The 242,745-nt window shown below is 38.9% G+C and overlaps 3 protein-coding genes and 1 long non-coding RNA gene across 9 annotated transcripts; 1 reads left to right on the top strand and 3 right to left on the bottom strand.

Moving 5' to 3' along the window:
* Nucleotides 1–13,848: 13,848 nt before the first annotated feature.
* Nucleotides 13,849–40,909, bottom strand: Tnfrsf11a (TNF receptor superfamily member 11a). Its single transcript, XM_048363354.1, is given in 10 exon segments — nucleotides 13,849–14,074; nucleotides 14,076–14,197; nucleotides 24,857–25,634; nucleotides 27,559–27,611; nucleotides 29,349–29,459; nucleotides 30,474–30,565; nucleotides 32,433–32,526; nucleotides 34,880–35,023; nucleotides 39,265–39,390; nucleotides 40,580–40,909. Coding segments are annotated over 10 exon segments (1,821 nt in total). The 5' UTR covers nucleotides 40,692–40,909; the 3' UTR covers nucleotides 13,849–13,885.
* Nucleotides 40,910–73,356: 32,447 nt separating this feature from the next.
* On the bottom strand, nucleotides 73,357–158,545 carry Relch (RAB11 binding and LisH domain, coiled-coil and HEAT repeat containing). Of its 5 annotated transcripts, none has more exons than XM_048363349.1 (29): nucleotides 157,747–158,540; nucleotides 144,663–144,752; nucleotides 136,113–136,184; nucleotides 135,945–136,000; nucleotides 135,726–135,839; nucleotides 132,152–132,358; nucleotides 131,964–132,055; nucleotides 131,121–131,417; nucleotides 128,834–128,909; nucleotides 125,965–126,060; nucleotides 117,531–117,643; nucleotides 115,178–115,268; nucleotides 112,008–112,079; nucleotides 110,769–110,909; nucleotides 110,464–110,628; nucleotides 108,747–108,894; nucleotides 106,271–106,427; nucleotides 105,575–105,698; nucleotides 102,810–102,858; nucleotides 100,001–100,071; nucleotides 96,378–96,484; nucleotides 95,471–95,570; nucleotides 90,159–90,241; nucleotides 89,306–89,369; nucleotides 87,908–88,046; nucleotides 86,476–86,592; nucleotides 82,535–82,623; nucleotides 80,766–80,836; nucleotides 73,357–75,014 (listed from the first exon to the last, which is right to left on the bottom strand). In XM_048363349.1, the coding sequence occupies exons 1-29, from the start codon at nucleotides 158,264–158,266 to the stop codon at nucleotides 74,894–74,896; spliced, it is 3,642 nt and encodes a 1,213-aa protein (XP_048219306.1). In that variant the 5' UTR covers nucleotides 158,267–158,540; the 3' UTR covers nucleotides 73,357–74,893. The 5 variants fall into 5 exon arrangements, with proteins under 5 accessions (XP_048219306.1, XP_048219305.1, XP_048219304.1 ...); XM_048363348.1 differs by lacking the exon at nucleotides 90,159–90,241 and adding an exon at nucleotides 89,582–89,664 and having other exon boundaries at nucleotides 100,001–100,080; nucleotides 157,747–158,539; XM_048363347.1 differs by having other exon boundaries at nucleotides 100,001–100,080; nucleotides 157,747–158,538.
* Nucleotides 84,446–85,307, bottom strand: LOC125363987. The gene is made up of 2 exons (XR_007213394.1): nucleotides 85,211–85,307; nucleotides 84,446–84,992 (listed from the first exon to the last, which is right to left on the bottom strand). It is a non-coding gene; the product is annotated as an uncharacterized LOC125363987 (long non-coding RNA).
* Nucleotides 158,546–158,714: 169 nt separating the features above from the next.
* Nucleotides 158,715–240,353, top strand: Pign (phosphatidylinositol glycan anchor biosynthesis class N). 2 transcript variants are annotated; one of them, XM_048363352.1, is made up of 31 exons: nucleotides 158,715–158,879; nucleotides 162,546–162,637; nucleotides 166,204–166,339; nucleotides 167,346–167,594; nucleotides 171,808–171,929; nucleotides 173,232–173,330; nucleotides 175,993–176,099; nucleotides 177,595–177,719; nucleotides 179,359–179,489; nucleotides 180,703–180,819; nucleotides 183,794–183,834; nucleotides 184,611–184,670; nucleotides 185,833–185,925; nucleotides 187,423–187,478; nucleotides 200,178–200,256; nucleotides 201,825–202,007; nucleotides 205,062–205,201; nucleotides 208,344–208,443; nucleotides 208,545–208,637; nucleotides 209,575–209,666; nucleotides 212,861–212,969; nucleotides 216,168–216,276; nucleotides 219,929–220,031; nucleotides 224,417–224,519; nucleotides 226,255–226,341; nucleotides 226,607–226,662; nucleotides 227,400–227,475; nucleotides 228,380–228,453; nucleotides 230,485–230,527; nucleotides 232,827–232,879; nucleotides 239,297–240,353. In XM_048363352.1, exons 4-31 carry the CDS (start codon nucleotides 167,374–167,376, stop codon nucleotides 239,418–239,420), a joined length of 2,796 nt encoding a protein of 931 aa, XP_048219309.1. In that variant the 5' UTR covers nucleotides 158,715–158,879; nucleotides 162,546–162,637; nucleotides 166,204–166,339; nucleotides 167,346–167,373; the 3' UTR covers nucleotides 239,421–240,353. The 2 variants fall into 2 exon arrangements, with proteins under 2 accessions (XP_048219309.1, XP_048219310.1); XM_048363353.1 differs by lacking the exons at nucleotides 158,715–158,879; nucleotides 162,546–162,637; nucleotides 166,204–166,339; ... (1 more) ...; nucleotides 171,808–171,929; nucleotides 173,232–173,330 and adding an exon at nucleotides 175,471–175,803 and having other exon boundaries at nucleotides 175,966–176,099.
* Nucleotides 240,354–242,745: the final 2,392 nt, after the last annotated feature.

Genomic DNA, 242,745 nt, shown 5'->3' with positions numbered 1-242,745 from the left:
CAGGGCTTGTTTTCTTAGTTAATTTGTTTATGTTGTGGATTGAACCTGAGACCTCATACTTGCAAGGTAAACCTTGTACCACTTGTGCTATGCCTCTAGTCTTTTTGCTTGGAGTTTGTCTTCAGAGAGCATCTCTCTTGTGTTGACTTTGCCTGGACTGGCCTTGAACCATGATCCTCCTATCTCTCTGTCTTTGAAGTAGCTGGAATTATAGGTGTGTAGCACTTCAATTGGTTTTGAGATGGAGTCTTGCTAAATCTTGCCCAGACTGGACCTGGAACATGATCCCCCTGTTTCCACCTCCCACACATCATATTAAAAACTATATTATCTAGTCCATAAACAATTCAATGGATCTTATTTCACTAATGCACATAACATTTTGATTACTGATGCTTTTTACAATCTGTATCACCTTGTTACTGATAACTCAATATACAATATGTAAGTACTGTCCTTATGAAAATTCCTTACCTCTTATGTAAATAGGCACGGAAAGAATACTTGTTACTTACTGGCTGTTTTGTTTGTTTGTTTGTTTGTTTTTTGGCCAGTCCTGGGCCTTGGACTCCGGGCCTGAGCACTGTCCCTGGCTTCTTCCCGCTCAAGGCTAGCACTCCGCCACTTGAGCCACAGCGCCGCTTCTGGCCGTTTTCTGTATATGTGGTGCTGGAGAATCGAACCTAGGGCCTCGTGTATCCGAGGCAGGCACTCTTGCCACTAGGCTATATCCCCAGCCCCATTACTGGCTGTTTTGTATGTGCCCGTCGCTGTGCTAACTGATTTGATATATTGTTTTTATTTAATACTTTAACCAAATTTCTATATCAGCAGCAGCAACAGCAGCACTATTTGGTGGTACTGAGGTTTGAACTCAGGATCTCATACTTGCTAAGCAGGTGCTTTACCACATTAACCACACCCGTAGCCCAGCATTTGGCTGGGTTTTTCAGAGACAGAAACAAACTTTCCTGCCCAGGATGGCTTCAAATCATAAGCCTCTGGACTTTAGCCTTCTGAGTAGCTAAGATCATAGGTGTGAGCCACTGGCTTTAGGTCATTATTCTTACTTGGCAGAAGAGGAAGCAGAGCCAAGGATCACTAAGCCTCTTGTCCCCAAATCACATAGTTTTCTAATAGTAGAACTATAATTTAAAACTGAGTTTGTGATTGCAAATGCTGGTGACATTTTCTTGACCAATCTAGTCCTTCTCTCCCCCTCACAAAAATTGCAAGAAAGGCAGCTCACACTCACGTACATTGACCAAAACCCAATGGTCCAACCCCACTTCAATGTTTCTACCTTTGACCACTAGGTGGTGACAGGCCTATTTTCTCTCCAAAAGATCTTGGACTTCAAAAAGCGCATTAGTGAACTCGTCTCCCCTTTTTGGGTCTCCTTTTTGGGTCCAAATGGCTATAGGACAGTCACCAGGGTACCAATGAGTCAGAAACCAGGTAAGTGGGCCCGTATTCATCATGGCGGTTCTCTAGGCTTTATTTAAAGTAAAAAAAGAGAAAGAAAGAAAAAAGAAAAGAAAGAAAGAAAACCCACAGAGATTGTAGATACTTGTCAAACCAACAGTCCACTTATATACAATGGATATTATGGCTGGGAACTATATGAATGTTGGTAAATGTTGGTTTAATAATCATCATAATAAAAGTTGTACTTTTACTAAGGTGAAGCTGTGATGAATATCTTTAATACGGCCTTGGTGGTTTTTATAAAGTTATCTAATCTATTAGACGGCATACAAGAAGGGGTGGATGATACATGGTTTATATTCACTTTGTGAGTGCATAATTGACTTCATAATTCATGTTCAATGATTCACTTAATTGTTTAGCAGATATTTATTGAGAGCCTCCACTGGCACACTGTCTGCTAGAGATGCTGTATGCATGACCTGAACTTTAGTAGACAAAATGATAACTGTCCTAGAAGGTGTGTGTGTGTGTGTGTGTGTGTGTAGTCACGACTTTCTGATTCCATATTTACAAATTTTCTTATTTGCAAAAATGCATTTGTATATTTGTTGTTGTTAGCTCCTGTTCGTGGCTTGAACTTGGGGCTTGATCTCAGGGTCTTGAGCCCCTGCTTAGCTTTTTCTATCTTTCTCAAAGCTGGTCCTCTTCCATTTGAGTCACCATTCCACTTTCAACTTTTTGTTGCTTGACTGGGGATAAGAGTCTCACTGTCTTTTCTGTCTGGGCTGGCTCAAAATGTGATCTTCAGATCTCAGTCTCCTGACTAGCTGGGATTACAGGCACGAGTCACTGGCTGTTGGCACAAAAATGCAGTCGTAACTCAACAGTGAGTTCTGTTGTGTCATTTGCAACACATAGAGAGAACAAAAATTTCAATCACCCAATCTGAATGTTCTCACTTAGGTCAAACAAGTGGATGTTCCTCTTTACTTAGTGTCTTTTAGTGTTTATTGCCCCAGTCTATTCAGTGCTACTTTTTTTGTGAGTGATTTTGCCTCCACAAAAGGCCTCCACACAAATTTCTAAAGTTGAGTCTGCGAGTTTTTTTTTTTTTTTTTTTTTGGGCGGCGGGGGTGGGGGGTTGAAGAAAGTATGTGTGCTAGCTAACCTTTATTCAGGAATGAGTTATAGTAGCAACTACACGAGGTCAATGGTAATAAAGATAGCATGACCAAAAGTTCATAGGAACCCTATTCTGTATTTCCCCTGCGAACAAAGGTATAGTATTCACCAATGCAATGTCATGGTGACTTTATAGACCACAATGATGGTGAAAGCAATAATTGATGTGTGTGTGTGTGTGTGTGTGTGTGTGTGTGTGTGTGTGTGTGTGGAGTATGAATAGTGATCAGGTGATCTTGATGAGAGCTGGCCTTGACAGATATCCTGCCACTCTCAAATGAGTGAGGTATGCATAACTGGGAGGAGATACCCACGAGGGAGGCACTTCTCTGGGAAAATAGAAGTTATTGGATTTTTAGTTATTGCTGATTTGTAGTCAAAATGCTCTAATAGTGGCATCTTTTGTACAAGACAGGAAGGCACAGGTAAGAACAAGAAGAGGAGGCAGAAAATCCCTCGGGTGTCCCTACATTACAATTGCACACAGACATAGGAGGTTGGGAGGGCCAACTTCCTGGGTCTGCAGGGTGGATGAGAAAGACCAGATCCATAGTTAATTGTGTCCCAGTTTCAGGGATCACTCTTATGGTCCCTAGTATAAACAATTTTCAAAATCATTTCCTCCATTATTTTAACCCTCTTGTTTGTTTTCCTGCCCTAATCAGGGCTAAAGTGGCTCAAATGGCTTCCAAAGTGTTCCTCATATTATTTAGAGTTGGAGTGGACAGAGAGATGTTTCATGAGCTTCTACCCACAGAGCCTAAGGGAACAAGGGGGACTGGAGAAAAGTAAGGGGTGGCAGCTAAGAAGGACAGCTAGACAGTCTCTAGAACCCCCACAAGAGAAATAAGGAAGAAACCTTCATGGCGCACAGTGATTCCACAATAGTGCCCATGGCTAATGGTTCTACAAGCCAGCCATGCAGATATCCTCAAAAGAGGCAGCTGGGCCTTTAATAGGAAGCTCTTAATACAGCAGGGCTCAGGGCTTGTGAAAGATGAGGGATCCACCCAAGAAGGATTTTATTGACCTGGGAGAGCCAGGGAACAAGGAAGCAGACTCAGGGGCTTGACCAGAGAGTGCACAGTAAACACCTGCCGGAAAGAAAGCATACAGAGCTACTCAGAAATACTCAATAATGCTTTTGTTCTTCACTAGGGAACTGATCTTCCTACTGGGAAGGGCATAACAAAAAGAAGCTTAGAGGGCTGTGAACACAGAAGGAAGGAGCCTGTGGGCTTGAACGTCCTGTTCAATGCCTGAGATAGTGCAGGACAGAGCAGAGCTCAGGTAACGCTCCAGAGCTGGGAGCTATGACTGGAATCGGATTTGAACCTGGGCCAGGAAAGGGGAATGACAAGCTTAAAGAGTCTGATGGAATGCTTTGGGAAAAACAAAGAAAGGTAGAATCTGGAAGGTAGAAACAAGTTAATGTTTATTCCTGGAAAAAGATTTGAATCTGTCTTTAAGCTGTCAATTTTTTTATTCATGCCCTGAGCATGAATATTGAGAACACATGATACCAACCTAACTACTTTTCCCTCTTTATGAGATTACTAGTAGATTAGTAGATAAGGAGTGTTCGTAGTCCCAGCATGTGGATTTGGGCAAAGATTCTCATGTTCTCACATAAGATGGAGAAGTATGAATCGATCATCCAGCTCATCCAGTCGCCTGACTTGTGGCATAGGCCAGCTGACAGCAAGGGCTCTTCCCAGCTCTCTCATGCAGAGACAGGGATAATGATGGCAATGGTGAAGAAGAAGGTGATGGCTTGCTCAATTTCTAGCACTGTTCTTGGTATGGGGAGTGCAGCAATGCATTGTGTTCCTGCAGGAATCCAGGAGAATCAACCCAGCTCTCCCCCTGAGAGCCCACAGGAAACCTTAGACATAAATGGATGAATGAATACTCAGAGCAGTGTTGTTAACAGCCCAAACCAAAACAATGTGGGGAAACAACCCAACATGTTCAGCTGATAAATGGATAACTATAATGGGTAGTCACAATCAGATTTGTGTGTTTCACAGCATTTGAATAGCACCTCATTAACAATAAATATATAGAAAGCATAATCACTCATGGCGCATGCCTGGAATCCCACACTTACGAGGGCTAGACAGTGAGATCATGAATTCAAGACCAGCCTGGGCTAACAAGATCATGTCTCTAAATACATACATACACACACATGCATGCATGAATACATGAAGTATGGCAATACAAATAAATTAAATGTACTACATTCATGACTCTTTTTTGAAAAAAATAGGCTAACTGAAAGAAAACTGCACAAAATCCTATTGTACAGTTTATTTGCTTTCCTTTGCATGAAATTCCTGAACAGGTCCGCAGGCTTAGTGGGTGCCTAAACAGATTGAAGGACAATGTAGAATGGTTGCTAATGGATGCAGGCTTTCTTTTTTCAGTTCGGAAACTGAAGTTGGTGACGGTTGTGTGAATATGCAAAAATAAAATAATAACCTTTAAATAGGTGAGCGTGAAGGCATGTGAATTTTGTCTAAGTAAAATGGTTATTTTTTTTTAAAAAGGAAAACTAAGATGGGCCTGGTGGCTCAAAGCGTATTTGGGAGACAAAATTGGGAGATTGTGGCTCTAGGCCAGACTGAGCATAAAAGTTTTCAAAGACTCCATCTCAGCCAATGGCTGGGTAACCATGGCGCATCCTGTCATCTCAGCAACAAAGGGAAGCACAAAAAGGAAGATCATAGTTGAAGTCCCACAAGGCATAAGAGTGAAATCCTATCTTGAAAGTAACCAACACAGCAAAAAAGGGCTGGTAGAGTGGCTCTCACGACAGAGCATCCGCTTAACAAGCATAAGGACCTGAGTTCAAATTCTAGTTATCCCCCACTGCCTCCAAGAAAAGGTATACTCAGCCAGGCATGCGTGATGGGTTCTTGTCTGTAATGCTACCTGTTCTGGAGACTGAGATAGGGAAGATAGTGGTTCAAGGCCAGTCTAGGCAAAACATTTTTGAGATCTCAACAGAAAAAGCTGGACATGGTAATGCAGGCCTGTCATCCTAGCTTAGACAAGAAGTACACTAAGACATATTAGCTTCTAGAGTTTGGGGGAAAAAATGAGGCATACTTGGGGCATGTGTGTTTGGGGCATGCGCGTTTGGAGTGTGGCCTGGCTCTGGAGTGAGTATTCTGATGTACTCTTTGCCCATCACGTTATGATTGCTCAGGATCCAACTTGGTGGGAAAGTAGTGTTTCTGTCTCCAAAGCACTTTCTTCTGTAGTTTATAGGAGGAACCATGAAGGAACCATGAAGACCAGTCTCTGTCCATGTCAGTGGGCCTCTTAACTGCTCCCTAGATCCTGTCAGAGGGCTTCTCTGTCCTTTCACAGCTCTTATTTCCTTCTCCGGAAGAGGTAAGTACGGACATGCGTGTTGGGGCTGTGAGGACTGAAACCGGGACTTTGTGGCAGGATGGGCGGGGTTGGCCAGCATCCTGGAGGGCCCTTGTACAATGGAGAGGCCACAGAGGCAGATCAACAGGGCACTGGCCAGGCTTGTTTATGCATGAGACAGGACGTTTGTTACTGGGCCTCTCCGTTCGAAAGGTGATAGCATCACTCGTTTCCGTGGGAAATCAACCTCACCCTGCTCAGATTCAACTAGAAATGCAGGGAGAGAGGGAAGTGGAAGCCCCTAAGCTTTGGGGAGCCAGTGGTCTTGTACAGAGACCTGTGGTGGTCTCTCAGCAGGGAGGAGGGCAAGGAGCTCCCCTCTGCCATGGCTCTGAGAAATAACAGAATGGCCGCAGAGCAGAAAAGACTATGGTGGGGAAGGGAGCAAGGGGATCTCCTGTCATCCTATAGGAAGGGGAGTCTACCAGTTGTCTCTAGAGAGATTGCACTATCTGAGCTCCCCAAAGTTGACAGCAGTCTTTTCTACAGTTGGTCTCAGGAACTTTGCTCATTTAGCATTGCCCTAGGACTCTGTAAGGAGATTATGATTTGCAGCAACGCCTAGTGTTATCTGCCCCAAAGATATAGAGTTCATGGACTATGACTTCAGAAAATGCATTTTTGGAAAGTTCCAGACACCTAGGCTGCATGGAAATGTACCTGTCCAACCCAGTGTTTTCCAGTCTCTGAAAGAAGGAAGGGCCCATTATTTTTCCACACATGACTGTGCTGGGACTCCTCCCTTAAAGCCCTCCCTCCCTTCCACCAAGAAAACAGAAGCAGAAGAATCTGTGTGAGTGATCTCATAAGGAAGAACAGATGTCAGAGTACTGGGCATCACCACCATGTGGCCAGAAGCTATCAATGAAGGCAAAGTGGCTCGATCTAGGAAGTGAAAATACAGAATGCTAAGTTAAGCTTGGATCTCAGATAAAAAAAGGATTGTTTTAAATTTATATAAAGGTTTCCTGCAATATTGAATACATAAAAATTGGAGAGAAAGAAGGAAAGAAGAAAGAAAGAAAGAGAGAAAAAAAGAAAGAAAGAAAGAAGAAAAAGAAAGAAGGAAGGAAGGAAGGAAGGAAAGAAAGAAAGAAAGAAAGAAAGAAAGAAAGAAAGAAGAAAGAAAGAAAGAAAGAAAGAAAGAAAGAAAGAAAGAAAGGGAAAGGAAGGAAGGAAGGAAGTTGTATTGCTTATCTGGAAATTTAACTGGGCACCCTGTATTTTCCAGCTACCTGGTGAGAGCTGGCTTTTTGTGGGGTGTTCTCTGTTCTCGGTCATTTGAAGAATCCTGGAGTCAGATAGATGCAGTGAATCTTTGACCAAGAGTTACCTTTGGCTCTCTGCCCCTTGATTTCCCTAGCCTCAAGGAATTGTAGGAGATCATATTTCTTTCCTAAGAGAGTTGATAGGATTACATTGAGACATAAACTGGAGCACATGGATTAACACGAAGTTGTCATTTGGTTACTGTTCGTTCTACCTTGTCCTCATACTGTTCTCTTTTATTTGAGGTCAATGTCTGAGGACACAGTTTTGCTGGAATGTTGGCGGGTGTAGTGAAAAATAGTTCAGACTTCTTATTCAACTGTCTTCTGACTTTCAGCTTTTAGGAGCTTTGGTGGTTCCAGTTGGGTAGTTCAGTGATGGCTTCTCATATCCTGGGAAGCCCCTCCAGTCCTGAAGACCCAAGAGACATATCTAGAAGTCATTCTAGAGATTGTACCCAGTAATTCATATACCCAACAATTGTGATAGGGACAACTAGCTAAACTTTTCATAGAAGTTTCTGTTTCATTTGTAAAGTACTGATTTTACCACCAGTGTTTTGTTCACTTGGCTCACGAATCACTGCTGGATGACAGGCTACGGAGGGCGGGACAGTTCTGCCTGGGAATCTGTCCTCTAAGCCCTTCCTACTCACAGATCGCTAAACACATTTCATGTTATTTTCAATTTCCTCGCTTCAGCTTGGATTCTCCAAAGAGGATGAGCAAGTCAAGCTGTTTTAGTCTTTACACTGATTTCTAGCATTATTTTTTTATTGCCAGCTAATTCTCTAATTTTGTTCCATTTAGACCAATGCTAATTATTTAAAATTAGCTTGTAGCGAGTCTATACTGAGGGAGACACAAAATCAGCGGGTTTGCACGAGAGGAATTGGGGCAACTCATGATGCTGAACTAGCCGTGCATCATTCTAAAGCAGATAACGTATTATAGAGACAGATAACTTGAAACAAAAACAAGCCATTTCTTAGAAGGGGAAAGAGGCTAATCCAAGGTTGCCATTGTTCTAATTATGGCTTTGGTTTTCCCCAGAGCACAGGAATCTTTGCATTCTTTCCAAGTAGCATTAAGGAAGTAGAACACTTCCTGTCAGTGAAACTACAACCTCATTTAAATGTTTAAAAATACCTCTTGATCATAGGGCCCATTACTATTCTACCTACTGATTGGGTAACGGATATTGGTGGTAAACGTTTTAACTGAATAATAAGAGGGGAAAATAAAGACATAATTGAAGAGTGCCATTCTCCAAACTTACACTGAGCCAACAAGAGGTTGGTATGGCGGCTGTGTCCAAAAAGGGACAGCTGTCAGAGACAGAGGGAAAATGATGTGTCTGAGTTAGGTGCCTCCTGCCAGTGTGTTTAGAAAATGCTGGGGTACGGTTGTACCCCCCTCTCCCCAGTGCCCTCCTCACCCAGACCTCTGAAGAGTTACCTCCATTGATGGGAGGAAAATAAAGAAGCCAGGCAGCTGCACACAAGTCCTAAGTGAGAGGGCCGTGCTGTGAATCAGGGCTGATTGAGACTCTTCTACGTCTTCCATCCCTTAGAGGAACAGTGTAACTTCACTGACTCCCATGGCCAGAATCACAAGACCTGTAATTGGTAATTTTTGTATTTCATGCGGTAATCATGTTCTCGAATCATTTCTATATGGCAGTTTTTCTGAAGGAAATGGAGAAAAGGGACAACATCCAGCCATGAATTTCAGCCTTCTTCTGGGGTCAAGGTACTGTGGAGTAGGTAGGGAGGAAGAAGGAGACAATCAGGCTCTCATGGCTACTCACGTGGCTGTAGAGGGTTACAAGGGACAGTCTGAGGCCACGTAGCTATCCTGTCTCCTGGCTCTGACCTTGGGGACATGAGGTTGTTTCTCGAGGAGTGGTAGCTCCTTGGCAGAGCGTCTGGGAGAGCTGTCCAGGGTTTCCCGTACCCTGAACCTCTGCACAATGGATGATGCCATCTGGATGCTGGTTGTACTCACTTCTGCCTGTCTGCCTGACCCACTTTCAGGTTCACCTCTTTCTTGCAATGCTTTAGTCCCTTGGAGGTAGCCTGTTCACCGCCACTACCTTGGGTGCCAGGAATTCCCACAGACAACCCTTCCTGACAGCCATCTCGGTGCCCGGGAATGAGCGCTGTCCTGTCGCTGTCCCCACCTCCTGACTTTCTAGCCCTCTTCATCTCCTCTCTCCGGGTAGTCCAAGGCCCAAATATTAAAAGTCATGTAAATAGAAGTGGGGACTCATCAACAGAAGGTAGGGACCAGAATGTTTCACCGCCTCCCCCCTGATCAGGTGATGCAAATCACAGCAGCACCCCCAGCACCCCAGAGTGGATGCATGAGAGTCTATTGCCACCATTTCACCCCCATAATGGGCTGTTGGCTCCATCTCACCTTTTTGCCCAGGACAGGATCATAAAAAGAGCTTGTTGATTGAAGCAGAGATGTGCTTGTCTGGTGCACGGAGTTCCTTGTTCCTCAGCTGACATGATTTTACAAGAACATGAGTCAGGCTTCAGGTTTTTGTGTGTGCTAACAGAACGTGGAGGCAATACTGTAGGCCCAGTTCCCAAATCATCTCCATTCGCTCTGGATGGGGATTTGGATGCTTAAATATGAATGTGGGAATCTCTCCCATTGGAGATAGGCACAATACTAGACAGCAAAAGAATTGATTTACCAGAGAAGGAAATCCCTGATTATCAGAGGCTAGAAACATACCTGATGTCCCCAGATAACTTTTATGCCAAATGATGCCCCTCTGGTAGAGAGAAGAGGGCTTCCCATTCTTCCCTTCACAAGTGTCGCCCACTCTGCCCATAGGAAGAGATATTTCCTCACCTCTTGAATCTGGGCTGCCTTGCAACTCAATGGAATGTGGTAAGTCAAGTGTATCAGTAAGTCTAGGCCTCAAGAAACCTGGCGTATGTCCACTTGCTCTGGCAAGGCCCTGACACCACATGAGAACTAGCCCCACTCAGTAGCTGGAAGGATCAAGTACCCAAGTAGAAGAGATCAGGCTAGCCCACCCTAACCCTGCCAATTATCCTGCTCATTACAAATTGGGGAGCAAGCCAGGCCCAGCTGGAAAGAGCACAGGAATCCCCAAGTCAATCCACCCATATAACTATGAGCTAAATAAATAGCAGGGGTTTTTTTGTTAAGTCATTTTTTTTTTTTTTGGCCAGTCCTGGGCCTTGGACTCAGGGCCTGAGCACTGTCCCTGGCTTCTTCCTGCTCAAGGCTAGCGCACTCTGCCACTTGAGCCACAGCGCCGCTTCTGGCCGTTTTTTCTGTATATGTGGTGCTGGGGAATTGAACCTAGGGCCTCGTGTATCCGAGGCAGGCACTCTTGCCACTAGGCTATATCCCCAGCCCTTTTTGTTAAGTCTTTATGTTTTGGGGTGGTTTGTCTATACAGCAGGAATCCCCATTTCCCTGATGAAACAGGACAATTCTTCATATCACATTCACACTAGAGAGAAATCCCCACGTAGAGAGAAAGTCATTTTTCCTTCTTCCAGTAGCTGAGTTAAATGTAAGTAGGAAATGTTACACTCCCTCTAACTAGGTAACTGAACTGAATTTTAAACAATTATTTTATGAAATCAACAGCAGACACATCCTCAAAGAAGTTTTAATTCTCAGAATTCTGTTGTAATCAATCAATATGACAATAAAACAAATGTTGGACCCTACAGTATACCATTGTGATTATGAATAAGTCACACCCTCCTTGGATCATGAGCCTTGTTTTAACAAGCTATGAAAAATAATGTTTTATGGTCAAATATAAGTTTAATAATCTCTTCATCATGCCCCCAAACATTTTTTTATTGCTTTCATTCATTCCACTTACATTTGTCACATGTAGCTGTGTAAGACAGAGACACAGACCTAGATTTGCTACTTGTTTCTCATCATTTAATTGACTTTGGATCAAGGCAGAATTTGTAGAGATCAGGGGGGAAACATCATTATCCCTCTGTAAGCAGATTTTTAATGTGTTCATGTAGCACCTTTGATTGAAGTAGCCAAGGTACTTGAACTTTACTGCTGTATCCTTTTACGGTCTCAGGATAGGGAAACTGTGATAAATTATCACTGTTGCCTCTTTATAGAAAGAAAAGTGAAGAGCAAAGTGGTCTCAGTGAGCTGAAGACAATCACAGAAGAAGGTTGCATTATTAGCTTCACATCTGATTTTGTAAACTCTAATTTCATCTGTTTAGGTATTATTCCATACCAAAAGGTAGGATGACTTCTATTTTTGTAACATCTGTCTTTGGATGGATGTTAACTAAAATCATAACAGGTGGCTCTCACCTGTAATCCTAGCTACTCAGGAGGCTGGGATCTGAGGATTGTGGTTCAAAGCCAGACTGGACAGAAGAGTCTGTGAGTCTCTTTAACTCACCAGCAAAGAGCTGAAAGTGGGGGCGTGGCTCAAATAGTAGAGCTCCAGCCTTGAGTGAAAAAATCATGCAAAAATGCAAGGCCCTGAGTTGAAGCCTCAGAGCCAGTATGCGCACGCGCACGCACACACAGAAACACAGGAAAGAGCATAACAAATGGTCATCACAGCATTGCAATCACTTCCTGCTGAATCACGTAATCGACAGAGCTGTCCCCTGTCCTTGCTCTAAAAATCAAAGTCAGCTACTGCCCCCATTTCCAGGAAAAGTACAGCCTGGAAAGAGGAACCAGTGAGGGCTGGCCATTCTCTTCAGCTGGGCATGGATGGCCTCTACAGTCTGCACAATGACCACTTTTAACACTCCCAGAACATGCCAGTTGTACGAAATTATTTTAAATTTGTTTCAAAAAAGTGTTTTGACTTTTCCCCAGTACTTAATGAGAACTAGTGCGCGCTGGACACAGTAGACAGAAAATTCCACCCAGGTGACTTCTTTCAGTCTGAATTATCTGTGTTTCCTGGCAAGATGATCAGGGCCAAAAGAAGAACACCTGTCGGTTGGTAATTTTCTTGTATCTGCAGTATGAGGACTTAATTTGTAATTCAAATGCACTGGAAGATAAGAGGAATGCTTTTCACTTCTATAAGGTTAAATGGCAGAATGCACAATTAATGCTTACGAAGAAGAGAGAGCTTACTGCCTAGTTACATTTATGGCATTCTTATCTAGAAAACTTCATTCATTCTTTTGTCAACTTCCCTGACACCTTCTTTTCGCTTTGCATATAGCCTGGTCCCACATCCTACTCTTTTCCACATCCTTTCCAAAGAAACATCAAGAAGTAAAATGCCCAACTGCAGAAATTTTCATTTTTAGTGGCTTAGGTGCCAAGAACTCCTTGCTGCTGTCAGTGAGGACAAATAAACTAGGCAGGGGAGAAGGACGCACACTGAACTTTGTTATGAAGAATCTATACACGCTTAGCTGGGCGCTGGTGGTTCACCCCTGCAAACCTAGCTGCTCAGGAGGCTGAGATCTGAACACTGGGGTTAAAGGCCAGTCCAGGCAGGAAAGTCTGTGAGACTCCAACTAACCATCCAAAAAGCTGGAAGTGGAGCTGTAGCTCAAGCGGTAGAGCACCAAGCTGGAGCACAAAAGCTTAAGGGACAAGGTGCCGAGTCCAGGCTCGAGTTCTGGCACCCAAACAAACAAAAAATGGCAAAAGGGGGTGGGGGGTGGATCCTCAAGTGGTAGTGCCTGCCTAGCCAGGGCAAGGCCCTGTGTTCAATTCTCATTGCCACCACAAAGAAAAAAAAAATCAAAAGCAGAAATTTCCCCTCTTCTTCCTTTAAAAAAAAAAGTGAGTACACTGGATATCTTTCATAAAATGAAAGTCCCAAGCTAGGTGTGGTGGTGCACACCCGTAATCCCAGCAGCACTAAGGAGGCGGAGGCAGGAGAGTCATGAATTCCAGGCCAGCCTGGGTTCTATGATGAGCCCCTGTTACACACACACACACACACACACACACACACACACACACACACACACACACAGATCAACAAAATAAACACTCAAAGAAAGGAGGAGGAGGAGGAGGAGGAGGAGGAGGAGGGGGAGATGGAGGGAGAGGGAGAGGAGGAGGGGGGAGATGGAGAGGAGGAGGGGGGAGATGGACAGGGAGGAGGAGGAGGAGGAGGAGGAGGAGGTGGAGGAGGAGGAGGAGGAGGGGGGAGATGGAGGGGGTGGTGGAGGAGGAGGAGGAGGAGGAGGAGGTGGAAGAGGTGGAGGAGGAGGAGGGGGGAGATGGAGGGGGAGGGGGAGGAGGAGGACGAGGAGGTATCAAGACAGATGCTACCAAAAAAAAAGGTGAAATATAAATATGGAGGGGATGCAGATCTCCGCAGAACACAAAGGCCACCGAGTCAGCAACAGCACGGGGCGGCGATGGGCAGAGGGGCGGTGAGCGCAGGGGCGGCTCGGTGCGGAGAGGCCCGGGTTCCGCGAGGCGCCAGGTGGGTGGAGAGGGCCCGGGAATCTCGCAGCGCTGTGCGGGTCCTGGCTGCGGGGCGGGAGGAGGGCGCGCGGGGCCCGGGCCGCCCTGGCGAGGGTGGGCGCCTCAGGCCCGGGCTGCGCCCTGCTCCTGCACGGGCCTCGACGCCTTCTCCGCCGCCGGCTCGGGAAGCCCGGGGCTCGAGCAGGTGTCCGGGAAGCGCGGCCCGTTGCCCGCGAAGGAGTCCGGGTGTCCCAGCGTCTCCTCCTGCACCGGGCAGGCCATGGGCTCGGGCTCGGGGCCCCCCGGGCCCCCCCGCCGCCGCCGCCGCGCCCTCCTGCGAGGTCTGGCTCACGTACACCACGATGATGTCGCCTTTGAAGTTCATCACCTGCCCGCTGGAAATGAACGTGGAGTTGCTGTTTCCCGTCACGGTGCCTGTGGGGGGCGGGGAGAGGCCGGAGAGGTCGAGTCAGGGCTGGGTAAGCGCCTGGGCACCTAGAGCGCAGGGCCCCCTGGGCCCCCTGAGGCCGAGGGGGGACCCAGAAGGGAGGAGGGGACCGAGGAAGGAAAGGACCAAGCCTGTGGGCCTCTGTCGTGTGACACGATTTACCCACCACAAGGGATTCTGGGGTGCGTGCGTGTGTGTGTGTGTGTGTGTGTGTGTGTGTGTGTGTGTGTGTTCTGTATACAACACTTACAGCAAATGGTCCAGCCCACCCTCATGGCTGACTTCAGTCTGCCCTCCTGTCTGACTAGACTTGGGCATCCCAGGCCTTGCTGGGAGCCTTCATTTCTCCTTCTGGCCTCCCATGTCTAAGGAGGTTTAGAAAGGCTCAGTTGTGGAAGACGGTCGCCCCCCCCCCCCCACAGGCTTATACATTTTCTTAACATTTATAGTTAAAAACAAAGATTACTCAGGTCAGGCACTAGCAGCTCTTAGCTACTCAGGAACAACCTTAAAAAGTGAGCTGCAAGCATCTCAGTTCAAAGCCAGCCTAGTCAGGAAAGAAAGATCCCTTACCTCCCATTTAACCTGCAAAAAACAACCCAAACAACCCCATAAACAGAGATGTAGCAGAGTGGCAGCCTTGAGCAAAAAGGCTAAACAAGAGTGATCATTTAAAACAAGAGTAAATTGTTTTAAAACAAATTGCTCTTGGGGGGAAAAAAAAAGATGCAGAAAATGAAAAAGAAGAGGATCCGATAAATCACTGTTTCCTTCTAAAGGCTGAAGGGTGTTCTACCCCTTTGGGAATCTGTCCTCATTTCTTTGTGAGCGACTGGAAGTAACAGGTCTTTAATTAATTACCAGACCATTTGGAGAAATAGAAAGTTCAACAAATGTTAGGAAACCTGTCCCTTTGGTTATTCTTCTGTCTTAAAGACCAGTGTTCCAGAAACTTCCTTGGTGAAAATGACTGCTCTATCCCAACAAGCTCTAAATTCCCCCAACACTCACTATCACTGAGTCTGAAGCCTGCCTAGGGGACACGAATATCAGAACGGCTCCTTGATTTTCGGCATCCTTAGCTTTTCTCTATGGTGACCCAGCTTCAATAATATTTTATAGAAATGAAGCTTCTGTCACTCCTCACAGGTCACTCGTCCTGCACGATTCACTACATTTCCCCCCATGTTTTGGGTGGTCTGACTAATAAGCCAAGAGGCATATAGAAAATTCCTTTAGGGAGACTTGGCCGTGACCACGGGTGTCCCCAGGGAGGCCAAGATGGAGGTACAGTGATATGCCAGTGGAAAGTCAAGGATTTTCTAGTCACAGAAGGAGGGCTGTGCCTTCTGGCACCTTCCATAGATCACTAAAGATGAGTGGTTTCAGGGATCTACTTATCTAATAATTCCTCAACCCACATGAAGGGGGGAAAGCTAGTATTTCTATTTTCCAACGAGGCAGCACATTCTCCATTCCCACTAAAATACACTGGCAGGTGCTCATAATCATCCAGAGCACTTTAAACTAGGGATCTACTTTAAAGTATGTCTATGCCTTTCTCCTCTTGCCAAATACCAAGGGTTTTTTGTTTGTTTGTTTTGTTTTTAGAAGAAAAACTCAGTAGAGAAGAGTGAGAAATTAGGGGGAAAATATGTACAGAACCAAGAAGGGCAGTGTACACTTGTAATCCCAGCTGCTTGGATGTAGACAGGAGGATTATGGTTCAAGGCCAGCCAAGGCAAAAGTTAGGGAGACGTTATCTGAAAAACAAGCCAGATGTAGTGGCAACATGCCTGTCATGCCACCTACTTAGAAGGCAAAGAGCTCACGCTAATGCCAGGCAAAGAGGGTGAGACTGTAGCTTTGAGAAATAACCTTAACAAAAGGGTTGGGATTGTGGTTCAAGTGGTGGAGTGGGGGCCTAGTGAGCCAGAAGCCCTGAACTCAAACTCCAGTATCCTCCCCTCCCAGGCAAAGATCACGTGCCTACCATAAACATTACATTCTGATTTAAGCCCGACCACATCTATTTAATCAAATCAGTAATTTTCTAGTGCTCAGAAGTAATTTTCTCGGCATTGCTCCCCTATGGTTTTATTACAACATCATTAACTATTAGTATTGCTATTCTTCAATCTATGAAACACATAGGGCATTGCTAGCCCCTGCAGGATTCGCTACAGTTTTTAATTAAACGCAGCTCTACTCGATCCTCTTCCTACTTAGCTTTACAGGATGTGACATGGTCCATATGATTTAGCCACTATTTAACGTTTTATTTTCCAGTATATCATCACCATGAATTCACTGTCGCTGACTTCTTCCTTATCAGAATCCTCGTGAGGGTTGGAAGCGTGGCTCAAGGGGTAGAGCACCTGCCTGGGAAGCCTGAGGTCAAACACGGTGACAGAAAAAAGAACCTCCACTGCCCCCCCCAATCATTCTGAATCTAAATTTGCTGACTGTATCAGTCATTCCTTTCTTTCAAGTCCAGTGAGAATGCAGTCATTCTTGTAACAGCTCAAGTGCACAATCCTACTAGGGTTTTATTCCCCACATTTTCATAACTGTCTTATCTACCTCAGTTTCAGTGGTAAAAATCGTTTCAGCGACTCATTCTTTGAATCATCCCAAAGCACTTAGTTGTTTCATAGGAACAATCCTCATGTTTATCAAACTTACCATTTTTTGGCCAATGAGTGTAACAGATACAGATTTTTTTCATTTCGATAAATATTATTTGATATGATGGGAGGCACAGGGGTGTTGTGCCTGTGTTCTTCTTTAACTGTGAAAGTTTTAAACGACCCCAAGGTGAGCACTCAACCACACCCCTAGGAACACGCATGGATTCCTGCAAACATGGCATTCAGTGGGTAGGTTCGGGGGCTCTGGGGAGTCTAGGGTAGCCTATAATCAGTCTGCTTCCTTCATGGAGGAAATCAGAGGGTGGGTTAGTCTGCGGGCTCCAAGGGTGAGATCCAGAGAGCATTCATAACAGTCCTAAGGATCATTGAAATGGCAGTCCAAATCTAGAAATTTTCTGAGTGCTGTCACCAGGTCTGGCTGGCTGAATTATAGACACTCGCTTGAAGTTGCTTTCCACGGGAGCATTACAGGTTGTTTATTTCCCCCTCTCTACCAACTGATAGTCTTCTTTTTTCTATACCTCGTCTCAGTCCAGGCTCACGCAGATGTAGTCCAATGACGTTCGAATCATGATGGACGTTTCAGTCTCTGATGAGCAGAGGAAAGGGGTGACTAGAGTGATGGAGGCATTAGGGGCTGCCTACATACAGGAGGGTAAGAAATAAGGATACCTCAGGAAGGAGCAAGGGTCCAAAAGATCTCTGTTCTTATCCTTCTGTGCCCTCAATTGTGGGAAGAATTTGGTACAAACAGCTTGCCACAGCTCTATTTGTCCTTTTATAAAATAGGCATCGATTATCATCAGGTCAGGTTAGCTTGGCACTGTGTAGCCACATAGAGCAGGTGCATCGTACCTATATGTTAAATAAATGAATAAAGGAGGATGTGACTATCCAGCAGAATACCATAAGGGCCAAAGAAGAGGATGGATTTGAAAATGCTTGGGCTATAGTAAAGAATTAATCGCCAGTGCAATGATTACATTGATTCTTACAAAGTAACATTAGTGCCCACAGCACCTCAAGGATATAGAACTGTATGGAGCAGACTGAGGACTACGCTACCTTTCCATCTCGGTCTTGGCAGAGGATCTCAAACACGAAAAGTGTATTTTCTTCTGGAAATCTCACCAACTTCTGAAATCACCCATCATTGTATTGTGATTGCCTCTGGCGAAAACACTCATAGATATCAATCTACATGAAACCCCGCAGTCTCATTGCTTGTCACGATAATCAGTTATGAGTTGAATGTTGTGCTAGATTAGATCAAGGCTCAGAATCAATGGGTAATATTCTTATCTTTTAATATAGCTTAGTCCTGAAACATCCTTGCTGAAAGCAGTAATTCCTTAAAATTTGAGTTCTACATTTTAGAAAAGGATGAGTTCTTGTGGTTCCATAAGCTAATCTGAGAGAGAGCCAAGGTCAGGGATAAAAATATCAGTGGGCTACCACGTTGGTAAGCTGCATAATCAAATGGAGCTTTGGGGTGCTTTTTAAAAGGATTTTTTGAATGGTTACCATGGTCTTGCAGTTGATCTGTGCCCCCAAGAGGACATGAAACCAAAGGATCCCCTCCGATATTGTGGTAGGGTGAACCTCCCCTTGGCTGGTGGTTGGTTAGGATGTATGTAAAGGGAGAAGGGTGCTTGCATGAGGCTTGCCCAAGATGGCCTCAAAAGGCCTAAGGGTTAAGAGAGGGAAAGGACTGGGAGAAAGTGTGGGCAAGTCATATCTAAAGCTTGATGCCCAAGAACTGTGGCTCATGCTTATAATTCTAGCTACTCAAGAAGCTGAGATTTGAAGTTCAAAGCCAGCCTGGGGAAGGAAAGTACATGAGACTCTTATCTCCTATGAAGCACCAGAAAACAGCAAGTAGAGCTGTGGCTCAAAGTGGGACAGTGCTAGACTTGAGCAGAAAAGCTCAGGGACAGCCCCAGCTCCTGAGTTCAAGCCCCATGACTGACCCAAAAAAAATTAAAAAAGAAGAAAATCATATCTGATAAAGACTATTGCTCATATTGTTCAGTGGAGTTTCAAAACTTAATAATAAGAAAATAAACTACCCAATTAAAAATGGGTCAATGACTTAACTAGACCTTAATACCAAAGAGAAGACCTCACTAGAGAAGATACTCAAATTACATTTAGGTATATGAAATGGTTCTTTCCAGGCACCAGTTGCTTAAGCCTGTAACCCTAGCTACTCAGGAGGCTGAGATCTGAGGATCCCAGATTTGAAGCCAACCCTCGCAGGAAGGTCTCCAACTAATCACAGAAAAAACCAGAAGCGGTGCTGTGGCTCAAGTGGTAGAGTACTAGCCTTGAGCACAAGGAGCCCACGGAGAGCACTCAGGCCCAGACTTCAAGGCTCCAGGACAGGAAAAAAAAAATCCCTACACCATATTTCATGAAGGGAGTAAAAAACTGAAACAGGTTGATGCTACTCCACACCTTCCGGACTAGCCCCAATCCAGAGCATGGGCAGTGTCAAGTGTGCTGAGGAGGTAGAGCCCCACAAACCCTCCTCTCATTCATGGCGGTGAGAATGCAGAACCACACAGCTACTTGGGAAGACAGTTTGGCAACCTCTCACAAAATCAAACACGGGATTACCATACAGTGAAGCACTACTACTCTTTGGTATTGACCCAGCTAAAAAAGTTATGTCTACACAAAAAAATCTGCACATGGATGTTTAGGGCAATTTTACTCTTCACTGGCAAAACTCAGAAGCAGCCAAGGGTCCTTTTCAATAGGTGAACAGATAAATTGTGGAACATCGTAACCATGGAACTGCATTTAGAGCTCAGAAGAAATGATCAAGCCATGAAAAGGCACAGGAAGTCCTTAAATCTGTACTACTAAGGAAGAGAAATCAGGGCTGGGAATGTGGTTTAGGGGTAGAGTGCTTGCCTAGTATGCACGAAGCCCTGGGTTCGACTCCTCAGCACCACATACACAGAAAAATCTGGAAGTGGTGCTGTGGCTCAAGTGGTAGAGTGTGAGCCTTGAGCAAGAAAAAGCCAGGGACAGTGCTCAGGCCCTGAGTCCAAGCCCCAGCCCCCCCCCCCCACAAAAAATCAACCTCATAAAAGCTACTTACTACATAAGCCCAGTAATATTTTGGACAAGTAAATTATGAAGATAGTAAAACAATGGATGGTTGGCAGAGGATAGCGGGGAGAGGTTGGGATGAGAAGTCAGAGCACAGATTTCAAGGACAGTGAAAGCACCCCTTATGATCCCACAATGGAGGATGGATATGAATCCTCACACATTTGGCAAAAGCCTCAGACTCCTCAGCACCCAGAGTGGACCTTGATGTAAGCTGTTGTACCGAATGTGCCCACTCTGGCCAGGAATGTTCATAACAGGGGAGGCGTGTCTCAAGGTGGGAAATTGTTATGCGCCACCCCCACCCCACCCATTTTATAAATTGGGAACCTCAAACTTCTCTAAGAACTGAAGTCCTTATTTAAGGAAAGGCATGAGTAGCTTGTGGGTACTATTAGTCCTGGAAGCTTCCAAGAATACATACAAAGCAAGAATCTCTTCCTACTCCTGGCTGCTTTTCACAGGCTGCGATCATGACAGCTTTCGCCTTCCAGTCTGCCCCTTTGCAGCTATTCTAAGTTTAACTCACTTGAGGGAAAAAAAAAGAAACAAAATAAAAGATGAAGTCAGAGGTTTGCGGTAGAAAGGGCTTCTTTTCCATGTTTTTTTTTTTTTTTTACTAAAGAAACTTCCAGAGATGAGAGAGAAAGAGAGGAATCTTATTCTAGGCCATGGAACAACTGTCTGCTGCACACCTGCAGAAATGTTTGGGCCTGGCTGGGCCCAACGCTGCCCCTCACCGAGCCAAAATAGCCCAGTGCCTCAAGCAGCAATTCTCTTTATGCTATAGAGCATCAATGGCTCTCCAAGGCACAGTGATCAAATGAAATCAACACCACTGGTTTGGATTTAAGAGGAGATGGTGTGGTGGTTTAAGGCACATGCTTCACTACCAAATTTGAATCATGGCTTTGTTGTTCCTGAGCTCTGTGAGTTCCTCGTAGAGGGTTTCTGAAAGTAACGAAGGAAATAATACACATTAAGTATTCAGTGCCTGGTAACTAATAGGTACAATCTCCTTGATAAAACTATAATCTGCAGGGTATATGGATAATCTTTCTGTTCTCTGAATGCAGTATAGCTGAGAGAATGTTGCATGAATGCTACCTTTATTAATGTGAAAACCAGGACATGGAGATTTTTATAAAATTAGCAATTTGAATATTTAAAATGGATTAGTTGACTTGCCATTAAAATTTAATGACCGAAGTGGGGGAAAAAATCCGATCACTTGAGGGTGCTTAAAATAGTATCTGAATCAACAGAAACCATGAACAAATGATGTGTCCCAATATAATCAGAAAGATGTTTATACTTTGCTAAATCCTTGCTGTATATAGCAGGCTCCAGGGAATCTGTTTTTCTTAGGCAGAAAGAATGAGCTTAGCTCTAAGAACACAACCCTGACAGAATTTACATTTCTAAGCAAGGTAATGAACACTTTTCTTTCTCACAAAAACATATTATGTTGTTTAAAGTGCATAGCATATAAATATTCAACCACAAGAACTATGCCAGATAATACCACCATATTGTCATGTAGATTTTTCTTCCAGGGAGCAGAACTAAAAATATACACAAATACACTCATCTTGCCCAGGCTTCATGGGGTTCTTTTGGAATTAAAAAAATAAAAAAATCTTATTTTATATTTAACCCATATGCTACCCATGTGACTTTCCTTTTTATGGAAATGTAAGCTCCGTTTCAGGCATTTGGAAGAAATGAGGTATGCGATTATAAGGGAAAGAAGTATTTAATAGTTCCATTCTGAATCATGCTTAAGAATGATCCTTTAGAAAGTCTAATAAGCCACACACCCCCAAAAAGAGCCCCACTGGTTTAGCAAAAAGGCATGTAAGACTAAGTTAAACAAAATAACCGTGAAAACAAATTGCTCACGTATTTTAAAATAATGCATGAGCTTTTAGTGCCAAGGAATATTTGTCATTATTATCAAATAGTGTAGAGTATTACTACCAAAGAGCAAATTATGAATCACCAATTCAATGAGACTAATTAATATCTGCTTTATAATACTCAGCTGAAAGCAAAAACAGAAATTAGTAGATGCCATTCCTTCTAAGATGTTGACGGTGGAAGCAGAAGTCCCCTCTTGCTGTCATTAAAAAAAGACTTGGTTTAGTCAGAAGTTGACACCAACCAAATGATATGTTAAAGATAATAATAATGATGGTGATAATAACAGGCAAAGCTCATCCCCCTCAGATCCTGAGGGCATAGTCCTTTTTCACTTGGGATTAGTCTCCACTCCTGCCTTATACTCCAGTACCATTCTCTTTCATACATTAGAGAATGAGAATGTGTTGCTTTGACCAGAAGCCATCAGGCCTGATCATGAGGAAATCATTGTGGAGAGAGTAGCACAGCATCAAAAATCAATCTGGCTGCTGCTTCTCCTCAAGCAAAAATTAATTTGGCATGCCGGCTGGCACGGAGCACGGGGGCAGACTCTCACAGATATTTTGCCTGGCTAAGCACCAGACAAAGACCAAAAAAAGCAGTGTAAACTTTTTGCAAATTAACACTGCTCAGTTGATGACACACGTTTAATTCTTTTTCTCCGCGCCTCACTGTGCATGCTGGGGAAACAAAAGGAGAATGGAAAACAGACGAGGCTACTTGTTTTAACTCTTTGACAGGAGAGCAACATTTGACTTTTGGTTCTGTCACTATATATTTTTAAATTTGGCCAACCATATTCTTCCAAGAACCACTCAACGTTTTCCACACCATGGCCAATCCCATCTCCCTAGTGTCATCACAAAGACTTGTGTCTGCCACTCGGCCCCTCAGAGCTGCCAGGAGCCAGCTGCTGCTGGAGGCTGAGCTGCAACCTTCTTGTTTGGTCTCCACAACCTGCAGTACCAGCATGCCCGTCTATCTCCAGAACCAAGAGAAGAAACGATGCTGCGAGCAGTGATGTCGACCAATGCAGATGAACATCAGAGCCTGACATTTCAGTCATGGAAATTCCTTAGACTCTTCAAAATAAAATCCACTCTAGTAAGGAAGAAAACCATAGTGGTTCTTCAAAAACTATCACATAGCACCTCATATCCTTTCTGTTTGGCGAGTAACAGATAGGACAAATTTTGGACACCAGTGGACCCGTGGATTTGCATCAGATCTCAGAGTCTGGGAGGAGTTAAGCCCCGTTGTTAGAGCAAATAAGCCAGGAGATCTCATCCCCTTGAGGCCTAACAGCGTCTGTGCTTCAGGAGGGGACCTGTGTGTGCTGATGGCTGCTAGCACCACTTGCTGTACAAATTAAGAGACAGGAAAGAAAAAGGCACTCAGAAGGCTATCCCATGAATGGGGGGGGGGGGGGGCAGAGGGTGCTGGAGTTTGAACTCTGGACTCTGCACTTAAAGGGCAGGCAACTGCCATTTTGGGCCTACCTCCAGATCCAAACTATTGTGTGTGTGTGAGTGTGTGTTTGTGTGTGTGTATAAAGAAGGGAGGAGAAGGGGGAGAGAGAGAGAAAGAAAGAAGGGAAGGAGGGAGGGAGGGAAAGAAAGAGAGAGAGAAAGAAAGATTGATTCTGTGACGCCTCTTAAACAGTATGCATACGCGTATTAATTTTTCTGGAGAGCATGTCTATAGCTTTAAGAAGATTCTCAAGGAGACCTCTGACCCCTGAGAGGGCTAGCATTACTCAGAGCCAGAGGAAGTCTTCCCATCAGTTGTAAAGTCCTTTATAACTACAATAATAGAACAAATGATGTTTTACCCTCAGGAAAAAGAGTCATAACATTATCATTGGTGGGTTATTTGTACTTAAGCAATGTTGTGGTAATATATTCCTATAATAATGCTAAATTGTACGTTATTCTCCTAGTCCTATAAACACATTATGCATAGTAGTTCTAAAAGGGGTTTTGCCTATAAAGCATTAAAAGACTTTATTGCATCATTAATTTTAGTACAGAAGCCAGATGCTATTCAAATATTAATTAAGAATCATCTAAAGCGTATTGTTTGTTTTCTTTAAATTTATAAGGGCTTTTGGGGGGGAGATTTAGGAGGCCTAAGTTTCACTTAAAACAAAATTTCACGATCAGAAGTCTGAGGGAATGCCTCGCTCGAGCCGGTCCTGAGGTCGATGTTGGCTTTCTCTCTTAAGGCCTCATGCTGGATGGAGTTCAAGGTCTCACCTGCCCATGAAAAGCCTGAATGCAAAAGGACGTGACATGCGCATGTGCAGTAATAAGCCCCAGGATAGGAGCTGAGGTCTAGTCTGATGGTTACGGTCTTTTCCCCAAGGAAGGTGCTACCTCCCCCCAAACCTGAAGACATATTCTGTGCAGTGGGACAGATGGCCATACTATAATACTCCTCTTCTTCCCCCCCCCCAAAAAAAACCCTCTGAGAGTAGTCACTGCTAACCATTCTTTCTATCCCCCCCCCCCCACAGCTTCCCCCACCATAAGGGAGCCCCACCAATCCTGGAGTAGAAACAAAAAGCTAAAACACAACAAGAAAGATAGGACCAGCCAACAGCCAAGGCCTGTGGTTTCTGCCCCAAACTGCATACCAAGAACACCCTCACTGTCAGGTGCCAGTGGCTTGTGCCTATAATCTAAGCTATAATCTCAGGAGGCTGAGATCTCAGGATCCCAGTTCAAAACCAGCCTGGGCAGACAAGTCCAAGAGACCCCGATCTCCAGTTAACCAGCAGAAACCTGGCAGAGGAAGCATGGCTCAAAGATAGACCACCCAGGACAGAGTGAAAAAAAAAAGCTAGTGGGGGCACAAGGCACAGAGGTCAAGGCCCAGTACAGGTGTACGTGTGTGTGCGCACACACACACACCCCCTTTTTGCTCAAAAGTGGGAGATAGAAAAGAACTTACCAGATGCAGGAGGATGGTCGCTGGGGCCACCTCCAGCCCCCGCTCCTCCCCTGGCTGTGCTGGTTAGTCCTTCCTCGGCTCCATCCTCAGGCTGGTCGCCCCCTTCTACTCCTTCAGCTACTTCTTCCATAGGAAGCCCCATGCCGTGGGCGCACTGGGGTAAGGGTTCATGTTTTGGGGAGCCCAGGGTGGGCTCAGCGTCCTCTCTGGGCAGGTTCCCGCAGCCCGGGCAGCCCTCTGCTGACTTGGCGCTGTCCCCCCAGGGCAGGCCACTGTTACCCCCGACTTGTTGTCCTAAGTACTTTTCGGGGGACCCGGGAATCCAGTCAGTCCTGCAGGGGGGTTCTGTGAAGACGCAGCTCTCCAAATCCCCCAGGCTCTCCGTCCCCAGGAAGCACTGGCTGAAACGGTCATTCTCCCCGACCTCCAGGGGCTCGGAGAAAGGGGGTGTGGATTTGCTTCCCGGCTGCGTGGGGAGCCGGGAAGAGTCCGGGGTCTGCAGAGGCCGATCCACGTACTCATCTTCCGTGGGGATCTGTCGGAAGGGGTCCCCCTCCGTCTCCTCCTCGCTAACCAAGGAGAACACGCCAGCATCTTCGCCCTGGGCACGGGGTGGGCCTTCTGCACACGCGTGTCCCCAGACACCAGCCCCATCCGGGTAGCACGTGTCTTCGGGAACCGTCTTCTGCTCCAGAGTGAGCAGTAACACGCCTTCGCCCACGTCGCGCGGGCTGGAGGCTCTGGAGCGCCCGCCCAGACAGCTGTCCCCCGAGGCTTCCTGCAGGGACCCACACTTGTTAGACAGAATGCGCTCATCTAACCACTGCAGAACACAGGGCTTACTCTAGCTGATGCCCTCCACTCCAAGTATCTCCGGGGCACCTTACTTGTGATTTACAACTACAGAGTAGCCAGCACGGGTGGCTCACGCCTAGAATCCTAGCTACTCAGGAGCCTGAGATCTGACTCCTAGACTCTAAGACTCTTATCTCCAATTAACCACTCAAAAACCCGGTGGTAACGGCGTGGCTCAAAGTGTTAGAGCGCACTAGCTTTGAGTGTAAGAAGCTCCAAGACAGTTAGGCCCCAAGTTCAAACCTCACAGACAGACAGACAGACAGACAGACGGACAGACAGACAGTACAGGCAGACATAAAATTACAGAGTGAGAAAGAAGAGCCTACAAAGGGATAGAACCAACATCCAATGACTTACTGCATGTCAAAGGAATAGTGTCTCCGCACCTCAGCATGCAAAGACCTAACCCAATAATATCTGAACATGGGATTGCGATGATCGGACTCTCAGTGTAAGTGGATAAAGACAGTAACAACTTAAGAACACCACTGAATTTTGAATCTTCAGTTGGTAGGCGCTCTATTTGGATGGGGTATGATTTGGTCATTCTGAAACTACTTCTGTGTGCTCCGGACTTGAGCACCTGAGTAAAGATAAGAGCAAGAGGCTCTGGTTGTGCTCACGGCCCTAGGGTAAAGGCAGAGCCAAGGCAGGAAGGGAAAGGTGAGAACCAATCCTGCCTTGGGGTGGAACAGAAATTCGAGAAATCCATGTCACGCCGGTATGCTTTTATCCCTGAGGATCAAGAGGACAATATGGAATAACCAATGGAATTTTAGTACTAAATGTAGACTGGAAAAAATAGTATTTCCATGCTTGCTTTTGAGAAATATACTATGATTCTACACGAGAAGGTCTTTATTTTTGAGAAATACCCACGAAGGTAGTTAAGGGTATAGGAATATGCCATGTCCATCCATTCTAAATGGATTCAAGAAAAACTAGTGCTCACATTCCAGGGATGGGCACCCATGAGCCGACATACGTGGCAGGCTCAGATGACTGGGGTTTGGAGTTTGAGGCCAGCCGAGGGAACAACAAAACAAAATTGAGAGGTGTCTTCTGAGTACAGATGTACTTTCTTGTTATCCTAGCTACTGGGAAGTCTAACACAAGTAGATCTGAGCCAGTTACACCCCAGGGAGGAAATCAGACCCAATCTCAAAAGATAACTGGCAAAAACAGGGCTAAGAGGTATGTCTAAGTGGTAAACGATCCCATCTAGCAAACATAGGACCAGAGTTCAAACTCAAATACTGCCAAAAAATGAAAAGGAAAAAAAATGGAATCAGTACATTCTTGTACATACATATAGTTTACAGAAAGCAAAGAATAGAGCAGTATGATAAACCCTAAACACTTTCAGAATCTAGATTTGGGGAATATCAAAGTTTATTGTAATATTTTCACTCTTTATCTACAATTTTGAAGTTCTCTCTAAATAAATGGGATAAAATTAAGTAACTACAGAGTAAAGTTATAGATGAGTCTTGCTAGGACACTATACTAGGCAATCAAAATGATACACACACCAAAATAAACAAAACCCAAATACACAGAGAAGACAGAAATATATGAAAGCTGTGTTGTGGCTTAGTGGTAGAGTCCTTGCCTAGCAGGCTCAAGAACTTGGGTTCAATCCTCAGCACTGAAAAGCTGGGAGTAGGGAGATATGTAACTTACATTTAGGATAAACATTGATGTGGGCCTTGCATTATTTTGTAGAGATCAATCCTGGGGTTTCTGGTTTGACATTGTACACGGAAGTAACTGTTAAGCAATTGGCTCAATTGGCCTGATTGTTGGAAGTACTTAAGGAGGATATTAAAGACTTTTAACTTTACCTTGTTTCCACTTAGGCGGCCGCAAGCATCATTGACCCAGTGCCACAAATTAGCTAGAAAAACAAAGCAAGGAGAAGGGCTATGTTCATAGCATGACTTCCTATTGCTTTTAAAAATAACTCCCAGCTGGAATGTTTAAGTTTATCCTACTGGATAAATATAGGTTAGTAAAATGGTTAGTCCAACAAGTTAATTCATCTATCACGCCATTTAGCAAAAGGAACTAAAATCCACCCATTTAGTGAAAGTCCTCCCTTCAATATAAACACTCCCTACACTTGTTTATTCTACAGGTCTGTACCTTGGTGTCCTTTGTGACCTACTTCTCCTCATTTCCTTCCCTTCTGCTGCTGATAACCACTCTTTTATTCTTTGCCTCAGTGTATGTGCCTTTCACCTCTTTTTTTGATTTCACGCATGAGATCGAGTGATACTTTTTCAGTGCCAGGCCTAGTATTATTTACAACTATGTCAGCTCAATAGGATGCTGCAAGTACCTCAGTGAGCATTCCTGTGAGTAAAAACAGTTCAATAACAACCACCTGGGGCTGAGGTTCTAGCTCAGTGGCAGAGCCCTCAGTGGCTACTCGCCACACCTGAGTTCAATCCTTCCCACAACAAGTAAACAGATAAGTAAATAAATAAAAAGTATTACCAGCAAGCCTAATGAAGGCTTGACTCCTTTCATAAAAATCTACTTGCAGGGTACCAGTGTCTCACTCCTGACATTCTAGCTACTTGGGAAGCTGAGCTCTAAGAATCACAGGTGAAACCCAGACTGGGCAGAAACATCCACAAGACCCTTACCTCCAGTTAAAAACAAAAAGCTGGGTGTGGAGGTGTGGCTCAAGCAGTAGAGTGAAAAACCTGAGCAAGAGCTTGAGGCCCTGGGTTCAAGTCCCAGTACCAGCAACCAAAAAAAAGAAAACAAAGAAAGACAGAAAAATGTACACATCTTTGAATGTTGTAATATGAAAGTTATATATGATGTGATAAAGACATTATCAAATAGTTTTTGTGGAAAACAAAGTAACACTTGATTGTCCACTCTGAGAATGAGTAATTCATTAAATTAAGTTAAATATAAATTGTGCTGAATATAAGATCACTGACTTCATAATTTTAGATTTAAAAATAACATCCCAATCAAAACCTCCTCTAGATCACCCTTTATCTGGACATTTTTGCCTCTGTTTTAATAGGTACATTAAAAAATGGATATGTTCTAGAATAAATACACTCCTCATATAGCTGATGCTACACAACACATACAACTTTAACATGGAATTCATAAGCTATTGGCTTCCCAAATGCTAGAATATTCTCTTATGGGAGCGCTGGTGGCTTTTTGTTGTTGTTGTTGTTCTTGTCCTTGGGTTTGAGTTCAGTTCATGAGTGCTATCCCTTACCTTTCACCCGCAAGGATAGCACTCGACCATGTGAACCACAGCTCCATTCCAGTGATTCGCTGGTTAATTGGAGACTCAAGTCTCCCAGACTTTCCTGCAAACTGACTTGGAAAAATATGCCTCAGATCTCAGCCCTTTGAGTAGCTAGGATTACTGGAGTGAGCCATGGGCACTTGGCTTGGTTTTCATTTTTGTTTATGTATTTATTTTGCTAGAGAACCATCAGACAAACACAAAAGGTATTTTACCTTAAAGTGTGGCCACCTCAAGGCAGGTCCCTTAGGCAGCCAATGCACAATGAACTCATCTTCCAAAATGTTTACCACGAAGCATATCTAAGTCCTTTAAGATCGCGTGTGAAGCACCACTGTGACACAGTACCTGTGAGTGCTTTCCCCTTCTTCCTGTAGTAAACACCGAAGGCGACAGCGGCAAGAACCACCACAGACACGAAGAGGAGCACAACAATCAAACCGGGCAGGTACTGGGGTTCTGTGTGGGAGACAAATGTGAAAAAAGATGGTATCAAAGACTATTTCATTTGACTTAGTTTAAAAATGAAAGAAAAAAACCAACCTGTAAATCCTGTCCCCAATTTAAGAATACATTGTTGTGCCTGGGTAACAAAAGAAGAAGTCCTTTATTTGGACAGTGTGTTTGTCAGCGAGCATGCGCAGTGTACAGTGTGACTGACCTGCACACCCAGCCCAGCCTTGCTGGGTCAGCATCCCTTTACGTGAGGTCAGCCCAGGACCATCTACTTCACAATTTCTATAATCATGTTCCCATGGCCATCCTGCTTTGTCTCTGTTGCTCCCAGAGTCCTCTCATCTCTCCAGGTAGATAGATGCTGCCAGATGCCATAGTCCTGTCTCTGTCCAAAAGCCAATACAGCCCCAGGGTTTTGCTGACCACAAGAACAGAACCACAGCCACACAGAGCTCCAGGGCCCAGCTCTCCAGCGTTCTGCTCCCTCTTTTATTTTCAGATTTTGTTAGTGTGGGACTTGAACTCAGGGTACTGTCGCTACGTTTCTCTGCTCAATGCTAGGGCTCTACCATTTCAAGCCACAGCTCCACTTGTGGTTTTCTGGTGGTTCAGTGGAGAGAAAAGTTTCACAGACTTTCCTCCTGGGCTGGTTTTTGAACCATGATTTCAGATCTCAGCTTCCTGAGTAGCTAGGATTATAGGCATGAGCCACTAGCACCTGGCTCTCTCTCTCTCTCTCTTTTTGTACATGAATACAGTATTCGTTATTTTATTAGTTACTCCCAATCTAGTTTCAAAAATATCGAGTAGTGTAGTATCTGTGAGGTACTGAGTTCAATCCCTAGCACCATATGAAAAAAAACACAAATAGGCAGCATTCTGTAATTAAAATACTAAGGAGGACAGCACTGAGCTGACCACACATGGAGATGCCCAGATGCACAACAGCTGCAGATGCAGCCTGTGATTCTGGAAACAGAAAGCTCAGCACCTGGGACAGGCTCTACTTAGTCATACCCATCCGTGGCGATCCGGGTGGGGGAGAGCTGCAAACCACATCTGATTTCTCTGTCCCACGTCGTGTTTCTGTCTTTCCAAGCACGGTACAGCTGTGGAAAGGAAAGTATGGAAATGCTTAAGTGTTCATTGTTACAGTTAATTCTTCTTGAAAAAAAAAAAAAACCAATGCAAGGCTCTACTAGAGAGTACAGATTCCTGCACGAGGGAATTCGATGTCCATCTTGGACCCTTGGATTTCCAGGTCTGTCTGCAGGGAGGAAGCCAACACAGAAATTCCTAAAGAATATTCTAAGTACCACTAAGAGAATGCTCAGTAAGAGAATGGACTGCAGTAAAGAAGAGTCTACATGCTTTAGTTAGCATGGCTGGGTGATGATGCTCTTTGGGGTAGAAAGAGCTTTCAATATGAAGTTTGAATGAATGAGTCAGGAAATAGCACCTACTAAGAACATACTGGGAACTGGGTACCATACTAGCTACTCAGAAGGCTGAGATCTGAGGATCATGGTTTGAAGCCAGCCCAGGCAGGAAAGTGTGTGAACATCTTATTGCCAGTTAACCGGCAAAAAGTTGAAAGTAGAGATCTGGCTTAAGTGGTAGAATGCTAGCCTTAAACAGAAAAAGTCAGGGAGAGCACAAGAACCTAATAAAGTACCAGCACCAAATAAGCAAACAAACAAAAGAAAAAACACATTGGGAACTAATCCATTACTTTGATCATTAGTATTTAACAATAACTATGCAGTGAAAGGACCCAAGAATTCAATTCTCAGATAAATATGGCATGGTATATAAGTTTTAACATCCCTGACCTGAAAATCTGACATAAAAATACTTCAATATTGAAACTTTTTGAGCACAGACATAGAAAATCCTATACCATGAAACTTGACTTCACTCACAAAAAAGAATCTAAAATATTGTAGTAATTATCTGCAGGTTATGTGTATAGATGAAAGGTAAGTGCATTTTATGGTTACACTTGGATTCTGCCCCAAGGTTTCTCATTGTGTGTATAAAAATATTCCCAAAGTTTGAAATGATCTGAATTCCAAAGCCTTTCTGGTCAACTGCCTATGAAATTATTCATTAAAAATGTATGTATTATTGCAAGAGACTGGGAACAAACTGAATAACCATCCATAAGACTTATTAAATAAATTATACATTTCCACAATAAAATAGTACATGATTGTAGAAAGTTACAAAGATCCAGCTTAAAAAATACATATATATAACATATTCAGTGTGCAAACATTTAGTCAAAAGTCTTCATGTACACACATGTACAACATACACACACACAAACACACTCACACACACTCCAGATGAAAACAAGTCATGTTGGAAAGTTGGGAAGAGGAAGAGTGATAAATGAATAATATGAAATGTCATAAATTAGGTGTGTGTGTGTGTGTGTGTGTGTGTGTGTGTGTACTGGGGCTTCAATTCAAGCTTTTTTTTTTTTTTGCTCAAGGTAAACACTTCCAGAAATGACATAAAGGCTCAGTGGCAGGTGTACTTAGCATACTTGAGGCCCTGGGTTCTGTCTCAAGTGCTATACAAATTTTTAAAAGTCATAAGCAATTTTCAACAAAATAAGGTTAGAAAAGGAAAAATAGAAGCTACGCCTATAAGTCATAGACTACTCAATCCAAGAAGTGACAGAAAGGGGGGGAGGGAGGGGGGTATGAGGGACAAGGTAACAAACAGTACAAGAAATGTATCCAGTGCCTAACGTATGAAACTGTAACCTCTATGTACATCAGTTTTAAAATAAAAACTTAAAAAAAAAAAGAAGTGACAGAAAGCTCCTGTCACACACGCCTGAGTTGACAGACTATTTCCAAGAGGAAGCTACTAGAAAGACTCAGCCTGTTCCCACCCAGACATGAGAGTGGAGGTCTGGTTATTTAAAAGTCAAAGACCGCTTTCGAAGCCTTCACCATGACTTACTTAGTCCAGGGTTTGCATCTGCCCGTGGAAGAAAAGGTATCGGAGAACTGGCCAGGAGGGCAGAGCTCACACACGGTGTCCATGTTCAGCTGCACTGTCCAAACAATTGACAGACACAACGCACAAACAGAAAGCAAACACAACACTTAGAGATCGGCCAGGAAGGGGGTCTACAAGCCATACACAGCTCTGCTTCTTGGTCTCCCCCACATCTGCCCCCACAACCTGGGTCTATGGCTTCAGTCCCCACAGGCTTGAGCCTGGGCAGCAGGTCTAATGCCAGCCGTGAGTTACAGAACTCTGTTCAGAAGTGAACTGGTAGCTCAGCCCTGGTGGCTCAGGTCTATAATCCTTGCTTGTGGTTCAAAGCTAGCCCCAGGCAGAAAAGTCCATGAAAATGTTATCTCCGGCACAAAGCTGGATGTGGAGCTGTGGCTCAAGTGGGAGAGCATTAGCCTTCAGCAGAAAAGCTAAGGGACAGTCTTAAATGCAAGCCCTAGTTCTACAGCAAAAACAAAACAAGCAAGCTGGTTCCATGTGAGACCAGTAATGCCTGTGTCTGATGTCCAGTTGCGGCTGCTCTGCGCTTCAACTCTTGCTGTCTCGTCACTGACTTGGGCATTAACATACTATTTCCTAGTCTGGGGGCCTGTGGTATTAGGTTTTGCTATCTGACCCTTTCCTTTCTGCTGTTACGATTACAAAAGCCTTCATCTTCTGACAATGGCCACTCCATTACTGTTTTTAAGAGAAATTTATTCTCTTCTGGTCAGCTCAGTCTCACCATTCCAAGTATTGGAGTGACAACAATGTTTTCTCAATTAAAAGAACAAAACTTGCTAGGTTTCTTTCTCTCCAATCAAGGGTTACTTTCAACTTTCCTATTAAAAGCCATGCATTAAATAGCTCAGGCAAAACAGCCATAGGCAATATATAAAATAAATAATGTGACCATGTTCCAATAAAACTTTATTTACAAATCCACATAGCGAGATGGACCTTTGTCTTAATCCACAGTGCTCAAATCAGGAGTTGAGTCAGTCCTGTTGGTAAGCTTCACTTCATTCTCAGAAGCTCCATAAAGAAACTAAGAAGCCAGCTGCCATTAGCTCATGCCTGTCATCCTAGCTACTTAGGAGGCTGAGATCTGAGGATCATGGTTCAAAGCCAGCCTGGGCAGAAAAGTCTCTGTGAGCCTTATATCTCATGTTAACCACTCAAAAACTGGAAGTGGCGCTATGGCTCAAAGTGGTAGAGCACTATCCATGCGCAAAAGAGCTCAGGAACAGTGCCCTGCTTCTCAGTCCAAGTCCCATGACCAATAAAAAGAAGAAGATGAAACTATGAGCTGTCTTAGTTCCCTATGTTTGGTACTGTTCCCTACTGAAATTGGCACATAACCTTTCGGTAGGTCCAATAATGAACACTGACTACTATGTGAAATACCATCTGGCAACTGGTCCAGGGCCAAACCACAAACTACTCCTGGAATTAGTAGCACTTCTGTGGTCTATTTTCACGAGTGTAGTCCTACAATGGGAATTAAAGTTTATTTGCCCCAAGTCGGACAGAAAGTACATTCTTAATTTCTTAGACCCACACATAGATACTGCCCTCTATATAAACTGATAGGAATAAAATTAGAATTCTCCCCCATATTTTGGCGTAAAGTGCCTGTAAGTGAAAGGTTAACAAGCATAATAATCATGCGTTGCATCTTGGGAGGGGAAAAAAAAAATCTTCCTAGATGTGGGCAAAGCAAATGACTCTTAAGAAATGCTTGTGGACAGTGCATGAAGACGGAACGAGGAGGCTTGAGGGGACACAGCTCCGCTGGTGGCTTTTCGGTGGCTAAGTGGAGGTAAGAAGCTCAGGGACTTTGCCGCCCCTATCGACTTCAGACCATGGCTCTCAGATCTCTGACTCCCCAGTCACTAAGATGACAGGGGCGAGCCTGTCATCACTGACTCTTTCCAAGTGTCACCTCATTTATAGTTCCCTGGTAGCTAAATTCTAAGCAGCTCTTTCGACTTTTCAACTGAAAATAGTGCCCTGATGTACCTAAGTTCCTATTTTCTTTTAAAGAGGATGCGCAATTTTTTTTTTTAAAGCAAAGTAGGAGGCACCCTGCACAATTCTTTGTTCCCAAGCGGGATCCTCAGGTTTCAAAGGCCACGAGGGCGCGGGAGGCCCGTCCCACGCCGATGCCCGGGGCTGGCCCTCAGGGCTGGGGTTCATTCCCAGGGCCCGCCTGAGCCTGTGTCTCTTGGGAAACCCAGGGGTCCCCCCTCCCCCACGGCTCCCAGGTGTCCCCAGAGCATCAGTGACACCACGGTTATGACAACGGCCTGGAAGCTCGCTGTGCGTGGGGGCTGACGGCGGGGCCCAGCAGGGTGGACGGACGGACGGATGGCCGTGCCCACGGGCAACCGTGCAAGCGTGCGTACAGGGGTGGCGGGCGCCGGAGCCCGGCGCGCACTCGCGGTTCCGCCGGCAGCACTGGCAGTCCTGGCTCCAGTGGTAACCAGCCTTGCAGACGCAGCGCCGGGGCGCCGTGCGGTTGCCGGGGTCCAGGGCCACCAGGCCCTTGCCTGTGGGAGACAAGAGGAGACAAGAACACATGAGCAGGGGCTGGGAAGGTGGCCTAGCGGTAGAGTGCTCGTCTCATATACATGAAGCCCTGGGTTCGATTCCTCATCACCACATAAATAGAAAAAGCCAGAAGTGGCACTGTGGCTCAAGTGGCAGAGTGCTAGCCTTGAGCACAAAGAAGCCAGGGACAGTGCTCAGACCCTGAGTTCAAGCCCCAGGACTGGCAAAAAATAAAAACCAAAGAAAACACACCAGCAGCCAGCAATGCAGAGGGCAGAGCCACCCACGCGGGCCAGCCCCGACCTTGCTGGATGATTCAATCTGTCAGGACCCCGAGACGTCAGAGACCCCTGGTTCCTCCTTGCGAGGGTCCACTCACTCCTCCTCCCTGCCCCTCTCTAGCTTTGTGGGCTTTCTAAAAATTAAAAAAAAAAAAAGTCCGTTTTGATGTTGGGAATAGGGATCGGGGCCTGGGTAATGACGAGTGATCACTGAGTATTTCAGCAAATGCTAAACAGGGCAGGGCTTCTTGATTTTGAGTAAAGTCAAATGTGGAGCTCCCGGTGCCTGGAGCGCTTCTGCGTGGTCAGGGAAGCGGAGAAAGTCCAGCAGCAGCAGCAGCAGCAGCAGCGAGGCGGCTTGGGAAGCAGGCCCTCGTTCTCCAAACACTTTTCCCTTTTCAAAACATGGCCTTGGGGCTGGGGATGTGGCCTAGTGGCAAGAGTGCTTGCCTCGTATACATGAGGCCCTGGGTTCAATTCCCCAGCACCACATATACAGAAAATGGCCAGAAGTGGCGCTGTGGCTCAAGTGGCAGAGTGCTAGCCTTGAGCAAAAAGAAGCCAGGGACAGTGCTCAGGCCCTGAGTCCAAGCCCCAGGACTGGCAAACACACACACACACACACACACACACACACACACAAAACATGGCCTTGTTTTCTCCCTCCAACCTCCTGGCTTCTGCCAGTGTTTCTAAAATCAATTCTGAACTGTGTGTGCACACACAGTCAACTCTATTCACAGATTCATTTACAGTTAGGAAATTGTGCGTTTGCTCAAACTTCTTCATCACCCTAATGTCAATACCCTTGGTGTGTTTCCCCATTCCCTGGGGGCACGGGAGAGCTGTGTGGTGTGTCTCACTGAGCCACTCCACATCGATTTTCGGGGCCCAGGTAGAACCCTGCCCGCTTGGTCCAGCCCTCACAACCAAGTTACTGTTTCCTCACTTGGGGCTTTTTGTTGGTGATGATCCCCGAGGTGAAGGTAGAAGGTGCTGGGTAGTGTTCCTACGTGCAAGAAGGGAGGCCTTACAGAGAGAAAACACGTGTGTGAGAATAACTTTGAATGTGCTGTGTTCCCCGAGCCAAGAGCTCAGTGTCAGTGAGTCAACCATACATGAAGAGTAACACACATGCTACAAGGGAATGTGTGGATGGATGGTGAAGATGTTGTGTCCCGGGCCTTGCAGGAAGCTCATCCTGTATTTCTCTTAGGATCCGTGGTTTTGAATTTGCGGATTCATCGAGGTCATTCTATAGACCATAGCTTCTATGACCTGTATGTGCGCACACATCGAAAGAGACCCTAACCTTATTTAACACTGACCTGGAAGCCCTGTAGGATCCCATCTCATCTGCATTGTCCAAGTAGCCTTCTACCATTAAACTTGTCTCTTGAAAGAGACAAATTAGCCAGAAACCTGCTTCATTATTTTCTCAAGTTTTAGCCAAGCCGGCCGGGAGGCACCATTTCCTATTCTTTTCAGGGTCAAAGGTGGTTAAATTCTATCACCCTCCTGTGCCCATTCTCCAAGCCCAGGTCAGCTCAACAGGACTAAGGCATAGACATACAAGGACAAATGCCACTTTTCTGGAATATTCTAAATGCTTTCTGCATGCCACTCAAATGTAAGTGAACGTAAGATGGTAAATAATTTTGCCATTTAAAAAATAGTTTAGTGTACTTAATTTTAGTTTTGGAGTGGACAAAATGAATCTTTATTTCCAAGAGACAGGAATTAGTCAAGGTCATTACTAAGCAATGGGAAATAAAGACTTGATCAGATACTTCTGCTCAGTGGAGTTTCCATGCTTCCTTCTGCCAGCTGCCTCTAATACATTAGAAACAATTATAATGTTAAAAAATTACAGTGTTAAAAAATCATTTAGTTCTTAGTTCTGCCTAATGGGGGAAGCAAAGCCTTCAAAGAAAGATCAAAGTCCAGTAGCAATGAGTCTCCCTGCTACCTCAGCTGAAATCACTAAATAACATGATCTGCTAAAAGCAGATTCCTTAAGGGATCCTTAAGGAAGGGGGGAAAATGGTCTGGGAAAATCTGGAAGCCTGAGTCCTCTGAGCAGCCCGGGGTTAAATCAGAAGACTGAGGCCAGCTTGAAGAAGTAGCCACCATAACTGGTACTCAAATTATAACTAACTTCACCAGGATGAAACGCCGCAGACACATGTAAACTTATGAGTGCATGATATTAAGAACAACCCTTGGGTGGCCAAGTTATTTCGGAGTCACAGGTGAAATTACGCACATCTTTCCTAAAGTTACGCACATCTTCCACGCATGTGAGGAAAACAAATCATGGACGAGGGATGTCTGTCTTTATGAGGCATCCCAGCAAATACGTGAGGAGAGAATGGGGGGATAAGGGTCTCACACCCTACATCTTCTAAGGAAAACAGAATAAGCCAGTTTCGGCTGCAGCCCCCAACCACGTAAAAAAGGAACTACACAGCCATTACGCAAGTCCCACATTGCATTAAACAGAGAAACAATACAATGCATGAGGGTCGTTTTGTTGTTGTTGTTTTTAACTGAAACCAAATCAGGCCAGAATTGGATCAGCTTTCTACTTACAGGAAGCAAACAGGGGCAGAAGAATGTGTTAAAGAGTTAGCTGGTTTCATCCACCACGAGGATGTGACCAGCCAAACCCACACTGCAAGTCAAGTTCCACAAGACCAATAGTATGGGTTCTTCAACATGTAGAAAGAGTAGAAAGAAAAAAAAAAAGAAAGGAACTTCTGGTAGAAGAAACTATAATAGCTTTTTGTTTTTAATCTTTTTGAGATCGTCTTGTCTGTAGACCAGGCTGGCCTTAAATTCTATCCTCCTGCCCTACTCCCCTGAAGGCTGGGATTACAAGAATGTACCACTGTATCAGACCCAACAAACTATAATTTAAAAACATTTGAAACAACAAAAAATGTTACGGCAATCTGGTAACAAGATCAAACTGTAAAGCTAATCAAACATGTATCGTTTAGGAAAAAGCTTTACAAATCGGAAGAGCAGCTCTAAGTTTTGTTTCTCCTCTGTCAACCTTGGAGAAGTCATTCAACCCAAGTCTAACTCTCCATCTTTTTTTTTTTTTTTTGCCAGTCCTGGGGCTTGGACTCAAGGCCTGAGCACTGTGCCTGGCTTCTTTCTTTTTTTTTGCTCAAGGCTAGCACTCTGTCACTTGAGCCACAGTGCCTCTTCTGGCTATTTTTTGTATATGTGGTGCTGGAGAATTGAACTCAGGGCCTCGTGTATACGAGACAAGCATTCTTTGCCACTAGGCCATATCCCCAGCCCCTAACTCTCCATCTTGAAAATAGGAAAAGTCCAGCTATCTTAAGCGGTCTGTGATGAGCAACGGATACAAACACTGTAAGAATACTTGTCAACTGTAAGATGTGTTCATGATTAAACTGCAGCTTACGCATATTCTAGAAGCAAATGTTCTACTTGAGGAATTTTTAGGGCTGGGTCCAATGGCACATACCTATAATCCTAGCTGCTCAGGAGGCAGAGATCAGAAATGCCAAGATTAGAGGTCATTCAGGGCAAAAAGTTAATAAGATTTCATCTCTACAAATAAAGTAGGCATTTTGGTGCCTGTAATCCCAGCTAGTCAGGAGGCATAGTTAAGAGGATCACAGCCTCAGCCTTCGACTCTTTCTGAAAAATAGCTCCATATCTGGGAGTATGGCTCAATAGATAGAGCATCATCTGCCTAGAAACAAACAAAAAAACCATATCACAACACTCCCCCCCCCCCCAAAAAAAAAAGAGCATTTTAACCAAGGGCTTCAGAGATCTACAACTAGGGTCACATTCCCTTATATTCTCGTCAAAGGAAATAGCATTTGTATCTGAAAACATTTACAGAATGGGAGCTTTTCACGACAAAAGATGATTTCTGGTTGCCATCCCTGCCCACGCTGACAGGACTCACTCACCTGTGTCACAAACCTTATGCAGCAAGCATGTATCTTCTTCATTCCAGGTCTCCAAGTACTCCTCCGGGCCACAGGGCAGACACACACTGTCAGAGGTAGTAGTGCATTTAGAAGACATGTACTTGCCTTAAATTGGAAGGGGGGGAAAACGCACCAATCAAAACCAACACGGCAACACAATGACAAAAACGTATCGGTGAAAAGCCAAACAGCTGTAAAATGCACTGCTTGTGGGTATGGAGCAAGGGAAGAACATACTTCGCTGCCCCTGCGCTCAGGCTGGTAGATAGTGTGACTGAGAGTCACGTGCATGAAGGTGTGCACACACACACACGAACATCACTGGAGCTTGGGCCTGCACCCCCAAGAAACACTTGCAACTGGAGCACCCAAAGGGGTTGGGAGGTGGCAGGGTGGTACTGGGGCACTGGGGCACATTGCCACTTGAGCCACCCTTCTGGCTTTTTGGTGGCTAATTCGTGATGAGACTGTCACAGACTTTCCTACCTGCGCTGGCTTCCAACTACCATCCCCAGATCTCTAACTCCTGAGGAGGTAGGTAGATTAAAGGTATGAGCCGCCAGTTCCCGGCTCCCAAAGGATCTTGTTGTAAGGTATCCTACCTTAGAACAAAGAGAGCAGGGCCCCTGTGGGCTGGGGACCTGTCAGTGGCTTTAGAAAGACTTGGCCATGCTGCAACAGAATGGCCTTGGGAAAGCGGCAGCCGAGGGGCTGCCCGCCCCCCCCACCCCCCCCCCCCGCCCCCGCCACCGACCAGCAGGAGGGGAGAGAAGGTCTAGCAAATTCAGATGATTCCAGTGCAGCTATTCCCACACAATTTCTGGGACAGCAATTTTTAACAGGAGCTGCATTCCACATTTTCCCAGAGTTAGAATCATAAAGGGGCTAAAATACGGTTTTGAAAACCTTCCCTTCATAGGTAGTATTATGGGAAATGATGTTTCAGTGTCAAATGAAAACCCAGCCTTTGAAATTGCCTTTGATTTTTCAGGTGATTTTTATTTATTGAGGGGATGATTTCTGTCCTCTGAGTGACCGTCATTATTACTTGTCTCTACTATGAAAGGTCTAACCAAGTTTTTCCTTACCTACCTTCCTTCCTTCCTTCCTTCCTTCCTTCCTTCCTTCCTTCCTTCCTCCCTCCCTTCCTCCCTCCCTCCCTCCTTCCCTCCTTTCTTTCCTTCCTTCCTTTCCTTTTCTTTTTTCTTGACCTATAGGACCAGAACTAAAAAAATGAAGCCAAAGGAAGCCCCCTGCCTTGGCAGGTGCTGGAATGTTCTGCGGATGGACATACCTGGTTCACACCTGCTACAACACCTCCCATGCAGTTCATACTGCCTGTCCCTGGTGCACGGAGGAGCCACCTGCAAAGCCACCTGGGAAGAAAAGTGACACCAGGTAGACATTATGCACAAGTTATTTACGTTGAGTGACGAGCCGCCAAGTCACACCACCAATAAGCCTAAGAAAATACTATTCGTTGTTCACACTATCGTTTTTAAAATGTCACTTCCCTCTTCTAGATCATTTGCCCCATGAACACCTAACCCCAATCTTTTATTTTATCCCAGGGCTTGACATTTGTTTACACACTTAAAAATATATATTTTATATTGAAATAAACTCCAGGAAATGGAAACAAGAGGTTTGTTTTTTTTCCTTTGTTGTTGTTTGTGCTTTCTTTTCATCTTGTTTGTTTATCAGTCTTTGGGAGGGCAAGGGGGAGCACAGAAATGGAGGGACAAAGCGTGAACAAGTGCAGCACTGGCACTCGCGAGATGCTATGTTGAAAATGAACTATTCAACTTGGGGGAGGGGATGGGAGGGAAGAACTGGGAGAGAGACGGGGAGAGCATGGCATCATCTGACGTATGAACTGTAACCCCTCTGTACATCACCTTTATAATCACAAGAAAATAATTTTAAAAAAACATTTTAAAAAATGTTCATAGTGATAGGGCAGATGAATGGAAATTGGCAAACTGTCCCTAGAAAGTTGAGAACTGGTTTATCCGAGGCCCACGCCAAATGAGCTCCCTTCTCTGGAGTAAAATGGCGGCCAATATGGTGGACTCCCTGTGGTCACCAAAGTGCAGGGAGTTTGTGAAGCCCCTTCCTGTCATCTCGCCAGGGGATGTCAAATTCGGTCTTTCAAAATTACCTTTGCACTTTAAAAGGTGTTTAACACTGCTTACTTTCTGAGATGTTAGGCTTGCAGAGAATTTTTGTTAAAGGAATCTAGATATGTTGCTTAAGAATCATGGGGTTCTGTTTCCTTTCTGGCCCAACAGTCTGATTTGAACATAAACAGTAATCTCTGCACCTTCCCATCTAGGGCCAAACCAAACAAAAGGCCCAAATCCCCTATAATGACAGGAGAGGCTTACAGACAGTGACAAGAGCGCAACAAAAAACACCAGTGCAACAAAAAACACCATCAAAGTAAACGGCAAGAATAAACACAGCCACGGACACATGCTCATGGTAGAAATGGGGCAGGGCAGCGGAAGATGCTAGGAGCTGGATCGATGTGACATCCCTGTACACATACCCCGTGTCAAGCTTGCTGCCAGGTCCTCACACCAAGTTACTGACTATGTGGTGTCACACACACTTGGCCAGGCGTTACCATGGAGGCAGACAGCCTGGCCCTCCGCAGAAGGCCCGGGACAGTCCCCTAAGGGGGCTGGTGACTGACACAAACTGCACAGAAGTCTGCCACAGGAGGAAATGACAAGGCCAGAGAATCCAGAGAACACAGATGACCCAGCGAGGTCTCAATAGGCCTTTGGGATGGGGGTGGAGGGGCAGCAGAGAAAGGACAAAACCAGGCAGCACTAGGTCAAACTGGAGGAGGGCTTCATCTGCCTATTAGCCAGCTTGGAGGGAAGATGTAGAAACAGTACAAAGAATCCATATATTGTCAACGTACCACAGTTATGGAAGGGAGCTATAGAGGGAAAGCATTCATTCAAGATACCCAGGCGAGCTGAGTCGGGGGATGGGGTTTGGTCTCCTGGGCCTCCTCCTGGCCAGGTAGGTGGGGTCAGGAACTCAGTGACTTGGAGGTCCATGAGACTGGAACTGCATGGGTCAGGGCTGTATGTGGGAGTCTTGGGCTGGGTGACCTCTCTAGACACCTGACAACATGCGTTGGGTGCTCCAATGCACTAAGCGGGTGACAAGGACAACAGAGGGACGAGTCCAGTAGAAATGAGGAAGAATGACTTAGAAGAGAGCGCCAGGCTTCTCCCCGATGTCCTATCGGTCCCTTGCTCTAAGCGGCCTTGGTTTGGGGGGGAGGGAGAGGAGGCCCTTCTCTGGGTCAGGCCGTATAGTAAGACGCTCTCACAGAGGAAGACTGAGCAGAAGACAAAGGTTATCGATTGCTCTGACGCATTAAGAAAGCTTGTCATGTAAGTGCATGCTTGGCCTGTGTGACACACACAGAAAGGTACTTTTTAGGGGAAACTTCATAGAAGGTGTGAAACAGTCACTTAGGGACAGCCACCGGCTGGGTCTTGGGCTCCAAGCATCATCTGACTGACCACGAGGACAGTTGATTCCATGTCCAGGACATGGCTGTGACTCACTTAATCCACTCAGTATATTACCCAAACGAGGCTCCACTGCTCTCCACACAAGCCTCGTGTTCCAAATCTTCGTTTTTCCCTCCACAATTTTCCCTAAAAATCTTTACCTTGCGGGGCGCCGGAGGCTCACACCTATAATCCTAGCTACTCGGGAGGCTGAGATCTGACGATCCAAGGTTTGAAGCCAGCCCACGCGGGAAAGTCTGTGAGACTCTTATCTGTAACTAGCCAGCAAAAAGCTGAAAGTGAAAGTGTGGCTCAAGTGACAGAGCACCTGCCTTGAGCGAAAAAGATAAAGGACAGTACCCAGGCCCTCAGGCCAAGCCCAAGGACTGGCACACAAAACTACAACAAAATCCTTCTCTCTCCTCAGCCTCTACTTTATTATAACTTACACCCAGACACATTTTTCTTTCACTCCACCAAGATAAAGTTAAGATGTTGTTTATATACCATGTATATAACCTTTTAAACTATAATAACCAGTAGTGTTAGCATATTCCTACACTGGTATCTAACTCCAGAACATTCTAAAACTGACCATGTGCACTTGACAGAGCTATAAGACTACAGATATTTTAGAGACCGGAAATTTTGCTGTTGGGGATATTCACTAGGATAAGGCCCGGTGAAGTGTTACTTTCAGTTAAAGAGCTGTAGGTACAAACCACTGTGTTATCTCAGTCCAATTACACCCTGAGTAAGCCTCAAGACACACAGGACTTAAAAGACAACACACATCCCCATCTGTGTCGAAGAGACATGCGTTGTGAGTGAGGTTTTTAAAATCTGCCTTTCTCGCTGGGTGCTAATGGTTCGCGCCTATAAACACAGCTACATAAACATAGCTACAGATCGGAGGATTCTGGGTAAAGCCAGGCCAAGCAGAAAAGAGGTGAGCTGTGGCTCAAGTGGTAGAGCATTCGCCTTGAGCAGAAAAATCCACGCATGAGTGAGAGGTCCTGACTGAGTTCAAACCTCAGTACAAGAAAAGAAGGGAGGGAGGGAGGGAGGGAGGGAGGGAGGGAGGGAGGGAGGGAGGAAGGAAGGAAGGAAGGAAGGAAGGAAGGAAGGAAGGAAGGAAGGAAGGAAGGAAGGAAATGGCCAATGTCCTTTATACATACAAATTCCTAAGCAAGTCTAATAAAGAAGTTGATGGCAAGATGCACTGAGTTTGCCTCCTTCGCCTTCCTTGTGTTGTCATTTTGTGTCTTGTGTGCATTTGTTTCTGGATACCCAGGATAATGCTGCTTTTTATAGATGACAGAATCTACTAGAATAAGCGTGTCTACAGTCAGTGTAAAGGAAGGGGGAGACGAGAACTTGGAAAGAAAATGGTGTGTGTGTGTGTGTGTGTGTGTGTGTGTGTGTGTGTGTGTGTGTGTATTGAAGGAACATCTGTGGATTTAAATCCCTTTGCAAGACCATATTGGGTCTTAGTCTGAAAACCATAAACCGGAGAAACATATATTTCTGCCAGAGAGATTAGTGGATCTGTATATAGAATCCTGTGGGGAAGGTTGACTTAAATATCTATTTTTCATGCTACTAAATCAGCCCAGCTGTAAGGAAAGTCATTATGGTTACTATAATTACTTTTTCGCTCCAGTGAAAATTCACACTGACATAGAACAAAGCAGAGGCCTAGACCCCTTTGTCAAATTAAGAGGGAAAGACCTGGAAGTTCCATGAGGGATTTTCCCATAGATTTCTTTTATAAAATGTTCCCCATGCATCCATTTACGAATTGGCTGCAATTTCAGAGACGATAGCATCAAATTTCTGAACCTTACAGAACTGAATAAAGTGCTTTTTGTGAAGAAAGGAGGTATCAAATGTGAAAATGACACTTTGTGTAATAGTCCTAATTTTTTTTAAATGCATCCTTACAGAAAGTCCCTGTGGGGACTGTTCCTTCCCACAAAGCAAGACAAAGAAATGACAAGAGACCAACGTCCCCAGAACGCCATGACTGACACCAGCCCTTTCTATGCTGGCTTCACACTAAGAAATCATTTCTCTCTGAAGTACTTTGTCATTTACAAGTAGATAAACAACAAATAAATGAAAGGCAGCCCCAATAATCAGAGTTGCCTGAAAATAAACACGCTTGCTTCTTTCAATGTCTATTTTCTCAATCCGTTGAGAGCACATGCCAGAAAGCAGACCTAAGTCTCCCTCAAACACACTTTTCAGTCAGTGTGTCAAAACACACATCCTATGCTGGGGACATGACTCCAGTGTGGAGCACCTGCCCAACAAGCAAAGGCCTTGAATTCAAACCCAGTAGCACCAAAAACAACAAGCAAACAAACAGAAGCCAATAACAGCAACAATGAACCAAACAGATTCCTCCAATTGTGATGCTCAGGGAGACCTTTGCAGATTTCTTCCTTTGTAGCTGGTTTTCTCCAAAAAGAAAGCAGATGTTCTTTTCTATTTTATGTGGCTCCCTAGATCTTTCCTTTCCTTCTTTCCCCTTCCTTTTCTCTTTCATCTTCCCCTTCCTTCTTCCCTCTGTTCCTTTCTTCCTTCCTTCCTTGCTTCCTCCCCTCCCTCCCTGCCTCCTCCCCTTCCTTCCTTCCTTCATCCCCTCCCCCCGCCTCCTCCCCTTCCTTCCTTCCTTCCTGCTTCCCTCCCTCCCTCCTTTTTTCCTTTCTTCCTAATTTGCACTAGGAATGCTGGGAAATACAGCAGGTAAGGGCTTTGCCCCAAACTACACCCAGCCCCAGTGTTCTGCTCCTGACTGGCCACAGTCATATGTCTGTAGATAGCAGGGCACACAGCCATACATCCTGCCCACCTCCCTTAAATGCTTCCTGTCTGGTAATTGTGTTCATCCCACTACGTTGCGTATCAGATGTGAGAATCCACGGGAATCACACAGCATCGGCGGGTGGAGATTCCCCATAAACACTAACATTAGGACTCCTCACTTGGAAGCTAAGGACCTTTCTAGTAGGTTGTGGGAGATGTCAGTAATCTGCTACATCCCCCACCCAATCACCTGCACTCCACAGAGAGGGGTATTCATGTATACATTGAGTAGACTTCGTAAGAATAAATTACTAAGTCCGATCGTTCTCTAAGGGGACAAAGGGAAAACAGAGTCACCAGAAATGGGCAAGAGAAGCCCTTGAAGGTCTGATGGTTCTCCTGACTATACCACCTTTCATATCATCATCATCATCATCATCATCATCATCATCATCAACAACAACAACAACAACATTACTCAGCTTTGAACTCTGGGCCGTGTGCTTGCCACGCATATATTCTACCACTGGAACCATGGCTGTAGCCCCTTTTGCATTCGATACTTTTGGATAAGGTCTCATGATTTTGCCTATGCTGGTCTCTGACTGTGATCCTCCTATTTCTGCCTCCCATGTAGCTGAGATTACAGATATGAGCCACTGCACCAGTCTTCCCCCCCCCCCTTTTTTTTTTTTTGCCAGTCCTGGGCCTTGGACTCAGGGCCTGAGCACTGTCCCTGGCTTCTTCCCGCTCAAGGCTAGCACTCTGCCACTTGAGCCACAGCGCCACTTCTGGCCGTTTTCTGTATATGTGGTGCTGGGGAATTGAACCCAGGGCCTCATGTATACGAGGCAAGCACTCTTGCCACTAGGCCATATTCCCAGCCCTTTTTTCCCCCCTTTTAACCTAGCTCTGGCAAACAAGAGCCGCAGGGTAGGGTGTTAGAGCAGCACACAAGTCCAGTTTCAAATCAAGAGGTGGTTTCTCGTGGAAAATGGGAAGGTAAAGCATGGCTCTGCAGTCCTTTCTTCCTTAGTGGCCCGAGTCATTCTGTGGTTTTCCATCTGGGCTTCAGCTAGTTGGATGAGCCATGCCTGGTATGGCTAGACAGTTTACTCACAATGTCTGCTGATGAAGCTGCTGCTAGATTGTATCTGTCAGTGACTTCTGCTAACTGGGCCACATGCCCATCTAGACATTCTCATTTAAGCACACCTATAGACAGAATGGCAATTTTCTTAAATTTAGAGAAAACACATTTTTGGTACAAATCCAAACTGCACTTTATGCTTCAGAACAACATTGCATAGACACCTAAGGAAATGTGTGTTATAAATTAAAAATACAACCAAACACACCTGTAATCCTAGCTACTAGGAAGCAGAGGTGAGGAGAATGACAGTTCCAGGCCAGCCTCAGCCAAAAGCTCATGAGATGCCACCCCAGTGGAAGAGCTGGGCACAGTGGTGTGTGTCGCTCATCCTAGCTATAAAGAGAAGTAGAAGGGCGTGGTCTAGGCTGACCTGGAACAGAAAGCGAGACTCTATCTCAAAAACCACCGGAGCAGGGGCTGGGGATATAGCCTAGTGGCAAGAGTGCCTGCCTTGGATACATGAGGCCCTAGGTTCGATTCCCCAGCACCACATATACAGAAAACGGCCAGAAGCGGCACTGTGGCTCAAGTGGCAGAGTGCTAGCCTTGAGCGGGAAGAAGCCAGGGACAGTGCTCAGGCCCTGAGTCCAAGGCCCAGGACTGGCCAAAAAAAAAAACAAAAAAAACCACCGGAGCAAAAAGGGCTGTATGGCCAGGTGGTTGTGGCTCACACCTGTAATTCTAGCTACTCAGGAAGCTGAGATCTGAGGATCATGGTTCAAAGCCAGCCTTGGCAGAAAAGTTTGTGAGACTCTTACTTCCAAAACTTACCTTATCTGTGGAACTGTGACTCATAGTGGTAGAGCACCAGCCTCAAGCAAAAGAGCTCAGGGACAGTGCTCAGGCCCTGAGTTCAAGCCCTATAGCCAACCAAAAAAAAAAAAAAAAAAGCTGTGCTCAAGTACAAGGTCCTAAGTTTGAAGCACTGGGGGATGGGGGGCATCTTAAAGCTAGAGATAGAATAAGGGAGAAAATCTGAGGTTCACCTCTGCTCCCCAGTGTAACACTGGGCACAGCTCCTGGGGTGAGTTTATCCCACCTGGGAGACAGTGAACTACAGAATTTGTGGGAAACCCCAGGAGCCCACTCAGGCACAGGGAATGAGCCACAGTCCAGAATTTCCCTGACAAAAGTGAGGTTCAAACAACTGCCCAGCAAGTGGGAGGACTGGAGTTCAAGTCCCGACTAGAGTCAGAGGTGATGCTCCAGAATCTGTGGTTAATGCAACGTGAAAAAGAGATCTTTTGCTTGCTGGAAGAGATCAGGAGATCACAAATTTCTGTCCATTGACAGATTATGCAAACCTTCAACTTGAAGGCATTCATTCCACAAAGTCAGCTCCTACTGGGGACATTGAAAATGACAACTATGAAGTAACTGCTCCATATATATATATATATATATGTATACACATAATACAAAACACATATATACATAATACAAAACACACATATATGTATACACATATGTATGTGTATGTATATATACATATATGCACGTATATATGTGTGTCTGTATATATGTATGTATACACACACACACACACACACACACACACACACACACACACACCCTCTCCCAAAAGAGGATGGGGAGTCAGTTGACTTGACTGTAAATTATAAAGAAAGACCAGTCTTTTCTTTGCGGGTATCAGTCACCCTTACCTCACAGAACAATTTTCCTCCTAAGAGAAGGTTCGAAGATACAGTTTGATCCGGTCTGAAGTTTAACACCTAAGATCACCCATCTCTTTCAACAGCTCTGAGGTCATCAGAGCACCCGAGACATTTTCCCCAAGATAACCTTTCACAATCCCTATGGTAGGTTTGGCCAGGAGCAAGACTAAAGGACAGACCTGTCCTTGTCATCTCTGAGCTTTGACTAGCAAGGAGACACAGCCATTGAACTGAAGAGGAAAGGAAGGGAGTAGCTAGAGCTGCGCATAACAGACCCAGCACCAGAAAAACCCAGGTTTCAGCCAGGGACAGCCCTGCATGCCTGTAATCCCAGTGCTTGGGAGGCTGAGGCAGGAAGGTCATGAGTTTGAGGCCAGCCTGGACTATACAACGAGACCCTGTCTCCAAAAGATGAGGGGGTCGGGGTGGTCTGAGGCATAGCTCAAGTTATGGAGTGACTATCTGAGTGAGTATCTGGTTAGCACGAGGCCTGGGTTTGCTCTCCAGTTCTCGCCGATGACGGACAGGACAGGGAGCTTAGCCCAGGCCTGAGCCCAGTGTCCCAATCTCTCTCAGCTCAGATGCGCTGGGTGCGGGGGAAGGAATGGCAGGCTGATGGGGCATCACAGGGAGAAGTTGGAGGAAGAGCAGGGCACTTGGGCAGGTGGAGGAGAGAAAGCAATGCCACAGGAAGGGGCAGGGCCCGGGGCCTGGCCTGGGACCAGGTGTGTGCTGACTGAGAGGCAGAATGTTCCTGACCCTCCAGGAAGGGCAGCCAGGTGGCTGTGGGCTAAAGGCAGAGTCCTTTCCTTTTAGCAGCCCACAGTCTCCATGGTAAAGATGGGCGGACTAGCGCGGCCTCGTGGGAGGAATGGAGAGCAAAGATGCTGGCGGAAACGCTGGTGGCAAAGTGACACCGACAGGGGTGACATCTGCATTCCTCGTTCACGCGGAGTCACACAGCATGGTCCATTGGTGTCTGGCTCATTTCACTTAGCGTCACATCTTCAAGGTTCCTACATGTTATAGCATGGACCAGAATCTCATTCAGCTTTATGACTGAACAGTGTTCCACCCGGTCTGCCATCTTCTGGCAGACACTCGGCTGGCTTCCCTGTTTTGGTTATAAACCATGATGGTTTGGTTCATGCTCGTATGCATACTGGCATAGGCATAGTTCAGTTTCCACATCGCTTCCTACGGAGGCGGCAGTATTTTACCTGCAGTGCAGAAAGGCGGCAATTTCTTGGCTTCCTCCATGACACGGGCTGGGTTCCGCCATGGTTGTTTTTCTAATGGTCACGACGGGTCTGAAGCCTAAGTCCCCGATGGTTCTGACACATGTGTTTCTGTCATGACCCATTGGTCAGGTGTTCATGGACGTATTGCCCTTTGCGTGCTTTCTTTGCAGGAATATCTGTTGAAGTCTTTACTTATTTTGTTTGGGAAAATTTATTTTTGCCTGGACCTGCTCACAGGATGTAATTTAGACACTGACAGTGCGGACTCAAGATATAGAGCTCCCTTTCATTGTGTCCAAGGGTCCCCGGCATGGGGGGAGGGGGGGAGGAAGCCAGATCTGACAGGAGTGGACTCCCTCTCATGGCAGTAAGTTCTAGAAGAGAGTGGTCCCTGCTCCTTCCTGGGTCTCTTGCTTCGTCCCCAGCTTTGGGCCCTCCCTAAAACTTACTGGCTGCTTGCTTCTCTTGGGCACACTCTGGCTATGCGATACTATTGGTCATGTTGTGATGCTAGCAACAGGCTGTTTTCTGTAAAAGGAAACCTTTGTTCTTTATAAAGCAACCAGCCTTTTTTATTTTGTTGTCACAATACAAAATGGACTAAGGCAATATTCCATTATATATAACTATATCTATGTATCAAATACACATAATATAAAATTTATCACCTCAATGATTTTGCAAAATATTTTTGGAATAGACATACTTTAAATAAAACCAATTTAGGGCAAGTTTGATTCAAGGAAAACAAACTCCTAAACATTGAGTTAACAAGGTCCTATTTGAAGTTGTACCATCTTCACTGTGTTTGTTGAACAAACATTAAACAACTGACTTTTGCTATGGCCTCAAAAGTTGCTTTTTATTGAGCCCATCACCATTTCCCCCCCCCCCCCGACTAGCCCAATTCCAGAGATGTTCCTTAAAGAAAGATTGTGAAGCCCTCAGACAGGAGCCGTACCAAAGGCCTCTTTGAATTTTGCCCAGTTTTGCAGCTTTCCTTTGTCTCAGAACACACGTATTATCTCTGCCCTTTGAAAAGAACATACAACAGCCCAGAGAAGAAGAGATGACTTTGTTTCAAAACTCTGTTTCATTGTCTCCGAGAGATAAAGGGTGGCAAACATTTGCAACCCTGAGCTACTTGAAAGGCAGGTGCCTGGGCGTTTTGTTTGCTAAGCCCAGTGATTAGGAAGGCCGGGGCTCTCCGCACTGCCAGCGTACCCTCATTTTCCCAGTGCCAGAGTCCGTCTTATTTCTTTGCCATTCTTGGATTTCTTTTCTTTAATTGTTCATTCATTTGACATGAGAATTGCTTTCACTTCTGTGGTATAAATCAGTATCTTCCATGCTTGGCCTCCAAAGCTTCTTGGTTTCCTGGAGGGCAGACTTTTCTTCCACTCGGGGGGGGGGGGGCACCAAGTTGCTATGGTCATAAAGAGAACCCCAAAAAGTGGCCAAAGAAGGAACTGTTCCCCCTCCTCCACCTCTCTTGTGGAGCTTTGCTAACATGAAGATCTAAGAATATATTAAAAGAATATTTTGTGTGTGTGTGTGCTGGTACTGGGGCTTGAACTCAAAGCCTGGGTGCTGTCCCTTAGCTTTTTCACTCAAGACTGACATTCTACCACTCGAGTCAACCTCCGCCAGGCCTGCATTTCCTCCAGCAACTGTGTTGTCCTCCTCAACCTTCCGGGCTCAGATCAGCTACTAAAGTAAGTGTGCAACTGCTGAGTTCTAGCCCTAGGACCACACACACACACACACACACACACACACACACACACACACACACTTTTTCCCCTTACTAGACCCACACAGCGTTTACATTCAGGTCGGAGGAAGCAAGCTGCTCACAAGTTAGGGAGCTGAGCACTGGAACTGGGCTGGGCTGGTCCTAAGTTCATGGTAAGTTCTCTGTTTTTCCAAAGACCCATTGTGATTTTATCACTTCCCTTTATAGAAGACGACGAGAGTTTCCTCCTTGTTCTCAATCAATGCACACTCCCAAGCACAAAGCCGGAAAGACTCTCCCAATCTATGGCAAAATCAGAGACAGCCTGGGAATAGGGAACTGCAAAATCAAGACCAGAAGTTTCCTCGCAGGCTTGGAGGCTTTTCTAGCAGGGACAACAGAAGGAGGCCACCTAACCAACACATGGAACAGTGGCTCGGGGCTCCATGCCTACCACAGAGGCCGGGCTGTGGGACCCCATTCAGGTGAACTCTCTCCAGGCAGAGTTGCTGGGTTCTCACCTCCGCATTGCTACAGTCAGCTAGCTGCATGGTCAGGCTGGCTGGTTATGCCTCTCTGGTACTTTGGCCATTTAGAGTTGGTTTTGGTGGTACTGCACTCGAACTCAGGGCATTGCACCTGCCGGGCAGGCCCTCTACCACTTGAGACACGCACACTCTTGCAGCCCTTTTATTGCTTTAGTCATTTTAAAAACAGAGTTCCATCTTTTTGTTCAGGCCGGCCTTGAACCTGTGTTCCTCCCATCTCTACCTGGCCACTCACAGCTTTTCCACATCAGTTGGACCCCAAGGACCTGGTCACAGTGTCTTCCACGAGGCCTGGAAAACTTGGAGCCCTGTGGGGGCGGGGGGGCGACAATGTCTTACGGTCCCGCGTTTTCACCTTTAAACCTTTTGAACATTAGAAACCAACGGGATTGGCATTCACATCCACACGTGTCCACGCTGGATGTAATTGTCCTTATCCACCAACCTCAACTGCCCTAGGGTTCGGGGTCTGTGTTTAGCTTTGGGCCACTGTTCCTTAGTGCAACTGCATTGTCATCGTCACCCGGCTCACTGCAAGCCAAGCCACAGGACTGATGTGACCAGAAGGCTCTCTGCGCTCGGACTCCCTCCCTCACCTGACTTCCTCCCCAGCTGCTCAGGGGTGTCTCTCGAGGAATTGAAACCACGGTCAGTAATGGAAAGTGATTGCCCTATGTAGCGCAGCGATGACCTCAAGGAGGTGTCCCCAAAGTCACAAAAACTGGATGAAAAGCAAGACCTCCGGACACTTGAACAATGTCCTTCACTCCACAAGCTCGTGAGGCTCTGAAGGCCAGGGCACCCACGCCCGGCCCAGGCCACTCTCTGGGGGCAGCAGGGTGCGCTTCCGGTGGGGGCGGGCAGGGAGGAGTCAGGTGCCACCGCCTGGGGAAGTGCGGCTGAGTCAGGAAGTCACATTTCTTCTCCTCCTGAGTCAGGGATGGATGGCCTGCAGACCTGCTTCTGAAGGTGCTCCACGTGCCTGCCTTCGATCGCTAGAGGTCTGTACATTTCTGCTAAACAACACTTCTAGAAAGTTCTCAGTGAACAAAAGAGGACATACCTCACAGACCCCCCAAATACAGACCTAAAACACCGGACAGCTTCTTTCCTTCCCAGCATTCTCCCAGCATTCCCTGGCCCATCGTGGAGCAGCCGGACAACAGCTCAAGGTTGGAACTGAAGCCCCTAACACAGACGCCTGGGAGGCGCTGATCCGCCGCTTCCTCTTGTGGGCTAGGAAGACTTAGGTGACCGACTCAGCCTCTCCATGCCTCCGTTTCCTCAACTTCCTAGCAAGGTAGAAGAAGTACCCAGCACTCGCTGAGCACACAGGAAAGAGTAAGTGGTAGAGCCACGAGCCTTGAGTGGAGAAAGCCAAGAGCACAAGGTGCTGAGTTCAAGCCCCGGTACTGGCACACGCACTAAGCCATTGAAAGTTTAACGATGGTATGAACGACCAGGGAAAGTAATAGGTTGGCAATCTTCAATACGAGAAAGATCCGAATTAAAGACATTTACTGACCTGTCTTTACTCCTACTAAAGAACAAATTTGAGGAAATAGGAGCAAATTGAAGTGTTACATTTAGGTCTGCTTGTGTGCATGTATGTGTGCCTCTGTGTGTGTGTGTGTGTGAGTGTGTATATGTGCGTGTGCACCAGTGCTGGAACTTGATCTTGAGGCCTGAGTGTTGTCCCTGAACTTCTTTGCTCAAGGCTAGTGTTCTACTAAATGAGCCACAGTTCCACTTCCAGGTTTTTGGTTGTTAATCAGAGACGAGAGTTTCACAGACTTTCCTGCCTGGGTTGGCTTCGAACCACAACCCTTAGATCTGAGCCTCCTGAGTAGCTTGGGAAATGGCAGGATTACAGGCACCAGCATCCAGCTCCATTCTTTTCTTTTTGTAGTCTTATGAAAATGCCTCTTCTTTTATGCACTGCTATGTTAAAATTCTAGTAGTGGGCGGAAGTGGCTCTTGCATTCTCAACACTGAACAGGAAATGTAATCAGCTCTTATTACCCTGGTGAACTGAAGGGGTATTTGGGGGAGTTGCTTTGAGACCTGGTAGCTAGACTTTGGGCCAGACAGAGCTCCATCTCACCTGCTGGTTTAGGATCTGCGGTGGGGGTGGAGGGAGTAAGGGGGGAGGGGCAGGACTAAGAAAAGGGAAATGTTCCTATTAGGCAATAATACCTGCCAGGAAAACATATCACACAAGTGAGTTTTGCCAGGATATGTGTCCAATATAAACACTGCTTCTTTGGGGTCAGGTGACCTATCTGAGGTCAGTGTGGAGAGACCAGGGGTCGGGTCACACCTGCTATGACACTGGGCCCCTTGGGAATCCCTCGCTGTTTATCTCTTCAGTGAGTGTCAGAGCTCTGCTTCCATACCAAGTTCCAAGACAGATCTAGCAAGGAAATGGCTCGCAAACATTCCAGAGCACACAAATATCCTGCCTGGGCGGAGGTTTGGGGCTTTAGCTTGTTTACCTCTAAAGAGCCACATCTTTACCTCCAAGAGATTGGGGTTCAATGGTGTGATATTCCCCTCCCTCTCTGTTTGTTTTTGGAGAAGATGCCATTCTTTATTTGAACAAGACCAGTTTGGGCAAAAGATAGTAGTTCCCTTAGTGTGCTGTGGGAAGTAGAATCCTGACGATGAGGTAATGGACCGGCACCATAAGAAAAATCAACACGGTGAACTGAAACTCCTTCTTCATACAACGACTTAAAGATAATCTTCAAAAATTAAAAGATAAAAATAACGGTATGAAGTTGTATTCCTAACAGCAGTGTGTTTTCCACCTGTCCATTGGCTTACCTGCAGGCTTCTGTAACCGCCTGATGTAAGCGTCTCTTCTTCCTATTGCCCTGACCTGATTTTCGCCTTTTCTCGCTCTTTCCTGCCCCAGGCCGTGGCCTCCCACAATCCAGCTCCACCCTGGCCATGCCTCCTTTCACAGAGAAATTTGATGAGGTCCCTCAGTTGTCACCCAGCCCTGAGATGATATATGAACTGGAAGCCTCCAGTGCTGGCTTCAGCCTTGACTCCTCCATATTGGAGGCCAAGAAAGCTGAACTTTCTGTAGTTCTGTAAGGAAGGGAACCTCATGGAGGCCCTCCCCAGAGGCCTCCTCACACCACACACACACACACACACACACACACACACACACACACACACACACCCCTCTTGACTCTCAGTAGTACTTGTGACACCCATAAGGAAAGGCGGGCCAGAAGTCTATCCCAGGAGCTGTCTGTCTCTCGAGTATTCTTCCTGATCGCACACACAGGCCTGCACTTCCGGTCTCCTGAGGGCAGGGGCTGCGGCCCTGACTCTCTGTCTCCTGCCTATCCCAGTGCTGTGCAGTGTTGAGCTTGCTGCAATAAAGAATGCTTGTAACATGGATTCTGGTTTACTGCTCCATGTTGAGTATCCTGTCCTGCATGATCAAACTGAAGGTTTGTAAGGGGCACCTTAAAAGATGTTCTTGGTGGGGCCTGTAAACCAAGCTTAACAGTCTGCAGCTTGGTACCTGTGCCCTACAATCTGTGCTATTCTCTGTGCCATTGCTTCGTCATCACTCGATGTGCAGGAGGTTCAAATAGGCATCTTGGGTGGCAGGCAAACTGCCCCTCAAAAAGGCATTGACTTCTTATTGTTAAAAATTTCAAAAGACCATTGTGTGCCTATCTTGTTCCAGTAATAGAATGGCAACTTCTCCACAATTCTTCCCAGGAAATATTGAGCTAACGGTCAACCGGGTACCCTACCTGCAACTTGGGGCGGGTTTATCTCTGTATACCTTTCTCATCCCCTGCCCCCAGTCCACCCTGTTTAACCTGAAGCCAATGTCTGTACCCATGAAGACGGCTGGGGAATTCCTGAAGTGTTTTCTTCCCACGGCTGCCATGGCAGAATTCTCCTTTCTCTGCCCTTCACTGTGTCTCTGTTAGCATAGAGAGCAAGGGGCGGGGCCTCACATGGCACTCCAAGACTTTGGGCCTGGGGTCGAAAAGCCTGCTTTAGGTCTACAGCAGCTAGAAAAACAAATGCAGATAGTTGTCAACACGTCCAGTAAGGACGAGTTTCCGCCTGCTGACGGCCACTCAGTGGGGTGTCTGGTGACTGTGCACCACTGGAACTCCGTGTCATGGGAACAGCAATGGGGGGCGGGGAGCACTGGCAGAAATGGACATCAGGCATCTTTCAGATTCAGGACAGAAGACACTAGCAGTATGTAACCTCCTTCAATGCCCACAGGGCTCCCAGCCTCAAAAGCTCAAAGCCCACTGGAAACTTCAGGGCGACCCAGGCTGTTCGTGGAAGAACACAGCCACTTCGTGGTTGGGGGTCAGTATTTGGAGCCAGGGAAGATGAGCTGAACTTAAACTGCCTTTCTTGGACTGGAGCCTAGAGAGAAAGCGAACATCTTGAACATGAGGAAAACACACAGAAATGTTGCAAAGGTGCTTGGATGAAAAATCACTAGCCAAGCCTGATTGGTGGTTTATGCCTGTCATCATTTGTTATTGTGTATATATATATATATATATACATATATATATATACACACACATATACACACACATACACACATACATATATATGTGTATGTGCTGGTACTGGGGCTTGAACTCAAGGCCTTGTTCTCTCACTTGGCTGTTCGGCTTAAGGATGGTGCTCTACCACTTGAACCACATCTCTGCTTCCAGCTTTATGCTGGTTAATTGGAGGGAAGAATCTCAGCTTCGTTTGCCCAGCATGAACTTTGTTCAAACACTCCTCCATATCAAAAGAGAAAATGGTTTCTTCCATTTTGCAATGTCTCTCTCTGGATGGCTGCTCCATAAAAGAGCATAACAGGCCAAGTGTTGGTGGTTCGTGCTGGCACTCCTAGCTAATCAGGAGGCTGAGATCTGAGGATCTCGATTCAAAGCTGGCCCAGTCAGAAAAGTTGGTGAGACTCTTATCTCCAATTAACCACCAAAAAGCCAGAAGTGGAGCTGTGGCTCAGATGGTTGAGCCTCAGCCAAAGAAGACGGTGAAGCCTTGAATTGAAGGCCTAGTACCAGCACGCGCGCACGTGCACACACACACACACACACACACACACACACACACACACACACACAGAATCACCTGCCAGGCACAAGCCTGCCCCTTCTTATACTGAGAGAATGAGATGGTGGAGACAGCAGCCCGCTCAGAAGCAGGTGTGCGGCAGACCGGCCGGCCGCCTGGACAGCCAGGAGATGCCCTAAACAAGAGCATAAGCCACTGGGACTGTTGAGGACCATTAGGTACAGAGCACAGCTTTTTATCAGCCCCAAACGACAACAACGAAAGTCCAGACATTTCTAGAATCTACTGTATATCAGATGGGAAAAACATGTATTCCCCCCCCCCCATGAATTCCCAAAATAGGAAAATACAATGAGGGAAATTTCAAAATCCTGCCATGGCAGATAAAGTTCACACTACACCTTCTTAAAACAACACTCCGTCCAAAGGAGCGCAGGTCTATCTGGAACTCCCCTTTCCGTGCCCTCATAAAATACTGATTTATTGACCTTCAGACACACATCTTTATTGTTCCAGCTTTCCCAGTGTAAGAACCACTGGTAGATAACTACAAAAGCAAGCTCTTATCCACATGGAGGATGTGTTCCATGTACAGATTTGCCACGGGAGGGAAACGAGAAGAGAGGCATCTGAAATGCTTATCAACACTCTGGATGGAAAGGCCACCAGTCTGTCTCTGGAATTCATCTAGAGCCAAGCTCCCCCTGGAGAATGGGGTGCTGTGGCAAGAAGAAAGATGGCGGCAGGCATCCACCTACCCACAAGCGTGAGCCCCACCCTGGGGATTTCCTCTGAGGGGGTCTCCCCCACAGGCCTTTCCAGGGTCCTGACACCTACCTGTTTCTTACTAGTGTGCCTGGTAAGAAGCCATCTCTGCCTAAGGGGCCGTACAAGCATTATCTCAAAACTATAAAAGTTTACTGCCCCATCTGTGTGATGGGGTTTCCTGCATTAAGAACTTTACGCTCTGTGTAAGGTCATAAACTTATGTGGTTTCTTTCTGGCAAGATTCCTTTATGTCTAAGCCACTCACACCATTCTCTTGACCTAGAAAGCTTTCTTCTTCCTCCACCTCTTGGAATGATTTCTTCTCTGCCCCTTGATTTCTTGCCCATCTTTCAAAGACCTCTCAAGACACCTCCTCCTCCAAAGAAGACTTTACTTGCTCTCTCCTTCCGCTGCTGTTCCTGTACTTTGCTTTCCCTTGCTTCTTTATTACTGTTACAATTTCATCCTCTCCAATAGCTGGTGGCTTATGAAGACACAACTGGTACATGATTTATGTACCGTAAATATTCTTTGTCCTGGGTAGGAAGGCATCTGCCCTTGGGTTATAGGGTATGTCAGTTACCCCGGTGAAGAGTGTTTGTCTATATAGTTCTTACTTTTAATAACAATATCCACATAAAAACATGAGACTTGGGCTGGGAACGTGGCTTAGCAGTAGAGTGCTTGCCTAGCATGCATGAAGCCCTGGGTTTGATTCCTTAATACCACATAAACGGAAAAAGCTGGACATGGTGCTGTGGCTCAAGTGGCAGAGTGCTAGCCTTGAGCAAAAAAAAAAGCTCAGGGACAGTTTCCCAGGCCCTGAGTTCAAGCCCCAGGACTGGCAAAAACAAAACAAAAACAAAAACACAACACTTTGCTGAGTGCCGGTGGCTCATACCTGGAGTCATAGCTACTTAGAAGAGAGAGATGTGAAGATTCCAATTTGAAGAGCCCAGGAAGGAAGGAAAGTCTGTGAAGTCTTATCTTCAACTAACCACCAAAGAGACTGAAATAGAGCTGTGACTCAAATAATAAAACACTACTAGCCTTGAGCAAAAACAACTAAGGGACTGAAGATGCAGGCTCTGAGTTCAAGCCCTAGTACCAAGATGCATACACAAACACAGACACACACTCGCACACACATATACCCACGACTTTCTTTTGAAGACAAATACTGTTATATCTGAAAACAAATTTAGTCATATTTAGAAGTAGATCTAATCACAGCAGTGTTTGAAAAGATAACACACCATCTCCCAGGCAAGTTGAATCTATCTCATGCAATGTAGATAACAGTTTGCACAGAAAGTACTTCCAGGAAGCCACTTTCGCCAGCCACTTCGTACAACGAACTCTCAGCTAAGCAGAACCCCAAGCTTTCCTGGGGGTGGGTCCCTAGCCATATGCATGGATCCCTGAATTTTTTTAGGTGATCAAATGAATTGGCCAAAATAAGCAGGGACTGAACACAGGGGATGTTTGTAACACTGTATAGCAGTGAATAATTCCATTGAAACATAGTAGCCAAGCGAGCCATTCAGAGAATATGCATTGGGTAGACTGGGTACCAACTGAAATAAGCAGAAGGCCACCAGGATCATTTGGTGAAATGACCAATAGAGACGTACAGTTGGATGAAACATGCTTGTGCCGAATTCTCAATGCGGAATCATCGCTCGCCGTATCAATTTGAACAGCAATTTTCCTTTAGCAGCCTGTGTTCCGAGGGCAACATTTGCTCTAATAAACCAGATTGACAGCATTTGCCATTAGTATTAGATCTGGATGTATCTCCTGCACGTATTTGTGTATGCAATTTTTGAACAATCAGTGGGAAGCACTTTTCTAGGTACATCGTCAGACAGGTTTTTGCGTAGTGGCTAGCACATCACTGGATCCTTAATCCTTTCATTCAAACAGGGTGGCATCCTGTGTGACCCGTTGAACACTTGATTAAGCAACACCTAATTCCATTAGGCTTTTCCGCCTTCTTTTCCCTCAACCATTCTAAGGGACCCCATATAACCCGGAATGACTTAAGAATGAACCTAGAATGTTCTCTTTCAGTCTTCAGCACATTTATATACTCTCTCTCTCTCTCATCTTTTTATTTTGGTCAAGTCCCTCCCTCCTGTTACCCCAAGCACAGGTTTCTGCCCCCTCCCACCCCAGATCCCCACAGAGCTCAGTGCCCTATGCTGATGGCAGAAGCCTAAGTTCGTTTTAACAGAGAAAGAAAATCTGGAACAGCTGCAACCTAGAAAACCACGAGCCCTCCTCCTCGCCCTCCCCCCTCCCTCCCCACCCCGGAGGAATTTTCAAGCCTAAATGATGTTTTGGTGCCCTGGGGCCTCCTGGGCTCTGTATAGCTCTCTCTTGGGACAGAAAACCAGTGCTTGGCGTCATGTACTGGATCACCCGAACCAAAAAATCTCTTCTAGCTGAGCCGGTGGCTCACGCCTGCAATCCCAGTTATTCAAGAGGCTGAGAAGGGAGGATCACAGTCCAAAGCCAGCCAGGGACTGGCCGTCCATGAGATTCTAATCTCCAATGAAACAGAAAAAAAAAAAGCCCGAAGTGGAGCTGTGGCTCAAGTGGTAGAGGACCAGACTTGAGGAACAGAGCTCAGGAACAGTGAGTGCCTAGGCTCTGAGTCAAGCCCAGGACCCGCACAGTAGAAAATAGAGAAATCGTTTCTTAGAGCTCTGGTATAGCAGCTGGGGTGGGAGAAACCGCTCGATTGCCAGCAACCCGGTTCATCCTGTCACAGGGCGCCTAAGCACGGGGTGGGGGGCGGTTCAGGGCCCCGCTGGGGTTCAGGGGCCAAGGGAAAGGGACGTTTTCATGCGTGCAAAGTTGGCCACCTGGCAGAGCTGGTAGACTCTTCCCACCGACCTACCTCCTCCGCGGACGCGCAGGTCACCTGGGGAGGGGGTCGGAGCCCCCCAGGCCTGGGCCTTCGTGAGAGGAGACCCTGCGGTGCCCGGAGCCCCCGCACCACCCAGACCCCAGTTCCAGCCCAGGACACCCAGCGTCGGGCTCTGTTCCTGGCACCAACACTGGCTCCAAGTACCTGGCACGCCTGCTTTCAGAACCGATTTCTGGGAGCAAGTGATTCTTTCCTGGGTTTTCAGGGAGAAGAACCGCGAGGAAAGGAAGCGAGCCGCCTCCAGCTCGGCTCCCCGAAGCCCCGGGACCCCCGCTGTTCTGTCTTCAACAGAGAGGAAGCCGAGGCGGGGAAGGGCGCCAAGGCCAAACTGGAGACCCCGTGCTCGGGCGGGCCTCGGGAGGACGGGGCGGGCCAGGCGGCCACGAGAAGCAGGCGCTAGACCGGGTTCCCCTCCCGGGGCCTCCGCGCCCCTGGATCTTCCCGATCTTCCCGATCCGCCGTGGAGCTCAGCGGCGTGCGCCAAGCCCCCCCACCCGAGCGCCCAGTGGGCACGCAGGGCGCAGGGGGGTGGTGAACGCGTAGTGGGCACGCGTGGGGGTGGGCGCGCGGTGGGCACGCGGGAGGGGTGGGCGCGCGGTGGGCACGCGGGGGGGTGGGCGCGCGGTGGGCACGCGGGGGGATGGGCGCGCGGTGGGCACGCGGGAGGGGTGGGCGTGTAGTGGGCACGCGGGGGGGTGGGCGCGCGGTGGGCACGCGGGAGGGGTGGGCGTGTAGTGGGCACACGGGGGGGTGGGCGTGTGGTGGGCACGCGGGAGTGGTGGGCACGCGGGCGTGGTGGGCACGCGGGAGGGGTGGGCGCGCAGTGGGCACGCGTGGGGGTGAGCGTGTGGTGGGCACGCGGGAGGGGTGGGCGTGTAGTGGGCACACGGGGGGGGTGGGCGCGTGGTGGGCGCGCGGGGAGTGTTTGGGGGCATAAACGGTGCCATCAAAGAGGGAGAGAAGAACTCCTGTGGCGCCCACAGATCCCTCCGTACCCCAACTTTTCCTCTAGCCTTGCCCTCCTCCTCTGCCCCAATGCGGCTCCAGCAGCCGCCGGGGAACCGAGGTGTCGCCTCGGAAGGCGGAGGGGCCGGGCCGCCGCGGGTCCCGGGTTCGGGGCCGGGCGCCCGCGCCTGTCTTCCCGGGTGTGGGCTCGGGCGCGGGCGCCGCTCCTTACCTGCAGCCGGGCGAGCAGCGCGCCGAGCGCCAGCAGCGCGGGCAGCGGGGGGCGCCGCCGGGCGCGCGGGGCCATGGCGCGGTGCGGGCGGGCGGGCGGGCGGGCAGGACGCCGCCGCCTCTGCGGCCACGGGGGCCCGGCGGGAGCCGCCGCCCTGCGCCGCCCACCCGGCCCCGCCCCGTCCCGCCGGCCCGGCTCCGCCCCGCGCCTGACCCCCGCGCCGCCCGCCCTGCGCCCCCCTGCGGCCGCGCCCGCCAGGTGGTGCCCGGCTGGGGGGGGGGGGTGGAACGCGCCGGGGAGCGCTGGCCGCCCGTGACCCCACGGATCCCCGCCCACACCCCGACGCCAGGCTCGAGCTGGATGCGGTGGGCGCGCCCGCAGCTCTCCAGGCGGCCAGGCACCCCCCCACACACCCACCGCCCCCGGGTCCCCGCCTTTCTGCGCCCCAGGTCGACGGGCTGATTCCCGCCCCGTGCGCTCAGCCCGGCCCGGAAAGTGGAGCCGCGGTAGCGACGGCAGCCACGCACCGGTCCCCGGGGCCGCCGGGCTTCCCAGGCGGGCGGCTGGGGGGGGGGGGTGGAGGGGCGGGGGGGGGTCTGGAGGCCCGTTCCCCCTCCCTCCCGCCGGGCACCTAACCATGGCTTTGGTGGCTTCGCTCTGGGTGCGCGCGGGCACGCGTCCCCCCCCCCCCCGGCAGGTGTTCCCCCCCCCCGGCAGGTGTTCCCCCCCCCCGGCAGGTGTCCCCCCCGTAGGAAGGCCAACACCACTCTTTGGGTCTGAGTGTCTTTGCAAAGCCTTATGTCTGTTGCACTGCGAACAGAGTCTGGCTAGGCAGTGTCCCCCCCTCCCCAACCCCCCTCCTAGAGGGGGAGCCTCTCCCCTTCACCGTGGCCTGGAGCAGAGGCCGGGCCAACACTCCCGGGAAGACAGGCGCGTGGACGTGGACCACCTGCTCATTCATCCACAGCTCCGGGCTGAAGAGTCTGAGTGGATTTGAGACTCAGTGGCCCCAGGCCGCCCCATGATCTCCAGAGGCAAGTAGCTGTAGACAGTCACCGAGTGGAGCCCCGCCGCACCTGCCCAGCCCCAGCCCCAGCCCCAGCCAGCCACCCTCCCAGAGGACGAAGCACCTGTGCGGTGTGTCACCCCTGCACACGGGCTCGCTGCCTAACTGGTCGCTTGCTGTGGACATTTCTGACCATGGCTACACTGTCTACTTTGCCTTTTTCTATCAGGTTCCCCCTGCCCCATGCTTTTGAAACGGATTAAAGTGCACAGTTGTGTCTTGATGAATTGACCCTATTGTATCAGCACCATTGAGCTGTAGAATTGCGGATTCTGAAATCCGCAATCTACTTGGTGGTTCACCGTGGTTTTATTCCGGCGGTCCTGGGAATAAAATAGCACTTAGGTGATCTAATTGTGCCTCCGGTTTATGCCTGTTGTAAAGTGACAGCGTGGCATTGTGTCTTTCATCGTACCCAGTTTTGTAGACCACTCACATTTAATAGGATATATGGTGAACGTGAAAAAAAAATCATGTTGCTATTTTTTATTAGTTTTTTCTCATCCCTGCCTCTTGTTTATTTTTGGATTTGTTTTAGGATTCTATTCATTTTTCTCTCCACTATGAGCTTTCTTTATACACATCTTGGTTGTATGCATTAAACTCCCCATCTTCCTGCCCAGCCTCCCTAATGCCGAGAGGACAGGTTTGAGCCACCATGCCCACTTGCCTACAGGCCTTTCAACTCCCTATTGTGCAGCCTGATGGATGATGCATTTCTCGGTTGCTTTTGGGAAAGTAACTTGAGAGCACTGGCATAGAAAGTTAAAAATGCAAATAGGCTTTGAGGAAGTAATTCCATGTCTTGCATTTATAACATATTAATATGTAAAGAAAGGCATGTTTATGGTAGCACTTTTATTTTTTATTTTTTAGAATACAAAACAGGCAAAAGGATAACTTTATTCAGATTTTAGCTGTATACATCCTGTGACTCAGCAATTATACTTCATCCTATAAAGATATTTTAACAAGTACATATTATACTATAATTTATAAGGTTGTTTGTTGCAGGGCTCTTTTTAATAGTTTTTAAACTGGAAACTACCTGAAAGACCATCAGTAGAAAATGGTTCAACATAGTAATTGGATGCGGCTGGATATCATACTGTTATTAAAAATAATCAGATCTGTCTATTTACCTTGACATGGAACCGTGACTATGCTGTATTTTTACTTAAAAGATAAGGTCATAGAATATATTTTATTTCTCTAAATAATTTACCTATGTATATTTTAAGTATACATACTATACACACACATACATATACACGTAGGTTGATACAGTTGGATAGGTGTTTATATATAGAAGAGCCTAAGTTGTTAAAGTATTTGCCTTCAAAGAGTATAATAGGGTAAAGAAGCCAGACTTCCATTTTTGTGTCTGTAGTGTTTGAAAGATTTGTAAGAAGTAAACCCAAGTTTTACCTCAAAAATTCTTCAGGCAGAAACACAAAGACATATGAAAGGTATAAAAAGGAGCTTGTCTCCAGGCGAGTGGCCCATTTCTGTGATTCTAGCTACTTGAGAGGCAGAGATCAGAAGGATCATGATTTTAGACCAGATCAGGCAAAAAATTCTTGAAACCCCATGTTAGCAAGAGCTGGATGTGGTTTGTGTTTCTCATCCCAGACAAATGAAAATGTAAATAGATAGTGAGGCGTGCCTATTGGAAAACCAGGGTCCAAACTGCTCCAGTGAAAAGCAATACCCTGTCACAAAACCAACCAAAGAAGAAAGTGCTGCAGGCATGGCTCAAGTAGTAAAGCATGGTAGCACTTTTATAAACCTAGAAAAAGAAGAGAGAGTGAATGATCATTTAAAAGAGAAAACAGGACACAGGGCAACTGCTTAAGAAAATTAGGAAGTTTTGGAACGATGTCCATATATTAAGAGAAGTTCCAGCACAATGTTTCCCATTCCATGTTAGTGAATAACCATAAACGTGCTTTTATCTATATAAAAATATTCTGGAAATGTAAATACAAAACAATTCTGGAAAGAATAATAGCATGCTTCACTTAAGAGTCACATTTAATCATCACAGGAGACTTGTGATAGTAATTCCATTATTACTCTTACTTTACAGCTACAGAAGACAGAGACACAGAGGTGAAGAATTTATCTGGAGTCACTTGCCAATAAATGGCAGAGCTGGCACTCAAATCCTGCTGCCTGATCTTGGAATTCTAGTCGGGCTTTACTAAGCATTAAAATTTTTAGTATCAGACGACTTGCAGAAGAGAAATGATTAATTTTATTATTTGTTTCTAAATTGCAAGTATTTCCTGATTTACAATGTGATTACATTAAGATCACCCAATGGGTGTAAGTCAGATTGGTGTTTAATACACCTAGCTTACTTAATGGCATCACCGAGCAACACAGTGTACTGTATGTAGAGTGCTCCTTGTCTCCCCTTTTGGCTCCTGGCTGAATGGCCCTGTGCAGCATTGAGAAGACAGGGCCATGTATTTCTAGCTGGGAAAAGATCAAATTTTAAGCATGGCTTCCACGGAGCCCTATTGATCACATTTGCACTACGGTAAAGTTGAAATGCTGTAAGTCAGTTGGGTGCTGGGGGCTTCACAGCTATAACCCTAGCTACTTGAGAAGCTGAGAGGAGGGGCTTGAGGTTCCTGGCCAGCCTAGATTTCCGCCCCCCTCGCACCCCTCGCACGCACCTCCCCCAAAAGTTCAAGAGCCTCCATCTTTTTATTGTTTCAATTTTGACTGGCAACATTCAATTAAAGCATTCATCACTTTGATCCTTCACGCCTTTCTTTTAGAATCCATCTTAATGGAAGAAACTGGGCATAGGGGCTCTCCTGACTACCCAGCTATAATGGGAGTAATAGGCAGGTCGTGGTCTAACCATACCACTGGCAAAAGCAAGACCCTATCAAATTCAGGGGCACAGGAAGAGAAAGCAATAGGGGTTATTCTAGACAAAGCGTAACATAGATCATCTGAAAAAACTATTGTTAACCCGCTTGGTGCAATTCATACACGCAATAAAAAAATTGAAATAAAGGACAGGAAAGTAAAATAAGCCTGGGTGGGTGGGTGTGCTAGCTGGAGCAGGGAGGGCTAACAAAGGATGAGGAGGACCATGGTCAGTGTAGCTTATTTGCATGTATAAAAACAGAACAATGAACTTGTTTTAAGAAGTCGGGGGGGGGGGGAGGATGGCAGAGTATAGGAGAGAGTTTGTTGACTGGGATGCATACTATTCATGTCTGGAAATGTCGTAAGGAAATCCCCAGAGAACAACTAATGTATGCTAATAAAAACATAACCAGTGCAAAAAAAGCATTGGAGGCATGGATTAGCAGTAGAACACCTGCCTAACTAGCAGGAAGCTCTGAATTCAAACTCCAGCAAAAAAAAAAAAAAAAAGTTAGTCTAACCACTGTGAGGGATCATTGTATTTACACTGAGTAAAAGTATTTTTGCATTTCTAGCTGACAGTACTGTCAACTTGGTGAGTAGAGGTTAAAAATTCCAAGTGAAGAAAGCCTGGCCGGATGGTCACAAGTATGGGCGAGGCAAAATTGAGTTATTTGGCTTATGTTATCTTGAATGTGGAGACAGGCATTCTGGGAAGAGGAAAGCTGGATGAGATTGATTTGGTAAAAGGAACTGGCTTGTGGGAGAAGGTACTTTCATTGTGGCACTTCGTGAGAAACAGCAAGTTACTCCTGGCACATTTCCAACCTTACCCTCTTCTATTTTCAAAGAAGATTAGGGGGATTTAAAACTTCTGCTTGGAAAGCCCCCGAGGTGAGTGTATCAGTTTGGAAGCACTCTTGAACAGAAGACCCACGTTAACACTTTAAACCCAACAAACACTAAAAAAAACAACAAACCCACAAAACCCTTAAATATTAATTTCAAAGGTTGTATGTCAATCTTTATGGAACTACTACTGAACTCAGCTATTGTACAGACATGAACTTAGATGACTGTTTTTGATGCTACAGGAATCGGAATTGCCTCCGAAAGCAGGTAACTCTACCATTTGAGCTACGGCCCCAGGCCTGTTTTGCTTTTTTCAGATAAGGCCTCATGCTTTCGCCCAGGCTAGCTTCCGACTGCCATCCTACCAATGTGATCCTGGGTAGCTGGGATTATGCCACTGCACCCAACCCACATTTGTTAATAAAGTCTATTAAAATAGGCCAAGGATGTTGTTTTCCTGTTTATCACAGCTCAGAAAAACCAATAGTGTCTAATATTTTTCTATATTAACTGAAGATGGCATACAATAGCTAAAGTAGTTACTCATTGTTTACAGAAACTACTTTTGAGGGTATGTGTGATTTAAGAGATACTGAACAGGGTGCTGGGGGCTCATGCCTATAATCCTTGCTATTCAGGAGGCTGCAATCTGAGGATTGAGGTTCGAAGCCAGTCCAGTCAGAGCATACAATTAACCAACGAGAGAGAGAGAGAGAGAGAGAGAGAGAGAGAGAAACCAATAAGGAAAGAAAGAAAATTAAATAAGTAAATAATAAAGCTGAATGTGGAGCCGTGGCTTAAGTGAGAGAGTGCCAGCGTTGAGTGACAAAGCTAAGCGACAGCGCCTAGGGCCTACATTCAAGACCTAGTATTGGCAGCACAGGTGTGTACACACACCCTTTCACCCACACAAGTACGCAAACATTTAAAAGTGGGTACACAAAATTTGGTTATATATAATAAGTATACAAATGCATTTTAAATACTCAATGCTTAATATTTAATTGAAGTTAATTGTTTTAAGAATAATGAGCTGCCAATGAATTTCCTTTCTGTGCTGGGTTGACATACAGCCCAGTATGCACATACAGGAATCACAGGTTTATACTGAAAAGGATTTAGGGACAGTTCACCACACCCTGGAAATCCCCACTTCTGCATACACTCTAGCTTTCTGAAAAAGGTAAAATAAGAATGTGGTTATCATTTTTGTTCCTGGTGGATGGCTTGCAAGTAATATATTACATTTTAACTGGTCTTCATTTAAGCATCAAAATACAGGTACAATCTTGTAAATGAAACGGTTATGAAAGTCTCAAGAAGAATAAGAAGTGATCCGTTGATGAGTGATTTTCATGTGGTGCTATTAAAATAGTTGCTATAGGTAAAGAACTGAGAGAACCCATAAAAGACAAAGTTATTAAGTAAATGTAAGGCTTCACAAATTAAATTGTTAATAGTGAAGTGTTTGTAATTATTAGCTCTGTAACATTGATGTTCCTCTTGTATAAGTCATTAAGACAGAAGTGAGCCATCAGGAAACCAGTATAACACAGAGTAAATAAAATGCATTATTATCTCATACTAAGACCCAAACATAATAGGAAAACATTTTGTTTCTATCTTTTGCTTTAGAGACAACGTTTCTTCTTGGTTGCACAGATTATAAAATAAATGGGTTCATAAACTATGAGGGAAAGTTTGTGTATGATCATTCCAGTATCTGACTTCTGTTGCCTTTTTCTTCCCTAGTAGTATATAGTTAATTGGGCTTGTCTCCAAAAGTGGCGATTCTTCAACGGAAGATATTCAGACAAAATCTGTTTCTTACAGGCAGCTGGATGGAGAACAGAACACACGAACACACTCAGGGACTGAAGTAGATCGCGATAACTTAAAGGTTACGACTCTATTTTGAGGGGATTCATGGGAGAAATTTCTCATTGGCTTCAGTATCAGCAGAGCTTGCAGGTAAGTGCTACCCCACCATGAAGAAATACAAAAGATAGGGGGTTTATCCTGCTTGCTTGCTAACAAGTTGTCCATGGTCAGTATCACAACGTACACGCCTCTGAGAGAGAGAAAAAAGGAGCTGGTTACTCAAGAAAATAGTGGCAACCAGCTTATTACATTTTCTTCAGTCTCCTCAATTCCATTTTCCATGACGTGATGCAGACAGGGACACACGCCACCTCAACATGCCCTCCCTATAAAGGAACCCAACCTTAGGGAAGCCTCACACTTTGGCTTGGCCTATTTGCTCAAGGGTGGCACTCTACCACTTGCGCCACACCTCCACTTCTGGCCTTTTGCTGGTTAGTTGAAGATAAAGAGACCCATGAACTTTTCTGCCCCTGTTGGCTTTGAACTGTGATCTTCAGATTTCAGTCTCCCAAGTATCTGGGATTACAGGTGTGAGCCATTGGCACTTAGCTTGCCCTTTTATTAAACTGGGGTATAATTAGGGGTATTATGAGCAACAATCAAATATTTTGTTGAGGTCAAGATGCAAAAAAAATTTATATCATTCTCCTATCAACATAAAATGGCATGATCAAGTCATTAGGTTTGACATGTAGTCTTAGCACACACTTCTGTGAGGGGCCTTAATTTTGCTTGTAAGCCATCCCCTTTTAATTGACACTCTTGCAGAGGACTGGTATAAAGCTCAGCAGTTCAAGGAACATTTCTTCAAGGAACATTTATCAAGAACCTATCAGTGGGGAAGAGGGAGGCAAGACAGGAAACTGAAGGACAGGTGTCTCATGCCTGTTGTCTGAGCTATGAAGGGAGGGAGAGGTAGGATTGTGGTTTGTAGCTAACTCAGGCAAACAGTTAATGAGACCATCCTGAAGAATAAGCCAAGCATGAAGGGGCATACCTGTAATTCCAGCTACTTGGGAGGTGTAGTCTGAAGAGGTATGCAATCCAAAATCAGTCCAGAGAAAAATTCAGACCTTATTTGAAAAAAAAAATTAGTATAGCAAAAAGAACTAGAGTCGTGAGAACTCAGTGGGAGAATATTTGCCTAGCAAGCACAAGGTTCTGAGTTCAAACCTAGTACCACCAAAAAACAAAACAAAACAAAACAAACCAGCACTGATAAAGATACTCATGAGAAGGCAGGTGGTATGGAATAGTTATAGGAGGTTACTTTAGTTTGGTTAAAAAAAAAAGAGGCTAGCCTAGTGAGAGGTATTGTTTAGACTGAAAATAAACCTGCATTCTGTAAACTCAACCGAGTTCTCACTTGAAAATCATGACATCTGCCATTTCAAGTCTGTTGTCATTTCCCCATCATTTCTTGACAATGATACAAGACTATTGCCTGGGTTTTAGTAGTATGGCAAACAAAACAGTCTCCATATTTGGTATGTAGCATTTACTTTTTAAGCTATGGAGACATTACAGCTTCAGCAAGAAACTTTAATTATGAATTCTAATTTTTCCAAGCTGATTACTGTGCTTACTTCAAGTTTTGTTGTTTTGTTGTGTGTGTGTGTGTTGGTTCTGGGGCTTGAACAAGGGCCCTAGCTAGGAGCTATCCCTTAGCTTTATTGCACAAGGATAGCACTCTACCACTTGAACCACACCACCACTTCTGGTGTTTATGGTGGCTAATTGGAGATAGGAGTTTCGAGGGCTTTGCTTCCTGGGTTGGCTTCATTCCAACTAGGATCCTCAGATTTCAGCCTGCTGAGCAGTTAGTATTACAGCTACTGTCCAGCTTTAGTTAGAAGTTTTGATGAATAAAAAGTAAAAAAAAAACTACCTGGTTGGTTTTTAGTAGGTTTGAACCTCTGGGAGATGATAAAGGAAAAATCAAAAGTAGTAAATCATGCTTGCCATAACAACCTAGTCACTTACAGAAAAGTAGACTCGACTCCTCTACTCAAAAACCATACAAAACAACATGGAGGAAAGAGGCCATCCATGATTTAGCTACTTAAGGATTTAAAATTGTTAATTCGACTTTGAATTTAATGATACTTTATAAGGAGAAAACACTTTCAACTTTACTATGATGTCATTCTCAAAAGTCTTGTGAGAAACAGAGACTATAATTCTCATTCTCTTTGGAGTTAAGAAAGGAATTTGTTAGAACGGTGACTGTATTTATAAATCCATGCATCGGTTAAAGTAGAAGATGCTTTACATTAAAGTTTCACTATAAGGCTCATAAGTTAATATGTGACAGGTAAGCTTTTAGTAGAAAAACTGATAGTATGAAGCCCTATCAAATAATTATCAGAAATAAACTATGATGCCGGATGCCAGTGGCTCACACTTGTAATCCTAACTATTCAGGAGGCTGAGATCTGAGGATGGAGGTTCAAAGCTAGCCCAGGCAGGAAGTCCATGAGACTCTTATACACTACTTGACTCCACCACACTACTTGAAAAAGCCAGGAGTGGTGATGTGGTTCAAGTGGTAGAGCACTAGCCCTGAGCACAAAGATGCTCATGGATAGCACTTCAGGCCCAGAGTTCAAGCCTTAGGACCAGCAAAAACCAAACCAAACCAAAACAAAGTCAATAAAAGAAAAAACCAAACCCAAAACGATAAAGTTGTAAAATCAATCAAATACTGCATTACTTAGCAATGTATGTTTTATATAAAGACACTGGTAACATTGTTAGCTTCAAAATGTCTAAGACTGAAAATGCCAATAGTTCGAGAATGGGTTACATTCTCAGTTAAAATTATAGAAAGAACATGACATGTTAAAACTATCATTGAGAGTTTAATACTCATTATCAGACAGTATCAAATACCAACTTATAGACAACATAAATTTAACTCCATGAAAGTCTGGATGCGTTCAATGATCTACTTAGTAGGGCAGGGGCATAGAGTACCTATCTGGCAAGCTTGAGGGTCTGAGTTCAAACCTCAGTACCAGACACAGACTGTCAGACACAAACACGCAAAAAAGTGAATAAAATGCATTAGTTTTTAGTGAAATACGAAGAATTAGGTTAACAGTCCTTGGTGAAGATCTATTTTGGACACAGTTCTTCAGATTTCTTCTTCTGTGCAGAAAGGCCAATCATTTACATTCTTCACAATCCAAAATGGAAATAGCTATATATTCTAAAAACTTAATTGTGTTTTTTGTGTTAAGTTCACATTCCCTTTGATGTATATTATGAGTAGTGTGGTCTTATAGGAATTTTTATTTTAAGACTTTGTTCCTAAACATGCAAATAAAGTAAGCCAGGAACCAAGAATCCAAACTGTTTCCTGGCTGGAGGTAGTAGCATGTGTTCATAATCACAGCTCTTGGAAGGCAAAGGCAGGAGAATGACAAATCCAAGGCCAGCTCAGGCTATACAACAACCAACCAACTTCCTGTAGCTGGTCCAGAACAGGAAATATGAATGACGAAATATGCCACTCTACAATATAATCCGAGTGCCGATTCAGCAGACAAAATGCACAGAGAACATCCGTATGTGGTATAAAAATGGACTAGAATGATTACTTTGCTAATATGCAGATACTTTCCAGATTCACCAATTATAGATATATTTCTCAGTAGTAAAATATTTTCTAGTCAATTACTTTTCAATATACTTAAATAACATTGTAACAGAATAAGTCTTCTGTAAAGTTATACTGGAACTTTCAAAAAGTCTATTCAGATCAAAGGCTAAATTAACTGCATATTATGTGTGTAAGACTAAATATCCAACATAGAGTTTTGTTACTTGGTCAATTTGGAGAATCAAATACTAGAATTTCCACTTACAAAACTCTTCAAGTATATGTTCTCTATATAAACAACAGTAAGGTGGTAATCAACACCACGTTAGCTGTAGTTAGCTACTCCAGTTTAATAAAAAGGTGGTATCTAGTTATGTTCTTAAAGATCAAATAATAGTACAAATACATTGTCTGGAAAAATGGAGTCATAGAAAAGACCATATGAATGGCTGCACTTCCTCAAACTTTATCAGAGACTAATTTAAACCTTCATTTTCTTTTGTAAGAAAAAAAACCAAACTATAAACTTGTGACCTCCACTAAAATCATAGTATAGTTGAGATACTCTAGTGGAAATGTAGAACAAGACCATGGCTTGGCTTACATGACTTGCAATTTCATTCAGGCTTAAGGCTAATTTACTACTTATCTTTGAAAAGGGGTAAAGGATAAAGATCAGAAATCTATGTATAGAGAGGTAGGGTTGCTTGCACTCAAGCATTAAATTTGAGAGAATGCAGCTAAAGCACCTCTGAAATTCAGAAAAAAAAACTAAGTGTTTTAGAAATGCAGGCATAATTTCAAATTAGCTTTTCATTAGGTTAAAAACGTATGCTGTAAATTTCATGTTTGAAAGGAATGGCCATGGGAATTTTATGCTGTGCTTCGGAAGAATGCAGTCGGAAAAAATGATTTGTTGTCTGTTTTTCTGGAAAGAGTTCACATTTTACTAAAAAATTATGTTAAATCTTAATGACTATGTCAAAGTTAGCTATTTATTTGGATTATATTTCTAAAATATTAGTATACTTTCATGAATATATGCTTTGTTACTTTTGTGTTTCAAAATGAAAACAAAACACATGACTCAAAACAAAAACAAGTATGCAAAAACATTTTATTTATAATAGATCAACATTTTTGACATGAAAGGTAGCCACTTTCTACTTCTCAGGAATGCCTAGAATCCCAACAGTTTTCAGAAAGACTAGTTAGTCAACAATCATTTCACGGTAGGTAAAAGAAAGAAGTTTCAGAATAAGCTTTTAAAATGGCTTTGCCTATGGCAAATCATTTTCTAAGCTCGAATGTATGGTAAGCTAGCTCTCCCAGGAAGTGAATGTAATCCAACTCTACTCCAAATGTACTAAACCAGTTTATACAACAAATAGGAGAATCACCTGTATGTATCATCTGTGCTCAAATGAGAATTCTCTTTATCAAAATATTCATTTTTCAAAAAGGCCTCACATGAATCCCTCAAACGAAGCACCCCTATTTCCAGCACTCCTTTCTACTTTAAGTTGCATTACTGTACAGAAAGCTGTCAAATCCCACGGGAACTGTCCATTAACTTTTGGCTACAGAAATATACCAAACACAAGAATAGTCACTGACTTTAAGGGATAAGGTGGCAACTAACCAATAATAATTTAGTTAATGTCACTTTCAGTTCAGAGGGCAAAAATCAGTCCCCTGAAGTCCTTGACTTCTCAGTACTTCTCTAACACATAGGATGAAAAAGTAACCTATAAAATTAAAATCACCAGAAAACATCTTAAGGAAAATGTTTTGCATAAGTGTTAAATTTTAGAGTTAAACCACATTGTCTTCTGCATTTCAATTTGGGGAAAAACACACATTTATTTCTGAGCAATCGAATCTACTAGAATTCGCTTAACTGCTGTCTTTCTTCAGCTAAGTCCATCATGTGCATATAAGTGTTAGGGAGGTTTAAATAGCACTTAAAGAATATTCATGAGAGCCCGGAAATGTTGGACGGTTCATTATCTAATTACTGTAGGAGTTGTAATTCAAGTTCATCACAGCAGCCTATGGAAATACTGTGTGAATGGAATGCACGGAATCCCTACAGAACTCACAAACTCAAGTCCAAAAGGCACAGAGTAATGCTGGTGGCTCTTTCTAGTCAGTTAAGAAACAATAAAAAGTCGACATTATTCTTCCATAATTTAAATACTTAAGTAATCTCCACTTTTATTACTTTAAATTTACATTATTTTAAGTACCATTGTAACAGCTTAGAGTATAATAGATATTTGCTAATATCCCACCCAAAAATAAAAGACAAAAAGACTCCAAAACCCTTCTATATATATGCGCATATATATGTACATACACATATATATACATAAAACAATTTTCAAATATAAGAACATAGAAGAGGGACTTGGTACAGACCACCAAATCTATCTTCTATTACCACAGTTGTAATCCCCAAATCAACAGATAATACAGCAATAATCAAAAGCAGTGCAAATATCTTTGGAGGTTAGGATAAAAATTATAATGCAAGAACATAAAACTGAGAAATAAAAAAGGCAAGTACTTCAAGTACAAGGAACTGGTCTGCTTGAGGTCCATCTTAGTGCTCATCGGGGGCTTCTTTTCTGCTTCTACTTCTTTCTCTGAAACACGTTGGCCAGCATGGCACCTGATGTTGTCAACTGGCCCATTTTGTTCAAAAACTTGGTCTTGGTGTCTTCACTTACTAAGCTGGCAGCAATCGACATTGAGCTAGGAAAGAAATGTAAGAAGTCATGTAAAGCAACTAAAAACCAAAACCATTTTCTTTCACTTCTCTAGCAATACATCATTAATACATTCTAAAAGCATCACAAAAGGGAAACTAGTATTTACCAGGGGAGTTCTCACAGACCCTATGAGGTCACATGCTTTCACAGTCACTGTATTAATCTGAAAGACACAGGAGTGGTGAAGACCTAGTTTGTGATAGGACAGGATCTTGGCTTTGTTTACTAGTTGTGCAGCCTGGAGCCCTTCCTAACAGGGCTGGCAGGACTACTCTAATGGAAAGTGCTTAGCACAGTGCTAGGCACAGTAGAGCAGTCTGCTAGTGTTAGCGGATGTTCTTTTAAAAGTAGCACTTCACTTGGCTCCCATAGTCAATCTGTTTCTATATTATGAGCACATTAAATTACACAAGTTTGGACAGTGCCGACAAGAATCTCGTCCTTTTGTGAAGTAAACATGTTCTCAATGACTAGTTCCATTCATTTTAATCAATAGTTTTCAAATGTCCTTCACTTTCACCAACCTGGCTTATAGAGAGTAAACAGATCTGAAAGACTACTAATGCTCACTTAACACACTACTGAACAGAAAAGAGAATACTGATCAAGCACAATTTCTCACTGGTCTCACAACTGTCCCACAATAGACTCAGGAAACCCAGTTTACTGCCTTTGTGGTTTTGGTCAAGATGCTTCTGATCTCACTGATTCAGTTTGCTAATCTGTGAGGAAAGCTTGCAATTTCCACTGCAAAATAGCCTGAGGATTAATTAGATGGGTCTGAACCGCACAGAGGCAATGTAAGGCAAGCTGCTGGTGCATACTGGGCACAAGATGGAAGCACAGCTTGCAGTGGCCAAGGGAATCTAGGAGGGTATCTTCCAAGGTGAGCACCACGGAATCAACACTCCTACCATGCAAATGTCTTCTAGTCATTGCTCTACTGTCTTGGATGTCTCCGGTACTACAAAATAGGAGATTTCTCCTTACCCATGAAGTAATCCTTCATAATGCATGGCTTTTGAATCTCCAATTATAAAACTAGTTCTCGAACTTTAAAATTCTGATGACTTCAAAATATTTATTGAATATTCACTGCCCCCTTTTTCTGGGGGGGGGGGGAGGACAGGCCCCACATAAAAAGCTCAAGCTTTTTTTTTGTTTTAAACATTCAACTTTACAAATGTCATTTTTGTCATTTCCTCTCTTCCAAACAGTAATAGTTCCTCATCTACTTCAAACCAGTCACCAAGTTCTGTAACCTTATTCTACAAAAACATCCCTTCTGCTTTTCTGTTTCTATCATGGATACTTTATAATGAGTTCCTCCACTAGTTTTGTCTATGGCCTCCTTGCATTATCAGATTAAAGTCTGAAATGGTCATTGTGTGTGTGTGTGTGTGTAAACTGGGGGTTGAACTCAGAACCTTGCACTTGCTTAGGCACATATTCTACCACGTAAACTATACCTCCAATTATTTGTCAGTCAGTTTTGCCTTTTGCTGGGGCTGTCATCCTCCTATCTATGTCTACCATGTAAACTGGGGTTACAGGTGTGCAATACCATATCCTGACTCTTTGTGGAAATGGGTCTGGCTAACTTTTTGTCTGGGCTGGCACTACTGGAAGCCTGATCTCTGCTTCCTGAATAGACTTGAGCCATTGTGCCCAGCCAACCAGTCACTTCTTTGTATCTCACTCCAGCTAAAAATACTAACGTTCACTTACTACCTATAAGGTAACATAAAGTGCTTCTTTTTTCAGTGCGGTACCACTACCTCCTTTTTGGTCAGGTTTGCCTAGTTTAGTGTTCAATCATTTGTGACTTAATTCTCTTTCTCTCCGCACTGCCTACCCACTGTTAAACTTCCATTTAAGTCTAAGTATCTTTCCTTGATACCTGAGTTTTCTAGTGCAATTCTTCTTCTGTACAAAACTCAGTGAAAAGATATAATAAATGACATTCATTTATATGTAGGAAAAGAGGATGTACAGGTCAGACTACATCTGAGATGTACAATCAAACTTTAATAATATTCTGGGAGGGCGGTGACAATGAAGGAAACATCTGGAAGTATGAGTGGTAAAACTGAAGTGAGAATGGCTTGGTGAAGAGATTTACGTGATGCAACACGATGCCTTTCTATGAGAATCCCTTTTCCAAGTGATATCTACCACTTCCCTCATGCTCAACATTCTCATTACGAATCACATCCTAATGTCTTTAAGTCTAACTCATATTTTAAAGGCTCCTTTTCATAACAGTTCTTCTGACAGTTCTGTTTTGTTGTATTGAGTCACCATCCACTTACATTTCCAAAGCAGAGATCTAGGATCCTAAGATTCTATTGTCCTTTCCTCTTAACCTGTTGCCAAGCTGAGGTTCTATCTGAAATATTTCAAATCCATTGTCTTCTCATAGTCACTGCTATTTATAGGCATTGTGATATGGTTAAGATCTCAGTCTCAAAACCACAGTGCCTGGGTTTGAAGTGTGGCTCCTCCTTTGTAGCCTTGTGATCTCTGAGAAAGTTACCTACCTCTCTGTCAGCTGTAAAATAAAGCAGGAATAGCTAATATAGTTACAGTGTATGGCTATTAGGCCACTTAGAAACAAGACCTAAAAAAAGGCTTAAATGGTATTTATCTCTTAGATATTACCTGCTTGCCCATGATTCATCATGCACTTCAAATAATTTTTCAACATGCTCCACCTGCTTATAAAAAGCAGTGCTTCTCAACGAACGAGTGCTTCCTGTACCCGAAACACCAGGTTCCTTGGGAACTTCTCAGTGCAACTGCTTAGACCCCTGCCCACATCTTGTAAGCTGCAATCTCAGTCACTGAGACCCAGAAATTTCCAGATGAGTCTGACAGACTCTCAAACTTAAGAACCCAAGATTCTAAGGGCTGGGAAACTCCAGGGGATAGGCCAAGTCCAGCCTGCTGTTGTGTCTGGAACACAGCCACATGGATTCACTGTCAATGTGCTTTCTTATCACAATACCAAAGTTCAGTTGAGTATTTAGGGCAGACACTGTAAGGGTCCAGAAAGTTTAAGATAGTATTTGACGTCCACAGATGTCTGGCAACTCCCCCATCAGTTGGGAGGATGAACCAGTGTGGCGTACAAAGTTCTGTGCCTACTGATCTTCATACCCCTATCGCTGTCATTCTCCCTCATGCTGTTCTAGCTGTACTTACAGATCCAAACGCTCCTCTGCACATGTTTCATTGTGCACAATGGTGAGTTTTCTGCATGTCTTCTTTGTCTCTAGCTAACTGCTCACACTTGAACATTTCTTCCTTGGATGTTAACAAGTCTTGTTTTAAAGTTTCCTTTCTTTGGGGGGGGGGGCTTTGGTTATTTATTTTTGTATAATTATACTTTTAAACACCTCCCTTTCCCCTTTCAGCTGTGAAGATCTTTAGGAAAGGGTCTATTCCAGGCTCAAGCTCATCTAGGAATAGATAGCCCATGGTAATTGCTCAGGGAATTTTATGCTAAATAGTCTTAACAAAACACTTAAGCACGTATTTTCTGCCTGCAGATCAATACTTTCATAACTTCTCAGACAAATATCCCCACTAAGAAATGTGTGGGTTTTTTTTTTTTTTTGCATTTGTATTAGTATTTGTTTATGTGGCACCAAGGACTCAAACCCAGGGCCTCGTGCATGTTAGGCAAGCATTCTACCACTAAGCCACATTCCCAGCCCCACTAAGAAACATTTAACATCAATACAAAAAGCTGGTATTAGGGAGTTATTTATGTTTTCAAAAATAACTGGGGCTGGGAATATGGCCTAGTGGCAAGAGTGCTTGCCTCCTACACATGAAGCTCTCGGTTCGATTCCCCAGCACCACATATATGGAAAACGGCCAGAAGGGGCGCTGTGGCTCAGGTGGCAGAGTGCTAGCCTTGAGCGGGAAGAAGCCAGGGAAGGTGCTCAGGCCCTGAGTCCAAGGCCCAGGACTGGCCAAAAAAAAAAAAAAGTTACCTTTTAGAAATAACTATGTATAGCATATAGGAGGGGGGTAGATACAATTTAAAGTGGAATAAAATTGAGTAAGTTGATAAAAGTTCATGCTGGGTGATAAACAAGGGAGTTCATTTGAATTGAGATGATAACATCAGTAATAAAACAGAAAATATGGTAACATGGATAAGCATGATTATACATATAAAGTGATTTTCTTTTGTATTTTAAGCAATCTTAGAAAGTTGCAAACTCAGCAAACACTGCTTGAAAAGGCGAGATGAGATATAGGAGATTAAGGGAACAGGAAATAGCAGGATTATGAAATAATTACAATGGAACTTCTTATACTATTAGCATATCATGACAAAAAGATCTTATTTTAAATTCCTATGTGTAAATTCACAAAAATTCATGTAATAGTACTTACCTATAGAAACTGTCTCTATTTTTCTCTAAAAATTTACGCGTTTTCAAATAACATTCTGAGGGCTAGAAGCATGGCTCAATGGGAGAGTGCTTGTCTAGCAAGCGCAAGGCCCCAAGTTCAAGCTACAGTATAACCAATTATCTGAAAGCAACAGTTAAATCTTCAAATTTAATATGAGAAATGAATAGACTATGTGGCTTGGTGTTGTTTTTAGGGATTTTTTTTGTGTTTAGGTAGGAAGCCTTTTATTCCTTACCTATGTTTCTATTGTATTAACCAACCATGGCTAAAATGATTGGTATATATGGAGTTCTCATCAGAGATGCTTAAAGCAAGGGTTCTCGTGTGTGTGTGTGTGTGTGTGTGTGTGTGTGTGTGTGTGTGTGTGTGTACGTTAATGGATAGACTGAAAGTTTATTCTTGGTAATCAGCAGTCAAGAAAATACTTCTGAGTTTCTATTATCTGAGCCAATTTACAATTAATTGCTCTAGGTTAAGCAATTAAGAATTAGGGCACACAGTTCATTCATAAATTATTCTCTTCTAAAATGCCTAACATCACCTAAAAAAACATCTAACATTACTCTTTTACATCTGCATTCACATTTTAATTTGAACTAAGTTCACAATTCATTGACTGAATTCTAATTGGTTTGGTTAAAATACACCTAAATTTACAATCCTTTATAGAATAAACCTTTATATTTAAAATGTTATAAATTTCTAGATACTGTTTTGAGCAGCGAGTCTCTAGTCCAAGTTTGTGTCAGAATCTTTTAGAGGTTTTTCATTTTCTTTAATGGGCATATATCAAACTTTTATTAACACAGAACTTGAAAACAATCTATTAGAATCTTTTTTTTTTTTTTTCCCCTTCTAGTCCTGGGCACTGTCCCTGAGCCTCTTTGTACTCAAGGTTAGCATTCTACCACTTGAGCCACAATGCCACATCCAGCTTTTTTGAGTAGTTTATTGGAGATAAGAGTGTCATGGGGACTTTTCTGCTCGGGCTGGCTTTGAATCGTGATCTACAGATCACGATTCAGCCCTCTGAATAGTTAGGATTACAGGTGTGAACCACCAGTGCCTGGCTTCAGAATCTATTCGGAAGATTTTTTCTTTTCCTTTTTTTTTTTTTTTAAACCATAATCATCCTTAGGCTGAAGCAGAATGTTGAGAAGGAGGGTAAGCATGAGGTAAAGATCTGGGGCAGTTTAAATCGATGCAAAGGCACACAAAATGAAACACTATACCCATGGACACCAAATTCAGACAAAGAAATTCAAGTTAATAAGAAGCCTTAAAGAAGAATAAAATGTCTTACCCTTGAGGCTCTTGGACAGTCTTGTTTTCTACTTTTTGTTCACATTCTTTTATCATGGAACTTAAAATAACCTGATTGGAAAAATGATACAGTGAAATCATTGGGTTCTTTTTTTACATTCTGAATTAATTTTTTCTATTTCCCCAAACCAATTTTTCCATCGTGAATTCAATGTTCTGCTGGTTACTTTGTGGAAAGAGTCCTACTAGATTGCTAAAGCAGGTGCACAAATACCTTCCACATCTCTCAATCCAGGGGCTGCAGGTGTAGCTGAGCGGTACAGTGTGTGCTCAGAATGCCGGAGGCACTGGGTTTCATCTCTAGTACTTCCTTCCCTGCCATATTTACTTTGATCTTTTACTAACCTTTTTTTTCTTTCTTTCTTCTTCTTCTTCTTCTTCTTTTTTTTTTTTGCCAGTCCTGGTGGCTTGAATGCAGGCTTGAGCACTTTCCCTGGCTTCCTTTTGCTCAAGGCTTACACTCTACCACTTTAACCACAGCGCCTCTTCTGGCTTTTTCTGTATATGTGGTGCTGAGGAATTGAACTCAGGGCTTCATGTGTACAAGACAAGCACTGTACCACTAGGCCCTATCCCCAGTCCCTCACTAATCTTTTTTTTCTAAACTCAATTCCCATTCTCCCTTAGTTCCCTCTAGCATCTAATGTTAAATCGAAGACTGTTCTTAATTGGTACATTAAAACAAGACAGACACACACTCTCTTTCTCAGTCAGGGTCTGGTTCATGTTCCTTTGACTTGCAAAAAGCAAGTTACTCTATTTTAATGCTCTGAGACTAAGTTCGGCTTTGTGCCTACTGAAATATAACCAGGGATAGGATAGATGTCTAAAACACACTTGGAGTGAGACTGAGGGAGTACTCTTATTGCTAGCAGCCACATCCAAATTGAATGGCCTTCTTGAGTATCCTGTGCTCATACTTTGCGCATAGAAGTTACTGAAGAAATATTTATTGTCTACCTAGACACTGAGGATAAAGAAAATAACACAAACAACATTCCTTCTTTGTGGAACTTTTTTTAATAATGAAAGTATACAATAAACACATGAAATAGGTAACATATACTAAAAGGGGATAAGGACTTGGAAAGAAACAGTAAACGGGTCTAGAAGGCTATGGTGGAGATGTAATTTACATGAAGCTGGTTGTTAGCAGGCAAAACCTGGAAGGGGATGGAGTGCTTTGGACATAGCAGCAAGCCGTGGTGCTGGGAGAGGGGTGTGGTGTGTGTTGGGATGAAGTTTGTTTTATTTAAGAGAGAAGTCAAACGCCATAACAGAAAAGCTGGTAGCAAAAATAGCTTAAAGATATAGAACAAGAAAGAAAGAGAGTCGGGAGGGGAGGAATGGGATCTTATATTAGTAAATATACTAATTAAACATAAGAATAGGAGGTAAACCAGTGAAATGAGTTAATTGCAAGGAAAGATGAAAAATAGAAACTAAATCTATAGAAGTTGTCAGGATACTTATCTTACTGTTATGATTATATAAAGTGAAGAAATGTGCTATCTCTAGAGAATTAAACTGATTCAAAGATGTCAGAGAAGTTGCTCAGGATAGTACTACTAGTAAACACCTCGACAAAAGAAATGGAGCTTGATCGTTATAAACATTAAGTTTCGTGCATCATATACAGGAAGAAGAGAGAGTGTATGGGACACACACACGCACACACACACACACACACACACACACACACACACACACATACACACACACACAGTGCTGATAATCCCAGTAACTCACCTCATGCTCTGGAGAGAGCTGTTCCATGTCAGTCCGTAAACACCTGAGGCCAGGTAAAAAGTGATTTACCATTAAATCTTCTGAAATGACTTCAGGCAGATTGTTAAGGAAATTAAAAAAAACAACAACACAACTCAAACCAGAGTGCACTGGAAAGGGAATAACAAGTAAGGCAGAGTCCTCTTAGGCATGCTTATTACTCAGAGTAAAAGTTGCCTTTATGTAGGCCTTCTCGAGGGGAAACTGTGTACTTTCTCACAAATCTATTTGTGTTGTGGATAACATTTCATAATTATATACAATATAAATGTGTATGAATGAGTGTGGGGGGCCTGAATCCAGGGTCTTGTAGACTAACCATTTGAGTCACATTTTCAATTTGCTGTGCTTTATTTTCAGATGGGTTCTTGTGCTTTATACCTGGGCATAAAGGTAAAAGGACTGTGATCTTTTAACCTCTGGCTTTCTACATAGTTGGGATTATAGATAGGAATGACCATGCTCAGCTTAGATGATGAGGTAGGGTCTTTGCTTAGGCTAACCTTAAACTGTGATCCTCTCCTACTTCATATTTGGGGTTAAATGAATGAGTCATAACTAGGCTGTAAACAAGAAAATCAAACCATGTTATCACATATTTACTATAGGTATGAAAGATAAGAAAATGTTTCCATGACCTTTAAGTTATGAAAAAAATTGATAAAGGAAAATTGCTTAAGACACTGCTATTTAGTTAATACATATGTACAAGAGTGGGAAAATATAAAAAGGTAGAGATATTATATACTCTGCATCAGAAATGTGTCTGAAGCCTCTTCTGTGATAGTCAACTTTCACTATGGTTTATTTTAAAAAGCTCTTTTAACTAGAACCTGCTGATTCAGAGAGAAGATGCTCTATAGCTGAACATGATTATGAAACACAGTTAATAAGGAAAAACAAGTTATCTAAGATATACACCATTTTCCAGGTTTCTTGTTTTAGCTATCATTAAGTTGCTATTGGTCCTTGACTCAATTAGGTAGCCAGGCTTCTGCTATATAAGTTTACTATTATTTATAGTTCTGGGTCATCTTTGGGCTTTAGTTGATTATGCAGTCAGGAAAACACACATTTTTCTTTTTTTTTTTTTTGTCATTGGCCTCCAACTCAGGAGCTAGGCAAATGCCTCTGTTGCTCTACTACTCTGAGTCATAGCACCACTTGTTTTTTCTGATGGTTAATTGGAAATTAGAGTCTCACAGACTTTCCCACCCTGACTGGCATTGAACTGTGATCCTCAGATCTCAGCCTCCTGAGTTGTTAGGATCATGTGTGAGCCACTAGTGCCTGGCTAAACATACCTATTTCTCAAGAAAATAATTCCCTCAGTCACATCCATTCTACACATTCCTCTTGTTCCAGTTGTTACTCATTTAAATATATACTCATTTATTTAATAGCATACCATATTAAAGTGAAAAATGCCACTGAATGAGTTTCCTCATAAAACTGGTTTAGTCAGCCTTTAAAGAATCTCATCAGGAATTTCATTAAGAAAAAAAAGCTGTGCTATACATAACAACTGCCTAGAATATACAGATATAAAAATTGCTCACAAATCTCCTATAATGAGTAACTTATAAATTCACTTTATACATACAATATAGAGGGCTACTATCTATGATAATGTAGTTTGTTTTCTAGATATGGGGAAAGTACCACCAGCATTTAACTGTGAGTGACCTTTGGATCAGCAAAGAGCGAATGAAACATGGCCATCTGCAGGAGAGGAAAGTTACTCTTTTTCTACTCACAGCTGGGGTCTGTCTTTGTCCCATGAAATCATTTAGTCCTACCTGGTATTGGAAAATGTTTCCATCTCACCAGTGAAGGATAGTCAGAAGACTGACTGCTAATAATGATGAGAGGTTTTTGTAAATAGCTCCATTTACAAAAAAGCCAAGTCATTCTGTAAGCTCTGCTTGTGTTTGCTCTATACCATAGCCAGCATGTAACCTTATTTCTAAATAACTGCCCTTTCAGTTACTTGTCAAACTTCTCCAGACGAAACATCTCTAAGTTCCTTTAAATTTGTTTTCAACATGACTTCTTGAATTACTATAATGTCAAATGTTACACATTTTAACTTCTTTGCCACTATTAAAATATGCCAGTGTTGAAGGCAGCTCATGTTCTGATCTCCTCAGAATGCAACGGGACATAGCAACAGACGTAGGCAATGACATTTTATGAATGACCATGCCACTCTTGACTCAAGTGCAAGGTCTGCCTCATGTGGAACTAAGAGATTTGGTGTTTGAATAAGGACTACAGTTAATACAGCCTTCCCTTTTGTCCTACTGATGACTTTTTATTATATTAATTTCAGTAAGAGCCTGTGCATATCAAAATCTGATTTTATTTTTTGTATAGACTTCTATGTTCTTCAGAAACCACTGTCATTCTCATTAGAAAACTTAGTTTTGGGCCGGGGATATGGCCTAGTGGCGAGAGAGCTTGCCTCATATACATGAGGCCCTGGGTTTGATTCCCCAGCACCACATATACAGAAAACGGCCAGAAGTGGCGCTGTGGCTCAAGTGGCAGAGTGCTAGCCTTGAGCAAAAAGGAAGCCAGGAAGCTCAGGCCCTGAGTCCAAGGCCCAAGACTGGCCAAAAAAAGAAAAAAGAAAACTTAGTTTTACAGATTTTTTGACTTTCGTATTTTTCCTTGAGGTATAATCCTTTAGAAACTTTCTATTACATAAAATAGGTTATGTGTGAGGTCTTGCTTAAGTCTTAAGCACAAAAGTTCGCAGGATCTAATAAAAATACTTGTAGTTTGTTTGAATAAAACCTGACATGACAATACTAGTTTTTTGCAAAGGCCATGTCACTTCTCCATTGAAGAATTCTTCCTTGCTAATTCAGAATATCAGTTCCTTTTTCTGCTTCCTCTAATTTTTCTGAGTTGAAAATGCCAACAAGATAAATCAGGAATGATAGTAACTTCTGCTTTTAGTGGAATTAAACTTATACAGGACATGGAGAGTGGAGTTATAAAATCATTAGAATATAGTATCTGCCCACTTTATAATGTGCACTATAAAAACATGCCTTCTATCATCAATATGAATAGATCACTTGTACTAGAGTCCAAAGATAAAATGCATTCAATAATGCATCCTATTGACCTTCTAACAATTCCAAAAGGACAAACACCTCCCCAACAGACCAACCTTTTATTTAATTTTTCCTGAACAAAATAATCTTTCCATTGGTATATGCCATAGGAAAAAAAATCAGTGCCAATGAATGCCAGTGGTATTTTACAATTTACTTATTTAAAATTATTTGTTCATCTTGCTTAGGAGTGTAAGCTGGTAACAATCCTAAATATTAATTGTGAAACACTGCCTTTGTTCTCTGCTTTTTTACTGAGAACCTCTATTATCTTTTCTGCCCTATCATAATTCTCCCATGATGTTGTCCGGCATGGACTTTAGTAGTTCTATTTGACTATCTGGCCCTCCATTCTTTTTACAATCTCTTATTTCCTTTTTCTTGAACTCTTTTGCTTTTTAATAAGAGCCACAAGTTGGAGTTTCACTTTGTCCATTTTCCTTCCTTCTTCTTCTTCTTCTTTTTTACTACACATAAGATAACTAAGTTTCTTTGCTCCAGTCAGTCTTTAACTTTATAGTTAAAACAGAAATCATCACCAATACCTTCAAGACTCAGGTTAATCATTTACAATACAGAGGCAGATATGAGCCTAGGTGATCTTTAAGTTTTTTGACTGTACAATAATCACTGTAGATGATTAGCTACATTGGCTCTGCACTTTTCTATTGAGCTGTAGTTCTCTTTTTTACAATATTATGTAAGTTCTACTTCTCAAACTTTCACAAGTATAAGTTCATTATAAAGGAAGATATACACTTTAACAAAACAGGATACAACAACAGGAAAGTGCACTGTAGGCTTCAAACAGATGGGTAGCAATATCCAGTCTTTTAGAATCCACAATTTGTAAGTTGTTCACTAAGGCTAACTTATGCAAATGTGGTATAACAACTGAAAATAGAAAAAAGAAATTGTTACATTTTATCTCAAACTTGCATACAAAATCTATTTATTTTTACCAAAAACAACATTATATTAATTTGTAAAAATTCCTTTTGAGCCTGGAAGCTTTCAAGAGATCATTCTCATTCTAGGCTTGCATCTTCTCATTAGGAAAGGAAGTATAACAAAATAAGAAGTGATTTGGGATTTAGGAAAAACAATTACATAGCACTATATAATAAAACTACATCAAGTTTGGAAAATGCACATCTGATGTCACTTTATATAATCCAATTCCTCAATTTTAAAAGTGAAAACCAAATGAACACATATAAACAATCTGTACCTTGTGTTATAATTCTTACAAAATTTCTTTACAAAAATATAATCATCTCCAAAAGCTGCAATAATTGGGACTACTGGAGAATGCATTTTTTTTAATACTAGAAACCAAACCGGGATCACAGGTTGAACCTACAGACTTCTCTATAGCATGTGAAATTGCAAACCGCGAAAGTGTTGCAGTACAACGGTGCCAATAAATATGCTTTCTTTGTGTCGGCCGTGAGGCTTGAACTCAAGGCCTAGGTGCTGTTTCTTAGCTTTCTCACTAAGTCACAGCACCAGCTGTGGTTTTCTGGTGAACTGGAGACAGAGTCTCACAGCACTTTGCTGCGCAGGCTGGTTTTGAACAACGACTGTCAGATCAAAGCCTCCTGAGTAGCTAGCTAGGATTACAGGCCCGAGCAATCAGCACTTCCTAGCTTACAGATATGCTTTGGAAGTAAATTCTGTATATTTTGACAATACCCAAGGAAACAGTTGTCATGAGGTTGAGGCGTATGTAAAAGCAATGCTTTTGCAGATAATCATCCTTTTGCAGATAATCATCCATTTGCTTGACAAGCTGACAATGACAACAAAGTGGTACGTGCATGAGACAAATGACATGCTCAGGGGAAGAAATGAGTATTTCCCATAAGAGTGTCTAGAAACATACAGGAATTTCCGGAAATAAACTCTAAACATAAAGATGTAGGACATTTTGAAATGAATAGTTAATAAAGAAATGTTTCTAAAATAATTTTAAGTTTACATTTACTTTTGATATGTTTTACAGCAAGTGGTAGGTAGTATAAGAAACAATTAGCGCAATACCCATCACCTCACAGTCACTAACTTGTTTGAACTGAGGTTGGTTTTTTGTTTTTTTTTTTAAACACAAAAGATAAAAGTACAGAAAGGCTTAACACCTGACAAATCTTGAGATGCTTCTGGCTTTGAAATTACAATTTAGGACAAAAGGTAGAAACCTGGAACTTACACTCATCTCGGAACCGGGGTTCTGCGTTAGGTCCAACTCTACCAAATGTTTTTATGATCTCTGTGTGCAGAGAGTGCTGGTCTTGATACTGAGGATCTTCCAAGAAAGAAGCCAGCTGCATCTTCACTCTTTCTAGCAACTAAAAATTGGATAGTGAACTGTCATTTTGTGGAATATTGAAATAGAGTCAAACAAATTAAAATCTCATGATAGAAATTTGGGGATAATCAAGTACTGATATAGCCTTTTAACTCAGAAAAGATTTCACATTTTTGCTTATGCATGTTAAATTTTCATTTATTTTTCACAAATGTAAATATTCCCTGACAAATTATCCCCTCCTCAATATTTAAGTTGGCAAGCTTCTGATGATTTTGCATCTAAGTTATAATTCTTAAAACAAATCACAGCATAAGTTACTCAATTATTCACCTTCTGAAAGCAATGAGTCACTAATGACTTATAGCTTACTCACATTTCCTTAACAGACATTTTTATTTTAGGATTTAAGAACATGTTGAAATTCTGTGAAGACTGCAAGAACTGCAACATAGTATATTGTCCCCCCCTTTTCGGGGGGTTGCTTCACTAGTGAAATATATAAGAAAAAGTATTACTATAAGTAACAAAAATTATTTTATTATGAAATTGTTATGGCAAATGAATTTTATAGAAATTATTCTTTTTCTAATCTGCATGGATTTTTGTAAAGACATGGTTAACATGTTTAAAAAAGAGTAAGATTCTAATTATTTTGAGAAATTATAGTTAATGTGGTAGATTGAAATAGGACCTAAAAAACTGGAAATAAAACCAGTTTCAAAGTACACCTTTAGGGAGGAAACACTTGGTAACTGTCTGAAGTAGACAAGATGAGGTTTTGCTTAATGATATATGCTGTAATAAAGAGAGCTATGTAACTAAATTAATCTAATTGGTGCTACAGTTTAGCACCAATGATGTAATTATTAGAATACAAATACTCTCTCAATTTGAGAAATTTGAGAATTTGTGTTCCTAATATTATCTGGTGAAGTCTTTAAGTCTATGGAAACTGGCAATCAAAAATTTATGTGGAATGCCTAAAGTCTATTTTATCATAGAAGGCTTTGAAACAAGACTTCATATTGAAAACTGTAATATTCAGCTAGGCTTAAAATACAACATTTATGTAGACTTACATTTTTCACTTGAGAATAGTAAGCATATGGTATATGGAACAGTGAATTAGGATAAGGAAACATCTATAGTAGGGTAGGTAATCTTGCTTTATAATGCCAAATACCTTCCTCTAGTTGATATGAAATAACAAAAAGGTTATAACACCTTGTTTCTAACAGTAGATACGTGTAGAATAACGCGATACAAAGAGATAAATAAACTTCAATTATTTCTTACCTCTCTTTGGATTACTGTTTCCATAATAGTGCCAAAGGCAGGAATTGTTGCAATCCTGACAGAGCTGTTAGAAATGTAAAAAAAAGAAACAAACTGAAACTTTCTTTGCCATTATTAGAAAGGGAGTATTATTAAACTATGTATGAAAGTAAGTATAAGATAAAAATACTGTATTAGTCTCTAGCAATGACAAATTAAAAATTTTAAACAGCAGACCAACAAGAATGCTCAAAAAGACAGGCAGGATAACTTAAGGTCGCAGTCTGTGACACTCACAATTCAGGATCACTGGACAAGGTAACAAGGGCCGGAGCAACCCGCTTGTCAACTAATGCTTCCCTCATGCCTCGAAGAGTCAGCTGTAAACCAGTCAACATGCAATAAAAAATGGTTTGGTAAACTGGAATGAGAACTGGGTTAGCTGTGACTGAGGATGGGCAGGCAGACTCACTGGCCTTTCTTGCTTTAGTCACCCACACGAGACATTAAAAATGTTAAGCCTTTGGTTCATGCCACTACACTTACTGATAACAACTGTTAGTGAGATTAGCAGAGCGCCCTTTCTTGGCTTGGAAGAAATAGTCCATCAGCACTGAGTAGAGTTTGAAAACGTTTAGTGATTATGAAGTTCTAACATATATTGCTTTTATCATATGGCCTCTAAATTAGGCTCATTTTGAAATGTGACTTGAAAAGAATGCAATCCTATACGTGAATAGTAAAATACCAAGTATACTCAATCTAGGATTATTATTTTAAAGAAATTCTTAGTGAATTGAAGAGCTGATGGTTATTTCCTGGCAGGCACATTTTGAAAGGGCTGCTGAATGTACAAGGCAGTGAGAACACTTACATTTCAGGGTCACTGGAGAGAGTAATGAGAGCAGGAACAACCCTCTGAGCTACCAGAGTTTCATTCACCCCCTTCACCAACAGCTGATTGGTCAGCACAGGGGGTATTCACAGGTGATGCATGGAAAGAGCAAACACAGTGTGCCATGGGAAGAAGAAAGAAACAACCAAGAGAAAGAGAGAAAACACAAAAGCAAAACCAAAATTAGAAGCTAAGCAAATATTGCTACTAGAGTGTTTTACAGAGGCAGAGAATGCTTCAGGAGGAAAATAAAAGCTCCAAATAGCCTAGCAGTCCATGAAAAAAAGATTTTCTCAACAATTTGATGGCAGTTTGTCCTTTGTGGTCAAAAGTCTATGCCTTTCCCATGTTGAATCAAAATGAAATGTAAGAAAAATTTCAGTTTTTGAAAAGAAGCTAAAGGGTTGGGGGCATGGCTCAGTTGGTAGAGCTTTGGCCAGCGAGTAAGGTATCGCGTACCCAGTTTGAGTCCCAGACTTGCAACAACAAAATGAAGCTAAAACAAGGACGCATACTGGGTGCTATGATTGAAATTCTCACAGAATGGGATTTTACTATGACCAAAAGGTACAAACTGGATTGTTTTAAAACCAAACTTAAATGGCGAGTAGCTACCATTATGCTATTCAAGATTATTCTATATAAGTAAATGTAAAAACCATAAGGAAAATTCCAAATCTTTAAGTCACCTAGCTTTCTCTTTGAGGTACAAAGGCCTAACACAATGCAATACTCCTGGAGTATTACACATAGGAATCAGCTCTGGGTTCAGGTTCCAGTTCTTCACTTACTAAGGGTATAGTCTTAATTGGTTATATCATAAAATCTCTTGAAACTCAGTTTACCACTCTGAAGATGGGGATACTATCATTTAACTCAAAGGACTCTTGTGTTATTAATTTGTACAGGAAAATGCTATGCAAAATAAAAAGTATATATTTAAGAAACGAGCTTAATTATGATTACAATATATAATTTGTGATAGTTGTCAATAGAAACTCATTAAGATTTTGGTAATTCACCTGTGTTGTTTTTTCTCTAGAAGCTTAATTAAAGTTTAAAATAAATATGAACAGAATTAATCTGTCTCAATCATAAAACAATTCACTAACCAATTATAATTTACAAAATAAAGAAGTAAGCATTTTATTTTTATGAATCTTAGCAAATTCTGAGTGAACATATATGGGTAACCCACTTTTCTACTTCACAATTAATTTTAAATCTTTATCTGTTCACCTATTACTGGAACTTTCATCTTCCCAGAAGATGAAAGATTATGGAATTTTTAGTAATAAAAATCTGTCCTCATGTGCATATGCTGATAATACTCATATAACAGAGATAAAATAACTTACTTTATAAGTGAAGATACTAATTTTTGCAATTCTAAACTGACTTAGTTTCACATTTGTTTAGTATTCTGAAATAACTTTTATAAAACCATAGATATTTAGGCTAGAATCAAATGAAAACAGAGCTTTTGTCATTACCTTAAATGTTAACAGATGTCAGGTAGACAGAAACAAGACAACGAAGCTCAAATATGTGAAACTCTCTTCTCTGTATTGCCTTATCTATTGCCTAGCTTATATTTGACTCTCATGCTCACAAAAAGCATTGAAAAGAAGGCAATATAGGTACAAGTTAACTTTCTTTTTCTGCCAGTCCTGGGGCTTGAACTCAGGGCCTAGGTTCTGTTCTTGAGTTTCTTTCTCTGTGCTCAAGGCTAACGCTCTACCACTTGAGCCACAGTATCACTTCCAGCTTTTTCTTAGTAGTTTATTAGTGATAAGTCTTGTGAACTTTCCTGCCTGGGCTGGCTTGGAACTGTGATCCTCAGCACTTAGCCTCCTGAGTAGCTAGGATTGCAGGCACAAAGTTAACTTTATTGCTCTTGGATATATGTACATATGTACATATATATACATATATATTTATTTATTTTTGTCGTTCATAGGGCTTAAACTCAGGGCCTGGGCCCTGTCCCTGAGCATTTTCACAAGGCTAGTGTTCTACCACTTTGAGCCACAGCACCACTTCCTTGCTCTTGGATTTTTAAGTTCAATATCTTTAATTAGCCTACAAACTCAGAAAGTAAATTTAAGAACCATTAATTATTATGTACTTTCTATTCATCATTTGATCTTTATACCTGACAAGGTATACCAATACAAGTCAAGGTATACCAATACAAGTATCTTAGCAGATGAAGAAACGGAGGATTGAAGAAGTAATTTGTCCAGAGTTTAGAGCCAATAAGTAGAACAACTAGGAAATGGACTCAGTGTTGTCAGGCTTCCTGCCCATGGCATTCTCTGAGTTGTAGTCTAATGTTACAGGCTCAATTTCCTCATGACTGATACAAGAAAATGACATGAAATACTTTCCTATATCTCTTTGGAAATCTATAATGTCCTACCTTATTTTGCTACTGCAAAAGACAAGATATAGACCCTTGTTCATTTCTTTTCTTTTTTAGGTCTGAAACTGGGACTTGAATTTGCTATCTGAGTCTTTAGCTCACTGGCTAGAGCTCTACTGACTGAGCCATGCCTCTAACCCCACAGCCTCCTGTTTAATGATGTAAACAATATAACCAACTGCATTTCTTTTTGTCCACCAACTAAAAGCTAAATTAAGCCTGTTCAATTTAAGTGGTTCATATTAGGTTACTAGTATACCTATTTCTTACTTCTCAATAACATTTGGCCTCATATTTTAAAAATAAGGTTTTTTTTTTTTTTTTTGGCCAGTCCTGGGCCTTGGACTCAGGGCCTGAGCACTGTCCCTGGCTTCTTCCCGCTCAAGGCTAGCACTCTGCCACCTGAGCCACAGCGCCACTTCTGGCCGTTTTCTGTATATGTGGTGCTGGGGAATCGAACCTAGGGCCTCGTGTATCCGAGGCAGGCACTCTTGCCGCTAGGCTATATCCCCAGCCCAAAATAAGGTTATTTTAAGCACCCTAATTTTTGTTTTTATTTTAGAGTCACTCATCTTAAGGGAAAGAAGGAATAATTCTGAATTATAAACCATAATGTAAAAAGAAATCTATGAACTATATTTACTTTTTATTATAATTTTGTTAAAAATAGGGCTAATGAAAAGATAGAAACTTTTAATTTTTTCCTACAGATAAAATAACCTGGGGCTTGGAATGTGGCTTAGTGGTACAGTGTTTGCCTAGCATGCATGAAGCCCTGGGTTCCATTCCTCAGTATTACATAAACAGAAAAAGCTGAAGTGGAATTATGCTTCAGGCAGTTAGAGCACTAGCCTTGAGCAGAGAAAGGTGTAGGGACAGAGCCCAGGCCCTAAGTTCAAGCCCTAGGACTGGCAAAAGGGAAAACAAAATCATGAGTTTGTCAAAAAAGTTACAAATAAAATAGAAAAAAATAATGAAATAGTCTCAAATCAGACTCAAACTTCATAATCACCATGACAGGACACGGGTATAGTTAGTTTGCAAACCAGCACTGACAGCAAACAGGAAACTCAAACCAGACAAAGTTATGTAAAGGAAACAAGACAGAAAAACAAAAACAAATAAGAAAAGGGGCATCTGTCATTAAATTTATGTAAACTGCTGGGCCCCAGTGGCTCACGCCTGTAATCCTAGCTACTAAGGAGGCTGAGATCTGAGGATCAAGGTTCAAAGCCAGCCGGGGCAGGAAAGTCTATGAGACTCTTGTCTCCAATTAACCACCAGAAAACTCCAAGTGGTGTTGTGACTCAAAGTAGTAGAGCACTAGCTTTGAGCTGAAGAGCTCAGGGACAGTGACAACTCCCAGAGTTCAAGCCTTATGACTGACAAAAAAAAATTACGTAAATTATTTTTACTATATGGTGTGACCGTCCAGTACATACAACTCAGGGTTTAAGACAAATTGATTGTATGGTCTTAGAGTAAAATCCCACCAAAAGAATGTATTTAAAAAACGGTTCCTTACTTAAAAAGATTAATTTTTCCTTTGAAGAGGATAATGAAAAAAGACATCATTCATGGTAATGTCTTCTTTTCAGCACAATGAATATCCAAAATTATTTATGCAAAGGAGGAACTTGTAGTAGATTAAAAAACAAAACACCAACTTATTTTGGCATTCACCTTAACACAGAGTCCTATTTATATTTATAATATTTGAGGGAGTAGTGTGGAAAGAGGATTTTTAGCTTTCTGGTAACAATGGAATTTTCTTTAGATTCAATGAGCCAAATTTATACATTAAAAATCTTTAAAAGGCAAATATTTTTATATAACTCTCCTATTTTTCCAATTGCAATGTAACATATTGTGGAGAAATTCTGGAATTTACAAAGTTTGAATTCAATCTTATGGGAATAAAGCACGTTAAGATGTTTTAATATCACTTGCCTATCAGGGACAATTTTAGGTAAGTATATATTCTCTATTATTTTGTGAACAAATAGTTAGGATTAAAAACGATAATGTTGACATTTGTTAAAAGCTCTGCACTTTTTAAAGAGATTTGCAAGGGATGATTCATTTAGTGTTAACAAAAAAGAGATGGATACTTTTTGCAATTTGTAGATGAGAAAACTAAGGTATGAAATGTCTCTAGGTGGCAGAGATGGAAACTGAACCCAGGCATTGTGACTGTATGGTAAAACTCCATCAACAAACACTAAACTGAATGCTCCAATTAAAGTTTTTAAAACCTGTGCATTTGAAACTATACAAAGCTATGACATAATTTGCTGATGAGTACAAATGATACATACTTCAATTTTTATAGTTAACCTGGGTAGATAACAGTTTAAGAAAAACTAGATGAATTGTACGAACACTCTCCTTGCTCTTAGAAGTCCATGGCAGTTAATACAAAGAGGTGTTATTCCAGATATCTGGAGATACAGTGAGGGAGGATAGGTATCTGGAATTGCATATAATTAACCTTTAACATTATTAATGTGTCAAGAAACTTGAATAATATTCTGCTATTTTAGCTTAAGTAGTCACTCATCTCAGTAAGTAGAAAAGCATTATCAGACATATTCATATGACATAAAATTAAAGTAAGATTTAAAAGAAAATCTGAGAGACAGACTGAGAAAAATACTGAAGAAACCAACCAGGCTAGTAAACATTCTCAAATATATCAAAACTAAAGTTCTGCCCCATCACACAGTACACAACTAGATAGTGTTCAAGCCAAAAGATATCAACATAATGTGGTATTGTAAAGCCTTATAGAGGCTCCCTGCCTCCCTGCCCCCTCTTTCCAGAAAAGTCACTAGAATCAAACCAACAGAAGCACATGTTGACATACCTCAAACATTCTAGCAGCAGTGCATCTCACAAGTGCTGAAGTATGGACAACACCATACCACAGAACAGTTAGCAGTAACTCATGGTAGGCCGGATTTGCACTAGAAGAAATACCAATGTTGAAACTGAGAGCCACAGTGCCTTAGTGGCGAACTGAAAAACACTAGATATGGGAAATCATGGTAGAACATATGGAACTATACTTCATGGTTCCCCATGTCACACCTAGGATTCTTTTTAAAAAAAAGTAAGCTATTTTATAAAACTATAAACTATATCCAGAAATGATTTTTAACTTCTCTAAACAACTGCAATTAGAACAGAAATTTAACTCTTTATAATGAAAACTAGAATAATAAATAAGTCCTCTGTAGGACTTAGCTTTTGCATCTTAAGGTGGGGAAGCAATACATGTCTTGTTTTTGTCACAAAGTTGTTGGATCAAGTTAGATCAGTTCATTGATGTTTATATGATATCTATGTTGGCTATGAAGCCTATTCAAATGGAAGATAGTATTATTAATAAATACATGTTTGTTTTTGGTAAAGCCAAAGATAAACTACATTAGCAGCCACATAATGTGATTCTGAACAGGACTACATAAATCAAACACAACTCAAGGAGTCTATGGAACAGGTTTTCAGTTACAGCTTCTTTATCACCTCTAGGAAACCTAATACTTGTATCTCATTTCATTAAAAAAAAACAAAACATCAGCTTTAAGGAAAATATGCCCGTACTCTATCCCACTTAGAAATTACAATATATTGATTAAAAGTTATCAAGAATATTATGATTTGGAGCCCAAATAATAAGCAAAACCAAGAAACAGAAAAAACCCAAAACAACCCCCACCCCAAACCCTCATGTGTGAAAAATATAATTGTGTGTAATTAGTCTTTTTTACCCCAGTTCCACAAAAGAAGCTTTCAGGCTATCAAGAGGAGCGTGAGATAATGAGAGTAGTGTCATTACATCTTCTAAGAATCCAACTAGCAGTTTTCGGTCTTCTTCCTACAGAGTAAAAATAATTATAATGAATTTCCAAGTAATCAAGTAGAACTCAGTACCATAATTACCTATCTATAATTAGAAAATGATATCAAGGAAAGAAAAATACCCTAGTTAGAAAACTAATTTAATTGAAGATATTTATTAAGCATATCAATGATCACAATGGTATGAGGAAAGATTTCCCATCTTTTACTTAGATCTATTCTGTCCAATATGATGGGCATTAGCTACATGTGATTGTTTAAATTAAATAAAAAGTGAAGCAAAGTAAGAGTTCTCTAGTCAATAGCTATAATACTTTGTTAAAATTCCCATAAATTTTGGTTCTACACAGTTAAATACAAACAAGTAAACATTATCTTCCTAATTCCCAAGAAATTATCTTTACAACATCCTAGTGGTAAAAAAAAACATATACTTGCTAAACAGACTATTGATATTTCTTGATTAAAAATAACCCTGCATTTTCCAAACCTTCTTTCATGAGCCATTATTACCTTTAAAATTAGAATTAAGTATTTTTATTATGAAAAAAGAAAAATGATTTTATTTTAATTAATTAATTAATTGTTCTAGTCTTGGGGTTTGAACTCAAGTGTTGTCCCTGAATTTTTTTTTGCTCAAAGCGAGCACTCCATACCACTTAAGCCATAGCACCACTTCCGGCTTTTTGGTAGTTAATTGGAGATAGGAGTCCCATGGATTTTTCTGCTTGGGCTCAGATCTCAGGTTCCTGAGTAACTAAGACTAAAAGTGTAAGCCACTGGCGCCAAACTAGGATTTTTTTTTTTTAAAATCATGCTTAGTTATCTTGAATGCATATGGAAAGGAAACTGGACGTTATTGTTATTATTATTATTTTTGCCAGTCCTGAGGCTCGAACTCAGGGCCTGAACACTATCTGTGGCTTCTTTTTGCTCAAGGCTAGCACTCTACCACTTCTGTTTATGTGGTGCTGAGGAATCGAACCCAGGGCTTCATGCATGCTAGGCAAGCACTCTACCACTAAGCCACACTCCCAGCTCCGGAAACGGTACGTTATATCAGGAAAATAATACTATGTTACAATCAAGTCAAAAGTATAAATATTAACAATTAATTACTACTGACTATACCAAGACATCCCTGAAGACAATCATATTACTGCCCAGTATTTTTCTGCCTTGGTCATTTATGAATGAGGTTGAGATAAAGGACTGACAAAATAGTGAAATAAGTTGAAAAGAGGAAGGATGCAGCAGATTTACAACATGGCGGTCAACACAGTAAAAAGACATTGGCAGTGACCACGAAGCATCAAGGCCAGGTTGGACACAAATGTCATCCTTTGTTAGTGCCCTGTAAGCCTGATGGAATACACATGTTTGGAAGACAAAATATGAGGCCGAAAAAAGCTATAAGATAGATTTCTCGATGAGTATGGATTCTTGGGTTTTGAACACTTACAATAATCTTACTTCCCATTTTTTAAAACTTCAAAACTAGTGCTTATAAGATTTGAGCATTGAATTCAGAGTCTTGTAAATTACTATAGGAAAGTGCTCTACCATTGAGTTACATCCACAGACATAAAGATAGTTTTTGTTACAAATAGTGCTAAGATTTATCCTAACAAAAAATGGTGTTTAGCAAGAAAAACTGAAACTGTTTTGTGCTCTCTTAAATAAGTAACAGTGATAGTCTATAATACTACCTGAGTTTACCAAGTATTTTGTAATATGCTATAAAATTCTTATCTTTAAAAAATACAAATATGGGGGCTGGGAATATGGCCTAGTGGTAGAGTACTTGCCTCATATACATGAAGCCCTGGGTTCAATTCCTCAGCACTAGAAGTAGCACCATGGCTCAAATGGTAGAGTGCTAGCCTTGCGCAAAGAGAAGCCAGGGAGAGTGCTCAGCGCCCCCGCCCCCCGCCCCCCAATACAAGTATGCTGAGATAAGATACAAGTTCTTATCTCTTTAAAAACACATCCAGTATTCATAGGACTTAAAAGACATGTCCTTACTTATTTATTCTGCAAATCTATCCTAAGAATTGACTATAAGTCTTATACCTGTACTTTCCCCTGCTTTAAAATAGTATTTACGTCAGACTTAGCTGGAACTGCTTCCATAAAATTAAAGATAAGAGAATGGTATAAATGCTCATATGTGCCTGCTCCTATAGTAGGACTTTATATTATTGATCTCCATAGCTCTAAGAATACCAGAGACAATATACAACTCTATATGCAGTTTGTGTGCATTGTATTATGAGGTAGACTTTGAAATGCATGTAGATAAGTTTAATACTGTGTGACTTTAATAATGATAAAAATTTCCACTTGTTAATATGATGCTACAGAATTGTATTTAAATACTGTAAGATTACTTTTTTTTTAAAATAGATTTTTTTTTTTCCCAGAGCTGAGGACCGAACTCAGGGCCTTGCGCTCGCCAGGCAGGTGCTCTCCTGTTGAGCTAAATCCCCAGCCCCTACTCTTTTTTTAAAGGAGGATATAGTAAATATGAATTGATGCATTTTGAACCCAAAGGATAAAAGAAGTTAGACAAAAAGAAGTGAGTAAAACTTCAAGAAATCACTAGAAAAAGAGTTCCTTCTTCATTTAAATTTTAAAAATGTTTTAGTAAGAGTCTATTATGTTCAAATTACTGTAGGGAATGCCTCACACTCAAAACTGACTAATACACCTTGTTATTTACTTAAAATGAAGTAGAATTAAGTAGAATAATGGTGCACTACACTGGTGGCAACCAAAAATGAACCTCACTTCCGGGTACACATATGACTTATCTAATACACTATTGAAGTGACGGTTAATTCCAGGCCTACCCCTCAAGTCTAGTATTTTGGGAATCACAAGTCACCAGGTATCAAGTCTGGTTTTGGTGATGCATAGGTCATTGAGAGAGGGAAGCCTGGTGATTACATGGACTTAGAGCTCAGCCACGTGAAGCTGAAGCCTCATCTTCTGAGCAGATTAATGAAGCAGCACGACTGATCGCCAGCTAGACTATCAGAAGAGAAGTCAGGTAAGCAAACCCCCAATGCAGAACCATGAGCAAATACAATGTTTGTTATAGTTCATTACAAAGTAAGGTTTCGTAGTTTGCATCACCTAATGTGTACTGTCATTTATTCTGAATATTTTTTTTAATCATAAAACACAAAGAAACTGCTAAGGGTAACCTCAATTAACAACACATCTAAATTTACTTATTCTGATATTTCACTCAGAACCTTACTGTTCAAATATTCTCCATTATACATAAGTTAGAGAAGAATTACCATATCAATTTTGTTTTTTCTTTTATGCAACAACATCTTCATTTATGTCCTCAAGACCCGGCTCTACAGTGCTCACCTAAGTGGCAGAGCATTTACCTAAGCATGACAGAGGCCATGGATCTGATCCTTAATATTAAAGGAAAAAAGAAAGAAAGAATACACAGTACCAGGTACTTTTGTAAATAGAAGGTGCTTTTATTGGAGAAAAAGAAAACTTCCCTTACCTGAATATAACACGTGAGGACTCCTGTTGCGTAAATGGGGACTGTAGATTTAGTGAGGACCCCATTTCCTGCTGAGGAATCTAAAATTATTAAAATACTTTTAAAAGTCCAAGTATGTTTTAAGTGTAAGAAGAGTAATATGCAATTAAAATGATAAATATTCACATTATTTTGGAAAACCTTGTGATCAAACACATTTTCTGTATTTGCTTTGGTTTTATTTTTGTTGGTTGTAGGGCTTGAACTCTGGCCCTGGGTGCTGTCCCTGAGCTTTCCAGCTCAAGGCTTGCACTCTACCACTTGGGCCACAGTGCCACTTTTGCTTTTCTGGTGGATAATTGGAGATAAGAGTCTCATGAACTGCCCTGCCCTGGCTGGCTTTGAACCTCAATCCTCAGATCTCAGCCTCCTGAGTAGCTAGGATTACAGGCGTGAGCCACCGGTGTTCAGCTTGTATTTGATTTTTTGTTAGAATAAATTTCATTGATTCCTAAAGATCATTAGCAGACACATTAGAGAGATGAGAAAGAAATTTAATAGCTAAATAGATATCAAATTCATATTTCTAAAACCAAACATTTGAGCTTTCTTTGAGCCTCCTAAGTGATTACATAGATATGTCTTCGTAAACTTTTATGCTTACAATTTGTACTGTTTTGGGTCTGGGGATATGGCCTAGTGGCAAGAGCGCTTGACTCGTATACATGAAGCCCACGATTCCCCAGTACCACATATACAGAAAATGGCCAGAAGTGGCGCTGTGGCTCAAGTGGCAGAGTGCTAGCCTTGAGCAAAAAAAAAAAAAAAGAAGCCAGGGACAGTGCTCCGGCCCTGAGTCCAAGGCCCAGGACTGGCAAAAACAAAACAACAACAACAATTTGTACTGTTTTGTTAAAAGTAAAGGAGCTGGATAGAAAGCAGGCTCATAGCTATTTTTATTTAATCTGCTTTCATATATGAGGTTCTCCTTAGTTTTCAGCAGCTGCCCAAATACAGTCATTACTACAGCTGCAGTAATTTCAGCAAGAGAGCACTGATTGTTTTTATGGAGAAAGGAATACTTTGGCTAAACAAAATGGGTCTGGGGAAAAGCCTTAACTCCCAGTGATAGGCTTGCTTCTATAGCATCATAGTTCCAAAACTGATAATGAGGTGACATTAATGGTGTACCAACAATTCTTATTTCCTGATCATTAGGCACTACTTTGAGTGCCTTAGGTTTGCTTCTACATTCATTTTTTTTGTTCTCTATTTCTGTATAGTTTTAAATTATAAAGAAATTAAGTTGAAAAGATTTATTTAACTGCCCCAAAGGAATTTTAGCAAAAAAAGTTTTTATACCTTAATTAGTATTTAAGGTTTATTTTTTTGGTTTAAAAAAAAACAAAACAGATTTTTCTTGGGAGAACTACTGATGTTATGTGAGTATGACGACAACAGACAGGTAAGCTTGATGTGAGGTAAACTCTATGCACAGATATGGATTGTACACAAGAGGATTATCAATCAATTTCCCATCTAAACATGTAAGCATTCACAGCTCACTAATAAATAACAAAGTTATCTAAACATTAACTCAGAACTAATTTGCACTTACAATACCAACAATTCGGCATCCCAAATACCAACCCTTTAAAAAGTTACTAAGATCAACCTTTGGGGAAACATTTATCTAAAAAACAAAACAAAATAAAACACCCTCATCCATGTTTTCAAACTTAAAATAATTTATTTTTTAATTTCCAATTACTGTTGTGGACAGGCAAAAATGTTTTCTAGACCACAAGAGTCAAAATTATTAAGATAGATAAAAAGGTTATCTGACAGGTGCTGGTGGTTCACATGTGTAATCCTAGCTACTCAAGAGGATGAGATCTGAGGATCACAGTTCCAGGCTAGTTTGGGCAGAAAAGGCTATGAGACTCTTATATCCAACTGAGCACTAAAAAAACCAGAAGTGAAGTTGAGGCTCAAAGTAGAAGAGGAGTAACCTTGAGCAAAAAAACCTCAGGGACAGTGCTCAGTCCCTCAGTTCAAGCCCCACAACCAGAAAAACAAGAAAACCTCAACCAATGTTAAGAAGGATGGGAAATAGGGCCCATTACTCTTAACAGTTTATGTAATTTGTTCATAGAAATTAGGAAAACACATAGGGACACAAGATCTACGCACCAACAATATCAGGCCAATGGGGCTGTAACTATTAATACTTTCCACAGTCGAGATGAAAGTATTAATAGAGGGGAGAGCTACTTGTAGTTTCTTTACATCTCATTATTCATTATTGTTCTTAGATGTCATTCTTTCCCTTATATTCCCATGTTTCATTATTTTCCTAAGTTTAAGTTTTTGAAGTTTTATATGGGGAGTTATTATTAATTTGATGATGTTTTACATAATCAATTTTAAGTATCTTGAATATATCACTTCAGAACTCCAAGGATCTAAGTACCTAGTTTAAAAAGCTCAATCTTGGATCAAATTGGTTACAACAAAGGATGATATTTATAATTAAATTGATAGTGATACATATCACTCCTACTACAAGTGAAAAATGCTCGATGTAAACCTAATTTGTAAAACTAGTAACAAAATTCAAGAGCCAAAAGTAAATACAAAAATTAAAAAACCAAAAAAATTCCCAGACTGTAAAAACTATGTTTTACTGTGGTAAAACTAGGAACACCATAATAAAATTTTTGTTTTCAATTTTACTTGCTAGTCTATGTAACTTACATATATTGAATACATTATTTTCTCTGGATAAAGAGATAAAATTGTTTTTCAAAATAGTAATGAGCAAACTTACCTATGTTTTCTTCAGACAGTCTTAAAATCTCCTGGAACTGAGGTTTTACCTAAACAACCCAAAAAGAAAAATTCAAAAGTCTCAAGTCTAATGAATTAATCCAATCAATGATTAAATAAAATAGTTCCTACTACTAGTACTATTTATTACTTGTTTTGCTTTATAGGCTACTGTAATTCTTACGACTATTAGAATAACAGAAGATTTAGGCTATTGAAAACAACACCTTTAAGGATAAAAATAAAATCAGGTCAACAAGTATTTTCTGATTGCCCTTTGATCTTTCCTAAAATAAAATTTCCAAGAGGATTTAAAATGCTTAAAATTACTGTTTCCTAAAACTCAACTTGTTGATAAAAAGGTTAGTTACTCCATATTTATATGTTTTTACATATATATTACTTATATATACTACATATTATAATGTATAACATATACATAGAAGGGTATATGTGCATGTATATAATTATATGCTATAGCAGGATACATATGTACATATTAATTATATAATATACTATATTATTTATTACACTCATCATAGTCTATATAATATATAGATGTGTCTATAATATACTATATTATTTATTACACTCATAGTCTATATAATATATAGATGTGTCTAATTATATACTTATGTATATATTTGTATAATTTACATATATACTTAAGTAGTTAATATATTTAACACTTGCTATATATACTTAAAAGGAAAAGGAGGGTCTGGGAATATGGCCTAGTGGCAAGAGCGCTTGCCTCGTATACCTGAGGCCCTGGGTTCAATTCCCCAGCACCACATATACAGAAAACGGCAGAAGTGGCGTTGTGGCTCAAGTGGCAGAGTGCTAGCCTTGAGCAAAAAGAAGCCAGGGACAGTGCTCAGGCCCTGAGTCCAAGCACCAGCACTGGCAAAAAAAGGAAAAGGAAATTCTATTAGCAGGGTCTTTACAGCTAACATTCACCATGTGATATTCACCTTAATCCTTTACTGTAACTTTTAAGAATTTAAGTAACAAATATAATGTTAGTATTTTAAACTAATGATCAATTTTTTTTTTTTTTGGCCAGTCCTGAGGCTTGGATTCAGGGCCTGAGCACTGTTCCTGGCTTCTTTTTGCTCAAGGCTAGCACTCTAGCTCTTAAGCCACAGTGCCACGTCTGGCTTTTTCTATATATGTGGGGAATCGATCCCAGGGCTTCATTTATACGAGGCAAGCACTTTACCACTAGGCCATATTCCCAGCCCTCAATTTTTTATCTTTAGTGCTAACTACAGATTTCAGACCACTAAAGAAAAACAGTGGGAAGTGTTCAAGTGACTCTCCCACTCCAACTTGCTTTTGTAAAAACCAAACCAAACTAAAACCTAGGTTGTTTAGGACATGTTGAAATTTTTTGCCAATATTTGATAGCAGCAAAATCAAAGTATTTAAGTTAGATGCCAATGAAAAGTATACATTGGTCTTACATTTCCTACAATAATACAAAGATCTAGCTTTTGCTTTCTTCTATAGTCAGGTATATTACTTTACATGTTCAACTTAAACTGAGAGGAAGCCCATTGTTAAAATCTTAAATCAACTAAATTATAGAATCAAACACTGTGAAACAACTGCTCTGTTTCCCTCTTAATCTTTTTTTTTTTTTAAACTGTCCTCATACTGGGTTTCCTCCTGTTCTAGCTCCCTACAAGTGCTGGGATTGCTGATATATGCCATGATGCTGGCCAGCTCACTCAGGTTACGTAAGATGTTTAAAATCTTACTTATTTAGATCACAAATGTTAGCACTTAATAGGGCCGTGAGTCCTCTGAATTTTTCAGGTTCATTTATTTTTTTCTGGTCTTTAAATATGTCAATAACTACAAATTTAATGGTAAAGAAGAGGCACTAAAATTTTTTAGTGAGTACTAGGCTTTAATTCAGGGCTTTATACTCTCAGCTTTCTCTGCTCAAGGCTGGTGCTTGATCACTTGATTCACACCTCCACTTCCCACTTTTTTTTTTTCACGGTTAGTTGGAGATAAAAGTCTCTCAAGATTTGTCTGCCCTGCCTAGCTATGATTACAGGCATGAGCCACAGGCACCACTCTTTAATGTTTCTATTAAATCTAAAGAACAGTATGCTAGTGGTTAGAATTAAGAAATTTGAATTAAAGGACATTCCAATTTTAATACCTAAAACTACTACATAACTTATGTAGGCCAACATAAAATTACATTTTTATATTTTCCTGGTACTGCGGCTTGAAGTCAGTGCCTTTCCTTTTCATTCAACTTTGCTTACCACTGGTATTCTACAACGTGAGCCACACTGAGGTCTGGCTCAAATTATACTTTCGGTAGTAACTGAAATATAAATTCATCTGTGTACATGCTATTCCTAAATTGGTTCCCTTGCAGCAATCTTTGTAAAGTTGCTTTGGTTCCAAAATCACCTCAAGTTTCCACCAAACTCTGTCAAGCAAACAGCTCCATGTAGAACCTGTTGTAGGTGAGGAAATACTGTTCCCCAGCTGATACTTCCTATGGTGAAACCTTGGATATATCTGCAGCAAATAAATCTTTTATTGAATGCTAGGTACATATTACACTCAAAGTGAAATCATCTGAAAAAATAAAGCGGAGTACAGTAACAACTAGAATTTTCTTTAACTATGACAACATTCTATTAAGAATAGAGAGGGTTCAGGCTTATTTTGTCACAGCATTAACATTATTGCATCTCTGTCTCTTGCATATAAGAAATGTGGAATACAAGTTGTTACCTTAGTGTTTGTAAAAATTTTGCCAAAGGTCCGGCAAAGGCGCCAGAAAAATCTGGAAAATTCATGGACACAGGCAGTTGAAGTAACATTAATTTTGCCAACTATTTCTATAAGTTGTGGCAACCTGAAAAGAACGAACAGGCAGGGGGTATACATAAATTACTATTTCCTTGCCAATTTCTGGAACAATGCAATCCAACAAGTTTTACTACTTCATTCTTTGAAAGAAATTGAAATGCTTTGAAAAGATCTTAAGATTACATTCTACTGTATAAATTTAAGATACATTTTAACTGTCAAAAAAATAAACTATTGATAGAACTGAGTAGGGAATTAATGACATTCAAATTCACAGATTCTATATTCACACAATAGCTTGGCTACATGGCATCTATTTAGCCTCTAAAATGAGAAAACTGGATGTAGTTTTAGAACCCGTCACCACTCTGGACAAACAAGGCAGCAGATTGGTCCTTTTGACAAATGAAGAGGCAGCTTTTTCCCAGATCAGTAATTACATGTTCACTGGTAGAAATCTCATCTCCTAGTAAAGTTTACCAGTGATGATGATGATAACTTGTACCTAATAATTGTTTAAAACAATTATTTTAACAAATAGCTATGCCCTCAGTTCCAAGGCTAATTAAGAATCATTTTAACTTAGGTACATCAAATGAACATGGAGTGGAAACTTACAATTGATTGACAACCCAGAGTAAACTCTCCCAGCCTGTTGTACCCTCATGTTCTAGCTGGTAATCATAAAGTTGCAGTAGCACCGCCAACTGCTCACGGCTTCCAATAATTGTAGACACATCTTGAAGAGGTGACATAGGCCGAGGGAATCTAGTCACTATAAATAACAGAAGCAAAAGAAATCATATGGAAAACAGCACTTTGGAAATTTAGGTAGTCTCACCAAAGGAATGTTCAGATATTGAACTGGCATATCATAAATTCTATATACAAACATAAAACATTTGTGAAGCCAAGCAAGTCTCAGTATTATCACACACGCACAAAAATAAATAGAATAAAAATCAAACAGTACATGACATAAATATGTTACTAATAAAATCATTTGTGTGGGTCACCATCATTTATGAAAACACAAATCTTCATTCATAATAAACAATATTCCACTACATATATATGTATATAATGTATATAAACTACATTTATATACATTCATATTCCAAATACAAAAACATAGATCCACGGATTTCCCTTAAGTGAGGTTATAATAAATCAGTTAAAAGTCAAGGAGCTAAACTCTGAAAACAAAACATTATTTTTGTTATAATGAGACAATCACAAGAAGAGGTTGTTTAGAAAGGTAAAGGAGTTCTTTTGAAACTGTTATCTGATCTGTAGTAGGTGCATGGCAACAATAGACATTCAATGATTATTTGTTAAATAAAGAAATGATAACAAGTATAAGGAGAACTGAGTTTTCGTTATCCTTCCAAAGTCTTAGGTTTGGAAATAAGATTTTTGTTACAGGTCAGTTTAGACAAATTGAGGCCATACTCGATTGAGTAGGGTAGAGTCCTCATCTAATATGACACAGGACACAGAAATAGGTGCACAGATGTCATCTTAAGATAAAGACAGAGACGATGTGTTTGCAAGTCAAGGAATGTCACAGACTATCACAGACTACCAGCAAACTGTCGGAAGCTCAGGGAGAGGCCCGGACATGCAACAGCTTTTCCCTCATCTCACACCTCTAGCTTCCAAAGCTGGGAGCTAATTCATTTCTGTTGTTAAACTACTTAATTGGTAAGCCCTGAGACAAGTATAACAAACTAATATAGCCAAACTTACAGAGAAAGAGGGAGAGAAAATCAGAAAGACAGGAAGAGCTTTATGAATAAAGTGGCCGAGTCAGACATGGACAGCTGTGCATGCTTTATGAAGTATTACTTTCAAATAATATATATGTTAAGAAGTCTGAATTTTTATTATACTCAATAACACTGTGTGTGCGTGCATGCAGGCTCATGGGCATGGGTGTAAGCAGTTCTGTGGCTTGAGCATTGTCCCTGAGGCCTGGGCATTGTCCATTAGCTTTTTCATTCAAGGCTGGCACTTTACCACTTAACCCATAGCTCTACTTTTGGCTTTTTGCTGGTTAATTGGAGATATGACTCTGTCTTTCCTACTTGGGCTAGCTTGTAAACACAATCCTTAAATCTTAGTCTCCTGAATAGCTAGGATCACAAGTATGAGACATCAGCATCAGCCAACAATATTTTAAAGCATTAAGCTAACTCCATTTCATTCATTGTTTATTTTCCACGTAAGTGTGACATTAAATAGTGCATAATAGTTTATCCTGTGGCTTCATGTCTCTTTGAACACTATTTCATAGCCTCAAGATTATATTAAGACCAGTTTACTTGATATGAAAATTAAAACTTCTAAAAACATTGACTATTAGTATCCTCAATGTCGTAATTCTTTATCAGTAGACAGTAAAGACAGGTGATTTCAAAAATCTGAAAAAATCTAGAAAGGTATTTCATACATAGCCAGAAGCTTATCTATAGCCCTTTATCTGGTGGTCCAGAGACAGTGGGGGGGGTCAAACACGTGCCACATATCAAAGGTCACTTACTGGCTACCTGGAGAGATAAGAAAGTACCTGCCTCTGTTAATAATTTCATGTGTTGTAACATCTTTCTATGGAAAAAGAGAAAATTCGACTACATATACTTGTACTCGTTCTGTCTTCCAGGGAAGAAAAAAATGTAAAGAAAGTGAAAATGATAAACTTCATATACTATTGAGTGAATCTTTTTATTGGTTGAGATCTGAACTCAGTGCTAGCCTTGAGCAAAAAGAAGCCAGGGACAGTGCTCAGGCCCTGAGTTCAAGCCCCTGGACTGGCCAAAAAAAAAAAAAAAAAGAATGGAAAGTATAGATATTATAATACTATGAGGCTTGTCCATAAAGATTAAGATACATATAGATATAGATATTGGTAGATATCTATAGATATCTTTCTCTCTCTATATATATACACATATAGTATACCTTAGCTATTCCAGACATAAAATACATTCTATTAATTGCATTGGAAGTTTTAGAATTCTTGTCAAAAAATTTACTGGGAAGGTAAGGTGCTAATAATATTTTACATCTTCCTTCTGGAATCTAAGTTCAGTACCTTCTATCTGTGGCACTTCACCATGAAGCTTGGCTTTGCTTGAAAAAGGTGCATTCTGTAGCACTAATGCAAAGAGAGATGGGATCAAGGACTGCAAGGCAGAAAGATACATGTGGAGCTTATGTTCATCCAGCCCGTGTTCTCCTTCCTGAAACATAAGGAGGTGGAAGCTAATTTTAGTCTTTTGAAATTACATTGCTAATTGGCTAATTGGATTTGTGATGTTTTCGATTTCTATGGCAAATGAAACATTTAAGGAGTCGGATTCAAACACGGACGCTTAGTTGGATTCAAAACACGACACTTAATGGAGACGGTCTATTCAAAATGAGAATCAGCAATAAGGCACTGCAGATGTAACAGATTCTTTTATATGGAAAAGTTTAGGGCGGAGTTCCAGTGTTAACTATTTTTTACAGGTTCTCTTTTTCTTGGAAACTGTCGCATATTTTGTAATTTTATAAGTCCAGGTAAAGAAATTGATGAACCACAGGAAACATATTAAATGCTCAACTGCTAATTCAGCAGAAGTATTTGCTATTTCCCCTCTCCTGCTTCCTATTGCCTTTATAGCTTTGGTGGCAGCTATATCTGCAAGCGCTGAAAGCACTTTAAATTACTTCCACACATAGATAAGATGTAGGAGAAGAAATTGCAGAAGGAAGCAAAGAAAGAATGACACAAAATAAAGGATAAAAGGATTGGTATATAGAGACCAAAGTATTTATTGCAGTTCAAATCTATGGGAGATAGCATTATTATATTCCAAATAACTTAAAAATAACAGATATGAACTATTTACATAGTTTTAATTTCTCCACAAGACATTTGTTATATGCTGAATATTGCAGAAAATTTTAGTAGCCCTGTGCAATTAGTAAGGTTAATACCTGGTACCAAAATGAAACAAAACAAGCAATAAAACAAACATGAGTAATTCTAAAAAAGAATACAAACACTTGAGGGAGGAGGTAACAAACAAGAAATGTATCCAATGCCTAACGTATGAAACTGTAACCTCTCTGTACATCACTTTGACAAGAAAAAAAAATGAAATATACATAATGAAAAAAAATTCCCTAGGTTTCTTAGAACAGAGTACTTCATGGAATACTGTCTATGTTTTATTTGACATTTATAGAGTAAATCAATATATGTGACACAAGAATTCTGAAAATGGAATAGATTCTTTATATCCAAAGTATTTACTCTCAAGAGCACAATATGTATTTAAGAAATGTTAATATTCTATCCTCTAAAAAAAAATAAAACTTAGGTCAGGAAGTTTCTATTATTTCCTTAACTTTTCTGCAAATCTTTTGCTTGAATAGAATGGAAAGTTGGTTCTTTTTTAAAAGTGTGCAGTATAAGAAGCAGTTACAATATTTCTGACATCATAGAAAAAAAAGCTATAGAGATTCTGGGTTTTAATTACTTTGGCATTATGCAATTAGTTCTGGTCAATTACATAAACTTAAGTCTTCGGAGAATCAAGGAAGAGCTAGCTTTCTGAATAATGTTTCAGTTATTTCCAAAGGCAGATCATGCTATTTCTCCCCTACAGTTATTAAAGCAAAATTTCCTTATTTCTCTTGGCCCCAGTACAACAAAATTGTTAACTAGGAATATGATATTCAGCTAAGTGGCACTTTCTGCCCCTCACTAAGAGTTTAAGATAGCTTAAGAATAGCTTATTGGCAATAAACTAAAAACTTACCCTGAGCAGCTTTTCAATCTTGTTCAGTAGTGTAGGTATGAGATGAGACTGTAAATTCCCAAGTTCTGTAGTCCAGGCAGCATAAGCAGGCAAAAATACTTGATGTGTTGCACTAACTACTCTTTCTGAGGGATCACCCAAAGCTGACAGCAATAATTCAAAACCCTGCAAAAAAGAAAAGAGAATAAACTTAAGAAGCCATTTCAAGAAATTTACACAATGAGGAAGCTGAATCAGAGATGTGGAATTCTGTATTACTTGGAATTCTGTCAAGGGGATAAAGAGGCTCATTTTGCAAAACATACCTGTTGATATTTGTCAGGATCATCAATGTATCCCATAATGATACCAAGGCTTTTGATCACAGCTTCTCTTACCAAATCAGCCTTATCTTCCATTAACATCTGTTGCAACATTGAAAGAACCAAGGAGCTACGGATTTCTTTCTGAAAATAAGAGACATGGTTTTACCACTTAGGGTGAAGCACAAAGGAAGAGAGAGAAAATATCACAAACTTCTATATTTTTCAAAACTCAAATTAAACAAAATATTTTGTTGTATTTGATACCAATCTTTGTTTTCCCCAAGTCCCTACTCTTACCTTTCCTCTCTTAGTGGTAATAAGATCTACCTTGAATTCGATATTAATCATCTTTCAGCATGCTTTTACATTTTTGCTAAAAATGTAAAAATCCCCACACTCAAGCACATTTAGTTACTCAATAAAATCAACTGATTCAGTTACAACTGGAGAATGATGTTTCCATCATTATCTATTAAGTAGAGAAGAGTGTTGAGAGTTATAACAGGAGGGAATTACTCTGGCAATCAAAACAAATGCTAGGGTGGGATGAGAAAATTATAAAGTTCTGATGTTTGCAGTTTTTAAAATTTTCTGAAGTGAGAACAGAAATTCAAGCAGGATAATGAAGTTTTATAAATGTGCCGCTATTTTATTATGGTACCATTTAACACAAAGTCAACCACCACAATGTCTTAGTTCTCACAGATCTATTTTTGGGGTGGGGTGGGGGTGTGCTAGGGAGCAAGCCCAAGGATTCTCACACATGCTAGGCAAGCAATCTACAACGGAACTATAACCCTAGTACCCACACAAAATTGTTTGTAGTTATGTTAGAGAACCTGTCAGCTTAATGGCCAAGCATTCTGTTCATTCTGGCTTTTTTTTTTAACCAACAGTACAATTATCAACACAGTGTGAAAAAGACAAAAAAATATTATTATTAAAATAGCTTTTATATCACAGACCTCTTAGAAAGGATCTCAAGGAACCCAGACTGGTAACTGTTTACTTTATTTTATTCAACAAAAACCAAGGATAATGTTATATACAGATAAAGAGATAAAGGTAAGACCTGTAAGTAAAGATAGTATTAATGCGAGCCTTCCCTTTTTTTTTCTCTTTCAGCTTGTTTCTTTCCTTTAAGCTACATTGCTAACATAATTTGAAATAAAATATGTAAGATACCTAAAAAAATTTTCTGTATAAAAACACAAATTTTGTAATGAAGAAAATTCTTACAGGAAGGTAAGGTGCCAATGCCCCACAGGATTCCGCTACAAGTAGTCGTCTTTCTGGGTATTTGTGATTAATCTACAGGAAAAAAATTAAATAAATCAAGCACTAACAACATACACTCTTTTCTTCCAACAGAGAATTACTTTCACCATAAATCCTGGGCACAGTGCTATAAAGCATGCTCACTTTCCATTTCTGGAAATCCCTGTGCAGCTTTATCTGGATCAGGAAAAAGGGAATCAGGAACAGCTTGAACATGAGGCCACAGGGGTCATTTGTGAAGAGAAAAACCAAAGATGAAATTTGGTGTCTGTAGACATTATGTGCTTAAAAGCAGATTTTCTTTAGCATCTCAGGAGAAGTTAGGACCCATCTCTAGTGAAATTAAGAAAATCCAGCTTCTGGATCTTATATGATAGATATGGTCAGATGGGTGTCAGTCTCTTTACCTAAGGCTAAAATGGGAAATAATTTCATTAATGAGTCAAGGCCAGCTTGAAGAAAGTATAGCTTTTTTGTGTGTGTGATGGTACTGGGTCTTGAACTCAGGTCCTAGGAGCTGTCACTTAGCTTTTTCACTAGAGGCTAATAACACTATCACTGAACCACAGCTCTACCTCTGTCTTTTGCTGGTTAACTGGAGATAAGAGTCTCACAGACTTCCCTTTCTGGGCTGGCTTTGAACCTCAATTTTCAGATCTCTGCCTCTTGAGTAATTAGGATTACAAACACGAACCACTGGTACTCAGCCCTGGTTTTCTTTAAAAAACTTTATTCCTGTGTGTATATAAAAAATGATGGGGCTTGCTACTGTGTTTACTACATTGTTTTTTAACAAAAAGTAACAACAACAACGACGAAAAGACACATACTGGGTTTTGTTCCCATATGTCTTCAACATAGAATATAAATCTTTCATTGGGGGGCTGGGGATATGGCCTAGTGGCAAGAGTGCTTGCCTCGTATACATGAGGCCCTGGGTTCAATTCCCCAGCACCACATATACAGAAAATGGCCAGAAGTGGCGCTGTGGCTCAAGTGGCAGAGTGCTAGCCTTGAGCAAAAGGAAGCCAGGGACAGTGCTCAGGCCCTGAGTTCAAGCCCTAGGACTGGCCAAAAAAAAAAAAAAAATCTTTCATAGGAAAAGGTGACATAACTCAATAATGTATTGGATGCCTAAAATTAAGAAAAGAAATTATAAAGTAATCTACTGGGCAACGAACTGAGGTAGGAAGCTAGGCAGATCTCGAAAATCCATGCTTATTCAGGTAACAAAGAAGAAGGTGGTTTATTACTGGCACCTTGGAATTATATTTAATCCAGATATAGTTACCTCTAAGCCAGGATGGCTTCAATGTCAATTATGCTACACATAAAGGTTTTATACTGTTCTGCTACTGCTAAATATGAAAGAAAATCAATCATTTATGTATTTTAGCAATGAAGAAAATAAAAATGAAACTAATTTTTTTTTTACAATATAGCAAAGACAGGAAAGCATTTTGATGTGATTTAATACAAACAAGATATAAAACTTATTTTGTGAAAACTATAAGTAGCATATTTTAAAAGACTCAAATAAAATGTAAAACATCCTAAACTCATAGACTAAAAGGCTCACTATGAGTAGGATGGAAATAATCTTCAGATTAACAGAATGAGCCAATGAATTACTTATAAAAATCACAGCTAGCTTCTTTGTAGAAACTTACAAACTGATTCTAATAGTCATATGAAAACCAGAGACCCATCAAGAGACTAAATAAGCTTGAAGTGTTAAGTTTTGGGGTGAGAAAATGTTTTAAAACTAGTTGTAGTGGAGATTGCATCTGTGACTATACTAGACCAATGAAGTTTACTTTTTAAATGGGTAAGCTATATGAATAAAGAGAATGGAAAAAGCTATAAAAAATGAATGGGCACATGAATAACGTATTATAAAACTGTGAGTTCAAAGCTGATATATCCAAGGTAGTTTCAACTTTAGACAATTAGAACCTTACCTTACATTAATATGCATTATAATGTAAAGATATGTATGACACAATAACAGGTAATTACTACTATGTATTATTCATTTTATTTATACTGATTCATATTTGAAGAAAATATGAATGCCCAATGTCCATATTTTTCTTAGGAATGTAACACTGTGCTTTTATAAATAAGCCATATAATTTGTCTCCACAGGTAAGAAAGTCCTTTTTTTTAAGATGGAAAAATAAGTTGCCTAATGATTTAACCATCAAGTGGATGCTGAAGAATTCTGAGGGTTTTTGTTTTTTTTTTTGCCAGTCCTAGGGCTTGAACTCGGGGCCTGAGCACTGTCCCTGGCTTCTTTTTGCTCAAGGCTACCACACTGCTACTTGAGCCACAGTGCCACTTCTGGCTTTTTCTGTTTTTGTGGTACTAAGGAATTGAACCTAGGGCTTCATGCATGCTAGGCAAGCATTCTATCAGTAAGCCACATTCCCAGCCCCAAGAATTCTGAGTTCTACAGAGGAATAGAATATTCATATAAAACTAAAAGTACTACTAGTAAAACAAGTTAAAACACAAAAACCTCTCACATTCGAAGCTTACATTCCATAAGCTATATGCAACACAAGTGTATAATGTATACAAGATACATTTCTAAATATACACATTCACAAGTATGTGTATCTTACTCTTGTCATTCTCTTATGACATCCAGCTCATTCCTACCTAAGTATTGGCTGTGTCTCACTTTATTCAGATTTTTACTTAAGTACCACACTTCCGTAGAGGTCTCTTCTCTCATCATTTTTTTTCTTTTGAGATGTGCGTTTTCTGTCCCTCTCAAATCCCTGTGCTGCTTTATTTTGCTTCAAAGCATATTTACTATAAGATAGCCTTATCATTTTGTTGTTTATTATTTTCTCCCACTAGGATATCTTGATCTTTTGTTAACCATTGCATTCATGGATGACTGACTACACTAACAACTGGCACTGAGATTTGTGTTTCCAATGTATTTGTTGAATAAAGGAATAAAGCAAAGTACCCTAAACTATTGTTCAACACAATTAAATCACTGTGCCACACTACAGCAATAGCAGCATAATTTACATTCCATAAATTTACTAATCAGACTTAAAAGATATAAACTACTGTAAAAAATTAGAATGAAATAGCAATAGAGTCAAGTTTACCTGTTCCCAACACTGTGGTAAAAGTTCAGCTTCCACACGTGTTGGTCCAACATGACGAGCAAATGCCACACAACCTGTCAGTATCATCTGCCTGAAAAGAGAGAAATATATTTCTCCAACTGAATACAGAATAAGGGCCAAGTGTTAAAAAAAAAAAAAGAGTTAATCTAGGCATGGTTCAGTGCTGTTGTTCACAACTGTTAATTGCAAAAAGACCCAGCATGTCTTTGATGTATAGTGCAGCAGCATTTGAACCATGATAACCCTTGTAAAATAACTTTTTTTCAGTGTTTGGGACCAAATCCAGTGCTTTGTGCCACCAATGAGCTACACAAACCCGAGCTTGTAACTCCCCTTTATATGCATCTATTCGCTCTGTACTTTAGTCAAGATGGTTCCATCACTGATAATTTCCTAATGACTTACTTAAAAACAGAGTGTCATATGTCCGACTATATCCACAAGATCCCAAAGCTGGATTTTCTAAGTTAATCTTCCCTACTTTATTAGGGAAGAGTCCTGACGTCTCCTAATAGCCCAAGGAAAGCCCAGTCTAAGGCAACAGGCAACATGTATTTGGAGTCTATTTCTCAAGCTTCCCTTTGCTATTCTATTGCTTTTTCTATTCTACTGTTTGAGGACAGATAAATTTAAATGGAGCAAGAAAATTCCCAAACCATGATAACTGTCTTTTCCCTCATGAAAATTTCATAAATATCTAGGCATTATTTTTGCGCCTATCCCACACATACAAGTGTGTGTGCCACAAATGTTGATAAGTATGCTGATTAGAAAACATACTTATCGTGAGTCACTATTTCTATATTAAAGATGTATCAACTTCAATAGAAAAAAATGGAGGTCCCTTCAAACAAACTTCTTAGCAAAGCTAACTAGAAAATATGATAGCTCTAAAAATGCAGTTCAAACTGAAAGGTCAGATGGCCTACAAAGTATTAATTAAATTGGAAACAGACTTAGTAGTTGACAGTAAGAGAAAGATTTTTTGGTTAGTCAATGACTTAGGTTAGATATATGGTGTCAGTTATGGCTGTTAACAAAGAACCAGAAAAAGCACCACTACTGAATGTAAAGTTTTTCTCAAGCAAGGGAAAAAAACTGGTTGTATGCCAAAAATATTATGCTAACTTAAAATATTTGCCCTATTTACATACAATATTGCTAATCAACGGATTCATCTATTTTAGTTATTATATTTCTGCTGTGTTTTAAGTAGAGAAGTGCCTTAATTCCTGATGAATCCCAACATCTCACTTTCATGAAGGCAAGTAGGTATTTTTGACCACCAGGTGGCAGCTCCTAACTTTACATACAGAGTATAAAAACAGGCTCAATGTCTTGACTTTTGCTTTGCAAATCTAAAGATAAAAGTGTAATTCCTGGTATCTCATTACCAATTACCAAGATAGATGACAGTAATTTTCAGAGAAACAAACAAAAACGCACACCAAATTATCTTAGGAAAATTTCAAATTGCAACAGCATTAATACAGAAGTCTTTATTGAGTGAAATTGTAAGAATGGGCTTAAGCACATCAGTCCTGTAGGGTGAGGGGAGGTGGACTAAATACCAGTTAAGACTCAGATAATGTAGCTAAATGTTTTCACATACTCCTAAAAAATTATTTTTGTTTTTACATTATAAAACAGTAGAATTTTCTGAATAGGCTAGGATTGTATTGAATAAATCAGAATTACAATTTGGTGGTTTTATATAATTTAAGTAATTGTTAAGACTATTTACATCTTCTGGGAATGTTTGAAATTATAAGTAAATCATGAGACAAAATAGACTCCAACTAGACTCAAAATGATGAAAAGAACTTCTCAACTAAGAGTGTTCCAGTAGTCCAGCAGACATTGTAACCCTATAGTACACCTTTCTTTCCTGATGTTGACCAAAATATACTGGGAAACAAGTGGAGAAACATCCTTAGGATTAAGACAGGCTTCGGTAACATCAGCAGCTCTCACATGCTCTCACATGCTAGTCAAGGAATGGATACACTTACATTTTGTCCATCACCATGTATTATGAAGTAGTAGTAAAGAGTTTCTGGAAATTCTTAAAACTATATACATTTGAGTGAAAGATTCTTCAATCCTGCAAGTAGCCAGTGAATACAGTGGCATACTAACATTTCAAAATAATTATTCATGACATGAACTCACTTTTCAGGATTGTCAAGTTTGATGTACATTTGAGAATCTTGCATATTTTAATTTTCCTCAGGGTATTTTCTATTATTCTCTTGCCAACATTGGTGACAAAATGGAAAAATTAGTTAAGTCAATATTGTATTGAGGTCCCAAAGAAGTAAATCATACTTACCTTTGCTCATCATCTGGTCTTTTGATCAAGTTGAAAAGTATATGGAGAAGCTGATCTCTCTCTTTAGGCTCAGGATGTAGGCATGCTGTACACAATATGAGGGGAATCAATTCCTACAGAAATATGAGGGTGGAAAATTCAAACCAAAAATACATGGCAGAATTTTTTTTTCTCCCAGAATATTCTCAGATATTTAAACTTCAACATACAAAATGACAACTTTGAATGTTGTATGGTTGATAACTCAAGACAAAAACACATCACAGTATATTAATATGTTGGTTGTATAGAAAGTGTACATCAAAATGCATTGAAAGTTACTTAAGATTAAAAGTTACTTAACCTTACTTTTTAATCAGTACCTCTCCAGAGAAATTTATTTTATAGTAAATAACATTTCATCACAGGACAAAATAGTAACTTTAATTCTGAAAGTAATTTTAAAGAAAACTTGAGTTTCACTACATTTTAAAACTTAAAATGATAAAAGCAACTTTTCTTGGACTGGAGGTATAGCTCATGGTTGAGCACTTGCCTAAGGGTCTGAGTTTTGTCCTCAATACTGAAGAGAGAGGAGAAGTGGAGGGGGGCTATTGCTATAGGCAATACTAATACAGAATGTGAGTAGAAATATTTGACATTAAATTGAAAATTTTAACAATATTTTGTTGAAAACAGTCAAAAGCTTATTCTTTACAGACATGTTTGAAATTAAACTTATTCTATATTTTAACTAAGACAAAATTTTTTAACACTGAATACATTCAAATGTTTTTCACTCCTGAAGAGATTTTTGAAACAATGTACAAGTCCAAAAAAAGAGAAAATATTTGTGGAGAGAAATCTCTAAGCTATATGCAATAGTATTCTGCAGATATTACAAAAACTACAAAAGAGAAAAATAATTATCCCCTTTTTCTTTCCCATCTACCTCAGTACCCACTGAAAATTTTTTAGCAGACTTAAAATAAGAATGAATTACTATGTAATAAGGCACGAGTATTATCCATATGTAACTTGCAGAAAAGCACAATAAAGTATTTACTGTATGAAAAACATTTTCTCATATGTATATGATTTTTTTTAAAAAAGATTAGAGTTAGGAATTCTAAAATTTGTTAATTTACACTTTGTACTCTTCTTAATCACAGTGATAATTTTTATTGCCATTTCTCTTTTTCTCATGCTGGCAAAATTAACAATACATAGAAAGTCACTGCCAGTAAGATTTGGTTGATACTCCACACCAAAGAGAACTATGTATATCCTGGCATGTTAATTGCTATTGTAGGTATAACACAGTATGGAAAAAAATACCAGAACACCTTTTCCTGTTACAGTTACACAGACTTGAGCAGAGGTCTATAAAGTGATGATGGAAAAATGCAGTCTCTTTTATAAAGTCAGCAAGGATTCTTGATAGGTGTGTGTGTGTGTGTGTGTTGATCCTGGGGCTTGATCACTGAGCTTTCTTACTTAAGGTGAGTGCTCTACCATTTGAGCCACACAGCTTTTTGCTGATTGATTGGAGATGAGAGATTCAAGGACTTCCCTGCCCAGGCTGACTTCCAACAGCATCATCAGATCTCTGTGTCCTAATTAGCTAGGTTTAATAGGCATGGGTCTCCAGCATCTGGCTCCTAATAGCATTTTAACTGCTAAGCTGAGACTAGCTCTACATAGACTAATATCACCACTATTCAATTATTAACAACTTTGGTATACAACAATCTTCAGTAATGAATTGTGAAGATGTCTGTTGTGCTGTTTACTCACATTATGAATACATCTACTTATCTGAAGCACTAATATTTCTATACCCTAAAACTTATAAGGTCCATATTTATAATTTTCACATGAATTAGACTTAACAACTGGAACCAATATTTTGCTTTTGGCTTTAGATCTCTAGTTGTAGAAATTTAGTTCTTAAAAATGTGCCTTACTATTCTAAATCCAGCATTTAAATATGATAGTATCATTTTTTTTCTGAAGACAAAGTGGTACTATTTAAAAGACGCCTTTGTGAGATTAAACATAAAGAGCATTTCTTGAAAATAACAAAGCAATGTAAAAATTGTATCTGAAGTTTTCTATTTTAAAAAACTGGGCTGGGAATACGGTCTAATGGCCAGAGTGCTTGCCTCATATACTGAAGCCCTGGGTTCGATTCCCCAGCACCACATATATAGAAAACGGCCAGAAGTGGTGCTGTGGCTCAAGTGGCAGAGTGCTAGCCTTGAGCAAAAAGAAGCCAGGGACAGTGCGCAGGCCCTGAGTTCAAGGCCCAGGACTGGCAAAAACAAAACAAAACAAAACAAAACAACCAAACAAACAAACAAAAAACTATTACATTACCAATACACCAATGGTACTTACAACTCCAATGGTCAATATTAGATTGAAAAGGTCATTTTTGGAGGGCAGAGTACCTGCCTAGAAAGTGCAAAGCCAGTACTGCCACACACAATCCCAGGTATTTCCCACCACATAGAAAAGCTTATGTATTCCTATTTCAAGGCAACAAAAATCTTAAACATTTCAAAACATGATTTAGCCACCTGGATTTGGGAATTATTTGTTTTCAGAATAGTAGAGTATTAACATTTTGCACTTCATTTAAGGAAAGTATGTTAACTAACTTATTCTGACTTTTTCAATTTTAATAACAGATACTTGTCTCTATTTGAAAAAAAATTCTACCTCTCAAATGCTGTTATCTGTGGAATTAGATAGGAAAGATTTCTAGTATTTTAATCTTTATTTGGATTTTACATGTAATTTCTAGTGATAATACAGAAAGGTCTATAAGAGATTGCAAATCTCTTCAGAAATATTTGCATATGCATTTATATTGTATTTAACTCTCTTTTTAAATTTTATTAATTTGCTTTATTATTACAGAGGTGATATACAGAGAAGTTACAATTACATGAGCTAGGTAATGAGTACATTCCTTTTGTACATTATCTTTTGTTCCCTCCTCCTCTCCCAGTCCCTCCCATCTCCACCCACAAGTCGTGTAGTTCACTTTCATCCATGTCCAATGAGCTCCACTGCTGTGCTTCTTCACCCTTTTCAAGTTCTATACCCTCCCCCCAACCTTTCCGAAGACGTACTCTTTTTTTTTTTTTTTTTTTGGCCAGTCCTGGGCCTTGAACTCAGGGCCTGAGCACTGTCCCTGGCTTCTTTTTGCTCAAGGCTAGCACTCTGCCACTTGAGCCACAGCCCACTTCTGGCCGTTTTCTGTATATGTGGTGCTGGGGAATTGAACCTAGGGCCTCGTGTATCCGAGGCAGGCACTCTTGCCACTAGGCCATATCCCCAGCCCCCGAAGACGTACTCTTGAATACACCACACATAAGGTAAAGAAGACAGAATTATCAACAACTAAAAATTTTAAAAAAGGAAAAAAAAAAGAGAAATCCCTTGCTTTCAAGTGAGTTCATTTCAGTATGTGTATTATTTTGTGTAAATATGAAGAAGTGCCTAGACTTGTGCCTTTATGTTTCTCCCCTAAGTTTCCTCTTTTGGTCTCACTGGGTGTGAGTACCTAGAATCCTGTATAATTTATTGTACACTACCTAGTGGATTTCAAATCTGATTTATGCATATCAGAGAGAACATGTGGTATTTGCCTCTCTGAGCTTGGGTTACCTCAATATGATTGTTTTTCTAGTTCCATTTCCCTGCAAATGATATTATTTTATTCTGATAGCTGTGTAAAATTCCAGTGTGTATGGGTACCACACGTTTTGGAACCACTCATCTATTGAGGGACATCTGGGCAGTTTCCATATCTTGGTTATTTGGAATAGTGCGGCAATGAACATATACATGCAGGTGTCCTTATCATATCTTGGTTCATGATGTTCAGGGTAGATGTCCAGGAGTGGTATGGCTGGGTCTTAGGGAAGGTCTATGTTAAGGCTTTTTGAGGAATCTCCAGACTGCTGTCCAGAGTGGTTGTACTAATTTACAGTCTCACCAACAGTGCAGTAGGGGTCCTTTATCCCCACATCCCCACCAGCATTTATTGTTGTTCTAATGCACAATGTTGGCCAATCTAACTGGGATGAGATGGGATATCAGAGTTGTTTGGATTTGCATTTCACTTATGGCCAGGGATGATGAGCATTTTCTCATGTGTTTCTTTGCCATTCTTACCTCCTCTTCTGAGAAGTCTTTCCTTAGCTCCTTTTCCCATTAAGTGACTGGTGTTGTGGGTTTGGGAAGAGTTAGTTTTTTTGAGCTCCTTGTATATATTGGATATTAGGCCTTTGTCTGATATATTACTGGTAAAGATCTCCTCCCAGTTTGTTGGCTGTCTTCCTAGTTTAGTAACTATGTTCTTGGCTGTGCAGAAACTTTTTATTTAGATCTAGTCTCACTTGTCAAGTCTCTCCCTGTTATGTCCCTGGGACTCTAGCCTTGCAGTTTCTATCTATACCTCTAAGTTCTAATGTTTCTCCTATTCTCTCTGGAAGTAGTTTCAAAGTTTCAGGTGTGACATTGAATTCTTTGATCCACTTTGAAATGATATTAGTGCATGGTGACAAATAGAGATTTCGCTTTCTATATATGGCTGCCCAGTTTTCCTAACACCAATTATTGAAGATGCTATTTTCCCCCTCATTGTATGTCTTTATCTCCCTTATCAAATATCAGATAACTGTAAGTATATGTATGGCTTTATTTCTGGGTCTTTTAATCTATTCCATTGATCTTCAGTTCTATTTTTGTGCCAATACTAAGCTGTTTTCGTTATTGTGGCTCTGTAGTAGAGTTTGAGCTCTCTCTGGTATTGTGATACTTCCTGCATTGCTTTTTCACCTAGAATTGCTTTGGCTATTCTAGGTATTTTGTTATTCCATATGAATTTTTGGATCTTAGATTGTTTTCTCTATCTCAATAAAGAACATCATTGGGAATTTGATGGATATTGCATTGAATTTGTATATTGTTTTTGATAGTATGGCCTTTTTCACAATATTCATTCTACCTATCCATGAACATGGAAGGTCTTTCCATTTCCTGGTGTCCTCTTTGATTTCTTTCTTCATTTTTTCTAGTTTTTGTTATTAAGATCTTTTACTTTATCTTTGGTTAGGTTAATTCCTTGGTATTTTATTTGTTTAGAGGCTATGGCAAATGGATTTTTTATGATTTCCCTTTCTGCTTGTACCTTGTTGGCATATAGAAAGGCTACTGATTTTTGTGGGTTAATTTTGTATCCTGCTACTTTGCCAAAGTGGTTGATCAACTCTAGGAGGTTAGGAATGGTTAACTCTTTTACTTTTAAGAACAAACTTATAATTATTTCCTGTATAGTCTTTTTCCCTAAGATTGTGAGGATTTTGAAAAATTCTTATATTCTCCTTTTCTTATATTCTCCTATTATTCCAACAAAATGAATGCCTAAAACCAAATATAATCAAGAAGCAAAGGACTTACACACTGAAAATTATTAAACACGGCTCAGAAATAAAAGACCTGAGTAAACAGAAAGACAACACACAGTCAAGAACTGTAAGGCTTAAATTCTGAAGACCTATTTAGCAGCAATGGAAAGCTAAGCATTTATTCACATAGGACTCAAAAGTCCCAGAACAGCCCAACACTGAAAAAGAAAAACAAAACAGGAGGATTCATACCTTTCAATTTCAAATTTTATAATAGCAATTAAAGCAATGTGGAGGTGATATTAGGACAGAAACAGACCAATGGAAGAGACCTGAGAGTGACCAGACAAACCCAGTCTACAACCAACTAAATTCTCACAAAAGTGGAAGAGTACTCAATCAGCAATATTTTGACTTGAACAACCTAACTTAACTTTATAAAACTAATAGAAAACATAAAAGTTCTTGGCTCTGAATTTCATGATGGATTCTTAGATTTGACATCAAAAGCAGAAACAACAAAAACACACACACACACACACACACACACACATAAAACTTCATACATGAACATACAAATACTTGTTCATCAAAAGATGGGAAGAAAGTATTTACAACCTATAGGATGAAAGAAAATATATTTATAAATAATTTGTCATAAGGGTTCATAATCACAATATACAAACAAGTTCATACAACTCAAAAACATTAAGACAAACAAGCCCAGCTAACAACTGGTCCAAAAAATTAAAATTAGCTGGGTACAGGTGGCTCACGTTTGTACACCTATAGTGATTTAAGATGCTGAGAACTAAGGATTGTTGTTAGAAGCTAGCTCAGGAAGGAGAGACTATGAGACTCGTATCTCCAAAAAAATCACAAGTAGAACCGTGGCTCAAGTAGTAGAGCACTAGCTTTGAGCAAAAAAGTTCAGGGACAGTGCCTACACCCTGAGTTCACACCCTGGCATGTAGATGCACATACATACACACATACACACATATATACACATACACATACCACCACCACCACCACCACCAAACTATGTGAATGCATTTGTTAGTCAAAACATTAAGCCTGGTTTCTAATGTTTTATGTAATCATCTAGGATATTATGATTTTGAGTTTACTAAAGACAAGAACATTTTTAACTATATTTACATAACAATAAAGACATGCTAACAGAAATATATAAAACATAATAAAAAAGAACAAGTCCAAATATTAAACCCTTCAATCACAAGTTTTTAAAAACATGGATGTAAGGAACCTTGGTGAATAGTAATGACTATTTCTATGTCAATGAGTATAATGAAACATAATCTGTCCTTTTTTTCTGGTAGTAATGAGAACTGAATCTAGACTCACACAAGTGCTAAGCACATATTCAGAAGTTTTGTACTTTCACAGCTAGGGATATGTTTAAAACTAAACTAAGACATTTCATTATTTATTAATTTAGTTTTTTTTTTATAACTTTGTTTTTCCTAAATGGCAAACTTTCTGATAAAAAAAGAACAAGGTACAAGTAATAAACAGAAAAGATTTCTTCATGAACTTGTAAATATATTTAATACTTTTGATATATAACAAATTTGAAACTAGCAGGAAAGTAAACATACCACAAATTAGATATATGTGTGCTGCATATACATATATATCTATATTTACAATATATTTTATTCCTGATGATGCAAATTTATAAATACTTCATGCAGTGCAATCAGATTTTATTGGTAGACTCTCATGATACTATGGGCAACTGAATCTCATGAAAATTAGGTTTCTGTAACACCGAAAGTATAGTAAGGAAACAGAAAAGGGATGCAAACATCAATGCATTACATGGATTATGGTACAAGCTGAAAGAAAGCAGCTCAAACATCATTCTGCCAGGCAGAACTGCAAAACAATCGGAAATTGGACACTGATCCTTCAAGATATAGAAAACTTCCATACTTATTAATAGCTTATAACTATCTTTTAAGTCATTACATAAAAATAAAACTATCAGCAAGAACAGTATTTTCAACCTTTTTTAAAATTAAAAGTTCTAAAGCTCTACATCTACTCTCTCGAGGATCAGTACAAATTTCTTGTGCTTAAAAGATATTAAGGATAAGCTTTAAAGGGGTGTTGTCGATGCATTTAAGTACCCATCATACTGTAGGTCCCATGAATTATGAATAAAACTAATGACATGTTTTAAAATATTCTAATTCTAGCTGGGAATATGGCCTAGCAGCAAGAGTGCTCGCCTCATAAAATATTCTCATTCTATTTTCTTATTAAAAAAGATTGTGAAATAGAAATTTATCTTATAACTGAACAATTCAAATAAGGAACTTATTTGTAAAGAGATTATAGTTAAATTTTCATTCATCTCTTACTGGCTAGCTATAACTATTTGATTATAAGTTATGAATATAACTACAAAGGTAACTTCTCAGAGTATTTATGGTTTGTAATATAGGCTTTGCTAGCTAAAGCATTTGTTAACAAATTAACTACAAGAAAACTTTTATATTTAAAAATTAGGACAACCATTATATCATTGTAAGTGTAATTCACTGCCAAAGATTATAAATCTAAGTTATAATAAATAGTTATAAGTTTACTTGGAAAAGTTAGTTTTTATTATTTCAATAGTTTTTTAAGTTGATTTCAATAGTCTTCACTTCTGCAGACTAATCAAGCAGGTCATAACAAGAGCAGAGATAAATGAGTCCAAGCAGTAACATACAACAGTGTACATGGCACATAAATGGACCTACAGTAATAGTGTTGCAGAAGCTAATAATGCTTTAAGCCAAGTTGGAAAAACATGAATACCATGCAGTTTTACTGAACTCACCTGACAGAGGTGTAAAACCATTCTCTAGGAGCAGAGATGCATGCACAAAAGTAAGAATATGATTGCAAGTAACAGACTTTAACAAAATAAAAATATAACACTAAACTTCAAAAGGACAAGAAACAAAAAGGACAACATGATGAGATTCTTTGGAGTAAAACACTCTTATGTGTCTTACCTCCCTCTTGGCCAACAGCACATTAGGAACGATGTGGGGCAGGCAGCGCCCCAACATTAACATAACACTTTTTTCACTGTCTGCAATCCGAGACACCTAGAGAACCAAAGAATCAGTAAATGATTCAGTGAAAGGCTTCTGTGCAGGACCTCTATGCTTTGGATCTATGCTCTAAACGCATACCTCTACAGTTTAACTTACATGGAGTATAACTACAAGAATACTGTCCCCAAATAGCAACAGATGTTTCAGTGGGCCACAAATGTGTTAAATATACTACAGTAAAAGGGACAAGGGGAATAATTATCCATTGTTTTATGGTGCCAGGAAGCATACCCAGAGCCTCATACAGACTAGCAAGGGTTCTACGGGCTATATTCCCAACCCCTAGAATAACTTTTTATGTTCTATAGCACACAGTAAGATAACTAGTATGAAGAAGAATTGAGTATTTCAAACAAGGTAGTAGATAGGATTTTGAATGTTTTCAACAGAAAGAAATAATATTCGAAGTAACAAATAAGTCAGTGTACTATAAGATCATAGTTCTTTGTTTTAATGTACAAAATGTCACAATGTATCCCATAAACATATACAGTAACTATGCATCAGCAAAAAAAAAAAAAGATAAAGATGAAGTATGTTACAAAGTACAGTTACTAGGCTTAAATTCTTAGGAATTACTGGGCTTAAATTCTTAGAACCAGTAGGAATAGCACAGGTTTGGGTAACCTTCACATCTTTTTCTTTTTAAAAATTATTTGAGGGCTGGGGATATAGCCTAGTGGCAAGAGTGCCTGCCTCGGATACACGAGGCCCTGGGTTCGATTCCCCAGCACCACATATACAGAAAACGGCCAGAAGCGGCGCTGTGGCTCAAGTGGCAGAGTGCTAGCCTTGAGCGGGAAGAAGCCAGGGACAGTGCTTAGGCCCTGAGTCCAAGGCCCAGGACTGGCCAAAAAAATAAATAAATAAAATAAATACATAAAAAAATTATTTGACCATAATGAATTTGCATATAAAGGATGGCTCAAGGAGCCTTCTTTGATCTTATAATGAAGACTGGCTAGACTGCATCCTACTCATCAAGCGATTTCAAAGATACAGTAACATTAGGAGGCAGAAAACCTACAAAAGGTCAAGTGGAATCAAACAAAAAGTAACTAGAAAGAGAGGGACTACAAAAACAGAAGAAAAAAAACAAAACACCTGTACTTTAACGATGAGCCTGCAACAATAGAAAAGAGTTAATAAAGTAAGCTACCAAAGCCAACCAAACCACTTTTAATGAAATGAAAATAATGGAGTTATCTAAAATAACTGAGTATAAATGATGTACCCTTAAGTGGGCTTTCTGAATTATATAAAAAAGATGCCATCATTAGACATATCATATTAAAGAGAAATTAGGAGCTGGGTGCTGGTGGCTCACATATGTAATTCTATCTATCAGAAGGCTGAGATTTGAGGATCAAGGTTCAAAGCCTGGGAAGGGAAGACTGAGAGACTCTTATCTCCTTCTAATTAAGCACCAGAAAACCAGAAGCAGAGTGCAGCTCAAGTGGAAGAGTATTAGGCTTGAGGGCAAAAACTCAGGGACAGGGCCTGGGCCCTGAGTTTGAGCCCCATAACCAACCAAAAAAGAGAGATTAGGAAAGGACATGTTAATATTAATAAACAGAATCCAAATAACAGAATAATTATTATTTTTTAAAATAAGTTTATAGCAGCCTTATTTACCATAGCTAAAACATTTAACCAACCCAGATGCTCCTCAGTAGATGGCTGGATCAAGAAATTGTGGTATATATACTCAATGGAATTTTATGCTTCTATCAGAAAGAATAACATTGCCCCATTCATAAGAAAACTTAGAAAAAAAATCATACTAGGCTGGGAATATGGCCTAGTGACAAGAGAGCTTGCCTCCTATCCATGAAGCCCTGGGTTAGATTCCCCAGCACCACATATATAGAAAACGGCCAGAAGTGGTGCTGTGGTTCAAGTGGCAGAGTGCTAGACTTGAGCAAAAAGAAGGAAGGGACAGTGCTCAGGGCCCTGAGTTCAAGCCCAGGATTGGAAAAAAAAAATCATACTAAGTGAGTTGAGTCAGACCCAAAGAAACATAAACTCTATGGTCTCCCTTATGGTAATAATTAGTATATGTTTAGGATAGTCCTAGCAACAGCTCAATAGTTATGCACATATGATCACAGAAGACAATGCTAAGAGAAATGATCTCCAAAATATGGAAACAAGTGGTTTACCACTGGTGTTATTTTCAATATACTATGTGAAAGTATCATTGTTTCTTCTGTCCATCTTCCCTATGATTTTGCCCCTGTTGTCACTATATTTGATTCTGGTACCCTGAGCATTTTGTATGTCTGTGTGAATTAGGGAGGGGAAGGGAAACATTAAAATGGTGAGACAAAAGGTAAAAGGCAAACCAATGCAATGCAATACTTATAAAACAATGTGGTGTAAACTAACTGTATATCTCAGGGGGAAGGGGACTCGGAAGGAGGGAAGGTGGGAGGAAAATGAGGGAGGGGGTAGTAAGTTGGACAAGAAATGTACTTACTACCGTTTAACATATGTAACTGTAATGTAATTGTAACCCCTCTGTACTTCACCTTGAAAATTAAAAAAAAAGATTAAAGTTTTACGTTCTTTAAAATTTTTTTATTGATATTATAAAGGTGATGTACAGATGGGTTACGGTTAGGTTCTATATGTTTGGCATTACTTAAAATTTTGTAGATATTTATAGACTTTATATAGACTTTTAAATAAATAGACTTCTATATGTGACACTAAGAAGAAAAATAATAGGTATGTTTATGGAAGTTATAAGAATATCATTTACCTCTGATCCTAAACGACTATCTGCTGACATTCGACAAAAAGAGAGTAATGCTTGGTGGAAAGCAGGAGACAGTTTCCTAAAAGAAAAGATGGGATGAAAAGAAACAATATCAAAGAATCACCACTGACTGACATTTAAAAAATAAGTTGCAAAGTCTATCCCCCATTTCTGTATTAATCCTAACACAATGTCAACTAGATTTCTTAGAATCAGTGACTTAAAGAACACTTCACTAGAGAATTACAGAGAAGAAAAAATAGCAATTGGTATTATGTAAAATAAACAGCCCTTTAAATGTTAGCAAATCAAACCTAGAGTGCTGTAGGGGTCAGTGATAATAATAGAACATCAGTAAAATCTGTAAATCTGTAACTGTGACTTGGTCTATCACCAATTCTTATGGTGCCAGAAAGGCTAGCAAAGGCAGATGCAAGGTTGATGTAGTACAGGTTTCCAGAATGAAATGAAGTTGCATTGATAAATACACTGATTATGATAAACTCTAATGTTAGAAAACGACATACAAGAAAAAAAAATTGGAGATAAATCAAGAGGAGCTACAACTCAACATTCCTGATACAATTAAACAAAAGTTGGGAGGGCAAAAAAAAATTAATCTAATTTTATTTAATGAATGCTAAAAGCATCTTTATTTCTAAAATAGCAGTATAATTCATAAAATCACAGCTATGAATTATACATTATGTGCTCAACCTTAAAAGCTAACATTAAAAATTAAATAACAAAATTTCTTTAAAAGATACCATGAGATGGTACCTAGTGATATTCCTGATTGGAGTGGTATCAAAGTTTATGTCTTTTTTGCACCTCCCAGTCTCAATGGAAGGGGCCAAAAGTGATCTACTTGTCCAAGCCAAAACCACAAATCAGCCTGTCTCCCCTTTCTTTAGCCTTAAGTAAGTTGTAATTACCTTGCAAATCTGTTTCTTCCATTCTCATTCCTAATGCTCAATCATTTCTTACATGATTTCTCCAATATGTACCCTTATCAATTTTATTATCTTCCAATTAACTCTACTTTGGAGGAACCTTTCCAAAAATGGTCACCATCATATTCTAGATCTCTTAAGTTAACACAGCCATATGAGATTTAATCTTTACTTACTTCTCCTTCATTTGTCAATCATTTCACTTGTATTTTCTACCTAAACCTTACTCTTCTCAGCTTTCCTAAACAGAGAGTTCTCTTAACAAACGCTGTTCTCAATGGGAAGTGGGAACACTCTTCCTCTCATCTCTGCCCAGTTAACTTTTTCTTGAGTCTTCAAAATCTCAGACAATTCTTCCATGAGACTATTCTTCCTTTGAAAATTAGGTTAGGTGACTTGATTACATGTTCCCAGAACAACATTTATTCTGGCCTTGAACTTTCAGCCCTTCTCAAGTAGCTAGGATTTGGTGTGAGCACCTGGTCATAATATAGATTTTTACAATTATATGTTATGCACATTAGATTCAAACGGCAATATATAATGCACTAAGAACTGAATTATACGCCGGCATGCAAAAGCTCAATGAACATTCATTTGTTAAAGTATTTCTTCAAACTGTAATCTGAAAGATTTTAAAATGTTTTCTTTTCTAAACTAGGAAATATGATCATGAAGGGCAGAGGAGCAAATATATACATATATATATGCTCTGACTTCAAGTACTGTAACCCAATAAAAATTAAAAGAATATTGATGATACAAGATTAGTGATAAAAGTAGATATAAGCAAAAGGTCTGGTGATAAAAATGATTTCCTTCTTTGTTATGGGCAACTCTACAGCACTAAAATTTCTGAGTTTGGTAATAATTGAATAAAAAAAAAGGTAAAAAGCAGTGAGTATCCAGCCATGAGGAGAGAAGCACAAGTAAAAGGTTCACCATCAAGTCTGGCACTGGCATAGAGAGCTTATCTTGAAAACAAGCAACGAAAAAAGGGGCTGACAGAGAGACTCAAATGATAAAGCCTAGTGTCTAAGAAGCACAAAATACTGAGTTCAAACTTCAGTTCCACAATAAAAAAAAAAGAAAAAACAAAACACTGAGTAGCAGTGTGATAGTACTTAGTATCATACATATTATTTATGGGCTTAAGTACTTGGCTAACTAACACTCATATTTTTGTGACAAATACTTTGCTATGTGCTGCATTCCTGTCAGATGTACAAATCCATATATAAAATCTACAAAATCAGTTCAAGAACTGAAGCTTTTCCATTTGACAATGGACTTACACAACTGAAAGATATATTTCAAGATATGGGAAACATACTAACCTATTGGGCTTATCAAAGTGAACTGTTGTTTTACTCGATGGAGAAGAAGATGGAATTCCTTCTCTTTCTCTCTTGGGAAAAGAATCTGAGGCATTTTCTTTAGGAACAGTGGAATCAACTACATCTGATACTGACAGATGGGCTTTCTGGTTTATACCCTGGTCAGAACTATTTACAACAACTGTACTCTGTCCACTGTCCATAGAGTCTTTGGGACAAGGTTGATCCAAGGATGGTTGAACAGCATCACAAACTGCAGGTATGGCAAAACGTTCATTTTTGAGGAAGTCCATTTCGCTGCAAAATAAAAAAGAATTTTGAAAACCTTGACAATAGTACTAACCTCATACAAAGTATCATATTAATAGCAAACCATCTGACAAATGATAAAACTTTTTCTGCATAATACTCACTGATGCTTCATATACATAAAAGTATAGACATTCACAACAATTAAGCATTAAAAATGGCCATATAAACCTGATTTTGATCAACACTTACCTTTCTTTATGTACAAAATAGGGATACTATCACTAACTCCACAGTTTGTAAGAATTACATAAAATAATGAATGGGAAATGTATAATACTAATATCAAGTAGTTATTTAACTCTAACTGACACAATTCAGGAAAAGTCAAAATACACTTCTTAGTTCTAAGACTTAGACGATTACAAAAATTACTCCATTAAACTTTTTTTTTGCTAGTTTAAACACAGAAAACAGTTATAATGCTTTCTATTAGAATTGTTACAATGTGAAAAATTATGCTTTAAAACTGAAGTGTTTCCACACATATATAACTTGCCAAGAGGATTTTAGAAATGATGACCAAGAACTAACCTTTCAAGTCTTCTGATTTGCTCCATCAGTGACCATTTCTCACTATTTAATAAGCTAATTTTATCTTCTAATGCCTGTACTAGCAAGGAGTTCTAAAATCAAAGTAGGAGAAAAACAAAGATGTAAGATCTCATAGTGTTTCTACATGAGTATGTTTTGTAGACAATCAGTTCACTGGTGTTTCTCACCTCTTCAGGCTGAGAGGTATTCAGGGTAGGAGGAAGAAGGCTGCCTAAAACTGGTGTAAGAGCCTCTAGTTCATCTTCTTCCACTCCACTGGCTACATCAACAAGATCTTTCCCAGACACTTGGTGATTCCCAAAATCTCGGTAAAGTTGTAGTAAGTCTGGAGGTTTTGGAATATTTAATCCTACGTCATCCCATAACTCAAAATCCTAAAAGATAAAAAAAAATAACATTGAAAAAACTTTATCTTGTATTTTTAAGCCATATTTTATTGGTAGTATAAAATGTTACATTCTGCTCCGGAAAATACAACCAAACTACAATTCTCTTATAATGTTAAGTTATATAATTCCTAGTACACATAATGCTTAAATTTATCTTACATATTCTACTAATATTATTCTTATAATTTTTTTTACTTTCTAGATAAATAGGTTTATTGGTCTAGATGTTAATGTGTTCTACATGCAATCTTTTTATTAAATCTATCAAAAATGTAAACATCTTGGGCTGGGGATATAGCATCGTGGTAGAGTGCTCACTTTGTGTGCAGAAGACCATAGGTGAAATTCCCGGCATGGGAGAGAGGGGAAAAAGAAAATAAATTCTTAACTTTATAATCTGGGTTAACTTAAAAGCTAATAAAACATGAAGTCATAAAATATATCAAGATTAAAAATGTCTTTGTTCATAAATTTTACCTATTATTTACAAGTTACAAGTAAACTTACTAATGATATTTTGTTCTTCATTGTAACAACCTACATGTAATTTGTGTGGTCTCCTGGGTTAGTAATCAGTTTAATCAGCTTGTCTTCTTGCTGTTTATGGTTCCAACCTAATTTCCATCAGTAAAATAGTTTGGCAAGTTTCAGAATCCAAACAGTGGTTTTTCAACTTTTAAAAGCATTCTCTTTAACTCAAGCTAATATAACTTGGTAAAAACTATAAAAAGGCATAATATCTTAAGCATTTTGTGGACAACAATTTTTTTTTTTTTGGCCTTGGACTCAGGGTCTGAGCACTGTCCCTGGCTTCTTCCCGCTCAAGGCTAGCACTCTGCCACCTGAGCCACAGAGCCACTTCTGGCCGTTTTCCATATATGTGGTGCTGGGGAATCGAAGTGAGAGCTTCATGTGTAGGAGGCAAGTGCTCTTGCCACTAGGCCATATTCCCAGCCCGACAACAATTTTTACTAGAGCCTTTTGAAATTCTGGAGTAATCAACTGTACCCAGAATCAATTATTTACACTTAAAGAAATAATTTACATAACTGAGTTAAAATCTGTCACCTTCTTCTGTCACTGTGCTTTACCTATTTTCCCTCTTTCTGCAATCTTTCTGGATTCTCATATATTTAAAAAATTCCCCATTCATTACTGAACTGGGCATTTAGTATAGTGTAGTATTGTTAGGTAACTATGAGTGTCTTTTATCAGAAGCCACATAATGACCTTTCAGTCAGTGAAAAATCTTATATATGATGGTGGTCCCCAAAAATTACAGATCTATAATGTCATAGCCATGTGAGTCTGTGGGTTTGTGCACATTCTGTGATGATGTCTGCATAATCATAAAATTGCCTTATGACTCACTTCTCAGAAAGTCGTTTAAAAACACATGATTGTGTTATATTTAATTTTTGTCAAATACATGAGAATAACTGAGATGAAGTGCTAGCAACTTTAGAGAACTTTCTATTTGTGCTAAGAGATCCATAGGCAATATGAACCAATGAAATGGCCATTTAAAATCTCAAATATTAAAAACTGATTTATGATTTCAAATACCATATTTTCTCTCATATGGAGAATCTAGATTTTTTAAATAAGAAAAGTACATGAACAAGAGGAGATTTTATGCTCTATGAGGGGGGAACCGAAGGAGGTGGGAGAGGAAAAAGAGGACAAGGGTAGAATAGAATATGATCAAAGTATGGTTGTATATATACACAAAAGGGAACACAATGAAAGTCATTAAAAATCATTTGTAAGAAAGTTGTTTCTTTTTAAAAATGGGTACCACATATCTAAAATCTAAGCGCTAGGGAAGTGAAGGCAGGAGGATTACAAATTGAGAGACCAGCATGGGGGTACATAGCCAGTTCAAGGCTAGCAGTATGAAACAGTATGACGGTTTCAACTTAAAAAGGGGGAAAATAGGAGGGAGGGAGCCTAGGAGATTAGGGAAAACAAAGAATAATTGGAAGGAACAAATATAATCAACATAATCAACATATAGCATAAATAGTACAAATATCACAATAAACCCTTTTGTACTTTGTATAATTAATATACTCTAATAATATTTAAAAATAAATTAGAAATTAAGTGATTAGTCTCTTGGATCTAAGGGTATAGCTTAGTAGTAAAGCACCTGCCTAGTACATAGAAACAAGTCATAAATTCAATCTCTAGCACCACATAAAAAATAAAATAACATAAAAATGGGGGACTTCTTGATTTCCATAAATATATGCTTTGGCATTTACGTTTCAAAAGCATAAGATTGAAATAGAACCATTATTAGTGATTTACCAAAACTTTCTAGAATTGAGAGATATTAAAACTAGTCACTAGGGGCTGGGGATATGGCCTAGTGGCAAGAGTGCATGCCTCGTATACATGAGGCCCTGGGTTCGATTCCCCAGCACCACATATACAGAAAATGGCCAGAAGTGGTGCTGTGGCTCAAGTGGCAGAGTGCTAGCCTTGAGCAAGAAGAAGCCAGGGACAGTGCTCAGGCCCTGAGTCCAAGCCCCAGGACTGGCCAAAAAAATAAAAAAATAAAACTAGTCACTATTTCTTTGTGTACAAGATTTTTAACAGAATAATAATCTCTTTTACTTAATGTTAAGTAATATTTTTACTTATTACTTACCTATTCAGAATGATAGCTTGTATTGTTTCATTCAAAATATTTTCCAATTATTGTGTCACCTTACAATGTTCATCTGCTTTTGGTGGTGCTGAGGTTTGAACTCAGGGCTCTGAACTTGCCAGGCAGGGGCTCTACTGTATAAGCTCCACCTCCAGCCCCTCTCTGCTCTGGTAATTTCTGAGATAAGGTGTTGCTTTTTGTCTAGGCTGGCCTGAAATATGATCCTCCTCTTTATGCTTCCTTCCTTATTTGGGATGACCAGATACATGGTACTATGTCCATCACCTACTGTTTGACATAGGGATCTTAGGAACTTTTTGCCCAGGCTGGTTTTGAATACTGATTCTCCCAATCTCTGTCTCCTCAGTAGCTGTGACTATAGGGATCACACTACTAGAACCCAAAGACTGTGTAAGAAGCTTACAGTTTTAAAAAATTCCTATTTTATGAAAACATACAAATGTGATTTAACTAGGAAGTTGTAAAAAGCCATCTAAGAAAGAACAACAAGTCTTTATATAAAGATTAAAAAACAGCAAAAGTCTACATGCCAGTGGAATATACTGAGAAAGCTAGGATTGTTTTGTTAACAAGCCTTATATAATTTTACTACAAATATAACAAAAATCAATGAGACTAAATAAAGTAAATTATAAGTTAGAAAGGAAATCAATCTCTTTTTAAAAGTGACTTTACCTGGTCATCGTTTTCATCTGAAAATGTTATTGATGTAAGCTTGTAGTTATTCTTCAATAAAAATTCATTGACTAAGAAGTTTAGAGCTCTCTTTTCAAGAGGTTTGATTGGCTCCTGTAAACAAAATAAAAGATAGATGAAAAAGTTCTAAATGTCCTCCTTCAATACTTGTGCTATGGATCTATATGAAAGATACTTTTAGATCTATCACTGACCCACCTGAATTTCAGGACTTGATTTGTAATTTTTTCGTTCCTGTAAAGGAACTTCATGTTCTGGTGAAAGAAAATATAATGTTTCATTATTTTACATTTAAAAATATCCCAGCTACTTCTACGTAGTGAAAGTTAAAAAAAAAAAGTCTCAAAAAAGTTTTGTGTATACCACCTGCAGCCTTTGTCAGGTTGGCTCGGAGGGCCTGAATGGTCTCCTTGGCTTTCCGTAGTTCAAACTCCAGGACTGGACAGGGATTTGGAATAAACACATACAGGCATCCAACCAAGAAAAGGGAAACAAAAATAAAAAACAAAATAAAAAGCAAAGATGGGTATGAAAAAAAAATACAATTTGTATTGAAAACAGGAAGCATGCAATCTTTATGAAACTTGTGAACGCATGCAGCAGAGTTGATTTGCAAGCAAACTGGTGAATGTTTTCCATAGTTTTAGCAGAATTAAGGGACTTAGCAAACGTTCTAGCTGTCTGACAAGGAATAGTTCTATTTAAAAATAAAACGTACAGCATATTTTCATTTAGGTAAAAATAAAATCCTATAATCACTAAGACTGTTTCACTCAGTTTATGTAAAAAAAATGTAATGAAGGCAAGATAATTTTAGAGGAAAAGGTAAAAATTAGATGAAATCTATACTTAAATGAGCATTGTTAGGATTTTTCTAAAAAGTTTAAAAATGCGTGGTCTAGAACAATAATCTAACATCAATATAATAACATCAGTGAACAGATTCTTTTTGTTAAGATGTTAAAGAAAATATAGACTAAGTATTTGACAAATGATATCTATACATTTTCCTACAAACAAGTATGTTTTCTGAAAATAAGCATAGCTATGTTAAACACTTCAGAAATTCTAGGCATTTTAGCTGGGTTCCAGTGGCTCACACCAGTGATCCCAGCTACTCAGGAGGCTGAGATCTGAGATCAAGGTTGGAAACCAGCCTGGGCAGGAAAAGTCCTTGAGACTTTTATCTCCACTTATTCACCAAAAGAGCTAGAAGTAGAGCTGTGGCTCAAGTGGTAGAGCAAAAGAACTGAAGGAGAGTGCCCAAGTCCTGAATTTAAGCCATAGGACTGGCACAAAAAATAAAAATAAGGATTTCACTTTTTACTTAAATCAAAAGAAAAATAGAGGGCTGGGGATATGGCCTAGTGGCAAGAGTGCTTGCCTCGTATACATGAGGCCCTGGGTTCGATTCCCCAGCACCACATATATGGAAAACAGCCAGAAGTGGTGCTGTGGCTCAAGTGGCAGAGTGCTAGCCTTGAGCAAAAAGAAGCCAGGGACAGTGCTCAGGCCCTGAGTCCAAGGCCCAGGACAGGCAAAAAAAAAAAAAAAGAAAAATAGTATCTCTTTCAATTTCTAGTTAAGATAATTCCAAAGCAAGTGATTATGTTCATTTAAACTCTTTCTAAAATGATTATGCTTACTTATCTAAGGATACCAACTAAAATTCCAAAGGTTCTGACAAGTCTTCAAAGAGATTTGTTCATGTTAAAAGGGATTAATGAAACTAAAAGATTTTGATTACCATAATATGATTATAAAATAAAAATGAAGACAAGAAATCCTCTTACTAAGCTTTAAATGTTTTGTTATGACTAAGATTTCACTATATATGTTTGGGATTTTTTTTTCTTTATAAATATTAGGCTAAAAAAGCAAGCTTAGACTTGAGGGGAAAACATTTAAGCAAAGCTCTGGAAAAATGAAGTGAACTTTGTCACAGATGAATATTAAAAAGACAGTAGTTATATAGTTCTGTATTCAACTTAGGGAAATTAAGGTTTCATTTTAAAGGTGCAATTTTTTTTCCTGGTTGACTAGTAAACAGAAAAAAGAGATGAGATGTGGTCAGAGTTGACAAACCTATAAAGATATATGGAAAAATCAGAATTCACTCAGTTTGCATATGTTTGATAAAAACTTGAGATGTAGTTACATCTAGTATAAGATGGCCAATTATTTTGATGCACAGAATTTAACTGTAGCAAAGATGAAAGCACAACAAAAAAATCATGACACTATGTTACTGTATGCTTTTTGGTAGTCAGCAATGCTGATCTGCAAACATTTCTGTGCAACAAAGTTAAGACATTTCCCCTAAAGCTTACATTTCTGGAAACTTAGTGCTAAGACTAATTACACATTAAAGTATGTTGTTCACTTTCTGAATTTAGGCAACTGATTCTGTTTTAAAAGTATCTAACAGTACTGAATCTTAATAAGGCATATATACTATGCTTTTAGTATCACCAAAAATCTACTTAAATGTATTACAGAAGAATTGCAGATCAGAAATGCCCTTTACCAGAATGAGAGAAATGTGAAAAAACAAAAACAAAAACAAGGGGAAATTTTGGTTAAAACACAAATTGGGAAAAACTCAAATTAAATTAGTTAAAAGTTTGTCACCAATGCAAAACAATGATGATTAAGGCACAGAAAGCCAGAAAACCCATGTCAGACGGCAAGAATATGTTGTATTTTTTTATACATATCTCCACATATATAGCCAAATGTCATCAGGAGCTACCAATGTTTTGAAAAGACAGTTTCAATCAAAATGAATTCACTCTGCTGCATGTTTCTTACAATATAGTATACATTGTAGTTCTTAAAATACAAGTGTATATTTGAGAATAAGGCACATCTCTACAAAGGTACAGTATAATCAAGTAATTGCAGTTATGTGAAAATTTAGCAAGAAACGCTCTTTATAGCCGTGCTAATATTTATTTATATATATAAATCTGTCTATTAAAAGTATGAATTAAAGCTCAAATTTCCAAGTATTTTTAAATATTAGAATTCTTACTAAAACTAGTTGAGGATACATGTTTATAAACAACACTGCAGGAACTAACCACCAACCTGCTCACTCTACTTGGCTAATCTAGATGAATGTAATCTTACTGGAATTAAAGTAACAGCTGCAAACATGTGGTACATATTAATAGGGCATGTTACAATTTTACCAAAACAATGGTTAAGCCAGTATAAGCAAGTCTAAATTAGTTGAAATACTTATTTCTCAGCCTATCAGTTGGATAATACTGGTAGAATACCAGAGGTTTGAATTCTTAAAAGTTATGATTTCTGTTGGTGTGGTAGTGCATACATGTAATCCCAGTACTCATAAGACTGGGGCAGAAGGACTTCAAATTCCAGGACTGATTATATGTTGAGTTCTTGTCTCAAACAGCAACAACATACCTATATGTATCTCTACAGTTATATACAAATAGAGGTCCTGCTTTCATGACTTAGGAGATAAATGTAGTGTGACATATCAAGTCAGAAATAATTTTTGGTGGTCCTGACTCAAATTAGTACTAAGATTATCTTGAAATATTTGATTAAAAAAAAGTTCATTTTGACACGAAACACAAAATTATTATTTAGAAGGTATTTTCTGTAACACTTGTCAAGTAGTTTTTCATTCCCTTTCAAGAGTTCAGATCAACAGTTCCAAGTTAGACTTTTGCATCTCACAGAAGTGCAATTGTCCTCTTTCCGCTGAGAATTTCCGAGATTTTTTTTTGTACTATAAGGTGATCTGAAGCAACAATTTTATACTGCCAATACTTACTTTATCTAACTATCCTAAGAATAGCTCTAAAACAAGGAAAAATTCTCTTAAATTTTCTTAGAATCCAAGTTAGAATAAAATTTTGTTTCTAACATAAGACAAAAAAGTAGTCCTTTACCTCCCAACTGGATTTACAAGGAGTCTCTTTTGGACTTAAGAAACACTCAGTACTGTGAGGCATGACTTAAGAGAATGATAAGTACATCAAAGCAAGATGCCATCTGTAATTACAAGACCACCTTTCCTTCTATCATTTTATAGTATGCCAGGGGAACATCCTCTTAGCCACACAGCCTTTAAAGAAAATTTCTTGGCTGATGGCTCATGCCTGTAATCTAGATACACAAGAGACTGAGCTCTGAGGATCGTGGTTCAAAGCCAGCCTGGGAAGGAAACTCCTTGAGACTCTTTATCTACAATAAACTACTCAAAAACCGCAGAAGTGGCACTGTGGCTCAAGTGGCAGAATGCTTGCTGGAGCAAATGAAGCTCAGGGACAGTGCCCAAGCCCAGAGTTCAAGATCCAGGACCAGCAAAAAAAAAAAAAGGAAAAACAAAAATTTCTTTCAATCACTGGTCTCCTGCTTAGGTTTCTCTGTCACTCATCTCAAACTTGGTGTTGCTCAAGGTATCATTTTTGGCCCTTTTCTCAGTCTACTTAACTACCTAGATGATATTCACTCCTCTGCTTTTAAACATCACCAGCACTTAGATTTTAAATTTTAAATCCTCTTCTCCAAGATACAAACCTATCAGACTACTTCCTAGAAATGCCCACTTACAAGTTTCTTAAATTCTGTATTTAGTCCTATCTAAATAAATTTCATCATCTTCTTCTCTAATCTATTCTTTCCCTTGCAGTCTCTATTAAAGGTATTACTATGTATTCAGTTAGCAGACAAGCCAAGGAAACCTCAAGACTATTTCTTACTCTTCTCCTGTTAAATGTCTAAACCATATTGAATCTAAGCCTCAAGCAACCATCTATTTTAACTGTCTCTGTACTTGCTTGTTCATACTTTAGGCCTTTATGTTATCATAAATTATTAAGTAGATATTAATCATATTAAAGATTGAAAAATCCTACAGAAAACCACGATTTTCTAAACTCACCTAACCATAAAATTCTTATTCTCCTCCTTTCATTGTTCCTTTATGCAACAAAAATTGTTATGAACTATACTTAAGAAATGTTAAAGAAAATAAAAAACCCACAAAAATCTAATGAACATAAATACTCACTATAATCATATATACCGCCTTCCCGTAACCCTATCTTAGTTTCAGGGCAACAAATGCAGATAAATATATTTCAAAATGCTTTTTTTAATTCAGCCTTGCTGAAATATTCTACATTAATTAAGTGATAAAAATTGTAAAATAAGATTTAGATAAGGCTCGATACAAGGAAATAGTTGCTGCTAATAGGAAAAGAAAGATGTATCTGTACCAGATATATGAAATATAATAGTAAAAAAAAATATCCTAAATTAGCTGGATCTGGATACTGCCAGGCCATTACCTAAAGTGTAAGAGGGATACAGGTGCTACTTCTTCCCTAGAGGACTGGGGCAGATTATCCTGCAGGTAAGAGTCTGAAGGCCACTTTAGAATGTCTATTAGATCACGTCATCATCATAAAGGTTGCATAGGGTTGACTGTTGTTCCTAGAACAGCATAAGACCCAGCATTCAACAATATTTGCTGAGAGGGCATTCCAATACTTCAGATCATGCCAGCATTTAAGAATATTTTATCCTACAAGTTCAAAAGTACAGAACAGCACAGAACTAATGTATGAATTAGAGAAGTTATACAGTAGCAGGAGGTGATACTAGAATAAAGTCAGGAATTCTGACGGTAAAAGATTTATCTTGTAAACCTGAAACAGGAGTATTGGTAACTCTGAAACTAACAAGGACTCTGTCAGCATTTTCAAACCACTGGGCATGTCTGTGTTATGATATACAGAAATATCTCAGAACAAATTATTTAGGGCAAAAACTACTTGTATATCTACTAACATAGTACCTAACATATAGCAGACACTCAAAATGCATAAAATAAATTAAGTTATAGCTATTCAAATGTTTACAACTTGGGTGTCTTTTGATACCTTTAAGAAATCTTGGGCTTTTTATTAAAGAAAAAAAATCTGTTTAAGGTGTTTTTGGTTTGGCATCTTAAATTTCTACTTAAATCATTTTTATGTGAATATACATACTTCATATGAAAAGTAAATTGGAAGTAGAAAATAATTTTTTTACTTTTCTGAGAAGAAAAGGGCTGCATTGAGGTGTGTTTTTTCTTTTCTTTTTTTGGTCCAAAATGGGGTTTGAACTTAGGGCCTCAAACTTGCTTAGCTGGTATGCTAGTGACCATTTGAACTATGCCTCAAGACCTGTTTTTTGGTGATTATTTTGGAGCTATAGTCTTGAGGACTTTTCTGCCAGCGATGGCTCTAAACTGCCTTCCTCTAGACTTCAGTCTCCTGAGTAGCTATAATTATAGGCAAGAGTCATACTGGTGACGGGCTTGAAAGTTTTATTTGAGAAAGACAGGGATCTTCTCACTTAATTTGCAGTGCTCTCAGGGGTACATATTATGGGCTCAGAAATAAACAAAACTAAACAAAAAACTCCAAAGAAAAACAATCTCAGTAAAACAAAAAAAAAAACACAGTAGTAACAAAAAACCTCTCTGACCATGCTAGTGGCAAATTTCCCATTCAGCTAAGTCTCAGTTTTCTAATATATATATTCTGTGTTTTCTAGGGAAGATGAAAGCATTTATTTATATATGAGCATAGTATAGCAATTAAAAATTACAAAATCTTTTAAAATACATAGCTATGATTCTTTAGATTCTCAGATTTAAAAAGTAAAAATGATCACATATTTAATATTTCACTCTTAGTTGTATATATTTGTGAAGTATCCAGGTAACTCAGAATTCTAATAGAAAACTATACAGGGGGGCTGGGGATATAGCCTAGTGGCAAGAGTGCCTGCCTCGGTATACCCGAGGCCCTAGGTTCAATTCCCCAGCACCACATATACAGAAAACGGCCAGAAGCGGCGCTGTGGCTCAAGTGGCAGAGTGCTAGCCTTGAGCGGGAAGAAGCCAGGGACAGTGCTTAGGCCCTGAGTCCAAGGCCCAGGACTGGCCAAAAAAAAAAAAAAAAAAAAAGAAAAGAAAACTATACAGGGAATGAAAGTATTTGTGAGTCAGAGGAACTGTACTGTCATTTCTACCTATGTTGCCATGCATATATGATTCTAATTAATGTATGAATATTTTGCCTTTTTTTTTTTTGCTAGTCCTAGGGCTTGAACTCAGGGCCTGAGTGCCTGAGCACTGTCCCTGAGCTTCTCTTGCTCAAGGCTAGCACCCTACCACTTGGGCCTCAGTGCCACTTCCATCTTTTTCTGTTTATGTGGTACTGAGGAATCAAACCCAGGGCTTCATGCATGCTAGGCAAGCACTCTACCACTAAGCCACATTCCCAGCCCAATATTTTGCTCTTACATGCATAATAATTAGAAACATAAAACATAAGAATAGCAAGGAGCATTTCTACTTGACTCAACCAAAATATGTTTTCAAAAGAAGATTAAAGAATATAATCATATGGCCAACTTCTGCATTGGAGCAAAACATACAATATAATATGTACAGGAAAAGGACTGTCAAATTTTATATATGTAGATGTACATATAGATAAATAGATGGTCTTTAAATAGACTAAACACCATATATTCAACAAAATATCTATTATCTGATTATATATACATAACTATGCTGCTTTATAAGTAATATAATTTTACAGGTGACATATAGGATAAATTAATCCTAATATTTAAATTAATTTTCTACCTGATTTGCTAACTTTTAGATATTTCTGATATGATGTGCTGTTTTGATATACTTGTCAATAAATTATCTAACAGGGAGCCTCATTAAATTCTTTCAGTGATATCCTTTTAAAATTGATATTCCTATTGTTTGCATGCTGAATTTTCTAACCTCCTGTGGAATTAACAATAATAGTTTTTGTTTTAATGCATACTACACTCAGGATTTTGAATATTCAACTTCTAATCTCAAGTAAGGAATGAAAATCATTTATTGGAATGTTATTTTTAATTAGGTCAAACCTAATCCTTCATGCCAAGAGGTCGCATATGGTGCAGTCAACTGTGGACTCTGTTGCTAGGCTATCTTGATTTGAATCCTGGCTCTGCTACTGAAGTCTTATATAATCTCTCTGTGTGCCTCAATTACCTGGGAAGGAAAAGATAATAATTCTCTCATCAATGAGTTAATATACATTGTTAGAAAGCAGTAAGTGCTATATACAAATTAGTATATACTTTTATTCATAATGACCATAAGAGGGAAGCATATGTCAGGGTTTTTTTTAAAACAAATTAGTTGTAAATTTAAAAAAATTTCAATAGATTTAGTGAAGAGATGATCCTCCATTATGGGCTCTCACAGTATCCTATCTCAGGGAAGTGTCCACAGTCCAGTGGAATTCACAATTCATTTCCCCCCCATCTCTCTCAGAGTCAATGGCTTAAGTCAGAAGCTCTCTAGAAACCTGCCTATGGAACACACAGGGAACTCAAGGCTAAATTTTACTTACCAATCAGAATGTAGCTGTTTTAACCAATGTTTAACAATCAGTAGTTACAGTGATACACAATATCAGCCCTGACTTGGAAGACTAAAGAAATAAGGCAAATGATGCTAAAGTCCAATAACTGCAGTACACAATGGCTAACTTAAGCCTGTTTTTACCAGTTTTACAACTACTTGGTCGTAAATTGCTAGCTACAAGGAAAACTCAGCAAATTGGAAATATATAGATAACAAAACTCTTAGCAAAAATCTCAGCACAACTCTTACCACCAAACAGGAAGTTGGAGGGAGAATCCTGAAACTTAACTAGTAATTAGTAACAAGAAGTTAATAACACAACTTTGTATAATAACTATATACATTATAGTAACATACCATATTGTAGAAGGAAGAGAATTCTTCAAGCCTTTTTAATATTTCTGGAAAGTCAAAGAATCCAAATCTATCTTTATAATCTTACTCACCTGCTACTCTCTCATCTGTTTCTCTGTTACCATCATCTGAATATCTTGCAAAGTCTAAAGAATCAAGAGTACTTATGCTCCCAGCTCGATCTATAATAAAGAGAAAAGTAAAATGATTAAATGTATAGATTTTTACTTAGTTTTCAAAAAAAGGAACAGCCTTCAAGCACCTATGAATAAGAATATGACTTTTTAAGTTCTAGGAATTCCACTAAACAGACATGGTAAAAATTTTCAAACCAACTTAAACAACTTTAAAACAATCAAGTTTCTCTGCCCATATCTTTTGGCTAGCTTGTAAACAATATGCACATAGGGTACACTGCAAGCAATCCAGACAAAAGCAGATTAGCTGATGGTTACTCACCTCTACATATTCTAAAAACTATTGAATTGTATACTTTGTGTGGGCAAATCCTTTTTTTTAAGATTTAAATATATGTTAATTAAGCTATTTATGTAAGAAATTGAATGTCTTAAAAGGCCTGGGACAAAAATTCTATATACAGTAGTTGCCAAGGGGGGGGGAGGGGAACGGAAGAAAGAAAAATACCTCACATTAAAATGCTCTAAATACAGAATTACCTAGCAAGTTAAAAACAAATACAAAAATCTAATGATATTGTACAAATACAGCAATGAGTCTCAAAGGCTGCATGCTGAATGAAAGAAGCCTATACAAGAATACCTTAATATTTCATTGATAGAATTTCATAGGTAAGAAATTGTTTTTACAACAGGTAATTAATTTATGGTAGAAAAAACTCATAAAAACATTCTTCTAGAGAAGGGCTAGCTAGGAAGGGTGGGATTGATTAGGAAGAGGCACAGAGGATTTTCTGCAATAGCGTGTGTGTTACCACAGGTACACTCATATTTAGCTTTTAGGTTTTTTTTTTTTTTTTTTTTTTGGGCCAGTCCTGGGGCTTGGACTCAGGGCCTGAGCACTGTCCCTGGCTTCTTTTTGCTCAAGGCTAGCACTCTGCCACTTGAGCCACAGCGCCACTTCTGGCCATTTTCGGTATATGTGGTGCTGGGGAATTGAACCCAGGGCCTCATGTATACGAGGCAAGCACTCTTGCCACTAGGCCATATCCCCAGCTCCCTCATATTTAGCTTTTATAGCCAGGTGCCGGTGCCTCATGCCTGTATTCTTAGCTGCTCAGGAGGCTGATTGCAGGACCGAGGGTACAGAGGGCAGAAAAGTCTACAAAGTAAGACTCCATCTCCAATTAACCGGTAAAATACTGGATTCAAAGTGTGGCTCAAGCAGTAGGCTGCCAGCCAGGAGCAAGCAAGCTGAGCAAGGTCTTGGAGGCCTTGAGTTCAAGCCATAGTACCGAACAACAACAAAAACCTATATATTTTCTTAATTTAAAATTTTAACCTAAAAAAATGTAAAGTTCTCTAATGATATACATGTAGAAGTTTTTATGGAAAAGTACACTAGTTTGCAACTTAATTTTTAAAACATAAAAAATGAAATTGTTAGGTGGACATGAGGTTCGAGAGATTACAGAGGTGAAGCAACATTATTCTGGTGTTGATACTAAACTTCATTGTTTTGCTCCTGACTAATGGAATGTTTGGTTAGCTGCTGATTTCAGATGAAGTAGTACTTTTATGTTAAAAACCTATCTATCTACTGTTGCTTTACTAAATCTCTTCTTCCTCCTAATTTTTTATTTTACATGCCTAAATTCGAATATCTTTAGATAACATGTATTATTATCCATTATACTGTAACTATTTTTCTTTGAAATAACACATCTATACAACAGAAAAGATCTAAGGGGAAACAAACACACAGATTAAATTTCAATGTGGTGTTATTATGGACATATTTAAAATGTTTTGTAATTTGTTTTTTGTTTTTGACAAGTGATAGGAACAGAATCCAAGGCCCAATGCACAGGTGATACACCTCCAGCCCCTATCTTTTTTATTTTCGTTCCAAGTCAACAATTTTGTTCTAATATGAAAAGGGAAAATTTTGACTAAGAAAGAAGTTATCAGCCAGGCAAGGTGTCATACATTTGCATTCCCAACTCCTTGGGAGGCTGAGGTGAGACAATCATTTGAACCCAAAAGTTCAACCTAGTCAGGGCAATAGATGAGATCTGGTCTCAAAAAGGGGAAACAGGAATGAAATGAAGACAAAGACAAGGGGGAGGGAGAAGAGGAAAGGAGAGAGAACTTATTCTAATATGCACATATTAGAGTACATACAGTACATATTCTAATATGAAGTACTTTAACCACAAAGCATTTCTTCAAATGCCAGGATGCTTTGGTAACTTCTTAACAATTCACTTTGTAACTCAGAAGCTAATGATTAGGAACTTTCATCACAGTTCACTAACCAGTAAGACCTGTTCTTAAGTTGATCAAATCTGAGATCTAAATCTGTAATACACTTTGTGATTACAAGATACATAGAATAAGCCCAGTACCTTTGGATCACACTTTTAATCCTAGCTATTTAGGAGGCTGTGATCTGGAGAATTATGGTTAGAAGTCAGCCTTGGCAAAAAAAAAAAAAAAAAAAAAAAAAAAAAAAAAAAAAAAAAAAGGCAGGCTGGAGGCGTGGCTCAAGCCACTGAGGACAAGCCAACCAAGAGTTCAAACCTTAGTGCCAGCTCAAAAAAAAAAAAAAAAGTATGCAGGATGATTTTATAAACCTTACCTGTAAGTATTTTTATATTTAATAATTTAATACTGATGACCTATGAATTTTCACAATAGTAAGAAAAATAAGGTTGGGTGCTGGTGACTCAAAACTGAAACCTTAGCTATTGAGAAGGCTGAGATTTAAGGACTGATTCAAAGCCAGCTTGGGCAAACAAAGTCTAAGACTCTTATCTCCAAAGCTCAGGGACAGTAGCTAAGCCTCAAGTTTTAGGCCAGGACTGGCGTGTGTGTACAAACATCCACACAAAAGTTCCAGATTCTTGAAAAGGTATCTGGTAGAAATTACGTAATAAACAATGCACCAAAAACTGACCAGATGTTGACAGAATGTTTAACTCAATTGTGGCTAGATTCAAACTTTTATTGAACAGCTACTATAGGTGAACTCACTGGCAAGAAATAAAGTGAACTACCAAAACATGTAACCTTTTGAAAAGACAGAGACATAGAAAGTTCAGGCAGTATATACCTGTAACAAAAGCACTGAGGCTGAGACAGGAGGATTCAGGGTCAGACTGGGCAACATAGAGATCTTGTATGAAAAACTTTAAAAGAAAGGAAAAAAACAAGTCCAAAATGTAAGTTTATATATATTTGTATCTGTATTGAGTTTATATTTGTACAAGGTATTAATTATTGACTCAATGGAGTAGACTATTGAACTGTTTTGTTTTTTTCACACATTACATTTGATCTTTATTATGGGAGCTTCATAATTTTAAAATCATGGAAATACTTAACTGTCATTTAAATGGTAGGGAGAAAAAGAATAACTGAGTAGCTTTTAATTATAATTGTGTGTGTGTGGCCAGTCCTGGGGCTTGAACTCAGGGCCTGTGCACTGTCCCTGAGCTTCTTTTGCTCAAGGCTATGCACTGTCCCTGAGCTTCTTTTGCTCAAGGCTAGCTCTAGTACTTGAGCCACAATTCCACTTCTGGCCTTTTCTGTTTATGTGGTATTGAGGAATCGAACCCAGAAATTAATGTCCAAGAAAGAATTTATAAAGTTATTCTCAAATATGAAAGCTGAAGAAATATGACAAAATGTAAAATTGCATTACTGAATGAACTTTCAATGAACATTTTCTTTTAGGTGGACAGTGTACCTATGTATATCCCAGTCAAACCATAATGATATTATGCTTCCTACTAATTATAAGGTCAATCTTGACATTATTTGGTATAGCTACAAATAGTAGAAACAAGCTGGGTGCTGGTGGCTTACACTACTCAGGAAGCTGAGATTGGAGGATCAAAGTTCAAAGCTGCCAGGGCAGAAATGTGCATGAGACTCTTATCTCCAATTAGACACCAGAAAACCAGAAAAGTAGGTTACATATTTGTGCATTTAGTTTTTGGCCTGTTTTTCCTAAAGTAGGAAATGGAAAATTTGATCAAATCTGTTTTAATAAGTACAGGATTAGTTTTTCTATATGTGTGTGTGTCTATATAAATAATATACAAAACAACAACATACAATATACAACATTGTATGAGGATTGATTTTACTATGTAAGATATTACACATGTATGTATATAACATTACTTATACCTAATTACAAATTATATAGTTATATGTTATATATAATAAACATTTTATATGTAAAGAAAAAAAAAACAGAAGTGTTGTTGTGGCTCAAAGTGGTAGAGTATCAGCTTTGAGAGAACAAGCTCAGGGACAGCACCCAGGCCAGGTGAGTTCAAACCCCACCACCAATTAAAATAAAAAACAGTAGTAACTCTGGTAATAGAAACAGGAAGGACTTGAAGCACTTAAATGCTTGACCTGAGGTAAAAAGTTGTCTGCATGGACTAGAATCTAGACAAACAACAAACTGGGGGAAAGTCCTTCTACTACTATCCACTGCAAACTCACATTTTCAATTTCTGGATCTTCAATTCTCTAATGCTGGGGGACTCAGTTTCAACTCCTTAATATTTTTTCTTTTTTCTCTTTTTGTGCTGGGAAGAAGGGGGGCTTGAATTCAGAGCCTGGGCACTATCCCTTAGCCTTTTTCCTCAAGGATGACACTATCACTTGGACCACAGTTTTACTTCTGGCTTTCTGCTGGTAATGGGACACACGAGTCTTTTTGATTTGTCTGCTTGGGTTGGCTTTTGGACCCTGATCCTCAGATCTTAGCCTCCTGAGTAGCTAAGACAACAAGTGTGATCCAGTGGAACTCAGCTCTATTTTTTTTTTTTTTGGGCAAGTCCTGGGACTTGAACTCAGGGCTGGGCACTGCCCTTGAACCTCTTTATGCTCAAGGCTAGTGCTCTGCCACTTGAGCCACAGCACCACTTCTGGCCTTTTCTGTTTATGTGGCATCAAGGAATCGAACCCAGGGCTTCATGTATGCTAGACAAGCACTCTACCACTAAGCCACATTCCCAGCCCTAACTCTCTAATTTTTAAAAATGTGAAAACTGAAGGCTATATATTTACTCTTTAATACTTACTAATCTACACTGAGCAGTATGCAAGTAAAATTCAGTAAGAGTTAAAGTGGAGGAACAGATTAAAGCCACAGGGTAGGGCTAAAAGTAATGGTCCAGACATGAGCTAAAGTCTCAAAAATAAGGCAGCACACAAGTATAGATAGAACAAGGGTTAGAAACAACCCAGAAAATTTCATGGCACTACCTTGAGCAATTTTATCCACCCACAACAGGACTGGCTGGTTCCAAGAACAAATGAACATCATTTTTAACTTCCTAGAACTGTTGAAATACTAGATGTGAAAAATCTGGAAGGCTACACCCAAGGACTGCAACTGTGTTCTATTCTTTCCAAGGGTTAGCCATTCTTCTTTATTAGAACACAAACTTAAATATTTAACTGTGCAGCAAATCTTCAAGATGAAAAAGACAATGTAAATTACTTTGGCCTTGTTATTTGACTAGTGTCACTGATAACCATACTTGACTTTTAGTTGACAACTACTTGATCAATCTGACTGGAATATCCTACAACTATATATGCACAATGTCATGAAGATGAATGCTGTGCACTTCACAGTGCTTCTGGCAGATTCTTCACCACTCCTTAGTATGCGCTCTACTCTGACTTTTTTTCCTTAATGATCAGTTTCACACTTGGCTTGGCTTCAAAATTGGTTGGGTATTTTGACAGATGTACTAGGCTACAATAGTTTGCATTAGTCTTCTGAAATAAGCTTTTGTAGAGCTTTGTTTTAAAGCAGATGTAAGTAGTATTTGTGATTTAGCAGAAAACACACGTCCATTGCTCATGCCTGTAATCCTAGCTACTCAGGAGGCTCAGATCTGAGGATCATGATTCAAAGTCAGATTGGGCAGGAAAATCCATGAGATTCTTATCTCCAATAAACTACTCAGAAAAAGCTGGACATGGCACTGGGGCTCAAATGGTACAGCACTAGCCTTGAGCACAAAGAAGTATAGGGACAGCACCCAGGCCCTGAGTTCAAGCCCTAGGATGGGCAAAAGAAAGAAAAAGAAAAAAAGAAAGTGTACACTTTGAAGCAAGTGATCTGGAATCTTAGTCCCATTACATAGAACCTGGTATGTGGCAAAAAGACATATAAAGTGTGCATCCCTATTTTTCAACCAGGAATTTGAATCTGCAGGAAGTTATTAGACTCTTTTGCATGTATGTTTTTATAAGTAATTTGGTATATGAAATTTGTCTTTCCATAATAAATAGAATCATATCATACACATATTGGCTTTAGTCTGCTTATATGTAGCTTAGTGGTATTTCACATCAGCACAGATACATTATTAACTAATCTGCTATTGTTGGACTTCTGCTTGTTTTCAGTCTTTAATACTTATAAAGCTTTTTTTAAAATCTAGGTTTATTTTCTTTTGAAAATGACTTTTTTTTTCCCCAGTCCTGGGGTTTGGACTCAGGGCTTGAGGACCATCCCTGGCTTCTTTTTGTTCAAGGCTAGCACTCTGCCACTTGAGTCACAGCACCAGTTCCGGCTTTTTCTGTTTATGTGGTGCTGAGGAATCGAACCCAGGGCTTTTATGCATGGTAGGCAAGCACTGTACCATGAAGCCACATTCCCAACCCAATAAGTATATCTTAAAGATGCAATGCCTGAGCACCTCTTCATATTTATTTAAAATAACACACATAAGAAAACAAACTCCAAGATATGGAAACAAAAGACTTTTTTTCCTTTTTTAATTTTTGATGATTCTGTCTTCTTTACCATATAAACGGTATGTTCACATGCAAATTTTTAGGATGGTGAGAGGGAGGGCACAGAACTTGAGGGGACAAGGGCGAAAAAGTGCAGCAGTGGGGCACACTGGACATTGATGCAAGTGAACTATATAACTCACGGGAGGGAGGGACTGGGAAAAAATGAGGCAACAGATGACGCTGAACAAAAGGAAATGTACTCTCTACCTGCTTCACGGAACTGTGACCCCTCTATAATAACAATAAAGTAAAAATTTAAATGTATGTCTGTAATAGATCAGACATGGAATTGGAGATTAAAGAACATACATTTAAAAAATGTGATTGATGTCAAATTACTCATACATTTTTCCTCTTTCCTTAGGTCTGAGACTGGGACTTGAAACTTGCAGTTTTCGCTCAATGGTTAGCACCCAACCAACTGAACCACACTCCAACTCCAAAGGATTGTTATTTTATTTTCCTCCCTCCCTCCCTCCCTTTTTTTTTTAAACAAATTACTCTTAAAAGAGTATCCTACCAACAATGTGTCAGTGTACAAGTTACCTTTCAGCTAGAGTATAAACAAAATTACAAGCAAAAGAAATACCACTTGTAGAAAACTCTGTTAGGGAGAATCCAGTGATAATAGATTTTAAAAAATCACAGATAAAGCCAGGTGCTAGGTTCATGACTATAATAATAAATTACTCAAGAGACTAAGATCTGAGAATTGAGGTTTAAAGCCAGCCTTTGAAGACAAATCTTATCAATTAATCTGTGAAAAGCAGGAACTGTTGGTGTGGCTCAAGTGGTAGAGTGCCAGTGTGAGTAGAAAAGCAATAGGGTAAGGTTCCTGAGTTCAAGGTTCTTACTGCCTGCCCCCCCCCCCCCAATCATGTATCAATCAAGAGGAAAGTAAAACAGGGCTGGGGGGAGGAGCGGAGGGAGAGAGGAAGGCTATCAAAGACAATGAATGAGGACTAAGCTTATTTTGATGTAGTTTATTTGCATGTATAAAAATAGAATAATGAAACCTGTTTAAATTGTTTTAAGATGGGGGAGTGGGCTAGAGTAGAATAACAGAGAGAGGTTGACTGGGATATACTGTTGACAAGTGCATTAATATCACAACAAAACTCTTCTGTAGAACTACATACATAGAGGTGATATAAGCCTTTGTAGGATGTTAAATTGAGGCTGAGTTTCAGAGGACCTTGGGGGCACTCACTGGCTCTGTGCTGTGCCTAGTACATTAACACAAAATCAAAGATCCTGAGAGCCTTATGTCCAGAATTCAGAGTCCACAAGTAATTCTCAACAGCAATAACAAAAATCACCAACCAACAAACCTACCAAAGACTCTCTGAGTTTATTTCTTGGCTTGATTCTATTCTTTAACTCAATTTTTCTACCTCTACTCTTTTGCTTTTTACACACTACTCTATAAATGACAATATATGGTGAATAAAAAATATCACTAAATTCAAAATGAAAGTAATCTCCTCTTATGTCACTTAGAAAATTGAGAGCCATTACCTAAGAAAAACTCAGTAAGAAGTTAATTTAAAACACAGGGATGTAATTAATCTCTACAATGTACATTCAAATAGAAATACTATCAAGTTTTCCATATGAATTTCAAGCACAGATGTCTGTTTTCAAACTTTTTTGCTTGTAGACAGACATGTCTTTGAAACAGTATATATTAAATAGGATAAAACTTTTATTGCTTTATTATTATTTAGTTAAGACAGCAAATACCCACTAGTCCAAGTTAATCCTATACTATTAGATACCTCCTAACTTTCTCATTTCTCACTATCAGCAAATTGGAGCTAGTCTTCAGTGTTTCACTTTTTCTTATCAAAGAAATTATTATGAGTTTTGAAGTTATTTTACATACTATTCTCATGCGAACTTTATTAAAACTACAACTAAAAGTAGACAGAAGTGATTTTTCTTTCATTATCCAGGATAACAAAGCTCAGAAAGGTGATTCATCAGCTAGGTGTCTGTGGCCCATGCCTACCAACTCTGAAGGCTGAGATCCGGAGGAATGGAGCCTTGGCTCAAAGTAGTACAGTGCCAGCCAAGCAAGCTAGCTGAGCAGACTTGAAATCCAGAGTTCAAGCCCTCTATTGCTCCCCGCCCCTGCTGCCTAAATCCAAACCAAACAAAAATAAATAAAGGTGATTTACTCAAGGTAACAAAGCTGGAAGCAAGAGAGACCATACTGAGGATTATTGCTACAAGTATTGTATTGCTACAAGTTCATTGGTCTTCAAATTGTAGGTTAAGTTCAGAGCTGCAGTTAATGTGTCCCAGCACAGACCTGTTGTTTATCTTGCCACTGCAACTCAATTACACTCTTATTTCTCTATTTTGTTCAGGACAACATGACTTACCTGCCAGGAATCTTGCTGTGATCCATGTATCCCAGCTCTAAAACATTCTCCTTCATTCTACTATGGTCTAGTGTTAACTTGTGCTGATTCCTTGGAAACATAATTGCTACATTCAATTGTACTGTACACTCATTTCTAAGAACTCTATGAGACATTTTTCAATGAAAGGTAACCAATCAACCAAAAGTACACTCAACTGTTTCACATCTTCCTTAGCTTAGAAAGTGTTTATGTGGGGTTGAAGAGTAAGTACTGTCTCTTGCTCCACTGAAATGGGGCCAGTTCACTGCAGCTGGGCGTGGTGGTTAATGCCTACAATTCCAGCTATTATAAAGGCAGAGATGCAGAAGGGCATGGTTTGAAGCCAAGACAGTGAGACTCTCTCAATCAGTGGCGAGGACCTGTGTTCTTAGCTACAAGGGAAGGTTCAGGGTCTGACCCTGAGACCCTACCTAAAAAATAATCAAAGCAAAAATGAGACCCTACCTGAAAAATAAGCAAAGCAAAGCAGAGCTATGAATAGTGCAAGCCTGTAATCCTAGGTAGGAGAGAGGCAGCGATCAGAGGATTGTGGCTTGAGGCCAGCCTGGGTAAAAACTTCTTGAAGCTAGGGACAGGGATGTATGGCTGTTATCTCCAGCCACATGAGGAAACACGAGTAAGAAGATCACAGTCCATAGGACTGCTAGTCATGAATGTAAGACCCTCGCCTTAAAAATTACCAATGGAAAAAGGCCCTGGAGGTGTGGCTCAGGCAGTACTTTAACCCTCAGCGCTGACAGAAAATGGACAAATAAAAATGAAGTTGGAAGTAGAGCTCAAGAGGTAGAATACTAGTTAGCTTTGAGTGAAAAAGCTCAGGGAGTACCTAAGCCCTGAGGTCAAGACCCTGGACTGAAAAGCAAAAATGAAGTTAATTGCAGTATTGAAAGAAACATATAGGACAACTGAAATAGATTAATTTCAAAGTAAAGCAACCTCCTCCATCTTAAATTCACAGTATAGCCAAATAGCAAGATACTACTTACTTAGGTATCTAATATGATTTAGTATAATTTAAAAGTCATATGTAATGATCAAAACTCACTGTATTTATTAGCTACTTAGTAAAAAAACACTTGTGAAAAAAAGTTGTTAATACTTAAGACCTTTATTTTTCATTTAACAAAATTGATCCAAAGTTACTTTTGGCCTAAAAACAGAGAGCACAATGTTAATCTTTGACAGTAAAAAGGTTTATTTTCTCAAACTAATATCCCTATTCTGCTTCCCTATAAGAGTGCCACAGAGCTTGAAATGTCATACTGGATTTTTTTCAACTATCTAAATGTAATCATCTTATTATGTGGTGATCCAGATAACAGTAAGTAGCTTGATGTTCCCAGATAATGCTTTATGCAAGGAGAAACAGAAAAATAAATTTTATCTTCTTTTCCTTCTCTCATTCAGGATAGTTTAAATATATCTGAATAATAAAGTTACTAATTATTTACAACTGTTACTCATCTTTGAGGGTCAAACTTCTCCACAAGGACTATTTCATTTCCATAATCAACAAGTATTTTCCTATACATGCCATTATATGTATTTTATCACAGGCTAGTCACTAGCTCTCTCACTTTGGAGTAACTGGAGTTTGAACTCAGGGCTCTTCCACTTGAGCCATGCATCCAGTCCTTAAGCCCTCCCTCTATCATGAAGGTAGGCTCCATTATACTTTTGTTTCCATGTAACCATAAACTGCTCAGTTTCAAATGTTATCAAGGTAAAACTACTAAGTACCAAATATATTGATTATACTCTGCAAGGAAAATAGGCCATACTTCCACAGGAATTAATCTTGAAACAACTGGAGAGCCACAGGCAAGAGAAATGAGTTAGGCAAAAGATACATTTAGAAATACTTGGGGCTGGGGATATAGCCTAGTGGCAAGAGTGCCTGCCTCGGATACACGAGGCCCTAGGTTCGATTCCCCAGCACCACATATGCAGAAAACGGCCAGAAGCGGCACTGTGGCTCAAGTGGCAGAGTGCTAGCCTTGAGCGGGAAGAAGCCAGGGACAGTGCTCAGGCCCTGAGTCCAAGGCCCACGACTGGCCAAAAAAAAAAAAAAATAAATAAAATAAAATAATAGAAATACCAGTGATCCAGACAAGAGACAACCTTATTTATCTAAGAACAGCAAGCCTAATAAATTTTACAAATATTCTGTTGATATTTTCTCTCTCAGAAATTCAAAGCATCCGACCCAATCTCAACCTAAGACAGGAAAGCAGGAGAGAACTGGGAAGAAAGCAAGAGACAGGGCAGCAAGAGTGAGAGAAGGACAGGACTGCAGAGTACAGGGAGGTACCTTCCATAGGTTCTGGGGAAAAACAGCACGGTCAAAGGAGCGAGGTAATAGAGGAAGATGAATGATTCAAGAAAGTGTCAAGCTCACAAGTGAAATTATTGCAGTCAATCATATCAAATCCAAAAGAGTTATAGGCTATGATGGATGGGGGTTTGAAGGCAGCCCAGTAGAAGAACTAAACAATTAACGAAGCCAGGCAATGTGTGAAGCCTTTACAAAGGTGACATTGGAGCTAGGCCTTGAGGAGAGAGGAAGAATTTACCAGGGAGAAACATTAAAGAATTCAGATAAAATTTTAAGAAACATCTAACACTTGTGTTGCATTGCTCTTAGTCATATTTTATGTGTTAAAGGTGAGCAATAAGAAAATCTCTTCCTGGAAAGGAAGACTGTCTTACATACTAAGGAAGTTTTATCTTTTGAGAAAATTTCTTATCCAAAAAAGAAATGTGCTTCTTTTGGGAGGACCATTGTGTTTTGCCTCTGGGACTTGCGCTTGCTTGGCCCGTGCTTTATCAACTTAAGATCAGTCTGGAGTTTTTGTTGGAGGCCAGTCGGGGCATTGATTTTTCCAAGGTATACCTTTTCCAAGTAGCTAGACCACAGATGTTTACCACTAGGCGTGGCTTATTAGTTGAGATGGGGTCTTGCTAACACCCCCTCTCCTTCCACCCAATTGGCTTCCAACAAGATCCACCAGGTCCCTATCTCCTGGACATGTGAGATTACAGGCGTAAGACACCTTGTTTAGCCAGGATTTATCTTGATAAAAAAATGCACTCTTGGCAGTTCCACTACATCTGCATTTAACAATTTGAGTCTCTGGGGCCACTAAAGTGTAAAGACTTTTTAAACAAACTTTGAGCAGCAGAAAATCCAGTCCCCTTCTTTTTCATTACTATACACTAATTGTACAAAAGGATGGAAATCCTATTTTCTGAATGAATGGCAAAATACAGTCCCAAAGGCAACAGGTGTATCTGACTTTAGCAGACGGAAGCAACATTTGTTTCCTATACATTTTCTCTTGACTTTGCATCAAAGAATGGCTGAGGGCAGTTAGAAGAAACACTGTTTCCTGGTAGTGCGTGCGATTCAGGAGAGAAGAGGGAAAAAAAAACGTTTAGAGCAAATAAGCCAGTTTTATAAGGTCGCCTTCGAAAGTTCCCCAAGAGCCTGTAAACTGGCAAACTTGATAATTTATAGGAACCGACACCGACGATACTAGGAGCAAGTGCAACACCAAACTGGAGACCCGCAGGAAGAACAGCCACTGTTGGAATGATTCCTCTGCTTCTAGCAAAATACAGACCACCCCGCCCCAACACATTCATTGACTGTGACACCCCTGTATTCAAAACCCTTCCCCCGAAGTTCCCCCCCTCACCCTCCCCCCCACCACAGTTAACTCCCACGATCCCAAACAACGCTGCGGGTGTGACAGGCAGCAGCGACTTACTGAGCTGTCCCCCGCCCGACGCCGTACTCGGCTCCCGACCTCCGGCGCCTCCAATGCCCGCCGCTCCGGGGATCCCCGGAGCCCCGATCCCCGGCGGGGTACCGCTCTGCCTCTCGAAGTTGCCTGGATTGGAGAAGTAGTCGCGCAGCCGAGGCAGCTCGCGGCCGCTCTCCAACAGTTCCGTGTGCAGCTCCAGGGCAGTCAGCAAGTACTGGTCGCGCAACAGCTGGGCGGCGATGGCATCGATGGACAGGCGGGCCGGGGTCTCCCCGGCGCCCCCCAGGGCCATCGCCGCCGCCTCCACCGGGACCCCCGGCCGCGCGCCGCTCCCTAAGGCCAGGGGATCCTGGGGCGACAGCGAGCCCGCTGAGCCGGGGTCCAGGCCCACGCCCGCGCCCAGCCGAAGTCCTGCCCGCCGCTCCTCGGTCGCCGCTACCTCGTCGTCCTCCTCATCCGAATCGCTGAGGAACGGATTCACGCCGCCGCCGCCGCCGCCACCTCCGGGCGCCATCGCCGCCATCTTACCCTGACAGGAGAGTGGGCGCCTCCCTGACGGGCGTCAACAAGCCGCAGCGTGAGACTGAGCCTCGGTGGCCTCGAAGCACCTACACCGCCACGGCCCAACCACGTCCCGCCTCCCCACCTGGAGGCTAAGCCCTGACTCGGAAGTAGGAGGTCCGGGCGCAGCAACACCCACCGCTTCAGCGGCCGCTGCACCAGCAGCCGGCTCTGCAGGCGTCTTCCTGGTCCTCAGTCTCGCGAGAACTGGCGCGCGCCCCGCCCTCTCCCCGCCTTAAGCCCGCCCCAGCACGCCTCAGCCCCGCCTCATCTCAGCCCCCAAGCCTCAGGATTGAAGGGCCCGCTCCCGGCTCCAACGCAAAATCCCGCCCACACCTTCTCCTGATTGGCTGACGTGACAGGGGCTTGTCCCGGGAATTATCGTGAGAGTCGTCGCGGTTCGGCCGGCGTCGGGGGCGTCTGTTGGTTGAGGGGCGTCTGTGGAGGTGGTTTTAGGGACACCCCGGTGGCTGTCCGTGGCGTGGGCAGAGGGGAAGCCCCTCCGATAGCTTCATGGCCTTTGGTCCCGCCTTCACGCTGAGGAGGCCTCGTTTCCGAGATCAGGTCTGACCCAGGTAAATGTCCCGGGACCATGGCGCTGCCGCGGCCTGGCGGGAACCGTGGTCCCGCGGATAGGCTGCCCTGTTGGCTCTTGGGGACGTCTTCTCTGCGCGGATGCCCGGTGCCCTGCACACACTGGTCCAAATTGGGCTTCCTTCCTTCCTTCCCGTCCTCCCCCCCCCCCCCCCCCCGCCTCCTGCCCATGTGTTCTGTCCCCGTAGCCTGGCGACAGCCCCGGGTTGTTTGGGTTTAGGTGAGGGCTCCCTCCTGCCGGTGGGAAGTGGGATGCGCGGGAGAGTTTGAATGAAAAAAAAAAAAAAACCAACACAAAAACGCGGTGGTCAGGTTTGATCTGTGACCACACACTTTTCCGTATTCACTCATGAAACACTCAGGACTTAACGCACAATGTCCACCACAGGGACTCTTCTCAGCAGAGCAAGCTAAAGCCTAGAGATTTCCAACGACCCGGGCAAATCAGCTCCACCAATACATCTTCAAAGGAGATACCGTCGTTTTGTTTCCTAAGTCATCCTTTTCCCACAATGCCTTGCACGCTTCCCGACTGGTTGATTTAAGCTAGGATGGAGGTTTTGTTTGTGGGATGTTAAAAGGTTGAGTGCGGTAGGCAGTACTGATTTCCTTTGTGACACATTGACACTGTAGTCTTTAATTTGGAAGACTGGCATTTATCTTTTCCATTACTTTTTGGCTACAAAACTGAAAGAGGAATGTCTTCCAGTCGACAGAAGTAGACTGCTATATTGCTGATGGCTTATTTTCTCACCCAAGTTGCTACTTTTGCAGGTTTTCGATTTTTTCCCCCCTACTGTACAGTTTTCAGTAGGCACCAAAACATAGGCAGCAGTAATTATGACTGTCAGGCAAGTTACATATTACAGTGAAGCAGTAAACTATCTCCTCTTCCTTTGTGGAAAAATAAAAGTAGAGCCTTCTTATATAACCTGAGGTCAGGTTATTGGTTTACCGGTAACACATGCCAACAGTTGTAGGCTTCAATTTCAGTTTAACCAGGTTCAGCAAATTAAAACGATCATTTGAATGAAAGTGGGCTTGCTTGCTTAGCTGGTACTCTACCACTTGAGCTATGTAAGCTTCCAGCCCAACTTTTGGCTGGTTATTTTGGAGACAGGGTATCACAGACTTTGCTGCCCAAGCTTGCCTTTGTTGTAAGGAGTAGGGCTGACTCCATCTTGATTAGGGAAACATGGTAGCAATTGTTAAATTAATTAAGTTAAATATTAGGTCAACCTGACCTCAGAATTCTGCTTCAGTAAATGGCTTGCTTAACTCGTTTGTTGCTTGCTCTACTGGCTGTGTCAGCCCCCTACATCTGTGCTATGCTTTTACCTTTATAAACCCCAGCTCAAGGACTGTTAGGGATTGCAATTTCAGCTCCTGAGTCAGTGCTGTCCCTGGCCAGTCAGTTCACATTTTACTTTCCCAATAAATCCATCTTTGCTTGAGACTGTTGTCTCTGTGTGGTGGAATCTGGAGGGAGGTGGGTTTGAGTCCCACTTGGGGTACCTTCCCTGGACCCCATAACAGCCTTGACCTGCCATCCTCCAGATCTTAGCCTTTTGAGTAGCTAGGATGACAGGAGTGAGCCACTGGCAACTGCCCTTGCTTATGTTTTGCTAAAAGCCTTTTTAGAAAATAGTACTTTGAATATAAACGAAGCTATTTTTATAGGACTAGCTCACAACATTTTATGTTAAATATTTTTCAGTGCCATTTATTGAAGAAAATATGAAAAATTCCAGCATTAGGGAATAGTGATGCCAGTTATATAAATGAAATGAAGATGGCCAATACTCTATCCTTTTACATATTTTTTTGGTAATCAAAAGGGATTGCCAGTCCCTCTTTGCATTTACCAAAGAGATTAAAAGTTAAACTATCTTCTGAAATGAGGATTAGTGAATGACACAGGAAAGAAATGGTTAGAAATGGATTGTTTGTACAATATGTCCATCTCTGTAATGGAAAATTTTAGAAGGCTAAGCCTAACATTCCAATTATACATATACATTATTTATTATGAGACCTTGAAAAAGTTCAAGCCTAAATTCTCTCAAACTCTGGCATTCATCTGTCAAAGGGGATAATGAAAGGCATAGAATTGCAAATATTCTTGTCACAGTAGTAGCCACAAATCTTAGTATGGCCAGTTATTAACTAATGAAATAGTAGTTACTAAGACATTTTTAGAAATGAAATTGCTACTGTTTTAGCAGACATATCCTGAAAAAGTAATTAGGACAGCAGGGCTAAAAGGGAACACCTCTAATTTAGGATCTAAGTTCTAAAACTCAGGTTGAAAATATTTCCTCAGAGAATTGTAAGAAGTTGGATGTAGAAGTTCTTCTCTATGGACACAGAGAAATCTGTTGTTTTTACTACATCTAATTTCTATCCTGTAAGTGTGGACTTGTTTACAAACCAACTGGCCAGTCTTCCCAGTAGGTACTGGAAGTGCCTAGAGTGATACCTCTATATACCCCATCAGAGCAGACTTTTGTTTTGTTGTGCCAGTACTTGGACAGGAACTCAGGGTCAAAGTCTGACCCTTAGCTTTTTTGCTAAAGATTGGTGCTATGCCACTTGAAGCACAACTCCAGTTCTAGATTTGAGATGGTTAATTGTAGATAAGAGTCTCACAGACTTTCCTGCCTGTGTTGTCTGCAAATCTTGATGCTCCAATCCCAGCTTCTTGAGCAGCTAGGATTACAGGCATAAGCCTCCAGCCCCTGCTAGACATACATTTTTATCAATAAAAATATGCAAGTAGCACAATCTATAATATAATAATTTCTGATCTCTACCTATCAAAATTTATTGCTAATACTATTGGGAAATTTCCTGTCTATGTAAGATTTACATTACTCTAAGCCTTTATAGCTAATGTTTCATCTTCATAATAGTAGCTACTTAAATTCGTATCTTAGAAATAAAAATGTAAAAGCTCTTTTCCAAGCACGTTAATCATCTGAGTGCTAAAGATTATTGTGGGGGGTACAGGTGGCTTACGCCTGTAATCCAAGCTATGCAGGAGACTGACATCTGAGGATCATGGTTCAAAGCCAGCCTGAGCAAGAAAGTCTGAGACTCTTATATCTCCAATTAACCACCAGAAACTGAACATGTAGCTGTGGCTCAGAGTGGTAGAGCATTAGCTTTGGACAAAAGAGCTCAGAGACAGCACCAGGCCCCTAATTCAAGCGCCATGGTGGACAAAAAAAATAAAAAAGAAGAAGAAAAGGAATATATTAGGGAGGCTAACTTCAAGTAACATTCTAAAGTTTTAGTAATATCTAATATCTTTTTTTCCTTTTCAGTGTGTGGTAAACATCCCACAGACATAAGCCAAATAAATTTTATTGATGCATGAAGATATGAAGATGTCTTTAAACTTTCAATAATTATTCATTTATTTTAAAGGTTTCCAAACAATTGAACTGTGGCAAGGGTTTTGTTTTCAATAAATGGGAATAAGAAGTGATTTTTTTAAAAGAGACTGTGTGATAGTCTTGCTTAATATTCATGTGTTTGGCTATACTAAGTAATGTGTAAATATCAGTACTTTAAATTTACCAAAATCTTATGTATCTTAGATTACTTACATATTAAATGTGAGTCTGTTTTGTTTGTTTTTACAGGTAGTTCAGTTTTTACAGATCTTGTCCAGGAGACTCAAAAAGGGGGATTACAGTGACCTCTAGTGTCCACAGCGCATATTGTCTTTGAGATGGTAATCCTAAATAATTCAGAAAATCTCAGTCCTTAACAAGTGCATTTAGGACTGTGATGGACACTACTGATGTCCTATCTTCCTTCCCTAGAATTACAGTGGCAGGCTGGGAATATGGCCTAGTGGCAAGGGTGCTTGCCTTGTACAGTAGCATAGCAGAGGCAGACATTAGTCCAAATAGTTATTGGTATATACTCACAATCCAAAGTTTATAGTTTCTAATTTAGCCTGCCCAGTCCCTGAGGAAGTGAGGTTGAAAGTAGTGATTAGGAGACAGTGTGATAAATGAGATTGGAAAGGGAGGCAAGGTTGGAAATACATTCTATGGAGAGGAAATTATAAAGTGATGGAGGGCATGAAAGGCTCAGGGAAATAAAGGAAAGCGGTGAAGTGAGCTAAACTGCAGTAAAGGTTAGTACTATGGGACGAGGTTAGAAAAGGAGGCAGCGACCAGTCCGTGTAAGATCTTGTTAGTCATGCGTAGGATGGAGAGCAGTATGGCAGGGTTTTATACAGGGTCTGAGATGTATATATTTGCGTTTTGTTTAAAAAAAAAAACATGAAAATAATACTATGACTATGTGCCAAGAAAAGTAAGTCAGCCTGTCTGGGGAGAGCTCTTGAACCATAGATAAGAAAGTAACAAATTAAGGAAGTAAGAAATATATTCAGGCTTAGTTTATATTTATGTGGATCATTTCATGTTTAGTGTTTGCTAGATTATTTTTCTAGTAAAAAGAAGTCTACTTTAAGAACAATAAAACCTCCTTAGGAACACATAAGATGATGCTAAGTGAAATGAACTCCATGTTATGGAAACAATTGATATATCACAGTTGTAACTACTTTCAACGTCCTATGTGTATGTGTAATTTCTATTATTGATGATGTTCTTGTATCACCTTCCTATGGTTGTACCTACACTATCTCTGTAATCTTATCTGAGTATATTGGAAACCGTGTTTACTGGTATTGGAAGTAGGAAATTCAAAGGGAATACCAAATTTGAGAGACACAGGGTAAAAAAAGAGAAATAACTACAAAAGCAATACTTACAAAACTGTTAGGTGTAAGTGAACTGAACACCTGGGGGGGAGGGAAAGGGGGGAGGGAGGGGGGCATGAGGGACAAGGCAACAAACAGTACAAGAAATGTATCCAATGCCCAACGTATGATACTGTAACCTCTCTGTACATCAGTTTGATAATAAAAATTTGAGAAAAAAAAAAGAACAATAAAACCTAAAACAGCAATCATGATTCTAAACTACGTACATCAAAAGGGAAGGTTGGTTCCTGAGAGTATAACTCAGTGGTAGAGCATGTGCTTAGCTTTGAGTTCAGTGATCAGTGCAAGTGTACTCTCTCTCAAGCACAAAGGGAAGGATATCTTTAGTAACACAAACAAATTCTTGTGTTTTTGTCAGTTAACTATGAACAAGATTTTATTTTTCCTTGCTGTTAAGCCAAAAACTATCATTTTCCTTAAACAATGCTCTTAGAAACCTAATGAAATATAATGTGTAGCTCATTGTTACTAATAGAAAGAACTTACATTTAGTGGTATACCTAAATAGCCTATTGAAAAAAAATTTCCTAAAAAATTCCTATCAAAAGGATTAGAGCTCATAAGAAGTATCCTTGGAGGCCTTTTCACATCTGTTTCACTGAATATAACAAGCCAGTTTTAATATTTCTAAAAAAGATATTGGTTCATTTAAAGACATGATTTTTCAAACACACCTTTATTCTAACAGCTTAAATTTCACACAGATGAATATATATATATATATATATTTTCAGGAGATATACTTAACAGAAAAATTTAGTTCTTTTTTTAGGTCTAGGAAAGCTTTTTTCTTGATTTAAAATAATTTCACCTGGTAGTTCTTTTGCTTTATAAGTTTTTGTGCTTACACTGGAAGGTTTTCTCTAATGTTGACCAAAGGAGTCTTAGACTATCCTGGTGTTGAACATTTTCGGCTCCTGTGTCAGCGAAGTAAATATCCTAGAATGGATCTTGGGACGTTCTTGAATTATTCCTAAGGAATAGTCAAGGAGTAGAATTTCAATATATCTTAAAATATTTTAAAGCAGGATCTAAATTTGGTATATATATGTATATATTTAGTAAGGGTTATGAGAATATTTGAAATTTTTAATGAAATTGAGTAACAAAGATATTAAAAGATCTGTTTTAAATATTATCTGAATACTATATGCAAAACCTCATTTTTATTGATCTACTTTACTTAGTTACATTGTATCTATTGGAAGTGACAGCTTTTTTCTTATGAGGTCTTATGAAATAAGCAAAGGAGAGATACTTATTGCTGAGTTACTGAATTTATTGTTAGGAGAATGGATGTTCAACTGAAAAAATTATTTCTATATGCAGATATCAAAAGCAGTAAAGATGCCTACAGCTTTTGAATCAATGATTGTACTTATGATATGTTTAAAACATTAACAGACAATTACATATACATTTTAATTGATCATATTGATTTTTGTATGTGTGCCAATACTAAGACTTGAACTTAGGGCCTTATGTTCTTGTTTGCCCCCCTCCCCTTTTTTGGGGGGGAGGGACAGCTTGTAGAACTCAGAGCTTTGAGCGCTGTCCCTGAGCTTTTTTTTTACTCAAGGCTAGGGCTCTACTACTTTCAGCATCTCTACTTCTGGTTTTCTGGTGGTTAGTTGTGGATAAGAGTCTCCTATACTTTCCTGACTGAGCTGGCATTGAACCTCTATCCTCAAATCTCAGCCTTCTGAGTAGCTAGCTGAGCCACCAGCAACCAGCTTGCTTGGCCTTTTTGCTCAAGGCTGGCACTTTGCCACGCCACTTTTGCCAAACCTCTACCACAAGCTTTTTGCTGACTAATTGGAGATCAGAATCTCACATACTTTGCTTCCTGCCTCCCCCACACACACCCCCCATGGCTTCAAACAAACATCCTCAGGCCACCAGCACCCAGCCACGTTGATACTTTTACTAGTGAAAAATTAGAAAAAAAATCTATTGCATTCTGATCTTAGATTTTTCAGGAAAATAAGCCTCTGTAGAGTGGAATATAGTGTGGTAAATGATATGTGGGAAAAAATTCTCTAATTCTTGAAAGGAAATGTTAGTGTATTTAAGAGGAAAAATAAGCAAAATTGTATATACCTTATAAAAATGTAGATAGGATGAAAATTGTAAGAAACTATTAAAAAAGGCTTTATTCTAGGTGGTAGAATCATAAGTGATTTTTCTATTTTATTTAGTAATGATTTTTTTATTAATGCTTACTTAGACTGCTGTTATTAAGTTGCTACTTACTGGGTAATTGAAACTCATGTAGATTAAAAAAGAAGCAAACATTTACACTGAGACCATTGCTTTTGATATCAGCTGTTCACTGAGGAATTTTTATGTTTTTTGGACTATCTTTGATATTCAGTTTTCTCATTAAAAAATTAACATATGATTTGACCTTCTTGCTTTGTCATATTTTCTTTGTTGGATGGGTCTTTTTTTGTTTTACCTTTGGTAAGTATTTTTCTAATATTTCTTTCATTTTACAGCATATTTTTCCATCATTTTATTCCATGGTATGATGATTCTTCAGTCCCAGAAAAAGATGTGTCTATAATTTGAATGACTCCATCTTCAGAATATTTTAACCCTGCGCCATTATATGTAGCCAATACTCATGCAAGTAAGACCAAGTTCAAGTTATCTTTTTTTCTTATTCTTCAGAGAGATCTGCTAACAAAAGCAAATTAGTAGACTGATTTGAGAAATCCTCCTACAGAAAGTTCGATGTTGGCAGTTTAATGGCATACTGTCTTATAATGTTACTGAAATATTTCACTTTTCTGAGTTGTCTTTCTTTAGTATTTGTAAGCTTATTGAATCTGTGACTATCTCCTTGGTACTTTGTGCCACACACTCATAATTATGCAGACATTATGTGCACAGAACATTTTTATTGAATGAATAAATGTAACCTTTTTCATATTGATTCAGGGAACTAAAATAAAGTGCAAAAATAGAGTGTGGAATTTCTGAAGCACAGATGAAATTTAACTTCCTACATATACGTAGGAAGTTGGTTGGTTCCTTTCAATTTTGTAATATTCAAGAGAGCTCCTTGGTTCTTTAAGCTAATCACTATCATAAAAGATAAAAACTAAAAAAATTCAAGATATAAATATTTAATTATAAATAATAGTTGTCATATGTGCAATCAAGAGTAGCATTATATATGTAGATAAATAGATATTTGACTGAACCTTAATTCATGTTAGAGGTGGTTTATTTCTTTGTTTCCTTAAAAATTTATATGTGCTTAGTATGGACTTAAGATTACTATAGGTTATTAGTCCTAATTAACTTATTTTTGAAATTTTTCTTCCTCTTTGGTATAGTTTGCTACATTTTTAACAGTAGTATCTCATTGTTAAATCATGTTTATTGTTATTGTAAGTGTAAAGAAAGGTGTGAGCTATCTAATATTCTGTAATACATGTCCTATGGAAGGGGTGTCATTGATTAAGATGAATTCTAAACTGATTTGTTCAATTGAAACCCCTTTGTACAACCACTCAAAGATAATAAATAAAATAAAATACTTATTCACTGTATCTGTACTCATGAAAATATGTGAAAATATATGATTGTATTATGATTTACTTCAGTTTAACTTTGTTTCCTGTTTCAGGTTTTTCTTGAAGATCAATTAGTTATTGGATATGCTGCTGTTCTTTACTTTGGGATTGCTCATACATTTTGTGTTCTTTGCCTCCATCTTTGACATTTATTTTACGTCTCCTTTGGTTCATGGAATGACTCCACAGATTACTCCATTGCCTCCTCCAGCAAAAAGATTAGTACTGATTGTTGCCGATGGCCTTCGAGCAGACACACTTTATGAACTAGATGAAAATGGGAACACTCGAGCACCATTTATTAGGTGAGTATGTCAGCTGGTACAGAGTGTCTCTTAGAAATGTTATTCTAAGGTCAGATAAACAGGGAAGTATCTTACTGTTTGTCTCACAGGGACACAGAGGTGATGAGAAAGAGAAGAGACCCTTCCACATTTGCATTTGTCTTAGCCCTAGATTGCTAGTTTGTTTCTTCCTAGATGTTATTTCTATTATGGTAGTAGCTGATACCAGGTGAATCAAAACACATAGCCCTATCTGATTTGGCCTACTCATTGTAGTTTCTCAAACCTAGCTAACAACTTATTATGTAACCTTTTTCTTTAAAATAATTCTGCTATTTTTTCATGTGATGATAAGAACAAACATTATGTACTAAATGCATTGAAGCTTAAGTAGAAAATACAGAGTTTAAATCAAAATACAACTTGCTATATGAAAAAAGTTTAACTGAGTGCTGGTGGCTCATGCCTTAATCCTAGCTACTCAGGGGCCTGAGATGTGAGTATCGAAGTTCAAAGCCAGCCCAGGCGGGAATGTCTGAGAGACTCTTATCTCCAGTTAACCACCAGAAAACTAGAAGTGATGCTGTGGCTCAAGTGGAAGAGTTCTAACCTTTGGCTGAAGAGCTCAGGGACTGCGCCCAGGCCCAGAGTTCAAGCCCCATGACCAACCCCCCCCCCCAAAAAAAAAAAAAAGTTTGTAACCACTGTAGCTTTGTCTTCTACTAATTGGCTTTGGAAAGAGATGTTTAATTATTTTGGCTTACAAAGTTACTATAAACAATACATCTTTTTCTGATTGGTACCAAGTCCCTCCAAAACCCTTTCTAGTGCTGTATGGAGAGGTTAAAATCATATTCCAAGTGAGATTTACTAAATACTCATCTGCTTCATATGTCCCCAACTGTCAGCATTACTTTCCATCTCTTTCCATTTTTAATATTTTTTTAATGTTTCCTATTACTTATCACTGTGCACGTCCCATTTGCCCTGAGATATACATACAATTTTATACTAGGACACAGCAGCCAGCTAACAAGTATTTATTGACTATCACAAGAGCGAATGAACTTGAATGCAGTTTTAAACTTTAAAAAAAAAAATTGGTGGGCTGGGAATATGGCCTAGTGGCAAGAGTGCTTGCCTCGGATTCAGGAAGCCCTGGGTTCGATTCCCCAGCACCACATATATAGAAAACGGCCAGAAGTGGCGCTGTGGCTCAAGTGGCAGAGTGCTAGCCTTGAGCAAAAAGAAGCCAGAGACAGTGCTCAGGCTCTTGAGTCCAAGCCCCAGGACTGACAAAAAATAAAATTTGGTGGCTCAAGTAAATGCATAATGTGCCAGTGCCTTACACCTGTAATTGTAGCTATTCAGGAGGATTTGAGGATTGAGATTTGAAGCTAGTCCAGGCAGGAAAGTCTATGCCACTCTTTTCTCCAGTTAACCACAAAAAAAAGCTGAAAGTGGAGCTATGGCTCACGTGGTAGCGCCCTAGCCTTGAGCACAAAGCTTAGGGACATTGCCTAGTCCCTAAATTCAAGCCCCAAGATTGGTACAATAAAAAATAATAAATGAATGAACAACTTAGGTCAGTAGGGAGCTGTAAGTAGGAAAATAAGATCAAACTTGAGTTACATACAGTACACAAAGATGTTTAACACTAATTCCTACAAATGATGAAATATTTGGTAATATATTTGGTTGAATTTCTTCACAGAAAAAAGAGAAATTCATTTCTTACGATCTAATATAAGACAAAAACTGTAGCATCTGTATTATTAATATGTGTTATATAAAGAAGATGAGGTGTCTGGATAGTAGTTCTAATATCTTTAATACCACTATTAGTAGCACATACATGTATACATGTATATCTGTATTGTATCTATATATGTATCTCTCTTGATATGTATATACATATATATAGGCCTGTAGTAGGAAGAAAAATTATATATATGAATATATCAGCATGTAGAAAAGCCAAATTCAATTCACATAGATAAGGATTTTTTTTGGTAAAGGAATTTTAAAAGGAATTTTTTTTGAAATAGCTAGTTTACCTAGCAATAATAAGATCATTTTTTTCATCCATGGTTAACATTTGTGCTACTAAGTGCATTTATCCCTTAATTAAATACAATAGTTTAACATGCACTGAGTAGAAAAAATTTAGAAATGTTTTGTAGTGCTGGAGATAGAAACCCAGGCCTTATGCATACTAAATACCCACTCTTCCACTGACCTATACCATAGCTCTCAAAATGCTTACAGTAAAAATATGCTTCTGAGGGGAAAAAAAGGCAAGCTTTTCTTGTAGCACTATTCTCTGTCTCTTTTCAATGGAAACACTGTAGACTGAGAGCTCAAATAGCTGATATGTTCTTTGTTGTAAACCGTTGCAAATGTATAATTATAGTCTTTTCTAAACCTGTCTGAAAGGTTTTGGTTTAAAAAAATTAATGTTGTTAAATAGAAATATCCAAAATTTTTATACCTCCCTTTTGCCTTTTTCATTCTGATTTTCATTACATAACTCAAGGTACTAAAGAATATTTCTTAATATTTTCTCTATTTGCTTATTATCTATGTATTTTACACAAATTGGTTTGATAAGGTCAATTAATAGTAAAGGAATCTAAACCTGTAATTATAAACATCTTTCTTCAGAATATACTGAAAGTCAGGTGTTTATCTCCAATACTACTAATGCTTTCACTCTCGTGTATCTTCTTGCTCTGCTGGCCCTTTTTCTATATCAGCATCACTAGTGACTTTTCTTTCTTCCCTACATTTTGCTCTTCACTGTGATACAACTTACTCTTGATAACTTTTAGCAAAATAAGCATTTTCCTGTTTTAATCTCAAATTTAAGAATATAATTAAAGTGTCCGGGATAATAGTTCTAATATTTTTAATACCACACATATATGATAGCCCATATATGTATACATGCATATCTATATTATATCTATATATGTATCTCTCTTGATATGTATATACATATTATATATATACCTCTAGTAGGAAGAAAATTATATATATATATATATGAATATATCAGTATGTAGAAAATCCAAATTCAAATTCACATGGATAAGGATTTTTTTTTTTGGATGAGGATCTTAGTTAGGAATCAAAGCTGTTTACCTACTTGGGGACTCATAACTGTAATCCTGGCTACGTACTTGGGACACAGGTATTATTTGAGGCCACCCTAGGCAGAATGTTTGCAAGATCTCTTCTTGAGTAATAGGTATAGTGATGTGCATCTATCATTCCAGCCAAGTAAGAGGCTGAGATCAGGAGGATTTTACTTCTAGGCCAGCTTGGGAGAAACAAAAACAAAAGCAAAAAAAGTTGGCATGATTTTATCTAAGTAGAAAAGACTGAGTGTTTTGTTGCACATCTGTCAGTAACACGGAAAGTGTAAATAGTAAGATAATGGTCCAGCCTGGCCCTAGCAAAAGAGGCGATTGTATCTCAGAAATAGCCAGAGGAAAAAAAAGACTGTGATTTAAGCAGGAGAGTGCTTGCCAAGGAAGTACGAATTTTTGAGTTTAAATACCAGTACTGTTAAAATTTTTTTTAATTGTTTTTAAAAAGCAAATTTTCAACAAAGGATTTTATATGAAGAATATCTATAACTTGAACAGTTTTCAGTTTTTAAAATAGTCTCTCAATATACATACATAGCTCGTACACATGTATACATAACCCCTCCCCCCAACACAAGTATACACACGGGGCTATATATATGCATATGCATATGCTTGGTTTTTATTGTTTTATTCCTGGATTATTTGAAAGCAAGATATTGTGACATTTCACCCCAACCACCTCAGCATAAATCTCTTAAAGACTTTCTCTTAAATAACCAGAATACTATTGTTCCACCAAATAAAACATAACACATTGATGTAATGATATTTTATGTATTAGCTATTTATGTAACACATGCATTAGTGCTTTGTGACTTACAGCATTAATAGTGTGTTTTGTCTTGGGATTCTATGCAGTGATTAAGTAGTTCTTTGTGTCATTTGGTCTCACTGTGCTCCTGCATTGAAATTGTGGTCGGGCTACAGTGGAGTCAACTTGGGTTGGAAATATTCCTTTCCAGCTTGAACTTTAACTTTTTGGTCTTGATTCCTTCTGTAGTAATACTTTTCTAAAACCTGATAAGAACAGACTGTGATAACAGAGGCTGTGCTTGCTGTTCATCTTTGTTATCATTTAGGAACATCATAATGTATGAAGGCAGCTGGGGGATATCTCATACACGGGTGCCAACAGAATCTCGGCCAGGTCATGTAGCCTTGATAGCTGGGTTTTATGAAGACGTCAGTGCAGTTGCCAAAGGTATTGTCTGCTTAAGCTTTTTTTTTATTAAATGAAATACTTACCATATAGATGTATTTGCCAATGTATGTATAAATGTAAGTACAAATGTGTTTACCACTCCTTTACTACTGAATTATTTATAAGATGAAAAGCATGTTTTGAAATACTTTTTTTTTTTTTTTTTTTTTTTGCCAGTCCAGGGGCTTGGACTCGGTGTGAGCACTGTCCCTGGCTTCTTTTTGCTCAAGGCTGGCACTCTACCACTTGAGCCACAGTGCCACTTCCAGCCTTTTCTGTTTATGTAGTGCTGAGGAATCAAACCCAGAGCTTCATACATGCTAAGCAAGCACTCTACTTCTAAGCCACATTCCCAGCTCTTGAAATACTTTTGTAAAGTGTTTTAGAATGCCTGTTCACATGAGTACAAACTGATACTGATTCTGGAATTAAGCTTTACTCTTTCTACCCTACTGTGGTACTCAAAAAATGTGATTGGATGGATGTTTGATTTACCTTGACACTACACTCAAAAATTAAAAAGTGATTTTATATTTTAGTAAGAATTAAATAATGTATTTTTTTAAGTTTTTATTATAAAACTGATGTACAGAGAGGTTACAGTTTCATACTTTAGGCATTGGATACATTTCTTGTACTGTTTGTTACCTTGTTCCTCATACCCCCTCCCCCCTCCCCCATTCCCCCCCTGTGGTGTTCAGTTCACTTACACCAAACAGTTTTGCAAGTATTGCTTTTGTTGTTGTTTCTCTTATTTTACCCTTTGTCTCTCAATTTTGGTATTCCCTTTGAATTTCCTAATTCTAATATCAGTACACACTGTTTCCCATACACTCAGATAAGATTACAGAGATAGTGTAGATACAATCACAAGAAGGTGATACACGAACATCATCAATAGTAGAAACTACTGATACACATGGGATGTTGAAAGTAGTTAAAACTGTGATATAACAATCATTTCCATAAAATGGAGTTCATTTCACTTAGCATCATCTTATGTGATCATAAGGGTATAGCTATTGGGCTCTTGTGATCCTCTGCTGTGACTTGCCTAAACCTGTGCTAATTATTCCCAATAAGGGAGACCATGTATTATTTTTTAAAAATAATAATATAATACGTATAAGAAAATCTATTATAATTTAAAAAGTTAAGAATTTTCCTAAGGTCACGATAAATACATTCATTAGTATTTATTTTTTCTCCAACTACTATTATTTGAAGAATACATCATTTAGAGTTGTTTTGCCATGTATTATTTATTATTCTTGCTGCTTTTGTTTTTCCCATTATCTGAAGGATGGAAAGAAAATCCTGTAGAATTTGATTCTCTTTTTAATGAGAGCAAATACACATGGAGCTGGGGAAGCCCAGATATCTTGCCAATGTTTGCCAAAGGTAAGAGTCATTGATTATATTACTCAGGTAGTAAGTCATAAGAAATCAGTCTTCTAGCCTTTTTTTATTTTTTATTTTTGTCAGTCCTGGGGCTTGAACTCGGCCTGAGCACTGTCCCTGGCTTCCTTTTGATCAAGACTAGCACTCTGCCACTTGAGCCACAGCGCCAGAAACCTTTTCTATATATGTGGTGCTAAGGAATCGAACCCAGGGCTTCATGTATACGAGGCAAGCTCTCTTGCCACTAGGCCATATTCCCAGCCAGTCTTCTAGCTTTTTATCTGTTGCTATACTTATTGTTTTTGAGACACATGTTTCCATCACACATCTTTGAGGATGTGTGTTACAGTGGATAGACATGCCAGTTTAACTGGAAGCATTTTTTCATTCTTCATGGTACTTAAAATATTGACGCATCACACTCTTAGTATTGTGTACTTAGTAAAATTGTATGTGGCTTACTTAATAACTTTACAAACTTGATAGCTAGGTTTTATGAAGTATCAGTTTTCTTTTTTGAAAAGTGTAATAATAGTAATTATTTTGGAGTTAAATTAGGGAGTTCCTGTGAAACATTTATCAAAAAGTTTTTATCACCTAATTTCATTATGGTATTTATGTTGATGTGTGATTCATTATGCTTCACAATCAAGGACTTGTAGATGCTTAACAAAAATTAAATATTAAAACTTGCAATTCCTATTTGAATGTAGTTTACGATGCCATATTATTTTGCATTAGATATCTATGGCATTAATGGAATTTAATATATTGAAATGCCATTATGTTCAGTTATTTGCTATATTGAATGTGACACTTGGATATGTTGAATTTGTTCATGTTCACAGACCTGTGTGTATTAGATCTTCTGTCAGTGAAACGCACATATAATAAAAATATATATGTTTTATATATATATATATATATATGTATATGCCCCGTCACTAAATGTTTTTTACTGGGTCAAAGTGACTGATCATTTCACTAAATGAAAAATTTTGTAACATTATACTTAACCATGGCTTTAATTTGAATCATTAGAACTATTGAAGATCATTGCATGTCTATATTTAATATTTTCATCTATTATTCATAGAACATTATTATACTCAGTAGAACAAAAAAAAAAATCTCTATGTGCCAGTTGGTGGTAAGGACTGATTAAGTTGCTATATTTCACCAACTTCAGCTTCCTACTTCCACCTATAACTGATAGAACAGGATCAATGCCTGAATCCCACATAATCCAATAGGAATGTTCTAGTTTATATGATAATGATATAACCCACTCATATTACTTCATTTTGTTTTTGCCAGTCCTGGGCCTTGAACTCAGAGCCTGAGCACTGTCCCTGGCTTCTTTTTGCTCAAGGCTAGCACTCTGCCACTTGAGCCACAGTGCCACTTCTGGCTGTTTTCTATATATGTGGTGCTAGGGAATTGAACCCAGGGCTTCATGTATACGAGGCAAGCAGTCTTGCCACTAGGCCATATCCCAGCCCCATATTACTTCATTTTGGATGTGGGAAATAGAATGGCTGAGCAGCGGGGGCTGGGGATCTGGCTCAGCGAAAGAGCGCCTGCCTGGCGAGCGCAAGGCCCTGAGTTCGGTCCTCAGCTCTGGAAAAATTAAAAAAAAAAAAAAAAAAAGAATGGCTGAGCAGAGAAATAGGATCATTAGACTTGAACTTACATTACAGAGATCATATTACTTCATTATATCTCTCTATGGGATCTACAAAAATTTGTCTACCCCAGAAGCTTACTGATCGGGTTGTTAACAGAGCTTTACAAATCCTAAGATTAATATATAATTGAACTCTTTAAGCTGTTTGGTGATAGGTTTTTTTGCCTATCATTTAGAAAAATATATGGTCTGTATGACAGATGAAATACTTGAATTTTCTTCTTGTCTTAAGAAAGTTTATGTTGCCGGCACTGGTGACTCACGCCTGTAATCCTAGCTACTGCTGAGATTTGAGGAGCAGTTCAAAGCCAACTCCAAGCAGGAAAGTCTGTGATACTCTTATCTCTAATTCACCACCAGAAAACTGGAAGAAGTGCTGTGGCTCAAGTGGTAGATCTTTGAGCTGAAGAGCTCAGGGACAGTGCCCAGGTCCAGAGCTCAAGCCCCACAACCCACAAAAAAGAAAGTCTGATATCTTCATCTAGTTTATATTATAGCACCTTAAGTGACACAGATTTTTTAATAGTTCAGTCATTAAAGGAGATAAACTTTGGTGCTTATTTTGTTTAATTACATATAATGTTTACTTTGGCAAGTTAGTTAACTTACATGTGACATATCTATGAAATGAGAATAAGCTATTGTGAGGGCAAAAATAATAAGGCACACAGCACTATTTCATGAAACCTAAAGGCTAATTATTTCTCAACCTTTCTTTCACTATCAAAAATAAAGTGCTTTGTAAAAAGTTCCGGTTACTTTTAGAAAGATTTTTAAAAATGTCAAGTGTGGCAATGTATACTTGTAATCCTAGTACTCTGGAAGCTGAGGCAGGAGGCTTGATTGAACTCCAAAGTTCAGGACTAGTCTGGAAAACAGCAAGAGGGTCTCAATAAACATTTCCATGACTAGTTCATATTTTAGATAAGTTAAAAAATTCTTTTAAAATGTATGCTTCCCAAATTTCCCTTGCAGGTGCTAGTGGAGACCATGTTTATACATATAGTTATGATGCTGAAAGAGAAGATTTTGGTTCCCAGGATGCAACAAAACTGGATTCCTGGGTTTTTGACAATGTTAAGGTTAGTGGTAATCTCCAAAACATGTATTTATGTAAAGTTCTGACAATGGATTTGTTAGTAAACATATCTTAGATATATTATATTTACATATATTTCTATATGTAGTGTTTTCTCTATTCAATAGAAATTTTTACTTTTTTAGTTTTCTTGTAAACATGCCCTTCAGTATGTACCTGCATTTTTCTTTTTCTTTGTATTTACCCAGTAGAAATTAAATACTTAATAAATTTTTTGCTAAACTTTATTTTGTCAAGGATATTTCTCCTTTTTTTTTAATTTTTATTTTTTAATCACACGAGAGTCTTTATTGCAAGCTCGAGCCTGAGCTCACGATCGTCACCGATGCAGCAGGTCTGAGGATATTTCTCCTTTAATGGTCTTATCTTTCTTCTCCCTCCCCTCCCCCTGACATACAATTTTGTCAATAGAGAAAACTTTAAAATGAAATAAAACTTCCTTAAGAAAACAATTGGCAAATCATTTTGCTAAACACCTATTAATATAATTTAGTTATACTAACATGGTTTGGAAGCCTTAGGCTTTTAATTTCTGTGGTAACTAAAATACTCCAAAGTCATGGTTTTGATTCCTTATGAATGAACAGGCAACTGGCCATATGTGCATGTTCTTTTTCCTTTCTCTGTGAGGTCATCTTGGGATCTCAGATAGTGCTCCATTTGTAGTCATTTCAGTGGTTTAGGGCAACAATAGGATGAATCCAAAGGACCTTCTGTCAAATACCCAATTGTTCCTATGGTTCACATAGATTTTTGTTGTTTGTTTGTTTTTATTGGAGATTGAATTTAGGACCTCGTACTCTACCATTTGAGCCATACCCCAGTCCTTTTTTGCTTCAGTTATTTTTGTAATATGGTCTATGTTTATATCTAGGCTGTCCTCATCCTCCTATTTATGTCCTGACAGGCTGGCACTACTACATACAACCCAGCTATTTGTTATGATGAGGTCTCACTGACTTTTTGCCTGGATTGGTCTTGAAATTCCCTACTCCCAATTTTCTCCTGCTCTTGAGTAGCTGTGATGATAGGCATTCACATAGCTTTGATTGGAATGCTTGAATCTCATTGGCCACATCCACCAAAGACATATCTAGCTGGAAGAAAAGATGGGAAGGAACTGGAGATGTGGCTCAAGTGGTAGAGCACCAACTGTGGGTAAAGAAAACAAGCCTTACGGGGCTGGGGATATAGCCTAGTGGCAAGAGTGCCTGCCTCGGATACACGAGGCCCTAGGTTCGATTCCCCAGCACCACATATACAGAAAACGGCCAGAAGCGGCGCTGTGGCTCAAGTGGCAGAGTGCTAGCCTTGAGCGGGAAGAAGCCAGGGACAGTGCTCAGGCCCAGGACTGGCCAAAAAAAAAAAAGAAAACAAGCCTTACAATAGACCTTATGTTAGTAGATATTGGGGACAAATAATTTTATTTTCGAGTAATGCATACATTTAATTAAGTTTAACTGATTTGTTACATATAGGACTTCTTTCATGCTGCCAGAAAGAACCAGACTTTATTTTCTAAAGTAAATGAAGAAAAAATAGTTTTTTTCTTACACTTATTAGGAATAGATACAAATGGACATGCTCACCGACCATCATCAAGGTAATTGTAATTCTGTGTTCAAATTTAATTTTTTTTAAGGGATGTAGCTTTTCTGTTTTAACTCTTAACATACTGTATATTTTTTTGCAATTAGGACAACAGAACTTATACTTTAAGTAACTGCTGTAATGTACAATAAATTGTCAGTTGTATACAATAGAGTAACATAGAATGGTTAAAATTACATGTACTGAAGCCACACTGAACATTAAAATAAGTTAAACTCTTACTCTGTGTTCTTAATTTAGATAAAAGTTTTATCTAATTATATGCATTAGAAATAACTTTTTAGTAAAATTTGAAGCAAGTTTTTATTTATTTATTTTTTTTTGCAAAAGCAAGGCAAGGCTTTATTTAAGCGAGCTACAACTTGGGCCTCGTCCTACCCCCTTACACAGCGGAGGTTAGGAAGGAGCCCCGAGCTACGATTACACAGGGCTTATAAAGGCAAAGAACAAAGTTACAACAATAAGGTGTTCAAACAAGCAAGATTAGGACACAGGTACAAATCTGATTGGCTCAGGGTTTGAGGCATTCTAGGGGTGGTCAGAGTTAAGCATTCCCAGCGGTTAGAGTTCTAGACCTACTGGGCCCTAATGGGCTTGTCCTGGGTCTGAAGCAAGTTATTTTATGCTATTAATTTTTCTGTTTGTGACAGTACTGGAGTTTGAACTCAGGACCTTGGGTTTTCTCTCAGCTGTCTTTTTCAGGATAGTGCTCTGCCATTTGAGCTGTTCATCCAGTGTGGCATTTTGCTGGTTAATTGGAGATAGAGTTTTTTGGCCTTTTCTGTCTAGGCTGGCTTTGAACTGAGATTCTCAGTCTCAGACTCCTGAGTAATTAAAGTGTGAGTCATTGGTGTCTGGCTATGCTATTAATTTTTGCATCTCTAAAAAGATACACAATTCCCTGTATGTTCCATTCGTTAGTATTATGTAAAACAAATATGATATATGAAGTTTTTATAATCTACATTCCCAAACAATCATTAAATGTGAAGAGCAAATAATATTCTCACTTTTCAGATGATAAGAAAGAAGAAACCAGATCATGCTTTTATTTTTTTATATGGAATTTGTTTTATATTAGTTTTCTATAAAATATGCTGATGAACTGCTAGTAATTAATGCTTCATATTCCTCTTGTTTAACATGTTAAACTGTTTTAACTGGTAGAATATGTTCATATCATGCCACATGTTTATTCAGCCACATAGAAAAAGCTTAAGTATAATTTGTTCAAAATATATTATTTTACATCACAGGCATTTTATAGGATGAAGAAGTATCCTTGAAATAATGATACTTGTGCTAAGGTGATCAAACCCAGTGTATTTTATTATGATAGACATGAACTTGAAAATCTTTTTTAAAAATCTCATTCAGGATTTAAAAGAGTTAATTCAAGTGTATTTGCTAATCAATACTCTCCTATGAAGCCATCTCTGAAATCTATTTCAGATTCCTTAGAGTCATTGAAGAAATATTTTCAATAATCTAAAGAGCTCTGATTTTTAAAATATTAAAAAATAAATTTAAAGGCATTTCTTTGTTCCTGACTTGAATTTAATGAGTCCACACTGAATAAATTTGATTTTTCTAAGTTAATTCAATTTGCTCTTCTGTTTCTTTATAAACAGAGAATATAAGGACAATATTAAAAAAGTTGATGATGGAGTGAAAGAAGTCGTGTCTATGTTTGAACATTTTTATGGAAATGATGGAAAAACAGCATATATCTTTACCTCTGACCATGGGATGACAGACTGGGGTTAGTCTGCCTTTAAGTGATAATCTGCTTTACAATGAAGTATTGAGAAATGAAACTTGAGAGATGATGAGCCATCTTATTGTGTGCAGTGTCTTTTAGCAAGTAATATTTGCAAGCTTAAAATGTTGGTGTTAAAGTAAACTGATTTTGCTCAGTGCCAGTGGCTCATGCCTGTAATCCTAGCTACTCAAGATTCTGAGATCTGAGGATGGAGGTTCAAAGCCACCCTGGACAGAAAAGTCTTTGGGAGAATCTTATCTCCAATTAACTACTCAAAAACCAGAAATGGTGCTGTGGCTCAAAGTTGTAGCGCACTAGCCTTGAGCAAAAAGAGCTCAGGGACAGCTCCCAGGCCCTAATAAGTTCAAGCCCCACACTGACAAAACAAACAAAACTTTGATTTTATGTTAAAAAAACCCTCTTTCTTACAATTATACCAAAATATGTTATTAACATATGAAAAAGAAGAAGAAAATGTAAAATACCTGTTATTTATCTACCCAGTACTCACTGTTATATGATGGCAAAGGGAGGTGAGATTGAGACAGTATTACTGAGACTTAGGACAGCTGAAATTTATTGTGAATAAATCTGTGCCTCCTATGAGCTTCCCAATGCAAATACAGTTAGTACTCAGAAAACAATTTAATGTAGAGATGAGGTTTAGGACCCCAAATTATAAGATAGAATTCTAGTGGGCTGAGTTGCATTTTGTAAAAAGGGCTTCTTTAGCCACATTTAGTAGAGTATACCTTGCCCTTCTCTCCAGAGGCTACTTGCTCTAAACTGAGGAAAGGTTATTGTTCCAAAAAGAATTCTTCCTGTTCTATCTTTAGTGCTACCCTGCTGGTTGTCTCCTTTATCATTTGTTATTTTTATTTTTCTACTTTTACCTAGAGTCACTAGGAAGACATTCTAGATCGATCCTTCCTTCTTACCCACCTTCCCTTCCTTCCTTTGTCTATTATTGATGCTTTGAATTTGTTTAATGGGATAATTTTTCAAACATTACTTTAAAAAGCTGTATTTGGGATTTGTTTACTAGACCTAGCTATGTATGAATCAAATCTTTAGCTATATGTTATTTAACTTTTTGGGTGCCGAGGATTGAACCCAGGGTCTTGTGTATGATAGGCAAATGCTCTACCACTGAGCTACATCCCTAAATTAGTTATTATCTCTTGTGTGATTACTCTTGGCATCTTATTTATAGGATCCCATGGAGCTGGTCATCCTTCAGAGACTTTAACTCCTTTAGTCACTTGGGGCGCTGGAATCAAGTATCCACAAAAAGTATCAGCGCAGCATTTTGATGATGAATTCTTGAAAGGTATTTGTATTTATTGCTTTCAAAATCACAATTTAAAATAAATAAAATTAAGATTTTAGATTACTTGGGGCTTGAACTCAGGGCCTGGGCACTGTCGAGCTTTTTCACTCAAGACACTGCTCTACCACCTTGAGCCACATCACTACTTCTGGATTTCTGGTGGTTAATTGGAGATAAGAGTCTCATAGACTTTCTTGTCCAGGCTGTTTTTGAACTGCAATCCTCAGATCTCAGCTCCTGAGTAGCTAGGATTATAGGTGCCTGTCTAGATTAAATTTTAAAAATCATTTCAAATTAGAGTTTTTAAATCCATTTTGATAGTTGTTATTGTTGTTTCTGTATAAATGCTGTAAACCAAGGAATTGATTAGTTTTCTTTTTTCTTTTTTTTTTCAGTCTGAGTTGGAGTTTGAACTCAGGGCCTGGGCTCTGTCCCTGAGCTTTTTTGCTAGTGCTCTACCACTTTGTGGTACTTTGTGGTACTTCTGGTGTTTTGGTGGCTAATTGAAGATAAGGCTCTTTCACAGACTTTCCTGCCCAGGCTGGCTTCAAACTGTGATTTCAGATCTCAGCCTCCTGAGTAGTTAGGAATACAGGCATGAACCATCAGCGCCCAGTGCTTTTTCTCTTCTTGTAGAATGAATTGTTAAACACATACCAGCATACACTATTAGTAACTATTTATACCTTTCTAATAGTTACTAAACTAGTTTTTTAATCTTGTCTATTAATTTAATTAATATGAGAATGAGATTTCCTTGATAATGACTAAATGAATAAGAAACCTAGAGTTTCTTAAAGGGCAATTGTAAATTTGATTAGTTTTCTCAAACAGAAAACACATCAGTTACAAATCTCAGTATCTAGAGTACATATCTATTAGGCAAAAAGGTAGATTGTATCTACCTTTGTAGATACAAAGGTATGTACATATCACTGTATTTCTTTCCTGGATCCTGACAAAGACAGTAGGGCTTAGTGAGCAATATAGTCAGCAACATGTCTACAGTAATTAATGAAACTTTTTTTCACAAGTGCTAATTCTTATGCATTTATTATTGGTGGACAACCTGGGGCATTTGTCAAAGGGCCAGAATAAGGCAGTCGGTACATTTTGTCTTGATTTTTCCAGGCTTATTTAAGTGTAAATGAAAAGAATCTAGAGGACTTTTTTTTTTTCATCTACTACACATCTTTGGGGTTGTCTTTGATTTTACAGAACTTAATTACTTTAGTAGGAGACTTAAAACAATTATAAAGGCAAGTTCTAGATTATGATAATGATCATGAAGGATATTAAAATGATATCTTAAAACAGATAAAAACAGGTGGCTGGGCTCCTGAATTTTTTTTATTTAGATATTTATTAAAGTAGGTAAGGTTCATTAATTATAAATAGATACATAGCTGGGTGAATTGTACATGTGTGCAAACACATGTAATCACCATCCAGATTCATGTGGCCAGCATTTGCGGTCCCCCAGTTGTTTCCCTTGTGGAGTATGAGGCTTTTAGTAAACTGGGCTAATTGTAGGTTTGTCCTCAGTGGGGATAAGAGGCAGCCATTCATGTGAAGATGGACATGAGAGTGTTCCAGAGAGAGAAGCAAATGCAAAGATATAAAACAGAAAGAGCTTAACTTGTTTGGTGAACGGAAGGGTGGTGTTGCTTGACATTACCAGATTGTAAGATAGTACAGGAAATTACAATGCAAGAGATAGGTTATTTGGCAAGTTAAAGCCCCTCTAAGGAACTTGGTGTGGTGCTGGATTTATAAGGAAGTACTGTCAATAGGAGCAAGGGTAAATGGCTTCTTTGTACTTAAAAGATTTGACTTTGTTTTGGCATTTGGCTTCACAGTTCATTGATATTTGAGACTCACATGATTTCATGAATTATTATAGAAAAATGTATTTTTTCTCATTTGCATATGAAATATCAGAAAGAGGGTATACGTGTTTTCCCCCATTGGGCAATTATTGTAAATTTTTGGAAGCTGACTGATAGAAGGAGGAAAATACTTTTTGGATTAATGACTTAGAAGAAATTTCATTATTAAACTATTTTAGAACCCTGTTGGTGATATATCCTAAAGTTATGAACTCAAGACATTGTCTCAGTCATTTGTTCTGATTACTATTTTATTAAAATTTCTGAATTTGTAGGAACAGAGAGGAGAATGAAGCTATCTTTGAGGGTAGTTTTCCTGAGTAGACTATTTTAAATGTTTGTCGTTGGTTACCATAGGAGCAGAGCAGGTACAATTTTAAAACATTTGGCAAACTGCCTACACAGAGAAACAGAGAAGCCTGAATTAACTGCAGTGTTGTCAGTTGTCTTAATTCTGAAACAGGTTTATGTTGGGTAATAGTTATGCTGGTAGATGTTATCTCTCTGCTCTTTTGCTTCTTTCTTTCCTTCTTTCCTTCTTCCTGATCTTTCCTTCCTTAACCTATGATGTTTTGAAATTTGTCTTCAAATGAACATGCAAAATCTTTCATAAAACATAGAAAATATTAAATATTTACTTTCTGGTTATATTGCTAAAATTCTTTAAAACAGATTCCTCTGCTTTTTAGATAACCAGTTTTATTCACCCTGAGCTAAAGGAGAGAGATGTGTCCAAAACTCCTGTTTTCCATGATGTATCGAACACTTACTTGTAAAAATCACCTCTTAGCTGGCACCTGTGGCTCCTGCCTATAATCCTAGCTACTTAGGAATCTGAGATCTGAAGATTAAAGTTGGAAGCCAGCCCAGCCAGGAAAGTTCATGAGACTCTTATCTCCACCAGAAAACCGGAAGTGGCACTGTGGCTCAAAGTTGTAGAGTGTTAGCCTTGAGCAGAAGAGCTTAGGTACAGTGACCAGGCCCTGAGTTCAAGCCTCCCCCACTTCCCTCTCTACCCGCTCCCCCCCCCCAAAAAAAAAAAGAAGAAGAAAATCTTAACATCAGATCTTATATCTGTCTTTTAGAATGGAAATTGGAGAACTGGAAGAGACAGGATGTCAATCAGGTGACCATTTCAATTTTATTATGTTCAAATGTAATTTATAAGAAGCTTAGACAAAAATGTAGTAATAATCATGACAAAACATTTTAGATATATTTCAGCTACCAGTGAGAATGAGTACAAATGTTTTAGCCTAACCAGTCTCTTTGTGCCCATTTTTAAAATTTTGCTACTAGGACTTGAACTCAGGGTCTTGTGCTAGCTGCTAGGTTGGCACTCTACCACGTAAGCCAGGCCTACAGTCTGTTTTACTCTTACTAGTTTTGAGATAGGGCCTCACTTTTATCCATGCACAAACCTGGACCTTGATCCTCCTAGCTATCTCCCACTGTGGCTGGAATGATATGTGTAAGCCATCATACCTGTTCCTTTTATATTGAGTTGAGGGACCATCTGTTGCTTTGTTCAGGCTGGTCTGGAACTAGTCCTCCCAATTTTAGCCCCCTGAGTATCTGAGATGACAAGTGCATACCACCATGACAAGCTGTTGTGTGAGATGGGGTCCTGAGAACTTCTCACCTGGACTGGCTTCAACCATGATAATCCTAATCTATACCTACTAAGTAATCACTAGAATTATGGGTGTCAGCCACTAGCCTCATATGGAAAATATTTTTTAAAGTCAAGAGAAAATAAGAGAAGACTTCTTCCAAATAATACTGAAAAATTGTTATACAAATTGAAATTTGCATGCTTGTCCAGTTTTTGTGAGTTCTGCCATATCGATTTCTTTGTTGATACCTATAGACTTATTAGAACTAACCTTTTTCTATTTCTAGGCTGATATTGCACCATTGATGGCTTCCCTTATTGGAGTTCCCTTTCCTCTGAATTCAGTGGTGAGGAATAAAATTTATTATCAATACTCAATATAAAATTATACAGTCAAATTTGCTTTTATGTTCCTTTTAAGCTTTAACTACATTTAAAACTATGTTCATATACATTTATTTTTAGATATGTTATAATTTATACATGAATATCTCTTATAATCTCTAACAAGCCCAGTAACTTTTCCTTGATTTATTTTTAAAAATATACATGATTTTTGAAATCTTTGTATTCTAATTATAAGTAATAAAAATGTGTTTGTACCTTTTTGATTATCAAGACTGAATTGAAACAATATTGATGGTTTGTTGAAGCATAGGGTGATCAAAATTTAGGCTTGGAGATGAAAATCCAAGAATCAAGATCACCCACCAACCACCATAGTCTTGTGACAGGACCTTTCTGTTTGGGACACCACTACAAGACTACAGTAGCTTTATAACTTTCAGTTTTTGTTCCTTGACTCTCAAGAATCAAATCTAGATGTTCTGGCCTGGATTATTTGCCCATCCCTCTCCAAGGGGGAATAGGGACCCTTATTACAGCCCAACCATGCTATAGACAGTAGGTATGGTTTTTTAGTAGGAAAGAGTTATGCTATTAGGAATGGGCCTGGGAAGAGTTTAGCAAGATGTAGTAATAATACTTACAGAACTTTTCAACACTGACAAATTCCCCCCGCCCCCAATCAATTTGCAAAGAGAAAAGGTTTGTTTTGGTTCATAGTAGTAGAGCTGTCAATCACTGCACAAGAAAGTGAAAAAGTCCCCTTTGAAGACATTCTCCTAATGATCCAAAGCTGACTCTTGTAAGGTTTCTGTTACTCACACTAGGCTCTACCTCTAAAATGTCCATCACCTCCAAATAGCAATTAGTAGGGCAAAAGCCTTTTAATATATGGCCCTTTAGGGGACATTTAAGATCCAAGCCATAAGAACAGTCTCTCAATCAACTTTAGATTTACCTTTTATCACATTTGTTTTATTTGCTTTATTACAGCTACTTTGAGAGAGAAATTATAGAACATCTCTGAAATATGATTTTCATTAGATTTCTTCATTTGGTCTAATAATTCATTTGTTGAAGCATCGTTTTTTGCCTCTGTGTAAGTCTGTTGTTTTATTAGACTAGCCTGAACATTATTATGAGGCTATTGTTCTTTATTTTCAGGGAACCCTTCCTGTAGATTATCTTAACAACACTGATCGCTTCAAGGCAGAAAGCATGCTTACTAATGCACTACAGATTCTCGAACAGTTCAAGGTAAATTTTATTATTTATTCATTCATTCATTTATTTATTTTTTCCAGACCTGGGGCTTGGACTCAGGGCCTGAGCACTGTCCTTGGCTTACTTTTTGCTCAAGGCTAGCACTCTACCACTTGAGCCAGAGCACTACCTCTGGCTTTTTCTATATATGTGGTGCTGAGGAATGGAACCCAGGGCTTCCTGTATGCGAGGCAAGCACTCTACCATTAGGCCATATTTCCAGCCCTCAAGGTAATTTTTTAAAAGACACATGTACAATACTATAATTTTGAAATTGAGTATGTTAAGTGAAAATATTTGATTATGATGATAGTTTTGAACTCAAGGCTTTGTGTATTTGTCAGGCAGGGTTTCTTACCTGTGAGTAATGCCTCCAGCTCTTTTTTATGCTGGTTATTTTAGACTTTGGGTCTTGGTTCTTGATGTGTGCTTACACACACACACACACACACACATGCTGTGATCTCCACACACACACACACACACACACACACACACACACACACACACGCTGTGATCTCCCTCTTTTACCCTTTCCTCCTGACTAGGATTTTAGACTCAAATCACTGTATAAGGCTCTCTATTGAGAAGTAGTCTCTAGAATTTTTCTGCCCATGCTGGACTTAAACCATGACCCTACCACCCTTCAAAGTAGCTATGATTACAAGTATGAGCCACAGGCACACCTAACTTTTGGTTTTATGTAAGTTATTTTGTGTAATTTATTATCTCCCAATTTTGTTTATTTACCTAATTTCATGTTTCTGTAGTATAGACTGAGTCAGTACTATGAGTCAATTAAAGACTATAGGATTCTCTCTAATTGTAAGATTTCCAACTTATGCTTTAAAGCTGGTGAATCAAGTCTTTATTGGCTAAAATTTGCCCCATGGATAGTACTGTTCGAAATTGCCACCTCTCTTCTCATTGCATGTACATTGTTGGATACATTCAGAACATTAAGAGATGACTGACTAGGGGCTGGGAATATGGCCTAGTGGCAAGAGTGCTTGCCTCGTATACATGAGGCCCTGGGTTTGATTCCTCAGCACCACATATACAGAAAATGACCAGAAGTGGCGCTGTGGCTCAAGTGGCAGAGTGCTAGCCTTGAGCAAAAAAGAAAAGAAGCCAGGGACAGTGCTCAGGCCCTGAGTTCATGGCCTAGGACTGGCCAAAAACAAAACAAAACAAAAAAAACCCAAAGAGACTGACTAAATCTTTGCCTTTTCTTTAAGAATTAAAGAAAATACAGTTTTAATTGATAGCAATATATATTATTTTGCAAGATTATTTTGCTTAAGTCTCATTGAGATATTGTTATATATTTTTTCTTATGTATTTATGAAACAGTACATTAATACAAAATTTTATTTTCAAGTAGTTAACTATTCCTGAAGAGCCATTTTAGTGGATATTTATATTTCAAAATGAAATTTATTGTTTTCCTCATTTATAATGTAATAAAAGAGTTTCATGCTTTGTTCTCAGGTAAAGATGACTCAGAAAAAAGAAGCTACCTTATCATTTTTGTTTACACCATTTAAGTAAGTCTATTAAATTTTCAAAATTAACTTGAAGTAATGAAGTTTTGAAGTTTTTGATACTGAAAAGATAGATTACGTTGTATACATTAGTGTAAACTCCAAATTGAAGTTCTGCTGATTTTATTAACTAATGGATCATGTGCAAGATACCCTTGGATGTTTGGAAGAAGGGATAGAGAGGCAGAAAGATAATCTGAGAAATATTGAGGAGATGGCCTCAACAGGGCTTCCGTGACTGCTGGGGAAGGTCTGGGGCAGTAGACAGTATGACTTCCTGGCTCTTAGCTTGCTTGATTAGGAAAATCTGGTACCAATGTGGTTTATAAGAAATGAGTTGGTTTGAGAAGCAAGAGCGAATGTTAATACTTCAACATACATTTGAAGATGTCAGTTAATTCATTAGATATGGGGCTTGCATTTCATGAGATATGAATGGATTGCAAATATTTTGGAGCCTTCAGCATGAAAACTGTGGAAATTATTTGACATGTAGGAGACTAGAGAGAGTGTAGAAAGTGACAAGAAAAAGGCTAGTGATGGAATTCGGAGAAACATTTTCTATAAGATGGGAAAAGAAGAGAGTCCACTTTGGTGGCCACTAAATTAGATTACCTAGATCCCAAGAAAGAAATGTTTTCCTTGAATCAGGAATGGGCCATTATGAGTCACACACTATTCCTTATGACGAAATGTGCATGTGGGCTTGGCAGGTTTCCTCGCTTTCTTGAGGTTTACATTCAATAAGCAAGGATTTTTTTTTTTGACCAAAATCAAGATCATTTTACTTTGAGTTTTAGGGATGTGAAAGAATGTCTTCATTGAAATTATTTCTTACAGGCTCTTTATGTGGTCTCAGAAAGGCGTAAGATTTTCAATTTAGGATAATATAAAATAAATTACCCAACTGTTAAATATGTCATTAGGGGGGCTGGGGATATGGCCTAGTGGCAAGAGTGCCTGCTTCATATACATGAGGCCCTGGGTTTGATTCCCCAGCACCACATATACAGAAAATGGCCAGAAGTGGCGCTGTGGCTCAAGTGGCAGAGTGCTAGCTTTGAGCAAAGGGAAGCCAGGGACAGTGCTCAGGCCCTGAGTCCAAGCCCCAGGACTGGCCAAAAAAAAAAAAAAAAAAAAAAATGTCATTAGGATACTGTATTGTGAATATCAGATTATGCTGATTTGAATTTCCTTTTATTATAGTGTGTAGAGTTAAGATTTGTTAATGGAATTGCTTCAGAAGAATATTAAAGTGTTTTTTTAATTTAAGAAATATTTACTTGCTTATAATCCCAGATATGTGAGAAGTATGTACATAGGAGGATTATTGTCCGAAGGCAGATTGTAATCTCTAGGCAAAATTTAAGAATCTATTTTAAAAATAACTGAAGTGAAAATGTCTTAGGGGTATGATCTAGAGATGGGGTGCCTGAGTTACTTTGCTGTATATTGTAGATATAGCAGTAAACAGGATAGACAAAAGTTTTACTTACATAGAATTTGCTTACACCATAGCAGTACAAACAGATCATAACAACATAAGCAAAGGAACAAGAAATGCATTATGAATTCTGGTATGAAGACAAGGCACAACACTTTGAAAGTGAGAATAATTGAGTGTTACTTTGAACCACCCACTTCAGAAAGACTGGTCATAGGAGGACTCTTCAATGCTTGTGCTAGTACTGCCTACCTTTATCCACTGGGCCTGGTGGCTGACCCTAAACTTTCCCTACTGTAATAACTCAACCCTGGCCTGAATATGGCATAAATATCGAAAGCCACTACTTAGTATGATCTAGGATCCTGACTCCACCATTGGCTAACCTGCCCTGCTCTCTGCAGACTTGTCTGTCTTAAAAGTCATTGCCTGCTAAAAGCCTGCAGCATCACCAGAAAAGACTAAGATAAAAATGAAAAATTGACTCTTTAAGATAAAAAAAATTCAAGAATAGAACCTAAGATTCCTCAGAAATATTTAGGGAATTATTGCGTTCATAAAATAAAACCAGCACCCATTTTGCAAAATGAAAAATGATACAGGATGCATTTTGAACAGTAAAGCACCTGGGCATGGTGGCCTGTAATCCTAGCACTCAGGAGGCTGAGTCAAAGAGCTGTGTGTTGGTCTTTATCGTGGCCTGGATATGTCAGAACACCAAAAGATTTTCTCTACTGGATAGTAGAACACATACTAATGATATTATAATATTAACAGATGATGTATGTTCAGGCCAAACAAATTATTAGCACTGATTTGTTACTAAACAAGAGACCTAAGGTTTACATAGTATTTGATTTTGATTAAACCTGGCATTTCAAATTGATGGCCCAGGCCCCGAGTTCAAGCCCCATGACCTACAAAAAAACCAGTGACAGCGGCGGGGAATATGGCCTACTGTCAAGAGTGCTTGCTTCATATACATAAAGCTCTGGTTCTATTCCCCAGCACCACATATACAGAAAACGGCCAGAAGTGGCGCTGTGGCTCAAGCAGCAGAGTGCTAGCCTTGAGCAAAGAGAAGCCAGGGACAGTGCTCAGGCCCTGAGTCCAAGGCCTGGACTGGCAAAAAAAAAACAACAAACCAGTGACAAAAAAACCAGCAACAGTCCTTTAAATTGGATGTGGTGATTCAGGATTGTAATCCCAATTCTTGGGAGGCTACAATTCTTGGGAGGCTGCGGCAAGAAGATTGTGAATTTAAGGCCAGTTTGATAAAAGTTATGCATTTCAGATTAGAATGTACTCTAATCTGTATAATATATAACATATTATAATTTGTGTTCTAAAGAATTATATTCATCAACAGGAAAACTGAATTCCCTTATTAAAAATGGGCAGATGACAACTGAAAATTCACAAATGGATAATATCCAAATTGTTCCTAAATTATAAAAAGATCTGCATCATGTGTATTAAACATTAGCAGTTCACAAAGAATCATTTCATCCTCTGTGTTTCACATGCAGCCAATAAATTGCTCCTTAACTCTGGAACTGTTCCTATTGTTTCCCCTTTCTTTACAGATAAGGAAACTAAAACACAAAGAATTTTTCACCTGCAGCTAGCAGAGTCAAGATGTGAAATGAGGCAGTTTGCTGCCAGATTCAATATTATTTACTGGTTACAACCACTTGCAAAGTAATTTTGCAGTGTCTAAAGTAAAAGGCAGTGAGTCCTTACCCAAACTACCCACCTTATCCCTCAGGGTGAAATTCTACTTTCATAATAAATCTGCATAATTTCGTTGATTAATTAGAGATAGATTCTTGAAGACTTTTCTGCCCTGGATGCCTTAGAACCAACTGGGATTCTCAGATATCAGTCTCCTATGTACCTTTGTATGTTTATTTCTTCATATGTTTATTTCTCTAATCCAATGAATATTTTCACTTCTATACCATCTATTCCTTTTTTTGTTAATGCATATTGTTAGCATTGTCTTAGAAACTTATAAAGAAACTGGCCATACACATAGAAGATGAACGAATATTCCTGTGACTCTTTTAGCAAAATAACACAGGTTCTTGTCACAGTGTTTGAGGAAAGCTTTCATTGTTGAATGAAACCCATATTTCACTTTTGTTCATAAAAATATATTGTTTACTTGAATGCTCTTAAATTTGGAAAAAATTTGTTTTGGGATATCAGCATCTGAAAATTTACATGATTATTTCTTAGAGCTACCTTCATTAGATTTTCATTTAATAGATTTTTTAAACCATCCTTCTATTATACCTTTAAATATTTTTTGGAGTATTATGAATAATTAGTAGATAATAAAATAATTGCTGGGGTTATTAATTAGCAATTTTTGTGCCAATTCAGGGGTTTAAACTCTGTGTCTGGGCACTTTCAGCTTTTTCCCTCAACTTTTTTTTTTTTTTTTTGTCAAAGTGATGTACAGAGGGGTTACAGTTTCATATGTAAGGCAGTGAGTACATTTCTTGTCAAACTTGTTACCCCTCCCTCATTTTTCTCCCACCTTCCCTCCTCCTTAATTCCCTCCCCCCCGAGTTGTACAGTTGGTTTATAGCATATTGTCTTGTAAATATTGCTGTTGCATTGCTTCACCTTTTACCCTTTGTCTCTCCATTTTGATGTTCCCCTTCCCTTCCCTGATTCAGACGAATGAACATATATACAAATCCTAGGGTACCAAAATTAGATACAGTGACAACAGGAGTAAAGCCATAGGGAATAAAAACAAAAGAAAAAGGCATAATTTCACATAGTATGTTGAAAATAGCAGCAACAATGATAAACCACTTATTTCCATAACTTGGAGTTCATTTCACTTAGCATCATCTTATGTGATCATATGTACATAACTATTGAGTTATTGTGATCATCTGCTAGGACTATCCTAGACATATACTAATTATTACCAATTATTTCCCTCAACTTTATCCACTCAAGGCTGGTACTCTATCACTTGAGCCAGTTCTACTTGATCTATTGGTGGTTAATTAGAGGTAAGAGCCTCACATTCTGCTTGTATTGCCTTCAAACTTTAATGAGATCTCAGTCTCCTGAGTAGCTAGTACCACATGTGTGAGCCACTAGCATCCAGTTTAGCAAATGTTTTAAGATACAGGAAAGTAATATTGTTAAGATCCTACACTTTATTTTAATTTGTGAAAAGGCCCAGTGGGTTCATTTTGGGAACTGCATATCATACTTTATCCAATTTTTTTAAAAAGTAAGTAACTTTTCTCTTTGATATTTTAAAGACTTCAATAAAGAATAAAAATCTTGAGGTATTTCTTTTGAGAAATAGTTAAAATTGCTCAAATAAACTCAAAAATTGCTCAAAAAAAAAATCCTGTGAATTCTGATGGTATGCCTAGGAGTGACCAGCAGGTGGAGCTGTGTGTCTAAGAGAAACACAGAAGCTGTGTAGATGTGATAGTACCTTAAAAAGACAGAAACACACACACAGTATTTCAAACAATTGAAAGAGGAAAACTAAACAATGGGAAACATCTCCTCCCTTTTTGTTTTTTAGCAACCTGAATTTTGTCAGACAATATGGAAGGTTTGCTTCCTCCAGCTGCCATAACCCACTGCTGCAGCATGGGTGGCTTAACATAACAGAAATTTATTTTTTCACAGTCCTGGTAGCTCAAGTTCAAAATCAAAATGACACCAGGACCATGCTCCCTTCAAACTCTCTTAGGAAATATTTTTTCCTCGTCTCTGCATAACATCTGTCTGGCTACCTGATCTTTTTGGTTTGGCTTGTAGATGTATCATTCCAGTCTTTGTCAACACCTGACTTTTGTTCTTGTGTGTCTATTTCCATATATGCCACTCTCCTTTTAAGGACACTAGTCATTGGAATTGGGCCACCCTAATCCTGCATTAAGGTATCATAGCTTGACTGTAGCTTTATGTTGTCTTCCAATTTCTTTTTCCTCTTTTTACTATGTCTTTAAGTTAATTGTACAAAAGAGTTGCCATTTAACAAAGCAGTTCTGAATTTAATATATCTTGATCCATACCACCCCTTTCAGTATTCTCATTCATCCCTCCCCTACCTACTCCTTCCCTCACTCTTCTTAATTTTGTAGGATATACATTGAATTCTTGACTGTATTCTTAACAAAATACCTAACATAAGTTAGAAAAAGAGGGAAGATTTACTTGGACCAGGACTTTGGAGGTTTCAGTCCATTGTTGCAGTTCTATGATGAGGCCATAGATTAGGTGAAGCAGAGTATGGTGGAGCAACCTGCTCACCTTAGTCAAAACTATGTTCTCTGTGAACTGTCTGTGCAGCGGTTCCTGACTTGGTCCTTCTCTTCTCTGGTGATCTCTTATGAGCCGTATTCCATAGTTCCTTATTTAAATGTAAATACCCTCTGTGGCCCAGTGGTTCTAATTATGTTTATAGCTCTGGGACCTAATTACTTAGAAAGTTCTTTGTCATTTCTTCTGGCTGGCCTCAAGCAATGTATGTGTGTGTGTGTGTGTGTGTGTGTGTGTGTGTGTGTGTGTAAGTAACCACAAACTTATCCCACCATTTCCAAAGATGCATGTTTGGGAAGCCTTCAGTTTGCCACATCAACAGATGCCTCATAAAACAGAAGCAGAAGAAAAGAATCAAATACTTAAAAAGAATTCAATTGAATCAAATTCTAAGAGAATCAAGTTCTTATTTCCACCTAGTCAAATATTGAAATTCAGAAATAATATACTTTTCTGTTGTGATATCATGAGTAGTGGTTTGGGGGTGGGGGCATCAGTTTCTAGAAGTACTACCTAGAGCCTCACACATCCTAGTCAAGCTCTCTACTACTGAGTTCTACTCCGTTCCCTTATACAAATCCATCGCCATATACGTCTGCATATGTGGTCCTTGATGGTTTTAGGAAACACTGTCATAAACTTTTGTGACTTCATTATATTTAGGAATTGTTATTTTAGTTTTCCAAATTATTACATTTGAGAGTTAGGTATGATTAGTTGAAAACACTGATTTCAAGAAATTGATACCTTACAGGTAGCTGGGGGTATAGTTCAGTGGTAGAGTATGTGTCTTGCATTTGTGAGGGCCTAGGTTCAATCCTTAGCATCTAAAAAAAAAAAAAAAAGAACAACATAAAATATCTTACTAATGAGCATTTAGAAGCACATCTAGCCCATTATTCTGTTATTTAATTACATAAGGATGTAATTTATTAATCATTTTGATCTATGGAGATTAAAGAAAGTTTTATAAAAATTATTCCACAATGGTGGAATTTGGGGAGTTTTTAATACCAAAATTGAATGAAAGGAATCCAGATTATAACATTTATACTTATTCAAGAATTGCAAGCTTATTGTCATTTAAAATAGGTAAAATATTTTAATTGTACAGTTTTATTAAAACATTCATTTTAAGGCAAGGAGCTTGCAAAACTATTTTGTAATAAATATAAATCATAACCTTTTTAGTCGTCAAAGAAAAAATAGTTGAGGTTGAAATATTGTTTCCATTTTAGAATTAACCTCCCAATTTGTTTCTATGATAATGTGGCTAAATGACTATCTCCACAATTGTGGTCTAAATCTTTTTAACCACTCTTCTGGAGAGGAAATCCCACACACTGAAGAACATTTATGATCTTTAACTGACACCATCTAGGAGTCTTGGGTTCTCTGTTTTCTCCACCAAATAAAGAATTGTGAGAGTGAGGGAAGAGGTGACATTGTCCTAAAAGAAATGTACCCATTACCTGACTTATGTAACTGCAACCCCTCTATACATCACTTTCACAATAACCATTTTTTTTATTTGTTTTGTTTTTTGTTGCCAGTCCTGGGACGTAGACTCAGGGCCTGAGCACTGTCCTTGGCTTCTTTTTGTTCAAGGCTAGCACTCTGCCACTTGAGTCACAGCGCCACTTCTGGCCATTTTCTATATATGTGGTGCTGGGGAATCGAACCCAGGGCTTCATGTATACGAGTCAAGCACTCTTGCCACTAGGCCATATTCCCAGCCCCATAATAACATTTTTTTTTAAGAAAAAGGGAAAAAATTATGAGGTAGACCAAGTGGGAGCAGAGGCAAAGTTTCTTTTCTTGAAAGTGAGAGTAAGGAGCCAGGGAAATTAAGGAAAGCTTCTTACTGATGAGTTGGTACAAGCTCCCAACTAGAACTCTTTGCTGGGATGTCTGGGCTCCCAACAGTGGGAGGAAAGCCTGTGAGGTCCTGTCCACCAGTTTCCCAGGCAAGGAGGAGGAGGAAGAGTAAAGGGGGAAGGGGAGGGCAGAGGGAGGAGGAGAGTGTAGAATTCCTGGTGGAAGAGCAGTGGGACCTGGAAATTGATAGCCCGATGTAGTGTTCCTGGAGTCTCCCTTTATATCTCTGTTGGAAGAGTGTCACTTGTTCTGGTGTCTGGCTGGGTCACCGTCCCCTTGCCGCAAGGGGAGAGGTGAGGCGCTTGTCCTCCGCTCCAGGGTTGTCGGGTAGGCTTTGGTTTCACTAGGGCTTGTTTCAGCTTTCCAGGCTCTCCAGGAAGACAAGGAGCTATTACCTTCTCTGGGTCACAGTCTCCCTATCTGCCTAACCATCCCCTTTTGCCTTGCCTCAATACCATTAGGTAATATATATCCTCAGGAAATAAATGTGAAAAAGTCTCAGCCCCAAGATAGGCATCACAGGATAGTTTACAATCAAAAGGGTGGGAATCATGTCCTTGAACAACAGTATGTCTGTTAGACATACTATGAAGTAATCCTTAAACATCCTGTTTTCAGATTATTTTGTCAATTTCCTTATAACATAGTGATAAATAAAATGCAAGCTATGAAGTTACATACATATTTAGTATTATACCTGCATTAAAATGTGTGAAAGGAAAAGAGAGATAATTTGTGCTTAAGTAACTTAAATTTTTTTTGTATTTATCAGTTATTTTGAAGGTCATGACTTTATGGAAAAATATTTTAAGAGAAGCATTTCTGTTGTTTATAGTTTTCTAGAATATATACTATAAAAGAAAAGTTTATAACAACAAAAAATAAATATAAAACAAATAGATTTTGCTTTGCCAATTTGAGCATAGACTTTTTATGGAACACAAGACTGAAAATAAAAAACACAAAACTGATAAAATCGTATTTGAAAAGTTACTAAGGCAAATTATACCTGGCATTTGAAGACATATAGAAAGAGCAAAAGAGATTATTGTCTTTCCGGATAGCTTAAGAATTTATAGTTTCTTCAAAATAGTGATTTTAAGGCAAAGTCAGTCTTGTATTTTCCAAATATCATTCTCAGTGGCCAGTGAGTTGAATGAAATGATTTTCCCTCCTCTTTTATGAGTAATAAAATCAAGACTTTCCACTCTTCAATCATTGCTAGTAAGATTCAGAGCTGGGGCTTGGCTCCAGATATTCTTTCCTGATCTGGTACTCACTCATCATTCTCTCTGCCTCAAATGCTGTATTATTTCATACTTTTATTGTTTGAAAAGGGCTACTATCAGATTTTTTTCTTTTGGTTAATGTAGTGAAATTTACTGTTTTGTTAAGCAAACATAGGTCTTATATATGTCAGTAATAGGGTACATAATGTCAGTATTATGGAATGCTTGATTTTAGAATATCAAATCTACCACTGCTAATGTTGCTGTGCTTTAGTCATTCATTTCCTTAAACATTAATCTTAGCAGCAGTTCAACATAATATAAATATAATGAGTTTTCACTATGAAGAAATTTTTAATGATGTAAGCCAACAAGTTTTATATCATTACTTTGTGGAAAAAAGTTATTCTGTTGCATGCATGTTATATGAGTACTCTGACATTAGGCTATACCCTAAGCCCTGTGTAAAAGAATTTAAAAAAAATATTTAAATCTTGCTGAGCACTGGTGGCTCACGCCTGTAATCTTAGCTATTCAGGAGGCTGAGATTTGGGGATTGAGGTTCAAAGCCAGCCCAGGCTGGAAAGTCCATGAGATTCTTACCTTCAGTTAACCACCAGAAAACTGGAAGTGGTGCTGAGACTCAAAGTGGTAGAGCACTAGCACTGAGCAAAATAGCTCAGGCCTTGTGTTCAATGCCCACGACCAAAACAAAAAAAAAAAAGAGAGAGAGAGAAAGAAAAAATATTAAATCTCTCTATGATCTATAATGATCCATGTGTTTTGATTCATGATTGACTCATGAAAGTAGAATTTAAAAAGAAAATATTTCTGAGACTTTTGGGTTTTTTCCCACTTTTGTAGGCACAAATGTCTGATTAATTCTACTATACAATAAAATGGTAGATTTCCTTTTTCCATGTCCTTCCAAGTTTTCTAATGTGAGCTAAAAGTATTCTTTCTTATTTGAAATTTTGCTATCTCAACTAATTATCTTAACACAGGGACCAAACATTCTGTTAAATTGTTTAGGTATCTCTTGTTATACCATACTCTCTTAATATCTAAAACCAAAATAACTGACATTTGTACAGTGTCATATTCCTTGTTATACTAACTTTCTATCAAATTATTATGTCTTACATCAGAAAGTATAATAGAATTTGATTTATTGTGTGGCACTAGATTCTAAGTAGCCATCAGTTTTCTTACTTTTATATTCACCCTGTTTTAGAAACTCTATTTGGTTTATGAAATAAAGGATGATACTCTTTGAACACCCACATTAATGTATGGTAGGCTTTTCAGCCATTTGCTTTGTAGTGTGCTTTGTTTTTCTCTCTAGAGATAGTTTGTTTTCTGTCGTCAATAACAGTATCTCTTCATCAAGCAGTATATTTGTGTCATTTCAGCCATTAAGATTTAAACTTTTGGGGGAGGAGGGGGTATGAGGGACAAGGTAACAAACAGTACAAGAAATGTATCCAATGCCTAACGTATGAAACTGTAACCTCTCTGTACATCAGTTTGATAATAAAAATTTGAAAAAAAAAAGATTTAAACTTTTTTTCTATTAGTTTTTTACGTATTGGTTAGAAATGTGCATTCCATTACATCCTTATTCTTTATAAGAGCATGAGAGCTAATTAATGATTCATATATTCCAAAGACTTTAAAGTGTAGATGAATAATTTATCATTATGCAGTATTATACCTAACACTTGTATAATTCCATGAAAACTAGGAATATAGAGATAGAGGGAGACTAAAGGTGTGGCTTGAGGGGTAAAGTAATTGCCTAAAAAGCACAGGCCTGGGGTTCAGTTCTCAGTACCAAAAAATAAAAAAGAGATAGAGAAAACTGATATAGTGTTTTTCATTGTCCAAACTCTTAAATGTCCATGCCTTAATTCTTTCCTTTAAACAAAATCATAGTGTCTGGAAAAAATTTACCCAGTAAATCATAAGTGACATTTTCAGAAGTAAGAATAGCTGATTAAGGTCTCCTTTATTAGCATCTGAGAAATATTTTCCTTCCTGAAGCCTCCTGTATTAAATAATGTGATTTCCTTAGCCTTGCTTGAAGGGAAATTAATTTTCAGCCCTTTAATTGATCTTGCCACTATTACGAATCCTCTCAAAGATTTTGTTTTACCATTCTAGAAGCAAGGAATTACCAAGCAGCTGCATTGATTAAGAGGAAAGTGATACAAATCTGTTAATAGGTTTTGAGTATTATAAAAGAAAATTGGTTAAAGATAATCTATACTTTTAAGGAAGTTAAGTAGGTTTGTTGTTGTTGGTGGTGGTGGTTATGGGCTTGACCTTAGGGCCTACATGCTGTCCCTGAGCTCTTTTTCTTTTGCTCAAAGCTAGTACTCTACACATTGAGCCACAGTTCCATTTCCAGTTTTCTGGTGGTTAACTGGAAGTAAGAGTCTCATGGATTTTCCTGCCCGGGCTAGCTTTGAACTATGACCTTTAGTTCTTAGCCTTCTGAGTCACTAGGATTCCAGGCATGAGCTACTGGTGCCCAGCTAGGTCTTTTTTTTTTTTTTTTCTTTAACCCAAAACAAAAGTATGTTTTTAAATTATTATTATTATTACTTTTAAGATCCTCAAGTCTTGACTACATTGGCAGTTGAAACTGTAATTCTTAGTTTTCTAAGATTACCATTGGATTCTTGATTCTCAGGCTGAAGTTATATGTCCAAATTCTTTTGCCTTGTGCCAATAATAATGACAGATGTTCTAAGAGTTACATCATGTAGAAAGTTTTATTGCTTTTCAATGGTTCTTTTTTCTCTAGGATCTTAACTCTTCAATTCCTAATTGTCTTGTTGCCTTGAATTGATTTTAATTTTATTTTCCTAGGCTTTCTTGTTTCTGGTGGCCATATTGATATCTCCAGATTTCTTGGTCATAGCTAGAATTATGGTTAAACTTTAATGCCTTAGTGCATTTTTAAAAACTGATTATTAAACTATTAATAAAATTAATGCACACATTAAAAATTACACAATCATGAAGTGTTTTTTCTCTCCATGTCTTTTTCTCTGGAGACAAAATTGCAGTTTATTATTCATTTCACAGTATATACCATGTGTATCTATGTATATATGTGTATATATGCATATAGGTAAGTATTGTACTTATTACTTTTTAAATTTTGAAATAGTTTACACGTTCTGAACAAAATGGATTGTAACAAAAGTTCTTGTTTTAACCACTCAGATTTGTTTGGGGATTACAAAGTTTGAACTCAGGATCTTATGCTTGCTAGGCTGATGTGATAATTGAGCCATTAGTCCACTGGTTGTTTTTGCAACTGTCTTGATTCCCGCTTAAACACATACCTGAGCTGTGATCTGCCTACTTTTAGGCTTCTTCTCATCCTCACTAGGATCACATGTGCACTACCATATCTAGCTTCCTAGCTGGTTAATTGGAAAAAAGTCTCACAGACTTTATCCCCTGCTGGTTTTGAACCACAATCCCCAGATCCACAAATCTAAGCCTCCTCAGTAACTAAAGTTAAAAGCAAGAGCCACTGTTTGAAAAGGGGGTCATTTAATAAAATATAATAGAGGGAGTGAACTAAAAATAAATGAAAAATTAAAAAATTAAAATTTGAAAATGAAATAAATTAAAATATGAAAATGAAAGGAAATTTCAGACAAGCAAACTAAGCTTCTTAGAAGAGTTCGAATAGCCAGCAATAGTACGATTAGCTTTAGTTTTGTTTCACTTTTGTTTTCCTTCACTTTCCACTTACATTTTTTTTCTAAATAAGAGTAAAACATAAGAAAGATATAAATCTGTGTATTTTATCTTTTGTAGGTTACTCTCAGAGTCTGAACAACTGAACATTTTAAGAAAAGCAAGATCTTCTATGAAGCAGGAGCAGTTTGCTGAAGTGGTAAGTGCATAGGCCTTGTGGACATGAGTTGCTAATTATCCTTTTGGAATAAGGGAAAGATGAAGTGTGGCAATAGGAATTGTGTTAGGCCTATTACGAAGCTTTCTGGAGGTCCTGCTTAAGCATGTACATACTTTTCTGTTTCATATAATAGCATGGATAGATTTTTCTGTGTTAGCATTAGAAATGAACCTTCTTAAATGAAAAAAATGAATTTCAAGTTAGTCACCCTGTTATGTATAATGCTTTATAATATTACATTTAATATACCATCTGAGTTACCAACTTCTTAACATCTGTGAATATTTTGTTGGAGTACACTAGAGATAGGAAGACTATTGAAAACTTTTGTACTTAGATTTTGTTTTTAAGACTTAATGTTTTTTTCCTTCCTAAAATAATAGAATCAATGCTCATTTCAACATGTCTTTTTTCTGATCAGAAACTAAAAGTAATGTCAGTATCTCATGATGTTGAACAAAAGGAGTTAATATTAGATTTTTGAAGATGTCTTTTAATCCCAATTAATGAATGAAGCCATTGGCTGGTTTAAATAAGTAGATCATAACACTGTAAAAAAAATTATCTCATCAGAAGTCTAATGACTCAGAACTTTGATCTTCCCCAACTTCTACCCCACTGTGTTTTTCATTGGTCATTTGTTCAATCATTCATTCATTTCACAGTACTGGGGACTGAACCCAGGACTTCATATATGGTAGTTAAATAGCCTACCTCTTAGCTCCAGCCCTCCCCTCCCCTCTCCTCCCTCTTTTCTTCCTTTTAATTTGATTCTGGAGATTGAACTCCGTTCTTGTGCACTTGCTAGTAATTTGGGATTTTTTTTTAAATAGGGTGTTCTAACTTTTGTTTGGCTGGCTTTGAACCAAGATCCTCTTGTCTCCATCTCCTCAATAATTGGTTAATTTTATTTTGGAGAAAGAGCCATACTAAGTTGTTGCCCAAGCTGGCTTCAACCTTCAAATCTTGCCTTCGTACTACCTAGAATTACAAGTGTGTATCATCATGGCCACCTTAGAATTCTGCTTTCATTTTCTAAAATGCCAACTCATGTATTCCTAATACTGATTTTCATTGTGGTTTTAAAATACTAAATTAGCCTTCTCTGAAGCATTATTTTACTGATGTTCTAGAGTGGATTTAAATAATCTGAGAAAGTAAAGTGTGTGTGTGTGTGTGTGTGTGTGTGTGTGTAGTTATACCCCCACACAAAGGAATTTCCATTATTAGGGATGTTGTGTTAGAGAACATTAATTTCTATTACGTTATCATCTGAAGATCAATTTTTGAAAAATGAACTAATTTAAAATACCACATATATCATAAGCACTTTACATTAAAATGCCTTTTCTTATCAAGGTTAAAGAGGCTTTTTTTTTCATCATGGCATGAAGATCTTCATACTATTAGAATCTGTTCTTACATCCCGTATAAAATTACTTTAATTTCTAATTCACTACAAGAGTTTGGATCTTAGGAAGTTTGGCAATTTTCCTGTCTTTGAATTTTATGTGTTTATCATGTGCAATTTATATTTTTCTTCATAGGTCTACCTCTGCAAGGAGCTGATTGATCGTGCACTGAAAGGACTGTCATATTATCACACTTACGACAGATTCTTTTTGGGCATCAGTGTTGTCATTGGTTTTGTGGGATGGACATCATATGCTTCTTTGCTGATCATCAAATCTCATTCCAACTTTATAAGAGACATTAGTAAGCAAGTTAAGGTAGGTTCAGAAAATATAATGAAGAAAAGATGGTAATGTAAAAATATGTAGTGAGGGGCTGGGGATATTGGCCTAGTGGCAAGAGTGCTTGCCTCCTATACATGAGGCCCTGGGTTCAATTCCCCAGCACCACATATACAGAAAATGGCCAGAAGTGGCGCTGTGGCTCAAATGGCAGAGTACTAGCCTTGAGGGAAAAAGCCCCTGGACTGGCCAAAAAAAAAAAAAAAAAATGTAGTGAGTTCATGGAATGTATAAGTCATTTGTATTAAGCTAGCTATCTTTTGGTTGCTTTTGATATATTGGATTCTTTTTCTATTATCTCAGTTTATTTAGTAAATAAGATAATTGACTTTGACACTTGACAGGACTACGAAAATACGTAAATAAATTCTCCTATAGGCTTAATGATGTTGATTTTTTGTTCTTTTTTTAAATAACTATTTAACACGATGTGAGTATTCTACATACTTACAGTACTGGTAATTATAAAAGCTCATCAAGGCAATATATTTAACTTTATCTGATAATAAGTTTAAAACCTAGAAAAATGATAAACTCATTTGCTTAAAATGTTTCAGTTTATATAATGTATGTGCTTTTCTGGAGTTATTATTTCAACTTTTTTCAATTTCTCAAAATATAAATTTTCATCCCATTTAATTTATCCTTGTTTTAAGGACATATCTCTAGTTTACTGTGCTTTCAATGAAAATAATTTACAACTTATCTAAACAGGAAATAGAATAGCACATATGTGTGCATTTGAACACTTTACTCTTTTAGACTATATTACTAAGCATCATTTACCAGGAGGAGCATGCTATTTCAATTTCCTCTGCTTCATTCTCACTAATGACTATCACTAAATCCAAATCCTTTTAAAAGTAATGTATTCTGGTGACATACTTCTAGTTATAAAGTTTATAAAAATATCCAGTAGTAGCTTTTCCAATTTTACATTTATTTTTCTAAAATGGAGGGGAGAACATTAGTGTTTAATTTCAATATTTTATAATGTTTTAATGTGTCTTAAATAATTCCCTCATGTAATTTTAATTATTTAAATGTAATTGAAGTTGGCTATAATAGGAAATATTTTTGTACATGGAAGGAAAAGACACAGAAATGACTGTTTTAGATAGTAATACAGTTACAATGCATACAGTAGAAGGTAATGTTTACACCTGGGGTGTGTGAACTGTTCTCATTAGTAATTTCCAACGTAGAATGTAAAAGGTCAGTCAAGTAGCCTAATAGAAAACAGAGAGAGTGAGGAGAGGTAATGGTGGATAGGATCAAAAGTGGATTGATTGTGAGGAGAGAGGTGACGGGTCTGTGGGAAGAGCCATAGAGTCCTCAGGGCCTAATACAGGAGGGGAAGATGGGATTGCAACAGATATTACCATCTATTCACCAGCTGAAGAAACAGCATCAGACCTGCTAAATGATTTAGTCAATTGACACACACATTGAATGGCAGCATCAAACTTTAGGTTTGACTCCAAGGCTTATGTTGCTCCTACATGACGCTGTCCTCCAGTCTAGAGCTCCTTTCTAATTTATTACTATTATGGGTATATTCAGTGACTAGTTCTTTCCTTGAAATACAGTTTTCCACGGCTTCCTTTTTTTGAACTGTATTTAATTTTGGTGTATTTGTGGTTTCTTCTTTGTTCTTCCTAGTCCAGATGTCTTTTGCTTCACAACTATGTTTTCAGATTTTGTCACTGCTTACTGTATTAGTCTTATTTGCTTCCTATTACCTAATAGAAATCCCAACATATAAGATAGAAAATTTCAAAATCACATAGTATGTGACTTTATAAATGCATGATTTGTTATCATCACTTGTTTTTGTTTTGAGATGAGGAGGGAGAGAGAGAGTCAATTCCAGATTAAGTATGAAGTGTTTCCTACTATTATTTAAAATATTTTCTGTTTTACTGCCTTAGTAGAAATAGCTCAGCCTACTCTGTTTCTTTATGTTCTAGTTACCTGTAAGTAAGTGTCATTTCTAGTGTGGATTGTGATATGTATCAGATAGATAATTGCACTAAATTGCACGGACTGAAGAAAACCCAAGTGGCTTTTTTCAGGTACTCTTACATCCTTCATTTCTTACTACTTTACTATTCTCAACAGTATATAAACTCATATATAATGTCTACCTTCCCTACCTTTTTCCAGAAGGAGGTTCTTAATTCTTACCTTATTTAGCTTGGCTAACAAAGCAAGTGAAAACAGAAACATGGAATGGAAGCAAAAGAGCTCCACATTGCCTTTCTGTTTCTATCCCCCTCCTTCTCTCTCCCACTTTCCTTCTCTTCAGGTATGCTTAACATTTGCTAGAATACCTTATACCCTTTTCTCACTCCTACTTAGTACCCTGGAACTCTTGTTCTTAATGACACCACTTCTCCATAAGTGTATCTTTTTCACAGTTGTTGGAATATCTATTCCTGACTCTCACACCATTATACTTGACCCAATGCATCCCTAAATCTAGTCTATGGAGGCTGTCACTCATTACTTACATTTAAGAATGCTCTTGGTTGGCAGGTTGTTGGGAAGAGTAGATATGACTGAATAAAACCTACTTTGGTTAAGTAGTGGAGAAAGGACACTGTAGGCTGCCTGTCACATTGGAATTTAAACAGATAGACACATTGTTCCAAATGAAGATTAAATCCTACAGTTTATTATGGATTAAATAAGCTTTTGTATATTAGCCAAAGAACTCAGTCAAAATCTAGAAAATTACAGATAAGAGGAAATATGTTCAGAGTTCTGAAAAATTATTTGCAAATGAACTGAAGGATTATCATCACTTTTAAGCCCAAATTGCCTAGTTGTAACAGTTCTAGGCTATCCAGCTTTTTCTTCTGTAAGATGTTCCTCAAATGCCAGGTTTTTCTTTTTAAATAAAATTCTTTAATCATCTACATGTATAACCACTGTAAGAAAGTATTTTCTCTACATTATGAAATCTCTTTGGAACATGTCAATTCCCATGGTTTGAAAGTGTTTTTCAATGTTTTATTTGATTTTCAGAAACCAAACCACTTCCTGCCAAGTAGTTTTGTAGCTATTGGAGTTTTGGTCACATTTTTCCTGCTGATCCAAGCCTATCCCTGGACTTACTATGTGTATTGTTTGTTGCCAGTGCCAATATGGTATGCAGTCCTAAGAGAGTAAGTGATCCATCTTATTTCCTTGTTTCTTACTTTATCAACAGTTAATATGGTGTTTAAATTCATTACATTTCTGTACCATAAGTCATCAAAGATATTTATAATACACTCAAATTTCCAAACCCCCTCATTTATAACTGCTAAATGTTATATGTTAATCATCCTTTGTTTTACCTTTGCCCTTTAACTTCATCTTTTATTGTATTGAGATAACAATGACTTTATTCCCTTCTTGGTGTATCTTTTATCAACAATATCTGGAATGAAAGTAACATTATTAATATTGATTGCACTGTGCCATGAGTACCTTGCATTTGGATGTATTTTATCATCTCAGATCCAGAACATGTTTTCTGAAGAGATTTATATTTTTTCTATTTTGTTCTTCTTAGCTATCATGTAAAGCTGCATAAGTGAAGCTGTAATTAAATCAAACTCAGTAATGTATACTGACAGATTAATACATATTATTTAACTACTACATGTTCTTCTACCTTTAAGTATTTCCTCATAAGTTTGTGTTAAAATGAATTCTAGGGGGGCTGGGGATATGACCTAGTGGCAAGAGAGCTTGCCTCGTATACATGAGGCCCTGGGTTCGATTCCCCAGCACCACATATACAGAAAATGGCCAGAAGTGGCGCTGTGGCTCAAGTGGCAGAGTGCTAGCCTTGAGCAAAAGGAAGCCAGGGACAGTGCTCAGGCCCTGAGTCCAAGGCCCAGGACTGGCCAAAAAAAAAAAAAAAAAATGAATTCTGGGGCTGGGAATATGGCCTAGTGGCAAGAGTGCTTGCCCTCATATATAGGAAGCCTAGGGTTCGATTCCTCAGCACCACATATATAGAAAATGGCCAGAAGTGGTGCTGTGGCTCAAGTGGCAGAGTGCTAGCCTTGAACAAAAAGAAGAAACCAGGGAGAATTTAAAAAAAAACACAAAAAAACAGAAGAAGAAGAAGAAATCAGGGACAGTGCTCAGGCCCTAAACTCAAGGCCCCCAGGACTGCTCCCCCACCAAAAACAAAAAACAAAAACAACAACAAAGAAAAGAATTCTAGTTATTTAGAACGCCTAAAAAATAGGTGGACAAGCAAGTTTCAGGGATGTTTAAGGGCATCCCCAGCATTGGCTCACGGGCTGGCTGTGATGGACAGGCCTGTCCCAGCACTAAAGCAGTAGCATCTAGAGTTCAGGGATAGCTTGTGTTATATAAAGGGGGAAAAAAAGCTGACCCTGTCCAAAAAAAAAAGAAAGAAAGAGAAATACTCTTTACCTGACTTATGTAATTTAACCCCTCTTTACATTGCCTTTATAATAAAAATTTAAAATAAAAAAGATATGGACCAGCACTGTACATATCCTTTTAAAAAAATGAAGGACTAAAAGTACCAAGATGTTAAATATATAATAAGACAAATAATACTAAAAATATGTAAAATTCCTAGCTATTTTTAAATATAAGGCAAAAAGACACTAAAGGACATACTCTATCATTTGAAAGGAATAGGGTTGTTAACTATGCTTATTCAGATATTTTCCTAATATTATTTTCTTTGATAATTTTTAAAAGGTTTATCCTTATAGAAAATCCCACTCTACTACAGAACTCCTCCTAACATTATTAAACATCTTAATTATGGAATATATTTAAATTTTAAGGAAGATATAATTTTGAAAATATGTTGTATTCCATCTTCATCTTTCTTGTAGAAAAATGTCTTCAAAGTGCTTATACAGAATCATCACTTGTTCTTTGCCTCACTCACTATTGAATTAAAGGAAACATTTTTTTAACTGGTCTTAGCTTTTCTTTCCTACATGGCACCTTAATAATTTGATGACATACTGCAGCCACTGTTTTCAACCAGAAAATAAGGTCATAAACTAAATGATACTGACCTTTTATAATTGCCTACTTAATGCACTACAAATGCTAAAATTTTTCTTCCCGATGATGAAATGTAAAAAGTACTCAAGTATGTAATACATTTTTGATGGTTATAAATTTGCAATTACAATTACTATACAATTAATGACATCCTAAATTGGGTTTGGAAAAGGTTATTTAGCTCAGTTAAAAAGTGAAATTGAGCCTGGCATGGTAGCTCATGCCCATAATCCTAGTAGGAAGCAGGTAGAGGCAGGAGGATTGTGAATTTAAGGTTAGCCTGAGTAATTTAAGGAGATCCTGTTTCAAAACAAAATTTCATTTAAAAGATAAAGGCTAGGGCCTGGGAATGTGGCTTAGCAGTAGAGTGCTTACCTAGCATGCATGAAGCCCTGGTTCGATTCCTCAACACCACATAAACTGGAAAGGCCAAAAGTGGTGCTGTGAATCAAGAGGTAGAGTGCTAGTCTTGAGCAAAAAGAAGCCAGGGACAGAGCTCAGGTCCTGAGTCCAAGTCCCAGGACTGGCCAAAAAAAAAAAAAAGAAGAAGGCTAGGGGTAGACTGCTTGCCTTGCATACATTAAGCCCTGCCTTCGATTCCTCAGCACCACATATATAGAAAAAGCCAGAGGTGACGCTGTGGCTCAAGTGGTAGAGTGCTGTCCTTGAGCAAAAAGAAGCCAGAGACAGTGCTCAGCTCTGAGACCATGCGTCAGTACTGGCAAAGGTCGTTGGTAGAACACTTGCTTGGCTATATGCACAAAGCCCTGGGTTCCATTTCTAGTACTAGAAAAGAAAAGGCAAAATTGTAATTTTTCTGCCTGAATTAGAAAAAGATACCTTTGTTTCATTAAGATGGTTGAGATTTTAATATAAACTTGCCTAAGTATGTTTACATTTTTTCCAGTTCGCATATATTTGGGTTGCTTAATTTTATTTCTGATTTTATATCTGTAATTTATAAAACCTATGTTTAAGATCTGATAAGAGTCACTTATTGTCATTGATGTTTGTAAAAACCCAGCTGTGTAATCATTTTCAAATTAATTAAAATTACATTTTTCCTAAAATACTTGAATATTCTGGACAAAAGCAGAAGCAAATCTCTTCAAAGAAATATATTAATTTATCTTAGTTTTAAAGTAACCTATGAATTAAAACAAACATAATTTTAAGCTTTGTCAAAGTTTTTACTTTTTTTCTCTTTTTTAAATTCAGTACTTAGTATAGTGTTTTATGAATAATTTCTTACAACAGATTTCAAGTTATTCAAGACCTTGTTACATCACTGCTAACTTTTCCTCTGAGCCGATTGGTTGGGTACTTGTTCATCTTTACTTTGGGAATCGAAGTGTTAGTAAGTAATTTACCAGATTAGAAAATTTGCAGATGTCTTTTCATGTATATGTAACTTGCATTAAATGATCTCACTTCTCCTTCTTTGGAACTCATTATTAGGTTCTCAGTTTTTTCCACCGCTATATGCTTACAGCAGGACTCACTGCATTTGCAAGTTGGCCATTTTTCACTCATCTGTGGACTCGAGCAAAGGTATATGCTTATTTTGACATAGGAGACTTTAGTAATTTCTTTGTTCTGATACGTATTTAGCTTACAGATGGCCTGATCCTGTTTACATGAGCACCAGCACACCCTGTGCTATTAAGGCTACTCTTATGTTTACATTTTGATTTTTTTTATGGAAATAGCTGGAAGATATAAATGCCTTGTCTGTGTCCTGTAACAATTTACAAAAAATAATCTGGGTGCCGGTGTCTCAAGCTTGTAATCCTAAGTACTCAGGAGCCTGAGATCTGAGAATATCAGTGTAAAGCCAGCTAAACAGAAAAGTCCATGAGACTCTTACCTCCAATTAATCACCAAAGAGCTGAAGTGGAGTTGTAGTTCAAGTAATAGAGTGCCAGTTTTGAGTGATAAAGCCAAGGAACAGTACCCAAGCCCTGAGTTCAAGCCCCAATACATAAAAAAAAATGTATTTACAAAAAAACAACTCCAATGAATAGACTGTTATCATTTTTGTTATAATCTAATTACAAAAATATTTTACTTATTTCCTTCTGGGTTCAATTTCTTACAGCTGTCATCATCAATAAATGGCATAATGTGAATTGAATGACATTTTTATTTTGAAATATCAGCCTCGTATTTAAATTCTGTTTTATTTGCTACTTGTGGACCCAGTACAACTTATATTTTCACTTCTCTCAGCTCAGATTTTTTATCTGAAATATGAGTAGTAAATCAAGATAATTAAAATATAAATGGGATAATGCTTCTGTTATACTTAATATAGTACCTAGTACAAAACAAGTCCTTCATAAATATTAACCATGTTCCTTAAAAAAAAAAAACAGCTGTATGATTTTCTATTTTTCTGTTAGTTTTCATCGTCATATAGTCTGTGAAACACTAGAAACAGATTTCTGAACCATCTTTGTCTAAACATGTTTTTTCTCCTTGATTTCAGATTACCTCCTTGGGTTGGACTTTCTTCTCTTTGCTTCTGGCAGTGTTCCCACTGATGCCTGTTGTAGGTCGGAAGCCGGATATCTCACTAGTGTATGCATAATCTTTTCTTTCCTTTACAATACAATTTTTTTCTGAATCAATGCTGTGAAATTTTTTTATTTTTTTTTTTTGGCCAGTCCTGGGCCTTGGACTCAGGGCCTGAGCACTGTCCCTGGCTTCTTCCGGCTCAAGGCTAGCACTGTGCCACTTGAGCCACAGCGCCGCTTCTGGCCGTTTTCTGTATATGTGGTGCTGGGGAATCGAACCTAGGGCCTCGTGTATCCGAGGCAGGCACTCTTGCCACTAGGCTATATCCCCAGCCCAATGCTGTGAAATTTTAACCTGATGATAATTACAATTTTAAGATCATGTGAACAGACAGTTAATGCTCGGAGAGGAGAGTCATTAGATCCCCTTGGAGATGCTTCCGAGTCTTCACAATGAAATTGTGCTAAACACTTGTTAATTTTCATAAGAAAAATGTCTTATTGTCCAAACAAAAAGGTCTCTTTCTTTGTCTTTGTGCACATCCACATTAGAATATCTTTAAAAAAGGAAGTTTCTTCTATTCTGATTAGCATACAAGAATCTCCCTGAGAGGAAACCCTTTATCTTGATAAGTTTTCCATTTTTAATCATTGAAGTTATGTGAAAAAAATTTTGTATACCTTTACCTAAGTTTCTCCTCAACATGACCTATACAAATGTGTAAAATAATTGATTATCTGTGCTTTTCACTATACTTTGTGGGTTAGTGTTAAGTAATCTAGCTATGTGTATGTTTGTGCATGTGTTTGTGTTTGTGTCTCTATATATGGCAAGCTAAATGGTTATTATTTCATTTAACAATTCTTTTCTCTTTTTAGTATATAATCTTTTTGACTTTTTGGTTTTTTGGTACGAGAACTTTGTGCTTTCACTTGATTTTTTTCACTCAAGGCTGGCACTCTACCACTTGAGACATACCTCCACCTTTGGGCTTTTGCTGTTTAATTGGCGATTACCCACAAGTATTACAGATTTATCTATGTGTTGAATCTAAACAAATTTCAGCCTCCTGAGTAGTTAGGATTATAGTATGAACCACAGTACTCAACTTACCTTTGTTCCATAAGCATTTGAAAAATCTTAACCTTTTGTAGATAAGAGCCTATCTTTGTTCACTCTATACTTTGAGCCACAGTGCCACTTCTGGCTTTTTTGAGTAGTTTATTGGAGATAAGAGTGTCAGGGACTTTCCTGCATGGGCTAACTTCGAATTGCGATCCTCAGATCTCAGCCTCCTGAGTAGCTAGGAGTACAGGCATGACCCACCGGCACCCAGCACCATGCATATTTCTTTTTAAACAAGAATATGATACTGAATATTTTCACGAATGTGCTAATTTAAGAAGTCTTATGTATTTCCTCTCATTTGCCAAGGAAAACCAATATTCATTGTGTCAAAAATTATACAAAGACGGCAGTATATTAGCAGAGCCCAATATTTGTATTAAATTCTAAAACTAACTAGCTAAGTTGTACTTTCAAAACATTGTGAAGTCAAAAACTTTTGCAGCTATCATAAACAATAGTATGCGAGGAAATGAATTTAAATTTTTTATTTTTTTCTTGATACAAATTGCTTGTGAGCTCTTCTGTTATTTCTATAAAGCTGCTCTAGTTTCTTTTATCAGCCACTGTATATCAGTTCTTTTCAAGCAGTAGTCACCCTGTTGAGTAGCATTTATTATATACTAAAAGAAAAAGAAACTATATAGTCTCCATAGAAATTTACTACTTACATAATCTACCAAAGATGAAGGCAGGAAGCAAATAAACCAGTTAAAATATGACAAGTCCAAGGGCTGGGGATAGGGCCTAGTGGCAAGAGAGCCTGCCTCTGGGTTCAAGAAGCCCTGGGTTCAATTCCCCAGTACCACATATATGGAAAACGGCCAGAAGTGGCGCTGTGGCTCAAGTGGCAGAGTGAAAGGAAGCCAGGGACAGTGCTCAGGCCCTGAGTCCAAGGCCCAGGACTGGCAAAAAAACAAAAACCTATAAAACAAAATATGACAAGTCCAGTTCTTACTTTCTTTTGATACTTAAATTGCTCCTTGACTAAATTTAGATTGGTTTCCTACTATTGGTTTCCTACCATTGATTTTGATTCCTAGCTTGTGAAGAATTTTGATGAAACGTAACTATTTTTTCTAAGTTTTAATGTTGCCCACATTAAATATACTCGTAATTTTTCCCTGTAACTCTTAGATTCAATTTTTTTTTAATTACAAACCAAACCCACACGTTTTCCTGGGGATTCCAGCTTTGTATTGTCTTTAGATGTCTAGTCCTGCCCTTTTTTCTTTTCTTTTCTTTTGCTTTGCTTTGCTTTGCTCGATATAGCTCAGGCTTGCCTTCAGATGATTATTCTTCTGCATCACCTTCTTGAATGGTAGGATCATAGGCATGCACCACCATGTTCGGCTGTTCTGCTCTTTCTTACTTCTGTGAACCAACCCCTTGCCTCTCAAGTCTGTTATATTTACATTCTAGATTTGATCTTGAACATACTTCCAGTTGTGTTATCCAGAGTTTTAGGAGGTAGGAAATATTGCACAGCAGTAGTTGTCTTTGACTGCGGGAACCATTGTATACTTGGGATTCTTGAAAAGCACCATCTGCTATTTCATTACTGTACAAAATGAATGTATAGTAATGAGCTCACCTACATAGCACCTTTGTGACCACTTTCCTGCCTTTCCTTTAGTCAGGGCAACTGAGGAAAAGCACAAGGTCAGTAGCTGTTGGTTCTACTAGAGGTTATATGTTTATAAGTGTAAACTTTTTTGTAAGAGTAGTCATAAAATATATGTTAAGATGCTGATAATATATTTGTTTATAGACATAAAATCCATATAAATAAATGTGTAATGCTGATACTATGTTTGCTTACCTTATTTACCATCTGTATATTGTAGTGTGTAAATTTACCTGTATTAGGCCAAGAATTATGGTAGCTATGTAAAAAAATTTATAGAAATAAAGATACTAAAATTATCGAAGAATGGTTACAAATAACCTCTTTCCTGAAGTATCTTTATCCTAAGATTCTTACCTACTATTATATTTGTGTCCATTTTGCTAATTCATCTCAGTTAAAGCAAATGATTGAGAGGTTTAAGTTAGATGAAAATATATCATATTTTCATATTCACAGCATATATTAAGCAGATTTTTTAATTGTGAATTTTATTTTGAAACAGAATGAGTGCTGGCTTGCTGGTTCTTCTACTATCCTTGTTTGTTGTAATATCTCTCATAAAAAGAAAACCTAGTTTGGTAGAAGAAGAGCTATTGGTGTATCTGATACAGGTTAGTTACCAGTTTTCAGTACTACATTATACTAATGATCTTGCAAAATGTATCTTTCGGTTTGTTTATTTATTTTGTAGGGTAGTACTTGGTTTTGAACTCAGGGCTTCATACTTACAGATAAGAGTTCTACCACTTGAGCCATCCCTCCAGCCTTTAGTTATATCCTTAAGGTGCCATTGTGTTTGTGTCATTCAGTATCTTCTAGGTAAGAAGAAATTTTTCTGTTTAAAATAGTACACAGAAATATGTTCTTGGGCTGGGAATGTGACTTAGTGGTAGAATGATTGCCAAGCTCACATGAAGCACTGGGTTTGATTCCTCAGTACCACATCAACAAAAAAAGCTGGAAATGATTCTGTGACTCAAGTGGTAGAGTGCTAGCCTTGAGCAAAAGAAGCTCAGGGACAGAGCCCAGGCCCTGAGTCCAAGCCTGACTGTCAAGGGGAAAAAAAGAAAAAAAGAAAGAGGGAGGGAGGGAAGAAGGGAGGGAGGGAGGAAGGAACGGAAGGAAGGACATATGTTCTCTAAAAGGAATGAAATAACAAAAAAGTCAAGAAGTAGCTGAAATATGCCCAGAGAATAGAGGTTAAGCATATGTAGAAGTCCTCTTTGCTCATCAAGGGGAGTTGAAAAGCGCTTCCTCCGGACTGGGAGTCTGTATTGTCCTCACTTAAAAGGCAAGCTTGTTGGAAGTGGAAGCGCTGGGTGTGTTTTTATGAAGAACAGCCAGTTAAGACTTCAAATGATCTCCTAGAAGGTAAACTTGAACTTGGCTACTGACTTAGGTGCAGTGAAAAGTTCTCTGATTGTGAAGTTTCACAATTAGTTTTCAATTATTTTGCATATTGAATAATTTTCAGTAATTTGACTTTAGTTTTTTTTTTTTTTTTTTTTTGGCCAGTCCTGGGCCTTGGACTCAGGGCCCGAGCACCGTCCCTGGCTTCTTCCCACTCAAGGCTAGCACTCTGCCACTTGAGCCACAGCGCCGCTTCTGGCCGTTTTCTGTATATGTGGTGCTGGGGAATCGAACCTAGGGCCTCGTGTATCCGAGGCAGGCACTCTTGCCACTAGGCTATATCCCCAGCCCTGACTTTAGTTTTTTAATCTGCTAGTATAGATGCTATTTAATGGGGTAGTGAGATGTAGAGATTATATAATGTAATATTTTGCAAAGTACTTTGTATTTTGGTAGATAAGATTGGAAAACATTTTTTTTCTTCAATGAATAAATAACTACAGCTAAAACACTGACAAAGAAAAAAAAAAACCTTTAGTCTTCTCAAATAATTTCCCTTGGAACAAAGCTGTAATAATAGACAATGTTTCCAAAACAGTTTGAAATAATAAAAAATATTTAAAAGATGATATCATCTCTTAAATTTATTCTTGGAGAAAAACAGAGAACTTATTGAAAAAAGAATACATTGTCAAAGATCTTGCCTTGCCATTGAAACATGCTTCATTTTAAAGGGTACATTGACTGGCTTTACATTAAAGACAGAGTGGCTTTGACAGAATTCACCTCCAATAATGAGGACTTAGACAGAAGTGGATTTTCTGACTTTCACTCTGGAGGAACAAAGAATATCATTCTAAAAGTCTTGCATGCTGTGTTAGAAATACCCTTGAGTATTACATAACTCCATTATAAAGTCCTTTTCTTCATTGGCTTTAGTAATTTCCATTAACTTCTGTACTGCCTGTCACATTTTTATTGATTCTAAGATACACATATTTCTCATTTTAATATCTCTATAATTAGAATATGTCATAATTGAAAGTATTTTAGGATTGTATCATAGTTTTATTGACAGGATTTTTTACTTCTAAATGCATTGAAATATGGGAGAATGTGTCTCTAAGATTTGGTAATGAGACTGTTAATTTGAACTCAGAGTTTAGTTTGTGTGTAGTCATACTATTTTGTTTAAGTGTCATTTTTAAAAAATGTCAACACATAGTTCAGGACTCAACAAGCATTTTTATAAAGCCCAGGTTCATTACCTTCCTTTTTTTTTTTTTTTTTGTCAGTTGTGGGCCTTGAGTTCAGGGTCTGGGTGCTGTTCCTGAGCTCTTTAGTTCAAGGGTAGTTAGTGTTCTACCAATGTGAGCCACAGCTCAATATGCCTATAAATACAAGTACATCCGATGGACAGTAAAAGACAAATAATTACACTTGGACATGATTAATTAAACAGCAGTAAACATTTGCACACTGAGAACAAAAGGGGAATATTCTTAGGAGAGGCTCACAAGGACTCAGCTATGTGCATATGACCGTATAAAATGATGCTTATGGAAATGAACACCAAGAAATGGAAACAAGGGGTTTTTTATTGTACTGTTTACAGTCTCCTCCCTCCCCTGGGTTTATTCCCCTTTGTCACTGTTTTTGATTTCTGTACTCTTTGTCTTGTCACTGGGAAAAACTGGAAGAAAAATGAGGGAGGGGTGACACTGTTCAAAAAAGAAATGTACTCATTACCTGACTTATGTAACTGTAACTCCTCTGTACCTCACCTATACAATCAAATTCCAATTAAAAAAAATAAATCTCCAGGTAGAAACTGTTTTAGTTGGTTGGTCATCTGGAGCCTGTTACAGATTTTCTTACTCTGTCATTTTAGTGCATGAGGCAGAACACATGAATGAGTATGAGTAACTGCGCTTACAGTATTCATAAAAAACATACCACCAGCCTACAAGTTGTAGTTTGCCAAAATTGACACGAATTCACAAATATTCTCTGGAGCATATTTATGCACTTTGTATTTCCAATGCAAGATAAAATATTCAGGCCACAAAAATATGTTGAATGAATAAGGTACTGTGGAGTAGGCCAGAGGTAGAAGGTACTAAACAATATATACTAAAGTATACACATTTTGCCCATTTTAGTTTTCATAATTTAGGAAACTTGAAACATTTATAACAGATACTTATAAATGGAAATAGTATAATGATGTATGCCAAAAAGCCTTTGAAAGTATAAAATGCTTTACGTTATGCTTATAAAGGAGGCCTTTACTTAATACAGGAGTGATAACTCTTAGCCTAAGACACACAGAGGGAACTCATCCAATTTTAGTACTATTTCACTCAGACCCTAGTTGTTCTCAGCACTTTCCTGTGCTAAGCTAAAATAGTCTTTCACTACCTTCTCTCTTACTATTCTGTTTTGGTTTTTTTTTTCAGATGCTGAGTGCAGTGCTTTCTATGTATATTGTATACAGCACCCATAGTAGTCTATCCAAGAAAGAAGGACTACCTCTTTCAAATCAGATTGTGAGTTGGGCAATATTAGGTAAGCAATCCCTCGAACTAAGTGGGATAACTTTACATCAAGCCACTTGGCATAAAATAATCCAGTTATGTTTGAACTCTTGCTATTGAAAGAAACAGTTTTGTTGCAGAGAAACAGTGATAAGCTATTAATCCTATCTCCTGTATTTATGATTTGATAACATGGTTGTATACTTATTAACATCCTGTAAAATCCAGAGTTCTGAAAGAGAAGAGCATTTAATGAAGAAAATCTTAATTTTCACGTCAATTCACAAATTCTCAGAAATGACTGGATTTTATGTTCCCTTTGCTGAAAATAGCATTGACTAGTCCACATTACCCATTTTATAAAGCTAGTTAAATGTTTCAGAGCATAATTTTCTATATGTTGCCCTTATGAATGTTGTAGTATGTGAAAAACTTGTAACTAGGGACATAGGCCTTCCCTTTTCCATCTGAAGGACATGAACCAGCATTTAAATCAGTGCTTTTCACTTACAGAAGATGTTTTGTGATGCCTGTGTGTGATAAGTTAGCCCTTCTTGAATATATAATTTTTACTGTTCACTATTAATAGAGATAAAGATCTTTGAATAGAACTTCATTTTGAAAAGAAGGTTAAGAGATAGGAGTGCCCCTGGCTCTGGGATTGGTTTTATTTATTTATTTATTTTTGCCAGTCCTGGGCCTTGGACTCAGGGCCTGAGCACTGTCCCTGGCTTCTTTTTGCTCAAGGCTAGCACTCTGCCACTTGAGCCACAGCGCCACTTCTGGCCATTTTCTGTATATGTGGTGCTGGGGAATCGAACCCAGGGCTTCATGTATACGAGGCAAGCGCTCTTACCACTAGGCTATATCCCCAGCCCCTCTGGGATTGGTTTTAAAGCCCAACCAGAACCTTAAAAATGTAACAGTAATCAAACATGTGTCTTCTAAATTTTTTGTTTGTATTTTTTCTAACTTCATCAGTGTTTTCAGAGAAAGTATTCTTGAACAGTAATTGTTATTGATAGGTGTATAGATGTAGAGATAGACAGATAGATGTCAATATACATATGTAATATAGTACAGTTTTATTTTTCTAGGCTTTTTGTTTGTTTTTTCTTCCAGAGCTGAGGACCGAACTCGGGGCCTTGTGCTCTCCAGGCAGGTGCTCTTCTGCTGAGCTAAATCCCCAGCCAGTTTTATTTTTCTAATTACGCTCATTAGGGCATTTTGCAGACTACTTTTCTTTTAAATTATCTTAGTTAATAAAATTACTGTTATATTCTTCATGAGCAATATCAATAAATGCTCCCTCATATTAAAAAATTGTATTCTATATTCTGGCACTGTTCTTTTTCCTGTGATTAATAAGGGTGAACCAAATATCTACTCATCTAGAACTTATATTCTGTTTGGGCAGAGGATGAGTATTCATGAAGTGTTGTATGTGATAGTGTCTCATGACATGTTTTAAAATCCACAGAAAATCTGAAAATCAGGAATAGAACCTTGTAACTTAACAAATTTAGAGTCACATAGAACCCACATCAGCAGATAAACAATACGTGTAGATAATAAATTAGGCTTCCAGAGGGATCCAGCTTCTGCTCACCAAAGTGCAGCCTTGCTCAATTTCTTGGCTTTCTTACCCATCTAGAAATAAACTACAGAGGCAAAGGTTATAAGAATCAGATTTTGTCAGTATGACATTATAATCTCATATTTAATCTTATAAAGCGGCTGAAAAATAGAACATTCTACTCCTTGTATTGTCCTTAATGGTGTGTTGTTAGGTATATGTATTTAATACATTTTTTTTAAACTAACTAGTAATGACCTTTATGGCATTTTCCCTTACTTTATGTTTTATTTTTTGAGACAGGGTCTTACCATGTAGCCTCAGTCTCCCAAGTGCTAGGAATACAGGTCTGCCCCATTACACCTGGCCTTCCTTTGTCTTTTATGACTTTGACATTTTTTAAATAAAGAGTACTTCTCCACATAGACTTACCATAATTTGAGTTTGTCTGATGTTTCCTTGCAATTAAATTGAGGTTATGCCTTATTAACTAGAGTACTGTGTAAATATGTTCTCCTTAAGGTCAGATCTGGAAGCCTATAATCTCTTACTGATGATAAAATAAATTGTTTTACAGAATAGATTTTATTTTAACTGACTCTTAAAATAAGCCCAGGCATACAAATCCTTGAGACTCATATCTGTAATTAAGTAGCCAAAGCCATAAGTGCAGATGTGGTTCCGGTGGTAAAAGCAACAGCCTAGAGTAAAAAAGCTAAGAGCTCAAGTCCCAAGTTCAGGCCCCCATGCCTTACACACATACACAGACAACTATTTGCCAGATGCCAGTGACTCATGCTAAGAAGGCTGATACTGAGGATTGTAATTCAAAGCTAGCCGAGGCAGGGAAGTTCATGAGACTCTTACCTCCAGTTAACTACCAAAAGCTGCAAGTAGAGCTTAGCTCAAGTGGTAGAGTACTACCCTTGAGCACAAAAGTTCAGGGATAGCACCCAGGTCCTATGTTCAAGCCCCCGGAGTAGTGTGTGCATGCGCACACACGCGCGCACACACACACACTCACAAAAGAACTACTAGAATGTTATTTCCTCCTTTTAGAATATGTATCAGATGGTGCTATTACCATATTGCAGTTACCTCACCTTTGAAACCACCAAAAGCTACTCATCAATGGTTGTTAGAAATACAACTTGCAAGAACTTACCATTGAATGAAATTATTTTTAGATTTAACTTATGAGCTATTGATTAGTAATAAGCTAATAGTTACAGCAGCTAAGCACTGTGTGTCAGGCACTGTGTTATGGGAGCACTTTATAGGTGAAATTGTTTAAAAACTCACAGTAAATTTTTTGTGTTATACCAGATGTGTAATGGATAATCATCAGGTTCAATGAGTTAACAGACTTTTCCCACAGTTAAAACAGTGAGTTATTCAGCAGGATTTCATGCCAAGTCTTTGTCCTCTGGAGCCCTTGGGCAATTAGGAAGTTCTGTACATTGCCTTTCCAAAATAAAGATAGGATGAGCTTAAGTTTGTTGTCCTTTGTCCCTTTCATTTGCCTTGCCTCCACTAAGATGGTCACTTTTCTTACCCTGCCAAGAAAGATTACTTCACTCATTAAGGATGACTCTTACTATAACTCTCATACATGGAAAAGTCATTCTATTCTCTTTCCAGTTTTCTCTGTGACACACTACAAGCATACACACACACTTTCTAGTGGGAGACCTTGAAGAAGGAGAAAATAAGGAAAAAGTAGATTTGCTGGGGAATAAATTGTCTTTAAATAAGATATAAATGCCTAATTAAGAGACAAGTTGCTGAATCTTAAGTAATATATCTTATTTCATTAGAAAGTAATAAATTATTCATTTGGGGCAACATGAGTACAGTGATCTAGTCTGAATAATAATTGAGAAAATCAGAGTTATATAAAGCAAAATATTGTTAAAATAATAAAACAATGTTAAATTATAAATGTGAAATTTCTACTTTCTTATAGAAATTATTAGTTCACCTATACATGTTAAAAGTCAAACAAATGCCAAATGCCATAAATAACAACAGTATTTTGGGTTTCTGAACTAACATGGTGTATGCCTCTTGAGGTGACTGATAATGAATGTCCTTTGCTTTACTACAGCCTCCTCCTTGGTTATGCCTCTGCTGAGCTCCACAGCTCTTACTCAGCGACTGTGTAGCATTCTTCTTTCCCTGATGGCCACCTACTTACTTCTAAGCACAGGGTAAACTTTTTAAAATTTAATTTTATAGTAGCAAATTTTAAATGCTATAATCAACATTTTTTGCTATTAGTGCTTAAGCTCTGGAAATAGAAATGTCTTATGAATACAGAAGGATAAGTTATACATGTAGAAGGGTAAATTATAAATATTTTCTACTCAACGTGAACCCTATATGACTTGCTTAATAATCTTCTGGGTTTTGTTCTCTTTCCAAATTTCAGATTATTTGACTGTTTGGTCTCTCTATTCAGTGAAGTTTCTAAATTTTCATTTAACTAGAATGTTAGAGCATTCTGATGGATTATGGAGGAATTTTAAGTCTCCAGGAACAATAGAAGGATTTCCATTTTTCTTGAGTTTTATATCCCTTTTCTACCCCCAACTGAACCCAGAGCCTCCTGCTAGCCTGGTAGGCACTGTGCCACTTGAGTAACCCTATTCATTCAGCCCTATTCATTGATTTTAAATTATACTATAAGAATAGAGGTATAGCTCAGTAGTTAAGAGTGCTTGCCTAACATGTATAAGACCCGAGTTCTGTGTCCAGTGTTGCAAAAAGAAAAAACAAACTGCTTCAGTTTGCTCATTCTTATCTTAATATAATATTTTTATTCTTACTCTTACATGTATTACAATCCAAATATTCCTTTTATCTTAAGGCACTTTGAGATTAAAATTTTCTTACCAAAACAACAACAACAAAAGAAAAGGGGGCTGGAGGCATGGCGTGGTGGTAGAGTGCCTTCCTAGCAAGTGCAAAGCCTTGAGTTCAAACTCTAGTACCACAAAAACAACAACTAAACAAAGCAGTTTGATCTTGATGTAGATTCTGAAGCATTCTTTAGAGTTTGGTGTGGACAGTTATATACTCTCCCTATTTACTTGGGAAGAAAAAGTTGTTTAGTTCTAAAATTTATTTAATTCAGCCTTAAATACTATGAGAATAAAAAATGTTGACTTTATAACAAAAATAACGAGTTGAACAGACAAATAAGCACTACTAGTAGTTCAAACTTTGGCCCAAATTCAGTATCTTTTTTTTTTGGCCAGTCCTGGGCCTTGGACTCAGGGCCTGTGCACTGTCCCTGGCTTCTTCCCGCTCAAGGCTAGCACTCTGCCACTTGAGCCACAGCCCCGCTTCTGGCCGTTTTCTGTATATGTGGTGCTGGGGAATCGAACCTAGGGCCTCGTGTATCCGAGGCAGGCACTCTTGCCACTAGCCTATATCCCCAGCCCCCAAATTCAGTATCTTGATCCAGATTAAACTACATGTAGTGATTCACCATAGTGCTATAACCTTCACAATTTACATGGCCTCATTAGGACATCTGGGGCCCAAGACTTGAATTCATTCCTTGGGAAATGTATTTGTCCTGATTCAAGATATTCTCACAGTCTTCTCATAGTAGATGCTAACATTCTCAGTGCCCTAAACTCAAGAAGTTCTTCTAAACTCCAAAAAAATGAAATGATCCCTTGGGGGCTCTAAACCTCCTCACACCAGAGTTCCCTGTGCTCAAGGTCGTCCCTTCTTTCTGTCTAGCCACCCACAACTTTGAAGATAAAATATGAGCATCATGGACATTTTCACTAGTTGCTTAACAGAACATTTTAAGATGTCTTGATTTGAGGGTTGGGGATGTGGCTTAGTGGTAGAGTGCTTGCCTGGCATGCATGGAGCCCTGGGTCCAATTCCTCAGCACCACATAAACAGAAAAAGCCAGAAGTGGTACTGTTGCTTAAAAAGTAGAGTGCTGGGCTGGGGATATGGCCTAGTGGCAAGAGTGCTCGCCCTGGGTTCGATTCCCCAGCACCACATATACAGAAAACGGCCAGAAGTGGCACTGTGACTCAAGTGGCAGAGTGCTAGCCTTGAGCAAAAGAAAGCCAGGGACAGTGCTCAGGCCCTGAGTCAAGCCCCAGGACTGGCCAGAAAAAAAAAAAAAAAAGTAAAACTTTAGTCAGCCACCCATCAATGACATACAGTATTAAAGGAAACAATTAAAAAAAAAAAGAAGTACAGTGCTATGCTAGTCTTGAGCAAAAAAAGATGGCTTGATTTGAGATTTAGAACTTTGAACTTTAAATAAAATAGTTTGTAAGCACCCAGTTCTTACTTGACAGTGATAAACACCTAAACTTTTTCTATGTTCCTCTTTATTGATGAGACTGCCAAGTAAAGATCAGCACCCATCAAAGTAAAAATGGATTAAGATACGTACAAGTTTTTAGTCTATATATGAGAGCAGATAAAATCACTTCTAGTCCACCATTTGGGATGATACGTGAATTTTAGTAAGACATCACACTCAGAAAATGACTTAAAGAAATATTTTCCAGGCACCAGTGGCATGGCTGTAATCCTAGCTACTCAGGTGGCTGAGATTTGAGAGTCAAGGTTCGAAGTTAGCCCAGGCTATCCCAAAAGTGGTACTGTGGCTCAAGTGATAGAGTATCAACCTTAAGCAAAAAGGATGAGGGACAGCTTCCAAGCCCCAAATTCAAGCCCCAGTACTGTCAAGAAAATAAGAGAGAAAAATATAAGGTAGAGAAATGCATGCTAACTTCTGCAGTTACTTAATAATGAAAAAGCCCACCCCCTTTTTTTGACTCCTAAATTTTAAAGGAATAAATTCAAAGGAAAGTGTAGTCAACTAAAAATTATACACTAACACCAAAAATATTGTTTTGTAATATAGAGTGAGTTAATCCTGTAACTTACCTTGGGAATTAGTATTATAGTGTTTTAAACTGTCAATTTAGTGATCATGAGAAGACAGATTATCATAAGCACATTTAGCTTATTTTCAAGAAAGCCTAAAAGTGAAAATTGAGGCCTGAAATCAGAATATTAATGCCAAGTGTGCCCTGTTAATGAATGCCTTAAAAGATACATTATTCAACACCAGAGCCTATCTTTAGTCAGTATTTAGTTTTTAAAAGGGTATCTTGAAATAGCACTCTATAATCAGTTCCATTAGTACATTTTTTTGGTGTCAAAACAATTTATAAGCCATTGTTCACCTGTTATGGTTCAGCATAACTATTTTGGATAACCTAAAGGTTTCTCTGTGTAATTTAGTGAGTAGATACTTAAAATGTATGCAGCTACAAATACAGTAATTAGTAATCCTAAATTCTAACTAGATGGCCTTGATTTAATGAATAAAAAAGATTCATTTTTTAATCAGCCCTCAACTATTTGTGTGCAAATGGAAGCTATTTTAGTACATGAAAATAATTTGTCCTCATCAGTTGTTAAACATCCTTCTGGAGTTACGTTTATGTTATCTGTTTACTTAGCTGAATGCCTTTTAAACCCTAACCAGTTTATACACCGACCAAACCAGTAGGTCCTAATTTAATAGGATTTCAGTTGATGATGACATTTTATTGATATTTTAGGTCCTTCAGATTTGTAAGTTTTATACAACGTACGTATTCTTAAGTCCCACAGGAAGATTGTTTTGATCTAATTTATTCATTTATGTTTTGCAAAGGGAAATGACAAGAGCATATGGTTTTTTAAAGGAGATAAATCTGGGCTGGGGATATGGCCTAGTGGCAAGAGTGCCTGCCTCATATACATGAGGCCCTGGGTTCGATTCCCCAGCATCACATACACAGAAAATGGCCAGAAGTGGCACTGTGGCTCAAGTGGCAGAGTTGCTAGCCTTGAGCAAAAAGAAGCCAGGGACAGTGCTCAGCCCCTGAGGCCAAGGCCCAGGACTGGCCAAAAAAAAACAAAACAAAAAAAATAAAGGAGATAAATCTGTAGCACTAATTGTAGAACTATTAAGATTTTTTTTTATTTCATGTGTTATGAAAGAATAATTTCATATATAACTGCAAATATTTTTTTAAAATCATGGTTCCCTTACCTAGAGTGCACACCTTCTTCATTTTAACAATTTTAATTAATTTTATTTTAAATTAATTTTTATTTGACTTTTTTACATTTTTATTTTCCTGAGAACTAGATAGACATACACAGAGAAGTATCACTGTAATGCTGGCATGCAAAAGTTTTATAAGCTGCTATGAAATGATGACAATGTTTTACAGTGTCAGACAGTCAGTGTTAGAAAATGGAACAATTAAGTTTTGTGGATTGTGAATTTGATGATATGAAAAATAGCTAGGAGGTTGAGACCATGAAGTTCTTGTAGAAGTTGAGCTGAACTTTAAATAATCTATTTAAATGTTTATTTCTTTCCTACTTTCCTTCTGGAAAGCCTAGAAGATTTAAATTCTATGATTATTTGAAGACTTAAAAGTGCTATCAAATTATTTTAAGAAAGATTTTTCAGTTTGAATTTGTGTTGTTCTTTGTTTACATTTTCTTTTCATTTCTACCCTCCCTCCCCCAACTTCATACCTCTTAGATATGAAGCTCTGTTTCCATTGGTGTTGTCCTGTTTGATGTTTTTCTGGATACACATGGAACAAGAAACCCTACAACAATCCGGTGTGTCGTGTAAACAGAAGGTAGCTTGTCCAAGCCATGTGACATTTATATGGAAATACAAACATTCTGTGTGCTATGAGGAAGTTATGGTGTTACTGTTGTTCCTTCCAAAATTTTTCATATTTCAGATTTTAGCATTAAAATCATATTAGTTAATTACTAATGACAAATTTCATGTGTCATCAGTATTTAAACTAAACAAGTAATCTTAGTAAGGAAGAGTTTTATCACAGAAAAGCACAACTTTGATGTTTTATATGCCATCTACATGTTGGACTTCTCTTTAGTGATTACTTGAGAGAGTAACAGCAGTTACTTGAGAGAACTACAGATATAATAACATCAACGTACATGAATGAGGAGAAAATGCCATTTACTTTATTCTATTTTCACACTGTCTCCTTGTGTAATTCAGAAGAGTTTTTACATTGTCATAGGTTAGTAAATGAATTTGATCATAAGATGAAATGTAACTCCCATTGCTGTGTGTCCCGTCACACTAATCCAAGATGCTTCTGTCCTTTTCATGATTTTAGCTTCAGACGTAATCCTAGGCTATTTATACAACCCAGTATCCTTGGGATTGGCTAGAAGCCAACCAGAATGTATGATCACCTTTATCATGCTGAAGGAAAGCATTAAATTGGTGTCTCTCTCTTTTTTTTTTTAAGGAACGATTGTACTCCTAAAAAATTGGTGATAGAATAGCTTCACTTTTATAAAGTCAGATGGATGGATATTGCAAAATACTTGGGAGTCTCGATTCATTTAATGGTCTCCACTTGAGTTTATACAGAGGATTGATAATTCAGAATACATAACTTCAATACAGGAGAATCTTTGTCCAAGTATATTGAGTAATTCCGGTTCTTAACTTTCACCCTTGAATATTAAAATAATGAAAAACATGAAAAGCAACTTTTATCAGACTGATGGTAAATGGTCAGGAACAGTCCTTATTATTAAATGTTTCAGCAGACTGAGGATTATGTACCACTTTTTACATATTGAGGTTTGAATTTAGGCCTCCTGCTTGCTAGGCATGCACTCTACTGTTTGAGTCCTGCCCCCAGCCCTCTTTTAATTAATTAATTAATTTAGGTAGCATCTCGTTCTTTTGCCTTTGCTTGCCCTACACCATAAATCCTCCTACCTCCACCTCCCAAAAAACTGAGATTTCAGGATTATACATTTGGCCCAATTTGTATTTTGACATAGAGTTTTGCTAACTTTTTGCCCAGGCTGACTTTTTAAACCATAATCCTTCTATCCCTTCATCCTGAGTAGCTGAGATTATAGGCATGTGCCATCACTCCCTTATCTCTTTTGCTTTTCTGTAGAAAAAAGTATTTGCAAATGTAACAGAAAAAAAGAGAGAAACATTTGGTTTTACCATACTGTTTAACATTATATTGTATCTAACATTAAGACAATGAGAAATCACATCATTGAACAGAGATTTTAAAATGGAATCTTTAGGTATTGGGGGTTTAGCTCAATGGAAGACCCTGAGGAACGTTTGCATAGCATAAGGAAGTGCTCCTTTTTCACTTTAATTACACACAGAGTAACACTGCAGCCGTATTCAGTATGCTATTGTTATTATTACTTTACCTATAAGTGGATTTTATTAAGGTGTAATTAAGCTGTAGAAGATTTCTTGTTCATTTTTGGTAACTTAGCCATTGTTAGTCTTTGTGTGTTGACATAAGGTAGATTTTTTTGTACATTGATATGGTTTTTCTTGACTTGCAGCTCAACAGTATCCAGTTCTCTTATAACACTGATATAGCTCAGTTTCGGCAGCTGCATCTGGATGACATCCGTAGAGCCTTTTTCCTTGTATCCTTTGCTGGGACTTTTTGTCTTAAGGTCTGCTATTTTCAATTCCCCCTGCTCCATTTAGAGGAGTACAAACACTTCCAAGAAGTCACATATAACTGCAGCTTATCTAAATCCCACCATCCCTCTTCCTTCTCCATTTCCACTATCATTGCACAACCCAGACAATATGCAAGTATCAAAGCAAATTGCTGTCTGGCATGTCTTTTCTAAATGACAAAGAAATTGTTCTTACTAGTTTTGGCATTTTCTTAACTTTATTTAGGTTTTCTTCTTAGTGACAGCATTTTTTGGAACGGGAAATATAGCTTCTATTAACAGGTAATTTTAAATGAAAATAGCATATATGTTTATATAACCAAAAAACATCGTAGGGCTGATCCATGTGGCATACTCCTGTAATCACAGCACTCAGGAAAGTGAAGCAGGAAGACTGCAAGATCAGGGGCAACCTGGATTACATAGAGAGATTCTGACTTTAAAAAAATATGGTATAGGGGCTGGGAATATGGCCTAATGGCAAGAGTGCTTGCCTGGAAGCCCTGGGTATGATTCCCCAGCACCACATATATAGAAAATGGCCAGAGGTGGCGCTGTGGCTCAAGTGGCAGAGTGCTAGCCTTGAGCAAGAAGAGGCCAGGGACAGTGCTCAGGCCCTGAGACCAAGCCCCAGGACTGGCAGGAAGGAAGGGAGGGAGGGAGAGAAGGAGAGAGGGAGGGAGGGAGGGAGGGAGGGAGGGAAGGAGGGAGGGAGGAGGGAGGGAGGGAGGGAAGGGAGGAAGGAAGGGAGGAGAAGGAAGGAAGGAAGGAGAGAAAGAAAGAAATGGTATAAATTGAGATTCTCTGTAATCTCTTTTTTTTATATACTCAGTAGTATATTTTGGAGATTGGTGTATATCAGCGCATACATGTTTACTTTGGTAATGGTGACTTCAAAATATTTTGGTCCAGTGTATGCTTATTCTTTAATAAGAACAGATTTTAGGGGATTTGTTTAGTAATCCATTATTTTAAAGTTGCAGTGTGAATTCTAAAATCATTTTCTTTGTGTTATCTAGCTTTGATCTTGCCTCAGTGTATTGTTTCCTGACTGTGTTTAATCCTTTCATGATGGGAGCCCTGATGATGTGGAAGGTTAGCTTTCTACTTTGTTATTTGTATAAAGCATTGATTGCTTAGGATTATGAATTAATCGGACCTTAAGATTATATAACATGTGACATTAAAATTACCAAGCATTGTGACAACGTTAAATAGCAATGAGAAAAAAAAAAATGCAATTTCAGGTGTGACACTGATACCACTCAAGTAGCCCTTACTTCCCGATGCTCTTCTTTTTCACCTTACTCTTTGTTTTGTTTCCGTGTGCTGTACTAGGAATTAAATTCAGGACCTGAATTATAAATTGAGGATCTTTTACTCTCGCTCAGCCTTTTTGCTTAGGCTGGCCCTCTAGCAGTTGAACCACAGCTTCAGTGTAGCATTTTGCTGATTAACTTGATGAAATCTCCTGGAATTTTCTCCCTGGGCTGGCTTTAAACTGTGATCCTCAGATTTCAGCCTCCTGAGTAGCTATTATAGGCACGAGTCAGCATCTGACTGACTCTTAAGGCTGTTTGATTCTAAGAGTAAGGATTGAATGTCAGTCCCAGAAAAGCTTATCAGGTAATTAAAGCTGCAGTGAAAACCCAGGTTGCTAAAGATTCGAAACCTCCCTAAATCCATGGTCTCCAACCACCAAGCTGCCAATATGTTATAATATTATATCATTTTACATTATGCCTAGAATTAATCTGTTCCTTCAACAAATATATCCATGAGTACTCTTGTTATCCATGCTAGTATAAATTTTTAAATTAATTTTATCAGTAGTCATCATCTTGTGTCGTAGTATCATCTTTTAATTTCAGTGTTCGATCTTCACTAGTATGTATAGATATTACTTGAGAAACTGAAAATTTTCTATAAGCAGAAATGGTATTTGTTTCAAAAAGTATTTCAAATGCTTTAGTTACCGATAACATACTATTTTAAACAGATTTTAATTCCTTTCCTTCTTGTGATGTGTGCATTTGAAGCCGTTCAGTTAACTACACAGTTATCATCAAAAAGGTAAGATTAATGCTTAGAAAGCACTGATTTGCCTTTTTGTGACTCAGGGTCTTACTCTCTAGCTTAGACTAGCCATGAACTTGCTATGTAACCTAGGCTGACCTCCAACTCAACCATCCTGCCTCAGCCTCCTGGGTGCTAGGATGACCAGTGAGTGTATGCCAGCATAACTGCCTGACTTTTTCTCATTTAGTAAATGAGAGCAGTAACTGTAACATTAAATAGATGGGATAGATGGAGAAGGATGACATCAATTGAGATGCATTATGCACACAAATTTGCATATTGAATTGAAACCTTTTTGTGCAACTATTTGAAGATAAATAAAAATGCTTCCAAAAAAACCCATAATGTAAAAGTATAAATCTTACAAAAATGAAGCTTCTTAGTAGTTTTGTTATCCTTAAATCAAGCTGACATATTGAAAACAAGTGAAAATAAATTTTCATACTATTCTTGATGAGTTTATGATAGGACTGGATTTAGTATACTATTAGTGCTATGCCATAAATTTTTTAAAAAATTTATGGGGTAAAAAAAATCTTGTTTGTAATTTGAAATAATGTTACTTTGCTTTTTCAGAGGATTTTTCATGATTTAATATTGAAAACATTCGTGCCTTACCAGATCTTACAGAAGACACAGGGAAAAACAACAACAAAATAAAAAAGCAATTGAATTTCTCTGCATCTCTTCCAGTGGATAGACTTTTAAAGGGTTAAATAGAACTGGAACATTTGGAATGAAAACTAGAAGGCTAGCTTTAATGTAAATATGTATATGTGTACATATATTTATGTTTGTGTACCTAGTAATTACATCTTGAGATTAATGCAGTGAAAAGCTAAACATGTAAACACAAAGGAAGAGATCCTAGGCTTTATAAATTTTTTTTAACCTTTTAACTCTTGCAAGACATTGACATTTCCCTTTGGATATTACATGGACTCCTCAGATTTAATATAGCTCACAATGAACCCAGTGGCTCTCTTTGTTCATATTGACATGAAGCTTCTTATTCTGTTTTCTTTATCTACTGCATCACACAGACCAAAGCCCATCTCTCCCTCACTGCAAACTTAACTGTGTGAAATTGTTAACTATCATTCATATCATCTTTCCTTCTTGAACACATTGTCACTGTCTTATTACTTATTTTGTTAAATGCCTGCTTGCAACTCTTAAAAGGCTAGAAATTAGAATGGGAGTGAGTTTTATGCTAGTAACTTGTTATTAGTCTCTATTACTGATGAGTTAATGTAACAAATCCATAATTGACTCTACATTTCTTCCCACTTAGGAAAAAAACGATGATTGCATTATTTTATTGGTAACTTGTTATTAGATCTATACTACTGGTGAGTTTAATATAACACTCCAGTGATTGAAAGTGTTTCCTCCTACTTAGTAAAAAAGCTGTGGTTGCACTATTTTCTTTTTCATGACTTAAAATTTACTTTTTAAATGTCAATAATTTGGAGCCAGATGTTAACGGCTCATGCTTGTAACTAACTACTCAGGAGGCTGAGGTCAAAGCAAATCTGTTCAGAAAAGTTTATTAGACTCTTAGCTCCAATTCACTACCAAAAAGCCAGAAGTGGAGTTGTGGCTTAAGTATTAGAGCACCAGCCTTGAGTGAAAAATGAAGCAAGAGTGCAAAGCCTTCATTTCAATAGCCAGTAGTAGCGCGCGCGCACACACACACAATTGTGTCCTAATTCATTGTCAGAGCTTTGTATATTTGGATAAAGGCCATCTGGAGGGAATATGAAGGCTGTCGACCCTATGGATGAACCGTTAGGGATGCTTTTGGCTGTAAGAAAAATCTAACTACTGGTAGATTTGCCTCATGTAAGAAGTCTAGAGATTGAAAGCGCAGAGTTGGTGAGTGCCATCAGCAGCCCTACCTCACCATTCTTCCTTTCTTTGGGCATTGATTTTATCGTTATAGTTATCTAATTATTCCCATTTGGATTTTTAACATACTTGAAAAGTGTGCCTGTTTAATATAATTTTTCTTTTCTCTTTCAGCCTTTTTCTCATTGTTCTCGTCATATCAGACATAATGGCTTTGGTAAGCTATTACTGGATATTCAATATAAGTAAGACAGAAAAACTAAGTGCTGAGTTAATTTAATCAGAAGAAATGGGAGTGCATTTCTGTGCATGAAAGCTTTAGATATTGAATTCTAAGTGCTGGCATAATTTGTACAAATTTCTTTCTTATATTACCTATGCACTAGGAGCACCTGCTAATGTGTCAGAAGTCTCATTACTTGATTTACTCAAACCTGTCAGTTTATACCTAGTCTTCCATGTTGCATTGTGCCTGAAATGAGCCTTGCACAGGAAATTAACAGAAAAAGTAACTTTCAATTTGAAAGTGATCTTAGCCATTTTCTAAGTTAAAAGTCAGAAAGAAAGAAAGAAAGTGAAGGAAGGAAGAAAGAAAAATATTCTAGCTCTTATCAGGGCTGGAGGTGTGGTACTAGCTGAATTCTTGAGTAAACCAAGCAAGCATAAGCACAAGGCCCTGAGTTCAAACACCAATACCAGGGGAAAGAATGTTATCACATGATAGCTAGCTGCTATAACAAATGAATTCTTGGTGAGGATTTTGTAGCTAGGCTTCTGTTCATTAACAAAAAGAGGGTAATGAACTCATTCTCAGAAGGTTCCCCAAATCACACTGAGGTTCAATAATTCCCTGGGCTCACAGAACTTGCTGAATGCTGTGATATTCACAGTTATGGTTTATAACAGATGTTGCAGAGTCACATCAGCTAAGGATAGAGATGTACAGAGCAGCACTAGATGTGGATTTGTGGAGGCACTAGATGCCGAGCCTCTGTGTTCTACCTCTGGAATGGGATAGTGAACCAACCATGACAGTAGTCCCAGAGTATTGTTAGCCAGGCTTGCCTTAGCAGAGTTTGATCACATACTGCCCACAAGGCTGATTTTTTTTTCTCCTTTGAGGAGTAGAACTGTTACTGTTTGGAACCAAAGCCTCACAACACAAATCACATTATTAAACTGCCACTGACCAATGTCCCAGGCAAAAACCCTTCTACCAGGCATGACATTCAGAATGCCTAGAAATTACTTCTCCATGGATGAGGACAAAGGCCATACATCTTTTGGGATAAAATTAATGCTTTGTAGCCAGGCACTGATGGCTCACACCTGAGGTCCTAGCTACTCAAGAGACTGAGATCAGATGATTAACCTTCAAAGCCTGGCAGATATATCAGAGAGATTCTTATCTCCAATTAACCAGTAAAAAGCCCAAAGTGGAGGTGTGGCTCAAGTGGCACAGGGCCAAGCAAAAGCACAAGGCCCTGATTTCAAGCCCCAGTACTGACACCAAAAAGCAAAACCACAAAAAACAAAAATAAAAAAAAAGTTTTGCTGTATATCATTTCACACCAGAAGTGACTAGAAATACTGATTAACTTCCCAAATCAAATTGCTCGTCACTTGATTTAGATGAAGCATTTTTGCATTGTAATGAAGTAAGTATTCAATATCATTTTGAAATTGACACACAATCAGAACAAAATCCTTCAGTTTTGTTCACAGATTTACAATAGGCAAATACATGTAAGTAGAAGAGTATTAAAATTCTCTGGTTCATTTTGTATGAAGAGTCAGATTGCTTAATTAAACTTGCAAAGCCATTAATGATCTAGTTTCCGCTTACTTGACTGGCATTATCTCTTGCCTCTCTCATGTTTTCTCTTCACCAGCTTCACTTTGAACCTTTCAAACTTTGTCTGAACTCTTGATGTTTATACAAGCTGTTCCCTCTGTCAGAAATATACTTCTATATTGTCTCCCCTTTATCTTTTCACTTAGATTTTACCTTCCTCTGTGCTTCCATAATTGCTTGTATTTTCTCTGACCTCTCTTTCAGACATGTAGAGCTATATGTACTTGCACACCTAGTAATGTGACTGAATCACTCATTGGATTATATGCCTCATGAGCAGGAGTTTATAGCTGGGCCTATTATATTGCCTATTAATCCATAGAAGGCAGTATTAGTGCATATTTGTTATAAGTGGGTGATATGATTATCTACACTTTGGTATTATTTAATGTTTCCTATTAAAGTTGGCTGGTTCTTTATTTCTAGTTATTCACAGATGTCACTTTATGTTTATTTGGTGGAGTGGTAATTCTGCTATTGCTCATTTTAATTGAAGCCAAAGTTCCAGAGGGTCAAAAGTTCTGAAGGGTTAGAAATATGAAACATATAATCCAAAAGGAAAAACAAAACACCTTTGCTTTTAGATTAAATCTGAATAAGATTTGTTTTTGAGGCCATATTTTATTATAAAAATATAATAAAATACTTTTGTATTTTATAGCATTTCTTCTTCTTGGTCAAGGATTATGGCAGCTGGCTTGATATTGGAACAAGGTATAGTATACACACAGATGTTCTTGACAGTGCAGTGGAAAAAGAGTAAAAATTGGTATCTTAGTCTAGAAAGTGTGAATATAATTTTGGCATATGCGTAGCAAGTAGCAATCATGTTAAGCCTCTGGGGGCAACACTGCATCTCATTCTTGACAACACATTCGCCAATGTTTTCTTGGGATGCTCTGGGGAGGAGGATAAATACTTGGTCTGGAGATAGCTAACAGGCAACAGGAAAGATGCTTGAAACTGGGATTTCAAAGTAGATCAATCCATTGCCTTTTGCATGTTCTCTTAAGCTCACCATCTCTTTGAAACAATAAGGCTATTCAAGATGTAGTGTGAACTTTATGTGATGGTTTCATGTGATCATTATCTGCCTTTTAGAATATTTAATGTGAGAGCAGTTTAACACTGGATACCTATAGCATTGTTAAAGTTAATTTGAACAAAATCAGTTTCTTCCTGATGGTGACTTGAATATCTGTTATCATAACTATTAAATTTATTCCCTTTGAGACGAAGAAAGCAAAGTTAATTCTTTCCCTCTGTTTTTCTTCCTAAATGAAGTCTGGCTTATTTTATTTAGTCAATATTTATTCACATCTTTAGTTGCCAAGAATTATGTCGGTTTGCTTGAGACATTGGTTTATCAGGGATCTAACTCCCCTAGACTAAAGGATATACTTGTTCCAAAATAAACTGTTCTTTTGGGCTGGTCCTAGAGCTTGGGATTGTCCCTAGGCCTCTTTTGCTCAAGCCTAGTGCTCTAACACTTGAGCTATCACTCCACTTCCAGCCTTTTGGTGGTTAGTTGGATATAAGAATATCATGGACTTTCCTGCTCAGGCTGGCTTCCAACTGTGATCCTTAGATGTCCGCCTCCTGAATATCTGGGATTATAGGTAGGAGCCACCAGCACCTGGCTAAAATACTTCTTGACAGATTTAGTAAGGGACTACAGGTCACAGTCCTGTTAATCAGATAGGACATTGGACTAATCCACATAAACTTCAGCAACAGCAGAAAGGAAATCTAACTTCCTGAAATCAGGTTTTCCAAATGGAATTTGGACATGGTTGACATGACAGTAAGATTTTCTCGTTACTGCTTTTGGTGGTGAGTTAGAATTCTACGGTGTTCTCGTATCCTCTCCAGCAGTGGTGTTTACACTGCCTCCATGGAAATGGGCTGATGGGCAGGAGCGGGTCATACCTGCGTAGACATCTGCTTTATTACAAAGAAGAAGCCTAGGTTAATAGGAGGAAGATACATTTCAAGATTCAGAACTAAAGAACCATACAATAGGGTTCACACACCAAAACCTAATTACCATGGTGTTTTTTTTGTTTGTTTTTTATTTTCAAACTGATGTACAGAGAGGTTACAGTTTAATACGTTAGGCATTGGATACATTGCTTTTACTGTTTGTTACCTCCTCCCTCATTCCTCCCTCCCCCTCCCCATTTCCCTTCCCCCCTCCCAAGAGTTGTTCAGTTCATTTACACCAAACAGTTTTGCAAGTATTGCTTTTGTAGTCGTTTGTCTTTTTTACCCTGTGTCTCTTGATTTTAGTATTTAATTACCATGTTTTATTCTGCATTTTTCTTGTGAGACATTGCTTTTAAGTTGGGGGTTTCTAATTCTTTTTTTTTTTTTGGCCAGTCCCGGGCCTTGGACTCAGGGCCTGAGCACCTTCCCTGGCTTCTTCCCGCTCAAGGCTAGCACTCTGCCACCTGAGCCATAGCGCCCCTTCTGGCCGTTTTCCATATATGTGGTGCTGGGGAATCGAACCGAGAGCTTCATGTGTAGGAGGCAAGCACTCTTGCCACTAGGCCATATTCCCAGCCCCGGGTTTCTAATTCTTATGTGAAAGTTTATCAGAAAAACAGAGATGTTTTCTGTCTTGGTACTGGTATTATTGAACTTCCTTGCAGAGTTCCCTTAGTGAGAACCAGGACTATTTAAATTGCACTCCTGTGGTAGTTTTCTTTTGTGACACATTTTATTTCTGAACTCCTTGTTGTTGGTAATATGGTTAATATTAATACCACCAGCCATTCCAGGCCTGTTATTCACAGGAATAAAATGTGTCCTTTTGTCCTCACTATTGTATTGCTTTATGATACTGAAATAGTGAGAACCTAGCTGGAAATGTTAGAGAAGAGGTCGAGCCCGTGAATGTAGTCTGGCTTGTTCCTGTACTATAGGGTGACTGCAGTAGCTTTGCAGAATGCTTTGCAGAGGTTCTTCAGCTGTTATTTTCAGATTTCTGAATAAGGATGAGTTTCTTCAACAATAAATGTTGAATTCCTAGAACTTGGGACAACAGGCCTATTTAGAGGTATAGTAACTCTCTGTTTACAGTGCATTTTCAGAGCAGATTTTACTAAAATTTAATTGGGATTCTGAAAAGAATATAGCAGAGTCAGTATATTGAGCTGAAAATTCTTCTCGAGACCCTGTGGGCATCAGGTGTTCTTTTAATAGCCCTGTGAGAAAATACTCTGCCCAGGCTGTAAACCTGCTCAGTTGACAGAGTTAATTTAGGATTTTCTTCCTGTGATCTTTATACTTCATCTTCATTTATTACACATCATAAACTTTACTGAGTATTGCCTTTTATATGGCAGAATGAAAATGCATTTTTAAAAGTAGGGAACAATTCTTAGGAGATAATTTTCATAACTATAAAACATATATTTAAATTTATGTTCTAGATGTATTTTTAGTGAGGTGAATAGAGTCAGGATCATCAGTCTGATTGAGCTGCAGTTTGATTTGATGGCAGTGTTCATTTGGTCTTTGTTTCCTACGTGCACTGTTGTTAGACCTTATTAAAAAACAAATGATGATTAAAGTATTTATCATTTTTCTTTAGTTATAATGGAAATTTAGGATTCAATCATTTTTGAATATTTTAGTAAGTGCTATGAAATGCCTTACCCTTATAATGACTATCAAGCTTTGTTCAGGCAAGAAGTTTTTTTGTTTTTTATAGTGCTGAGGGTTAAATCGAGGACCTTGTTGGAGATAGACATGTACTCTACTATTGAGCTGCATCCCCGCCCTTAAACTTTGTTCAGAAAAATGATTCTCAGTCTTTTTCTGCCCAGCGAACAAATAGATACTGCTTTTGCAGCCCATCACCCTGACTGAGAAGAAGGAAGTGAAGTTTTTATCCGCCATTGTGAAGGTTAAAAAGGCCTACCTGGGAGTTCTATGTGCTCCTTCATCCATGTATATGGTCCCTCTCCCCCAATACCCATGTCTACCTTGCCAGTTGCTGATTTAAATGTCAGCGTAGTGATGGGTAGACCGGGAATAGCTGAACTCATTTCACATTGATATTTCATCTTTTAACTTTGTTAATGTCTACATGACACTAAGAGATGAGTGATGCTATATGTCATAAGCTAGAGATGCTTGTCGTCTCAGTTGCACAAGGATGATGAGCGCCATAGCTGTTTTTCCCAATGATACTTAGCTTGAATGAACCAAGAGTCAGTCATTTCAGACCATCTTAATGAGGTAAGTGATCTGTATAATAAATTTGCTTATGGATAGGCCTTTCATTAAACTTGGGGATGGGCCACTTACAGTTTTACAAAACATTTTTTCTTAAGAGATCATTAGATTTAATATTTCCACTTAAAAGAACAAAATTTGATAGTGTGTAATCTATATTTCTCTCTTCTCTCTCTCAACATTTTTGTAGTATAATTTACACCCATAAAATGTATCTATTTTAAAGTTCTACTTAAATGATTCTTTAAAATTATTTCAGTTTTTTAGCAAATTTATGGAGTTATGCAACCATTGTCACATTCTGCTTTTTTTTTAACATTTTTTTACCATTTATTATTTTTTTTCACATTTTTATTATAAAACTGATGTACAGAGAGGTTACAGTTTCATATGCTAGGCATTGGATACATTTCTTGTTCTGTTTGTTACCTTGTCCCTCATGCCCCCCTCCCTCCCCCCCTTTCCCTCCCCCCCCCGAGTTTTTTTTGAACATTTTTTATCACCAAAAATTGCTTGAGCCCAGATAGTCACTAATCTATTTTCTGTCTAAACAGACTTTCTAATTCTAGATATCTCATAGAAACAGAATCATACAATATAGAGTGTTTTGTAACTGGTTACTTCCTCTGCAATACTTTTTGGGCATTCATCTATATTATAGCTATAGCTGTGCTTTTTTTCTTTGCTAAGTAGTGTTCCAGTGTGTGGAATACTACGCTTTGTCCTTCCTGTAATGTAATATTTTGTATTACAGCTTTTCTTCATAGAGGGGCTTCCAGTCTCCTTGCCTAGGTTTCCCATGGCACCAAGTCAGATTGAGCATTCTTGGCTTTGGCCCAGAAAGCTATCTAGTGGACAGTTTGTACTCCCTCCCTTACTCATCTCACCTCGGCTACAAAGTTCAGTCCATGAACTATGGGGTAAACATTTTTTGTGCATGGAGAAGTTGTGTCCATTATATCCAGTTCATAGGGCTGAAGATTTTGATCTTAGGGATCTCTAGAGATTTTGAAATACACTATAAAAACTCAGAAACAACACAGTTGAAGATTTCTATAATAATTACTAGCCTTAGTTTTGTGATTCATAATTGGCATAATTTTTAAACATATTAACAGAAATGTATCACATGATTAATTTAGAAAATACTAAAAGCATGCAGAAAAAGTAAATCATCTCTCATTCAATAATTCAGTGATAATCATGGTTCAGAATGAAGTTGCATATCCTTTTGGCTTGAATCTATGAATACCTATATATAGGGTTTTGTTTTTGAAAGTTTGCTTTGTATAATAATTCTCTTTGTGTCAGTAAAAACTTTTTAGACCCAAAAAGTGGTGTAACATGAATAGTTGAGGGGAACCATGGAAGTGAATTTGGAGATTAGATAGTTGCTATCATTTATTGCCTTGAAAGTCATTGTAAGGGGTTAGGAATTTTTTTTAATTGTAAGATGAAATATTAGAATGATGAACATGGAAGTAATTTGATTTGTTCCAATATTTTTGAAACAATACTGTGGCCCCAGTATGGAGAATATTCAGTAGGAGGAAGAGGCGATTGCAGTAGTCTATGCTATGTGGTGGCAGCTTATATTAGCGTCATGATTCAAAATACATGGGTCAAGAGTTTGGACCAAGAAAATATTTTAAAAGAGGTACATAAAATCCACTGGTGGACAGAATGCACTGGTGAGAGAAAACCTAGTGAGGACTTACAGGGGTCCTAATATATTTATCTCAAGTAACTAAGTGAATAGGAAAGTCTTTACTAGGAAAATGAGTTTGGTAAAGAAAAGTGTGGGTATTAAGATCTAGTTGTGTTTTTTTTTAATGTCAGATTTAAGATGCTTGATATAAGGACAATTCTGGAGAAGATTATGGTGTCTTCGGTGACTTTTTGTTTGTTTGAAGATGAGAACAGCTATATGCTTGTAAAATGATGGATATGCTCGCCATAGAAGAAATGTTAATATTAGAAAGGAGGTTATTATTGCAAAAAATGAAGTCTTTTCAGTAGGAAAGTTGGGATGGGATTCAAAATAGAAGTGGTAGGCTTTAAGGTGAGCAAGGTGGAACGTATCTGCAGTCTGAGCATTCAGGCAGCTACAGCAGGAGAAAGAGAAGTTCAAGGCCAGCCTGGACTACACAGCAATACTCTGTCTCAAAAAAACAAACAAACAGACAAACAAACAAGAAAAAGATTTAGTGAGGCACTAGTGGCACACACCTGTAAACCTAGCAACTCAAGAGCTTGAGAGCCAGAAGATCACCGTGCGAAGCCCGTCTGGCAGGAAAAATCTGTCAGTAAAACACCGAGCTAGAGGCATATTCATTATATATTATTTTTAAAATGTAATAATGCAAACTAGCATTGTACTGAAATATTGTTAATATATTGAGATTCTGCAGCAACTACAATATGAAAATGCCTGCAATCTGTATTAATTTGAATTAGTACATCTCCAAGGAAGTACTTATATTACTCATATATCTCTATATAACAAAGTTGTGGGTTTTCAAAACATTTCAGTACCTATTTTGAACTGATTGGTACCTTTTATACCCTATGTATTTTGCGTATCCATTTAAGACATCTATATAGGTATGGTGTTGCAAGCCTGTAATCCCAGTTATTCAGAAGCTAGAAAACAGAGGGTACAAGCTTGTGGCCAGCTCAGAAAAAAGTTAATGAGACCTTATCTCTGAAACAAAGCCAAAATAGAATAAAAACAGAAGGATTTGAAAAATAGCTCCAGTGGTAGAGCACTTGCCTAATAAGTATGCGCCCTGAGTTCAATTACCACGGGAATAAAAATTACAGAACTCAATGCTTTTCCACATAAGTGTTCCCTTTGCAAATAACATGGTTCATTTTCTCTTTTTACAGCATCAGCCACTATGTGATTGTTATGTCCATGACCATCTTTCTGGTGTTTCTCAATGGCTTGGCCCAGCTTCTCACAACAAAGAAACTTACATTATATGGCAAGCCCAAAAGCCATTTTGCATGATGCTGTTGAAGCCATCATTCAGTACCCAGATTCTGGTCCTCCTTCACCTTGGAAACGAAAGTCCCATCAAGGACTTAATAAGAAAATGGATTTTGATGCACCTTTTACTCCTGTAGGGAAAATTATATTTTGCATTTTAAGTGTTCAATGTATCTGAGATAAAGGAGGTTCCTGTTCTCAGGCATGAAGTCGTGCTTCTATCTTTGGAAAAGCACAGTAGTCTCCACTTTCATTTCTTGTGGCTGGCAGCTCTTCTCAGTAATGCTTCAGGGCAGCTTTTCATAGCCCCCCCCCCCCGCCCCCCACGGGCACCTGTGCAGCAGGGCCTATGGCATTCAAACTAGTAGCTGTCCTGGCCAAGCTTGAAGGGAATCACCAGGTGGCACCATAAATATTTATCAGCTTGCGGCACTGGTTTTGTAATAGTTCTAACTATTCAGTAATATTCCTATAATGGCAGGATATGCTATTTGAAGTTTACTAAAACTTCAATCACAAAACCTTTGGCAGATGTTAGTCAGTTTTCTTCAGCATGCAGGGATAGTACCTTTGCTTGAATGCTGCTCCTATGATTGCCATAGTCAACCAGCTTGATACAGATTTTAACCTTCACATTTTCTCCTATTTCTGGATTACCATGGAATTTCTGGGAATAGGAGTACAAAATGCTTACTATTTGTGTCCTTTGTACATGAAAAAACATGAAACAGTTTTTATTTGTGGACTCAGTATCTGTTACTTCTATTACTTTCTTCATGTATTGTTTCACCAGAATTCTCAAAATTAGTGGTTAAAAGTGTATAACTGAAGCCAGTGCTGGTGGCTCACATCCATAATACTAGCTACTCAGGAGGCTGATCTGAGGATCAAGCCTTAAAGTTAGCGCAGGCAGGAACGTCCGTGAAACTCTTTATTTCTAATAAACTACTCAGGAAAAGCCGGAAGTCACACTGTGGTCCAGGTGGTAGAGTGATAGCCTTGGACAAAAGAAGCTCAAGGACAGCACCCAAGCCTAGAGTTCAAGCCCCAGGACCAGGAAAAAAAAAAGTGTGGACTGTAGCTGGGTGCTGATGGCTCACACCTGTGATCTTAGCTGCTCAGGAGGCTGAAATCCAAGTATTATATTGCTATTTGAAGCCAGCACAGACAGACAGTCTATGAGATTCTTATTTCCAGTTAACCACCGAAAAGCTGGAAGTGAAACTGTGGCCTAAGTGGTAAAAGGGGAGCCTTGAGCTTTTGAAAAAGCAAAGGGACAAAACCCATGCCCTGAGTTCAAAACCTCATTACCAGCATGGGTACACATACACATACACACACAGTTTCTGACATCATCATGTATATTTGTGTTAAAATTGGTACCCTTAAGTTGTAAGATTATAGCTCAAAGCTGCAAAGTCTTCTTGTTAAATCAGACTTCCATTTGTAAACTAATTCCAATGGACAGAGTACTTGGAGGGCAATCTTTGTTTGGATTTTCCATAAAGTGACCTTTACAGACTACGGTAGAAGCCAGAAGTGTCTGGTGGATGCTAAGCTTTACTAATACATTGCCATTAAAAAAAATTAATTGGCCTTCAAATTAAATTGTGGTATCACTAAATTTGCGTTGTGACTAGGAAGCCACCACAAGTTACTAGCTTTTTCAGATTGGTGGTTGACTGAACAAATACAATTTAGAAAACTCAAAATTAACTTCAGCAGTATGAACTTTCTTTTGTTCTTTTTCTTTTATTATTTTTGTCATCATAGAGCTTGAACTTGGGGCCTAGCCACTGTCCCTGAGCTGTTTTGCTCAAGGCTAGCAGTCTAACACTTTAAGCCACAGCTCCACTTCTGGTTTTTGGTGGTTAGTTGGAAATAGGAATCTCAAGGGCTTTTCTGCCCAGGCTGGCTTCGATCTGTGATCCTCAGACATCAGCCTCCTGAGTAGCATGAGCCCCTGTGCCTAGCTAGAACTTTCTTAATTTCCATTTATGGTGAATGAAGTTATAGTCTGTGGTAACACTTTACGTTTTAGCACTATAGTATCTTAAAAAAGGACTGATGTTATCACAAGACTTTATGCACCAGTATCTAATAGGAAATATAGGCAGACAAGCAAGAAGCCACTGTAGCAAACAGTGGCATCGGCAGAAAGAGAATCATGAGTTTTCATATATTCACAAAAGGTGTGTGTCTGTGTGTGTGTGTAGTCCTGGGGCTTGAGCTCCTGGATTTGGATACTGTCCCTGAGCTTTGTCAAGGCTAGTGCTATACCACTTGAGCCACAGCTCCACTTCCAGCTTTTTGGTGGTTAATTAGAGAGAAGAGTCTCAGAGGCTTTCTTGCACAAGGTTGGATTCAAAACATAGTCCTAAGATCTCATCCTACTGAATAGCTAGGATTACAGGTATAAGCCACTGGCTCCTAGCACAATGAAGGATTTTTTTTTGGTGGGGGGAACCGATCCTGGGGCTTGGGACTCAGGGCCTGGGCACTGTCTTTTGCTTCTTTATGCCCAAGGCTAGTACTCTACCTCTTGAGCCACAGCACCACTTCTGGCTTTTTCTGTTTATGTGGTGCTGAGGAATCGAACCAAGGGCTTCATGCATGCTAGGCAAGCACTCTACCACTAAGCCACATTCCCAGCCCCAATGGTGGATTTTTGATTAGTTGATTTTTTTTGTGCTTTTTTTGTTTACACATCACTAAAAGATAGCATATGATTTTTATAACTGGTTTTGCCTTATATCTTTTCCCAGCGTTTCATACACAGGAATTAATGTCAAAAGTATTGAGTGCCTTATTTTTTTTTTACATGTTCTTGGAAGCCTATTTTGTCTTGTTTTCTTAAGACTTTTTTCCTGTTAGCATGCAGAACACGGTGCATTTGTAGCCACAGGCTCACTTTGCAGTGCTCTGCTCTCCCGCAGGCTCGCTTGGAGAAGGCCTTTTTCTACTGCACAGTTTTATCGTATATCTTAAAAGTGTTTAAGTGTATATTTTTATATTAAATAGCAGAGTGAGGAAATTAAGATTTAGGGAATTTAATTGTGTCATTCTTATTCATCTATCCCAGATTTCCAAATCAAGATTCTGCTGATCCATGTGGTTTAAATTAGGGATTGCAGTAAGAAAGTGGGCATTATTAAGCTGAGAAAATACTGAAGGACAGAAATGCCAAGATATGTCACATGAATCATGAATAAATCTTGGGGGGAGCTCTCAGGTTTCAGAAAATGAAGTGTAGCCTAATTGAACAGTACATCAGTTCTCAGCTAAATGGGTGTGCTTATTAGTAATAAAGGAATTTAACATGTGTGTTGTTAAGGGACGATAACAA

The sequence above is a fragment of the Perognathus longimembris genome, chromosome 15 (assembly GCF_023159225.1).
Source record: "Perognathus longimembris pacificus isolate PPM17 chromosome 15, ASM2315922v1, whole genome shotgun sequence".
NCBI classification, from domain to species: domain Eukaryota; kingdom Metazoa; phylum Chordata; class Mammalia; order Rodentia; family Heteromyidae; genus Perognathus; species Perognathus longimembris.
This window is presented reverse-complemented; position numbering and strand designations above follow the sequence as displayed.

Coding starts and splice junctions, on each gene's coding strand:
- Relch (XM_048363348.1), bottom strand. CDS start 158,266: ATGGCGGCGATGGCGCCCGGAGGTGGCGGCGGCGGCGGCGGCGTGAAT. Junction 132,359..135,725: donor CAGATGAAAACGATGACCAG/GTAAAGTCACTT, acceptor TTTATCTTTTAG/GATTTTGAGTTATGGGATGA. Junction 89,665..95,470: donor CTGCTGCTAGAATGTTTGAG/GTATGTCAACAT, acceptor ACTGGTTTACAG/CTGACTCTTCGAGGCATGAG.
- Pign (XM_048363352.1), top strand. CDS start 167,374: ATGCTGCTGTTCTTTACTTTGGGATTGCTCATACATTTTGTGTTCTTT. Junction 173,331..175,992: donor CTTGCCAATGTTTGCCAAAG/GTAAGAGTCATT, acceptor TTTCCCTTGCAG/GTGCTAGTGGAGACCATGTT. Junction 226,342..226,606: donor TCCGTAGAGCCTTTTTCCTT/GTATCCTTTGCT, acceptor AACTTTATTTAG/GTTTTCTTCTTAGTGACAGC.